We start from the raw sequence: 288,358 nt of genomic DNA, 5'->3' as shown, positions 1-288,358 counted from the left end.
TGTCATGAAAAAAAATTGAAAAAAATGAAAAAATGTTTAATATATATTTTAAGAAAATTGGAAAAAAATTCTGTTTAAAAATGTCATGGAAAAATAGTCAAATTTTGTTAGATCAAAAATATTTAGAAAAGTCGAAATTTATAGGGTCAAGAGCGTATTTTTTTTTTCAAGTGAAAAAAAGACAATTCTGCGAGGCACAATGGACACTAATGGATGTTTGAGTTGAATCTGAAACTGTATATTACGCTCATACTAAACACAGATCCACAAATTGATTGTGTAAATATTCCTTCCATGAAAAAGGTATTTAAAAAAGTAATGTGTGCTTTGCAACACAGATGTGCATATGGGCCAAATCAAGAGAGAAGTTAATTAAATGATTCAAAAGGTCGACTCAAGCCCACTGTTTACGAAAAGAAATGGTCGGAGCCCAACCGGAATAAAGTCATGGTGTTGGGGCCCCATCTGGCTCATCCAGAGTAACCCATCAAAACCAACAAGTCAGCTTCAAGCACACTTATGCTTTAACTCATGGATTATTGCCAACTGACAGAGAAAAAGGGGCAAATTGCACTCAGCTGCTGAAACTAAGTGGCGAAATATCTTTTGGGTATTGAATTATGAGCAAATAGCTGATGCAAAAGATGCACAATTCAAAGCGCTGAAGAGCGGCAGCAAAACATTCTTTGTGAACTTGACTCTCAACCTCACAAATCACTCGAGCGGAAAGCGTTCATCACACTCATTTGAATAAGAAAGACATTGATCACAAGATGTTTTTCATTAAATGTACTTCACACCTACATGCAACGTGCATATTATTGGAATAATAATGTATTATTGAGCTTTCGGGGGAAACCCCTCCAAAGTAATGAAAATGTAAACAAATGCTTTAAAATCCCAACCTTCCAAGACTTAAGAAAGAAAATATATGAAAAAGACATGCTTAGTTATGATATAACGTGTGTGCTGTTTGTTGTAAGTGCCCCAGACATTTGAACTCAAAATCATTGCTATGCTTCACTCTGACTGCATGTGAAATGAAAAAAGAAAAGACAAAGCTTTCACAGGTGATGTTACAGGAAGAAGAGTCTAAGAACTAAAGGCAACAAGCTGTTTTTCTTTCTACATGATCCCCCACAGCAACATCAGCAGCGCTAGAGCACTCGGAAAAGAATTTAATCCATTAATGCCACCAGTGACATCTCGTTATCAGATACGTAGCATAGCGCTAACACCTTCAGCTGCCACACTACTCAACCCCAACATCCACTGCCTGTACCAGATAGCGTTACCTTAGTGTCAGTAAACAGCTTTGAATACGTTTATTGTTCCTCTAAATGACAACGGCTCTCAGAGCAGTAAAGTAAATCACTTTGGGGAAAAATCGAGCGTCGGGTATTGATCCAATAATTGTTTGTGACTGCGGAAACGAGTAGTCGGACAGGAAACTGCTGCTGGCAAAAGGCCGCTTGCATGTCAGCCCCGAGGTCCCGGGAGAGGCTCCCTCGGCTCGCGCTGGTGGACCGGACCAGAATCTTGCGTGCGTCTGTGTTGGGTTTATGCGTAAGAACCACAACCACAACGCTTTATGGTGGGGGGGGGGGGGGGGGGACGCACAAAAGTCGAAGAAAGATAAATGGAACCAATTGCTGGTACCTCACCACTCATGGGGGCTCTGGCTGTAGCCGCATGGCACCGTGTCAACCGATTCCATATGGGTCACATGCTCAGCTATGTCAACCCCCCCCCACACACACACACACACACACAGGTTGTTGACTTGTGTCCTTCCTTGTGTTCGTATCTTTCTTTGTCATTTGGAACGTAAAAATAAAAAACCCAAAGACATATCAAAGATAAATCTGAAAACAAACAAGTTAAAACAGGAAAAAAACAGAATCAACAAACACATCTTTTTAAACAAGGATCAAAATTAGCTCTAACTATCTCTTCTTAAGTCGGCAGAAGGATGTCTGGATTTAAATTATTAGTTTAATGGTTGGTGTAGATAAAGACAGACATGTATTTAATATCGATGTAAGTACGCGTTTATCTTCAAATTGCAAAAAAAAACAAGGACACCTTCTGTGTGTGTCTTGTCCGCGAGGCGTCAGTTACCATGGCAACCTATTCAACGGAACTGGCTGCCAGCTATTGAGAACGTTTCACGGACTGATCAACCGTGCTAATGTGCATGGGGTTTGTATGAGCACCCAATGAACTCCCTCCTCTGACTCCACGTCACGGTACTCGACGAGCTGCACGTTCTAAGCACGCAAATCCCTCCGGTGAGGCGCCACACCGAATACGTGCATGTACCCGGCTGAACGTTGCTAGCTGTTGAGCCACATGCTAATGTGTAACCACTCACTAGCAGCTGATGAGTCAATTTGTTTAGGTTGCATTTGTAATCTTTGTAATTCCCTTTTATTGTAATTGCAATTGCTTAAAAACTGTAAAAGGGTCCTTGAGAGTCAACAGAAGAATGGTTCACATGGCATCATTTTGTATTAATAAACAGCTTTATTTATTTATTTTTTGTACAAAAGATGTTTTTCCTCTCAATGAGCAGAAAGAGTATAAAAGAGCGATGGAAAGGGAGATTTGCCCCGAGTCAATTCCAGCTCCGGCCCCCCCCCCCCCCCCCCTGCAGCGTGCCTCCATTATCAGCTGCCCATCTCGGTGCTGTCTAAATGATTTCACAAGCTGAGTAAATAAAGACATCTCGCGCCAGATGGGGGGGGTGGGCGAGGGAGGGGTGGGGCGGGGTCCTGTTTTCTGCAGTGCTAGATTTGACCACCGGGGGATGCTGTGTCAGTGAGAGACACGGTAATAAAGCGCATCCCACCCTTAGAACGCAGAAAGTCTATTTCTCTGCATTGCCTTCTTGCATCAATGGCTGCCATTGGTTCCTTCTGCTAAAGAAGCTCTTAGCTTTCATAATAATATTATCATGAATAATTAAAATGCAATGAAAATATGTATATGCAATTATATTTCATGGGTGTTAAATTTTATAGCTCATTAAAAAACAGTTAACCCACTAACCAGAGACATATGTCAGTACTAACATCTTATAAAAAAAAAAAAAACGAACAAGAGCAACTCCTTCTGAAAAGAAAAGGTCGTCTTTTCACGAAGAACAACGTTCAGTCAGTCAGTCGTTACAGCAAGTGGCCACAAACATCATGTCTACTTTCAAGAGACAAAACCCCACCGGTGCCTGAGATGTTGTTAAAAGACAATTTGTTTCACATAGAGAGCGGGTCCGGGTGGGCAGATGGGCCAACAAAACTTTAGTTAGTTTCCTTTTTTTCACAGGTACATTTTTCTTTGAGTATACCCACAATCATTTCATAAAGTGGATGGAACCACTTTACTGCAACCAATGGAAGCCAAAGGTCCCCTGAAGGTACCTTCAAGGTGTGGCCCCGTTTATGTGGATGTGTTTATCGGTGTTCGTGGTAAAGTGGAATCAACACATTCCTTAGTGTGTGTCTCATAGACAGAGGAAGCTCACTGATCCGATCGCTTCACCCAAGGAGTCGTTGTTCTGTCTGAATCTAATCGCATTGCCGTCACGTCATGAAACTGCTTTTTAAAACGGCTTTTTTTAACAGTGATTAGGGACAGGATCGCATTTTACGTCATTAGTTGATGACCTCATCCTGTGAAGTGTATGCAACAAAATCTCCTGGTTAGGGTTGAAACAATATAATTATTTAAAGTAATGATGCTTGTAACGTAATCCAGTTGAGTGAAATCGGTCCCGTCCACTTCTCCCTTCTGGCCTGAGTGGACTTCCTTGTTCTTTGTTCCACCTCATTGCTCTGCGTGAAGAATCAGATGGCTTTATGATGGAGTTAGCTAAAAGCCTGCAGTGTCTCATCCACATGCTACAGGATCCTTTGTGCTTCAGAATGAAATGCCCTGAGAGCGAGTACAGGCACGGGTGGGGTTATGCATTTTTTTGATTGAATTAGTGGACTTTGGTTGCAATGCTTTTCTCTTTCGTTTCCATGTTCTTGCTACACAGTGGTTAGGGGTCAACATCTGCACCTACAGCCCCACCAAGGGGGCAATTCGGCACAACTTGCTGACAACCAATTTGCTTAAGTGACAAGTCAAGTTTTGCTTTGGGTACTTTTTTGGGGTGGATCATTTAAGGACTTCCTCCCCCACTGCAAACATGCGTTTAATGCTAGCAAAACCGTGCGAGTGGAAGCAGCTCTCTCCATAACTGCATTTCTATAAATAAGTCGGAAACATTCGCTTTGTGTGTCTGCTCCCGTTAAGAGCCGAGCTTGTACCTCAGGAGCAAATTGTCACGGGATGAAGAATGAGTCACGACGTCAGGAGTGACGGGGGGGGGGGGAGTGGAGATGGAGAGGGAATGGTAGTGGAACAGAAAAGAGAGAAGAAAGGACAACCTGCAGCAGAGATTTGGTCAGTGGGGGGGGGGAAGTGGAAATGCAGATGGCAGGTGGTCTGTCGGCTCTCGTGCCTCTTTCCCTTTTCCCAGAGACCGGTCTCTCATTTTTCCCACTTAACACCTCTCTTTTTGCACTTTTCCTCCCCATTTTTTGTCTTATCTTCTCCTTCCGTTCCTTTTTATAGTCTATCTTGTGCTCCATTCTGTGTGCCGCCACCCCCCCCCCCCCTACTTTATCAGCCCCACTCTTTTTTTTATTTATTTTTTATCCCAGTTGGTAATCTATTCGATCCAAACCACATGTGGCAATGAATTCTCTCTCTGGCAAGGAGATGTGTACCCCGAAGGTGCAGCAGCAATCTTTGGCCAAAAGGAAGGCAGATCCCTTAGATCTTATTATATCGCCTGCCTGTGGTTATGACAATCTGGAGCGAGATTCTCACCGCCGCACACTTGTGAAAGATGATAATGTAATATACCAAACAAACACAGCTAACTTTACAAAGTCGTGTCACAGTTAACAGCGAATTCCACCCAGGAAACTTCTGTGCATAAATATATATATATATATATATATATATATATATATATATATATATATATATATATATATTCGCTTCGTGTGCCTCTGCTGCAACAGAAGACAAATAAAATACTATTTTAATGCTGAAGTGAACCACTGAACTGTCATCCACAAGCCCAGAGAGGTGTGGAGGTTGGCGAGGTGACTGCCCATCAGTTGGAGGTTAGAACCACCTGTTTGGAATGATGAATCATAGTTGGCTATACAGGTGGAAGATTAGAATATCCTGCAAAAGCTCATTACTTTCAGTAATTCAACTTAAAAGGTGAAACTGATATATTATATAGACTCATTACATGCAAAGTGAGATATTTCATGCCTTTATTTGATATAATTTTGCTGATTATGGCTATATATATATATATATCTATATATATATTAGTTAGTCACCTTGAGTTTTTACACGATATTCAAATTGTTTGAGTTTCACCTGTATCTACCATTCTAACCTTCATATAGTCAATTAAAAAAAAATAACTCAAAGTTTTTAGCAAAATAAGGACCTGGTAAGATTAAAGGAAAGTTTATGATTTTTTGCTTTAACGGAACAAAAGTTAAACGTAATGCAAAAAAGAAAACACTATATTTGTTAAAGGCACCTTTAACAAACTGAAGTTAGCCTTGGTACCGTCCTTGCTATTCTGCAACACTCTTCACACAATGTGTGAAATATACTGCAATCACTGGAAAACACTTCTATTCAAAATGCAAAATATGTGAAATTGGCGGCGCCACCCCACACACACGCATGAATTGAAAACCAATCAGTCTGAGCCTTCACACAACAAACAGACGTGAGGTGAGTTCACCCATTTAGGGAGCACTCTGCACACGGGGGGGGTGGGGGGGGGGGTAGTGAGAGCGCGAGGACGGGGACAAAGAAGAAGAAGAAGAAGAAGAAGTGCACCCGGCAACAGACAGGGACATATTTCAGAGGACATTAGGGCCACTTTGCTGAGCAATGTCATAAATCACAGCATCCACAAAGTGGACGTTTAGACCCAAGAAACAGGGCTTCTTTCAACTCTTTCCCGGGCTATTTTAAACCTATTGTCACGTCTGAGAAGTTTTGTTATACAAGAAATAAAGAACAGACGTAATGGGTTCCTTTTGTTTTTAGAGATTTGATTTGTGAAGCTGGGGGGGGGGGGGGGGGGGGATAAAATAACACTGTACTGATACAATACACAGCGAACCTGATCAGACAGAGGGTTTGTTAACAGACTCTTTGTGGCTGGATGGATGCAGCGGCTCGGTTTTCCCCTCTGACCTTTGACAGTAGAGTCCGGAGTAGTGTCACATGACATCTCCTCCCTCCTCATTCTTAAACTTCATGCCAATTGACTTCTTTTAGCTTTGGAATGAGTCACTGAATATCACTGCATTTCACCAATGTCATTTTTGACACACACTGCTTGAAGCCTTCTGTTGTGAGTCACTGTGAGCCTCCATCTAGCTGCACCAAACAATGACTCGAGTCCTCCGATTCCCTGGTCCTCAGAGGACTCGACCAAGCCAGGGGACGTTGATAATTCTGTACAAAAGAAAGCTGTGTTTTCTCTCAGAAAACACAGGTCCACTCCTGGGAATACTTTGCAACGTATTCTTCTCAGTTCATTTATTAGATTTACAATGGAGCCAGCATGAATGAGGTCATTAATCTGAATCAAGGGAGGTATTAAGAGAATCAGCAGGGGGCCCAGCTCGAGAGCCAGGGTTGCATCGAGCTCGGAGTAGTTACGAGTGTTCAGAAGAGCGCATTTGGCCCCGGTGGTTTGTTCTAATGACGGCGTCAGAGATGAAGAGTATCACTGTCTCGCAGTTTTACTACTTGTCAATAATTCCCCTTATTTCTCCCCCTTTGTGTGTCTCATTGTCCTCCCGAAGACAGACGGAGGGATCCCTCGTCCCCTCCCCGCGAGCGGCGGCCAGCTCTCTCTTCGTCGCCCCCCCCATGGAGCGAAGAAGAAGAGAGAGGAAGAAGAGAGAGACGAGGAGGGAAGTAAACGCGTGGTTGCAAACCCGCGAGGAATACACGATTTGTAACATCTGAAAAGACGATAAAGAGGGAAGACAAACACGGCAACGGCGTTTTGAAAGGGCGAAACCTCCCCAGGGACACTTTCAAGAGGTGTCACACTACAGCCGTATAATCTGGAGAGAAACCTTGGCATCCGGGTGGGAGATTCAAGCTAAACAAAGACAAAGATACGGGGAAGACGCGCCACAGGAAGCAGCAACTCATGTCATGTTCAATTCCTACCTCTCCCCTTCCAGCTAACCCCCCCCTCCCCCCCTTTAGGAACAGTAGATTCTTTAGACAAGCAAGCCTCGCACTCCAAGTAATCACAAGTACTCACAAATTGCAACACTTCAGCGTCTCAAAAAAATTCTCTTTCATCACTTCCCTCCCACACTCCTGCCAGCCGCAGCTTGGTATGACTATTAATCGCGGCGCCGGTGTGAAGTGTCGCTGAGGGAGCCGGGGCTCCGTGCCTCCGGGGTCACGATCCAGCGACAGCAGGAGCTGATCTGCAGTCTGACAGCGGCGGCGGCGTTTCTTTTTTTTCGCTTTGAAAGGACTCGGCGCCTTTTGGAACGCGACGCTTGCTGCTCCCGCACATGCGCCGGTGACCCTGCTCTGCTTATGTCTCCTTTATGGGGGGAAAAAAAAGGAGAACGGGTGAAAACCTCCCCCCTTCGGAATGAAATCCGCCTGCAGAAATAATGCATGCGCTGCTTTGCAACAACCTCGTTTTTTTTGTCTAAATACCAAGGATCAAACTAAAAGCACGATGTAATCCATTTGCTGTTACCCATGCCTGATGTGTCCTTGGGGGTAGTCCCTCCACCTCACTGAATCATGGCACACTCTCACCCCCACTTACTGCCTTACTTTCTGCATCGCCGCTTTGCTCTCCCTCAAACTGCCCTCCGACGCAGTGTTTCAGGGCTCATTGGGACACTGTCAGGAGCCTCCATCTGTGACCCTTGAAGTGGGAGTGGATGGATTTAAGGCCCCCCCCTCCCCCCTCATCGTACTCTATACTCTAGGAAATCTGCCACATGTGTTTACATGTAATAGTTTGACGCTCATCAAGTTTTGGAACTGTGATGTTTCCCCTCGCCCTTATTTAGGATCAAACCCACAATCGCACTTTCTCCCCTTTTCCTTGTGTGTAAAGCGCTGTTCATTCAATCCTGCAATATGCGTCTCACTCCTTGTTTGTGGAGTTCTCTACTTCTCAATACAATAAGATATAATGGCTGAATATATATAAAGGCTAGTAACACTATGCATTGTGTATGCCCAAACCAGTCCTGCCTTTCCTTCTGAGAGATTACAATGAAGAATGCAGTTAACATGCAGATGAGTGAGTGACATGGCTGACTGGCTTGTACTGGTGCCTGTGTGGGAGGTGGCACATGTTCCCAGCCAAGTCTGAACACATATAATATTCAAACCATTTATCTTTTGTTCAGTGAAGAAGAAAAAAAGTCTTCTGATCAAGCGGAGGTCATTTGATCACTTGTCGCATGTCCGTAGTGTGCGAAGACTGTGGTTTCCAACAGGAATTAGCTGCTTTTTTTTTTTTTTTTTAATCCCCAGGGAGAAGTGTGTCCTTCACACATCCCCCCCCCCCCCCCCCCCTCTTTGTCTCACAGGAGCTTTTAGCGTGCCTTTGCGGTTGATGAATAGTCAAACCACAGCTCCCGGTTTGGCTCCGTGTGCGGTTTCTGCTGGAGAGCATGCACTGGGAGCACTTGAAAGGAATGTGAGAGAGAATAGATTGATCTCGGGATGGAAAACGGAGGGGCGAGCTGGCGCTCGGCGGAGCGGAGAGAGAGAGGGAGGGAGAGAGAGAGAGAGGAGATATTCTCTGCAGCGCGTTGTTGCCTTTCCGTCCACGGAGGCCTGCTCTTCATCTGCTGCCTCAGTGGGCAACGCAGAGGCCAAGAGAGACGGCGCCGTGACGGAGGAGGGAGCCGCAGCAGCAGGCAGCAGGCGGCGGCGGCGCCTGGCACGGCGCGGGAACGGGGGGGGGGGGGGGGGGGGGGTCGAAGGGGAGGGACAAAGACGAAGACAGAGTGGGAGAAGAAGATGAAAACTTCTAATGACTTCTTCTGAGAGAACAAAACAAGCGCTTAATTGATGTGTTCAGTTCACTGCAAGGACACAAAATAACGACTTTGTTAAAGCAAGACGGTGTTACTTTTTAAAAGAAGAAATACCACAATTTTCTATTCTGCAAAAAGAGTTGTTCTGGTTTCATTGGTTTTGATGGTTGTTTCATATTTGGATTGTGGAATCGAAACGTCTGATTGAAAGGGCCACACAGCTGAGGAAGGGCGGGACTTAGAGTGCTTTTAAAAAAGGACAAAGAATTTCTTCTACCCGGTAAAGACCTTTAAACTCCAGTCTCGCCATTAGCAGGAAAGTCATTTACGTATTACGATCCATATCTATTGACTCTTAGATGGCTTTTTTTTATTTCATTACATATTTAGATTTGTTTTACTTGAATATAATCCTCGCATAGTGTTTAATTTATTAACACCTTTTTATTTCTTATATGAGATAAGAATATCAGCAGCAGCAGAATTAATTAATTAATTAATTGCACGGAAAAAACGGCTAAATATCATTAAGGAGGCTTCAAACTTCCTGCACTTTGAATTAGTTTGCTACGTTTGTTAATAATGAAAATGTGGAAATAATGAAACTCCATCTCGTGACAATGATTAAAAATGTCCTTCGATGTAATACGTGTGTGACTGCACACCAACGTTTGTGAATTGTGTTCATAGCTGCAGAGAAGAAGTAAAAAAAACAAAAAAAAACAAGAACACGCTGCACGTTCTCCTGAGTAACTGTTGTTGTTCTCGCATGAAGCCCGAAGCTCTAAAGGTTTGGAAAACCAAAAGATGAGAAGAATCACAGAAACCCACTTCTTCATCGAACAGAGGGAAGCTCTCTCTCTCTCTCTCTCTCTCTCTCTGCACTTGGGACTCTGCTTGGGAGATAATTACCTCTGCAGTCGGCTCCCTGAGCCCCGGCTACACTGGATGAAGTCACACGAACACGCCGCATGCCGCACGCGCCGCGATGCCCGCCGCGTCTCGTGGACTTTGACAGAATCCGTTCGGCTCCCAGCTGCTCATCGTCCTTTTCCAAAATGCAGAGCGGTGGGTGTGGGGGCGGGGGGAGGGGGGGGAGATATGTGGCTGGTTGGGTTCCTCTGCTGTCGCTCTGCTCTCTTTCTTCTGCTTCTTTGTTCTTTCTCTCCATCTGTTTCCCCCTCCTGTTCCCTCTGTGCTTCTCCTTCACACGGGGCCTTCCCATTCCCTCGTCTCATCACCTCACCCCCTTTTTCCTCGTCCCCTTTGCGTCTGGCTTTCTTCTCATCCACCCCTTCCATCTTTCTCCTCTGCTTGTTTCCCTCCTTCATCCTCCGCCCTCCGTCTCCTTTCACCTCCTCTTTCCTCGCCGTCTCTCCTTTGTGTCCCGGTCTCTCTGTTGCCCGCCCGCCCCTCTCCTCGCACCTCTGCATGCACACCACGTATTCAATTACCGTGGACTTGATTACATGCTTAAAATGCGACATTGAAGGGCGAGCGGCTACTTACTCTCTGCGAAGGAAATCTATCGGCATCCCGCTTACGATGCTGCAAGGTTTCTCTTCACTTTTGTTTGTGTGCTTTCCGGAGCCGCCGCCCTGCTTCCGTACTGGCAGGTGTGTGTTTGAGGAGGAGAAGGTGGGGGGGGGGGGGGGTTCTCTCTTGTTGTAGTCTCTGTGATTTTCACTCTCACACACACACACACACACTGAGGTCTAATACCTGCTCATTACAGATAACAGCTTGGTCCTCAGTCAGTGAAATTATGTTATTTAAGTTCAATAATAGGAATCACTGAACATGTTATCAGCTGATTGATGCAAAAAGTCCCCTGTGGCCTCTCCTGATGTCGGTCACCTGCCCTCGCTCACACACACACACACACACACACACACACAGAATCATACAGCCTTACAGATTAGCAAATCAAAATCTACAAAAAAAGACTTATTGGAGCGTGCAGAGTGCAAGCTTTTGAAACCTTCTAATAGGCCTGGCAGGAGATAAGCAATAAAGCAGAATTAGAGCGAAATTGCTGCACAGAAAAAACAAAGAACAAGCTTCCAAAACTCCCGGTGTGCGATGCAAACTCACACCAGCTCCCCGCAGTCCGGAGAGCACGTTGGTGCACTTAGGATGGGTTCGATGTCTTTAAGGTTGTGCCTTTAGATATTTGATAGTAATGAAATGTTTTTGTCGTAGGTGGGTGTAACACTTTTGGTAGTTGTCAGCTTCAAACTGGATCAGACTCAGGGTGACACCTCCAGCGACTCCAAGAGTAAAGGACTCGTCCTTGGCTGCAGCGCGCTGGTTTATTCATCCCTCCCACTGGTGCCATGGAGAGTCTTGGAATGAATTATTCTCATTTTCATTCCTTGACATTGAGACCGTCCCTGGTGGACCTTCAGCTGGGACTTTAAGTGAAAGTGTTTTAGCGACGGCTGTGACACAGTATCATCAATAATGTTGAGAATTATTTAAAGTCAAAGTCAAGAACATCCTGAATGAAACAAATGTTCCGGACAATGTATTGGGGAACTTTTTTCTAAGGACGTTTTAACCTGGACCCTTCGATTTATACACCCGGTGCACCAATTATTATACTATTGCGTGGTCCGAAAGGCCTGTGAGTTGTGTGGGATCCTACGAGCTGAAGGTATCCAATCATTTTGGGTGAAAGTTGGCAAAGTTGAAGGCTGTTTTCTGCCTAATATACATCCTAGCAGCCTGTAAAAAGGACTGGACATCCAGAACTTGAAGGATTAGTTGTGGAAAAATATACTTTTGTCTGATGGGAACATCAAAACCAATCTCATGTGTGTGTGTTGAAAAAATGAACGTGGAGCCAAAAAGCTTTGGTTACTATGAAGACTGGAAGAAAACCAGAGAAAACGGAGAAAACAGTACAAATAAATCCCCCTATCAGCTGAATAATGAGTGTACAAACAGCAAGTTGTGCTTTCAGACGGGATTCTCTTCACACTGCCAAGAAATAGTCTGGCACATTTCAATTGATTAAACTAAAAATCTGTGGCGATGCAGAAAGGCTTCTTGGTAGATGTATTTTAGATACCCTTTGCTGCTTATTCATTTTCAACATCATGGCAAAGAGCAGACTTTTATGTCTGCAATCAAAAACCACTGACACCAAGCGCACTGCACAATACTGCAGAAATGTGCCACCGTCAAATAGTCCAACTTCTCTTCTTTCACAAAAATCCATATCGATCACCCCAGTTTGTGATTTATATCCGGTATCCATATCCTTGCTTAGTTTAAAAGTAAACCACAACAATGCGTCTCGTGGGATCCAAATCCCTTCAGCTTTTGTTTGTTTTCATACTGCAGCGGACGGAGGACCGTCCACGAGAAAAAGCCAACCACCAGGTTGACGCCTCCCTTCTGTATTTGGCGGAGGTGGAGGCAGAGCGCTACGTCGGTGTCTCCCTCCCTCCCTCTCACATGCGCACGTTCCCGCCTGCGCGGTGTTCACGTGGCGGCTTCTTCTGCCCAAACGCTGTTGGCCTCCACACTACGCGGCTGCTCGCAGGCTCACGCGTCACATGAGAGAGTCAACTCAAACACGGAACTCATCATCATCATCCTCACACCTCAGCAAACACACACACACACACAAGCACCTGTGCCGGGGGGGGGGGGCAGGGAGAGGCGGTGTAGTCGACCTGAGAGCCTTTTTTTTTTATATGAGTTCTTTAAAGCTCAATATTTAACCGGGTTTTAATGACTACGTGGAATGCAAATTGTAAGCTACTCAAGGAAATCCTCAAATCGACGCCCCCGACTACCTCGAAACCTGCACGACACGTCCAAGCGACGTTTTTCGACCCGACGGAGCTTCGAAGCATTCGGCGTCCTGCGAGAGGAGCGACCGGCAGCTGGCGTGACACACACACACACACACTCCCTCCCGAGTCCCCCCCCCCCCCCCCCCCCCGAGTGCGGCGGCTCGGTCACCAGCCCGTCGGCATCGCAGGGCCGACGGGCTGGGCGCCCCCTCTGATCGATGATGTGAAGATTTAGACACGCAGCATAATGAACAGCCGTCTGCATGTGACAAACTGCTTCCAGCCCCCCCCCCCCCCCCCCCTCGCCTCGCCACCCCCTCCCTCCCTCTATGGTGTCATGCTCGCTTGCTTCAGTCGTCGCCAACATGGCCACAGGAAACACTTTGTTCAACATGTGACTCTGAGACTTATTCATTCAGCCCGTATACTTACTTTAGGTCTGACGAAAAATCTTTCTTCTGTGACCAAGACTAAAACTGACATAAAAAAATCCATTATTATGTGTATGTCTGTATTTGTACATTTCTGTTCATTTTTCTTTCTTTAATACATCTTAACAATCTCCACTTGGCTGCTATGCGGTTTTTTGTTCATCCCATTGGTGATCTTAAGCATCTTAGCTATATATATATATATATATATATATATATATATATATATAATAATAATGAATCTTTACCTACTTTACATCCACAGCAAATACCTCTTGAGGAGTGCGATGGCTGCTCAGCAGGCTGCAGCAGGCGGTCGGCGCTCACAGTGTGTCGGGGGAGGACGGGATGAATCCGGCTCACGATCCGTCTTGCGTGTCATCCCCGCGCTCTCTCTCTCTCACGCACTTACTGTCACCCCTATCACACAAATCTGAACTAGCATTGCATATATATATATATATATATATATATATATATATATATATATATATATACACATATATATATCAAAGAGCGTTCATTGTCACACATGAGGAAGCTTAGATATCCACTCCTAGAGTGAGCTGTGATCTATTTGTGTGTTATGCACTGATGTTTTGTATCCCTCCCCCAGTATTTTACATCAGAATTACATTCAGAAATTGTTGAACTACAAAAAGGTAGCAGAGCGCTGTTCTGCTTGAGGGAACGGATCCACAGAAACAGAATCCAAGATGCCACTGCTGTCGACTTGTGCTCTTGTTGTGTTTTTTTCCCGTGACATCTAATATAAAAGTGCCATTATTCACACAGGCTGGCCCACTGTGTATGTGTTGCATATATGTGTGTGTGTGTGTGAATCCCAGGGTACTTAATGGGGCATCAACTGCCTGCTGACTGCTTTAACCAAAGCTACCTCACAGTATGGCGAACATCTGCAGACCATCAAACTTCCAGCAGAGTGATTAATTCATTGTCATGTGTTTGAGGTGAATTAGCATCTTCACACTCCATCCAGATTGTGTTTTTGTGCTTGTGTGTGATACAGTCACAGTGGTATACAGTCGATCGTTACTCTTTTCATACGCTGCATTTCCTCGATACCCATATGCCACGAAATTTCCAAGAGTTGGATAAAAACGGTTTCAAGCTGTACACTAAAGCCGTGAGATGTTTGTGGGCAAATGAATAAAAACATTTAACAAGCCAGACGTCCGGTTGAATGAATTCAAACCTCCCTTTTCAGGAAATGTGGATATTTTCACAGCTCAGTGTTATGTAAGCACGCCCCAGCTCGCCAAGAAGCGGCATCAGGTGTGTGCCTGCCAACGCACCATCACCTACGGAGACGGCCATCTGACCGAGACCTGGCGAGGAATATCATTATTTCTCTTTCTAAAAAGGCTGAAAAAAAAAATATGTATTAACAGTTTACACAAAGAAATCCACAAAACAAAAGTAAGGCATTCATGATATCACAAGTCTTCCTCCATGTTAAAGGGTATTTTTAGGGGTGGGATTTACCAGTGTCAATGCAAAATGAATTGAATGAAATAGAAAATCTATATTTGTGTTTTTTTTTTTTTTTAAAAGACACCTGCCTGGCATCATATTTCTTCAGCTTTCATTTTAGTATTGTGTTGTTGCCCATGAGGCTCAGTTACATACTCTGTTGAATTACATTGGAGATTACCTCGGGACTAAAACGTTCTTTCTGTGAGTTAACGGCCAATAATCCTGTGCGCTCTCCCTGTGATTCATGATAATTGACCCGTCCCGATGCGCTCCGGCCATGAACACAAACCGGCCACTAATAGCGTAGCATTAGCCGTCTCCTGCTCTGCTCTCACAGCCTCGCAATCTTTTCCGATATTTTTTACTCTCGCGCTGGATTCGTGGACCTCGAGCGCTGCCTAAACTTCCGATACTTCCTATAATCGCATGGCATTATCTCTCTGAGAGCTATTACCTGCTTCATAAGACAACTGTCAGCTGCTCTCTGGAGCAGTTAGTCTTTTGCAACAGGACATCATGTTTTTGTAGGGAGCGCAGTTAGCCACGTTGTCGGCTCCATGCTGCGTTGAAGACCGCTAATGCTAACGCACCAAGGCACCCTTCAGCAGCAGGATTACAACGAACCTGTAAGTCAATGAAAAGACTATCGTCTCTCCATGTGTGTGTCTGTTTGTGTGTTGCAGAGGCATACAAGCGCGCACACAAGTAGATGTCTGCTGTTTTAAGACGTTTTTGTCAAGCTAGTAGTAAGAAACCACCCCGGGGGATGAGGTACACTCACTGAGGAAAAAGACCCGATAGAGGAGCTCATGCCTTTGGTTTCCTTTGGTGAAGACACCTTTTGAGGTTCTTGTCATCGCCGCAGTTTTGGGGTCTTTTGTGTCAGTGAGTTGGAGACATCGCAGCCATCTTAGTGCAGCGGCAATGTCAGTCACCAACTACCGCTCTGAAACAAATTTGACTTAATTCCTTTAATCATAGATGACACGCGTCTCACATAACGTGTTAGTTCAAGTGTGTCAACTTGTAAGTGCACGTATGGTTTGAGACTTTGGAAAGGACGCCGTTGTGCACGTGGTCTCCAACATACGACGTCACCGCCGCTCTTAGTTTGTCTCAAATCACACGTCTACGGAAGCAGGGAAGCCAAAGCAATTTAGTTTCTCACCTGCCTTTCCTCGTAATCAATCAGATCATTATAATTTAGACATATAAGAATCTTATGATATGTTCTTTCTTACTTCCTCTCTTGTAGTTGAAGACACTGTTTTTTATGTATTTTGTAACACCGTGAATCACGAAAATACTGTCAAAAATAAGAATAAATACGGAATAAACCCGTATATGAACAAAGTGTGAATAACGTGTTTGGAGGTTTGGTTCGTGTGAGTTTTACTGGTGGAGATCCAGTTCAGAGCAGCAGAAAGACTTCTTTTTGATCAAGGCACAAGATTTGTCTCTCCATTTCCTAAACCTTAATAAATGGTGTGGTCACACACACACACACACACCAAACCTCCTGTGAAAACACAAGTTTATCTTGAGATAAATAAGCGTATATCGACACTACATCCCTGATCATAAAGCGGTACTGAGACTGTCGGGACTGAAATATAAGAATGAATTAGTTTTCTTACAGAGGACACCGTGCCATCGCTTGGTTCTTTACGTATGAATAAAGCCGTGTAACTTTTGTTGGTCTGAAGCCCCGGGCTGACATCTGATTCACAACTTCCAATACTTAGCCCGTTTTATTCCATTCTTTCAAGATTCAGCTCGCAGAAAGATATGAGATCAAGGATGGTTATGAATCAGATGTTACGTTTAATGCTTTGAAATCTTTCCTTTTCATGGCTTCTATCTGCTTCAGACAGTCTAATCATCTCGGCGCTCCGTTATTACGTCCTCACCTTTCCTCCACACAGTGGCCCCCGCGTTGCGTCTTCCGTAACCTCCAGCAAACTTTTTTTTTTTTTTTTTGTACACGCTTCAGACACCTCCGTACGACACTCATCGTCGGCTCTTTGATTTGGTGAGCGTGCACGCCGCACCGAGGTCACATGCACATTCTTCCCTTTGTCAACCATTGAGTGTAGTCTTTAACCTCATCACTTCCCCCCCCCGAGTGGAGAGATTTCAGCTCTCTTTAAAAGGAGACGACGTTTATCGCGTGGCATTGAAAGATAAACCGTGGTTTAGTCACGACGTCTCTTAAAACACTCAAAGTAATTAAAGGGTTCACAAAGGTTCCTTTTTTTTAAAATGAAATAGACGGCGATGATTTGATGAGACAATAAATATTCTTTTCGAGCACCCGCTATCGGGATGAGAGACGGAAAGTTCGCTTTATTTCCAGACATCTCTATTGCCGAATTGAGATCACACGTGTGAAATGTGCAATACAAAAGATTCCATCTTCTTCTCTGTGGAATTAAGACAAAATGTGAATCATGAAACTACGGCATGCAACCTGATGGCATCCGCAGCGTTGGAATCCAAAAACGTTTGGTGAAGGTGACATTTGATGCAATAATAATAACTTGTTCACGTTAGGTACTTGGGGTGGGGGGCAATTCTGAACATTGATACTGACAGACCTAAAGTTGTATTGCCAATACCACAGGCCTCTCCCATTCACAACGAGAGCAGGCGACAGGAATCTGCAGCAGAGTGGTTGTGATCTCCCACGCGGTACCAGCTCAAGCCTTAATGCAAGATGTCTGAGTGACCTCTGCTATTTGCAAAAGGCCATATATGACACGTCTAACAACTTCACTACGGAGAGAACGGATGGCACACATGGGAGCAGTAAAAGTTTAAACAAATCAATCATTCAAACAATCCTAATTCTTCTTCTATTGTAAATCCCAAACAGCCTTTAAAACAAAATCAAACAGAATGGACCATCATAAATGTGATTAATCTGCACCCTGTCAGTAAACTGTGTTTGGTATGTCATTTCAGTTTATAGTTGCTATGGTAACCATACAATATGCAGATATTAAAGAAAGGGCAACAGCATTCTGAAATGATCTTGAAAAGTACAGTATTCATTCTAAACCCGGTGTGTTATAGTTTGTATACACATGTAGCTTAAAATAATCAGTGTAAGAAAGAAGGAAAACGCACATTGCCTCTTTGTTGTTTCAACATTAGCGCAAGTAGTGACACAAAAATAGGAGATGCTCTTCTTCTCTTCAGCACTGCGGCCTTGTGAGGATCACTGGTCCACTCCATCAAGGTAATGTGATTAGTTTACTAGGCCTGGGACCCGGACAGGTTTCCCGTTGCTGCAGGCGGTGTGTGCGCGTGTGTGTGTGTGTTTGTGCTCTGTGTGCACACCATGATGGATGATGAAGATGAGCAAATCGATACAAAAGGCCGGTCATTGCCGGTGCATCCCGCTTCACGTCGGGCACGTCGGCGCTGTCAGTCAGAAGCCAGAAACTGGAGGAAGAGAGGGGCGTAGAGGATGTGGTGATAATGGGGGAGGTTGAAAGGAGCAGGAGATGGGGGGGGGGGGGGGACAGGGAAATTGAGGAAACAAATGAAGAGGGCAAGTGGACGTGAGAGACTGATAGGGCGGGAGGACATCGATAGGGAGAAGACACGCAGCATCGGGCAAAAAGTGAAATGGATGGTTAAGATGGAGCGTAATAGCAATCAGATGTGCTCGAAAAGGTCACTTACTAGCAGTGGATACCTTGTGAATCCGCTCACACACACATGCATGCACACGACTGCGCGTGTGCATGCATGTGTGTGTGTGTGAGCGGATTCTCCAGACATCCAATCCTGAAAAGGGCCGCTCTCGCCTCTCAGAGGAGATAAGGATGCAAACCCTTGACGGTTCAAAATGGATTAGCCGAGTCTTGATTGTGAGTCAATTTTCTCCGAGCTGTAAGTCTTAATGTCTGTTTTCAGCACCAGCGCTTTTTCAAAATGTTTTTATGGTTCCTGCCTGCTTTTTGAATTTAAGGATGGAATTAAGCTATCTAAAAAGGGAGGTAACTCAATGGAAACTTTGTGTGTGTGTGTGTGTGTGTGTGTGTGAGAGAGGCCTCTAAGCCCCGGTGCAGAGTGAACAAAACACTGCAATTGCATTAAAGCATCAGTAATGTAGGTATTTTTTTCACAATCTCTGCACTTCAAAACTCTCGGCTCTGTCTATTCAACTGTCACGGCCGACAGGCCAATAAATGACTTTTTTGTGTTGCTCTCCACTTCAAACTTTACGTAAGTGTCTGGAGGCTGTGGTTAGGGGAGATTAGGACGCACTGTGTGGCAGCAATGCTTTGTCGGATTTGATTACTCAAGGCTAGTATTAATTCAGCTCCCTTTGCCAGTGGATGCCTTGGATGCTTTATGTGGCGCGGAAGGATGAAGCTCTCACCGCGACAGCCTTCTTGCACCCATGCAACATCTAGACAAGTCGGGATGATTCTCGGCCGATTGAAAAAGGTACTGGACTTTTGCGTCATTTGGTTTATTTGGGTTGGGGTTAAGATTTGACCCATCCACTAGTTTTCAGCGTCCCTCAATGGCTCCGGATCCACGTCCTCAAGCAGCTGGTGATGACTCTGATGCCTTTTCTTGTCTCCTCAAACCTTTTCACTCGATAAGGACTCTCCTTTCCCTAAAACAGGGCTCAGGGGGCCATTTCCTCGACATCAGTCAGATGCTATCGAGACGGGATTCAGTCTTATTTCCCCCCCGTTGTTCAGGTAGTCGCTCCTTCGGTTGTTATCAGGTTGTTGAGTTATTCTCATAAAATGATCCTCTTCATGACCTTCTGTTGTGGTGTGTGTGTGTGTCTCTCCCCCCTCCTCTCAGTTTTCCCTGTGCAGGTACCTCCACCATTGTAGCACCTCTCTCCATCATGCTGCCTTTCAAATTAAATCGACTCGACTCGATGCAGGCGGAAGAAATAACAGAAGTCATTGATTTCCTTTGCCATGAATCAGGATTTCTTTTGCAATCTCTACTTTATTTTTTGCTCATCAGTCAACATTAACTACACACACACCGACATTACTGGACAAAGTTCTTCCTGAATCACAATGCAAGTCTTTTATCATTACCAACTGCGTCAGTAGTAATCAACCCACTTAATTCTTTTCTTTTATTGTTAATCTCAGCAGGAGGAGACTTTTTGACTCTGACCTGCTGCGTGCCGATTTTAAAGTTAGTGGAGTTACACCTTAACCAAAGCAGGTGTCTTTTTCATGATTAAAAACTGTAATCAATATGCCTTTCTGCATGCAGTATAATCTCCAAGAGAGGATCTATCTTCATAATCAGCCACCACCGGGGGGGAGGGGGGGGGGTTGGAGGAGCCGGAGGCAGCTTCTATTGGATTATACCTCGTGCTAAAGCCAACAGGACCCTATGAAACTCCTGTCGTGTGTTATTATGTCGCACACCACACACTTTCTGACAGTGAGCGATGGAGCAGCTGGCGGTCCGCGCGGTCCTACCTGCAAGTGTAATGAACATTATTTCGTTATTTTTTTTTTTTTGCACGGTGGAAATTGCGGGACAGACAAGCTGTTGACAGGCCGCTATGATTACAAATCACCGGTGTAAAAATGCCTTTAATGAGAGATGAAACACTGGCTACACAGAAAAGCAACATTGCTCATGCTGAACGTGTCCCACCTGGCAGGTTGTGTGTCAATTTTGTGTTTAAAGGGTTTGTGAAGTGACATATTAGTCGTACTAGTTGCACAGCATATTGCTCAGAGGACATGCGAACTCATACTAAGTATAACAGCGTTGCATTTACCTTGTTTTGGCTCCATTCACCAGCTGTTGGACCTAATTAAGAGGCCGTTACAAACCTTATTCAAACCCAGCTCATGGAGCCACAAATCTGAGACAACGTGCACGTCCTTGTCCGTCCCGCCGCGCGCCACAACTCTGCGTCTCTTGTTTTTGTTCGAGGGCAAACTCGTTTTTTCTTTTTTTTTTTTTAACGCTGCTCTGGGTTTGGGTTTTTCCTCAATCTGGAGAGCGTGCAAATTATTATATTATAATATTTGGATTAAACTTTTTAACATGGATTTGATGAACGGCTATAAGCCATCAGTTGTGCAACAAATCTCTCCTTAATTTGATATTTTGATTCAAGCATTGTTTTTGCTGAAGAGTCAGAATTCTGATTGGACTCAATATTAGATTTATTAAAACCAAGTGATGTCTTGAGTGTTTTTTTTTTATCAGGCTAACCTGTCGGTGTGGGGGGGGGGGGTTTATAACTCTGGTATTTCTCAATCCAGTCGAAGACAGCCCCAATAACTCTGCCAGCTGCCCTCAGCTCAGGGTATTTTAAGACATTCCACTCGAATCCATTATTGAAAAGACAGATTTGGATGTCACAGAAATCTTCACCTCACTCTACCTGTCCCTTGCCTGAGTCTCTCAGCATGACACATGCACAGATGTTCACTGGCGTGGCAAAGTAGTGCCCATCAATCATGTCCATATGAGGCTTTCAAACATAATTTCACTATGTTCTTTATCCGAGTGCATCTGTCAGCATTTGGCGCAGTTCCTCCGAAGGTACTTAAACAAATGAACAAGTATTGCAGCGACACATTATGCCTCCAAACAGTGCTGTCATTTTGCAAGGTCTAAACAACATGGTGAAATTTCTAAAAAATCAAGAAAGAAAAAAGCAACTGCAAGCCACTACTGGCAGGGTGTCGCACACATACTTTAAAAACATTCATATTCTCACATAACTCGCATTTAATCGGACGTGGGTCGTGGGGTTTGAGGGTAAAATTAGGGTGTAGCAATGCGGACCGAATCACAAGGCCCTGATGAGACGTAGGTGAAATTAGAAGGGGGGCGGGGGGTTGCAATATTCACTGGTTGGAGAGAACTAGTGATGAATGGAGAGCAGGTTCTGGCTGAAATGAGACAGAGCGATAACAGGGTGAGAGCAGGGTGAGCAGCAGGCGGGCAGTGCTGCCGTGACGCGGAGAAGCAGGTTAGAACAAATCAGAATAAATCACAAGGCAATTGATTGCACAATTCAAGTCGCCTCGGACATGAGCTACACCCGAGCAATTGACCGGGCAAAGAACAAGCGAGGGAGCGGGGTTGACACACCGCAGGGTCGAGGAGTTAGGTGGTAGGTGTGAGAGGTGAGTCAACTTGGCAGCAATCAAGATGCCAGGAGCCGGGAGAGTGAGCGGAGGAGCCACTTCAACGTCGGCACACAGACCTGCTGGGAAATAAGTTTAAGGAGCGCGGCCACCGGCGTGATGGGTTCACCCTGAAAAGACCCCTGGCTGTGCTGCTATGCACAACGGACCGACACATCCGACACGACTGACACTTCTCCTGTGTGCCTAGGTCGAAAAAAAAGGTTTCGGAAAAAAATCAAGAAATGTTGAAAAAAGAAATGTCACGGAAAAAACATATTTGTTTAAGAAAAATGTTTTGAAAATTAGTAAAAAAAAAAAAATCACATAATTAAACAAAAAAAAGTTTTACAGTATAAAGTATAAAAATACGTTTGGTTGAAAGATTTAATGTCATTAAATAAAATAAGTTTTGGAAAAATTACAAATATAAGTTGAGGTTGAAAATTGTTTTAAAAATAAAAAGTGAAAATATGTTCCGTTGAATATCATAGAAAAAAGAGCCAAAACACTTATGTCAAAGGAATGTTTTGAAAGAAAAAGGCAAAATGTTAGGTAAAATTTTTTTCAAAAATAAAAAGTCAAAATATATTCCGGCCAAGATGTCATAGAAAAAAAGTAAGAAAACATTAAGGCATAAAATGTTTTGAAAAAAAGCCAAGAAATGTTTAAGAGCTGTGGACACAGCAAAGAAAAAGACAAAAAAATCAAAGGCTTTACTATATGTCTTAGATTTATTAAATATGTATATCGTGTAAAAGTGCTATTGTAACTAACCTGCAGGTTTCAAGTGACATGCGCTTAATGTGCTATGAAATAAATTCTACGCCAACAATCTACTGCAGATGTGCTTGTATACAAAAACCTGCACCCACAGACCTCATTGGATGCTTAGATCATCGGCAATGAACGGATTCAGTCAAATATGTGTCTGTTTGACAGAAAACATCTGCACCTCCGCTCAGCTGGTCTGACTTGGGGGAGTTTCCTTCGGGGCATACATGGCAAGACGCTTCGCAGCAGGAAGGCAGAGATGAACGACGCGTGTATTTCACCGTTTTCTCCTCCCATGTCAAGACGCGTGTCATCCATCACTTTAACACAATGACACTTTAAATTGGTTGCGTCAAATTAACCTGATGTATCATGGCCCCATGCTGGGGCTTTAAAATTGGTTTTGTGGCCTGCTATGAGCAATGGGCAGGCATTCATCAGGAGCGGCTTTTACTTGTCCCCCGCCGGGTCCTGGCATACCTTCTTCTCCTTTTCCCCAGACCAGTAAGGAGCTATCGCGAAACCATCATGACTACATCTTCAGACTATATTAAGATACCTTCAAGATGCAGGTTGACTTTTATAGTAAAGTCATAGGACAGTTCACTTAGGACCAAAACTTAGTTTTCATCCTTTTTGGCACCACAATACATTGATGTGAACAAATAATATACCCCCTCATAATTGTATATAAAGTGAGGTCATTTCAAGTTTACCTTTAAAAACCCGACTACCTAGGGGTCGATTGCCCTGGTTGCGTAAAAGCGATGGTGCAAGGTGCGTATCAGTAGGAAGCGGACATTGAAGCTGAATAATCCCACAAAGACGTGGTTAAATTAAGACAGTGAAGATTCAAACTGATAGCCAATAGAATTCTAGAATCATATTTTTTCTTTTTCTCACCCCCAACTTTGCTGCTGCAAGGCCCAACAGTGTGTTGACCGGCAGGCTGGGTATTTGTCCCCAGGAGAGGACACACACAGGGTCACGCGGGTCGACGCTAGAAGCGTGCATGCATCGGGCTGCGTGAGTCCGATCAGAAGTGACACAGCCCATGACGCCCATCCACACCTACTTCCATGTGTGTGGCAGTTTAACGGGACTGCTCAGCTGCAGGAAGCTGTCAGACGGCTTTAAATAGCGGGACAGCTTTCAGACCAATCAACACCATGTGAGCATCAGCTTTTTTTTCTTCTTTTACTGGGGAGCTCTGATGTCTCTAATTTAAAAAAAAAAAGCTTAAGTCAGAATACAGACAGCATATCTTTATTCATATGAAAAAAAATGATAAAAACGAGAAGGGACACAAAACATTGTCACATTTGCACTTAATCTCAATCAAACAAAGCCTACCGAATTCCATCAATAAAAAAAAAAATGCATTCATCAAATCTGACCCCAAAAGTGTGGATATCCAATAGATACAATGGCATTGTGAGAGCCTGTAAACAGCAAGAAGACTCAACCAATCAGTATAGTGTGTGTTACTTGACGATATATATTATATTATTATGTTATATATATATATATATATAAGAATACATATTCTTGCTTACTGCTATTGTGGGGAAACACATCTAAACTCTGCAAATCCTGGTGACTAACGAGCCCGATGGTGAAAACATCTCCGTGTCGACTTTCATCATGTTAAAGAGCCGTGGAACACAGCATAATCATCATTGTGTCTATTTCCCTCGACACCGTTTGTTTCCTGGGTTAACTGGTGAAAAAAAATACTCTCCTAAAGTGGAGTTCCAACATTTATTCAAATTCCAGCCCAATCAAGGCATTTTCTTTAATCCAATTTCAATGAAAGTTCTCTTTCAAGCTAAAGTGCAAATGAGATAAAAGGAAATAGGGACATGATTCACCAATAGGGATGTATTTAAAGCTATTTAATTCAACGTTACCCAACGTTATCTAACATTTCTTTGTGAGATTGACGGTTGTTGTATTTCTGAAGATGTCATACCATGAATGAATCTGCTTGGTCAGTATATATCATTATTCCCGGGCTGCTGATGGTACTAATCCCCTTAAAGTCACCAGTGAATGCATCTTCTTCTGGAGGCAACACAAGGGCCCGTTAACCTCCTTGATTTTCCAGCAATCACTTCAGACAGAGCACTCTGCCCCAAGAGAAATTAACCCAAATTCCAGAGATGTGTCTAAAGGATGATTGCTTTTTTTTTTCCCAAGGCGTGCTATTGCCTTTTACTTACTGTCAAATCGGATCAGATTTTGTGGGAAAGCGTTCAAATAGCAAATTCTCCCTTCGTCATTTTAAGCAGCATCACGGGCAAAAAAAATTTACCATCAAAGGTAATCAGTTCAAAGACTGTGGTTGGGCTTGCAGTAAAAACTAAAAATAAGAAATCGTGACCACTTGACAAATAAAAGTCTGGTTTACGGGGCAAATAACAACAACAACACACTCCCGGCAAGTCGAGAAATCCAACATCAACCTTAAAAACAAACTTTACAGGCAGAGTCTCATTAACCGAGGCCTAAGAAGGAGGATGAACTCTATCTGCTTCACCTGTCAATGTGCGTTCTGCATGTAGAAGAGATGCAACAACCCCCTATCCATCACACACACACACACACACACAGGAGGTAGGTGGTACAGGGGGAACTTTAGTTATTGAAATGCTAATGCAATACAATACACAACACTGGCTATTCCTATTAAAATACACATTGCATTAGTCAGGGTTTGTCCCTTTGTTCAAGAATAGAGGCATGGCGGTTGGGGGGGGGGGGGGGGGGGGGCATGAGGGAATTGAGTGATAATGCACTCCATGTCAGCTGACCTTTCTCTCTGACAAGCAGTAGCACAGCAGTCTGTCAGGAGAAATCTCAGCCCGTCGGGTCGTACGGCTCAGTGGAACGAAGACATTATCGGCTACAAAAGTCTACCGGAGACGAAGACTGTGTTCGTTGACAGATCGGTGCATTGTCATCCAACTGACCCATTTGTGCGTTTGACGCGGGGGGGGCGCACGTGTTATCACTCGCCCGCAGCGCCCGACCGGTCTTCCTCCATCATGCGAAACCCTGGCTGCAGCCCCTTAAAGGTGGCACGTGGCGTCTGTCATGTCTGGTCTCTTGTCCCCGGGAGGAAAAAGCCCGGAGCCGATGCTGCCGCGTGTGTTAATCGACATGCTTAATCTGCAGCCTCTTCAATCTCGTTGGGGGACAAAAAAAAGAAGGAAATGTAAGAGAGCCTTTTTAATGGAAAGAAGACGTGGTGTGAGTAAGGAGAAAACAGTAAAATGACACTTGATAACTGTTGATTCTTTGTTGTGGTCGTCTCCATCTCCAAGATTCACACCTGTACAGTCCATTTGCTCTTTTCAATCCTTTATTTTGCACTATAATGCCTGCCTCAAACTTGCAGGTACGATTCACCTCTTTAAATTCACAATTTTCCTATTGCAAGCAAAGCTAAGTCGCCATGGCAGTGATTTAGATAAATTCCCCGCTCCAACAATAGAGAACAAACAAGCATCCACCCACTCGTAGATAGTTCATACTGTTATATAGAGACAGTGTGAATGCATTGCACAGTTTGCTCAGAGAACAAGCTGTATGTTAATAATTCTCCCAATGGTGGAAATGCAGTGAAGAGGAAAAAGGAGAGCGGCCTTTGTTCGGTGAAAGGCCCTCTGGCCTCTTTCTTCGGGGCTCGTTGGCTCAGCACAGCCGACTGATTTCTTTTTCTCAATTGAATTGATGTTTCTGCAAATAAATCAATATGTTTAAGTGCACTCTTGGCGTCTTTCCCTTTCATGCGCTATAGTAAACACAACAATGCAGTTGTATTGCATCGAGCTGACTTTCTGTGACGAAAAAGGCACATAATGCAAAGATAAGGTTACCAAGTGCTAGCAGCTTTAAGTACATAGCAAACCTTCTCTGCACTCAGTGTGGCCGACAGGAGGAAATGCACCAATTCATCACATTTGAAATCTGGCTAATGGAGCCTGAATGTTAGTGTATTCAAAATACACCTGCATTTGGTTACGTGATGCTTTAAAAAATAGCATTTACAGCTACACGAGGTAGCTGGGTCTTCAGAAACAGCGTTTTTTTAAGCTGTAAACGTGTTATTTTTCTCCTCGCCCCTTAAATCAGCTTCCATGCTCCAACAGATTGGACTTTACCAAAGAGCTCACTTTGAGCCTCGGACAAGGTATGGAACACACACACACACACAGTAGCAACACATGCCGTGACACACACGTGAACATGCACACGTGCTTTGTTGGTAGGACGTGAACGTGTGAACAGCAGAGCCTCTGCACTCGGCCCACAGGCCACACGTGACCCTTCATTGACAGTTGAGCTGCCGGCAGCCATTCGACACTTATTTTTCAGTTCAGTCGCCTCATTAGCATGAGAGTGAATTCAGCGTTATCTCTCCACTGGTGCAGAAACAGAAAATTAAAAAAGGCTACATGCAAAATTGAAAGATTTCACCCGCGGTTGAAACCGTTTAGGATGAAATAGAATAAGTTGTAGATAAAAGTGGTTGCGTTTAAATGTCAACCGTGCAAGTCAATCGAAAACAAAATGATCTTTGGGGGTTGATCGAAGGCGAAGCCTGACGATACAAAGCATTTCATCCATAGCTTGTGCTCCTGCAGTGACGTTGGCAGCCACCACAACGACACTTTCCAGATGATATTTTGAATAACATGTCATGTGGGCAATGTATTAAACGTGCATATTAACCAGCTCCCTTGTTTGCAGCTTTTGGAAGGATTAAAAACATTCAACATGGTTTTGTCTACATTTTCAAAATAAGAACAAACTCAGAAAACTCTTTTTGGGTTTAACTGTCTTTCTGGATACGCAGTTTATTAGTTACACGGTGAATGTTTTAAATAATGCAGCAAAAAGTGTGAATGTCAAAATCTGAATTTGTTTCACCAGCTGGTTCAGTGAAATGGACAGTATTATTTCTGATGAATTAGTGTTACATTTACTGTCCTCGGGGGACTTGTTTTATAGCTTCAATCCTCTCGTGTCCTTGGGTTAACTTCACTTCCTGCCCTGGTGTGTGTCCTGCTCCTCCCCGGTGTATTGAAACCAGGTGTGGTGTCTCCTTGTCTTGTTCTCTAGTTTCTGTTGGGTAGTTTTGGGGTTTGTCTCATAGTCCCGGTCCCTGTTTGGCCCGTAGGCCTTTAGCATTCTACTTTAGAAAGGTTTGGGCATTTGAGTCCTTCGTGTCTCCTGTCCCTGGACTTCCCAAACCACACATTCCATTTCCAAACAAATTCTCAGGAAGATAAGTTTATTATTAGCACACATTCTTCCTTTAATACGTTTGAAATGTTTGACCCTTTCTCTTTGTATCACTGGATGCGATGTCAACTGTATCTTGTAAGCGCATCACAGGAGGTGCTGGGATGTAAGAATGCAACTAATAGATCTCCAATCATTTGATTCATTAATTGCATCTGCTGTCGGCACCCTGTGGTCTGCAGGTCGGGATATGCTTTTTTGGGCCTTACCAGATGGATGTGGGAAATGAAATAAAATATAAAGAAAAAAAAGGACAGTTTTAGCGCCTGTTCAGTGATATTTACAGAATTCTATTACAGATGAATAGAATGTTGTTCAGAATTTGTGGTTCACTGAAGAAGTGCAAATTGTTTATGAACAATAAATGTGGCGACATGCCGTAGTTTGAGTTCAACGTTCCCGATGGTAACCAGGACCTGTCTGTTGTAGACTGGGTTACGCCACAAACAAGCTGAAGTCAACAAAATACCTTTTGAATCTCTCCTACAGCACCGAGAACGTTTGAGCGTAACATTTCCCACGATGTTAAGTGGTAGAGAGGCTTTCTACAGCTGAGATAACGCGCTGATAAGAAGGAGAACGGACTGAATATGCAGCGTACGAATGGAGCACCCGGCAGGAGCATGTTGGATTAAGAGAATCACCTTGTTTCTGAATACCGGGGGGGTATCTTATTGAGGATGGCAGAACAGTCAGAATCTAATACTCTAACGCTCCTTTAACATCTGTCTGCTTGCTCCTCAATCTGCTGATTAGAGCTGTAATCAATCATTCATTACATTGTGTGTGTCTAAGCAGTGGATGCATGCATGCATGCATGCAGCTGGAGCAGACGTCTGCTGGGTGTTTTCCCCCCAGCGTAGAGGTCAGTGACCCCACGCTTAGTGTGGCGCTAGTGTTTTTTCTGTATGTGATCATGTGTGATCTTTGAGGTAATCACAAAGGTCCCAAAGTATTTAAGTGTCCACACACCTCTGTAGTTTTTCTTTGTTGAGCTTGAACCAAATAGGCTCCTTCAGTAACATGAATCACGAAGCAGTGTCATTTCAGACATGGAAAAACTAAGCTCTCCTCAATACCGCAATACCTCCATGACTTTACATCCAAAAACAGAAGGTTTAGGGAAGGTTTGGATTACTCTACGAGTCTGGGAACACCGAAATGGGGAGTTCAGCTTCACTTTTCCTCACTTAAATTGGAATAAAAAAACGCTCTCTGGCTGCAAAGCATTCCTCTCATTGAGAGCACAAATCCCCCCGAGCTGCTGCCGGACGTGACTTGGGGCTCGTTCGCCTCGCACAGCGACGCCGAGGATCGAGCTCATCACAAACGCTTTCATCGCCGTGTTTTTAAAACTTTTTTTTACGACAACACATTCCTTCCATGATTTTATTGGGGAATTCACAGACGCTTCACGGCTAATCTGACACTTGCCGTGCAATGTTTTTCCCCACGTCGTTCTCGTCGCAGTAATGTGGGGGAAGACGCTTTCCTGCCATGAAAATTTCAATCATTTCGAGAGGCGTTTTCTCCCCCCCAGATGAGGGCGTTTCATTGATAGCGCGTGATGTCGCATTATCTCCGAATAAAGTGAAATGGATTCCTGCACTGCTCTGGATTCAGAAACATTATGTCATCATATTGCTGTGTAGTATGTTTACAGCTAATATGCATGAAAAGGTTTGTTTATCTCGCCATGTTGAGAGCCGTTAGGAGGCGATACATATCTTCAAAATGTGTTGCCGTAGATGATTTCATTTCCTTTTTGTTTGTAGTACAATTCATGCACGTTACAATGAGTATTGAGCATTGAGTAACACCACAGCACAAACCGGCTTTAACGTGTGTTTTAACAAATAATGTAAAAAAAAAATCTCTTAAATCAGCCCAAATTTGCTTTTGCGTTGTCAACTTAATGCCACATTTAACCGCTCGTTAAATCGCACTATGAATGCAGGGTTTAAATATCCTTTGGTACACATACAGTTGATAGTTTTAACTTAAAAGTAACCTGAGGATTCTCCGCGGAAGAAAAGAACGAGATGAAGAAGTTCCTATTTTAATCTGAGTACCGCTTTTTAATCAAAATTGTGTCAATAGTTCCTCCACATGTGGCAAATGAAATCTGTAGGACTTTTCACTCTTTATTCCCGCAGCAAACCGGAGATTTTTTTTCCTATCAATCTTCTGTGAGAAGCTCCGGCGTCTCACACACCAACAGCACTCCCATCACGTGCACACCCATCACGCGCACTCCGGGGCGCGTGCGCGCGCCTGCTGCCTCTGAGGCCCCAGCCGAAACGAGACAAACAAACACGTCTCACGCTGTGCCCACCCGGTAACCACAAAAAAAAAAAAAAAATCAAAAGATCCGTGGGACGGGAAAGATGCTGCTCAGGGAGGAGGAGAGGAGAAGAAGAAGAAGGAGTGAGGAAACAAGGCCACGTACGCTTGTCTCCTTGGGTTTTTCGACGCATCGAGCGAATGGCTCCGAGCCTAAAATGTCCTCTCGCACATCTACCGCAAAAACCTCAACCGTAGGACGTGGCTCGAGCTTTTATTTCGGCTTAACAAATGTGGAAAAGCCGGCAAAGTCACACCAGTATTCTCCCAGGGAAGAAGGATCTTTGCTGTGAAAGTAAACACTGGCGTGAAAAAAGGTTCTACTTCTACTGATGCTGAAATGACACATTTAGACAATTACGACCGCTGCATCAACCTGCAGAATCACCCTCATCTCCGGCCAAAATGATTCACTGGTGCTTTTTGGGGGTTTTTTTGCATTTCGAGGAGGAAAGCGGTGCTTACACTCTTCAGTATGCACATATTTGACATCCTTTCACATGGTCAACAATGAGACGTGACGAGTTTCCTTTGAAGGAAACCTTTTTTTGACTCCACGGTTTTGTTCTTTTGTTTTGCTGCATGTTGAGCGTTCAGATGCCCACAAAAGGCTTTAAACTTCTCCCAAGAGCCGATGAAGACATGCCGCACATGTCCTCGAGGTCTGCACGCCTCTTCGTAGTGAGATACAAAAGGTCTATTATCTACTTCAGAGACCAACACGGTGTGTTCAATGTGGATAAATAACAAAAATGTGGGCGTTAATGTGAACCAAAATACGCTAATACAGCATCAAGAGTTACTTCTGCCTCTAGAGGCAACCATTTGGGTTTGTGTCCTCCTCTCCGCCATTAGAGGCTCCCCGGCACACAAACACACACACACACACACACACACACACGTCCCTGTTGCTATGAATCCACACGGCCGTGTTTACAACCATTTTAGCTCTGTGTGAAAGAAAAATCCTCTCGCATCGCCTGCGGTCATTTCAACAACAACAACAACAACAACAACACGGGTCGGACAACAACAATCCTGCTGCAGAGTTGTTGAATTGTTTCTGCATCACAAAGGTAAATCATCCAGGAGCCCGCTGTGGTGCACAACTCTGCTACGTATCGATGTATATAATGTAAAAAACACGTTTTTTCTGTTTATTTTACAAATATCAAGGCAGAAACTTTATCAAAGACAATATTTGTATGTACCTTTACCATCAGAGTCTGTTTTTTCCATTGCTCTCCAGTCTGTAGATACAGTTTAGCAAATAATAATAAGCAAACAAGATATCCATGTAAATATATTTCATTGTAATCCCTAACATTCAATTATGTATAATGCAGTCACTGCTGCATTTTGCCGTATTGACCCTAAATGTAGGGTTCAGCTGCACAAACACAACAGAAATCAGCCGAGACATCAGCAGCTCCAGCTCCTTTTAGAACGACAATACAGAAGTAAAGAATAGGTCCAGGGTGACTCAGACGTTGGTACAGAACGCACACACACACACACACACGCGCACACACACACACACACAGCGCCAATCCAGGCTCCTGCTCACGTCTGCGGCTGGAGAAATGTCCCACTCAATCATGTCCTCTTTTTCTCCCCTTCATTGTCACTCGGCTCTGCTACAGCGCGGCTGCAGACACAAAAAACTCTGGCACACCCACACCTTTCACTCTCTTTGCCCCCCCCTTCCCGTCCCCCCCCTTTCTAATTTCCCTCTTATCAAATCCAAATAGGAGCGTTTGGTTCCATCCAAGCGTCTCATACACTTTGGAGGGAGCTGTGCGTTCGGTGCACAAACTGCACAAAATGCTTTTTACGTGGAGTGTGCGGGAAAAGAAAAAAAAAAAAAAACCTCTTTGTTTTGACACCACTTGACGATAAGAATTTTCAACCCAGTCTCCAAAAAAAGCGTGAAATGGCTACGTTGGTCCACCGTGATAAACGTAGTCATGTCACGTTTTCCCCCAAAATAACGTTACTATGTTACGTTTCTATTGGCCCATTCATTTACATTGCTTTGCAAATAGGTCACGTGACTATCAAGTTTCCCGGTAGCGAAAAGAAAAACATGGCGGACGGTCAGCATAGTCTCCGTGAAAAACACAATATTTTAAGAAAGCATCAGCATTTGTATGCATTTCGATGGCATTTCTAGCGAGAAGTATGCGTTATTCTTTCATAATCTTCTATCAGAGACTGTAGAAGACCTTCCGTTTATTCGTTTCTGCGAAGATTTGAGTGTCTCTTTGGGAAAGCGTGGCTACGCAACGCCTTTAACGGCGCATTATTAAAAAAACACTTCCAGTGGGGGCGTTACCGTAAAGAGGCGTTCAGCCTTAAAGCCACTAATCGCCAAACAAAACAAACTCAAAGCACACGAATCACGTTATGACTTTTTAAACATAAATTCCCTTATTTTTATGAGTTTTCAATGAAAGAATGCATCATTTCCGGGTGTAGGCATGACCGGGACATCCCGAATTATGGGCAATTTTGATTTGTCCAGCTTTTTGACAGCTCCAGTCCCGACTTCCAATCACAGCCTCCTAAGTCAATGACGCGCCTTGAACTCTCGGTTGTTGTTAAGTTGTGTGAGTGCAACTCCCCCCCCCCCGAACATTACGTCTTGTTTACATTGAAAAGGGGGGCGGGGCTTCGCCTTCAGAGCGGAGCGTCATTTCTCGCTCCACACGTCTCCTCTTTTTACTGGCCAGGAAAACGGGCGATCTATCCCACGTGGGTCTGGCTCCATTCCATTGGCTCTGACGAATCCATGGAGAGGCGGGACTTATCATTTGCCCGGCAAACGGAGCTGCATTGCTTGCCCTGTGCGTGAAGTGGCCGTGAGGCCTCCACTAAAGTCTCTCTCTATTTGTTCTGCTTTACTGAATAAAAGTAAAACCTTTACAGATATACTGTCCACACACTAGGCTAACATAACGGAGATTCCAGGCTTCGTCCTTTATGTTTTATGGGGATAAAGCCTCTGTAAGTAGTTTTTTCCCAAGCAAATCTGAGTTTCTTCTGTTTTTTGTGTGTCCCATACAAATATCAAAATATATATACTGATTTTCACATCCAAACACACTCACTTATGTTCCCTTTTATCATGACAACAAGAAATTTCAAGATAAACCTTTTGCTTTCATAAATATGACAGTTTTAGTGTGTAAAGGCCCAGCAGTGTACGGTCCGAGGGCCCCTATCGGGCCACTTGTTAGATGGGTTTGATGGGTTACTGACTAAAATATATGCCCCCACCCCCTAACTTGATTTAGGTCTGTTGCCTCAGGGCAACTTGTAAATATAATAGGTCAAACAAGCAATGTAAGCATTAAGAAAGTAGTGCATTTTGAGCACATTAACCACAAATGGATTCAAACATAAATTCAAAAATATTAAACAAAGAAATTAAATGACCAACACTGTATGTACAAAATCCACATACAAAACATGTAAACTTAAAGGGCTTGTTTGTGTCAAATTGTATGGCATACACATTCAACTGGCCTACAATAACCTGAAGAATGTCTTACCCTAACCCTAACCCTGGGCATACATTTTAGTCAGTAACCCATCCAACCCATCTTGAAACTCAGTCGAAGGAGTCTAACGCCGGAGTCACAGGGTGCAACAAAACTCTGTAGTGAAAAAAGTGAAGGCCGAGGCATGCTGGGTGAAGTGCGATCCCGGCCCTTTCGGGACAGTGTTGTGCCTGAACGCGTTCATTGAACGATAGTTCATGAACTCGTTTATATTTTGGGCGAACGTGAATTGAACGTACTGTATTAATGCCCGATGAACGTTACTGTGAACTCGTTCATTCTGGTTTCTACGGCACGTTCTTTCAGGTTAACATCGTTCAATGGGGTGCCAGATTTCTATAGAAAACACACCGTAAACGCGCATTGATAAGTGTAGCAGAGGCGGCGTATAATAATTTTAAAGAGTTTTATGAAGTTACTGACAAGGTCGGTGAGGATGGGAGGAATCTGACCTTTCTTTGCAAACATTTGCACCTTAATGATTACTGTCCTGTTTTTTTTTTTATAATACCTTATTTAAAAAAGACCATTCAAGCAGCATGTGTTTGAGAATGTAGTGTAGAGGTAAACTCTGCAACTGCTGCTAGTGTGGAGTGAATGACAGCAACATTAAAGCAACAAAGGGGAAATGCTGTCCCCTCAATGCTAATGTAAACCCTGGTTGGATAAGGATTCAAAATTGGATATGAAGATTAAATCTGATGCATAGCTTCAGTGTTAAAACTGATCAAATAATTGCTGTCTGTGGTTCTGGGCTGTGGCAATAATAAAATAAAAAAAATAGCTCGCAGCAACGTATGGAAAAAAAGAACTAAACTAGTTCATTTTTTCGAACCGTGAACTTATTTCAAATATTTTGAACTATGAACTGAACTAGTTCATTTTTAAAATGTGTGAACTAAACTTTGAACTAGTTAATGTAGAAAGTAAACTTTCCCAACACTGGCTATAGGACCCCGGAAGATGATGAACTATGCCTGGGAAGGGCCTGAAGCCATGCCGGTACGAGCATGATGTGCAAATTAGTCATCAGATCAAAGTATAGTAGTGATAGACTAATCGAACCATCTAACAAGTGGCCCGATAGGGGCCCCCGGACTGTACACTGCTGGGCATTTACACACTAAAACTGTCATATTTATGAAAGCAAAAGGTTTATCTTGAAATTTCTTGTTGTCATGATAAAAGGGAACATAAGTGAGTGTGTTTGGATGTGAAAATCAGTATATATATTTTGATATTTGTATGGGACACACAAAAAACAGAAGAAACTCAGATTTGCTTGGGAAAAAACTACTTACAGAGGCTTTATCCCCATAAAACATAAAGGACGAAGCCTGGAATCTCCGTTATGTTAGCCTAGTGTGTGTACAGTATATCTGTAAAGGTTTTACTTTTATTCAGTAAAGCAGAACAAATAGAGAGAGACTTTAGTGGAGGCCTCACGGCCACTTCACGCACAGGGCAAGCAATGCAGCTCCGTTTGCCGGGCAAATGATAAGTCCCGCCTCTCCATGGATTCGTCAGAGCCAATGGAATGGAGCCAGACCCACGTGGGATAGATCGCCCGTTTTCCTGGCCAGTAAAAAGAGGAGACGTGTGGAGCGAGAAATGACGCTCCGCTCTGAAGGCGAAGCCCCGCCCCCCTTTTCCATGTAAACAAGACGTAATGTTCGGGGGGGGGGAGTTGCACTCACACAACTTAACAACAACCGAGAGTTCAAGGCGCGTCATTGACTTAGGAGGCTGTGATTGGAAGTCGGGACTGGAGCTGTCAAAAAGCTGGACAAATCAAAATTGCCCATAATTCGGGATGTCCCGGGCTTGCCTACACCCGGAAATTATGCATTCTTTCATTGAAAACTCATAAAAATAAGGGAATTTATGTTTAAAAAGTCATAACGTGATTCGTGTGCTTTGAGTTTGTTTTGTTTGGCGATTAGTGGCTTTAAGGCTGAACGCCTCTTTACGGTAACGCCCCCACTGGAAGTGTTTTTTTAATAATGCGCCGTTAAAGGCGTTGCGTAGCCACGCTTTCCCAAAGAGACACTCAAATCTTCGCAGAAACGAATAAACGGAAGGTCTTCTACAGTCTCTGATAGAAGATTATGAAAGAATAACGCATACTTCTCGCTAGAAATGCCATCGAAATGCATACAAATGCTGATGCTTTCTTAAAATATTGTGTTTTTCACGGAGACTATGCTGACCGTCCGCCATGTTTTTCTTTTCGCTACCGGGAAACTTGATAGTCACGTGACCTATTTGCAAAGCAATGTAAATGAATGGGCCAATAGAAACGTAACATAGTAACGTTATTTTGGGGGAAAACGTGACATGACTACGTTTATCACGGTGGACCAACGTAGCCATTTCACGCTTTTTTTGGAGACTGGGTTGGAATTTTAATACTGTTTTCCTTTCGTGGTGGAAAATGCCGTAGATTTGAGGAAACTCTCCTCAGTAGCTCCAACATTCTGGCATCCATCAAGTTTTCTTGAAGTCCACATGCACTCACACACCAAGTAGGATCTGTAGGGAGCTGGACCATGGAGGGAAAGGGGGGGGGGGGTTAAGCTTATAAAAAAGACCATCTATTTCTAGGGCCATCAGAACACAGCAGGCTGTTAAAAAACACATAATAGAAGCTGACAGGACATTTTAGTGGCTTTTTCGCTTCGTTCTGAGATTGATGCGGCAGTTTCTCTTCTTCATAATGGGATTCAACCGTACGAGGTGAAAGCCTAAAAGTGTCTCTGGACGTCCTCTCGTGTGTGTGTGTGTCTGAGGGAGGAAGGCTCGCTGCCGTCGTGCTACATGCTAATCCTCGGGTTTCGAGCTGTAATCGTGTAGAAATGAGGTCTGGCCTCGATAGGCGCATGGCGATACTTTTCTAATTGCCCAAACACCTGACGTGTGAGCAATTAACTTTCGGGACGCGGAGCAAGCATCGAGACATCGACGCAGCGCAAAGACCCCGTGGAAAGAAGCAAAGTAGGTAATGCGCTTTAACGGCTGGTGATTTGGAGCAGAAGGGAGAGAAGAGGGGGCTCGCTGCGTCCCATAGGAGCCGCGAACCTCCACCCCCCCCAGGCAAACCTGAGCCTGACCTAACTGGAAAGACAAAAACTCTCCTGCTGACTCTTTAATGCGCCGTGCCCACCCCCCCCGCCCCCCCCGTGGACTGCAACCCGAGAGCTTGCTGCACAGAAGAGGAGCTTCGATAAAAGGAAGGATCCCATCCGACTTTTCACAAGAGCGTGAACCACGAGGAACCGCTGCATTCACGGAGCGGGGCAAACGTGGTACTTTAAGCTCCTTAAGACTTGACGGCGCCAGACCAATTAGAGCTTTAGAGGTGAGGAGAAGGATTTTAAAACGATACTCCTGGATTTACAGGGAGCCAGTTCAGAGAAGCTAATAAAGTAGCAGCATAATCTCTTTTCTTGGTTTTTGTTGGTGCCCATGCTGCAGCATTTTGGGTCCACGGGAGGGATTTTAAGAAACGTATTAGAGCAGCCTGAAAACGAGGCCTGATCTAGTATTGACCTAGTCGGGAAATTACGAATGCATGAACTAATTTATCTGCTTAGCGTAGGAATGACGACCAAAGAGGCTTGCGGTGGACATTGGTCGTAACTGCTGTGAATTCAAGCTGATTATTGCTCCTCAATATGAAAGCAATGCTTTGAGCTGAACCACAATCCACTTCTGACCAAATTCAACCAAAGACCAAAAAATACACACAAGAATAAATCTTAAGATGAGCTGCAGGAGGCGCATCATAACTCTCCCTTCCACCGTTGGCAAAATGGCTTTTGAACACTTCCCCTCCGACCCACCTGCACCTCTGTGTGCATGCAGCGCACCTGCACAGGGAACCCACTCATCATCGCACGTACGTTTGATCACGCAAAAATGCCATTGACGTGCATCAAATGCCACATTCGTCTTATGCGTGCGCACACAGAGCATCGCGAACCACATCAATGTAAATCTAACCCTGATGCGGACGGCATCTTGGATTCCGGACGCATCGCAGTTTAATCGGCGGCGGGGAGGCGATGGGACGCCGAGACGGTGTCATTACCAGCTCGTTCACCTCGAGGTTACGCGCATTCCACCATAAATCCCGGGGGCCCCGCTCTCACCTTGGCCAGGTGCTGCGCACCACCTCGTCTGAAGCGAGGGAATCGTCCATCTAATCAAATGTTCGGGGGGGGGGGGGGGGGAGCTGAGTTCGAAGGGCTGGACGGGCCTGAGTTATTCTGTGATACGGCTGCATCTGTTCACAGGTAGAGGGGGTCTCGGCGGGTTGTTTAGAACAGAACAACAGGAGCACACAGGTGCTGAGGGATAGAAAGTAAATGCAAAAATGAATCTCTTATTAAAGGTTACGGTCTTTGTGAAAAGTGAGATTCTAAATTCCCTCGACGGCGAGCCGAAGATGGTTTTTGAGGCTCTAGATTAACATGTTTTAGACAAAGGCATCGCTGGATATCATCAACTCCACAGCCCGAACACTACAAACACTAACAATGCAGCGTCCAAATATTTTCTGCAGAAGGGACGTGCCATTCGCACAAAGCAGCCGCTGCAGGAGGTGCGGTGAGTCATGTTTCATTTTTACAGGCAATACCAAATCCCAAAGGTGCCAAGTAGTGTGGTTCTGGCACCAAAGCATCAGTTAGACTCTCCGCGGAGTGATGCACTCACGGTGGGGGGGGGGGGGGCGCGGACGGCACCGAGCCGAGCAAAGCAAAGGCCTTTAGGCTGCGGCGGGCAGCCGGTGATCATCAGGCTGCCAGGTATCGATCCCCGGATAGCCGGCCGGGCGCTTCCACCCTGGACCGAGAGGTGCTGTCAACACACAATCGCGTTGCTACATTGACAATTTTGAAATAATTTGCTCAATTCCACTTCAAAGAAGAAAAAAAAAGATCCATTTGTACTGCTGGAATTGTTTCTCTAATGGAAGAAAATGGAAAGGGAAACACAATGAAGCTGCAGACATCAAACGCGCGGCGGAAGCAGTTCTTGCAACCTGTGTTTGTTTTGATTGAGTTTTACTTTTAATTATTTAATATCATGAAAACGGAGCGCAAAACACACAGCGTTAGACGGTGGAGAGGGGATGGTTAATTTGTGCTCTGGTTATTTCATTGATTCATAAATAGATGAAGCACAATTCTACAAGCAACACACACTGAGGTTTGCGGCTGCATGTTAAAAGGCGGCTGGTGACTTGTTCAAGTCCCCCGGCTCCTTCTTTTTAAATGGGATTCTCTAAATGACATCGATAAATCCCCGCTCTGAATCCCTGTCATGGTGGACCGAGGGTCTCTTTCTCCAGGATGAACTACTGTCAGTGCGCTGTAACAAAAGGATTAGCAATTATTATCAAATTTTAGTGTATTTGTCAGCAAACAGATGTTTAATTATGGGTACCTTCCACCTACACTACCAATTTTTTAACAGTAAAAACTGCAGACTAATATTTTTTTAAGTAAAGTTTCCCTTCCTTGATTAAGTAATGGTTAATAAGTCATATTTTTCAGTTATCAGGTATTAAGTGCTTACAATCTAAGTTAATAATACCGACTTTTTTTCAAGTGACCAGTTGTATAAAGTGTTGATAAATGTTACTTTACCTCGTTTCTTTTAGTGTACCTTAGTTGTGAAACACTAGTACGCTTTACTTTAAACATTTGGTGAAATCTACCCAATCAAAACGGGTTTATTGAGTGGAGTGTGTTCTCTGTGTTCTGATTCCCTGTTTCAGTCACTATTCTGCTCTTGGAAGGCAGTTTGTGAAGGAATATATTTTTTAGGGATGTGTGGGGAATATAGCAATAAAGATAGCTGTCAATCAAGAAAATAATCAAGAACACTGTCACAAAATTTGAACTAAACAAAACCCAATAAAAGTTGATCGATAGCGTGTTTTTTTGATGATACGACCGAGCAGCAGCATGTAAATCAAAAGACAAAAAGGCCTACATCTAATCCGTTAGCCTTAAGTTTAGCGTGGCATGACAAGAAAAACAATTTGGTGCCATTCGAACTTTAATTACGTTGCATGTGCTCTCGATCTGTACCCGCCAGAATAACAAGTGTTGGATGAAAATATGAACAAAGAACAACTGAATGAACCTTTTGCAGGTCAGAAATGACTTAACTGAATATAAGGAGGCCAATGATGAGCTTTTGAGTAGACTACAAATCTTTTCCATCTGCCTGCCGATGTGCCAGCCATCGCCTCGACAACTTTTATTTAAGAAGCCTAAGCCTAAGTTGGCCTTTTTTTCTGATTTTTGGAGTTTTGGAGCGGTTAAAAGTACCTTTATTTGAGCGCGCAGTCCGACACCACGCGGGAAATAAGGAGGCAGCTGTCGATTTTTTCAGACCTTCTAAATGTGTTTAGCAATATTTTTACTTTACTTGTTGGACATTTAATCATTTCAATCTGTACCAGATGGAAAAAACGAAAAAGCTTAAGAATAAAAACCTGTGTGTGTGTCTGTGGACGAAATATAACATTCGTCTGTATTGTTGTCCTCACACAGTGTCAGTTTGTTTGTGTGCTGTCGTAGATTCTTTTAAATGATTTTATTGTTTGGTATAATATATTCACTGTGACCTCCACAATGTGTGCTGTCCGTCCACGTTTACTGCTGCTGAATTAAAGCTCAACTTAAAACAAAATCCTCAAACTCAAGTAAGTAATGTGAACTCTTATTTTTGGATGGACAATAATGTTTTGAGAGAAAATGATTTTTACCTGGGTAAGTGGGGGACACTTGAAAAAAGACATGATTTTAGGAAGCAAATCCTTTTTGATTTAGGTTCAACACAACCGGATTAAGCTGGAGATTACTGCAAAATTGAAACAATGAAAAACAAACAAATGAAGAGTACTGGGTTAGTTCAGGCACTCGTGTTGACTAAAAGCAAACACACTCCACAACACAACATGTTTGCCCACAAACACAATTTGCATTGCAGTTGTGTGGTAGTTTTAAGGGGAAAGGGCTGCTCCAGCACTTGATATAAATTGCAATGAGACTCCATCTAACTCAGATTCCTTCTAACTTTGAGCTTGACATTCACAAATTACCTTCAGGGGGGGGGGGGGGCGCGTTGAAAGGGATTTAATTTTTGGAAGAGCACAATCGTGGCGTTCCATGTCACCCATTAGCAAAGTCACTGGCTGTGGCCTGCAAAATGAACATGAATGACGGGATTGCTGAGGTGCGTCCCGGTCCTCTGAGGGCACGGTGACGCAAACACACACACACACACACACACACTAATGCTCTCAAAAAAACTCACACACGAGTGCAGCTGAGCCCAACCCGAGCAGACAAGAAGACAGGCGGCCTTTGAATTGTAATTAGCAACAAGCCATCCAAAACAGTCCAACAAGCCCGTGAGGCATCAGAGCCAAGGGAAGGACGTCCCCAGAATGACTGAAACGTTGGACAAAACCAAGCTAGAGACCAGAACAAAACGTATCCGCACGGCTTACCAAGGATGGGGAGAGAGCCGTAGCCAGCTGGCCCGTGGCTTCAACCTGTCAAAGAATTATTGTTATTATTATTAATTTCCTTCCCCTCTCAGAACGAGGTCCACCTGCTGAAAGCTTCAAGAAAGGTTGAAACTTTTTATCAATAAGAAAACTTTCGCTTTCATCAGCAAGCAGTGCTGAATGCGATGTGCAATGATTCGACTCAAAAAGAAGGATTTTTCTCTTTTCAAAGTCATATATTTGTAGACAGGTAGGATATTTTCAAATCTTAACAGCTCAATTAAAGCCGACCGCGAAACTCGACCACGTAATGCAATCAGCAGTAATACAACCTTAACTAGTGATCATTAATTAAATCCAAGAAAAGCCACCTACTGCTGAAAGAAAGACGCTGCTTGAAATTAACTTCTGACTGATGATTAATGGCTTTCTGTCAAATTAAAATCCTCCAGGTTGCTCCAAAAAAAATTCTTGGAGGTGACGATAGGGATTATCAGCCAACCTGTGCAGTCAAATAATATTATTATAATATATTTCTTATGTGAAATGTGTTTTTTCTCTAAAGACTCAAAATGAATCTGAGACAGCACAATTCGGGAGATATCAAACCACCCACCTGACGCCACTGAATCCGCTGCACTGCCCATTTAACCCGCCATCTGCAGACCGGTGTACATTGGGGTTAGTTTAAGCTTGCTTAATTGCCTGTTAAATGAATCCTACCACATGCATGGATACAGCTCAGTGGGAAGTAACGAGCTTCACGAGGCGCCTCTGAGCTGATGAAGGAGATGAAACATAAAAGGTTAAACCCACCTTCCCCGTGTTTGGTGTGGCAGGAGCAGAAGCTCCTGGCGTCACTTTAATGAGTAGAACTTGTGCCTTGATATCAGACACCGGTGTCTGGGAATGAGAAAAGTTTGCATAGGTCCATTACCCTGATGCACCCACTGGCTTCACTTTGAGTTGATTGATTCGTTCAGAGTGCCTGGTCAGTTGATAGCTTCCGCGGTTGTTAGTGCAGGGGAGACTTCCTTCAGCCGCGACTTCCAACCGGCGCTGATTTCCCGCTGAAGACAAAAGAAGACAAGTTACTTTTAAGAGTTTTTATATGGAGCATTACTTAAGGACTTGGATCGACCACCTATTGACCAGTTGCTCCCATGAATAAGTAATTCATCATAAATATACAAAAAACTAGCGTAGCCCGTTGTAATTTTGGCCCAACAGGGCGGATGCAGAAAAAAAAAAAGGCTCAGGAAACATGGCAGAAAGTTGCATCCCAGGTTAGTGTTGGAACTTCTAGCGTGTGAGGGAGTGTGGCTACTTGTGTCGCCGTGCGTGGTGTGCAGAGAAAAGAAATGCTTAATTATCGCACACTTCTCATCCTCCCAGCCGCAGGCGCTACACACACACGTCACATGCTCCTGAACAAAGATACACCGATTTATTGTGGCACACTGTGATGTGCTTCAAGCTCACAGCATTTTTTTTTGGGGGGGGGGGGGGGGGGGTTCTGGCTAATTTGCTGGCCTTCATGTCCGGTGGAAACCCTTCCCAGCACATTAAAAACAGGCTGTTTGTGTGTATTTAATACCCCACTGATTAAAATGTTTATATGCGATGGTTGGATCTGTTGGGTTGCTTTTTTCACAGGGAAACATGAATAGTTGCTCACCTTCCCAGCGCTGCCAGGCTTTTCTAGCGAGATCTTCTGGTATCGTGCAGTTCTGCTCCTGCGGCCAAATTAAATCTGATAAACCCATTGTGCACTGCAGCAAATGGCCTGCATGCCACTGCTATGGCGGCTCTTTCCCATAGTATCAACCTCAGCCACATGCTGCTCCATCCACCTGTATGATATAACAGCACTGGGGCTTCAGCCTTGAAATGATGCCATTCTAGCATAAATTAAAGGCTAAAACAAATGAGTATTATTTAATTTGCTTTGAATCAGTTTTAGAGCATTGGTATGAGTTACCTTCTGGTAAAATATCTGCCAATGAAGGTCATTTGGTGGAAGTCTGTTAAATCATCTCTTTTGTCTTTTTACTTACTGTACTTTCTTTGGTTTAATATATTTTTGGGGCACTAAAATGAACAGGCTTTTTCTAGCTCTAAAGGGCCCAAGAAGTGCCAACAATGGAGACCATTGATATTTATATTTGCACTAAAGGGGTCAATACAATTCACAATAGAGGACCTGAGAAGACCTGGACCGACTCAAGCTGCTGTAACTTTCACATCATTGACTGGTCCTTCTTCACCATTTGCAGGCCATCATCTTGTCTGTGGCGTGAAAACGTTGTCCTGATTGGGCTTTTAATAAGATCCTAGTTCAATGAATCAAGCTGCAAACAGCTACGTGTCAGAAGCAGCACCAACATGTTAATATTCATGTGTGCAAAATGGCAAAAGGTCAACTTCTGTATTCTGTTAAATTATGCATGGCCCGATTTCAAACACCGTCACGAACAAAGCAGTGGGATTATCCACTGAGGGCGTACCCCGCTTGGAGCATAAGTATCTGGCCAACTGACGCGTAAAAGAAAATAACGCCTCATTTGGGCCCATCGCTAGCCATTAACATGATGTAAAAAAAAAACTCTCAGGTCAGTCTGCGTTGTCGTAACAACCGACCTGCCCCCCCCCTTCCCCTCTCACTGCCTTCCTCTGCATCTCGCGTGTCACTAACCCGTTTCACCCGTGTGCCGAGGCAAAGAGAGAAGAGAAAATAAGGACAGGTTAAGAGTCCCCTCTCTTTCCCAGATGTTCTCTCCCCCCCAAAAAACTCCTGCTGTAACCTTTGGAGGCTCACGGACCCAATCTGCATACACGATCCTCTTATTGTCCTCTAAAAAAAAAAATCTAATCATTCTACTGGCTACCCGACGGGAAGGTTGCCCCCACCCCCCCCCCCCCTCCCCTTTGAATGCCACATACACACACTGATGCAATGATGCTGCATTTCCATCTGCACCGGCCTCCTCCGCAATTCTCTTTACTCCCTCGACCCTTCTTCGTTGCCTCCCGCCAGCATTTCCAGGTAATTCTTTTCAATAACGGCTTATCAAGGAACAGCCAGTGTTACTGCACCAGTGCCCACTCACCTATTTGTGTTTCACATTAACATGTTAGGATTTATCCAAGGTCAAATGACTCAGCTGGCTAACAAACACACCGACGTACTGAGAGGCAACCATGGCAACCCGAAATACCTGTCATTATGCCTCATGATGCCAATCTTTATTCCACACAAAACATTTAACACCGAGACAGTTACCTGATTGCATTTCAAATATAATATTCATTTCCAAGTCAATTGTTTTTTTAAATCATAAAGCAGTACAGGCCTACTCCAATACAAATGTGCGAGGGAGAGTTCCCACGATGCATCCTGGTCCAGGTGGTTGCCGGAGTGATTCAATGATGAAACGTCGGTCCCGCGTACTCCCTGCCGTCCAAAGACACGCTGTGGGGCTTGAAGGGTTAATTGGGGACTCCAGATGGCCCGTCGGTGCGTGAAGGTCAGAGGGAATGTGAGACCTGCCCTTGACTGGTGACCAGTCCAGGGCCGTTAGCTGGGATTGGCTCCATTCATTTCTTTGACTGGAGTTTGGGCCTTGATTTGGGCCTCCCCAAGCCTGAGGGTAACGCTAAATGGTTTATTTAATGCAAAGACATTTTGCATGATTGCGCTATTTATTATGCTCATTTATCAAATGCAATTTAAGATTTGTAGATCGGTTGCTATAACCCTTTTTGTTCGTTTTAGTTCAGAACCTGGCTTAAAAAAAACAAAACACAATTTATAAGATTAAATGCTTTGCAACCAACAGGATTATTACATCATGATTGCTTCTGAAGGATTCCAATAGCTTTCTAGTAACACACTGTAGTTTACAGCAGCACCTGCTGTCATTGGAGACCCGATGCTGAAAGCATTATACACTATCAACGTTCATGTGTTCCTGAGGCGGGTCACAGCTGATCCGCCCTCCTCACAGTCGCAGCACGCAACATAAGGACGATCAAAATGCCACAAATCAACGTCACAACTAACGTCTTGAGCTCCTGAATGTTTGGCTCAGCTCCCATAGTGGACCCAAATAAGTTGAACGTTGAAAATAGTTTTATTATAAAAGGTTCCCCAGGGCTTTATTGGGATCTTATGGAAGCATTTGTCATGCGTGCAACGTCTCCACGTACTCCGCCAATCGAAGCTCTGGGTCCTAGAAGCAAACGAGTCATGCGACTCGTGGAGAACATCAGCACCAGCCGACTGGAGGTCTGGACCGTTTCACGTGTCATTCTGCACAGCGTTGAAGAACTTAGTTCGGACGCCAGCTTCATTGCACCTTGGAGAATTCTCCTTGTGTCACCGGGAGTCTTTTCCATGCTGACGGCTTTAAGTATGCATGAAGCGGGACAGGTAGCCTCACGGCCACAAACAGGAGGAGGAGTAATTACATTGGATGGCGAGGGCGGATTCACCCTCGCTTTCCTCTCTCCGCCGGCTGCTGTGGCCAATTCAGATTTCCATACAACAACAGTTGTTTGCCTTCCCAATTCAATTCATTTTTTTTCGATTCGCAACACCTGGTTCTAACACTTGATGCCGTGGGACTGGATGTGGTGGCAGGAGGCAAAGATGAGCCTCTTCGGGGGGGGTGGGGGGGTGGATTTACATTGCGGGAGATCCCATTTGAACAGTTAGCAGATGCACAAATCACGGTGATTGAAACGGACGCAGCTTATTATTTAACACGCATCAGGGCACAGACAATCCCTCAACACCCATATCTGACTGTAGCAGCAACACAAACATTGGATCAAAGCCATAACTTCTTCACATACCAACAATGTCCTTTAGAACCTCAACATGTGGGGGCTCATGAAAAATGTGGCTTTGAAAAGTTAATACGGCAAGCTGGTAAAAAGAGCTTTGGAATATTCCAAAGGCACCGCCGAGCTAATGCCAGTCTTTAAAAAATATACATGAAGACAATGGTGTTGCATTATTTAAAGCAACAAGGGAAAGTGCAGGTATGGGATGAAGGTAAGGTAAGGGTTGAAGAGACAAAACGCCGTAGCAGGCCACGTTGTAGACGATAGCGTCCCCATCCGAGCACTCATTGCAAAACTCTCCCCGCTGCTGATATCATTTCAACATGTGTGTGTGTGTGTGTGTGTGTGTGACACGACGTGGAGAGACGACGCTTCTGTCAAGGCCACTGTGTGCGTCATCGGTCAGGTCGCGCTCCATTCCTCAGAGGCACGTTTGGGAAGTAAAGGTGAACAAGGCTAGAAGTCCTGAGGCAAGTCTGAAGAAGTCATAATGACTACAAAGTTTCATATCAGAACATATAGGTGTCAGGCAGATGGTGGTGTCATTTAGATCTATTTGTGCTATTCCTGTCCACACACATTTGCCTGTTTAATGTTAATTACACAGCAGGAATGAGACAAAATTAGAATATTTTACACAGAGATATCCTCATGAAACTTAATGCGATTTTCCCTTTATTTTGTTTGAATACGTGCCGAGGCATTATTTTATTGAACATGCTTCTAAAAACAACCAATGAAGAAATTCAGACTGACAGATCGGACAGATTGAACCTGTAAAGGTTGGTTCGTGTCGGTGCTAATGAAGTGGGCATTTGACTGAGTGTAATTACATAACTAAACACCTATATGGAAGCCAGTAGAAAACACACCAGTGATTAGCCAAAGAATTAACAACATACTGTGGAGTCTTTTCTCCTAATTGCAGAGCAGCTAATGAATCCGCGAAGCCACAGACACACCGCGATGAGCTCTATTAAGATTCCTCCAATCGACTCGCAGTCATTACGCCGCGTGATGGGGAGGGGGGGTTTTGGGGGGGGTGTTTTAGGGTTCGTATGCACAGGCGCTGTTTTGTGCATGTGAAAGCACCCCCGTGTGGAGGTTTTATATTGCCCGTAATGGCGGAGATACGTTTTAATGCCTCCTCTCGCCGGAGCGGCCCGATGCTTCAGAGTCAGCAGGATTGGAGAAGGCGGAAATATTAACACGAGTGCAGGGAGCACTGAGCAGACCTCTGCTGTGCTCGGCCTGCCTCGCTCCTTATCTTCTCCTTGCAGGGACCGAGCCCTCCCAACTATGCTAATGCTAATGCCAGCGAGCTAATGCGCTCACCCCCAGACGGGCCCCTCTTAATGTATATTAATGCGGCCTCACAACGGACTTAATCGATGATAGGGCAGTGTGGAAATGAGACATCATGCACGCACACGCACACACACACACACACGCACGTTACAATACCAAGAGACATTTGGTTGTAAAATAACCTCATCTCTCAGAATCCTCAGTTAGCAAGTCTAAAACAGTTTTGCTGAATCAATATTTCAAAACTGCATTTTAATCATGTTAAGAGGAACTTATTGTGTTGTCGAGGATTGCATTTGCTTAGATGGGTTATTAATGTGGTTGGAGGTCCCCATAGAGGGGAGGTCAGGTGCTAATTTACTTTAACCGTCTTTTCCAAATTATTCAAACTGAAACTAATAAACTGGGGAGAAAATGTGTTTCCTTTGAAGCAATTCAAGGGCAGTTAAAGAGTGTCTGCGTGCAATTTTAGACAGGCGTCTTACTGGAGTAAAAATAATTCACATTATGATGTCTTTTTCCCCCCAAAGATTCCATTCATGGTAACACACGACTCAGAAGCGTCTGTGAAAGAGAAACTGTACAACTGAACAGCTTGTGAAATTAAATCTGCTGGCAGTGAGTTGGTTAAAATATACAGAGCAGCCCACATAAGTGGGCACGATAAGCAAAGGCCTGTCGCGAGCTCGCCTCGTCCACGTGCCAGACGCTTCTGCATCCAAAATGCATCTTAACTGCTGTCACTGTTCACAACTAAAGACCAACACACAGCAAAAAAACAACAACAAAAAAACGGATTTCACGTGTTCACAACCCTGAGAGGTGCAGGCGGACGCTCGACATCACTCTGAACACAGAAAACCCTTTTTTAACTGTTGACAAGTTGAACTTTTTTTTTTTGAGATGAAGGGAATCGCGAGAAACTCAATTTCAAGGCACAGGGGCATGTCCAATTGTGAAAAGCAACCAGCCTTACAGCCCTTTTGAAGGCGCACCTCGCGAGAATTAAGCACCGGATCAACAGTTGCGCCTGAAAACATCCGGGAAGCGACGTGGACGCACATCGGGACACTTCAACGGCTCCGACGGCGTCGCATTCTCTGCCCGCGATGCCGCCGGGTCGCGTCTCTCTCACAGTCACATCCCGTCACGCCACGCGGTTAAAAGCCATAATTCCGCAATCAGTGATGCACGAGCTCCGTGAGGAAGGGGTGGAAAAGGTGGAACGTTCAAGGCAGTAACACAGTAGAAAACAATGATATAGTAGAAATACGGTTGAACCAGTGATTGATTGACGACAACAAATTCAAAGGCATCATTAAAAAAAGTAAAATGTATAATGATATATGATAAACTAACAATGCGAATCAATTCAGAAATCGGTTGAAGTGAAGTCTCTTTCTCAGTATGTTGATTCTCCTTATTACAGGAAGTGCTTTTAGTGCTTGAGTCTGCTCCTCTAGTTGGCTCATGGCTGCCACTCGGCCCAAAAATGACGTATATATACTGTATATATATAGCATATAATATCATGTCTTTTGTTGTTGAAACATGCCGAGTCTTCTCATTGCAAAGCACCCTTTTAAATGTATACACATTCAGATTTTAACGTCATTTGTCAAAGACCTGAAATCCCCCAAATGACGTTTTGGCAAATAGCTTGTTCAATGTGGACGTCTAGTGTTGGAGGAGCAGCACAGAGGGACAAACGGCGTGGTTCTCTCTGTGTATTCGACCTGCGGCGTGAGAGAGACGCCGTTTGCCTTTGGCCGAAGACGACGTCGACCAAGAGCTGCAGGGGGGGGGGGGGGGGTCCGTCTGCCGTCAGGTCAGCGGCGTCTTCAGATGCACAACAAGCAACAAATGATTTTTCTCTCGCGGTGATTTGCACATCTGCTGGTTCTCGTGTAATTGGCTCGTATTTCACCGAACGCAGCTGGCAGCTGATTTTAACTCACCCTGACAATTAAATACTGTTTGAATTGGGGGGGGGGGGGGGAGATTCTTCTCCTCAGAAACAATTACGCACACTGCTGGAACTGCTGAACTATGTTTTTTGAAAACTGCGACAGTACACAGTAACATTTTTTAATTTAAATAGCAATCAAACAAAGATCCTTTTCTAAATCTTACATAATCGCTTGTTTTGCCTTGATATAACCAAGTTTTTTTTTTGATTCACAATTCTAACATTTTGTTTAACTCTCATCAAGAAATGATGCACATGCTGGAATTAAACTGCCAATTTATATCATATATAACAATATTTTATTTGCAGATTAAATTAGTAACAGAGAGCAAAATGAGTAGCGTCATATTTTTGAAGGGATTTTTACCACCCTATAAATGTCCAGAATAATAAGGAGGAGCAGCTGGAAAAGAATGGCCATCATTTATTTAATACACGTTTTTTAACCAACCCAAATAAATGTGTCTGCAGACACAATAAATAGAGGAAGGGAGTGAGATGAAGACAGTGGGAGTGGCAGAGAGACAGAGATGGCTGTTTCATGAACCCGATGAAACACACAAGCCACCGGTGACAGAATGCCGACGAGACACATCCGAGCCCAGGAACAAATATCCCAGAAAAAAAATAAAGCCCCGTCCTGCACACATGCCAGCGCACAACAATGAAGAACTTGTCTGAGGAGCCGCAGCCAAACCCTCGAAGCGCGGACCGACTCCGCTCACTTCCACCGTGGCTCCGAGGCGCCTGACTGACCAGAACCACCTCCTGCATCTCTCAGGGAACAGAACATCTCTCAGTGAGCGGATGCATTTTGTGTTTTCACATACCATGTGCCATATGTCCTTGGCCTCATGCGGCATCAGAAGCAACATGCATGCAAAGGCGTCACACACACACAGACACACACACACACAACCCCCCCCTGGCAAAATACAGACAGAAATCTATAAAAAGAATGAAAGCGATTACAGATTTAAAGCAGTAAATGTTCATGTTGTCCAGAAGGCAAAGGGAGGAGGAGGTGGAGGTGGAAAGACAACATTTACTTTGTAGATATTGCAATGTTGTTCCACTTAAGAAGGGTTTGCAGGGGGCACATTTTGAGTAAAGGGAAGGGATTTGAAAATAAGCCCATAAATGGAGGCAATGGCCCAAATAGGACATATGAACATTACACTTCAGATATGTGAAAAGGACTTTTTTTTAGAAAGAAATGACTCAATAGATCCTAAAAGACACCATCAGAAAACCCCTTTGTGACTTTTGGACCATCAGATGAGTTACTTTTCTTGAACAGAAATGATTGTTTCCACTTTTTCTCTGTGTGCCTTTGGTAGCCGTAAAGCGAGTTGTCCTTCCTACCAGAGACGTTTCCATTTCAAAAGCATTCTAAAACGTGCTTTTCATAAATACAAAACAGGGTTTTCTCACTCATAATTGCTCACTCGTGCACAGAAAAAGATAAAAAACCGCAACCAAAAACAAAACTTTGGCAAGTTTTCGTCAAAGTACAGACAGCTCTTTCCTTTTTGACCTCGCTGCCTCCTCGTGAGCGGAGGGCAGGTGATGAATGACGCACTCCGTGGGCGTTCGTTTCTTTAGATGCTACAATGGCGCCGTCAACCTTTCACTGGCTGAGTTAGAAAAGTCTGCTCAAACGTTTAGTTCTGTGTGCGGTGGGAAAAAACTCGTCCCCAAAGTTCGCCGGGGGGGGGGGGGGGGGGGGTGGAGGATTTTTTGTTTTTGTGTCTGTCGCCCTTTATTGATGATGGCTACATATATTTATTGAAATTTCTTTGTGCGAGTGTGACGTGTTGAATGTGTTGCTGAATATGCCGGCAGTGCTGCTGGCCGTGTGTGTGTGTGTGTGTGTGTGTGTGTGTGGAGAGTGTATGTGTCACCAGTGTGCTTGATCAGCACTCCTGCTGCTATCCCATTAACTTTGCAGCCGCAGGGCGTGCTGGCGCGACCCAAAGGACCCTGGGTAACAGCAGGGCCCCGTGAGGTCACTTTTTCCATTCAATCGAACATCTGTGTGTGTGTGTGTGTGTGAGTCAGAAAGAGAGATGGACATAAACTGTGCAATAAAATAAACGCACACAAACTGCAGTGCTGCAGAAATCTGAATAGCAACGCCGGATCACTGATACACCTCATTGGTTGATTGAAGATACCTGCAGGGCTTTCCTCAAAAAGACACCCCCAAAAGAACAACAAAAGTGACAATTAAACATTGTGAAAAAGGACTCGTCAATACATAACAAGTTTGGAGATCGAATATGCAATACTGCAGATGCAGAACAAATAAGGCTGTCAATTATTTGTATTTACAATATCTGTTTATTTTTTTTATGATTAAGTGCATCCCTCATGCATGAATATTTCTCTCATGGAGTGTTTTTAATTAGGTTAACCTGCATGTATGTACATAATCTATGCGGTATGTATTCAAATGTGCATGTATGGTCGTATACGCTTAGATACATAGGCCACAAAACCCATACAGTAGCTGATAAAAGAACTATTAAAAAATCATTAAAAGGCTACAAATTGAAACTAATTATGCCTGAATTCATATCCATTCTTCCACATTCAGTTGGTGCACAAATCCACAGCCTTATAGTGTACGCTCCTTTGGGGATCTCCTTTGTCTAAAGCATCTTTGAAAGGACGCTGATCCAATCGAATAATCATACATTATTCATTTGCACCAAAGTGGCCCACATGAAACATGTGGACGGGAGGCTCAGTTTTCCTGAGATGAATCTGTGAACATTTGGAAACAGGTGGAAAATCAGGTAGATGGTACAGATGTCTGTTCCTCTAACGTCGAATGTTATTGTCTGCTAGTCTACATACTGAGCACATCTGTAAGCATTTAAGCATTACCACTGAAGTGATGGATCAGTCAGAAAAGACCTCAGCTGCATCTCGCTGCTTTCCGATACCTTCACTATTACTTCTGAAGGGCCACGTTCTTTATTTCTTTTGTGATGGAGTCGGCTCTCGGTTACACACGACAGCCTTGTCTGATTTTGTTGTGACTCCGGGTCTGCTAGACTGTTTTTTTTTTTTTTTTTCGGTCCTTCTCACTATCACGACGCTGTCAGATGGTGTAAGCCGAAGCGCTCAAAGCTAATTTAATCTTTTGCGGCGACGTCTCAGAAACTGGAGTCTCTCGCGCCTCGCAATGATAATAGCTCTCCTGTCTTCTTTCACCAGATGAGAGCTGTGGAATATCTCAAATCCTGCAGAGGATTCCACCACCTCTCCATTCCAAGGTGAAATAGCAGCTCTCACTCAAAATCCAGCAAAGCCGGGGTCACCAATACCAAGACGCTGTTGAATGCTACAACACAAACAATTGAGATTATTGCTTTAAAACCGACAGACTGGTGGCCGCTATAAGGACCGATCAACAAAAACGCTCTAAATTGTCCCGGCTCATTTGTGAAGTTGTCTGTTGTTTTACTCTGTTGGGCAATTTTGTCATTTTATTTTGAAATAATAACTCCTCTCGTTTCAGGTCACTTACTCCTCTTGTTGTGTCACCAGTCCGATTGTGTCCACCTGTTCCCCCACTCCCCTCCATGCGTATTAATAGTCTGCGTCTCCCTTTGTGCTGTGCCAGTGTGTTCCTTGTTGTCCATGAGGTCCACTCTGTCCAGCCACGCCACAGGTTCTTCTGTCTGCTCCAGGGCCTTCACCTCCAAGCCAGTGTTTTTTGGATTTCGTTAACTTTACTTCTAAACCTATGGTACAAAACTTAAAAATATTTCATAGTTCTTTGTTTGCCTCCGATAGTGTGTTTGTTATGTGTGGAGTGACTTTTTGTTTAGATCAGTTTTATAGCCAAACTTCTTCTTGAACTATTTTTATCGGAAGAAGTGTGACCAAGATTAACTTCACAGCCTGCATTTGACTCTTGTCTCGGAGGACCACGGCTGCATTAATAAAAGTACCTCACCTGCTTCCTGTTTTCCACCTGGGCCTGATAATTTGACTTTAAAAAACGGTGGTCTTGTTCGAGGTCGGGACGCAGCAGCACACTAGAGGAGGTTCGGTGGATCTGCGTGAGACGGACAGCAGACCTGGACGTTTACACAAACAAGTACTCGCGACCTTCTGAGACACCCGCGTCCTCATTGAATCTTATTGCTCATTAGGGATGCGGCTCTTCACTCTTGACACCTGAAGTTAATTAATTGCGTTACCTAATGTATGATTCAGTTAATATTTGCGGCATGTCAAGTGATCGTTTAGAAATGGCAGGTGGTGCTGGTTGCCCAGAAGCAGGACGAGCTTTAAAACCCTTCTAAATTCCTTCATTTATCTTCCTTTTTCACAACAGTTTGGTGTAATTGGCTCACACCTAATTGCTCCCCTGTCCTCTGGCTCAGGTTGAAATGGATGCGATTAGCCCGAGGTCACTTTCAGAACGAGTCTTTATTAGTTTATGTTCAGCAGACGTGGGAAAGGGGTCCAGACTCACCCAAGACCTTTATTTTACAGACACCAAAAATGTTTCACCCTTTTTTTACAAGCGTCCTACAACAATTCAACGTTCACTCATTCATCCAGCAAGCATTACGTTACATTTAACTAATTCCAGAGACTAATACATAGACGATAAATTAGATGACAAATAGACAAGGCCATGTTTTGCTTATGCGACTAAAGCTACGTACTAAAGGTTAGCATCAAAACACATTTCCCGAGACAGATCTTGTATGTTTATATGTTACAGATGTGAAGTCTGTGACGTAGGACACGCCTCGCCAATCACTGTAATGACGTCTCAGACCACGCGGTGCAGAGCTGGTCTCCCCCCAAAAGGATCGTCATCTTTGGAGGTGGACAGTGTGGACGGACTGGCGCCTAAGATTTGATGAACCAGCGTGATGTCAAGGTTTCATTTCAAATATCAACTCATCAGAAAGTAGCTGCCATCAAAGAAAAAGGTGGGGGGGCACCGCCATGTTTCTTTTAGTCTTATAATGATCTGCCTACATGCACCTCTCCCCACAACTGTCAAACATATATAAACTTCACAGAACACCCATCTAGGGAAAGTGTCACAAGCACATCCCTCCCCCCCCAACAGTGCCTTCTCAGGGTCGAAAGGACCGGACCCCCCCCCCCCCCCACCGTAAGTGGTCTTTCTCCATATTCCACCACCCTCAAACAGCTGCAAAGGCTTTCATGTGCATGTTTGTGTAGATATATTCTTTATGTGAATTTTTTTTTTTTTTTGGCATTCAAAATATTTGTGTAAATGTAAATTTGCTATTCTTTGTTTTCTAAACTCCTCACTAATACACGGGCGATAAATTAGATGATTTCAAATAGACACGGTCATGTTTCGCTTATGCGACTTAAGCTACGTACTAAAGGTTAGCATCAAAACACATTTCCCGAGACCGATGATCTTATTTAATTTTAAAGTCGCAGCACGTCAACATTTCACGTTGGTCCTCAACATGTTTTACACAACACCATCGAGAGGTCTGTTAAAACCACTAAATGTGGTCCAGTGGAAACGAATCGCTCTGATGGAGAGCCACCTTTCTTCTGCATTTTGACCAAATTAGATTTCCGAGACATTTGCTTCCTTTTCTCTTAACGCCGGAACATTTCACGTCTGAGGCAGAGCCAGGGGAGTATTTTAAAAAGCCGACTCTCGTCCTTCGCCTCGCTCACGCTCACAATGACGTCAACGCCGAGACCGAGAGTCTTTTGGGTCAGGGACATGCTTTGAATCCGTTCGAACGCGAGCTGTGATTGAAAGAAGTGAAATGTCTGCCGAGTGAGAGAGAAGCTGCAGGGCAGATAAAGCGGGCCTCCATTTATTTAACAGTGATATCTGTGCATTCTGAAGTCTTCAAGAGTTAAGGTAAAGGTTATCAACAAATGCCCTCGCCCTACAGGAAGCTGACATTTCCTTTAAAGAGTGCTAAAACATGATAATCTCTTTTTTTTTTAAAGAGGGGCAGCTGAAGTCATTCAGAATGTTTCTTCTGGTGGATGGAGGATTTAAAGCAAAGGAACAATCACTTTATTATACTTAAAGGTTTTTATTTTATATAGATGAAACAAAGGGTTGAGGTTGTGTGTACTTCCTGATGATGATTGACTATGACTGAAAATACCAAATGATGGGGATTGACTCTAAGATAATTCTCTGGTCTAAGATGTTGTTTTCACTTATTATTCAACAGCAGGGAGAAGAAAAAAGGTCAGGCAGGAGATAAAAGCACATCAGGCAGGAAACCTTAAGACAGGGAAATGCAATGAGCTACAGCCGCTTCATGCACAAATCCTAAATGTCCTTAAATGGGCTCAAGACTTCATCATCAGCCCCGGTGTTTATTTAAAACATGTGTTTAATGCAGACCTTGAAGCCATGAGAGCATCTGTGGATGACGCCAGTTAGGACATGATGACAGACAAGTACTTCAGGACAAAAACCTTTGAAACTGAAAACACACACACACACACGTCCATTACTTAGGACTTCTTGACATGTCAACTCCACCAGACCAGAGGCCAATCTCATCCCTGAAGAATTATGTCATGTTGGATTGTAGATCAGTCAAAGGTCACAAGTCTACAGGCAGCTGGTGCCATAAAATGACATGGGGCACTATGACTGATTTAAAAAAAAAAAAAAAAAGGGCCATTGTTATGGCCCGTTTCTGACCTTTCGCTGTTCCGTCAAACCTTCAATTTGTATTTCACTCCAGTGACTGCTGCGTCAGGTGAACTGAGAACCATGACACATTAAATGAATACGGTGTATTCAATGAGTAGCTTTAAAGGCTAAACACGGAAGCAGGGAGTGAGAGGACCTCGACTAGCGATGCTATCTCATTGCATCATGGTATAAAACAATTTCAGCGGCATAATTCTTTCAATGGGAAGTCGATAAATGCAAGTTTTCATGTAGTTTTGCCTGAATAGTAATAGTATCTTCTTTGCACGTATAAATATGATAAAAGGTGGCGTTGGCTGTAAGCTGCAGAAGGGCTGGAGCGCTGTCGCTCACATCTTGTGCATCTTTGTGTGTGTGCATGTAGCGCAGGACTTCTGTATCTCGCTATCTCACACCCTGTTGGCTGAATGGGAGCAACATGCTCTGACAAAGTAGGAGATGGGGTCAAAAAGTGTTGGCAGTCAGGAAAACAATGAGTTTTGATCCACATCAACAAAGGATTGGGTCCAATTCCGATATCCTATTTGCTAGATCAAGAGCCAAAGGAAGTGCAGGAGCCAGAGAAGAATGAAACATTCAGGGGAATTCATTTGGTGTAAGTTTTTACACCATCATCTCACACAATGAAGGAAGCTAAAAGGTTCCAGAGAGGCTCGGTAGGACCGACGGGGAGTGTCAGTCATGCACTGTGACATTAATTGATAGATTGGAGGAGCAGAGAGAAAAGGCGAGCAGTGGAGCGACTTTTATTAAAATAAGTGTCTCTCTGCTACATCCAGCCACGTGTGACCGAGGCCATTTTCATTTTCACCTCTGGCCTTCAGCCGTACCAACACAAAGGAGGTGGGGTCTCATAATGTGGTGCAAATGACTATTGACTCGTGGCTCCATTGGCCGGGTGGCGGACTGCAGAGCCGAGCTCAGTGCTTTGCAGGCGGCAGTTTGCGGCGAGAGACGGAACGGCCACCCTGTCTTTGGTTTGGTGAAGTTACCTCTAACTGGCAAAAGCAAAGCTGTTTGAGCCCTTTCGGAGCTCCTGGTCTTTTTTTGGACAGATGTAGGAGGAGCTGCGTTCAGCAGTCGGGTTTCTCACGAGCCCCGTTGAACGCAGCAGAGCAACGAGCAATGCGCCGCCTCCTCCTCCTCCTCCGTCCTAGCGGACGCAAATTGTGACCACTTTCATCTCCAGGCTAATGGGTCTCTCAGCTGAACTGAGGTGCGCCTGCAACACTGTGGGAAACATTGACAGCTGGATGCACAGCTGTTCCCGGACATAGTTGTTGACCACGTTTTAAGAGATGCTGACGCTGCGGAATTTGTTGACCGAATGCAATGTTTGCAACTGAATTATCGGGTTTTAACTGCGATTGACACCGCTTTAACACGCTTAGCCACAACTGCTATCCGTCCCAGTAGAAGCATTTCATTATTGCATGTTGGGCCTCTGATGTCATCAATGTCAAGGCCACATCCTGCATGTCTGAGTCACGGCGACTAATGTTTGACTGATGCACTTTTTTTAATTTACTGACTCGGCTCGGATGCTTATTTCCGTTAATTCTGCATCACAAAGAGCCATTTCTCCATATTTGGAGAAAGTTCAAATCTGTTTAAGAGCAGCAAATATGCATATCATACACGGCTCACTTACTATTTTTGCATCATTCTGCATTAAAGCAACTTTCTGTTTTGACAGCCTCTACGGCCCAAACAACAGCCTTTACCTCAGTGTCGGCTGTTTTGTCAGCAGAAGAGCTGCGGCTTTGGCGTTCTTCAGGTGTTTGGCCCACCGAACACCATTGCCCTTACCTCATTACACTGTTCAAAACACAACTATTCATGTTCTGACTTCAAGTTCTGTTTTGTTTATGCCCCAGTGGGTCTGATAGTCTTGGAGAGTAAGCAGAAAGAAGTTTTTTTTTTTATTCTGTGTGCGATCTTGCGACTGCGTGCCTCTCCACTGTTTTATAGTATCAACAAATTGATCCTTCTGAACGTCCGCGGTGCCGAGCGTCCTGGTTCCCCCCCCCCCCCCCCCCCCCGAGGAGCGAAGGCGGCGCTCGCCGAGAATTTCTCCAACTCCGTCTCCATTAGTTTAACTTTTGCCTTCAGGACTCCGCGGGGACGAAAACAAACGGCGATGGAATTGCGGACGTGTAGCCGGAGCGAAGGTTGTCATGGGGACCGTTTCTGTCGCATTCCGCCCGTCACACACATTCAATGTTGACAAGGAGGACTAAGAATGAACTCAAAACAATCAGCAACCAGAAACCTCCTCAGCCTCATCTGTCAAACGTGCACAGAACTCTCCCTCAAGCCCGCCTTTGGGAATATGTGTTATTACTGCTGGATGTTTGAACCTTCTGGCCTTGTTGTGGTGTACTCAAACAAATATTAAAATTGATACCACGCACCGTGATTATGTACTTTGCGTATTTTGATGGCGTAACTTCAAAATAAAATACTTCTAAAAGGATGAGAACCGGATGGCCTCTGCTGACACAGGGAGCTGCAGGCGTCATTAATTGCGTTGCTCGCTGTTGTGGTTGTGTTCTTTATTTCCTTTCAGAGCTTCCTTCCAACCGGTTTTCCATTATTATATCAAAAGCAGAAGGCCTCTGACTCATATTAGAAGCTGTCATCGCCCGAATCCACTCCTCTGCAGCTCTCCCATGGGATGCATTCAAATGTCAGCAAATAGTGACGAAACCTCTGAATCAAACTCAGGAGACGATGGGGTAAAATAAAAAAAAGGTGCGTCGACTGTGACTCACTGGCAGCTAAAGTTTGATATTCCATGCTGCAGATGTTTGTTCCAGTAAACAATTGGTTTGCAGCGGTATTTCCATTATGAAACCAATGAATAGACGTGTAAAACATTTACTGAGATGAGGGGTTTTACTTCTCACCTAGTGATGCACGTACTGTATATACATATGTACTGCAGGTACACACCTTAGCTTTTCCTAATCAGAGATTACTTTCAGCCTGGTCTTAAGTAAATACCTTGATTTCTACTTCCTTACAGTAACTAACGTTGGGCATTTTCTATGCAGAAGCGCTTTGAGCCCAGTAGAGCCGTGCATGCGGTCACACGCCCTTTTGGCTCTGCACCACCGAGTCTTTCCACTCGCTTTGCCAAACTACTGTATTAGTTTCATTCGAATGGTTCCCTTTCATCCTGCTATGTCTTTTGTTTTTGAATGGCTCCTGGAAGGGAAAACCCTTTTTTTTTATGATGTGTCTGGCACTAGATTTAATGGTGCCACCATTAAATCACATATTCAAATGTAAAATGACTAAAACAAGTCTTTTTTTTTTAAACTCACGACAGCCTCTGAGAAAGTGATGACATTTCCATGCAAGCTGCTTTTTGCACTAAACCCCTCGCTCCAGTGAAAAACGATGAGATTGTTCAGCGTGATTAACTCATTATTTGTGTAAGACAATTGCTTTGAAGTTTCTGTGAGATTCTGCGTGAAATATCGATGTGGGGTCATTTCAGTAAGTGTGATATTATGTGAGTTTGTAAGGAAAGGAGGGGAAATTCAGGCTTCATTTTGGGGAGGGAAAACTGATTTTTTTTTTGGAAAAGTATCTTACACATGATTGAAAATGTTTGTTGTTTCACCTATTCAAATGAAATGGTGACCGTAAGTATTTAAGAAGATCAGAATGTTGATGCAATGATACAAATTGAGGCCCCCCGCTTCACCTCAACAGTACAGCAATTACTTATGTGACTGTCGATGTGTCACATTCCAATGAAGGTGAAATCCAACAGAGCCGCAAACCAGGTCAACTTATTGAGTGACTTTTTTTCGGGGCTAAAGATGCAGGAGTCCTCACGTCGTCCAATCGAGTCGCACACTGTTGCTCTGTCAGGGCCCTTGGCGTCACACACACTAGCCAGTACATACGCTTTTAACTTGATGGATATTAACAGTAACATTTTAGGAAATACAGCAAATTGAAACAGTCAGCCCCATTTTGGAGGCTCAAAAGTTGCCTGTATTCTGAGAGGCAACATTTTTTTTTAAATGCCTTCATTGTCCAAAGACTTTGTATTCAAAACAATTGGCCATGTGGAACGATTACAAATAATTAAGCTTCCCCTAAATAGATTGGCGGTCAGATCACTTACCACAAAGAAATGCAATTTTCTCTTTATCACAAAGTATATATACACACAACCCTCATGAAGCTGTGACACGTCAACCGAGTCCCGGGGAATAGATCCATCTGTCTCCCATCTGCTGCTCATCAGGTAATTTGGTGATTGGAACAAAAAAAAAGTGAAGAATGATTATAGGTGAGCAGGGATGCAAAGAAGACATTTTTATAATGTTTTTGTAAGATGTAAGAGGCATGAAAATCAGCAAAGTGTCACAGTTTGGTTCCTCCCGTTTTATTTTGTAGTTTCATGTCTCTTGTGTCCCTGGGTTAGCTTCACTTCCTGCCTTGTCCTGTGTCCAATCACCTGCACCTCCCTAGTGTATTCAAGCCCTGTGTGCCTGTTGTCCCCTGTCGCGTCATTGTTAAGTCATGCCGTGGTTTGCGCACGTCTGCCCTGGCCTTGTTTTGGATTAAAAAGCACTTTTTTTGAAAACTTGGAAACTCTGCGTGTGAGTCCTGCCTCACTCCGCACCAGCAGCAACGCACCTGACAAAGATCTGAAAAGAGAGCTTAACTGCCTTTCTAAGAGGCCTGGAGGTTTTCCACAAACAACGAAAGTAGGTCATGAAGATATTCATTGGGAATCACACTAGAACAAACATTATGCTCACATGCTATTGTCCTCCAAATGGGTGTAAAACACCGCTCTGAAATAGTCAGAGGCGCCACACATTTAGCCGAATGTGAGAAGTATGAAAGGTGCCATATCCAATCCACATTGTTTATTTACCTCAGGAGATCAAGTATTGTCTTCCTCTGCATTGCATCCTCCACGTCACTAACTGTGCTCGGCATTGCAACTCAAGAGGAAAATCTGTTGAATTTTAAGCGGCCTTCGTGATAACCAATTGTGCTCTGCAAAGCCTTTACGAGCTTCCTGGGACAAAACCCTGCAAATCACAAGAAGGCTAAAGAGAAAAAAAAAGCAATTCATCACACTAGTCTAGACCATTGGGCATCTTTTCATTTGGAGGTTCCATTGTGATGGAATAAGGATAAAAAAAACAAAAAAAAACAGCAACGACTCAATCGTCTTTAATCACAGAGTGGTGGACCAAAGGTTTCAGACCGCGTAGCATCATCCACTCCAGTCTCACCAAGGACGCGTTGGATCCCGAACGACTGCTCGAAAACACATTTTTCATGAGCTGGGGCATTTCTGTCTGTGTAGTTTGATGTCGTATTGTGCGGCTTTTTGAAAGGACGACTCGTGCCTGAGAGGTTCCTGTGTGGAGAACCAGTTGCAGTTGTTTTTATGTTTTTCCCCTCCGTACTGAAAGGGAGGATTGGCAGAACGGATGAAAAGCGGCTAAGCTTTTCGAAGTGTGTTGATAAATGGGCTGAAGGTGGAGCCACACATTAATACATGAAAGAAACCCTTCATCTGGTGGCAAACAACCAGAGGGAGAAGAGCAGGCCCAAGTGTCCGGAAAAGCACATCAGGCCCCGAACTCAGATCACATGCGCTCGTAATGCATCTCTTACAAAGCATTAAGCTCTCTTGTGCTTTGAAGACTTTGCTTAGCCTGAACCGGAAGTTAGCAAAACACAAGATCATTCACGGGAGAAGGATTGAAAAGAGTCAACAGGACGCGGAAGGCAGAAAACACAGAAGGAAGTAGGCATTCACGCACTCCGACCTCCAAAGTCTGACTTAGGAACGTATCTTGGATCAAAGGACTCGTCTCTCCGCAGCATTGGGGGGGGGGGGGGGGGGGGGAAACGATTGAATATGAACTAATGTAAAATCGTCTGCCTCTGGTTCAGGGCGACTCGTCCTCCAACAGTTTATCACATCGCTATAGTTCAAAGGCCTTTACACTCCTCTCCTGCTACAATGCCAGAGATACAGACGTATCAGGGGGTCAGATACAGATCTGCTTTTCTTCCCCCTAGAGTCAAATTGTAAAACACACCGAGTCTTGTTTGATTTGATTTTACGACCCGTGTTGGAATAAAATATCACAGAAAACCGCCAGCAAAGACGTGAGACTACTTTGTCTTTTCAAATGAAAAAAATGTCATTCTTTTGTGTCATACATTTCTAATTGTTTTTTAGTGTGCTTCCCTCAAACTTTGCACTTTGACCTTCGACGTGTTGCGTGTTTGGCTCTGAACGACCAGGGAGAGGTTTCCGTTTGTGACACAACAAACATCCCGGTGGAGTGTTTACACAGATTACTGGTAACACAACAACTTTGTGTTGACGCTATTTGATCCGGGCCTGGTTTCGGAACATCAACAAGGAAGTCAATCAGGACTTCCAACTAGGAAACGTAGCGGTTGAGACCAATCCTACTCACCGTCGCGACTTTCTCCCCGGCCTCCAGGAGTTTTACTTCGACCATTAAAATCAATTTTCAGAGGACACGGGACCATCTGCCGGCATTGACCCGCTTTGGAGTGATCTCGGCAAACAGGAGAAACCGAAACCGTCAAGATCTCCTGGTTCATGCTTCTCTCAATAAACCACACACACACCAACAGGTAACCAACCTACATACTCACCTGGAAGCACCTGTTTGGCACATCACCAAACCTGAATCCACAAATCTTGTCTAATGTATTGAATGTGATGCTTGTAAGATTATGTATATTGGACAAACCAAAGAGACACTCCTTGCAAGATTGAACCAACATCTATACCACATCAAAAAACAAGAGAAATACTTCCCTCTACGGTCACTTTTTCCAACATGGTTCATGGAACCTTAAGATCACAGGGCTAGAATCAGGTTCTTGGTGGACCGAGGGACAACGCCTCTATCTAAAAATGGTGGATGGCGATGTGCCTTTAGATTGCTACATCAGCATATTAAAGAGGGTTCGAATGAGCCGTCCCCATCGGTCAGGTGAGACCAATTGTCTTCTTTCGTAAACAGAGATCACATCACATTTGAATTCCTTACGGTGCAACGGTTATTGTAGGAATGAATCACACACACCAGCTCGTCCCCCCCGCTTCGATCGGGTCACTTTCTAACGCTACACGTCGCTCAACACGTTGTTAACGTTGTGAATTCAAACGGAAAAGTATTGCTTTTTTTGACGCTTGGGACTGAAAACCCGCAGTCGTATCAAGCGACAGGCCCGATGGCTCCATCCCGTATGACCACAGACTGTGCAGGTGCATTCGGCCCCTTCAGTTCTCTGGCTGCCGTAAACACAATGTTCCCACTGTGTCCCCTGAAGGGCCCGAGGTGAGGACAGGTTATTTTCAGCAACCGTATTGCACTGTTGCCCTGCTCCCATTTGACTGACAGCTCAGTTTAAGGGGTGGGAGAAAGGCTTTTTGTCGCCTCTAGATGTTCTGCCAATCACAAGTAGACCAACTGCTGTTAAGCATTGTGTGTGTGTGTGTGTACAGACTTCTGGAGGGTTGTCTGCATCTTGGTGTGTACAACAGGATCACTTTGAAGTGCATTTGTCGTACTCACCACGATGACACAAGGTGCCTACCTACAAGAGTATCTTCATGGACTGATCATTTGTTCTGCAAACCCCATTTCCCCAAGTACATTATTGATCCTAGCACCATATGTTATTGCATAGAAGATGTAGAGAGGTTTGGCCAAGTGTCTCAGTGCTAACATTTTAAAAGCATTTTGACTTGTTATTTTGTAGACCATGCATCCCTCAGAGCTTCTGCATACGCCCTCTGGTGTTCCCTGTAAGCCTGTTTGTAGACGGAAAGTCCAGAGGCCATGATTCGTCACTCAAGAACACACCCAGCCACCTGTAACTTTCTTAACTGTGTACCAGGGTGCCGAGTGTGTGATCGAGACTGACCTAGATATTAAAGGGGGCGTTGTGGAAGAGACTGTGAATGTCTACAACCAGTCACTGAGCAGAGTACCAATGGCAGGTGCCTAATCAAAAAGCAGTTGGATGACGAGTGATGACAAAAATGACATGCAAGAACATCCACTCTCCCCACTCAGGAGAAAATGTGGACATGAAGACAGTCGAGCGTGTGCGTTATATTTCTTGATTTACCTTTTTTCCTACTTGCTTGTATTTGTGTCTTTCAGAAGCAAATCCATTTTCCTTTTGAAGTCCCAATAGTTAGGGCTGGCTCAGGTTAGCCTGGACCAGTCCTTAGTTAAGCTGCTCTAGGCTTAGACTTCCGGGGGACTCCTTAGGACACACCGAGCCTCACGCTCACCTTCCACAATAATCCATGTTCTATTATTGTACATCACTAATTGAGCTTCTTTTCGGGAGTTTTTTGTGCTTTCTCGCCTAGCAGGTCTCCGTGGATCATAGTTTCGCGCGGACCCCGGTTCTGACTCATGGCTCTGCTGACACCTGCTGCTGCCATCATCATCATTACTTTAAATATGATTCATATTACTGTCATCATAAACCAACATTTTTCTGCTCTCCCTCCCCACAGAAGCCTCTATGGATGGTGGTTATATCTGATGGAGGTTTTCCCTGCAGTGGTCCTGCCGTACACTTGTTCTGTTACATGCAATTACTTGTATGATTTCTGTTAGAGGATTTGAATGTATTGTACATCTGTGAGGGTTTTGGGATAGAAGATGATGCTTGTGTACAGACTAATTCCATGGATCATTAAAGAAAGCACTTTTTTTAATTAAAGAAAGCACTTTTTTTCAACGATTAAAACACCACAACATTGTTTAAAGTGCCAATGGGCTATTTATGAAATATACAAGTATATAAAAGAATAGTGGCTAAATAAATACTAATTGGAAGGAGGCATTAAATCATCTTGAATGGTTGGCTATGTAAAATCACTTGTTTATAGGAGTGTTTAGATAAATCCCTTTTGTATAGTTCTCTTGTTTTTGCAAAAAGGGCTTTTCCACATTCGGAATTTGAAGATCTCTCAAAATTGTATCTCCCAACTAAACCCTTGGAAGGAAAATGACCCCTTCTTTTAAGTGATCTTATCGAATGTGTGTAGTTCCTAGGATTTTTAATTAGTTTTATTAATAATTTGTAATTATTCATTTTCATTTTGTAATAATAAAGTTATTAAACTAAATTTTTTAATAAAGCTTTTAAGTAACTGAATCTGTGAGATTTTCTGACTAAGGACCAAAAATGACGTGGCTTGTTGAGCTCGTGCCCTGAGGTTAACTCCGAAACCTCCCCAAAAAAATCCACACTATACAAAGTCCCTATCCTGCCAGTACCATCAAGAAACTATTATTTCTTATTTGTATATATAAATAACTCACAGATAACAAACATACACTTTTTTATAGGAAGAGATCTTAAAAATATATTTTTTTAAACCAAAAGTGTCTTTTGTTTTTTGTTCATTTGGAAAACTCCGTCTTTCTCCCGGTCATTAGAGGTGATGAAGGACAGATGCGTTAAACATCTCCAGGTGGGACAATTAGGTTCAGCGAATCAGGAGGCTTCCCTCAAGCCCCTCCCCCTGACTACTTCCCCTACTTATGCCTCTGTCAGGTATCATTCTGTGTGCTCTGAAGTAGGTTGAATTGAATGAAATGGCAGGCGTGTGTTTGTTGTCGTTGAGACGCCTAACCTTGCTGATTTTAACATATGGGTTTTAATTTCACCAATAAAACCCCCTTTTATCTGCTGACTGATTTAAAGGTCTATCGGCCTAACAGAGTTTCAATCTGCTCCTTGTGCTCAACACTCGTGTACTGTACATGGAGAGGACACCAGCTGGCATCCGTGTGCACCGTGACGACGGTTTCAGCTTCCCCTCGAGTTCTAAATGAAACCCACAACGCATGTGGCTCTTAAAACATTGTAAACAGGGCAAGTGGTTATATGGTATCATTAAAGATAATGCACAATAATATATTACGGGATTCCTGACTGTGGCGTTTTATTAGTCGTGGACTCCCAGAGGAAGGAAAACAAAATGGTTTAAAGTGAATTCATAAGAGGTCCTCAGGTTAACTTAATCAGTTCTGTGGATTTATTCGATGTTGGCAAACTACACAAGAAAAAAAGGTTATTTCATCAGCTGAGTGTAACTTAGGTAATCTGCTTTAAATCAGCTTATTGTCTTTGGTTCTGCTGTTGCATAATATATTTTTAAATTTGTCATTCAGAACACGTTTCACATGAAACAGACTTTTTGAATAGAAACTATTCTGTTGAAATTGTGTTTGCAATGCTGGTCTCTGAGAGTGATATCACTGATCTCTCTGTCTATATTACACATATCTGAAATTGACGGAACTGATTTTGTTGAGACGTGACGGATGTCTACACAACTGACTTTGTAAACTTACTGATTCTCATCCCTCTAAATACAGATTCTCATCCCTCTAAATACAAACATCTCAAATCCAATTATTATTTGGGTCCCTTAGACGTTTATCAGAAGAAAAGAAATCTGAATAGTTTCAATTGATTTTTTTTTTTTTGTGATTATATTTGCTAAGCTGAGGTCATTCGGATTTGCATCAGTGCCGCAGAGGGGGTAGAGTGTAGGTGGGGGGGGGGTCAGGTGCTCCTTTGAAGGAGAATAACAGGACTTGAGTCATGTGGTATGAATTTAACAGTGTTGTGACTTACCTCAATGAATCACAAAAGTGACCAACCAGCAAATACTCTCATTAATGACCAATGAGACCATCATGATGCGTCGATCAAACCTTTTTTTTTCTTCACTTTTTCAATGGCTTTGACTCTGCAGGGCTGCAGATAGTTGCTGGATGAATCAGTGAAAAGCTGACTACTGCTTCTTGGCTCTATACAGGATTTAGAGACAATTAATTATGCCTTTTTGTTTCAGGTATTTTTGAGAAGTTGGGGAAGAAAACTGCAGCATATGAAGCTGCTGCCCGGGTTTCTTGGCCGACCGACTTATTAGTCAAATACCTACTACAAATGTCTTGTGAAGGGCAGAAGCGAACATTGATTTACAGGTTTGTATGCAGGAAAAGTTCTCTTCGTCCTCTCTGTGCTAAAGTCGCAAAGGCCTCGTGCTAAGTGAGTGACTCGTGGAGCCCATGCAGCACCAGGTACGCCTCAGCGCTGATGTTCACGGTTGCTCCTGTTGACTGATGCCAGCGGCTCGCCGTGGCGGTCTGGTGTCTGTTACCTCCTGAAATGTCCTGATTGGCTGCCACATTCTCTCCTCAAAGCGTTTCCCTGGGTTTGTACACAGGTGATAAAGGACGCCTCGACTAGTACATTAGTATGAAATTCACTGTTCCTCCTCCTGATCTTCTGAAATCCTGAATATTGTTTTTTTCTGTATAAGACGGCACACGGCATTTAATTTACAGATCGCATCAGGACGCTGTTGCAGGAAAAATACGGGATTTAATCTGGATGGACTTTAAATCTTCTCGCAGGCTCCCGGGCTTAAAAAAGATGCTGCTGGCGCTAGTTTATGAATCACTTATAGTGGCAGACGCCCAAAATAGGTTTTTGATGTGTGTTAAGAATATGGAACCAGAAGGCCCTTAGATCTTCAAGAACTGGCAGCTAACTGCTACTTGTAGACTCAAAAAACAAGCACAGATGCTGTGCTGCCCACAGAGAGAACCCATTTATTCACAATATTAAACATTTACTTAAGCTTTCTGAAATAAAACATTACGCCTTGAGCTCACTTTTTAGAACTTGGTTGGACTCTTGGAGTGACCTCTCTGTTCATTCAGTGTCATCTTCTGCTCTGGTTTGTAAGCGTGTCATTTACTCATCATGCATGATGCTGAATGAACAGCAAACTCTTCATGCGGAGCTGCGTAAATAAGTCATCAGTCCATGAGTTTTTTATTTGAAAGTTTATTAGTTTATTGTTGGAGTGCAGTGTATTTTCTAACAAAATATCTTGTAATCACATTTATTCACTTGGACCCCGCTTTTGTGTCCAGTCCATTAAAAGTCCCCACTAAAAAAAATTTAAAATTAAGACATGGCAGCAAATAATTATCCCATGAAGTACACTTTGTGAAAGCGACATGAACGTTTGGACCTGAGAGGGCAGTGAAGTGTGTGGTTCGGCCTCCTTTAGAAGCTTCTTTCTCTTCACCAAACTCCCACTAGAAGGAATTCTGAGGTGAAATCAGCCTTATTAAAAACATTACACATGTTTTACCCGGCTATTTAATGCTAATTCACGACTACATTTATGTTCCCACATGATGCACCTGATGAAAGGGGTCTTCACACATTGTAAGAGGCTGAAGGGCACAGGGAAAGGGGGAGGGGGTCCTGAGGTACAAAGACAAACAGGCGCTGCAGAAAATCTGCAAACCCCAAAATGCATCTATTTAGGTCACTTCTACAAATAATCAATGTGTTGCGTAGGGAACTCCTGTAGTTAATCTTCCCGCCATTTGGGTTCATCGCACATGAACACACACACACACACACACACACACGGAGTTCTATTGCACTGCTGCCAAAAGCTGTCGGGAAGATCAAAGTGAGTAAATATCTTTGATGGAATACTCTGCTCTCTTCATTTAGCACACAGACGGGCTCGGACTTGAAAGGGTTTCATTGAAATGAAGTGGATTCTGGAGTGCGTTTGGGAACAGGAGGGAGTGTCGTCGCTCTGTGTGCTCGGGCTCCTCAAAAACTTCTATATTCAGTCTGAAATGTAGTATTGATAACTATTACATTTCGCTATTCTCTCGTGCCTCTTCAGTGCCTTGCCATTTATATGTGTCACCTCATCCTCTCGTCTTCCTCCCTCCTCCTCCTCCGTTCACTCGCCACATCTCCTAGTTTCTTTGAGAAAGCCCCTCTCGTCATCCCCGATGGGTAAATAAGTGGGCGGGCGAACAAACCCCCACTGTTTCTCCCCTTCATTAGTAAAACCGTGACATGACAAGAAACCATGGCAACCGCGACAGAACAGCCGCAGCGGCTGTGTGACACGAGCGGGAAAAGAGAGAGAGAGAGATCCCCAGTGTTAGACCTGTGTGTGTGTGTGTGTGTGTGTGTGTTAATCCTTTTATTGATCACGTGCTCTGATGGCTTGTTATCAGGAGTCAGGAGCGACAGCTGTTAATTAACTGAGAGAAGTGCAACATTGTAAACATAACTAATTAAAAAACGCTTAAAAGACACACTGGGGCAGAGTCCTGGGCCGCCGAGGTACGTCCTTTCAGCAGGTTAAGCAGGGTTTGGTGTCGTCAACACCATGATTTTAAATGAAGGCTTTTTGAAATGCCTTTTGCTTTTTCTAAATGGCCTCCGTTGGACTTTCTCCGATCGAGATGCTCGTCAGGCTGCGTTACTCGTCGGCTTTTCTAACCCCCCCCCCCTTTGTAGAATGTAGTGGGTCAGGCAGCGTTCGGAGAGCTTAGTGAGATAACAGAGGATCTTTGCAAAAACACCACTTTTCAAACGATTGTGGTTCTGGGTAAAATATTTTAAAATGTTAAAAAAAATAAAAAAAAATGACCCGAGATCTCAATCCGTACTTGATCTTAAAATATTACCTTGAGTGCCCTAAACAAATCACCACTAATTCCCTGATTTATTGAAATAGGGCTGTTAACATCCTTTTTCCCAGGAACTAAAGAAACATCAGCGTTAATGTGTCCGAAGCCATTATTTGTCCCTCCACCACGCTGCGTTGTGCTCACGTACAATAACGCCCACTTCCACTCGCTCGCTGTGCCTCATGGTCATAACGGCCTTGATGGCCGTCATTTCGTTGCAAACTCTGCATGCCCCCCCCCTCCCCCCTTTTTTCCTTCATTTTGAGCGCAGCGTCACGTCAGCTTCCTGTAATTTACACCCTCTGGAATCCTCCCAGAGCTGTGCCGTTCCTGTTTTGATGGGTTAGGGCTATGAATGACGAGGCTGTGATCTAAACCGGACGTTTCTGGACTCGCACACGTTGAGGGTCGTGAAAATCTTTGTTTGATGCCATCAGCTTTTTCGACAACTCTCTAGCCCAACCTGTAGATTCATATGAGAAGCCTTTAGCAGCCAACGGTTTCGGTCAAGTGAAGAGAATATTTCTAAAATGCTGTAAATTAACAAAGCCTGAACCTGTGGTTAAAAAAAAATTTTGAGAGGAAAAAAAAGAATACAAAAACAAGGACCCTCGCCAGACCTCATTTACTTTTTTAATAGAATCCCTAATCAGAGATAAAAAGAATAATGGAGGCTTGAGGCAGCTGGAGTGCTCGGAGGGCTTAATGAGATAAGAGGATCTATGCACAAACAACACCAATTTTCCGAGGAGAGGAAACAACTGAGATGGAGGGTGAAAACAAACAAATAAACTGAAGGCGAGGGAAATCCATTCTGAGGTTGATTTGTTTGCATAATCAACAATGAGCCAAGTTTCAGCACATGACGGGTTCAGAATCCACAGATGTTTCATGAGTCGCACACTAAACACACTAACCCCGTCACTCTGAGGGAGGAAACTAATGCACATGAATTAAGCATTTGTTGTTCTCATTTAATGGTTTTGAATTCTTTCAAAAAGTGCGAGACAAGTCTTCCAACATGTGTCAGACAATCGGCATTCAATGTGCCCATCACCCTGTAAAAATGTAGCCTAATTTTGTCTGTTTTTATGAGCAAATATAATTCTACGCTGCTTTAATTCAGAAAAGAGCTGGACGTGTTTTTTTTAATTTATTTTTTTATTCCTCACAGGGTCAGATCGCCCCGACTGCAGGCTGCTACACAACGGCAAAGAAACCACGTGGAGGAGATGATTACTTATTTGTTATTTTGATTATTTCAGTGGAGGTGTTCCCGTGACACGCCGCACAATCACATTCACTCAAAAGTCCCCCCCGATCAGGCTTCCTCTCAGGACTGTTTGCCACTCAGTTGCGATTGCGCCCTTAAGGCATTTTGTCCTTTCGGGGACAGCTTGGTATAATTATAAGATAATGATCAAGACCCGACGGACGGAGGCTGAGGCAACTAAAAGGGGTTCAGTCGACTTTGCAAGGACGCTTGGACCCTCCCGTCGGTCCCGTACTGACACTTTGTCAGACGCCTTGGTATCACACATTCACACGGTGTGGTTCAAGATGGGGATTCAAACGAAACAGCAACAAAACCACTTGGGTGAAGGAAAGAGATGCATGACGCCGTGGGCTTACAATACCAACATTTTACACAAAAACGGGTCTACTGCTTGAACCTTGATTTGCTTGATTGATTCAGGCGCGGCATCACACCCCCTGTGAAGGGATTTTGAAATTAAACCTGAGGAAATGTGGAACTGCTGGCAGCTCTCGGCCCGCTGACGAGATTTTTAACGTTAACGTGGTTGAGGTTTTCCTCTCAGCCGTTACTCACTTGACTCGATGCTCAGTCCCCATGAATCCCGCGTGTCGTTTGTCATCGAGTGAAGCTCAGAGCGGCTCACCGAGCATCAGAATGTGGTGTCATTTCACATCGCTCCACCACCTCCACACACATCGCTCCTCTGACGTTCCTTCCTTTCCCCCCCCCCCCCCCCCCCATGTAGGGGTTTTCATTTTTTGGGGAGTTTCTGTGAGGGTTTTGCATGTGTGCTGTACAAAATGAAATGAATTGAATGGCCGAGTGGGGTGTGCCGACCTCTGACCTCTGCCGTGTCTGTCTTTGAGTCACTGTGTGTGAGCTACCCTTTGGAGCTTATCATTAGATCTCCAAAATGTGGGCTCAGACAAAACCACGGCGCTGCATTTGCATCGATTCAGCAGAAATTCCCATTAAAGGCTAGAATGGTAATTTAGAAAACTGCTGTCTCCAGTTAAAAAAAAGGGAACGTTTCTTTTGTAATTATAAAACTGTTGTATCACCAGTGAATATTTACCGTCGCTTGCAGACAAGATATGTCACATTGTTCGGTGGAGAGAAATGTTTTATTCATAGCTGGGCGTAATACGTGAAAATAATTTACCTGACTCCCTAATTCTGTGAAAAAAATCATGGGATGGAGACAGAACTGCAGCAACAGTGAGTGTAAATACGTGTCATAGCAGACATAAACTGTGTGTGTGTGACCCATAGATCTCCTGCATGAACCTCCCAACAGACGAGAGAGAGATGACATTCAGGCAGAGAGAAAGCATTTAGCCATTTGAAGAGGCTTCACTTTCCATAATGTCATGTTAAGAACTGCAGAATGTTAATGTTCAGAGGATCCCATTGACCTCCACTAGAAGCTAACAGTTCAGTGGCCCCTGGATTAAGCACAAATAACATAATCTGGACATGACTAGCGCAAAAAAACATCATTAGGCATTATAAATTAATTGAATTGTTTTGTTACAATGTAGAATAAAAGTCCCCAGTTTGACTGAGAAATCGCAGCACGTTTCTGCAAATAATTTGATGGATTGGATTGGTTGATTGGATTTTTGATGATTGTGTTTGCGGCTGAGATCCTGCTCTCGTGTTCACATTATTATCATCCACAAATTAGTGCCGTACAACTCTGACCTTCTTGGAACAAGGCGGATTGGCTGGTTGTTGTCGTGATTGGAGGAAAAACATTTGCTTGGCCTTTAATTAAAAAGCAGGTTGCAGTGTGAGAGCACCGATTAACGGCTACCAACAAAGAGCATCAGCAGCCTTCTCCACGTGCAGACACAAGTGTTTGCGCACATATTGACGGAGCGGAATTCACTGCTGCCGGGTAGAGACGCATCGTGAGAATATGCAAAAAAAAAACTATTCCACCTCCGGATGAGGAGAGGACGTCCCTCCACTTGATGGGACAGGAAGTGGGAGAGTAGTCACAAATATGTTGGGTCAGTGATGGCAGGAAGTCTGTTCTCTGGGACACACAACAGGATGAGAGTTTCCTGATGTGAAGGTGATGATCGTCATCATTTTGTGTTCTATTTAAACACTCACCCTTTCATATGACGTGCAATGAGTTTATATTGGTGGAGGGTAAACAACAGGGTGTTGTGCTGTGAGTCACAGGCAAAAGCTTTAAAGCATAAATGATGAGCATAAATTAGAACCACATTTTGAAAGGAGACAGTTCAAGCTGACGGAAGGATGAGCAATCAAACGGAAACAGAATACTAATACTTCTATACTACAAGGCACCTGGCGGTGAACATGCTGCTGCTAAGTGAAGAAGAGCTCGATACACGCGCAAAGACCAAGAGATTTTAGTTTACGATAAGTAACAATTCCCTTTTTAAAAACGGTCACTATCAGTTGTGCGTAAGCCTTCCGATCCGCCTCACCGTCGGCCTCCCACTGCGCAGACACTTCTCTTAGTGTAGGTCAGGACGAGTAATTATTCCATAATCCAGCACAGGCCATGATATATTCTAATTAAGCACCGTTAAGGTTTGGCTCATCAGCAGATTTTTTTCTGGAGTCAATTTCAAAGTGTTCTACTTGAGAGGGAAAGCAGTTTGTTTTTCAATTGCAGCTTTTTTGAACTCAAGTTATCCATGTAGAAATAGTTTAATATATAATATATATATATATATATATATAGACCTATTGTCCATTTAGTATTACTATCGCTTATATAGTATATTTGATTGAAGAGAAGTGGGGAGACCTTGATTTGTTGGTTCTGTCACCGCGGTTAAGTTAAATTTGTGTCCTTCATTAAGCGGGGCAGCAGATAGGTCAGCATTTGGTTTGCTTCCCCGTGGCCGGAGTGATCGTTAAAGCAGCCGTCGTGACACCGAGGTGCTTTGAAACACACTGGTGCCGCCGCAGGAGATGGAAAGAGGTGTGAAAACCCACAACGAGATGCCTTGAGTTTTCCCACGGGAACAGTTGAAGGATTCTCCTACAGGCAGATGGCTATCTGCATGACTCCATGTGTGTGTGTGTGTGTGTGTGTCTGGCTTGTGATGCTATCGCATCCTACGAGACACACTTTCACGCTCACAAAGATAAAGTCCCAGGGCTGGAGAGGAAACAGACTGGTGTGTTAAATGGATTTCAACCCTGGCTCAACCACACACACACTTACTCAGCAACATACTAGTGAAATAAAGCAGTGATGTGAACCCTACTAGAGTCCACCGTATTTCCATCTTTCTTTTACTAATCACAGGTGATTAGTAAAAGGTGATGATTTCACGCAATATTTAGTTGGGTAATAAATCACATTAACAACTTGCAAAAGAGAAGCAACACAGATGCATGACATTTTTTTCCCACAAAATAGACCTCAAGAAAGAGAAATTCAACACATCCCACCGAAGGAATCTAAATGAAATGTAAAAGTTGTAGAAGCAAACACTAAAGAATATAACAAAGAACTAAACTAGAAAACAAAATGTAGTAATTTATTTAGAACTAGAGGGCTCCTTAAAGATCACTTTTTTTCACTTATACAGAGAGCTGAAATATGTTTCATCCATCTGTAACCAAGCTCTAGTGCATCCCCGTGACACCGAACACGCCTACATGTCGTCCCTTCTCTCATCCTTCTCTCCTCTGCTGGCGTGCAGTGGGCGGGGCCACGTGAGGGACGGCTCCTCCCCTCTGATCCCTCTGGGACTCCAGCTTCTCGCTGCAGAGCCCTCTCGCCATCCCCCCCTCCCCCCCCCCCCCCCCCCCACTCCTCCCACGCTCATCATCTTTATCCGTACACACGCGCACGCAGACCTCCATCCACTTTCCCCTCTTTTCCCGTCCTCTTGCGTGGTCTGTTTGCATTCTGCATCTTTGCCGACTCCCTTTCCCTGCTATCGGAGGTTGGGCAAGCTTCCCGGTGCTGGTGCATCTAGCAGGTGCAGCCTCTTTCTCTCCTACTCCCTCCCTCCCTTCCCCTCTCTCTCTCTTCCGTTGCTCCATCAGTGTGTGCACACTCCACTCCGTCTGTGCCTGCCGTTTTTTTTTCTCTTCCCCACCCCCACCCCCCCAACCCTCATTCGTTCCCTGACTCTCGGTGGCGGCAGCTCGGGGAGGCAGCTGCATGTGCGTCTGCATATCAATTGCCACAGGTAAAGACAGCTGCATCGTCGGATGTTGCCGACCCTGCAGGGGGGGGCGAGGGAGCCTTTGCTGCTGCGGCTGCAAGTTCTCATCCGAGCTCCCGGAGCACATTTCTAATCAGCTCCAAGAAAGCGTCCTGGAGGGGAAAGAAGAGCACAGGATCCCAGCAACCCGACCAACAAATCACGAGCTGACTGAAAGAGCCCAGGCTTTCAGGGACTGAGGGGGGGGGCACCACTCAGAGAGCGAAGAGAGAGAATCAGTGGGATATTTTTATCACTGTATCCACCAGTTTGCTTCTCTTTCACTTTTATCTCTCTTTCCGTCTCTGTGGTCTTTCTTTTTTTTTTTTTTAATTATCCGCATCCATTCCCCGCCTCTCGTCCTCTGCCTCTCTCGTTGCATCCCTCTGTGGCGGAATGTTCTCTGGAAATAGATGAGAGGAGGCTTGGTGCAGTATCAGCGGACCGGATAGTGAGACAGCAGGGCGCTGAGCGGACGGTTTGGGAAAATCGGAGCCGGCTGGAGAGGGAGCAGGATCACGTCGCAGATTTATCCGCCCTGCGCGACAACACCCCTAAGTCTTTTTTTCAATCAACCTCTCAGTCTTCGTCTGGGAAAAATGGATCGGCAACAAAATTGGATTCTACTGCTGATATTTTCAGTCTCAGTGGAATAAAGAGTGCACGTACAGAAGGCAAAGAGTGAAAAGAATAATCATACAGTTTAAAAAAAAAAGGAGAAGCTGATTGAAAAGCAAGGGGCAACTGAGACAGCGGATAATCCAAGGAGAGTGTTTCGACAGACGCATAAACAGCAGATCTATCCGTCTCCTTTAGTTACGAAAGAGACCGATTTTTGGGTCTGAGGGACGCTGACTCGGCTAAAGCTGTTGGAACAGGCTGCATCGGACAACGTCTTTCATTTATTCTTGATCCGCCACGGGGTGGGGAGGCAACAAGACCCTCCCTGCAAGTTTCACTCCCTTCCTCAGAGGATACCGTCCCATCGTGGATCGCGCTTCGTTGGGACGCATTTGAGAAGAAATAGCCGCTCTTTGTTTTTTCTGCAGTGAGATCGGAACGTCGATGCCACGGATTTCTCACGCGCACGGATGTAAAGCTGTTCCTACCCACCCTCCTCTCCTCTCCTCTCTTCTCCCTGTTAGACGCATCACTTCTTCATCTTCCCTCCCGGCTTATCCTGCTGTGAACGTTTTTTTTTTTTTTTTTAAAGTTCAAATTTGGATATCGGGTGTTAGGCGGGACTAAACACGGACTCATCGGTCGATAATCGCTCCACGCCAGCTCTCCCGTTCCTCACTGCTGTCTCTGAGTGTGCGTGCTTGTGTGTTTGTGAAAGGGTGTGTGTGCATGTATCTCCTGCACCCCTCCCCTTCTCTTTATCCTCGGATTACATATTTTTGTGCGTGTTCTTAAGTGTCCGATTCCTGTGAAGTCTTTTTTGTGTCCATTCGTTCGCCTTTTTTTTTCCGTTGCCTCTTCTCTTCTCCTGTCCGGCACCGCTGGGAACCTTTCCGCCATGTGCCGCCGATCCTTATCGCAGGGTTAACCCTCAATGAGCCATAAAGGACGGCGGGGAAGGATGAGCGAGTGTTCTGGAGCAGCTGTTTCCGGGGCGGTGATCCTGGAGGAACCCGAGGGTTCGGGGCCCTCAGGGGGCCGCGTTGAAGGCCAGGCCCAGGATCAAGGTCCCCTTCGCTGTGCGGTCTGGCCTCGCCAGCAGACATGGCTGTGTGTGGTACCCTTACTTATCGGCTTCATTGGCCTGGGATTGAGCCTCATGCTGCTGAAATGGATTGTTGTTGGCACAGTGCGGGATTACGTGCCAACAGACTTGGTGGATGCTAATCGAATAGGCCAGGATCCTATTTTCCTATCCAAGCCCAGCGGGATTCCTAAAAGTCCCGATACTACCACCACGACAACCACGCCTACAGTCGATGGCGGGAAGCCCACACCTAGAACTGTAACTATCGCCAAGGGTAGAACTCGATCGACGGCTACTACCACGACCGTGAACCCTGGAGAGGGCGGAGCCTCGGGTAGCCAAGTGACCCCACGGAATCGAAATGGGCGCGGACCCTCGGGTTTTACTACGACCACCGCCCCCCGACGGACGACTTTCGGGATTGGAACGGCGACAGCTAGCCTCTCTCCTTCCAACCCAACCGTGCTCCACGACTCCACGCAGATGTGGACCCTGGAACACACTTCCACTGAGACGGTCTCCACCACGCTCACCGCCCGCACGCATGGCCACCGCAAAACACGTAAGTCACTTCACTCGCATCAACGGGTGAAGGCTTGTCACTTCCTCTCATGCATCCCCGGTGCAAAGTGCGGATTTGTTTGCTGGCTTGAAACATCAGTGGAGAACGACGAGACCTTGAATGGAGTTGTCGTGAGTTTGTCTTGGTGAGTGTGTAATGTTTCTCGATTGCTTGGGTTGTTAACTGAAGAGGTGGATCATATTTCGCGACATTTTGGGCTTTCAATCGACACCGATAGCAGGGCTGGATCATTCTGGTATAATTGATTTATCTTCTTACATTAGGATAAAAATGGTTGTTAATGCAATAGGCCCCAACTTTGGCTTTAAACATGAAATCTATCTGTGCTATTAATTGTTGATAATCTTGTGACACAAATAAGATGAGACTTGAAAAGTGTTCTAATCCACCCGCTAATGGACAAAGATGATCTTATGCTCTTTCACCATCTGTGTCCTTGACTCAAGTCAAGGAATGCAAACATAATATCGATTGGTGGACCAAAGGTTTTCTCGTGCCGATCAATGACACTCAGACGCACACAGACTACATTCTCACAGCTTCCACCATGATGAATCCAATCCAAAATGGGGCCGCATTATGTGCTGGACGTCCGTGTCTGTGATCGGGCCCAAACGGCTGAGTGGTATCGTGAACAATGGCGCCGTGCCGTTGATGAGAACAGATGGTGCACGTGTCCTGACCTTGTCGGTGATTGTAACTTAACTTAACAGCTATCTTCAAATTGACATGATGTTAAACCACTTAATGTCAAGGACTCGACCAATTAGAGTACATGCATGCATTTGCTGTATGTTATGAAAGATGCATGCACTGTATGTTATGAATTAATTTGCATTGACCTAAATGCTCTAATGCTATCCTCTAATAGGATATTAAGTCTATTGTTGCTATTCTCTCATCAGGAAGTCTGTTGAAATGTCTGATAAACTCGACGGCTGCAATTTCTCAAATTGTTTATAACTACATGACGGCAGCTATATATGAAATAATTGATGAACTAAATCACCCCATTCCACCTGCTGTGGCCTGTCTGCTTTGCCTGCAAAGGTGCGGCTGCTTCTTTGTGTCTGTGACAATGAAAGTGTCCCCCGATCACACCAGACACCAGGGACTGTTCTCTCTGATAATTAGAAACATAGGGGAATATTGTGTATCATTTCATTACCAGGAGGAAATACGGGGGGCCATCCATCATCATCCTTTATTAATTAACCATAAAAAAATAATGTAATATCTCCAGCAAATGCTCATGAAAACCATTAGGCTGATGGATATCCAAAAGGAAAATGTCACTCCTCCAGCAGCACGCTCGGGAAAGTTCCGCCACTACAGAATAGACGAGTCGTTCGCTAATCCCAAACACCCTCCACCATGCCCGCCCCCCCCCACTCTATTCTACCGCCCACATGCTGCTTTGATTTGAAAAATTTTCACAAAAACTGTCCATTATGTATGAATGTGTTAACAGTATTACCGAATTGCCTGTGTTTGGCTTGTGCTCAGAAATGGACACAATTCTATTAATTCAAGTACAGTAGGCCATCTATGAGCGCTTATTGATGTCTCCCTGTCCTATATGGACACACGTCCCACACACTGGGGTCCTCGCTGGTCCATACAGTTTGGATTTGGAACTGGTTATTGTAGTTTATTTTCTGTGTGCTAAAAAATCTGTCTCTTCAAAACCATTCCAGCTTCAGCTGTACTCTTATGTGAGCTATCTCTTATTCTCTATGAAGGCAATGAATGGCACCTTCACCTCTGTTGCAGTGTAGCTTCGGTGGTAGTTGGTGACATTGAAGCTTGTCTAGCTGTCAAAAAGTCAGGATCTGACAACCATAGGAAGATATAATGGTCGAGACTTGTTACTCTTTGACACTTTGATTGACAAGGCCATATCGTTGGTAACTAACAAAATCTTACAGCTATCCCCATGGTTTGAGCTGGGAAAATGAGAAGATCTGGGAGAGTTGATACCTTTTTAGGGGGCCAAGTGACCTCTGCACTGCAGGGCTGAATGTCAGGCGTGCCCTTATTCCTCACCGCTCATGAGAGTACCACTGTGATGTAACTGAAATGGAAATAATAAAAAAAGGAGACTGGAACTAATTGGACACCTGTCAGTTCATGTAATTAACAAATTCTGCATGAGTTATACATAGAGGAAAACACAACATTGTTAACGTTTTTCTAGAGAAGGACTCAAAAATGGAAACTGTTGATGAAATAGAGCACAACAACACCAGATGAGTAGATCCCAACAAATGTTTATTTCTGGGTGGTTACTGGGACTGTATTTGTTATTACATTAAAAACGCAATATAACACTGATATTCCGGTCTGTGATTGTAGATTATTACATTATTTCCGGGTCCGTGCTCCAGAAATGGTTCTGGTGCAGGTGGTCTGAGGTCTTTGTCTCCATGCTGAGCCACTCAGCGGGATTAGGTTTCATTCAGACACTGGCCCTGAAACCTAAATCCAGATTAACAGCCCATCGCCCTGACGGTGGAAGCAACAGAATTACATTAGCCCACCTATCAGTCACACAGACTCCACATGAGCTCACGGACTGCTGAGGGGTCCTTTTGATAGATGGACTGTGGCGGGAAACTCTTTCATTAAGCGATGCCATGGTCACATGTTTTCTCCTTTTCTGTGTCTAACAACTCAATCTCGCATAAAGCAGCGCTCATTGCTGCTGTTCGTTTAATGTGGGGAGCTCGAGTATTTGTGGCATATTATGCATGCGTTTTAACCAAATCTCACTTACTTGTGATAAAATGTTTTAAAAATGTACCGGGTCAAGCATAAACTGAGCGCCAGACGGATGTTTTATGCTTTTGTTTTACATGAACAGGCGCTTTGTCGTCCCTTCGGGCATGAATGTGTGCTTCGCTGCAGCCAATCTTTTTATGAGGATATTATTCTTCGTGATCAGTACATAGCTCAAAATCTGCAGAAAGCCAAGATGATCTGGGGCTGGTGTCGGGTAAATGCCCTGATCCAATGGACGCGTCAATAAAAACCTCTGGTACAGCAATTTGCGTATCTTAATAAACTTTATGAGTCCCTCGTATCATTAACAAACCAGCGTTAGCAGAAGGCAGACCCACCAGTCACCTCAGCACAGGGTGATTGGAAGGAATAATAAAAGCACTACGGATGGGTGGACATAAAAAAAAATGATGGACATGATCTTCCAAACTGATTTAACCAACTAAAATTATTTTCACCAGAGGTTCTGCGTCTATGTGTGTTTCATTGGAAATCTAAAATGCTCACCGGGGTATTCTTGTTTTTGTCTTTTTTCACTCCATGTACAACCCAAATTAATTAAAAATCCCTTTGGCTTTCATCACCTCTGGCCAACACTGAGGGCACCAGTGTACATTATCACACTAATCAAGCCATGAGGGAGAGATTTTAGCTTTTTTTAAACAAATGGTGGACTCTGAGTTCTTGGCATTTGGATTAGTTCTCTGTGAGCTGCTTAACACTTTCCCAATTGGGTTTATGCTTGTGCCCATGCACACACACACACTGGTGTGTCCCCAGAAGTATGGCTTTTAGAATGTCTATGTGCAGATTGTGTGCTATCCCGTAATAATTGCATTTAGGTTTTGTTTTGTACTTTAATGACCCCGTTAATAACATTTCCAGAATAATTAAGCTAAATTAACAACTGCACTGAGCCCCGGATCACCCCGAGACCTTAAAGTCAACGCGTGATTACCCAATGTTATTATCCAATGTTACAGCCATTCCAACCAGTGGTGACCTGATGAAGTCCGACCGTAACTGCACAGCACACCCATCTGATGAGTGTTGAAGCTTGTGTCTTTTCCTGTTCCACTGGGTTTGAGTGTCAGGATAACTTGTAACACATCACATGAGTTGTAAAGACCAAGGTTTAAAAAGAGGAAAGCGCGTGCAGTTTATCTCTGATGCAGTCGTTGAGGCCGCTAACCGATTACATCAAAAACCTGACACGCCGTTGATTAGAATATTAATTTGGGGAAGATGCTGTGAGAATAAAGCTTTACGTCACTTTGATTCATTCTGATGAAATTTCTTGCAGCGGGGAGAGGGATTAAATATTAATGACGCGAAAGAGAAACATGTTCAATATGTAGCGGGAAGTGTAAATAATTGAAGGCGGCTCTTTGACGAATTATCCCACGCTGAGCGGTTGCCCACGCAAGAACGCCGTGTTCGGTGAATTCAGGTGTTCTGGGCCTGATGAACTGGTGAAAAAGATGGGGGGGGTAGTTATTTAACAATTGCATTGTGACTGCCAAGGTTGAACTTCTCCTCTTTCCTTTCCTTCCCTCCCGAGCGTCCCGGTACAAAGCGGTTAAATGCTGCCGCTAACTTCAGAGGGACTTTGAATAATGAATTTGGGTTTCAGCCGCCTTGATTTAGATGAAGCTCGCTCTATTTCACGGGAGCCAGTGGGGGGGGGGGGGGAGGTAGCGCCCTACGAGATGTAAGATTCTGGGATTCACCTGCCCTGCGACGGATCTCCAGGAGGACGCCCGCCGCCTGCTAGCGAACCGCTCTCCGAGGTCCTCGTCTCCTGGGAAACGGCGTTCTAGATGAGGGACAACAAAGGCCGTCTCGGCTAAACGTTAAAGGGCCTTTAAAAGAAAAAACTTAAAAACCAGGGCAGTTATTTGAATGCAGGGAGGGGGGGGGTTCCCCCTGTGGCCCAACTCATTCATTCACCAACATTTTAAACGGCAAAACATGAATGTGTGCTCTGACTTCATCTTTTCAACAAGTCAACTAGCATTCACCATCTAATAAGTTAATAATAAACAACTATTGGATTCATTGGCATGTATTTGGGATTATCCATTTGCAACGAAATTTGAGAAAACTGAGATCATAAAAACTGTTGAGCAGCAATTTTTCCGTATCTTCTTTAGTCTTTACCCGGAAAGATTCCATAGCACAGCTTTGAGCTTTTTTTTTTACAAATGTTATGATACATCAGGGAGCATATATAAGAAACACATATTGATTTCTTTGGGTTATTAAATAAGAGAGGTTTCCAAAGAGGAAATAATCTACAGCCCTTTCTCCCAACCCCCACCTTTGGCTCACTCTCTTATTGAATCTGTCAGCTGGCCCACGGCAGCAAACCGTTTAACGCAAGTAAGCAAATAAATATCAAACCCCTATGAGTTCAACAATGGCCAACGGCCCAGCGTTCACTGTAGTTATTTCAGAGGCGGAGTGTGGGCCGTGACCGATGGGGTCAGGAAACTCCTGCGGCCCAGCTGACCTGTGCTTAACACCAGAGAGGAGTTACATCGGCCCTTTCTTCAAGTGTTTAACAAAGATCTTTACATTTTACTAAAAAAGGCAATGAACCCCTTCAAAAGGCAATTAACACACTTACTGTAAACATCACAATTTTTGTATTCATTCCATTCCAATACTCTTCCGAACATGATGCAGCCATACCTGGTATTGGTATTTCTGCATTGATCCACCCACTCCAACAGTTTTAACTGGTCCATTTGTCCATGTAGCTGTACGTAAAATTCATCATAATCTATACTGTAGACACATTTTATCAAATAAATGCAGGATTTGTCAGCTGACATTAGTGGACATCCCCTTTGGGTTATTCCAGGCAAGCGACTCGGTTTGACCTCTCCAAGTTCTGTGCTTCGAGCCCAAAATATTCAACAGTAATTCATTGGTCTGAGGAAAAGCCTTCTGCTTATTTTGCAGCAGCATATAATGCTGTTTGCCAAGATAAAATGCTTGGACAGAGATTATTTAACCTCAGTGTACACAGAGTGAGCAGTGCGCCTGAACCAATTCAAGTCCGATATAATTTCCTTCAATGGCGGAGCCGTTTTGATTGAATGGTTCTCTCCTATTTATAAATTTAGGTCACGGCGGTTTTCCAATAAGACCATACACATATACTGATGAGTTCATGAATAGTCTAAATTGGCTGCAGCATGAGCAGCTCCAGCAATAAAAGCCGCATAAGTCATCAGTAATAACAACCCGTCTTCTGTGAATAAAACCACAACAATCTGAGAAGTGCCAATCCTCTGTGTTAGGAATGGTTTTTTACTTCGTTACTGGAGCCGATGGCAAGTGCATTTTAATAATGCAAGCAGCTGACCACTGGGGCAGTAAACTCATTTATGCTGAGAGAGTGACGGCATTGATGACATCATTGAGCAGCCAACAACCAGCTCAGCCAGCACCATGTGGAGGCATTGATGGTGGTTTGTTTCACTCACTTAAGTAATTGGGGAATCTTAAGTTTTTCTTTGATCTTTTGAAATGAGGCGCTTACTAAAAACCAACCAGCAACTAACAGAACACATGTGTTTTCCTGGCCAATGACACCAGTAGCAAAGAAGAGATCCTCCCTCTGCGTTTCTTATAGGCTCTATAGCTCATACAGGAAGGAGCCACCTCAGTCACACCGTACCCTGTGAGAGACATAAGACCCCATGTGATTGTATTCCAGTCCTTTTGCCACTCAGCAATTCAGCAGGCGGCCAGCGAGAGAGCGGGCCAGCGTTCGGGGGCGTGGGTTCTGATTATCCCGAGCTCGTTGCGTTTCGCCGCGGTTATTTTTAGCTTCAAAGATTGGTGCCAGCTTCTCCCTGGGAGGCTGCGTGGAGCTGGTGGAGGCCTCGGAGCCGACGGAGCCGGAGGAAACCGAACAAAGAAGCACAGAGGAGACGCAGCCTTTAGTGTCAGTGGAAATTTGTTTATGTTTTGCAAATGTTAGTTAGGGGAGGATTTCAGATGTTAAGCTCGGCGAAAAACGATTTCCTGTGTTTTGCTCGGTTTGGAGATGATGCCATTCTGCTGTATCTTATTATGCTAAGTAACAGCAAATGGAGGCCTATAATGCGAGTGTCAAGATGAAGGAGGCTATTTCTTTCCAGGAAATCAGAGCTGTAAAAACCGCACGTCGCTTATTATGTTACCACGCGGGAGGTTTTCCAGGGAGGAAACGGGACGCTTTCCAGAAGGTTGCTTTCACCTTGATGGTAAACACACCTCAATCACACACACACACAAGCGTGTGGGTCCTCTGAGCTGTGTCCTCGGGGCAGATAATAACATAATTTCTCTATTTGACCGTGACGCAGCAAACGTGTGTGTCTGCACATTTGTCTAGACAGCATCAGTATAGTATTTGTTATTCTGACGAGGTGTTTCACCCTCACACGTCTTTCTGTGCGGTGAGTTAGATGATTATTGAACTGTCAGGAAAGTTTTGGTCTGATTGGTTCATCTATACTTTACAAAAAGCCCATATTGCAAATTTGTTAGCCCGTCGTGCTAATCCATACAGTTGCTTGGTCCAAACATGAACATTGATGAATTATTTCCATTTACAGGGATGATAAAGTAACACATTATTTTTAAATAATTGTCTTACTGTGAGACATGACATCAAAATTCATCAAAATCCTCGTCAATTAGTTTTCCGTCAATCAAATCGTTTCAGCGCCAACGTCCTTGATCTTATTTGTTCTCCACCCCGTTAACTTTTCCTATTTCTTTCTTCTTGACTGAAAGTCTCCTGTCGACGGCCTCAAAGAGGCTTTCCTCTGACAGGCCAGGGTAAACCTGGTGGTTTGCTTCTGAGACACAGCTCTGCGGATGGGACGTGGACTCCCTTTGCCTCCTTTCTCCTGGGCCGCGTGACTTTAGCATCCGCAGGGAGATGAAAAGGCACAAATAAAAAGCATTTGTACGTCCGGGACGACGACGGTAAACCAACTTTCCACCGGACACGACGGAAAAAGAAACGAGCCCCTCTTCATCCGTACGGCTACGCTAAGCTCTCCCTTCACTCCGCCTCCAATCGGCTCCTCTTTGCCGACTCGGTTCATTTACATTTACATTACAACACAGCCGGAGCAGATTCGGTGGCGAATGATGGATGGCGAGGTTCTAATGCTTTTTATAGAATCGGGAGGGAGGGAGAGGAGGGGGGCGGTTAGCAGTGTCAGCTGTTTGCAAGGTGGCGAGCGCAGTCTGAAACAATGCGGTTTGCTTGTTAGCGGCTGAGCTGGTGGCTACTGGTGGCTCGTCTGTGTCGGGAAGGCTCGGCGGCTCGTCTCAGTAACGAGCATGTCCGCGGGGACAAAAAGGCTTCAGCGTCCAGAGGCTCTCTTTGACCCGTGTTGGTTTTACGGAGGAAGTCATTTGTATGCTCGATGACGTTAGCTAGGTATGTAAATAATGAAATAAAACCATAACCTCACTTGCTCTGAGTTTTTGTGTGCAAGCAAATGGAGGGATTCATTTTCACTGGGTCTTTGACATACACGAATGCCCCGGCAATGCTGTTAGAACGGGGCTTTCCGTGTGTAACGCCAGATGGTAGTTCATGCAAAAACAAGATATCTCTGTGGTCACCTTCAGTTCACTGCTGTGAATCCGTGAAAAATCTCCCGCAGACTTAAATGTAAAGTGTGGTTGACTTTTTTATCAGTGACAAGCTGAGGAAACCGTCTAGTTGTGGTCTCCCGCTCGTCTCTGTGGTCGTGACTGGTGCCGTACAGCCTGCATTCGTGCTTTTTTATTAGGAGGATCGACACCACAGTATTTTGTTTGCAACAGATCTGCAAACACAAAGCTGGTTCCAGCCTGATAAGTGTGGCAAGAACACACACATTGGGTGTTGCTGAAGTAGGCCTGCACGTACGTATGCTAAAGTAGCCATGCATGGACGCATGCATCTAGCGCTGTGAGCTAATTAAAGAACACTCTAGGACCAGAGAGGAGACTGGACCTGAAATCATGTCAATCCATCGTTGATAATTTGAGAATCCAGAGCCTCCATTTTGATACCGGGGGTTTCTCCCCCCAAGCTTCTTCCCAAACGATTGGGCAAGGGACTCAGTCGAGCCTTGGCGGTACAGCAGCCTCTATCCTATGTTGATGTGTTTCACGAATTGCTCCTGTGGCTGTGCCTACGCAGTGTGACTGTTAGGTCGGGTCCTGATTGAGGTGTAGCCTCTGCAATCAGTGCATGAACAGGTGGGGATGGGTGAATGACGGCACGTAAAAGCCTGTTAAAGCGCCTTGAGTGGTAGAAGCAAAGACCATTTACAATTACCATCTAAGTATGATTGGATGTCACTAGCTATCCAGTCAGCTGATGTCGCCGCCGATAGCGACACGGTAAATTGCTTAAATTTACCTGAAGCAACGCAGCGCTCCGGCGGTTAAATGCAAATCTCTGTAACCTTCTGATCATCGCTGTTCATCATCAAGGGCGTTTGTGTTGTCGCATGGCTAGAATTACTGTTTTTATACGACGCCTGGCACATCTGGGCTTGGTTCCTGCGGAGATGAACACGTCAGAGTCCTGAGCCGTCAACACTCCATTTCGCCACTTGTCAGCGGTGACTGATGTCCAACGCCCGCTCCAGCTCTCGTCTTCTCTCCGTTTCACAAATCAAAAAAACACACACTAACACAGACTGCAAACCACTGTGGCATGCACACACACGCCTTCCCACGCACAGACAGCCGGGGCCGTCACTCCCCCGGCTCGAGAGGTACCCTTGAGGACGACTCGGAGGAAGACGGACAGGCAGGAGCTGTCAGTGGGGAACGCGAGGACCCGCCGCCGGCCTCCCACTTGCCACGGAAAATGAACCGCATGCGAAGCGTCAACTCGGCGGCAATTAAATGGGGAGATAATCATGTCGGCTCAAGTCACTCATCCTAATCAGGGTGTGATTTGCTGGTCGGGCTGGAGGGGGTGTCGAGGGAACGGGGGTTTAGTTATCGCCTACTTTCCTATTTCTATCTCCATGATGATGACATTTTGTAAGGGACAAAGTTATACGCCCTGCATTAGAATATCTACGATGCCAAGCAAATTTAGTTACTATGTTGCACGTGGAGTCATAGCAATAGCAGTTTAACTCGAGGGCTCCCACAGAAGAAAATCAATTCCTCTGGTGGTGGTTTGGTTTGTAACGAGAAACACTAAAACATCTCACATCTGGTTGATTTTCATGACGTAAAGAAGCATCAGAAATCAACAACAATGTATCAACTAGGAGTAGTAAAACTGTAATATAACAGCCCTCTTTCTACTGAGCCGAACCTGCACCGACGGGACGGTGGCTGCTTGTTTTGTGTCACGTTTCGCTTCATTGTCGCCTTTTCATCATTGATTTTTAACATGATTCTCTGATGCACAAGGCATGAAAGCGGAGTGACGGCTCGGTGGAGAGAAACCTTTTTGTACACTGGAATTAGACTAATTAAGAAGAATTGAGCGTTAACCATTTTATGTGCTGTATGTCTGCTTACGAAACCATGTGACATATGTGACGTCACCTTGAGGTTTCATGTGCATCGGACTCCAATAGCGCTGTGTAGCTAAAACTTCATAACGATTACACATTTTCCACGTAAAGACAACAAATGGGAATCATGGAAATGGTTCCAGAGGCTCTTTGAGTAGAATCCAGAGTCTTTCACCCTTTACTCTGCCAAGTGTACGGGATGCTGCAATATGCAACGCCTCGGATAAATTAAAAAAAGAAATGCAGATGCTATTCGCCAAACGATGAATATTCCGTGTGAATATTCATCTCTTTAGAATGCATCCATCGCTTTATTAATGTTTTCTCAACTCTGTCGGTCTGTGATACGTGCGTGGGTGGGGGACGGGGGGGACGGATGGGTGCGTGAACTGAACCGTGAACGCCCTACACGAACAACAGCTGCGTCGCGTGTCTGTCACAAAGCCATTAGCGCAGCCTTTGACATTTGGCGTCACTGTAGTGCAGTACGACTCAGAGGAAGTCCTTTGCCCCCCCGCTCACCCCTCCCTCTGTATTATATATAACCTGGTTGAAGGTACATTGAGTAGAGCTAAGAATACGCATTTTAAACTCGACTAAGTCACCACAGCATTAATAATGGATGTCTCCTTCTCTGCAGTGTGACACAACAGGCCTGTTAGCGAATGTCGATGGTGAGAGGACCTACACATGAGAATATTATTCGTGGTTATGTTTGAGTAGAGAACCTACATCACCTCCCCACCGATTTGTAAAGATGTTCATGTGTGCACCATTAAAGAGGCTGTAGTGTTTTCACTGTGGAATTGACATGTGCGCTTTAAATGACCGTTTTATGACCTTCCTCTTAGCGTAGATGGTTGTGTAATAAGATATAACAGTGACAAGTGTGCATTTTTGTGGTGTACATGTTTACTCATTTGTCTTCATGGGCAAAATAATATTGTCATTAAGGCTCATGGGGATTTTTCTTCCATATTTGGGGTAGTCGCCAGAATTGGAGCACACCAGTTGATGTTCCTGGTGGTTTGGACTTTGCATTTGTGAAGGATTGCATCAATATTAGGTCACATCTTGAATAAGCTCCATGTAGCGAAGGCACAAGGAAACGTCATCTAGTTTGAGTGTCGGCAAAGTCCGGTCTAATCCGGTTCTGTGATCTTTAAACTCGTGCGGACGTCACATTGCACATTAAAACCTGCTCAACGGCGCTTCAATGGGATCAATGTGACGTGCCTCCTGGCCCCGTTCCCTCTCCGCTCTGCTCCACCCGCCTCCCGCTTCATTCTCTCAGTTACGACAACACAACTCATCAGTAAGCCCCCCCGTCTCAGAAGTAAAGTCCGGAGAGTTTGTTTCCTGTTAAGATAGGATTTGGACCTAAATCTGCCTGATCTTCAGATTTGTGCAAAGCTTTACCCATCCAAAGCTGTCTTTTACTTTTAAGAGTCCAGCTCGTGACCCAAAATAGTGGTTTTCTTTTGTCTCGCCCCGAAAAAGGAAGTTCAGCTTTTGGCGTAAACAGCAAGGCGAGAGAAAGTCAGCAACCTGACAGTGAAAGTTCTAAATTCACAACAAATTATTTCTGGATTTTCTTCACATGACCACGCATGTCACGTGGTTTCATGTATTTGCACACTAGGTAGTGCAGGGTGAGCTGATTTAAAGGGTAAAAAACAATCACGCAATACAGAGCCCCCACCTGACGAACCACGTTCAGTGACCAGTATCAATAATAAAATTGGACGTGAGCGCGTTTCTTTACTTGTCACTAACGCAGATGGAATGTTGTAATTTCATCACAGCTGTGCAAACAATTTGAAAAAAAAACAGGCCTATTGGCGTGTACTTGGCAAGGAAACTCAGACACATAAAACCGAGTGTTACTGTTCCTGGTATTGACTTTAATTTCCTGCCATCCCGGCTTCAATGGGCAAATTGAGCGCATCAGTGCTGCAATAACAGCAGTGTGCAGGAGCACTTGCATGTCACAATGTGTTGTCTTTATGAACCCTTTCAACCATTTAGGATTGAAATATTACACCTGACTGGTACTCGAGACCGTAAATAAGAGCTTCTTCTCCCTTTTACCTGCCGACCGGACTGAGAAGCACATCCTTTAAGAGCCGCTGTAAAGAGCACAGCTTGAAATTAAACATGCAGTATATATTTTCGTAACTTGAAGAACAATAAATCATTTGCTGTATGGCGTTAAATTCTGAAAGATTAAGAGATGCTAGTCTTTTTTTTTTTTTGTGGCGAATGTACCAACAATTCAAGCAAATCCTCTAATGTATTTAAAACGTGCTGAATTAAAATCTCCCCTTTTTGTTTCACTTTCCCCTTCGCTCCCTCCAGTCATCGGCCATTCCCTCCTTTCCAACTCGCCTCCTTTTCTCCTCTGGCATTAGAAATAAGGGCAAATGCCATCTTGCCTCTGGAACTTTTCTCTCACACTCATTAGTGCCAGATATCCTGCGGCAACTAACATCCAAACACACATTAACCTTTACAGAAATGCTTTTTTCTCTGCCTGCTCTCTTCCTCTCCCTTGCTAGGCCTTTCATCCGCTGTTTCAACCTCCCCCCTCCCTCCCTCCTCTCAATCACGCCTCCACATCCTATCTGGCAGCAGAGAGCATCATCTGTGGGGTTGTCGGACAGTAGCTGTGTTGATGCGGGGCCTCGTCCAGCTGTGGCGGTTTACTGCTCCTCTGCGAGGTGGCTGCAGGGGTCTGAATGAGAGACGCCTTTCTGTGGAGGACGCTGATATAAGAGAACCTTTTCGATCTGTGCGACTCCTCGCTCCCCCGGAGCGTTCAGAACATCAGGTTCGGGGGCCGCAGATGGCCGTAGCCAATGTTTGCCCTTACTGGTTGTATGTTTTAGCTCTTTGGCCCGCAGTCAAAGACGCAGCTCTGGTGTACAAGTGAGTCCAACGTGTGCAGACAGCAGTTTATAGATTTGAAAGTCTTTGGATTACCCTGCAAAAAAATGGGAGGTTTCCTCCGTCACATGTCGACAGTTAGTGAGCCCGAAGGGGGTCGTGAGCAGCGCAGTCCTGGTGATGTCATCCTCCCTGTGGCAGTCAGGGTTACAAGCTCGTTGAAGTAAATTCCCAGCAATTTATAAGCGTAGTGAAGATCAATTAAATATAGCCGGCTGTCTCTCCTTGAGAGAGAGAGTTTCTTACCTGCAGGCTAAGTAAAGTATATTGAACTCTAAAGTGAGGATTCAGTCTCAGGTCTTTTGCAAAAGTCGCAAACTCGGAGAGGAGCGGTTGACTTATTGATCCTCTCTTAAAATGATGCGGTGAAATTAAGAGCACAGTTTTCCTCCCGTTACTAAAGCTCATTGCTAGGCAACAGCTGTACTTCAGCTTGTGTCATGCACTGCAATATGAAATAAACCTGCACAAACTTAGAATATTTAGGTGTACTCCTCTGATGTGGTCTATAATGAGCCGTTTTAGGGCATCATTGAGCTAAGCTCCTCCCCCGAAGGGCATTTTATTTCTCCATGTCTGTCACTCACTCTCCTTAACCCTATTTAGATCCCATTTGCTTGTGTTGTGCTCCTCCACCTTTAGGTGAAGAATTAGCGCTACCATCATTGCCTCATGTAATTTATCCCTTCGGACCCGGGCACGTTCCGTTTCATGTGATCTTCCACAAAAAGAGTGTGCGAGGAGCATTGTCTCTGCCACATGGGGCACAGGATGGCTGCTAGATGTGTCTTCATTGTGCTTGCACAACTGTACAGAAGCACACTCGAGTCCATCGACTTAACAGTGGAACATAAAGGTTTATGCGTCACCTTGGAAACAGCAGTTCCCGGTCCGGAGCGTTTGATCACTCCACAGAATACTCACAGACAACTGGAGCACATGTCTTTGTCTGCAGCGACTCGTATTGATTTTGTTTCTATTATATTTGAAATGCTTTTTAAGTTCTGGCACTACGGTTCCCATCATGCTTTGAGAGTAAGTAAGAAAGAACGTTGCCTTGTAGATTTATTGGATTGTGCTCCGTTTAGAGAGAGAAAAAAATGTAAAAAACAAGGAGGCAACAGACAACTCAAAAATGTTGGAGTCATCTTTTTTTTTTTTTTTTCCTGTGCTCCCTCGTCTTCTCTTGGCTCACTGGCCTCCTCCACCTCCTCCTACACCACCACCGGCCTCCTCCACCTCCTCCTACACCACCACCGGCCTCCTCCACCCCCTGTTTGTTTACCCTCCGTGCCTCTGACGCCGGGGCAGACGAAACTGTCACACGAGGGCTCTAATGGCATAAAATCCACTCGACTTGTTCCCTCGCTCCCTCCTCTCATCTCCCCCCCCCGTGTCTGGCTCCCTCCGTAGGGCGTGGCAGGCTTCTGCCTCCATCCCGGCCCTTACTGGAGAGTGTTTCAGTGGAGTGGCAGCGAGAGGACAAGGAGCGGGGAGTGGGGGGTGGGGGGGGCAGCAGCAGAGAGTGATGGATGGCCGCTCCTCCGGCCCTCTCCTCTCCACTCCGTGACCGCTCTCCTCTCATTGCCTTCCCCGGGCTCGGCTTTGCTGGTAATGGCTTGAAACATGATATGAGTCTAACCCGGTGTTTGCCGAGGGAGACGGAAGGAGTCCCCGAGCCGGCCGGAGCAAAGCCTCACTCTGACAGGCTGAAGCGACGCAGGGGCGGGGGGGGGGGGGGGGGGGGACAGGTGGGCGTAGGGGGGCGCACTGCACCATGAATCCGTCTGAGGGAGAAGAAAAAGGAGGATGCAAAGGGAGGCGGGATGAACAAAACGCGTGCAGGCAACGTCTTTCCCTGTTCTGTTTATAACAAACACAAAAAAGAGAAAACACTTTCTGTTCCCAGCACTCTTGCAATCAGGTGTCGTCTCAACCAAACGGTGAGAACGTCCACAGGAAGAAGCCCCTTTTTTTTGGTCGCACACAAGCCACACGCCACGGGTGTAAAAATGCTGCTTTTGTAGCACTCATGTTCTGGCTGGCAAGGCTGCAATAAAAAATGAGAAACCCGCCCTCAGGAAGCCGGGCTACATGTCGCATCGCGAGCACGGCGGCCCCCCGCACACACTGTGCTTTCTCTTGTGTCGCCTGATTGGACCTCTGAGGGGGGGGGGGGGGGGGGGTTGATTGACATCTCCCTCACTCTCCAGCTAAGCTGCATTGCAGGCGCGGTTCACGTGGTTATAAATACATGCTGTTTGATGACATCACATACTCATAAGAATAGACTTCACACCTCTCCTCAGCAGATGTGTGATTAGAATAACTAGAAACACTTTGGTTGTGGTGGCAGACAGGAATGTGGGGAGAGCTTTCAGATGAAGTGCGCTGCATTGAAACTTGTGTTTGAAAAGAAATGCCTTTCCTCATGGAGTATATCCGTGAAACACCTTTTATCGTCTACTTTGAAGAAAAAAGAAAATAATGAAAAAACTCAACATAATGGCAGCTTCCTGAGTTTTTCCATCGAGGTTTAACAAAGATTCATATTACTGTCTGACAAATGTAAATGTTCTTGATGTTTTATCTCAACTATTTCCAATGCGTCTTTCAAGCATTTCGCAAGAAAAAGAAGGTTCAAACCAGGTTCAAATTGAAAAAAGGCTTTAGAATCCAGACATGATGTGAAATGAAGGATGATTAATGTCATTGCCACTGGTTCCACCTTTTGGCTTTTTGATTAAACAAAAAAAACATTCGGAGAAACCACCTTTATGCTTTTTAGGGATTTTATCGTGTGTTGCTAATGCATTATTTTCCCTGACCAGCAGGGGGCGACTCCTCCGGTTACAAAAAGAATGTCCGCCTGAAACAATGTTCCCTTTGGAGTGAAATAGACTATGAAGCAATGTATCCTTTTAGGGTGGTTATCCTGTGATTGACAGGTCCAAGCTGCTCCCAGAGCAGGTTAAGGCATTGGTAGCTTTTGTTCATTGTTTGCACAAGAAAAAAACATGTCGACGGTCCACTCGCACAAAGAATCCGACTGAATCGACAACAATCATTTCTGTGGGCGGTCTTATGAAATCCAGCTGGCCCCGTTGTTCCTTCTCCGAGACTCTCTGCTGCTTCCTCCTTGTTGTTTCTTTATCGGGTCAGAAGAGGCTCGCTAGCAGTTTGCTGTTTGGCAGCGACCACCAGCCAAACACAGGGATAAATAATGGATGAATGGTTTGTTAGGAAGAGCAGGGAGACGAGTGGAGCTGAAGGGGGCTCAGCTGGAGTGTCTGTCTGAACAATAGAAAGCTGACAAAGAGAAGTAAATTGGAGCCTTGAACAAACACAGCAACTTCTCTCTCTCACACAGATCCATGTCATGCTGTAACCGGGTGTTTGCAAGTCTGAGTCTGAGTGTGTGTGTGTGCAGATGCATTGTGTGATTCACTGCTTTCGCTCCGATGGTTAACCTCCCTGGATGATGCACCTACTCGTCAGTGTCCAAACCACTCAAGTGTTGCTCGCAATTTCTTTATATTTGGTCAACAGTTGATGTTCTTATTAAATAGCTCAGTTTTTAGACGGTTACCTACATTGCACATCCCAGAAAAGTGTGATTCCCGCTGCAGCAAGTAAGAAAATGAGTGCATTTGTATCTCTTTAAAAAGATCCTTTTGTAATGGAAATAAATTGCCCTTGGTCAATCAACAGCACTCCATCAATGCGACGACCTACAGGATCTCACAGATCAGTTATTCTGCTGCTATATTGAGCCCTAGCGCAGTTTCTAAGGCCGCGCACCCATCTCTTAAATTATACATGCCTGAGATATCTACATCATCACATCCCATTTCTGTCTAAATCCACCGACCGGAAGCTGCGCCTCCAGTACACTGATCCAAAAAAACACCAATGGCTGATCCATCGTACCTGATCACAGGCATCTGCTGATGAACGATGCACTTGTCATGTCTGATGAGGCGCCTGCCGACGCCTCTTCGTGGTTCAGAATGCAAATACACGAAGACGAACTAAAACGTGCCCGCTCTGCACGCGGACACGTGCGCATGCATTTTTGAGCCGCTCCCGTTTTCATCGTGTCATCGCTTTGCTTTGGCGGGCATGCATGTGCAGCTCGGCAGATGTTGATACACACAGGCATGCGCGCACACACACACGCATTAAAACATGCACAGGGATATTTTTGTGAAACACGGGACAAAAGCTCTATGCCCAGTGTCATTTGAATCGGCACTAAGAGGCTTAACATGAGCGGCCACTTGCCTCGGCAGGGTTGGGTCCGATCGGACTGAGCGGAGTCCCACGCCGCAGCACATCTGTTTCTCCCCTCCCCCCGCCCCCACACACACACACAGTTACAACGTGCACCTTTGGGGGCAGACACGCAAACACACATACATTCATGTCCCGTCTACAAGCCATATGCACTTCAGCAGCAGTCCAGTGGGGCCCAGATATCGATTCCACGGTCAAAAAAGACATAAACAGCTGGCAGGGCTCCACCCAAAGGCCTTTGAACCACACCTGTCCAATAATAGCTTCAACATCTGGAACAAAATGAGGCTTCACTTGTCAGGAGTACCTGTGTGTAGAATGTGTGTTTGGATGGACCTCTGAGGCGCAGTGGCCTCCCGGTGTTTCATCTGCAGCAGGTGCCAGAAGCTGACACTCTAAACTGATCTATTACAGACTGCGACAACGCTTTTGAAGCATTTGTGAGAACAACGCCGTATTATTTTAGCTGTTTGTCAGATTTCCAGTAGCAGAAAAACAAATTGACTTGAAAGGAAGTCGACTTGGGATGGAAGATCAAATCAAAGGAAATATCTGGGTGTGTATATTTATGTGCATGGAGCCCAAAGGGGAACAAACTACCTGAAGGAAAAGTCAACTTTGTACAGCGACAGAAATGTCTGTGAATATAGAATATGGCTGATGCTGATGTCACCACAACTTTAACTTTGGCAACTCCCTCCGTTCTCGGGATGGCACAGTGCTTGCTGCTTTGGAAGCCCTTTGCATTTCTCCAGGAAGTGCTGATTGCCACTTGCTAATGAGCCAAACCTACAGCGTCTCCACGGGGACAGACGGCACAGTGTTTGGACGGCCATTTTTTTTTTCTAGTGGAGACAACCTGGGTATTTTTAGCCTGTTTTAAAAACCAGGTGCTGCATGGTTATTCGTTTGTTGATCCAACCTGATCTTTAGTGACAGCATGAACCTACTCACTCATTCACACTGTTGGTGATTTTTGTGACCATCTGTTCATTTAGCAGTTGCAAGTGGGTGTTTTTTTTTCCTGGAATATATGTTTGTCTAATATCATCATTTGCTCTTTTTTTGGAAATTTACATCTTTGTGATAGATTCACGCATCGTGTTAAGCGATTCTGGGTTGACTTGATAAACATCAGTGTGACTTGTTTTGTAGAACAGAACCACGAGCTCAACGACCTGAACCATGAGGAGCATCGTATAATGAGAAGGATGAAGGATGAAAGTGACAGCCTGAAAACGTCTACTAGATTAAATAGCGCGTGTTTAGACCCCAGCCAATCCGATGACACCGAAAAAAAAGTGAGCGGTTTCACATTTGGGCAGAGATTTTATTCAGCAGTGTAGGAACAAGACGTTGGCGTTTGACAGATGGCGTTTTCAAAATCGGCACCGCTCCTGTCACTCCAGTCATGCATCCAACCCACGGCGCTCCTGCTGCACGACGCCGTCTCTCCCCCGGGGTCCCGAATAATGCCCTTTTTGCCTCGTTGAGTGCGGCAGCTTTACCTTTTGCGTGCCTTGCACGTGTGCTCATCCCCAACCCACGGAATACATTACGTCTTTTTCTCTAATGGTTTTCCCGCACTTAATTTCTGCGATGGCCCCGTCCAGGCAGCTGACGTCTTAACAATTGTCTGCTATTGAGATTGATCGCAACGCGGGGCGGGGCGGCAGCGGCAGCGGAGCGTGCCAGGTGTGGGTTCATCCGTCAAATCAAAGACTGTTAAGAGACGCCTCCCGTGAACCAAATGGCTGGTTTTGTTGATGATGCCAAAGGAGCGTTTTAAAGTTTCATCAGTCACGCCAGAGCGTGTCAATCACATCGGCTTCTATATTTACAGCCAGAGGGTGTGACTGCGCGCACTCCGAGGAAAAGAGTCCAACACAGCCGAGTGCTCGGGTCTGTGGGCACATGATAGCGAGCCTTTTGATGTATTTGGACTGGGCGTGTTCTCGCGGGACAATTCATCATGTCTCTTGGCTTCTTCCAGGGTGAGGAAATGCAACACACAAATCTGCCCACGTCCCTGCAGGATGCAGGAGCGGGCTAACCGTCCAAATATCCAGGATTTATGGGAGAGTAAAACAAATCGCAGGCTCCACGGCCACATCAATCCAGCCAGGTCTGGGTGGAGAAGTTGGAAGAACAGCAAAAGTTGCACTTGGTGGTTTGTTGCTGCCGTGCTGGGAGGATTTTAAACTATTTAGAACCTGCGACTACATGGAGTCAGAAGTTGGAGCCTCCGAACAGAAATATGTACCTGTTAATGCTAAGTGACACGTTGATTGTGAAACTGTACAAGTACAGTTACCAAAGGTTGAGCCCTTATTCAGCTAGTTTGATGAAAAGTGTACTTTCTCTGAAACAAAAAGACAATCTTGAGTTTTGTACGTCATTTTTGAGGAAACAGAGCTCGACTGTCAGAGTAAATGATGTTTCTTTGCAGACCGAAGTCACAATGTAACTCAGAAAATGCCCTTATTCCTGACATTCTAACCCTTTTAGTGTTTAGTTATTCATTCTGCGTTATGAATCAATAAATGTACCGACTGAGTGGAAGCATTCAATGCATTCGGCCGACTCTTCAGCCTTGCTGTTTTCCTGCTGGAGGTCAGTGAGTCAGTGAAGTCTCCCGACTCCTTTTGAAGGTTTGATTTAGTCTGCTGGGACACGAGATGAGAACACGGTTCATCATTTTGGGAGAATCCATCACGCCAGGCTAAGCCTGCAAACATCAAGTAGGTATTTGGACAGTAATGCGCTGTCAAAACACGCTGAGCCATGCAGGCACGCCATCCGCAATCATTTCTAGTCACGCTCAGCTCCTTTGTGCTTGGGTTGGACGGACACACGTGGAACGTGGGCAAGTTTGCCCGCGGCGGTTGGTCCGCGAGGGGTACATCGATGCTACTGTGGTGCAACAGAAACCTCTGCAGGTAACAATTTAGCAGGCTAGTGAGCGGGTTGCACCTCACGCGTGTTCAAAATGTTCAACGCAGGCTTTTCCACGATTGCAATATATATGCTTTGCATTTTGTCATCAAAAAAAGTTACAACTTCATTAGGTTTTCAATTACAGGTCTGTTTCTACATTGTCTCTCATCAACAACTTACATTACATGTCATTTAGCTGACGCTTTTATCCAAAGCGACTTACAATAAGTGCATTTCCACATAGGGATACAAACTCAGAAGAACAAGTAACAAGAAAGTACAATTTTCATCAAATAAGCAGTTTCAAGACATGTTATAGAAAAGTGCCGTTATAAGTACAATTTAAGTGCTACGATTTGTTAGTTCTATCAATGTTAACTCAAAGTCCTGTGTTGTTGTTTTTTAGCCGATCTACTCCAGTTTATTGTGGTCATTGTAAATACACAATTACGATCGTTCGCATTAGTGATAAGATGACCGTTGGTGTTTTGAATGATTTACTACCGGTTTTCTTGATTGACCCTGTATGGTAAAGCAACCCCGTATGTTTATTTAGTTATGAAACACCATGGTAACCGACAGAGTGGCCCGCCGGGGGGAAACTGAGAACAGTAGAGATTAAAGCGAGGAAAAACAGAAAAAGACCGAGTGGTTGTCTTGGTGATGGATGCAATTAAAAGGTCGAAAAAAAGAATGACTGACAGAAATGGCAAACAGAAAGAGGCCGAAAGGGTGCCGAGCGTGTTCGGAGGTGTGGACACAAGCGGGACGTCAGAGGGTCTTCCCCCGCTGTCTAATTGAAAGAAAAAAGACCACGCCGACCGAGAGTCGGGATGTGGAGAAAGCAGCGACTGGAGTGTGAGAACAGTGGGACCAAGTGGTAAATGTCATGTTGTCAGGAGCAGGCAGAAGTGGAGGAAGAGGAGGTGTTTGTCGAAGCGTGTGTCGCGTGTGTGCCCGGAAGCCGCATCCTTCTCTGGAGGGTTTAATTAAATCAACTTCAAAAACGTGCTTAATTGTTAGTGCAGATATTTAATTGAAAGGCTGGTAAAAGCGCACAATGAAAAGCTTCGTCTTCATGCCGCCGCGTAATTGAACACATACAGCGCCTGTTTTTCCCATCCATGAGCCAAGTGTGGCACATGGAGGTTAATCCAGTGATTATATAATTTCTCACATCGTTTACTCGGTGGGGCATAATTATGTAACGATGCTGTGTGTTATCAGTGTACAATCTGCATCTCAACGTGAGGGACTCCAAAAAGATGTTCATTTTTTTTTTACAGTATTACCACTTCATTTACTTTCATCAATCTGAGCCGTTCAACATGGATATTTTGTTGTTAGGTTGAAGCGAGAAAGAACCGACTCTCTGACTCTATATAATTACACCTCAGCTCTACATGTCCGTCAAAAACTAGTCGACATCTTTTTATTGCGAAGTATCTTCAGAGATTATTCCTCCTCCTTGGGGCAGGGCAACAATTCTCGGTGTTTAATTTCTCATTTCGTACTTGAATTACATTTGAAAAGATATTGATGCAACTTTATGCAAATTGGGTGTGAAAAACTAATTCACTTTATTTTGTGAATACATTCCAAAGTCCCAAATGAATCTGAAGTCTGTAATTAATCTCAGCAATATCCAATATAATTCAAGTCGTATTGCCATATTGTTACAATTTAATCTATCTGGATGTGTTTGCTTCAAATTTTAAATCTTCTTTTGAGTGAGTACCGAATCATCTGGGAGGAATATAGAAGAACCTCCGGCATATTATGAAAAAAATAATTAAATGTAAGTTTTGCTAATATTTGAGCAAGATTGTTTCCCATATTGCTGTTTAAGCTTTTGCGAGTGTTTTAATTGTTTCACTTTTTGGGGTTATACGCTCATCCATTTGTCATAACGCTTAGCTACTGGTGCGCTCAGCGCGAGGCTGCCCGGGAGAGCCGTCCCCTCGGGGGAGGGCCCCGGATCGGCGTCGTCAAGAGGGCGAGCGGGCCTCATTTCAAAGGACCAGTTAACAGCCCTCGCAGCTCGTCCTCTGCTCCTCCTCCACTTCCTGCACCACCTGACAGTTCTTCAGGGTCGAGTCCTTCACCACACACACACATCTCTCCAAAGAGTCTCCTCTGACTAAGATGGCCCCTCCTTCCCTTTCCCACTTCCCACCTTCCTCTGCTAGTTGGAGCTCATCATCGCTGTCCAACGGTTCTGCCATTTTTATTCTTCTCCGGTTGTGAAATTGGATTTTTCTCCACAGTTTTCTCAGTGTGTGTTGGCAGCACACCTATCCAATACATCTGATTGGAGATGGGGGTTTTTAAGCAAAGTTCCACATCACGAGTCAGGGATTTTTAGTGGATCTCCCCGTCTGTGCTTCAAACAACATAGTGGGGGGCCAGATTTTGGGTAAATACTTTGCAATTTGCTGGTAGGCAGTGACGCCGAACCGTGACATCAGACTTTTCTAATTACAAACAAGAAAAAAGTATGTTCTAATTAGCAGATTAGCATGATAAAAAAGATTAAGACCCGAGATAATTAGTATCTCGTTTTAGATAATCCACTGTCACCTCTTGCACCACCTCCAGGTGAATCTAAAATGTCAAAATATCATCCCCTCCATGGCATATTTCCTTCTTGCAGGCTGAGACTTACCCCCCCTCCTCCCCCCCCCCCCCCCCATTCTCAAGGAACTCATAACGTTATCTAAAACGCCGCAACCCTGACCGAGACTCGATGCTTTTGCATTGCTTGTCGTTTTGTCCGCATGTCTCCTGGCAACACCGCAGGTCCAGTTGGCTCTTGGTGGCGCAAACTCGAGTCCAACCCAGTTAAGTATCTAATCTGTGCTCTCGCTTTGTTGCGTGTTGGCTAAAATGATTGCCGTTTCCGTCGAGTGTAATTAGTGAGGGGACGGCTGTGGTGTTCTGCAGCATTCGGGGAGCTGTCCAGAGTGCTTAATCTCCACTGCAGCTATCCACCCTGCGTGGTGCTGAAGCGATGACTCCAATACGGAGGCGGCGGCCCTCGGCTCGCTGTGCTCCGTCTCCCCGCGTGTTTCACTTGGAACGGGCTGCAAATTAGGATGTGACGGAGCTGCTCGTCCGATTTAGCGCTGAACTTTAGATGTAATAGTGGGTACAAGAGAGAGAAAAATGTAATCAAATCGCATCATCGATTTGAGGATATCATTCAGTGGCATTACTTTTTTTTTAACCTTTTTGAATGGGTTTTGAACAAATTGATTTTCTTTCCGGCTTCAAAAGCCTGTCTTTAGTAATTGGATCATACTTGGAAATGATTTTGTGCTGGGGGTTTTTTTCAACGTGAAATGTTGTTTTGTTAGAGTGTTGACCAGCCAAATATCACTGACATCATTGACTCTCTGTCACAGCACATTAAAATTAATCTTTTATGTTTAAGAATGTTTAATTAACCAATATTTTATCGACTTTCCTAAATGGTCCTTTCTTCTGAACCTATATTATGAAACTATAAAGTACAGTTAATGATGTAACTCATGAAAGTTACTTATTTTAGAAATGTCCAGCTTGTTGTAGGTTTCCTGAAATGCTGAAAATGCAGTCTTCACTAGTTGATGCACTTGGCCGGCCGGCTGGTGGTCTCCGATTTCTTGTGAGCGAATGCATTGCTGGTAAAGTGCGTGCACATATGCTCTGGTTCTGTGTATCTGAACACTGTAACTAAGAGCAACTCAAGCGTCTGCATTAAAAAGCCATGATGGTCACCCTCACTGCCACAATGACTGAGTCCAATGAGTAGTTTGGCTCGATGATCTCGGGCATAGGTGTGACCAATTAGGTAGGATTGAGGCTTTTATCCCCAATCCCTATGAGACAAGCCATCGTAAATACAGCTAAGGCCTTCCAATGGAGGCTGCTTACGTCTTGTGAGGGGAGGAGAGCGCTGGGCTTGTAGCCTAAGCTAACCACAGAATCTGGATTTGCTGCCTGGTTGCTGTACTGAGCCGGGCTTCGGCTTGGAGCAAATGACTGTTTAATTTGTTCACTGTTCCAGGTAATACCTCCCATTCGCTCTGGGCTGCCGGGGCCCAAAGTGGCTGCAGGCAAATCAATAAGGATTTAGAATACAAGAGAGCCCAAAACAAGTCAGGCTGAGATTCTGCAGTGCGTGCGTTCAGTGAGTCGAAGGTCAACGCGAGTGAACGCAGTAAAGAGAAGATTCAACTTTGTTCACAACACGATGGTTGGAGGCGCATGGAGCTCAGAGGAGCGGTCAGGATGGGGTCATCGGAGGTGGCCCTGAGGCTGAATGATGAATTCATTGCTTTTCGTCTGTATGTTTATGTGAGCGTGGTAACCCCTGCATTGAGCGAAAATACTGATTCAACCGAGCGTCCGGCTCCTGACTGCGTTCGGCTGCTTGCCTTTGTGCTTGGATCTTACCCTCCATCCACCCCCTCCAGTGAACGCCATGGAGGGAGGGAGGCCCGTGCGGAGCCTTTGACATGCCGATGAATTATTGATGAAGCTGCAAAGTGGTATTTCGTTAATAGCAGTCCTTTAGCATTTGCTGTGAGGACATTATTAGATGTTTTCCTCTTATTCTTATCGGCTGTTTTTTCCTTTTCTCCCTCCATCATCCATTTCCTGCCTCTAAACAGCTACAGTGCAGTAGTCATTACCCACAGCTGTTGTGTTCATATCTGAGGATTGGCCAGTTTCGGTTCAGAAGCAAATCAGTGATGTTCTGATCAGTTAAGTGGAGGAAAGGGGAAGTGGAAAGATATGAAATATAGATTCATTTATATGCTTTTAATTTAATTTTCCAAATACATTCCAGTAGAGACATCATCACTGTCTGGATAATGCATCATGTTTACTGGCAAGTGTTTCCCAGTCCAGGAAGTGGGAGTCCTTAAACTGCACAAGTCATAAGGATGAACTCCTTTCTGTGTCCCATGAAGTGGTTCCAGGTGTGTATCACTGAAACACTTAAAAAGATGTGAGGGAAATGGCATTCCCTTGACTCATTGGGGATGAATGCATATAAACATGACTATTTACAGCCCAGTCTGTGCTTCAGAGTTACACTGCAAGCAGTTTGGACAAGGCCTTGAAATAGCCTTTCGATTCGTCTCAGAATGGGGCGTCAGTGGCTGCATGGGTAGAGAAGGAGTCTCAGTCTTCAAAGTCCAGGCTGGTGGTTTGATCCCCAGCTGCATGTCGAAGTGTCCTTAAGCAATAAACTGAGTCTCTTGGAGCTCCACAGCAGCCCGCTGAGCCCCGCAAACCTGTTTGCACTCGTACACCCCCCGTCTTAAAGTCATCAGTGTTTTTAAATGGGTCTTTTGTTGGATGTCTAAAATAAGTTGAAACTTTAAAAAAGTGGCTAAATGGGACTTCAGAATGGCATCACACTGACACAGAACCAAATTTTAGCCCGAGGAGCTCGTTTATTCTTGCTGATTGCATCGAAGCTTTGAAAATCAAGAAGGTGGTGCTCATCATTGAAGTTGATTTTGCTGAATGAAGTGTTATAAACGTGGCTCCAAGCTCATTTCCCAGAGGAAGAACCTAAATGGCATTGTGTTGGAACTTTCACGGTGGTCCTGTAAACATGTGTCATCCTACACCACCTCCTGATCCGTTGTTTTAGTCAAATATGGCCAAACTTTGTGGGAAAAGCTGGTCAGTGGCAACTTTTTAATAACTATTGCAAATCAGTTATTCATGGACATGTTTTTTTTTCGGGCGGCAGGCTTGGCACACGTCTAATCCCGAGCAGGAAAACATTCTGTGGATCAACACTACAGCTTACTGCGGGGTCATCGCGATTGAAAACAGAGCCCCGAACTCCACATGGCTTATTCTGCCTCTTTGGTAGGCACTTCGGTCGAAACCTAGTTTGATGAGAAACAATTACTTTATTGGAGGAATGAGTGTGATTACAAGCTGCCCTGTGAGACTCAACAAGCAATTACAAATCAGTAAATAATAATTACGACGGCAGCTTGGCCCGAGAAGCCGTATGCAGCAGATACAGAGAGCCCACAGGAAACGGATACTGGTGACAAATCAAATGCCGAAACATTTTTATTAGAAGCTAAAAAAAAAACTGCAAGGATAGAGAGACACATGCAGACAAAAACGGGTAATATGTTTCATGTGTGTATCATCGTCCAGTGGCTTTCTTGACTCTACTGTGGATGAGGCGTTACGTTGATTCTGTAATTATATATTTCATATAAAAATCTCTCTCTCTTTTCTCCTTGTGGACTACCAGGTTAAAAGGGGAGCTCACTGATCAGGCATAAACACTAACATTAAGGCAAACTCCGTCAAACTGATGCACTCAATCCTCATCCCCTCCGTCATTACATGGGCCACCGCGTGGAAGCGGCTGTCCTGAAAAGCCGTGTAAATCCCACAGGGTGGTCATTAGTGTCAGAGGGGTCGGGCCTGCCACCCCTCCGGGGGTCAAATCAAGGCACTGGAGCGTGTAGTGTCACAGCTGGGTGACGTGCGGTGACCGGCTGCTCGGCAGTAACGTCGAGAAACCGTTTCGGCTGTTTTTCGCAAAAAAACAAACTAGTTTGTTGTTGTTGTGGAGGATTTGGATCAGAGTGAACTTCTTTTGAACAAGGTCTTGATCCGCGGGTCGCCTGAGTGATGTAAAGGTTAAAAGGTCAGGAAACTTACAATTTCAGTTCTTCAATCGTCCCTGATGAAGGTTTAGCACATATTCAGTGAATATGACTGTGAATGTGGTAACATTTCAAGATCCAGCTGTTAATCAACTCAAGTTAACTGCAGGGTAAGAGATGCCAGCCCTCTCTTCCTCTTCATGGAATCTCATTATTGATGTTTGATACTACGAATGAAAACGTAAAAGCATCAGGAGGATCTTCTGTCGTGGTTAGAGTCTCGTGACAAGGTGCGGAAACTGGCCCACCTAATTGAGCGACACAACTCCTTTCCCGCTGTGAATTTACAGGTCTCAGTAAATCAGGGTGTCCATAACGCTGAGCATCAAGTTTACGGATGATTTGATGGCACGCCGACACCGTGTGGAGTTCTAACAGCTGGCGCATTGAGCTGAAATGCAAACGTTAAACCCTGAGCTTCAGTTAGTCTCAATTGTGCTGATTGCGTTCTTTTGACCTTCGCGGCGGCACAATCCGAGTCACCGACATGCGACTTACGTAAGGATTAAAGAAAAAGTATTACATTAGTATTATTACTTTCAATGCAGAAACCTTACGTTGGAAACGGTAACATTTTCAAATCAAAATGTCAGTAGGAAAGGCAAATAGTTGTAAAAGGATGTCAGGAAAAAACAGAGGGGCAAACAACGTTGGAGAGAAAAAGCTTAACTGAGTTTAGGTTTAAAATTCCGACACGATCCGTTATTATTACATGAAGAAAGAGGGAGGAATGGGTTGGATGAACTCTGCACAGGCCTCGAATGATAATTCAGTCTGGAGTGCGGTTTGTATGCGTGTGAAACCTTATGAGAAACGATAAAGAGAAGAATTCAGTATTCACATCAGCAGCACAGAACACACCTGCACATGCACTCTCCACACCGCTACACACACACACACACACACAGTTCAACACATGAATAAAAAATGATTCTCTCCAAATGATCATAACATTCTTTTCCTCATTGTTTCTTCTTCCCATTGTGCTCTGGTTCTGTCCTGCATGTAGCACCGCCACGTGAAGCCAAACTGGGAATTCTGTCTATTCTGTGAGACCACGCTGTGTTTGCTTTTACTCATCCGAAGGTGGAGGAGGAGGAGAATAGCAATGATGACGATGAGGAGGAGGAGGAAGACGTGGTGAGGCAATGTGACGAAAGGCACGAGGATGTAGAGAAAGTGGATGCGGAGGAAGAGGAGAGAAAACCGTTTTGTTTATCTAGGTCATCTACAGCACATCGTCATCCTCACTGGCCTCCTCCCCTTGCTGCTGCTACATAATGTGGACATATTCATCCACCAACCAGTGCAGCATGCTGCCTTTTTGAGTCTACTTCGACTGCCTTGGATTTGAATATGGCAGCATATAAATATGACACTTAACAGTTACCTCTTAGCAGAGTGACAAGAGTCTCCTCTGGCCAACGTCTTGGGCTGGAAAAGGGATCACAAGGTTGGAAAGATTCAAGAAAAGGCCCCAGCATACGTCTATCATGACTTGATCCTGGTCTCACTGCGCCTTGGGAACATACATAGTCGTTAGGAGGGCATGAATGTGTACAAGCTCTTCACACTGAATTACAGCTACAGAGTGCTCCCTCACTGCGGCTTTACCCTTGAAATGAAATGAGCTTTCCCACAGTCCCTGTGCACACTTAAAAACAATGCACTTTAGCAGCTATATGAAACTCTAACTGCGTATCATCACGGCAACGCAGTCCCCGCGGCAGGTGTGGAGCTCACCAGGAGTCGTGTGCTGTGGGATCGCTGTGCACTCTGCAGCTGGTGGGAAATGTGCGCCCGGTGTACCTCTGCTCTGCTTCACCCCCGCTCGCCCCGCTTTCCATAACATACCCACGTGTTTCGCTCGGGGATCCGGGAAAACGACAAAGTGAGCAGAACCGGGCCGCTCGAGGACGGAGATAAGCAAGAGGAGCCGGGGGCCGGGGGGGAGAGAATCAGCTCAGCCACCACAGCGGCGAGTCTGCAGCCCAAGCTGCATCCGACGTGACTTTCAGGAACATAAGTCAATGATCTGAGATGGGGGGGGGGGGTTCCACTAGTCCTAAGCAAAGCAAGAGCAGATTGGGGACTGCCCCCCCGCCCCCCCTTCCCTCCTCCCTCCATGTTTTCCTGTATGGGGCGGGGAGGCTCGAGGGTTCCAGTCCTAATTACCGATGAGAGATGCGGAACCTGAACACCTGGCCTTACCTCTCAGTGTGATTCACTCTGGGATCATTTCTCACCCGGTGGTATTGCATGACTACACCTCAAATGGAGTCGTGTGCATGAGGTGTACTGTGTGTGTGTGTGTGTGTGTGTGTATCTGCTGTAAGCCCCGTTGTAGTCAGGTGGTAAAGCTCCTCTGGGCCTCCCAATTTAAATCCTCTCCCTGCTTCAGCAAAAGCGCTCCCACAGCTGGAGGACCACGTCAGGGACAGAGTCTCTGTATTATTATATTAAGTATTGCAATGATGCTTTGTTTACAATATGTAAATAAATTATTCAGCATATTTAAACATGAAAATAAGCTCTATATACTTAGCCATATCTCTCTTATGATTGGATGATAGTTTTTTTTCTTCAGAAGTAAAGTTTGGTCTATACCATAATTCATATTATTTACAATTAGACAATGTGCTTTGCTATTTCACAACAGCCGAAACATTTGAATAAAGTCCAATTTCACGTCAATAAGCAGAAACAACCACCGGGTCACGTTGATTGCCTTTGAATTTGATGACGGCAGCATTTTGGCTCTGAGAAAATCCAAGCTTTGAAATGTGTTCCGGTTGAATGGCTGATATTTCGCTAATAAGTTCCCAGAAGGAGCCAGTCAAAGAATGTTGATTTTGTCTGGTCACATTCCTGCTCTTGTGATGTCTGCTTAGCTTGCACTTTCATGTCTGACGCCCTCCCACCCCCCCCCCCCCTTCCATCTCCATCCTCTGAACACAATGCCGAATATTTTAAAACACTTCTTGAATTGATGAGTTTGACCTCCTGCTCAGCCAGACTCCGCCGTCCTCCCGGCTTTTCTTTTTCCTTCATCTCGCTCCTCCCCCACCTTGCATCTGTCTCATAGCCTCTGCAAACCCTCCTCCCCCCTACACCCCCCCCGTCCCGTCCCGTCCACTCTCACCTCAAACTGCGCCATCCGTATTGTATCATGCGAGCCATGGTGCGTCGGGTGTGAATACTGAACGTGGATAGTTTGGGTTGGAGGTGGGGGGGGGGGGGGGGGCACAGTGCTGTCGACTCTGGGAGATGGATGGGGCGGATCGGGGACTTGACTGACACGGCAAATGGTAATAAATGGCTGAGGAACGCACGGGGGCTAGAAATAGAGCCAATCACAGCACATACATCACACGGAACGTGTTCTCATGTGACCCACTTCTTCTGTGCGAAAATACCCAAACTCTATCTTTCACGCATTTGACCTTTTGGGGGATGGGGGGGGGGGGAGAAATGCCCTGATCGAAGGGCTTTTCATTTGTTTAGGAGTCTGTGACGATGTTTTCAGACTGTAAAGCCCTCTGAGGTAAATTTGTAATTTGCGATTTTGAGCTGAACAAAATAGATTGAATTGAATTGAAACGCATTTGTTGATGAGGCCTTACATTTCACCAATGCACACCCATCACGCATCACGCTTCAGTTGCGGTCAGAGGTGCATCCGACCAAATGTGCACATTTTGGGATTTTAATTTCTTGCAAATTGAGTTTGCTGAAGCTGCAGAGAGATGAAAAGTCCTGCAGCTCTTTCAAAATGTCATTAGTTGCTTGCTTTTATTAGTATTTCTGAAAAGCTGAAACATAATTCCGGGGTTTTGAGCCCATTTCCAAGAACTGTGCTGGATGGTTAAACAGGATTATTTTGTTGGCATTGAACAAATCTGGCTCCCAGAGCGCTCTGCCGGGCTTTGAGAGAATTCCAACGGCTAAGATGTTCGATTTGTTGTTTTATCTTCATTTAAAGATTTTGCAAATATTCCAAAGACCGTAGAGATGAATAGATGAAACCAAAAAGAATGTGTAGTGAAACATGTCATACAATTATTTCAATTTCTATTGTTGTTTTTTTATCAACCCCCAGGTGCATAAAATGAAACCATAAACTATTTTTAAGGCCTAGGGTCCTATAGAGCTGAGGGAACTGCAAGATAAAGTGAGCATTTGAAAATGGTTTCCACCGTTGAGCCTTCTTGTCCGAGGCCGAGATAACGAGGCACCACCGAAAACAAAGGTCTCGCCCTTCATCCCGAAAACCTCGCTCGTCTTTTTGTTTTTTCTGCAATACGCGCTGACTTCTTTCCCCCCGAAGCCTGTCAGCGGACCAGCCCACGAGCTGAAGACACTCGGCGTTCCCACTGGATCGTTAAACATTGGTTGTAAAGGCCTGAAAAAAATCTAAAAAATATTTATTCATCAATGTGGTCAGATTTATTGTCCTGTCTTTTAATTTCTAAAATAAATATAAATAAAATATATTTGTTGTTACATAAGTACACTTAGATGAACGTTGCTTTTGACCTATCTTGTATGTGATTACGTAATATATTCGCCCATCAATGAGAAAATTGCCATGTCTTTCCCTAGAAGACAGATAAACGCATTAATACAATTTCAGCGGTTGTATAATGATTAGCAATTATAATCACGCTCCATTTTGAAGGAGACGCGTTTTATAAATAGGACACTTAAGCGCACTGGTTGCAGCGTTAATCTGAATCGATAGAGATCCACCTGCGCTCACGTAGGTGACAATAAGGACTTTTTATCCGATAATGGCAGTATCTGTACATGATTCTACCCTCCCGCCTCCTACAAATACAACTTCTTTTGTTTTTTTTCATTGTGGCATTCGTCATAAACTGCACCTTTGAGCCACTTGAGCTGTATCTGTCGGCCTCATTCACGGGGCCATAACTCGCTGCATGCAGATGATTCAAATGATGTCAGGTGACCGAGATCAGCCATTGGGTTTGAAAGTGATCTCTCCTTTGCCTTAAGCCTTGTTTTTCAAGAGCCTTTGGCTAGTGAACCAGTGGGGCATTCTTTGATTTGCATGTATGCAACTGCAGCCTATAGCATTTCAATCAGGAGAGACTCGTTTAATAGTAATACAATAATTTATTCCACAAGCATAAAATACGAATTGTGCAAGGTCTTTGGCGATTGGACTCCATCACGAAGTACTATCCCCGAAGGCAGGGATAGTGAGGTCCAATAAGCCCAATCCCCCTGGAGTCCAGACACTGGTGGAGGTGGTGTAAACAATAGCAGCAACCTGATGACGAACCAGGAACAACGCTGATGCCAACTGGAGGTGACAGGGGTGGAGGAGGGTCGCTTCAGCTACACGCTGAAATGACAGCTGACAGCCAACAGAGAGGAGAACACTTTTAAAGATTGACAACGACAACGTGATTGGCTTAAGGAAACCGTGTGTAGAATCTGATTGGTTACTAAAATGTGCCCGCCTCCAATCAGCTGATAGAGTAATTGCAAAGGAGGCGAACAGAGTCAGACTGGTGGTCTTCCTGACTGAACTTGCGCTTAAGCTACATTTCAATCAGGAGAGACTCGTTTAATAGTAATACAATAATTTATTCCACAAGCATAAAATACGAATTGTGCAAGGTCTTTGGCGATTGGACTCCATCACGAAGTACTATCCCCGAAGGCAGGGATAGTGAGGTCCAATAAGCCCAATCCCCAAAAGACATTTATTTTCTACGAATAAGTAAATAAATAAATACCGTACCCACTGCCGTAGTGAAATTCCTAAGCAAACGCCAAAAGTTAGTCATGACTGAAGTTAAACTTGCATGGGTTGATGTCAAAACAGAGGTAAGAGATCTGGTGAGTCCAAGCCCAGAATAGGACGTCGCAATGGACTGCCGATCGCTCACCGGGTTTACCAGACTGAGACTTAGAAAGAAGGTTACCTGGATGGGTCTTACGAAATCGGCCCCAGACCTTGAAACTTGTGTTGCCTTGCTGGGACTTACGCACTCGGCCCACAAACTTAGGATGATGTCATCTTGCTGGGACTTACACCTTCGGCCCTCAACATGGCAACGATGACATCTTGCTGGGACTTACACATACGGCCCTCATTAGAATGATGTCACCTGATGGGTCTTACACATTCGGCCCCCGCCATAGTAAGATGACATCTTGCTGGGACTTACACATACGGCCCTCACTTGACTGTCATCTGCTGGGTCTTACACAGCCGGCCCCCTCCATAGTAAAGATGACATCTTGCTGGGACTTACACATACGGCCCTCACTTGAATCATGGCATATGGTGGGTCTTACACACATGGCCCACAAACTTTGCATGATGACCTCCTGATGGGACCCTACGGCCTCTCTTCCAAGGGACACTAAGGAACCACGGCGGTCCACTGTAAGGGGACGCTGAAGTGACCTCCCCACATTGCCAAGGGAATACACCACCACCACCAGTTATATGCATGATTGTCTGTTCTTTTACCGCTTCAGGGATCTTGCAAGTACCGTGTTATGGTCAGGCTGGAGGAACGTCGCAGCAGCCGCCGCCGCCGACCACCGCCCTGTCAGCGGTGAGCTTGTCACTCACTTGGGTAGCTGCTGCAGCTCTAGCCCTTATCTGTATTGAGCGTGTGTAGGACAGCCTCTAGTGGAGCTTTGAGCATGGGCCAGGTCCGGAGCCGCATGGGCGGCGATAGGAAGTCTGGAGACGGGAAATTGCAGCGACATTTCGCAACCTGCCAGTGACTCGTTCCCGGGGTGAGGGCTCAGAAAACGCAGGTTAGATCTACCTCCAGTGCCGGTGCGCAACCTGCGAAGATAAGGGGGGTTTAAAATGCTTAACAGTAGCTAAAGCAGATAGCAGCTGCCATTCGACGTGCTAGTGCAGTTGCTACTTCCTAGAACTGCAAACTTGTCAAGTTGAGCCAGATTACCGAGTCTAACCCTCGGGCGTGCAAGGACTTCTAGGGACACGAGAGAAGATCCCCTGCCTATATTGTGGGAACCATTTAGTGCTGCAGCACCCTGCATGAGGAATACTGCTACATCGGCAACCACCCAACGAAAAGAGGTTTCCTGAACCCAACTTACCATCCTCGATGTTTGTGACTGTAGGGGTTGCCGCAGTTCAACGTCCCATTAGTGGCAGGGATGAAGAGGAGATACCTTTGTTTATAGTTTAACGTAGCTGCCCCTAAACGAATGTCTTGCGTACTGTAGATACTCACTTCCTTAAGTGGACCATCTAATATTTCAGCCAGCTAAGAAAAGAATTTTAACCTTAGTTGATATTAATGCTGCACTCTATTGTCACACTAAATGCCATCATCTGAAGAAAGGAGGCCATGGTCTAGCCAGCTGTGGCTCTGACTGAACCTCCCCAAAAAACGATGGCCTGCATTGTCTCAAGTTGCTGATCAGAACCGCTGTTGTGGCGGTTACCCTAATCATATGAAACCCCTGCCATCCACGCTCTGTCCGTACCGATCCTGTTGCCAGATTCAGTTTGCAAAGACGCCATGTCCTGCTAGCAGAACGGAAACGCAGGTCCGCCTGAGATGAAGCATATGGCAAAAGAGCCTCTCACTCTAACGCAATCTCTCGTCAACATGCTGCGAGTGTAGTTTAGCTTGCATGGTGCTGCAATGCAGCTCCATCTTACGCGCACTTGTGTCGATGACTCGTCCCAATTAGTGTTCCTAAAAGGGGCCTGCACGTGCTTCAAAGAACTTCACTGCCAGCACAGTGGAGCAACGTCCCTTGTTGAAGACGACCCAGAGAACGACGTCTGGTGTGTTAAAGCCGTTTGTTTGTTCATTTGTTTCCGCTGTTCGCGGACATATTTGTCCCGTGTTCTCCTGCAGAACTATCGGACCCCTTAACCAGCCACCCGACGTTTGCAGAGATCTCCCGCCATGAATTAGAGTCCCTATGGGTGTCCTTGTAGTTTGCCAATGACTGGTTGAATAAGTGGTCCTATTTCCACATTACTTCCGACAGAAGCTATTCAATCTGATTAATCGCTTAGCATCCTTTAAAATGCCGGTATTATGCGAAAAGGATGGATGGAAAGGATGTTAGCCAACCAATCGCATCCCGCAAGAACATCGGTCGGAAGAGGGTGGAACCAAGCACGCCCCTGCGTTTCTCTGAAAAGCAGGACCATAAACTAGGCTTTAGGACCTCCGACCCGAAGATTTCTTGCTGCCGCAATGACTGTTCCATGTCCAAAGCAGGTGGTTGACGCGTCGCTGACAGGCCATCGGAGCTGGGTAACCCAATGCCGCACGGCTAGAGAGCGCAGTTGACTGTCGAGAAAGTAGAGTTCCTTGAAAGCTTCCTGTCCAAGTTGTTATTAACTTCTTTTGCTTGAAAGCCTCGAAACCCATGTACCTGCATACAGACATACCATTATTTATTTTATTCTATTCTATTGCTAGTGGTCCTGTAGTGTATTTATTTATGCTATATGTTGAGGATTAAATATATCATGCATGCTCACGCTAGACTGCAATTACACTTGAACAATAATTGAATACTAATAACGAGTGGAGGCTGTGTATGACCCGGAGCACACAAACATGTTGATAAAAAGGCTGCACACACTCTCAGGGTCACGTCCATACATGGGACGGGGTGACCATGGCTCACACGCAAAACAGCCTTAAAATGGAGTGAACCTGTTGCTAAAGAACTGCACGCCCTCCCAGGGTCAAATGTAGATAAAACAGAATATTGAGACTAACATGTCTCACACACACAAACTGTCTCAAGTATGCAGTGAACTCATGAACAACAGGAGACGTGATGATCCGAGAGCCTGAAGGGATGGACATCCCTGTGCTCCAATGGGGCTCCCCGAAGGTCATAAACAAAGGAGCTGCCTCCATCATAGTGAACCAATCAAGAATGCTCTTAAAGACTTTATATTCCGAGCGCACTTTGAATTAAGCGCCCTTTCATTGCTGTTGCTAGACAGATTGCAACAGGTCCGTGCACGTATGACTGCAGGACTGAATACTCCGGTCACAAATAAACATTGTCATATCGCTTTGATTAAAGTCTCAAGTCTGGTCCTTGTTTTGCGTTCACGACATATACATTATCTACATCATAGCCTATAGAATAGTCCAGGTGAAGCCGTTATTCTGCTATGGTCGTGTAGAGGATCCCTTCCTTGTAGTCAATGCGGTGGAGTGGGCCTGAGGACTTTGAAAGCTTTACTGGCTTTACTGGTGGCAGAACGATTACTCCCGTAGTTCGCGCTGAGATCGCTACCCAGCTCTGTACGAGTCTAGCTCATGCTCCCCCTCAGGGTATACATTACATTACATTACAACGCCAGAGCTACGTGCTCCCCCGTGGAGCGGTACTTTAAACAGTGCTTTACTTAACCAGACGCTGCGCTAGCATCACATAGAGGACGGCCGGATAAATGCTAACCGGGGTATAGCTTTGCATCGCGGAGCTTCAGCTGAGCGCGTCGTTACGTTAGCAGTTTAACGTGGATGGGGAGCGTCGACTTGCCTTACCGCGTGTTAGCCTTTTGAGAGGCTGCTATGCTGCTTGCTGGACGTAATGCTGCGTGTTTCCTAGGCGTTGGAGATGAAGGAGATTCCCGTCCTCGATGTCCCGCAGTAGCTGGAGAGCCCGTCCGGGGTGTAGCGCTCTCCCGGTTAGCCCGCGTAGCGGGTGCGTGTCGCTCCCTCAGAGAGATCTAACGTAACCCCTTAACAACAACCCGACTGTTTATGCCCTGGCTCTTAATAAAGCACTTGTAGTTTGGCTTCTTACTTATTTGTACTCTCTTGCTTCTTGTTCTGTACCCTCTGCTGAATGCATTTATTGTGCCTTGGATTATATCTTATGGTGAATGACGTTACATAAAAACATAATGGTCTGTTTCCGATTCACTCCGCCCGTCTGCCAGCTGTGAGCCTTACCCACTCACACCTGGGCAGAGGAGGCTTGGTACCGCGCTCTTACGTTTAGCATGACTGCTTCCTGCTGCGCCTCGTAGGCGAGTGCTACTACGCCGGTACCTCGGCGGGCTGCACGACGGCTCAGATTATTGATTTAGTTTATCCACAATCGATCATCGTCCAATCGGAGTTTGGAGTTTACCGCAACACTGTGTTGCCGGACCCGCTAATTGAACGCCTTGCTTTGCTTCGCCTCGCTTCAGCTACACGCTGAAATGACAGCTGACAGCCAACAGAGAGGAGAACACTTTTAAAGATTGACAACGACAACGTGATTGGCTTAAGGAAACCGTGTGTAGAATCTGATTGGTTACTAAAATGTGCCCGCCTCCAATCAGCTGATAGAGTAATTGCAAAGGAGGCGAACAGAGTCAGACTGGTGGTCTTCCTGACTGAACTTGCGCTTAAGCTACATTTGATTTGCTTCAGATTTCTGCTTGTGTCTGTGCCTAAATCTTAAAGCCTTAAATATGTATGACCCATCTTAATGAGGTAGTATAGCTTGGAGCAATTTTCTTAAAAACCAATATCGGTCCGAATTTCGAATTAGGAAACATAAAATACCTCTGTCTCTGTCTCACACACACACGCATACACATGAATAGATATATGAACACATGCCTTTGCAATTGTTGGACTGCTTTTATATTCTCCAAACACACACCCACTGGCAGCCTCCGACTCCGCAGGACGTAAGATATCTCCCAGCTCTCCCTGGATTGCGGTGGTGAGGAATGGTCATGCAACAATGAGCCAGTGAAAGACACCGACACAGCGAGGGAGAAGCAGGGGGCGATAAGGAGAGGGTGAGGAAGAGGAAACAAAGAGATCTAATGCTAAGCAGCTTTAAGACAATGTGGAGGGGGGAGGCTCATGTGAAGCCCGCCAACCCAGATCGCTGCTCCACTTACCGGGAACACACCCCCGCAGACATCGATGCGCACACACAAACACATGCATGTAACACCGAGAGGACACACACTGCGATCCGCCTACACGCGCACTCCTATCGCTGCTGCACGCGGCCAACCACGAGGTGGTTCCCACATGTGTCATAACGAGGCAGAGCAGATAGGAACTGTAAAGGGGGGGCTCGGTGAGGCCGCGGTGGTCCCGATCGATGCGATGCAGGGAGCAGGATGACTCAGACCAACCTGTGAGGGGCAGCACGGGGGGGAGAAAGCACGTTCCCTCAACAGAGCACTTTGCAGGCGCGTAAGTGACACACATTTCCAAAAAACCCAAACTCCCTTTTTACCGCGGCTACAGGGCACCCGTGAAAATGGATTCGCAAAAGAGCTACTCTTCCGTGGACCTAACATGTCGTTTATGTGTGAACGAAAGGGATGAAACGCATAGAGAAAAGCAACATTTGGGAAAATAACGTACGCGTACGTGTGGACGAGGTTATTGTGCCCAGCAAGTCGTGATAGTGGTGAATGGTGCGACTCAGCTAACATCATCGCATCCTCCATTTTTGACTTTGAAATTACGGTACTTTGCTGACAAATGCAAATGCACTGATTTCCGGGTTCACGGGTGAAATGAAAAGCTTTTAGCCCAAAAAATGTTGCCATAAAAATGCTCTCTATATGTTGATTTAGAACCAGGGTGAAAACGACCATCTCTGCTGCATATTCCCCACTTTATTGCCAATTACAGCTTTCTGACATCACTTATAATTGGATCACAGGTAACTGGCTGCAGAGGATATCAATTCTTTTGTTAGGAAATAATTAGGAATGTACTAAGCTACTGATTTAATTGTAATGTCAGGAAGCACAAAAGCTCTTCATGAATAGTGATCTGTGTAATGGAACTGTTATGACGAACCCAGTTGACATTGAGAGGACGAGTGAAAGGAAAACTTCCGATTCCAACGGAGAATCATAGTATGATCACTTTCCTGCTTCTTTGAGAAAAAAAAACAACAAAAAAAAGCCAAATAGAAGCAAAGCACAAATGACAAACTAGCCGTGGGCGCTGCATGCTTGCCTGCGTATTGTGCAGCAGGTGTCGGGTATCTGAGCCTCTGGGTCGTGTTCCGGGCTCTGCGGCTCTCTGCAGAGGGAACTCCTCGGCTGGGGAGGCACCGACGGGCAGCCCGAGGCAGGCCGCCAGATGCTCCGCCCGCAGGTTACGCTGCAGCTCAGTTCTCATCTTCTATTAAGCACATCCTTCTCAACTCTAAGCTCACTGGAGAAGCGGGGGGGGGGTGAATTTGGGGAGAGGACGTTTAAAAGCACTCCCCTGTGGTGGTGCGCTTATATAAAGACAAAAGTAAAAGGGTTATTGGTACTTCAGCAAAAGCATCTTTGCACATCAAACGGGGGAATGGCATCTTCTGTCAAACGTTTAGGTTTCATTGGTTGAAAATCCAAAAAATTGCATCCAAACAAAGATCTATGAACCATGAATCAATAGAATGAAAAATATTATCTGTTGCCAGGACGACGCCGTAATCTGCCCTTCCTACCCACATGACGACATGTGTGCACTGATTTCACATAAAATATGTAAAATGACCAACAACCTCATGAGAGCACACACGTGGCGGCGGGAAGGTGTTAAATATAGATGCGACCCCCATTTAAACAGTTAAAGTCACGTTGGAACAACATTTTTTTGGGTAATGAAACCATTTAGTTGGTCACGGTAAAACCTCAGCATTGAGCTGAAAAGAAGAAAAAAAACACAAAAAAACACAAAACCTCAAAGGGTAGGCTATTATCTTACCTCAGCCATCTTCTCTAGAGCGCTCCATAAATAGTCTCTTTCTGTTTGTAATTACTAGTGACGAAGCAAAGCTCCCAATTGTCTGTGGACTGGCATTGTTCCTGTTGTACCGCCCGGTAATTCCAGACATTTACGAGCCATCGCTGCGCAAGCGCACGTCTGCTCGGCGCGCTCGCTCCGCTCGTGCACTCAGGGCGCATCGCCCGAGTCCTCCACAAGCTGCCCCGGCCTGAAAGATTCATGGTGATGATTTGGCCGGAGAGGACGTTGCCACTTTCTCACTACATTTTTTGCAGCTTTTCCCCGGCTCGCTCTCTCTGCTTCCCCAGGAACGGCGAAGCCCTGCTTCAATGCACGACCCGCAGAGGGGCCTGAATGCAAACCTTGAGCGTTGCACTGAATAACAACAATAACCTGTGCACGGATGGGTTTTAATCACCTGGCCCTCAAACAAAGTCATGCAACTACATGGAATCCATGTCAATGTGGAATTGAAAATCCGGAGCGATATCACAGATAGCCGCCAGAGACTGTATGAATAATTGAGCGATATTGCTAATGGTTCATACCTGTGGTTTGGCATGTTCGGCCGGCTAGATGCTTCTTGACACCCAGTCTGATTTCTATATTTCAGTGTCATTCTAGAATATTCTTCTCAAATTCTGAGGCAATCACTTGTAAACTGCTGCTTGAATTCATAAATGTAGAGACTGTGCATCTATTTTGAATATTGGGCTTTACGTTTGCATTTTGCAAACTTTTGCAAGGTGAGATAAACAAAAGGTAAATAAAGCATGAATGCAATAAGTGGAAACAGTTGGATTGTGATGAAACGCTCCCACGCACTTACATACACAAACACGCACACACACACACAAAGCCATTTCGATGAGAGATATGTGTAGCTGCAGGCCATTACTCCCCCAGAGGCAAGAGGCAGCTTGACTGGGAGCTAATGGATAGAACCATTAGAGCCGAAAGGAGCCCATGTTTCACCATTAGATAAGGAATCAATTATATGTGTATATGTTGCTTTCGGCCTTCGTCTCCTTTATCCTTGGCCCGCGGGCTCACAACTCAAGCTCTTCTTATGAATACAGCAGCAAGTTGAAGTTCCACAGTCATGAGATGGTTCAGAGAGATCTTCCTTTATCTCCATTCCCTACACATTTCAAATACAGAGCGCCTGTGCTTTGAGATTTCACACATTGGCGAAAATGTGAGTGCATGTGATTCGTGCGAAGTTGGTTGAAAAAAAATGCAAGATGACCTTCATGCTTGTGTGCACTCATAAGACTGTTTTTATGTTTTTTAATAATTAATTTATATTGAACGGGGGTTTAAGAATCCAGAGTGCCAGATGGTGATTTCCGCAGAGACCGGATGCACCTACATGAAGTGAAATGAAGAGTAAAGTGATGGGGAGAGAGAGAGAGAGAGAGACAGCTAAAAGGAGCGTCCTCTCTCATCTGTGTCCCTTCTACTTAGTCCCTGCCATGTTGCTCCCAGACGTCTGCAGAGCAGAGAGACAAACAAAACACAAAAACAACACCGGGGGACATCAATATATCAATAAATCACTATACACATGTACCCATGTATACATTTTCCAAAAGGTTATTTGTACCACCCGTGACGGTCTGACATCATAACTGCACAAACATCCTCCTTTCTGGATGCGGTGGAGATGCAAACAACAACAACAAGGGCGCTCAGAAATGTCGCCCCCTGTAGGACTTTGGTTTTAAAACACAGGTTGTTTGGATGGCGGTGGATTGGCGTGCGCAAGTCATTAGAAGTCCTGCAGTTGCTACGGTAATAGAGACACTTTAGGTACCGGGTTTAAACCTGTGTCCATAGAAACAGAGAGTGGCTAGATCGCTGTTGACATTGCTGAGATGACAAGCATTTTGTTTTTTCATTGCTCAATCGCCACAAATAAGTAATTGCAAGGACAATACAAGTTGCTCATTGTGATGGAGGTTCTCCACGAATACACTTTTTTTTTGTTGCTGTTCTTAACTCGGGAAAAAAAAAAGACTGCAGAACAGTTGGGCCTATTTATGTTGAAAAGGAAAGTTGCACATCATCCAAAAAGTCATTAAAATAGAAATGGGTGCGGATAAAATCCCCAAAAGGTTGCTAAAATACGACCTGTTCCAAATGAAAGCCGGTTTGTGGTGTATTGTACGTCGTTTTGAATATATATGTAGTGCAAAGTGATTAGTGGCAATAGTTGTGCTTTGTTGTTTTGTAGTTTTGCACTCTGAAAGACGGGCCTGAGCCATTTCCCGACCTGTATCCAGCACAAGGTCGTATCAGGGTAAAGGCGGGTAATGGAATGAATTTCCAAAGGATGAGGTTACGCGATCACATGCGAGCACAAACACACAAACACAATCTCTTCTCCGGCCGTGCGCACAAATGCAATAAAAGCCGAATGTTGTTAAAGTTTGCGAGTCGCAGAGAGGACTCAGAAAGGCAGCAGTGTTTTCTCTGATAAATGTCTTATTTAACAATCTCCCCGGACATCGTGATTGTGGCGTTGGCTTGTGTTTCGGTGCGCTGAACTGGAAAACCTTGGCATCTGTGCTGCTCCCTTTCCTCTACCCCCCCCCCCTCTCTGTCTCTCTCTTTCTCCTCCAATAACCTTTTCTCTTGTTTCCAAATGCCCTCCACCCATATCCCCAACGACGTCTCCGTCCTCCCACGTATTGTGACTTAGATCCGGTAAGAAGAAGTGGAACTCCGAGCATTTCACACCATCGGAAGAAGCTGAGCATCTGCTGCGCGAATCTTCCACGCCAAGTCGTGACAAAAAAAACACAACAAATTATAGCACAACTGCCTTCGGAATGGGAAATATGCGGCTACAAAAATTTTGAGAGAAAATCACAGTCCGAGGGGTTCCTTGACGTCAGCGGGAACACTGAATTATTGACGGTGGAGGAAAGACTTCCATGGGTCTATTTCTGGTGGCGCCCAGCGAAGGAGCCGCGAGCGCTTTTCATGAGCTCCTAAATGGCTTCCAGCGCATCCACCCCTGTGAGTAAAGGAGGCGCCGGTCTTGTTTCTGTGAAACCCGCCATTACTCACCCATTGTTTGCCGCGGCACTTTGTCCGGAAATAATTTACACCCGGGTCTTTGCGCTTCTCGTCTGTTTAACACAACTGACCTCTGACCTCTGTGTTTGTGGGACCAATTTATCTGGCATTTGATAATAGGGCAATATTTTTTTCAACATTCCAGTGGAGGAAGAAATTAGAAGGAACCTAATTAGCCATTTCTTCTTGGAAACATGGATACTTTATACTCTGTAAGCTGTATTTAGGAACTAATAATAGAAATCCTAGTCATATAATATTAACCAAAAGAACACAAAGTGCACTAAAAAGAGCACACAAATCCACTTTTATTGTTTTTTGTCCTTTTTTGATAAAATGAAATGGATGTGAAAGTATATCTCTAGTTCCTCCTGAGAGGGGCCACACTCCAGACATTTTTGGCTACTTTTTTACCAGTACTTTTTAGTCTTGTTTGTCATCATTTTATTTCCTGCAAACTATGGCCTGCAATTTCTTTACATCATAAAAAAAATTGCTCTAAAACCTGCTATTAATAAAAGCAACAGCCTCATGCAACAATGAGTACATCACTCCACCGAAGTGTGAACGTCTGTGTTTGCATTGGTTTCATGCAGGACCCAAGCGGCTTTCTCCAGGGTTAAAGTCCCGCGATGGCTGATCCCTAATACCCTTTTCATCTTACCAATTAAGCAGCGCCAGCGACTGTTGCTCGATGTACCGTGTCCGTGTTTGCTTCTCCGCCGTACTACATCACTTGCTGTGACCGGACGCACAGAGGTCCTCGTCCAGTGAATCAATGACTAGCTACACACAACAACAGCATTGTTTACTGGGCTGAAACAAGCTGCACATGTGACTCAAATATTCCCCCCCCCTCGCCCGGTCCGTCATACATTGAAGACAAGTCCAGAGGAACCTGCGAGGGAGTTGATGGTTGATGATTAAAGCATCTCCATGGATACAGATCCAAGCGGAATGGGGGGTAAACGTCCCCCTGCAGGACTGTTGGCTCCACTAACCAGTGAGACCTTGTAAGAGGCTCATTTTAACTCAGTGGTGGAACTTGATAGTTTTACAACAGTCATTGAATATAATATACACAAGGAAACATGCGCGCATGTGGACGAATTATATTCATTTAAATGTGATTCAAATGAAATCATACAATACTGCGCATCGTGTCTGTTTTTCTTTTCAAACTTTTTTCAGCCTTTGCTGAAAGCTGTTGAGGGACTTCTCTGAATGCTGGTCCTTCACCAAATGAGCAGCTAAAGGTTTGGAGCAGGTGTTATTTTCATGTTCCAGTTGGCCGCAGGAAGGTTCGTTGTTAGAGAATTCCTGCCAGACATCGAGCTTTGAAAAAATCCAGACGTCTCAACACCTGCTAAGGAATTCATTTAGACCTGAGTGTAGAGCAGTTCAACTCTGTGCAGATGGTCCTTCCTTCAGTAGGGGTAATATTACTGCAAACCCGCTCCCCCCTCCCCCCCAATTCTTTGATGGACTACGTATGTTCTGTGAGGATTATACACACACCTGTAAACAAAGAGCTGAAGTTCCTAGTTAATACGAGTCAGTGTGCCCACTGTCATCTGACAAGCTTCTAATTCAGTACAGTTTTCTGTGACCAGTCTCTAGCGGCCAATAGCTGGGCTGAAGTGGAAAGTTCCCACATATGAATAAATTACATTTTTGTATGTGGCAACGCCGAGACATTTCTAACCGGTGTGCCCCGGCCACAGGGAACAACATACATACATCATGTCGGCAACAAGCAGGTTGTGAAATCAGCTGTTAGTTAGTTATCGTCAACACTGTGTTCATCTTTTTCTCCAAGAGGGGTCAAACGGTGGTCTCGTTTGCATGACCTGGTGATGTGGACGTCTATTTTCACTGCAATGATTTGGAACGCGACAAGCGATGAGATTTGTTCACGGTAAATAGCTGCAGACAGACAGTGATGAGTGTGTTTTTGGCGGATTGGCTCAGGCCAAATAAGGATCCTGCTGAATAAAACGTCTGTAGGCAACATTGTTAGTTTGAAGACCTCGCCGAGGAGCTCTGTGGGGTTCTACTTCCTGATGAGATGAACCATGGCACGGAGAAGGGAGGCTGCTGTAATGCGATCCCAAAGGACCTGCGCAGCACGTTAATGCACTTTTCTGATTGGTAGTGGATTCTGTTCAGTGCGTTCAAGCCTCCCTCAGTCATTCCTTTCTTTAACGGTTTGCTTTATCTGAGACGGGTTTCCTCTGCACACCCCTGCTTCCTTCTCACTTTGCTCTCCCACGAGGGATCGACACAGATTACGATTCAGCTTGAACAGCTGAACAAACGGCGCCTCATTTATGCATGTTTCCGACGTGTCCCCCACTCATGTCCACTTCCCCCCCCCAGAGGCAAGCCCACCGAATGAGGAAAGGCAAATATCACTAGAAGATTATGCATTTCTTTTCTTGACAATATTGTTGTTTGCGACTTAAATTAATAAATCAAAAGTGGATGGAAATGTTCGTGGATGCTATATGGTTCCACCCACCTCGTTCTTTCTTTTCTCCGCTCCCTGTCTTCATCATCCCTCCTTACATAAGACGTAGCTGGGCAGTTCCTTAGTCTGAGTACAGATGTTGGTGCCATATGGGTAGGTGGGGATTGCCTTATAATTCAAATGCTAGCTTTTTCCCCCTTTCTCTTGAAAACGTGCTGTCACACACACACACACACACACACACAAACCAAGAAAAAAAGTTACCAAGTATCTCACTACTACTATTACTTTTAACAATAGTAAAAAAAAGGATATTTTGCCACCGCAACATCTGTGCTCTCCAATTGCGAAATGTGCCTTTTGTCACATTGCGCTGACACATTTGCTCTGACACACTGAGCACCAACAACCTGCACTCCATGAGGGGAACCATATCAGTGGCGTGGTCAGCATTAAGAGTGTAATCCTGAACCCGATTTAGTGCTCGCAGGGAGAAAGCTGATTATGTGTGGTAACAGCCTCTGTGTCACCCTGCTACACTGAATAGACACTGCATTGCAAAATAACAACAACAACTGTGAATATAGTTCAAGTATGCATTTCATTTTCATTATTCTATATGTTATTATCATGTTCTGTGAAACTGTTGGTCAGATAAAAAAAAAATATTTTCCCTGAAAGTAAAGCAGCTTTACGAGGTTTACCTGCTGCAGCAGCACGCTCTGGGATTGTAAAACATTTTTTTTTCCAGTCAAAGTAAATTCCCCTGTACGCTTTGACATAATGATCTAAAAAAAAACACTACGTCCCAAAATGCCCACGATCGTGTAAGAGAATAAAACATGTTTAAGATGTTTTTGTTTCTGTCCCTCGGTGCTGTGCATCTTTCTCTCAGAGGATCCACAACTGTAAAAGCCTAAAGATAAAGGCAAAACAAACGGCAAATGGTTTCAACATGAGAGATGGGATTTGATATTACAAACCTTTTACATTTTAAAACACAAATTGCAAAAGAGGAGTTTTTTGTTTTCGGTTCATCTTCAGTGTGCAAAACCAACTGTGACGACTCGAGGAGTCTGCAAATAGTAACTTCCTTTTTTATTCTTTTTATTCCCCAATAAGTCACTATGTCAGGTTATCCATCAACAAAGCAGTGTTCCTATTGTTTCCTATTGTATTGGCGCGGCCCTGTTGCTGAAACTCAGGGTTAGCGGCTGCAGTAGCGTGGGGGTGCAGGCCTGCAGGGATTGGACGCAGAACGGCGCCGCAGGCCGTCTGCCCGAGCGGCCGAGGTACCACGAGTTACGTGCGCGAGGGGGTGTTTGGGTGAAAAATGAGAGCGGGCTAGTGAAACAATACGCCGCGCCTCGCCGTGGCGCCTGCCGCAGCGGCTCGCCGTTGTGCGCGGTTGGCGGGGCGTCAGCGTTGCGGGGAGGAGAACCTCGGCGCCGTGCTGCTCCGCCGCCTGCTGCTGTCACGGAGGCCTGTCCCTGTCAGCGAGATAAATGACATCCCAGCCACCCTGCTGTCTGCTTGATACCTGGGAGACAGAGACGCCGGTGACGCCCTTCAAACGCTACACGCCATCAACCCTCCCTCCGTGTGTGTGTGTGTGTGCGTGTGTCTGTTGTCAGGAGAGCAGCGTGTGGGCGGGTGCAGGCGTGTGCATCTGCACGTGTTATGGCAGCGTGGAGATTAGCTGCGGCACGGGCCGTGTACTCGCTCACGTATGCATTCCGTTCGTCAGAGCGTCCTCCCTCTTTAATTTTACAGTTTTATGGAGGGACATGAGCCGAGGCGGGGGGGCGGACCCTGTTTGCCTGTCAATAGACTACATGCACATCGTTCCGTGGTTAAATAGAGCAATGGCCAGCATGCACGTAAAAGTCTTCAAGATGTTTTCATACGGTTAATAGCTTCATATGACCTTTTATACCATCCATTTTGTTTCGATTAATACTTTTTGGTGGTTTTAGGTTCAGCTTTCAGCTATATATTGGAATAGATAATCGAAATAAATTTGAAGTGCAACACAACTGGACAAAATATCAGAAGCATGCCACTTTGTTTTAACACATGTCCTGCTATGTTCTAATGACCACACTGTTTGCCATGGATATATGACCATCGAATGGTATTTGAATCCATTGGAAATGGAAGTTATTTACAGGCGTATCATGTGATGATTGCATAGTATGTCTGCAATGAATGATCAATAATACATTGAATTGCATGTTGATATTAAGTCAAGTTATTTCCATGTTAATTTAGACGCAGAATCTATTGTGGAAGAAACATCAGCAAAATGATTTGTATTTTGGATGAGCGCATTAATCTTCTTCACCATCTGATCTACACTGTCACAGCTGCAAATGGGAACAGAGCAAGTTGAAGTTCTTCTGGCGCCACACGGCCCTTCAAATTCCTGTCAAGAGCCGCAGTGAGCGGCGGCGATTACGAGACAAATATTTGCTCCGGAGTTAATTCGCGATGCCAAACGCCCCCTTTTTTTTTTTCTTTCTTTTGGCACTCGGCGAGAGCGATGCTGCCAAAGGCTTCACTCCGAAGGCCACAATACTGACTCATAATACACTGCTCCAAGAGTGGCGGCGCTGCAGGCTACGCTCCCATCCCCCTTATCTGCACGCCCCCCCCCCCTCCTCACCTTTTGCGAGCGGCCACCTGGAGAATGTCAGCGCGGTTTAAACTGTTAGCGATCCCGCTTGGCGGTGGCATTTTCTGAAAGCCGGACCCTGGGGCTGAGGTGGGAGGGGGGGGGCATTCGTGGGTATTCACTCACACATGGGCTTGTTGAGTTTTGAGTTCAATAGAACTTGAATGATTCAAAAGGAGACCCTTTATACTCATTAGTAGGATACTTTTGCATCCTACCAGTTTTTTTTCTCATTCCTGCGTACCTTCTCTCACCTTTTGCATAAGACTCGCTCTGCATTAATATGCAGAGCGAGTCTCACTGGTGAAAGTCCAAACTGGCTCTGTCTATTCAAATAGGAAAAAAAATAAACAACGAGAAAAAGATTAACAGTCATCCTTTGATAGGCTCGATTATGAATCAGACTGTCTAGTCAGTCTATTTGCCGCAAGGCCTCAAAATTGAAGGTTTTTTTCTGCTTGTATATTGCGGTATATGGTTTACAGTAGGCAACAATAGAAGGAAGAACGCATGAAGTATTGTCTTTCAAATTTGCACACCTATATAATCATTGCTACTACGTTCCGACAGAAATCAATGAGGTGAGCGGTTTATAATCTTTTCTGCTGGCTTTATTCTTAAAAAAAAAAAACACAGGCCAAAATAATGCCGGGTAAGTGTGTTGTGACTGAGGATAATCAACACCTTCATTTTCCATCTCACATGTCAATGTACTTCATGGAAATTCAGTGGATTAAGGAATATCTAGTGCAGCATTGCCGGAGGTAGTTTGTCAAGGTTAGCAATGTAATCATGATCCTTTTGAAAGATTTGAATTCATCAAACTGCGACTAACTTATTAACTCTTTGTTTGGCCTCCACACACACCGCGGGACAGCGGGACGTGTGTTCCGGTCCCTTGTTGTCAGAGATCTCTGGCTGATGGAGTGATTTGTTAGACGCCGCTCCTGGCGTGTTTGGGTCCGCATGAATATTCCTGGCGTGAAGCAGCTCCCTTGGAGTTTGGATGCTGTCAGGGGAGGGTCACTGTGACAACTGATGGGATTTAATGCTGACGGATGACAGAGAGAGAGAGAGAGGGAGAGAGAGAAAGGGCCACCACCAGCGCAGTTTGACACCGACCGTACATCTTCATTTTCAGCCTCAAACTGTCATCCGTGTGACGGAGCAGATCGCACGACCCCACAGCGCACACACACACACACGTGCGTGTGTGTGCGCCGTAGGGTCGTGTGAAAGTGATATCGCGTAAATGTAAAAAAAATGTCCTTCCTGTCTGGTTTCAGTGGGCTGAATTTGAGAGGGAGGCCCGCCCTCTGTGCTAGATTAGTTCTTACCATCCTGGGCGAGAAGATGGAGTGCACCAATTAACGTGACTTTTGACAAATTAACTTCAGGACGAGTTCCCCCGAGGAGCCCAAACTGCTGGGATTTATCATATTTGCTGTTTATTATAATAGACGGTAGCCTCATTTTTCCTGCGGAGAAAGGAGGGAACCGATGGCTAATTGTGGAATTCAGTCACAGTTTAGGCTGTTAAGAGCCCAAGGATTTAGCCCTTTTCTCTTTAATGTTTAATGCAACGGTGACTAAGAGGGAAAGAAGCGAGCGAGGACGTCATGCAGTGTGAATGTGCTAATTCTAGTCCAAAGCACTCAGGCTCCCATTCAGTTTCTGTAAGATAAAACCAAGCTCAGCCAGCCAGCCAAAATTATTACTTGGATGCCGGTTCACATTCTCGTGTCTGACTCAAATTATCCGTGGATGAAAACATCGCTTATTGGCAGTGGGACCTGAATGTCCTCGAACACGAGGAGAATTCTAGTCGAACGAATCAGAATCCAGCCCGGTTCACTGAACCCCCCGAGAGCCACTGACGCAACGTAAACACGGCAAAAGGCAGAGGAATGCTGTGTTTTCTCCTCTTTACGGGATGACAAAGACAGTTCAGCGACTGTCACAACAAGCTATGCCGCTCTCCGCCCCGGAGCGGTCGCTTGGCTGCTTAGGCACAGCTGAAATGGGCCGGACCGAAGAGACTCAAAGTACAGCCAACAACATACTCAACCCGCTGCCTCTCTGTGACATTTCAGCTGTGGCTCGGGGCCCCGTGGAGACATTTAATGTGTGTGTGTGTGCTCGTAAGTGTATGCATGCGTGTCGGTTTATGTGCCACGTTCCGGCAGAATCAGAATTGTTAATGTGACAGCGTGATGGGACTTAAACGAAGACTTTGCTATCAGAACGTCTTTTCGGAGCAATGATTGATGGAGAATGCCACGACACACGGGATTAAAACTACACAACACGTTGTGTAACGCAGAGAGTTTATGGCTAGAATGCGTCCTAAGACAACACATGGCCACGAAGCAGTACTGTGGTCTAAAGCCGCGTGCTGCAAATCCCGGCTTCGAGATGGAAATCATTAAACACCACATTTCACTTTGAGCTCCATTCATAATGAATCAGCACCGGTTTGCTGGTGCAAGCCAGGTCAATGGTACTATATTAAGACTTGAATAAATAGCATTAAGTAATTCCCAAGGGGGCATATGCTGTAAACGACTTCACTTGACTGCGTACTGAATTGCAATTAAATATAAAATGTTTGACCTAAACACAAAAAGGGAAAATAGGTTTAAAAAAAAGGGAAAATAGAGACTTTTCCAGTTAAATTCTTCTTTACTATTTGTCATGTTGGTCTGTGTTTCTCTTGCCGGCATTCCATTGGGTAAGAAGAACCCTGAAGCTTAATTAAAACAATTATTACTATTAAAAATACGTAGACCTGTGCTTCTTCAAAGCCGATGATTCTTTTTACATATATAAAATGATTGAGGGTCAAAACAACAATGTGTGGGGTGTGCGGGGTCGGGTCTGGGAGGAAGACGCTGGAGACCAGTCTGCCAGTTTTAATTCTTTTATTTTTCAGTCTTTCCAGCACACGTGCCGGCGTCCTGCTCGCTCGTTCGGGGGCCCTCCTTCGCTCGCCCGCCTCACTGCTCAAATGGGGGAGAGCACACACACACAATCATTGCCAGCTGATCGTCATTGTTTTCACCTGGCACTGTTCCCCGAGCCGCTCCCCCTCTCTCTCCCTCTGCAGCCGAGCCGAAACCACGCCCGCCACCACACAATGTTTCTTAGGTATCTTCATAGTTTATATATTTCCACGCTGAGTTGGTGTTTCCCACGGGACACAAGCGCTGGTCTCCTGGGTTCTTGTCTCAAACAGATCGTAGCTGTTATTAACTTTGCAAAAATTACAAAAGTCCCTCAGACAGATTCACAGATTGCTGGAAATCGTCTAGTGCCAACAGACAAAATAGAAATAACCAATTATCCCAAAACAACCAGTATTTGTCAAATTTTAATTTATCGGTCATTTTTCATAGAGTTCTGTTTTTGTTTAGAAAAGTAGAATGAACCGCTATTTCCTTACTTTACTGCCATTTAATGCGCATCAAATGCCGCTATTCAACTAACTTGCCCGAAGGTCTGCACACAAACAAAGATGTTCACACTCAAAGCACGAGAACTTTTCCAGTTTAATGATCCATTCTTGAGATGCAATTAGACAACCTGTCAGCATGGAGTCACTGTGTGTGTGTGTGTGTGTGTTCATGTGGCTGTCATTGTGTGTTTGCCTCTCCTGAGGTGTAATTACTGGTGCTGCTGCCACATGGGCCGACCAGGAGAGGAGCGGAAACGCGTGTGACCAGAGGAACAGACCGAGAGGACAACGGAGGACAGAGGAGAGAGCGAGGAGACAGCGAGGAGCCGCATGCAAACTCTTAAGGAAAATGTCCTCGCTTCCTCGGAGAAGCTTCAGAACAATCGTGAGCTCGGTGCAGAAGGGACGGACACTTAAGTGAGGCTGCGAGCAGTTCAAAGGAAACATTTACGTGGGAAAACCCGACCTGCGCCCTCCATCTAAACGAGGAGGAGTCTGCTGAGGAGACGCTCACATGCATCCCGTGGTCTGCTTTTGATTACTTATTGCCATCGATCCAGCGTTCTAACAGGTGTGTGCGTTGAAGCACGCTCAAAACATCTCCTCGTGCTCATGTGTTCATCGGCAAAGTGTTGGCCGTCCTTACATCAGCGCTTCTTGAGCGCCAGGGCCCTAATCCATACTGTCCCCGTCAGCCAGATGCTAATGAGGCCAAAGCCCAAGTCCCCCCGCCCCCTCCCCTCCCCTCCCCATTCCCTCCCACATCATGCAACTGCTCCAACATTTACCATCATTTTTTACATTTTTCGCAACAAACGGAGTGTTTGCGGGACGAAAGATGGAGTGATCCGTCCCAGGCAAACAGGTCCAGCTGTTCCTATCTGCTTCCCGTCCACACACCTGCACCGTAACGGAACAAAGGCTACTCGAGATGTCTGCCTTCCATTTGCAGAAAATCACAGACTTCCAATTGAGACAAATTGAGTGGAAGGGTGGCACTGAGGTAGCGCATTGAATGGGTCACATCTCTATGCTTTGTACTAACAACAAGAAGGAGGCTCTGTTAGACTAGAGTGTGCAACGGAAAGCTTCTGTAATTATTGCCTGAGGCAAATATATTATAAGCATTTTACATAATTAATAATTACCTGCAATATTAACGTATCGCTTTTTCAACAACAGCATTTAAATCGTTGGAAAAGTGGTTTACGAGCAAGTGAATCAAAATGTTCATGGATCAGAAATATCTATTCTACGAAATGTCACTTTTTAGTAACGCACCTAGTTTGGTTGTAACGAACCGGGTTGTAATGGCTGCACTATGTAAGTCTTGTGGATGTGAGCATTCACAGCGCGAGTTGCTGGTGCAGCTCATGGGATCCGCATCAGATCCAGATCGCAAACCTACAAACGGGACGGAAAAAGGCAATTGTTGTTTCGGGTGGGAGCAAAACATATCTAAAGCGCACGTATTGATGCACAGCGGTCAGACGCAAAGAGGCGTGAGCAGGGGGAGGAGACACTGACGCTCATACGTTTGACAAATGGAGGGATTCTGGGGAGAGTCACTGAGGTCGCGAGATGGAGAGCGATATCACCAGATGGATCGGTGCGGTGAATGAAAGAAGACGTATCTTCCAATAAGGAAAGCACACACGGATGCATGAATATGAGACGAGGAAAGCCTTCCTGGACTTATCAGTGTTTGGGGAATAGATCCTTATCGTCGTAATCATTCTGCATCTTAATGTGCACAGATAAACTGTCTGCAGCACGACACGTCCTGCACCTCAAACCGGCTTGTTCACAATACAATACGCAGTACTCTTACATTTGCACGCTGCTGTGTTTAACTAATATCCCTTTACATTTTTTAGCCACAATTGGAATCTTTAAGGGATCTGCCCGTGAAAATGTTACGTGGAACCGAGGTGTGAAACCCGCCAGGCGCATTCCACCAAACCCGCAAACACTTGTTTGGCTGCATTATTTAAGGTGAGATTGGGTTAACCAATTTTGCGAAGGAGCAGCGAAGTCTGAGGTTCACTGGGAGACAAAAAAGAGTGTGCAGATAAATATGTATAGAAGCACGATGAATATATTCACGGCGCATGCACAGGACGCGCTCTGAATTTGGTACCGCTGTGGTGACTGGTTCCAGGAGACGGTGGAGCGTTCTGACAAAATACTGCTAATCTAAGAAGGAAACGAGGTTGAGACAAAAGTAAGACGTTGGTTAGTCTCCGTCTGTACAACTGCAGAGAGAGTGTGCATGAGAGAAGGCCCGCCTGGCTGAATCATAGTTACGACCAATCGACCTGAAGTCCACGGAGAGGCGGACCGAAGAGAAGAAGCCTGAAAGAATTTTGGATGTAATCCGTCTGTTCTTGCATAATTTAGACATTCCAACAGACACCTTGTCTAAATGAAAGCCAGAGTTGTTGCAGCTTCTAAGCTCTGCCCTGGAATCCAAGCAAGGTCACTTTTATACACATACACACACACCTACTGTGTATGAAGAGACCAGATGGACGCTCTACACCGGCTCGACTGCGTACGGCACTCATGTGACCCCGGCCACCTGGGCTCCGGAAGGTGACAGCGTGTCGCCGCAGTAAACACACGCGCGCACACACACACACACAGCTGGACGCGTGATACGCAGGAAACCAGTGAATCGCCACAGACCTCCTGGTGCGGTTCGGGTAAGCGTAAACAGGCGCTTACCTTAAACAGGGCCCTGCATCCGATGTGATGACGAGTGACGGGCCGACGAAGGCTCTGCCGCGTGGAAGGATTATATTACCCGGACTCAAATATGATCCGCTGATTCTTACTTTCCCAACCAGCGTCATTGTCATTAACATACTGCAGTGAGGTCAGACGCATTTTGACACCAACACGCTGCGTTTACAGACGGGTCCAATTTGCGGTGGCCTCCAGGAAGTAGACCCCAGCAGATGTGTTTAGACATAGAGATTAGAGTCACTGCAGCATAAGAATATAGCATATACACACTCTGCTGATTTGATTGTGATACATTTATTGTCACGGTTTGGTGTTGGCTTCCTGTTTTATTTTGTAGTCTCCTGCCTCTCGTGTCACGTGGTTAGCTTCACTTCCTGCCTACCTGTCGTGACATTTATGAAGAAAGCACAGCATTTATTTTGGCATTCGCTTAATTGGCCAAGCAAACGCCCTTTCCCAATAGAAGACGTCGCACAAGTTACAGCGCTTCATTCATACGTAATACCACATTACATCAATGTGTCAGGTGAAACAGAATAGCTCTCGTACATTATTGAATGTTCCAACTTTCTGTAAGATGTATGTTTAAAAGAGTGTGACACATAATTGATGATGTTTAATGTACTTCGTTCAAGAGCTAATGGATCCAAGGTGGACCATGGAGGGAAGTGGGTTTGCTTCTGCTACTGGTGCAATATGATGATTCATGCTGTTGTTCTAATTAGATCAGTGCAGTGGAAGCATTAGTAACTATTACTACTCTACTACTATGCTGTTGTATTCTACTTGGTTCATCCATTGGAGACCAAGTAGTGAAGTAGTGTCAAACTATTTTATCCACTAAAGCAAAAAGGTCACATTTTACATATTAACCTTCGAAAAAAATGTAAATGTTTCCAGCAGCCATAATAAATAATTACTCTAGTAGATAAATGTGAAATTAAAATGAAATTACAAATAAAGTAGTAGCAAAGTTTTAGGGAAGTAAGAAGTAAGATACTTCCATACATGGGTAAAGCTATTTGCAAAATTTTGAATATCCTTTTGTAATGTAGTACTTTTATTTTGCCCCACGTTGTATTACTGCTTTGAAGAAAGTAGATTTGAGTTGAAGATCGACTACTGTTTCGTCAACACGCCATGCACATTTATTTCTATTTGCACTATTCTTGCTGAGGCTTTAGATCCTATACGTCCAACTTATTTTGACAGTGTTGAATCCTCTCTTTAGTTTTTACCAGCCAGCAAACAGCTTGAGGCTGAATGTGTCTTTCCATTATGTCTCCCACAGTCCCATTCTCCAAAAAAGGCCTGTGTAGGCCTCCGTAGGCAGTTGTTCCCCAGGTGTGCTGGTGTCACAGAGAGCCATTTCACTAATGTGGCACAAACATTACCACCACTTCAGCATTATCTTTTACTAACTAAAGCCTTTTCTGATTAGAATAGAACACCTACTTTAGCCCTGTATGTTCCCTTTAAGTAGCTCCTTAAAAAAGGAACAACATGAACTATTTGTGGCTTGAAACATTTGAAGAAACTGGTGAAAATCTACTCAGACATGAATCGATGCTCTGGTTGTGGTGTTTGATAATGCACCTGCACACACTACTATTGATCGTTTTGCAACGTTAACCACACGCGATGCGACAGCAAAAGGTACATCCCCCCCGGTGGCAAAATGTAAAGAGAATGCACGAAAGGGGAGGCTCCAAAACACGCAGCTGGGGAGGGAGTGCAGAGGTGGAAAGAGTCGCACATGGCAGAGGGAAAAGGGAACAGATTGACCAATGAACTTTGAGCTCATTGAGCACAAACCTGTCAACAAAGGATGGAGGAAGGTGTTAGTAAGGACAAAAACACAAAGCCTGATCCTCACTGTTTGAGCAAATTGGCGCGACAAGAAATCTTTGGATTCCCATTTTTATCCACAGAGAAATCACAATCAAGACAAACTCGGGAAACCATGATACGAGAATGACATGGTTTTGTTTAGAAAGTAACTGCACTCCTGCTGGCACTGTGTTTCTCATCAACGCGTCGCACCGTTTTCCCCCGCGCGGTTAATTGGGGCTTTTTGATTGGCTGCTGCAGCACTTGCTGTGGTGGCGGGTATTGTTTTGTGATGTCAGCAGCGGGGGGAATTAATGATGGAAGAGCACTGGTGTTTCTTTATTGTTGCCATCTCCAAGCGAATCAGCATCCCCGAGGCGGAGAGGAAACCGAAGCCACGCCAGTTTTCTTCCTCGCATTGCCCGCAGGGAAATTGAGCTGCTTTCTTGGTGGTGAACACTAAAACAGACATTTTCATCAAAAAAGGATGATTTTGAAAATGTCAGATTTGTTTGGTGGAGTCGGTGCTATTTTTGTCTCATTCAGACACACTTGAACGTGTGTGCTTGCAGGTAAGCATATTAGCTCAGTCATGCTTGTCATGGCTGTAGGAAGTGAAAAGCACGTATTCAGTGACACTTAATTTTTGGTAGATCATTTTTAAATGTAATTCATTCATTCCTTTATATTTAATGACGTCCGGAAATTGCGGTTTTGTTAACCCAATAGCCAGTTATTTATATATTCCATTTTCAAAAGAATAAAACGTGAAAAGCATCGCTTGAGGGATAAATCCATTGTTTAAATTGTCAGGTTTTTTTTCAGAGTGAAAAAATAATTCATCTCTAAATCCAACCATGCGTCCAAACATCCGTCATGATTTTAAAATTCGAAAGTGGTGCTGATCTAAAAACACAGAACTCTTATTCACAATATTTTGCTTCCTTTCATTTGAACCAAATGCTCCTCTTCCTTCCTCCACTTCTGCTCACAAATAAAAGTGTCTTGGAAAAAAGTCACCCCGACGAGGCTCTGACACACAACTGCTGCCACGTGATTCGCTTGCTGTTTGGCATCTTTTGTTCGTGGAAAGTCGGCAGCCAGCTGAGAGACTCGTGCTGGAAATAAGATGCATTCAGACAGCAAAGCAAGCTGTGAGTTGACCTGGATGTTGATCACGTTCTCAGCAAAATAATGACACATTTGAAAAATTGCTCTCAGATTTGATGCTGGGATGAAAGAAACAGTAGGAACACACAGTGTGCGTATTTCACAGTCATGTTACATTTATTTTGAGAGTTTGAAATGTCACTATTAATACAACCGCAGATCTTTTTAAAATGCCAAACACATGTAGTTCCAGCTTTTAAAAAAGGAAAAGACGCAGGTATGTGGAAGGTAAAGCTCGAGCTTAATACGTGTTATTTTGATCAAATGTGAAGACACTTATAATCTGAGTATCAGAGGCTTTTGTTGCACATGCAAAGGCACCAGAAGAAAAGGTTGTCTCTCAACACCCTGCTATTGAAAACAAGTGAGAGTAAGTGATATCACAGTTTTTTGCCTGGCTTCAGAGGTGCTAGCGGGTAGCGTGTTTATTTATTCAAGTCAGGATTCCAGCAAGTTTAGTTTTAATTTTCTGTTGATTTGTGATGTTTCCTATGACAAACCTCCTGTCATGGTTTTGTGGTCCTTTGGGCCATGGTGGCTATCCCTACCAATGCAAAACATGAGGTGTAGTGGATAACCTACAGACAGGAGCCAAAATGTGCACCAATGTGGGGAAAGAATCATTTTGTGATTGAAAAAATCTGTTAAAATGAATGCTATAATTGGAAAACTTTTGGTGCTTTATGTTTACATCAGACAACCAATATGAATATTCCAAATACAGAACACACTAGAAGTGATATTAAGTCATTGAGAGGGGGGGCATTTCTTTGAGTGTTTAACACAGGTTCATATGGCCGTACATGGCTGCTGTAATATATGATATGATAAAAGGTCCGCTGCTAACAGGACGTCGACATGTGCCCGGACCCGTAGGGGCGGGACCTCGGGACTCGAACCCGCAGCCAGCTGTCTGCCGCTGGGCCGCTGGCCGAGCTCCACCTCTGAGCTCATTGCTAGCCTCACACCACCCCCCCCCACCCAACCCCTCACACAGATGGGACAAAAGCACACGAGGGCACGTGGACGCACACTCACAGCTTCGGCGCCCGCTGTCTTCGGTGCCTGCGGTGCTGTGTTCGGATTGGACCATCTGTTCGAGAGTCACCTGACAGGTGTAGGTGCAGCTCTCTCTCCTCTTTGTCCTCTACTCTTTCTCAGGATGCGGGAAAGTGTCACATGCATCGCTCATTTGCATAAATAAGTCAGCTGTTAACCAATGTCCTTACTTGTAAATCAATCAGTAACAGACAACATTCTCCACTGAAGATGTGATCCAACGTATGATGAATCGGGTCCTATTACGAAACGTTATCATCTAGAATTTGTTTAACATGCTAATAATTTTGTTTACGTCCAATCACAGGCAAGACCTAACTTTGAAATCAAATTTTGCGTATGTCCCCTCAAGACCGGTAAAATAAGTCTGCATTCCCACACACAACCTCCCCCTCAACCCTTAAAGACAATCTTACTCCAGTGAAGGGAACTGAGGCATTCTAGTCTATGGTAATGCAGGACGTGTGTATACACAATTTAACAAACCAGTGGCTCACACAAGCAGACACGGACTGACAAAGTACGGCTGCTGTAACACCACGCATTTGCAAAACATGTTTTTTATTTAAATGTGCAATCTCATATATCTCATGTCCCCAATGGCTGTACTTCTCGCTCCGGGGGGACATTATTCTTTTTTTAAAGCGTTCAAGCTGCCAATTTTATTTTTGAACATGCAAAAGAAAAGGACATCTAAAAAGAATAGCTGAATCATAACCAGTTCTGGATCTGCATCCGTCTGTAATTTAAACTCCTCTAGCACACATCAAGTGCTTCAAGATTATAGAATTGCCGATAAAAATTGTATAAAATTAATTATTTAGGAAAACAAAGAGGACAGGAAGAAGGGTCGATGCTAGGAAAGATTCTAAAGGCACCGAAGAGAGGGAGAGGATTTCATCTATATTATCATCTATAATACCCCAGAGAACATAAACTCTGGCTGCATTCACGCCAAGAAGATTATTAATGTGCACGATGCAAAAAGCGGAACGGCATGAAATACTCTAAATCAACACGTATTAACTGCTAATTCCATGAACCCGAGAGTCATTTGAGACCTACTGCCTTTGTTAGAGTAGTAGTAGTGTGCTTTGTGTTGTTTGCATCTCACTTCTCCTGCAAGCAGAAAGGAGGCCCTGATGTTGAGTGGATTTCGAAGACAGGAGGAACGTCGAGGGGCTCTTTGCACACCTGATCGCTGGCACCTGTTATTTGCAGATATAGTGGGATTGGAAAGAGATGCATGAGGAGCTTTGCATTCATTTGGTAATCCTCGCCGCTGGCATGTGGGCTATTAACACGCTGATTCTTCAAAGAGAGAGCGCCATGTGTTTGGAATGCTTCATCTGCTGTTTGCATCCTTTAAGGTTTCCATCTTGATGGTGTCTGCACGCATGCACACCCACGGCTCATAGCCCTCTTTATACAGAGGTGGCAAAACACAACAAGAAAGATATTGAGTTTGATGTGAAATGAATGCAAAAGGTTTGGATGTAAAATCCTGAGACTATGACCACATGCATTGTTTGTTGTCGTCCATAAACATGTGTCTGCTGTGAAATGCCTTTAAAGGAAGATGAAAGAAGAGAGAATTCAATCCAATAACTTGTTTTCTTTCTCAAAAGCGTGTGAGGCCTCAAAAGTTTTTTCTTTGGTTCAATGATCATAAAACAACGTTTATTCCGTGTCGTAGCTCTTTGATTGTGAGTGTGTGTGTGTGTGTGAGTAGACTTTTCTCCACTTGGCAGATGGTGTTGATCAATCATTTCTTGTTGATGAGTTCACATGACAGCACACCTGTGGCTACTTTAGCAGGTTTCTCTGTGAAGTTAATCATTGAGATAAAGAGCAGTTACCATGCAGCCATTGGTCGGGAGCGTTTTTGCATTGCAAGGTTAACGACACCTTTGTGTTGTTAGACTTCAACATTGAGCATTAACATTGTTGACTATATAAAACACACATCAGTGAAATAAAAAGTAGAGAAACTAAAGTAGAACGAAGGACACAAATTAGTGAATGAAGACAGGAAAGGGAGCAGAGGGAGAGGAAAAGTGCATCATATTATTATATACACTCACCGGCCACTTTATTAGGTACACCTGTCCAACTGCTCGTTAACACTTAATTTCTAAGCAGCCAAACACATGGCGGCAACTCAGTGCATTTAGGCATGTAGACATTGTCAAGACAATCTCCTGCAGTTCAAACCGAGCATCATTATGGGGAAGAAAGGTGATTTGAGTGACTTTGAACGTGGCATGATTGTTGGTGCCAGAAGGGCTGGTCTGAGTATTTCAGAAACTGCTAATCTACTGGGATTTTCACGCACAACCATCTCTAGGGTTTACAGAGAATGGTCCGAAAAAGAAAAAACATCCAGTGAGCGGCAGTTCTGTGGGCGGAAATGCCTTGTTGATGCCAGAGGTCAGAGGTCAGAGGAGAATGGCCAGACTGGTTCGAGCTGATAGAAGGGCAACAGTGACTCAAATAACCACCCGTTACAACCAAGGTGGGCATAAGAGCATCTCTGAACGCACAGTACGTCCAACTTTGAGGCAGATGGGCTACAGCAGCAGAAGACCCCACCGGGTGCCACTCCTTTCAGCTAAGAACAGGAAACTGAGGCTACAATTTGCACAAGCTCATCGAAATTGGACAATAGAAGATTGGAAAAACGTTGCCTGGTCTGATGAGTCTCGATTTCTGCTGCGACATTCGGATGGTAGGGTCAGAATTTGGCGTCTACAACATGAAAGCATGGATCCATCCTGCCTTGTATCAACGGATCAGGCTGGTGGTGGTGGTGTCATGGTGTGGGGAATATTTTCTTGGCACTCTTTGGGCCCCTTGGTACCAATTGAGCATCGTTGCAACGCCACAGCCTACCTGAGTATTGTTGCTGACCATGTCCATCCCTTTATGACCCCAATGTACCCAACTTCTGATGGCTGCTTTCAGCAGGATAATGCGCTATGTCATAAAGCTGGAATCATCTCAGACTGGTTTCTTGAACATGACAATGAGTTCGCTGTACTCAAATGGCCTCCACAATCACCAGATCTCAATCCAATAGAGCATCTTTGGGATGTGGTGGAACGGGAGATTCGCATCATGGATGTGCAGCCGACAAATCTGCGGCAACTGTATGATGCCATCATGTCAATATGGACCAAACTCCCTGAGGAATGCTTCCAGCACCTTGTTGAATCTATGCCACGAAGAATTGAGGCAGTTCTGAAGGCAAAAGGGGGTCCAACCCGTTACTAGCATGGGGTACCTAATAAAGTGGTCGGTGAGTGTATATTACATTTTATTTCCTACTCAATACCTCATTAGTTAGTTCTGGTCAATGCAAGAAATGCAAGAAAACATGTTTTATTAAAGAAGCAATAGAACGGATGTGGAGCAAGTCGCGCTCTTTATTTTATATTCTTGGACACACTCTCAAGTGCACTCGGCTGGACAACAGCTGCCAAACACACACACACACAGAATCATACTGACTCAGCAAAACATGTCACGTCTGTCAGTAATTTAGGGCAGCCGCGTTTGGGTTCCTCTGGAGAGCAAAGATTTTAGGCTAAAATTGCATCTATTTTTAATTCTTTTAAATGAAAAGAAATGGCAGAACTGGCAGTAGAAGAAGAAAAGAAGCACTGGTGATATAATCACATCAACATTACAAGATCAAATCTGTCTCCTTTTTTAGAGAAGTCAAAAGAATTGTCACCATCAGACTTCACCGGCCGCACAATAAAAGAATGATACCTCCTTTGGTACAAAAAATCCAAAAAATGTTACCACTTCTGTCAAAATTGGCTTCTTACACCTTGACTTTGGATGGATGAGTGAACAAACAGACCGACGCACTGATACACAGACATTAAAGGCATGAACACCAGATCAATTCCGTCTGGTGACCGCTGCGTGAACAGAAGACCTTCATTTCAACTTCAAAGCCGACCTGAGAAAGCAGCCGACGCTGTCAAAGAGAGTTCAAAGGATTGCACCGGCTTTATTGAGCATTTTAAATAGTCTCCACTACGTAACCGCCTTCTTTACATCAAGGCCTCTCCCATCGGGGAAACCTGGGTGATGGTCTTGTACTTTTTTTTTTAAAGAATCAAGTTATTGAACAGTCTTGGTTGGGGTGCAGCTACATACTCTGAATGTAGATCTCAATTGGCTCAAGATAGAGATTCCTAAGGCTCTTAAGCGGGTTGCCTATGAAAAAAGACAACACAATTATCTTGTCTTTTTTTATCCTGGAAAGATTCACATTCACAAGCCCTTTAAAAAAAGATTAATGTCAAGTTGAAAAAAGTGATGTTCATCATCTGCAAATACTTTCAGAACCATGAGTGGATTCATTTTTTGGATTAAGATAGTTTTGAGGTGACAGACAAGAAGGGAGGAGGAGACACGAGGTGTGCTTTAGAGTCTTTGGATGTTTAAATACACCACCTCTTCCGGTCCCCATCACTCTCCCTCGCTCTCTGCGCCTTTCCTCGGCGGAATCAGGTGATGAAGAAAGCAATTAAAACGGAATTGCCGCAGCCAGACCCAGAAGCAGACAGGGGAGGAGAGCGGAGAGGCAGAAGAAAGAGGTTTCGGGAAGGGAAGAGGGAAGGTAGAGAGGGAGGTGAGGAATTGGAGATGGGTACGGACGCAAAGCTGAATTTTCAAAACAGCCGCCTACATCGTCGTGCTCATTAAGACGAGGCTTTCACACCAGAGAGCCGCTTCTGGAGTGTTTGTGTGAGCCCGTGTGCACAACACGTGGGTGCATTCACGCCCATTTGACTGTATGGGTGCATAATTTGCTGTCCTTAACGTGCATGTGCACGTGTGTCTTTGTCCGTGTTTGGGAAAGTGTTTGCTTATGCATATCGGGTATAAATGAAATCCTTTGAATGTGGGCATGTGGTAGTTACAGCAAGTTCCTGCTTTCAAAGCTGTGTGTGGGAGAGTTCGGCAGCTGCACTTTGAGCACGCTGCCGCAAGCTTCTGATGGGAAATGAAGCTGCATGCTCCGGGGAATACCCTCGATGGGATGTGAAGGGTTCATCATACATCTTTTAAAAGGAACAAAATGAAAATAATCCAATAGACACTGATGTCGTTGACATTGGTGGAACCCACTTTCCTATGTGATAGAAACTGTCAGATGTATACACAGAGCTGTATGTCGATACTTTTTAAAGTTACCGACCGAAATAAACCAGCAGAGTTGAAAGTACTCCAAGTAAAATGTAGTGATATCCGCCTTGTGCCCTTCTGGAGAAATCAAAATACTCATTTTAGGCTTTTCTTCAGGGACAATCGCAGCAATCTATTTAAATTTTGTCCACTACCGCATCACCCTCAACCGTTAGGGCTAGCAGCTAGAGGCGCTAGAACGTTTAGCAGCTAGAGGCGCTAGAAGGGCTAGCAGCGAGAGGGGGTAGAAGGGCTAGCAGCGAGAGGCGCTAGAAGGGTTAGCAGCGAGAGGGGGTAGAAGGGCTAGCAGCCAGAGGGGGTAGAAGGGTTAGCAGCGAGAGGCGCTAGAAGGGTTAGCAGCCAGAGGGGGTAGAAGGGCTAGCAGTCAGAGGGGGTAGAAGGGCTAGCAGCCAGAGGGGGTAGAAGGGCTAGCAGCCAGAGGGGGTAGAAGGGCTAGAAGCGAGCGGGGGTAGAAGCGAGAGGGGGTAGAAGGGCTAGCAGCCAGAGGGGCGGTTACCCCCAGAGCTTCTTCTTGCCAGTAACTGGAGAGTGGGCTTCACTTTGATATCACAGCGGGAAGAAAAAGGTCAACTTTCAACCAGTGCCATCCTTTCAACATTTTTTCAAATAATAAACCTGATGTTTTGAGAGTAAATCTCTGCAAGTAGAAATACGATGAGCTGGACATGGCGGCCATGATGCCTCTAGTGTGAGAAAAGGACTCGTTCTTCAATTCTAGCCAATTTATTTTTTAGTCCTACTCTCTCTCTCCCTCGTTGCACGCTCACCATCCATCTGGTCACCCATCTCTCCCGACACTCATCTGCTCTAACCCTCTTCACGCTCGTTTCCAGGAACGACCAGTCCTGCACGCAAATCCTCGCACTCTGCTGTGCGTGTGAGTGTTTCTGTGCATGTAGGTCTGTGTGAACGTGTGAATTTGTACATGTGTGTTGTCCCAGGTTGGTATCTGTTTGATGTGTGATCAAAGACTGTCCCAATTGGGATAAGCAGGCAAATAGACCAATCTGCGTTCTGAGTGTGTGTGTGTGTGTGTGTGTGTGTTTGGTCGCAGCCAATGTCTGTTTTCTGCATAATTTGGTATTGTTTGCATGAAGTGGGAGCTCTCCCCCTTGCCGTAACACGGTCTTGTCTTAGCTCTGACTAGAGACTGGATTCCCTATCTGTATTTGTGCATGGTTCACTAGCTACACACATACATACCGATAAAGGGAAAAAAAAGATGTTGAAGTACCCTCCTCACAGATTCACGGGACATTTATTTTTAATACACAACACAACAACCAGAGCTGAACATGCATGTATAAACGTGTCTATGCTCTTACTACTAGTCACGCAAACATGTCATGTTGCAGGAAATTGGATGAACTCGAGGTCTGCAGCGTGTAGTAGTCTCCAGAAAGCTATTAGAGCACTCGAATGTGTGTAGTTCGTGCTGAAGCTGTTTTTCATTGGTATCAAAAGATGCTTGTTCAAACCAACCTTTCCACAATGCATAATTGCTTTGACTGCTGGATGACAGTGATTTGAGTGAGTGGTACGTGTTTTTTCGTCTTTTCTTTGATACGGTTCCGTTTGCTGTTTTGATCCTGGTATTATTCTTGGAAGCTTGAATACATTCCTTAGATTCTAACTGGCCTTTGGAAAGGAGTGGAATGAACCCATAATGTTGAATGACGTGCAGGTCCTTATTAGAGGACCCGCACGTCGCTTTGGATAAAAGCGTCAGCTAAATGACATGTAATGTAGTTGAGATATGGGACGTTTGCACATTATTTTCTGCGTGGGCTTCAGCAACAGATCATTTCCCACGACACCCTTCTCTTGTTATTTACATCATTTGATTACTTTTTTAATGTAAGTGGAGGCATGTTTTTTCTTTTGAACGCACATAAACAAACCTCTCTTACACTGCATCTTCATTATGAATCTGCAATAGAGTCCAATTTAAAACACAGCGGGTAACGCTGTCACATGAATCACCGTTCCTTCTGCTGATGCTATTGAAGTGCAGCCTCTGGATAGATTTGTTGTTACTCTTTCTTAAGCAGACGGGTGTTGCTGAGGCACTAAAATGATCCTTCTCACAGGTATTTCAAGAAAGTAGGAGCGGCCGAAATGTCCTCGCTTGCTGTAAATCACCTCAATCTGTGGTTACTGTAAAAACGTCGGTGCTCAAAGTGCGAGAACACACACGCGCGCACACACACACAAAAACAAACATTTAAATTCCCAACCAGAGCTTGGGTCAGTGCACCGGTCTACAAGAGGAGAGTAAATAAAGTTGTGCTCATTTATCCAAGTCTCTGAGGTGTATGTGTGTTTACCTGGGCGTGTAGATGAAAGAACATGTACGTTTGTTATGTTGCGTGCACGTTCCTGTGTGTGTCTGTTTACGTGCATACGTTGGGGTTGTGTTCAAGTGTGTGCGTGTGTGCTGTCTGAGGAAGCAAACTGCTTACGTGGGCATTCCCTCCCTTATTCCCACCACTGCTGATCTCTGCACATGATTAAGGATGAAGACAGAGGTTGAGAGAGAGATAAAGAGAGATTTTAAAAGGCTGAATCAGACACAGAGGGACTCACACAGGTCAGGAACCTTCACAACCATCTGGGAACGTCACCATTGGGACCAGTCGGTTTGAGGCAAAAACAGACACTGGGAATTTTTCCCTTATCTCAATTAAAATATACCTAAAATGAGTGTTAACAAGGTCATGCATACTTTTGTCTACATATGAAACAAGTACCCACATTGTTACCTCAGGGACCACTTACGTTTGGGAGAGAAAAGTAGTTCTGCAGACTGTGTTTTGTTTTTGATACATTTAAACAATAAATCATATCCATTGAAATGGGACAACACAATAAAACTTAAATAAGTATTTTGTATAAAAAAACCAACCAACCACCGGCAAACTAAAGTAGAAACAGTACAAGGACCCCAAAGACTGGAGAAAGATTGCAAGTAGAAAATTGCTATCTCCCCATCTGGGTCACCACAGCAGAAGAACTCTACTGGAAAGTAAATCCAAAACAACCTTAAATTTCAGGAACTACTCTGAAGAAAAGCATGCATTTAGTCCCAAACATTGTAAAAAAAAGCTGGAAGGAAAAGCCTCTGCACCAGAAGCAGTGGTTTTAAGTAGTCGAGGCAATCTGATCGGAACCAATCATAGATCTCCTCACATTAACTCAGCCACTTGAGGATGGACTTAAACTTGGTGGAGGACCATTTCATTTAGTTTTTTTCAATCAAAACACTTCAAGAGAGCCCCGTTGGGAATAGAACCACCCTGATTTTGATCTTAAATGCCCGTGCGTGGTTGCAGTGATTGAGGTCGTGCACTAGAGAGTCTGCACGTTGTCCTCCCAACAACAACGTGTGTGTCACTGCCTCCGTGCACCTGTGAGCACGCTGTCCGTCAGATAACCCGCCAGAGCATCGTAGCCGCCTGCTAAACGGAAACTAGGATATGCTCCGTGCACGCCAAGCGATATCACCCCATCCCCTCCTTTTTTATCTCCCGGTTGATTTCAAAGGATTGCAGCATCCGCTCTGCGTCAACGCGCCGGGGCTGCAGAACAAGACATCCAAATAATGGAGGAGTAAAGCGAGCCGAACTGCAGAAACAAGGCCACGACCCAATCTTCATCTCCGGCTATCTGTTAAACATTGCAACAGCTCAAGTTAATTTCAAATATGCAGTCAGTTTGCCTCCCCTCCTTTCACCCGGTCCATCTGAAGTCAATCACAATTAATGAGCCTTCCACTTAGCGACAAATTAGTGGCACAGTATGCATGCATTAATTGTCCTTGTCCATCATGTCCTTCACACTTATTCTGTCCTCAGGACTCCTTCTTGGTGATTGGTAGGTTATTCACAGATAGTCAGCCGCGCTGTGCTGTGTTGTTGGATTTTATCGGTCAAACATTGCATTTCTTCCTTCACTTCCCATGAATCGGCAGATAAGAGTTCTCTCAGCCACGTGAAGATAGAAGAAGTAAGGTCTATATTTCCTTAAAAGCTATCAGGATATACATCTGCTGGCTTCCACATACATTTATGAACCGGTTTTGGGTTCACAGTGAACCCTTTCTGGAACTTTTCAGCATACAGGCAGTACGTTGCTTTTGGCAGTTAAATTCCAGCGAGAAAAGAGCCTCCTGTTTGATTGGTGGAGATGACGGCGGCTTCAGGAGATTTAGAGTAAATAGATATTCCGATCGGGGCAACGTTTTCCCTTTTTGTCGACACACGTGGGCAAATGAAGCGCAGGACGTCTGATGCCCAAACAAGCTGAACAAGACTCAGCATGCCGCTCAGCAAAGCAGCATTCACACACACACACACACACACATGGGTTTGGCTCAGTGATGATAGCTTTCTCTATCTTATGATTCCACCCCTGGACTCTTTACACAGAAGAGATTATGCAAAAACACGCGCTTGCATCTTTTCTTTCTCTTTGAGTGTGTGTAACTGGGCCTCTCTTTTTTGCCAGGGAGTGGGCTGCGTGTGTTTGCCACCACAGACCAGTGGACCTTCTAGTGTCGAAGCGGCAACGATGAAAGTGGATTGATGGTTTTTCACACACTCGCAGTCAAAGAAAAACCCAAATTCACACTTGTTGTTTAATAATTCGAACATCCTCGTGTATTTATCTTCACAGAGTTGAGTGTGTGTGCGAACTCGCAATTTTTTTTTTTTTTACAAATTAACCAGACAACATAATCAGCAACACCTAACCTCTCATAGGGATGCAAATCAAACACTTTACATGCTTCTTCTCCTGGAATACAGCTTCACAACCCTCCTTGAATTAATAGGGACACAATGTCAGGTGCCTGTCGAGGAGCAGCTATGAATCTCACGAAGAAGAAGAAGAAAAAAGCTGCGATCGAATAGTGCGTCTCTGAGAAGAACTGACCGAACTCTCCATGAGCAAAGCTTCCATTCATATAGCCTTTTTGTATATGATCCTCTTAAATAAAGACCACACACAATTCCATCCTCCCAACTAGCTGCTATGTAAATGGATAAAATGGCTAATGCTTTCTCTTTTCTCTCCTTTCCGGTCCTGCATGCTGTGCATCCTACGTTTCACCAATCAGGTAAGACATGATTCCTCTTTGCTTTGGGTTGACATCTATTTATCCATTCCTCCCGTCCATCGATGCATCCATCGTACCTTCACATGTTCACTGCCCATGGACACTGTTCCCCTCCTCTGACCGAGCATTAATCTGGGCCCTTGTCTCGCGGCGCTGTGTCCAGCCAGTGTGATAATGCACGGATGGTGTTGCCACTCTAGCGTGCAGGGACTCAGCGATATGCCAAGGCCTCTGGGTTTTTATCCTCCGCGCTGTCTAAAGGGCTGGCAGCCGCCGCCTCGGAGGGAGCGGCCTTCGCCTTGCCCTTGCTCCACTTCACCCGGAATACAATCACAACTTCTGAAGCGAGAGGGAGAGTGGGGGGACGGGGGGGGGTTGATGGAGAGAGGCTGTGAGGGCTGATGGAGGGAGAGTGTTTTTCTTTTCTCTTTCTTTTTGGCAGACAGAGAGCAGCAGGCCATCAGACGGATGGCAACGGAAATGATTTATTGTTTGTATCCGCTCCGAGCCCCAAATGAACATCCTGTCCCTCAAAGACATCAACGCCCACGTTCGCGGCAAAGGTTAGCAGGGATCCCCGAGGAGGATTTCAATAGTCGGTAACTTATCGTTTGTAACCTTGGTGACTGGTGAGAGGAGGAGTGCAAGAAGGGGAAGGAAGGCGAGTAGGCAGAGCCCAACAGGAGAGAGGCAGCATGTGTGAAAGTGGAGGGCGAGGACACCGTGGAGGGTATATGAGAAGACAAAGAAGTGAGAAACGGAGACCGAAATAGTTCAACGGAGAAGGAACCGAGAGTGAGGGAGAGTTTCGGTCCAAACAAGATGGCTCAGAGGAGATCTGGGGCCCTGCAAGGATACTTGGGAAAGACTTTTTAGTCCGACTAGAAGCAAGGGCAACAGGCCTCGGTCCATCCTGATGAAGCAAAACCTCTACTACTTATTGAAATTATTGTCGTTGTTTAAGCCTCATTCACGATTAGCTTTTTGCTAAAGTTATTCTGGGAGGAAAGTAAACTCTCGATTCCCCTTGACCTCCACTTCCTTTTTATTCTCTGCTATCTTGGTGTTCTCGTGGCACGCCTTTGAGTTTGACACATGAAAGGGCCTCTTTGAACATTTCACTTCTTTTTTCATCCATAATTGATTTGTGTCACATAATGAGGCAGAAATGAGAGCCAGTGGCCAAGCCAGCAGGTCCAATACGGTTTCAAAATAGCTGTAGCTCAGGGGCAAATATGTAGAGGATCGCACCCCCGAGGATCCCTCGCATATCACAGAAGGTGCAAAGGGGCAGAGAGATGGCCCGTCTCCTCTCCTGGAGAAAGTTTCTGCTAACTGGACCACTGAGCCACTGGATTGACGTCACACCCGCTGTTGTGCTGCAATAGCGTAGCTGGAATAACTACTGATTGGTCAAATGAAGCGCATATAGCCATAAACACCATACAAGATTTCAATAAATCACGGCATTTAAATCCCACTACCAGCGTCACAAAATGCTTAGAAAATACTTATCGACACAAGGTGGAGCTTTAACGTGCATTAAAGTTCAAAGATGTTGCATCAAAGGCAGAGATCTCCACCCCGCCTGCTGGCTGGTATCCGCACAGCTGCAGGTGGTGTCAGGTCATTGTGCATGGCGACAGCAGGGCGCATTCATCCACAATGTGGCTGCACAAACATGACGTAGATCAAAAGCACCTCACCACCCACTCACACATAAACAGACACACACACACACACACACACTGCCTGTCTTTGCCTCCTCCCCACGTGGTGCAATAGGTCGCGCGCTTTCCCAGCCAGCATCCCTTATCGCTGCAGGGGCTGCAATCTTATCCTGCTTTATTTATGAGCCCTCTCAGCAGAGAGAGAGAGAGAGAGAGAGAGAGAGAGAGAGAGAGCAGTTGTTTTGGTGCATAGTGAGGGGGGTCACTATCTGGTTGGTATCAGCTTTTCTGACAGATTTTTAGCTGCAGACAAAGCTGCGGCCGATCCCATGTTGTTGTTGTTGTTGTTTTTTATTTATTTTTGCGGCCCCCGTGGCGTCGTCTGAAACATGCGCAGCGCCACCGCGTCTGCAGCGTCGCTACAGGCACCTCGAAGGCTACACGCAGTTACATAACTGACCACGTTAACGGCGCCATCGCCCCAATCCAGCAGGCAACAGACTGTGGGTGCTGTGACCTCGATTTGAGCGGTTGGGCGGGAGGGGAGGGGGAGGGGGAGGGGGGGGGGGGGCGCGCGCAGGAATCTGAAGATCCAGGCTGGCTCTCCTCTGAAGTGCGTCGTGGGCTCTTACATCCTGTTTTCCACTGGTCTGCGGAGGCAGCCCATAATACACAGCGCATGTTCTACCCTGGAGAAGATGTGGCAGCGCCTTGACGGCGCCCGTGGGGGCGGCTTTGTGTTTCGCCTTCCCTTGTCACCGGGGGAACACAAATGCTCGCATCTTGTTTCCGCCAGTAGGAGCCAATCTTCTTTACATAAAGTGTGAAAAGGGAAACATTGGTACTCTCACATTGACAGTTTGGGACGTCTAAATATGAATGTTTTTTAAATGCTGCGCTGCACTCTGTCAGAAAACCTCCCGACGTCCGCGTTTGTTATGTATTTTATTCCTGTTTTTAATCACGCCGGCTCCCACACTTGGAGAAATTCAGTATTGATCTTTTCCATCCAGCTACAGCCGGGGACAATGGTAAGCCTATAGTAGTGGCTTTTCTCATGTGATTTAATAGTGATTGAAACCTCGTTGATCAAGCCTGGGGCCTTGTGTTTCATGTAGTAAATGCTCCATCTACAGCCGGACCAAGACGTGGGTTTCAAAGCAATAAAAGTCACGAGTCGCCATTGCTCCGCACAGAGCTTGTTGGGTGTTAGTTCATAGTTTCCAGGTAGTATTGCTTATGCTTTGTTATATTACTCTTATTGCCAGTTATTCGCTTTTATCTGCACATACACATATTTGAAAATGTTATGTGCTTATTAAGCTACCATCTAGTTCACGCCGGTCAAATGAAATTAACATGGCTAATGGCATTTTGATATTATCTAGGTGGCAGATAACACACACACACACAAAAAAAAAATCATATCGGAATTGCACATCGTAGCATTTAAGGGAATCTGTTGGCAGAGACGGAAGAAAACACTCATTAGGACTTTTTCTTTCAGTGTACAATCCTCCTGAACACAAATGACTATATAATGAGCTTTGTGTATTTGCACGGAGGAGCGGTTCTTCTTCACCGAGCAGGAGGCGGCTCACGCTGCACCCTTAATCCGTCACACTGCAAAAAAAGCCCGGAAGACGTCGGGCGCCGTGCAGAGTGCCCGGTAGCTCATGGAGCTAGCAGGACTGGAGCGGTTGTCCTCGGTGAGTTATTTGGAGCCCGACACCTGTGTTCTGCTCGGGACCCGCTCTACGTTGAAGCGCTAGGAATGTGTCAAATAGGTAAAAATGCACCTTCAGTTTCCAGCCCCTGCGTCTTTGATTATCTATTGATAAGAAGAGCTGCTGTTACTTGAGAACATTGATTTTTTTTTCTCTGTCCTCTGCACATCAGCAATGGCGTAGAGGGACACTTCCAGAAGAGGGCTTCTGTCCCGTCTGGTCCGCTAAAGAACCTCCGCCCGGTATTCTAGGTCGGGTCCACTCGTCTGAGGGGAGAGTTTAAAGGTTAAAGGTTAGAGGCGAAATCAGGGAAAAGACCTTCAGCATCTTCACTTTGGAAAAGGACACATGAGAGTGATTGATTGTCTAGTTTGAGATAATGAGACATTTATCATTATTTCATATTACATTAAGAGATGAATGTTTTCTGAACAAAATGTGTTTTCTAACCAATAGAAACACAAAGGTCTGTAAATGAGTGAATGGATTTAAACTTTAAACCAGTTCTCATTTGCTGTTGTCAGAGTCGAGTTCTGTTGCTTCCGTAGAAGTTTGAGCTCTTGAACAGTGTCTCGTCGGTGTCGGCGTTTTTTTTTTTTACAAAAGCTATGAACAGAGACGTTGATACACACAAATCCTTCTATCGTCACCTCGGGTTCACCCCCCCCGACACAGAATCCATTTCACATGCAAACACAACAAAGGCCGCCTCGATACTTTTATCTCTGCTGACTGAGCCGTCGCACAGAAACACGTACGTGTGTGTGTGTGTGTGTCAGAGAGAGAGAAGCAGAAAGACAGTGTGCGTTGCTGGATGTTTCATTTAGCTCTTCTCTATTTCTCCTCCGCCCACATGTCACTCACACAGCAAAAAGCCACGTGGCCAAAGCATGAAGGTAAACAATCAAGAGAATATTGACAGGGATCTCACACTCACACACTCACAGACGTGCATCACGCCACAACAGGAACTCTCACACATTCCTTCTCCTGCTGCACTTTCTGTTTCGTTTTTTGCAGTTCCTCTTTTTTTTTTTTTTTTCTCCTCCTCCTCTTTTATCTTCTCAATCGTCGCCATCCCCTCCAGCAAAAGAATGAATAAAAATGTGATGACATAGTGTTGATGTTTCACAGGCACACTGAAGTGTGGAGTATAACACACACACACACACAGAGACACGCTCTGAACCACGGTGCTTTCTGGTTGTGTCACGACGTAAAGATTCAATTGGGTGGATGCCGGATGCGTTTCATCACTGGCATTGTTTGTAACTGTGACATCACCAAATGGAGACATCACTCTTCTCTTTCACAGTCTAATAGCAACAATATGTGGTGAGTACAGCAGCAGAGCATTCAATGACTTTCAAGGAAACACCTACTATAAAGTCCATCACAACAGGTGCTCAAGAAGAGCAGAAACTGGTGATGTGGACTTTTATTTCAAATATAAGCCCCTTCATTTCAAATGTAAGCCTGATCCCTTGGGAAAAGCTCTCTCTTTAGCATAATTTCTGCCATAAATTGCTGTTATTGTGATTTAAAATCTTTTAGTGAGAAAAGGAGGGCCTCCTTCAAATGAAGTCACTGTGGTGGACTGCTGCACTCGACTGAATTGGTACAAACACCTTTCCTCACAGCCTGCAGTTTGATCAGTGAATCCCCACATCTGCACATACGGGCCTTGCAATATTAACAAAACACACATTTTGTCCGCAGCCTCTGGGGAGCTCTGGACCAAGGTGCATTTTATGATTTCATGAATATTTTATTTCCCACCGCGGACGTGTGTGAGAGGGACCGTCGAGCGTCAGTGCTTCACGCCCGAGGGCCTGCTGGGATGAACTTCATCCCCAGTGACCCTTGGATATGAATATACGGTTGCTGAAAATAGATGCAAAGTGCAAGATGGCCGCGAGATGATCCTCCCCTCCGCCTCACCTGCTCAAAGGACCTGCAGCTGTGATCCATTTTTCAGCATGTATTCGTATGTAAACAAATGCACTCCTGCAGCACGGGGAACCGCTCCTAAGATGTGGCGTGAATCACTCCTCTCACGTCGCATCATGCTTGTCACAGATCAGGTGACACCCCACTCCCACCCCCCCCCTCCCCGGGCCTCCTGTGACCGGTGTCTTGGAGCTGATGAGGCCGTTGTGACAGAGGACGTACCATCGATTCGCTGCCGTCCACGTAAGGAGTCGCCTTGGCACGCTCCAGAGGGGGGGGGGGGGGGGGGGGGGGGTGACGTGAAGCGACGCGAGGAAGGCGGAAGGAGGGAGCTCGCTAAGACGCGATGTGAGGAGAACGCTCGACGAGCAGAAAATAAGATGGTGTTTTATCCGTTAGCAGAATGCCCCCCCCAGCCCCCCTGCACCCCCCACCAGGAAGCCAGAGCGGTGTCCTCAGTAGTTCTCTTTTTATTGCACCGTCTATTTGTTGTAGTTTAAGACGGTTTTAACAACCCCAGTAACTCTCTGACACTGGACCCTGCTGGGGAGGATGGATTGCGTCTCCGGAGTCTCGCCTCCGGGGCTGCAGCTCCTCTGGAGGGTGGGGGGGGGGGGTTCATCTCAGTGGACTGGCGAATGGGGAGAGGGTTGCTTACCATGAAACACCCCCAACTACTAATCTACACTCAATGAAGTTTGGTCTGCGTGCTGCTGTAATTATGCGGAAAACGTAGATTTCATTATCGCTTTTTTGAAATGAGATCATTTAAAGCCTTTTCTTCTCCACCAGCATTAACTCTAAACATTAAAGTGCAATACATGAAGTTAGCTGTGGAGACCCGGGCTAAGGCTGAGCTTGGCTTCAGTAAACTACGTTTGGGAGAGAATATTGTAAAATATTACCGGCAGCCTTTGCTGGGGGAGTCATCGTGTGACAAATCACCAGAGAGAGCCTCCATTTTAGAGAAGCACCGCTTCTCCCGGAAGGAGCTTCTGCTCATGGAATAAGTCAGGTGACCTGAGATAGAGAGTCTGTGAAGGGAGGAGGTCGGATGGGCCCACAAGTCCAGACACCCCTTTGCCGATTTGTACAATAAATATAATTATATATATATATATATATATATATATATATATATATATATATATATATATATATATAATGGTCTGATATCTTAAGAACATTTAATTCTGTTGCCTGTCACACCATCGTTCTAGATTTTTATTTTAGAAAATATGCTTAAAACAGCAGCAATAACATAAATTTAGCCTGAAGACATGTTACCGAGGCTACATGGACCGTGGTATGAATTCCCTGCTCCAAAAAAAACAAAACAAAAAAACGGCTAATCTGTACTCTAACCTGAAGTGATCACCATATGAAAAGAAAAACAAAACATACCTCTGAAAGGATTATGCTGGTATTTTGGAGAATGCCATTATATAAAGAGATTAGTGGCAGAGTCTGCCCTGTTGAAGCACCAACATCTTTGTTTCCGTGAATCTCAGGAATTGAATAATCCGTGTGGATATCCAGCATTAAAGGAAAACCACTGGCAGAGCAGTTCCTTTTTTGTAATGACTAGAAATCATTCTTGGGATTTTTTTTTTTACAAGACAGAGATTTGAAGCAGATTTTGACTTAAGAAGGACACGAAATAAAGTGCTAAAAAATTACAGAATTTATAAAAGAGCCCACTCTTAAGTAAACCATGGATATTCTAATATTTGTCTTAGTATCACATTGTCAGAGCATAAGACAGTTAGAAGTCAGTTGGTGGATAAAAGGGACCGTGAAGGTCTTGGAGTCATGTGATCAGCTCCGATGGAGCCCCTTGGACCCAGTTGGCTCCTCCGGTTCCTCTGATTGACCTCTGTGCAGGTCCTAAGTGTGTGACTTAGAGAGTGGGTCTGCGTGTGTGCTTTTGGACCTCACACACACACACACACACAAATCAGGCCTTCTGAGCCACCAGTCACCCTCACCTGAGGAATTGATTCTCCCCGACGTTTCCACTCCATGTGTGTGAGTGGGACTGTGAGTCCGTCCATCTGAACACTGAGGGCGGTGGAAATGGTTCTGATTGGCGGGCCCGCGTACCGTGTGAGCCGCACTACAGTTGTTCAGTTGGACAGTTTAGATCAGCTCAAAAGGCGGGAGACGACCGGTCTGCTGCCCGTCTCCTGCTGACGGTCGATGCTACCAACGTGGTGGTGTTCGCTACTCCTCCTCCCAAAGAAGTTTCCATGTTAGTTTTGATTCTAGCCCACGTCCGCTCGGCAGAGAAGTCTGGCTCGTCGCCTCCCGCTTTGGTTTCGAGTCCCCCTCTGCACACGCACGACACTGACCGCATTGTGCTCGAGGCGGTCCGATACCACTTTTTGGCAAAAACCCGCCGTTCAGCGCACCGGGCCGGAGAGGAGAGGGTGGGTTGCCTCCATAAATACGGCGCCCGGCACGGCTCCCCCTCATTCATCAGCCGTTTGACGGAGGCAGGTGAAAGAGGGAGGAGCGTGTGGATAAAAGGAGGCTTCAGAGGGACCGAGAGGAGCGGACCTGGGGAGTTTAGTGCGTGATTGTGTTTGTTAGTGTGCGTCGTAGCAGGATGTTCTCGACGGTTTGCTTTATTTACCTGTGTGTTTTTATTTTGTATTTTACAGGGGAAAAGACAAGTCGCGTCATTAGGCCCAGGCAGCAAATCACATCGAGCAAGAGGCGGGCCTCACTACTTTACCATCTTTTGATGCTTTTGTCAAAGGGATATTTCCAGAGGCAACTAGCGCCTGTAGCAACGCGTCTCACTGTGATCAGCCCCACAGACGATGAGACTCATTTGAAAAAATGAAAGCATTTTTCATTTAGACTCGTCAAAGTGTGTGAGAAGGCCAGTGCGCCCTTGGAAAACTGCAGCAATGTGTCCGATGCACGAAAAGAAAAGCAATCGTTTTTTTTTTTTGTACCAAGAAGAGAATTAGGCATTCCTCCCAGAATGCACCATGCATCCTTCATCTCTAACATTCTGTCACAGCGACGATTTAATCCGGGCTCCTCCTTCAGCTGCGCGAATCGTGTGAAAGAGACGGCGAGTCCAGGATGAGACAGTGACAAACTGTCCACAAACTACTGGAAGCTTGCAAAGCACATTCCATCCAGCGCTGAGATGATAGACGGTAACCACGGCAACCTCGCCCGACTCAAAGATCTGCTTATCGATTTTCACGCCTCTTGGTGTGTTGATTTTTATACGGATCTCACTAGCTTTATATTTATCTCTTTCCGAGACTCATACTGAGCTTTGAGAAGTTGTCATCATCCATCACACCTTGAGTCGTTATTTCTAACCCTGTTTCACGAGATGCTGTGTTGGAAATTGAAAATGTGAAATCTGACAAGGCCGTGAGTTATGCTCTTTGTTCATAAATAAGCCACAAGGCGCTTTTCTCACCCTTTTCCGAGATGAACTGCGATGCGGGTCAACGGGCCACCGAGCTGCGGCACGGGACGGATCTCTTCAGTCGGTTTTTGTAGATTTCCAGTTGAAACCGTTTAGTATTATTAGTGAACTATCTGTGTCTCACCTGTGCAATGCTTTGAATGAGATCGAAACGCCCCCCACGTTGGTCGGTCGATAGAATATCCAAAAGACTCCCCACACCAAGAATAAAGGTGATAACTTGAGGTGTGACAAAAAAAAACGTTGCAATCATTTGTTCAAAAATGGCATTGGCACAAAGATCCAGTCATCGTTATTTTTTATATAATCCGATTAGCGCCGCTGGCAGTTTTCATGGAGCAGGAAGCCAGCGAGGCATCTAGTTGTTGTTCTGTAACTGCAGTGGCTGCTGTTGCTTGGTCAGTGCTTGTGTCCTCCTTAAAAACCCAAAAATAAAACACACAAAAAAACGAAGACTGCAATAAATGAATGGAAAAACAAGAAATCTCTACACACCGGTGAGTGAACTTTGCCTTCAGGGGGTCAGGAGCCGCTGAGGCCGAGTCCCCGAGTCACGAACCTGCCCCCACCCTGTCGGCGGAGCTGCTGCATCCATTTGAGGGGCATGAACCCCCGTCCCTCTGCAACACTGGTGTCCATAACCCTCTGACGTGTCATAACGCTCAAGTGTGTGTGTGTCTACGTGTCCTATATTTGGGTGGCAGGCCAATAGCTTCTGCCCTGGATAAACACTACGTTGTGCCTCACGGTGAAGCAGACATCATTAGGACAATTATGAATGTGACCTTTTTGTTCTGGTGAGGTTTGCATCATCAATCATGTATCGGTCAATAAAACATATTAGCATGAGTAGCACTGATGTAACAAAGGACTTTACCCTCTATTATAAGACATAGAACCTGAAAACATCCTAAACACACCCTGGAGCTTTGATGCATGTTTAAGAAGTAAAATAGAAATATTTAACAGTCAGACTGGGGGGGGGGGGGTTTAGTTAGTCACACGAGTGCAACCAGTGATCCAAAAAAAGATGTCACTGAATGTTAGAGCCTAAATATCTTTAAGAGAGTTTACCTTTCTATAAATGCTACGAGACATTATTCTCACCACTCATAGCAAGGTCTGGTAAAACATCAAGCCGCACAGCGGGCCACCAAGCCCCTCCATCCCACACTGTTATTGGTCCATTGGCGCCTCTGTGACTGTAGTCCAGCGGCCTCTTGTTGGCGTAGTGATGGCAGGAGTTCCGGCCTCCTTTTTTAAAAAGGTCAGGTCCCCTACCTGGGGCGTGGGCGCAATTAAATTTCACCCTGATCCAAGTCAATGGAGTCGTCCCTCAGTCAGAGCAGGAAGTCGGTCAGTCTCTTTGCTCGATGAAGGATCAAAGGTGAGACTAGACTCGTTAAGCTCCTGTTCAACACAGTCACAGGCAAGGAAACCATTATGGTTTAGGAAAAAGATTGGATCACCGCCCGATGCAGCGTTTGTGAGCGGCCCAAAGGGTATCCAGGTTCTAACTTTGATAATTAGGGTCTGAGTCAGAATTGAAAACATGTCCTTAGTAACCGTGTAATGAGGTAGACGGCGCTAGCAACACCGTCATTGGAGGTGGTTCATGAATAATGATAGTGCTCCGTATGAACTCCAAACAACCCTTTTAATTAGATGATGATACGGAGTGCGGACGTTGAAATGAATTTTGAATTCATATTTACAGAATGTGTGCCTTGCTAGTTTTGGGGTATCCGCTAGGCTACACATGTAGGAAAAGGAGGAGAGACAACCACCCTTATTCCTCATGCAATATTTCAATAGAAGTAGTTTGAAGCTGAAAGCTTGTTTTCATGTTTACTTGCTGGAGCATAATGTGTGAACGTTGAGGGGGCGTCTGAGTACCGCAGCTTCTGGGCTCGCCAGCAAAAGAGACTATCGCAGGAGTGCAGCTGTGTTTCTCCTCAAACTTTTATTTCAGCAGAGTCAAATAGTGACATGCGCAATCCACACTACATTTGAAGTTGATGCCTGCGGTTATATCCTTGAACCAGGGCGAATGTTAACAGGTTGTATCACCCACCGGTCGTTCATCAATCTCAAGTCATTGCACTCAGCATTCAGACCATTCACGGATAATTCCTGTGTTGGTTAAAAGAAACATGCGTCTCCAGCACCTTCTCATTCCCAACCGGTCAAATATTGCTGCTTGGTCAGTGCCCCTCGACGTCTAAAAAAACCAACGTACAAGGGCATATTTTTGCAGGTTTGTTTTGCTTAAACCCATCTTTTGACCTTTAAATTAAACTGTGCCTGCAATACGTTGCAAGGGTGACGTCGAGTTCACACTTATTCAAAGTGACCTGTGTTTCGCCGCGTAACTGCCTTTCGCTTTCTTTAAAGACGCAGCACGCCATCTCGCCTTGCTATTTCCGTCATATAGGTCGATCTGCCAGGCTCGAGCGAGCACCTGGAGATGATAGTCCCAGAGTGCGGCCTGAGAGGAAGCCGCCGACCCCGTTGATCTGCGTACACTGTGTTTACACATCCCTGCGAAATCCCGGCTTCATACCTATATTCTTACGGAGAAAAGATTCCCTGCTGCCGGGCGGCGTGGCAATTAAGCCTATCTCATCTTAATCCAGTGGCAAAGAGCACTGCGTTTCACTACAGGTTTCCAAGACTCAAGAACAGTATCATCCTCATTAGCGAGCTCTCCCGGCAGTGGATTATACATTTAACAGACAATTTCTGGAAGAAAAAGTGGCAGATCGGGTCATCTGGAGTGCTGTCCGGGGCTCAGCAGCTCCTTCTGTGCACACTGAAGGGAGTTATGAAACACTTCCTCTCTAGTTCACATCCTTTAGGAAGCACGATATGTTAGGTAGATGGTTTTATGTCATTCATTTTTTTACCGGGAGTTCTCCTTCTGCCGTCGGGAGCTGGTAAAGACACAATGTTACGCTTCAGATCACATCAGATACTGTAAACAGTACTGTTTACAATACCACTTCTTAAGTCAAAATCTGCTTTACAATACTACAATAATGGATTAACTCTTATTTGGAGCACGAGATATGATGTGGACATTTTACTTCATCGATTTTTTATATGTTCTCCTCTGATTTTCTGTCCTTGGCACTGAGCTAATGACACACATTATAATAATTGAATGATACTGCAGGACAGTGTGAAGGAAATTTCGGAATTATGCGATTGCATTTAAGCTAATTTAAAATGTTGCAAGACAGCGCTAAATTAGCAAATGTCAACTTTGTACTAGAGGCTTGAAACTTTAAACACCAGTAGGGGGACAAACCCTCACACGTGTTCCAGTGTCAGAGTTCATCCAGGCTTTGACTTGCCTTCAAGCAGTCTCCACTTCAATTTACCCAAAAGCTGGTTTACAACAGCAATGGAGAGAAATCAGAAAATAGAGTAAAATCAACCGTGAGTCTTTTTAGAGTTCAGTGAGCCCATTTTGAAAATGTGATCACTGTACTTCTGCATCTGCATTTGCAAATGAAACTGGGCCTCGCGTGCTATATAACACTTTAGGCACCATTTTAGCTGCACAGAATCATAACGAAGCAGAGCAAAGCCAAAGTCGGGCCCGCGCTGCCGTGAATGCATAATGAGGAGCTCACAAAAAGGCGGGCGACCACCGAACTGAAATCATCACAACACTATTTCCCTCCGGATCCATAATGGATGACGAACCAGACCATCTTCTCATCGCCGGTTCACAGAGGGTCAGAACCCTCGCCTTCATAGAAAGAGACGGAGGTGAGTACAGTGGAATGGATGGAATCTCTCACATCCCATCAAACCCGAGCAACGGGGGAATGAAAGGGGAGCAGGGTGGGGGTCAAAGAACAGAGTGAAGGAAATAGGGAGGACCGAGAGCCGACCCGCCGAGGAGAGACAGGGAGAACTTCAATCAAAAACTCCACTTGAATAAGTCATGTCTTTCTAATAGACTCCAGGAAATGGCCATGAATATATAAAGAGGGAATGTGCATCAATCAGATCCTCTTACCTCTTCGTCTTTGTGGGCTCGCTGCAAATTGTACCTTTTCAGACACTAATCTGACATAGTGACAGAGTCAATGAGAGAGATGAAGACACGGCGAGCAGAAGTGAAGAGAAGTGAAGCACTCCCAAAAGAAGCTTCTGGGGATGTGGCACGGAAATAAAAACATATTGCATTAATAATCCATGCACACAAGATCTTTATTTTATTTTTTTTGCAAAACCCAAAAGGCATCTGGGAATGTCATTAAATCCACACAGGCAAACAACATCAAGCAGCAAATAAGATCTAAAAGGATATGCAGCATGATGCTCTGCTCCTACTGACCTTTGACCTTTTTAATAGTGGAGGAGAGTGTGACGGGTGGGGGGGGGGCAGGGGGTAGACCGGGGGATTAAAGTGCCTTTTTGTTTAGCTCCAGACCCGGCTGGGATGCATTCTTTTCACTCTGCTGCTGGCTAGACTCTGTGTGTGTGTGTGTGTGTGTGTGTGTGTGTGTGTGTGTGTGTGTGTGTGTGAGAGAGTGAGGGTGTTGCTGCTGGCTACAGCTTGTCACCTGCATTGCAGCGTGAGCTAAATTTAGACTTGACTGTGGCAGAAGTAGGAGTGCCTTACTTTTTCTCCAGGCACCCAGATAGATGGATTAATAGATGGAGGGATGGATGGATGGAGGGATGGATGGATGGATGGAGGGATGGATGGATACTGCAGCCAGAAAGATGGTCCCAAAGTGCGTCGGCAATGGAGGGTGAAAATGAGAATGAGAACAAGATAAAGAGACAAGACAGAGAGAAATCCGACAGCAGGAGGTTGGTGGGAAGCACCAGCTGCCGTCCCCACTTTTCTTTCCTTTTTTTGATTGGCCTCTCCTCCCTTTTTCTCTCTCTCTCTCTCTCTCTCTATATCCTTTTTTTGTTTTGCCTCTCCGTCACGATGGAGACGCCGGGCTTTCAGCGCGCTGCGTCCGTGTGCACGTGTGTGTGTGTGTGATGGTAATTAGTGCGTGAACGCCCGCGCTGCCCGCGTGTGCCCTTTTGTTCCAGCCTCAGCCCAGACGCTGAGACGCATGCAGCAAGGCTGGGTACATCTGGCCAAATACACACACACACACACACACACACACACACACACACACACACACACCCTCCGCTGCAGCTGCAGAAGAATGTGAACGTCTCACCTAATGAGATCTGTCCAGTTCTGCAGGATGTCACCGGAGGCTGGAGTCGGGCATGCTCTGCTACCTTTCCTGTAAATGTACAATGTTCCAGATAACTGTTCTGTGACATTGATGAGTGCATCCGAGTGCCACACTGTGAAAAATGTAGGAAAAAAAAAAATGTATTGTTCAGCTTAACCCCGCCCATATGGTAGGTATTCTGTTTAGCAGCGCTCCAAATGCACTAGCATGCAAAATGCAACTAATTATTATTCTCCAACTGTGGTAGCAATGATGCAATCATGTCATGTTGAGTTAACTAAAGTGCTCTGAGGGGGAAATAAACCCTCTGGATTGCTGGTAATTACAAATGGGACGTATAGCTATTCATTTGTAGACTCTGCATCTCGTTCAGTGCCATGAACAGTATGAAGTATGTACACGTGAATCCAGTCAAGGGCAATAAATATCAACACTATTAGATCAACTGCATTATAAACGTCAACCCAACTTACCCGACGAATGAATGACTTACTCGATAATGAGTTCAACCTGCACAAACCTCGTCTTGTATTCCCCCGCAGCTCCTCATGTCACATGAGCGCCGAATACCAAGTAGGCTGGAATTGGAGAAGTTGCACGAGCACTCTCAGAAAAATTCCTCATGGTTTATTAATAAAGCTCGGCGGCAACACAAGACGGATCTCAGCCGTAAACGCCGGCGTTGGTTCGTGGTTTTTCTAATTGCGAAGTTCATTGAACCCCGACGCTTAACCTGAGCGAGGCACATTTCATCGTGCGATCATTGCCGATTCTCTTTGTTACATATCACTCTACAGCAATCATATCAATGAATGGGCATTTACAAGAACATTGATCAAATCTAGAAAGAAACACGTGTATAGATTGGGGTTATCTGAACAAACGTCACCCGTCGTGACATGTCGACACGCGGCTCTTCTCAGCCCGACGCTAACAGTACGCCGTGTGTGAAAAAGCCTTTATAGAAGATGCAATGTGTTTCCTGCTCTCGAGTCCGATGGCACCTGTGACCTTTGTCTCAGTTTCGACGAGGAGACAGAAGGGGGGGGGGGGGGGGGGGGCTTGCAGGCCCAGGAAGACCGGCACGTTCAAAATGCTTTTTCTTTTTGCTCCAGAAGCAGCTGGGTTTCCGTCTGTGGGGCCTGCTGGGTAATTTCTGGGGGATTATATCATGTCTACAATCTGGGGCCTCACTCCTGCTGCAGGCAAGAGTGACGGACGCATGATTTCGGAAATATTTGAAATTTCGCGTTGTCTTGTCGGTGTGTGCTTGAGCTTGACCCCTGTCCTCGAAGACGAGACGCCGTGCCCTTTGACCCCCCTGTGGGCAAAAGGCCAAAAAATCCATATGTGCATTTCACAACGGTTGAAAACAAATATCCCAATTAGGATGGATGTAATGAGGAGGGGAGAGAAAAACATACAAAGGTAGGTTTTGCTGACCACGAGGTCGCCAGGGCTCATTAACATTGTTGAAAATACAGTTGCATTGTGCATGAGAACACAATGCACTGAATTCATAACAGAGCACAGACCCAGAGCCGCGTGTGTGTGTGTGTGTGTGTGTGTATGTGTGTGCGCGCGCTCGGTTGGTTGGTACAGAGGAAAAAGGAGCGAGAGTGTTGAACGTGCCGCACATTTCTATATATGTGTAATTATCATTTTCTCTGTCTCCTCCATCAGAGGGTGTCGCCGGGAACCCTGGGAAAATAATTATAAATTGCTCCATCACAGCAACACCCTTTTTCTTATCTCTGCTATCGCAGAGACAAGCTGCCAAATGATGCAGGCGCGAGCTCCTCTCATCAGATAGAGATCGACGCGCTGGGGAGGGAAAACAATTTCAAATCAGTGGAATGCAAAATTGAAGTTAAAACATAAATCTTCACTGTTTGTGGTGTTTTATTACCCCTCTTCCTTTTTTCATTGCTTCATCCATCAAATGCGAAGGAGAGCCCCCACTAATAAAACGTTCTCGACTGCCATCCAATGTACCGGATGGAACCTTGCGTTCGCTCTCATCTGCTCAGCACGCCCGGAGTTTTTATACATTTTCTAAGGTTTCGGGAGGGGGGGGGGGGGGGGGGTGTTGATTTGGTCATGTCATTTTTAATACACAAGCTAAAGTCATAGATGTATCGGATCATATAATAGGATTTTTGCATCACCATACATGGCAGTTTGCACGTCGTGTTTTCAAGTCGTTTTTCATCCTCGATCTTTACGACCTCCTTCGGGATTGGGGGGGGGGGGGGGGCTTGCATCGACGCGGCCTACATGAGTTGCAATTGGCAGACAATGAGCATTGTGAGATTGTTGCGATACATAAATATCCCACCAAGAAGACTTCAGTTGCCTTCAGTTGCACGCACCGAAGATCGATCTTCACGAACGCACGCCCACAGGGGGGGGGGGGGGGGGGGGCGCTGACTCCGGGCCTTTTCGCGCACGCAGACAGAAGAGAGAGGCCGGCGTTGCAGCGAGTGGGCGCCGTGGGTTTTAGTCATAGAAAGCACGCAGAGGAAAGTGGAGTGGATGAGTAACACCATCGTTCCAGGGATCCGTGGAGCAGGAGCTGGCAGACGCTCCTGCAAAAAAAAAAAAAAAAAAAAAACACAGAGAAAAACCACTTTTTGCACAAATGTTAGTTTGCCCTTTTGCACCTGTCCTGGCCGACGATACCAATAAAGCGTGTGCGTGAAACAGCTGCTCCGCTAGAAATAACAAACGGCTCGGCGTGTTTGTGTTCGCCCCCGTGGAATCGCACGTTGTTAGCCGGGAACGCGGATCGATTCACAAAAAAACAGTCGACTTCCACAACGGCTTCGTAACTACTTCAACTTGGCTGTTGATGTACTGTAATAGAACAACGCTATGAAAAATGCCACGCTACAACCAAAAAAAACAAGGTTCTAATGTTTGACGCTTTCATATTTTTTGTAAAATGCGCTTAAAATATGGAATTCGTGCTGCCGTGACTTTTGCTCTTATTTTGGTGGCACGGGTTCATCAATTTAAGTAGACGTAAGCCGGAGAGAAAAGCAATACCCAAACAATGGAAAAGATTACACCTTAAGCTTAGGCATACATGACATGGATTAAAATTGTGTAACGTTCATATTGGAAGAATACGGGTTCAACGTTTTCCACAGTCGCAAGCACGCTTTGTGTTGTTGCTTTACATAAATGACCTCGTTTCCAACTTGTTAGTTCATTCATGTGTGCGAGTTTAGTGTCAAAGTTTCACTGTAGTAGTCCAGCGTTGTGCAGAGAAAATGGTGGTAAAATCGCGTGGAACAACTGTGCTTCAACTGTGGAATCCAGTGACGTCCTCAGAACACGGCACATGGATACAAAGTGATATCAATGATAGGAAAGAAATCAGAAAACTGGTCTTCATTCATCAGCAGAAGTAGAGAAGAGACTTCACTCAAACCCAGCATGTAGCAAATGAAAATGTGTAATTTACTTCTATCTGGCTTTGATTGTGCCTATGAAACAAAAAAAACAAAAAAAAACCAAAGGCTAACTTGTTTAAACTACCACACCGGATAATGTGAAGATGAAATGTTAAATTAGAATTTCAAAGGCCGGCGAGACGAGAAAAACAACAAGAGAGAATGCAGTCATGCAGATGTGGAAACAGCCTCAAGCTGTCTCGCTATGTTGATCCCTGCTTTGACTCAACAACCAGCACTTGAAGCTGATGCTGTGTGGTGTTTCTAAAGCCCAGATGGAATTCCTTCTGGCATTGAAATGAAGAGCAAACCTGAAATTGACGTAAGGCAGTGCAAGGCATTCGATTGTTGTTGGGGCAGATTTGAAAATGTTTCTTGAAGCTAGTTAGTTTGTGCTGGAAAAACTCCTTTTTTTTCCTAGTGTGGTCGTTATTAAAGTTCACTTTAAGTTTTCTTTGAAAAGGCAACACTATTAAAATGAAGTGTATTCAGAAAGCGTGTTGCATCAGCGGCGTTTCTCTCCACATCAGTGTGAACCGTGACTTCCCCACGGTGGCCGATGGTGGGCGTGTCCCTCAGCAGATAATTCCCCCCCCCCCTCCCGAGGGTCGCCACTGAAGGCCCCCTCATCTCTCAGAGCCAGGTTGGGATTAATGGCCCGCTGGCCGGATTCAGACACTCCGATAATCAAAGGCAGAGCGGGGAGCCCGTTTCTTCAAAAAGCCAAAAAGCAGGAAGTGGAGAGAGAGAATCAAAGTGGCGTCGTGTTAAATCAGGTGGTTTTTTCTCTCCATACTCACAAAAGATAATCATCCGTGTAGAACGCGGGAATCAGGGGTGCCAAGCCGCTGGTCCTGGACCTTCAGCCGTGGGTTAAAAAAAAAAAAAAAGAGAGGGAGAGAAGGAGGAAGCTGTCATCGCGGCGTCTGTCGCCCCAAGCGGAATAGACGGATTCTCCCTCATGGCGAACACCATTCCCTGCAGCGCCGCGGTGTTGTCACAGGTATCTCGACTAGAAGTACCATCACTATTCCTCTATCGACTCACACGACCATTTAACCAAAGGAGGGGGCGGGCAAACAACTAGAGTAGCTTTTGTGCTGTGTGGCACAGTGATCCTTGCTGAAGGAGTCAATGAACATGTCGCAATGGGATGTCCCATGGGCCCGTGGGACACCCTGGATCCCCGGATTCGTCCCCCTTGTGGCAGCACATATGTCTCGGAGCTACAGTGGAGCAGAGGAGAGAATTTCTCATTCAGACGACGTGAATAGGACATCTGGAGCCATTTCATCTCGGCCTTCTTCAAGTGGGAGTGTGAGTGTGGTTGGAGAAGGATCTCGGGCGTCGCTTCTGATTCAAACTCCCAGAGCCGCCTGGACGATTCTTTGCTGCTGTTGGATCATTCCTTTTAGTTTCTGAGGCAATAAAAGCCAGCTACGGCTGTTTAGTCCAAAAGCTCGATATAACATTTAACCCTGGGCATTACATTTAGATTTTCAACCCGAAAATTTGGTTGAGGCAGCTGACCAAATAAGCACTTGATCAGGTGTCCATGGACGATGCAGGCACACGTTGGACCAATCAGTAACAAGATGCTTAATCTTGTGAGAACTTCTTAAAACCTGGGCCTGTGCTGTGCCTGGTTTGGCCTTTTTGACATTTTTACAACCGTCCACATTCTACTCTTGCATCCTCCCAAACTGTTTTACCGTATTCATGAGCATACACATTTGTTTAGCACAGTAAGTCGTCCTTAACTTCATTAACCCCACGTGGGATAAATGTGTGTCTTACATGTGTATGTAACCCTCAGAGCTGCTTCCTTTCTGTCGGCACATCCCGGGTTTGATGGATTTATGATATCAAGGAATGCTTTGAATCTCTGTATTCGTATTTTCCAGGCTTTCCATCAAATGTACTCCTCTCTCAGTAATGAGCCATCCCGTTATTGATCCTTCCAACGTCTTTATTTAGTTCACAAGTGGTCTTTCCCTTCGGCCCTGAATCAAAAAGCCCAGCTGGGTGCTGACGCACCGGGAACGCAGGGGGGCTGAGCTGAAGCCCTTTGAGTTTCCCCCTATGGTGACCAATTAACCTTTCAGATTTTTCAAGCCCCCATTGTCACTGCAGAACGCTGAGGGTGGGCGCCAATGTGTGTGTGTCCCACTGAGGCCACATGTTTGCCTCCATTGGAGACTCCAGACTACCCGTGTCTGTCTAACTCTCACCTACGCTCAGTCAAAGGGCCTCTGCACCTCACGCAGGCACAGCCAGTAACCCTAGAGCGCCACCCACCACCGTCACGTGACCCCATGGGAGTAGCTGCACGCTTTGTACAGGGGGGGCGTGGAGCTCTCGGATGGTGCATCGGCCCTCAGCCACAGCCCCGTCTCCACCGATCGCTTCCACTCATCCTCGTACGCAGCTATTTGTTACATAAAGATATAGTGGTCTCACCTGAGGAGAGAAGGAGGACACTCTCCCAGTGTGTGTGTGTGCCCTTCTTCACCTTTCAAAAAACCTTTTTCTGATTTTGATTTCATTCATTCTATTGATTTTATGTTCCCTAAGACACCTCATATAGTGTTTCATAGGCCCTACATCCACATTTAATCTAAATTGAATCCTTGCATTGATGTTGTTGTGTCCCTTTGATCATATCGCAGCCCGGAAGAAAGATATCATCTTTACGATCTGTTCCACGGCGCGATGACGCCATGGTGTTCCATCAGTGGCCCGTTTTTTCCCGTGTGGACTGGTTTACTGAGCGCGTATTTAGTTGTGATGTCACTAACAAGCTGCGCCGCTGTCTGTGGGTCTGACACGCAGAGCTCAGAAAGGGTTCATCGTGACGCCACGTTTTGATTAATGACCATGATTTCTTTTGTCAGATACACAGAGTCCACGAATGGATTTTTTTTTTTTTTTTTTTTTTTTTTTTATACGGCTGTACGGCATCTAATTCATCAAATGTTCAATGACTCATAACAAAACAAACACCGGCATCACCGAATGCATCTGCTCTATCAACCCTTCAGATGTTTTATGTGACTTCTAACTCTCTGACCTAAAAATAAAGAATCCGGAGAAGCAAAGATATGATCAGTCCCCCTGTCCCCCCCCCCCCCCCCCCCCCCCCGCTGGGCTTCCCTGGCTTTCCATCCATCACGTCATCCCTCCAGGCATCTTGGTTCTCTCTGCTGCGGCTTCTCCTTTCCGCACCCCGCGGCTCTCCTCCAGCCACGCCCGTGACTTTCATCTCACGTCCCTCGCAGAAAATCAAGCAAGGGAGGGAGACAGGGAAGGAGGGAGCGCTAAGAGGATTGCGTTAAGAATTGTGTTTTTGTGTGTGTGTGTTAGAGAGAGAGAGAGATACACCCAGTAAGATCTCCTCTGGCGTCTCGGAAAAAGCTAAATTGTCGGCGCGGCAGCAGGCGCCTCCGTAGAGGATCAGGGCCTCCTTCCGCATGAGGAGGAAAAAGAAATCCCCTTTATCCGTCAAACACATCTTGCAGGGATTTACGCAGGGGAAGCTTTAGGTCTTTGTTGTTACTACGAGGTCAGTTTGTGGGGAGAGCGAGTGTGCGTCAAGGAGAGTGTGCGCGTATCTCTGATTCCACCCGTGTTAGTTGGAATCTTCTAAGGACCTGAGCACACAACGACACGGGCCGGGCAGGTGTCATTGATCCAAATATCATCCTGCACACACACACACAGGCATCAGACATGCACACGGGGCGACACACAATCTCATGTGTGCACAGCGGGAGCTTTGCGAGAGTGGGAGAGCTCTATTACTCTTCCTCCCTTTCACATTTTCTCAGGGAGTCTTAAGAAGTAAATGTGTTTCCACATGCACGGCTCCGGCTGATGTACGAGAAAACAGGGAACACACTGAGTCTAGTCCCCGCGTTTACAAGGGTGCGTTAATGGAATGTGCCGCGCACAGGTCACACCAGATGAAAGAAGGGGAAACACAACCGTGCTGAATTTAAAAAATAAACTCCGGGCCACATTAGTGCCGCAGCTTCATCCCCGCCAACAGAAACCTTCACAGAGCGGAGGCCCGTCGGTCCAATGGAATCTTCCATTTCAGCGTGGACTTGTGCTTCTCCGTTGTGCTTTTATTTCGTTGTTATAAAGCCATGTGATCTACTTTGTGCCCTCTCACTGTCGGCCCCTCTCTTATGTAAGAGGCTGAAACCAATAAAAACATCTCCTACGATACAAATCAAAGCTCCCCATGAACTACCATCATGAATGAGGTGTGTGGTAATTCCTGTGTTACTTTGCGGTGATAAATCTGTACCATTGGCATAGGGGTCCAATTATGGGGCTATTTGCAACTGTATTGGGGGAATTTAAATCAATGCTCCGATTGAACAAGAAAATGAATGAAATACAAATATGAATTAACAATATATCTATCATTGCACAGAATGTGACCAGGAAGAAGGAATAAATACGTAGAGCAAATGTTAAATACACGTCCAAAGGCCTCAAACATCACCCACACGCAGCTGGTCCGTCTCCCTCTGCAGGTACTTTACACCGTTGCTGCAGATTCAAAACATCGACCACGTATCTGAGACCTTGCGATATTTACCTCGAAAAGGAGTGGTCGCAGTCCAATGAGTATCGACTGTTTTTATATCATTTAATATAAAGAGAGTCACATTATTTCAAGAAAAAACAAATCCCCCACAGTCCGCCGCGCTCTGTTATTGCGAAGTATATTTATTTGTTATCGGCTGCCTACCCTTCAGACACAGGACGTGATCTGTGTGCCATCAGTATGTATTTTCATATATATTTGCAGTAATATCACTGAACGGTCCACACAAGACTCGAAGCAGCCTGAAAAGTCCCATTTGATCTGTTATCTGCAGCTACAGAGGCACCTCCTCCCTTGGTTGTCAGCGCAGCATCCCGAGGGCCTTGTAGATATCCTTCAAAAAAAAATAGTTTTTTTTAATCTATTTATTAAGGCCGCTGTCATGACAGGCCTAGCTGAACGTGTTTTACAGCCTGCATGTGTTTGTGTGCGTCGGTGGTGATTTGTCGCGCGTTGCGTTGATGGTATCCACTCGTTTAGAGTCACAGAGGGAAGAATGAGTACTAGTCAAGAAGAAAATGTTTTTTTTTTCTTTTTTTTTTGCCACTTAAGGTGTTGAAGTTTAGCTATAGATAGAGCCCAGAAGAACCAATTAGAAATCCAATTAGACCTGTAATCACTGACAATCGCGCCACTTAATCTTGTCCTCGCATAATGAGTACATGGTGGGGGAAGGAGATGGTTTGGTTAAGTCGGTTTGGCCTCCGGGTTTTCCAGCGGTTTTTATCTCGTCATCGCAGAGTTCTGAATTAAGCGCATCTTCCTGCATCCAATGAGTGCTTCACATGCCATGAAGAGCAGAATTGCACAATTACGTTCCGAGACGGCCACACGGCTCATCCGAGAAAAAAAAAAAACCTATTTTAAAACATCTCAATTCGGCTACTGGATTCCAAAGAGAGGTTTGCAGTGTGAATTGTGTTCTTTTACATGTGAATGGAAATGACCTACAAACCTTAAACAACACGACTGGAATTTGTTTTGCATTCCAAATCCACTGTGTGTGTGTGTGTGTGATAGCGAACTGCTCTGTACAGTAAGTGAAGCTCTGATCAGCACTCCATGTGTGTGCTTCACGTGTGCAGAAAGCTTCTTCTTCTCCTCCTCCTCCTCCTCCTCTCCAAGGCGGGCGCTGAAGTGCTTTCAGTCCTGCGCCGCACTAAACACGGAGCTTTGAAGTCCCGCTGCAGAGTGAAGCCCAACAAGCCCAGATGCATCGTGCTGTGATCTGTCCCCGCAGCACAACAAGTCGAATGTCCCGATTGACCCTTTTAATACGAGCAAAGCTGCTCTCCATCAAGTTTCATCAAGCTGCCAAAAAAGGGGAACCACGGAAAGAGCGCCCAAATCAGCTTTGATCGTTGTCTTACCGCTCCACGTTCTTGCAATCGGCCTTCGGGGGGGGAGGGAGGTGGTGGATCCAGTCAATTGGCCGGATCGGAGCATTTGAAGAACGCTGCAATCATTTGAATGGAAACAAGTCCTTCTCTCGGCTTCTCTTGGAGCCTCTTTGAGTTTAATGGCCAAATAATCTGTTAATCTGCCTCCTCAGTGACTAGCTAGCAGCCGTGTTGATGGAATAATGAAATTACCGTTTTACCGGCCATTACTGGGCTCAGATGAGATGTCTGGGAAAGACGAGAGGAGCCCAAAAGAGGATCAGGAAGTCTAGCCCGAGCTATCACATTTTGCTGGGTTTGCCATTATTTTTCCACCATTAGAGCAGCCATTGACAAGGTGGGATTAAAAAATGATGGAGGTCACCGGTCCTGTGTGCAGTTTTTTTTTTTTTTTCTGGTCTTATTTGGGCAATTACGACAATGAGTTCGAAACCCATTTTTTAATATCCAAACATAAAAGTAGAAAAATAAAGCATGTGCTTGGAAGGGAGACAGCTGCTGGCTCTTCAACCAGACCAGAAAAATGTGCATCAGCAGATGTGACGACGTGGCTGTCAAGCTGGCTTATATAAAAAGCTCCGTTGTTCCAGTTCACCCAATCATCCGGTTCACCCTACCACCTACCCGCCGCTTAGGATCCAGACACAGAGCGACGGTCAAGGTCAGAGCATCCAGCTGACGGACTGGCTGACTGACTCATTGACTGATTGGCAGAGAGACGGCGTCCAACTGGACGGCTGCTGATTGAGCGGCTGAATGTCGCGCTGGTTGATCGAGAGCCGACCCAATGGCGGCTCTCGATCATCGACTTACAATAAGTGCATTCCAATCGTAGAGATACAAACTCAGAAGAACAAGTAACAAGAAAGTACAATTTTCATCAAATAAGCAGTTTCAAAACATGTTATTAGTGCCATTATAAGTACAATTTAAGTGCTACAACTTGTTAGTGCTACGGTTAGTGTTTTAGTCAAGGTAGAGTCTAAAGAGGTGTGTCTTGAGTCTTCGGTGGAAGATGTAGAGGCTCTCTGCGGTCCTGATGTCATCAGGGAGCTCGTTCCACCATCTGGGAGCCAGGACAGCGAAGAGTCGCCATCTCTCAGAGAGGGAGGAACAAGCCGCTTGATTCAGACGTGACCACGTCGAAAACCACAATGTGTTTTGTTGTGTTTACTTCACGTGTGAGAGTATAGTGATTGGATATCGTCCATATGACACCCCCCCCCTCCCGAATGAGCTGGCAGCGTAGATGGTGGGGAAAACATTTTAAAGAGGCAATCAGTGTGGGCGGGACAGAAGTGATGAAAATGGACTGAACGAGCCTTCTCTCCTCTTCGCACACTCGAGTGCAGTAAAGCGGCAAAAGTCAAAGAAAAACACCATTCTCCGACAGTTCATGAATTTCTAAAATGTTTCAGAGGCCCCCGACTGGCCGGTGCGATAACAACGTTTCACTCCGGCGTCTCAGCAGCCCCCCCTTGATTCATTCGGAATGATGCCACTGGTCGTCTTTATTGCGGGCGATCCATCCAACACCTCGGGTTACGGCCTCGGGGGAAGACAGACACCAGGACAGAGAAAGAAAATCTGCAATCAGTGGTCTCCATCTTGGTGTTTTAATGGCGGTTCGTTGGCGCTACGGAGGAAACGTCTGGGAAAATAACTCTCGGAACGTGTCTTCACCGGCCTCCAGAGGTGCAGGAGAAACCCGTCTCCCTCCTGCAGTGCCTCGGGGCAGATTCGACACACGGGAGGCGCGAGCTGCGTTTCCAACGTTTCAATCGATCCAGTGATTAAACAAGGAGACGTTTTAATTGAGGACAGGTGACAAATGCGTCAGACTGAGCGCCTGTTCCACGTCGCTTCGTCCCGCGGTATCGATCCCCCTTGCGTTCGCGGGCGGCGTTTTCAATAACAGGCTCAATTTGTTTTCTCATTGATAAATATATACATGAGTATCTAACAACGGTGGGTAGTTTTCATTGCAATGAAAGAATTGGTAACTGTCAAATGTTACTTTTGTCCTTCCAAATGAAGGCCTTCAGGTGCCTGGATACAGACATCAGGGAACTTGTACACTCTGTCCTGGTTATCTGGCTGGCCGTGTGTGCTGTGCCTCTGGGCCTTATGAATGATAGCTGCTGAGAGAGTACGGTGTATATATATATATATATCTATCCGGGTCCGAGGGAAAAGCATCCATTGATCAGGGGCCTGCAGCGGCGTTTCTTTTTAGCCGCGTGGACGCTGATCGTATCACAAAGCCGCTCTTTGTGTGAATAAACGATCAAATCAGGTACTGAGGCCTCATTTTCAACTCGTTATTGAAACATTTTCATTCACAAATGAAACCAGTTAATCGTAAAAGCTGTCACAGATTTGACTTTAATCAGCTTACTTCTTAAAGTTGTTTAACTTCAATTCAAAAAACATATTTTTAGCGTTCTGGGGTCAACTAGACACCAGGTCATTTTCACAAAAAAAAATTGATAATGGAAAGAAGAGGTGGGAGGGGTGCACTGTCATGTGAAGGCTGCAGATGTTGAGCAATGGAGGGCCGGATTATCTTCTGGATCTGATCCTACAGTGTGCACAATGTGCGCTGTGAGATCGGTAAAAGCAAACGTGATCACGTTCATCTCACCAAAGAGCGGTGATAATGTTATGATAAATATTTTTGACAGATGTTCGCCTGTGTTCAAGCAATGAGGCGATCTGAACTGCCCGCATACGTCCGTGCAGCCGGGCCCCCAGTTAGATATTCGGCCCAGGGGTGAAGAAGGCGGCCCCCGGCTCGCCTCTCGCCCTCGCCGCCGCCGCCGAGACAATCACACAGAGCTTCCATTATTCATACTCTGAGGTGTTTCATTCATTTCAATATTCCTGCCCCGCGGTATTTTAAGAGCCACCTCAGAGGAGCCTGAACTCCAAAAGAATGTTGTCAATTATTCATTTCCAAAGGTTTTAGCTCTGCCTGACTCTGTTTTCCTCTCCCCCCCCCCCAAAACCCTGCACCCTCCTCTGCTCCTCTGGGCCTTGGTTGGATGGTGTCCCCCCCCCCTCTCCAAACACTGTGTTTCTCCTGGCCATCCCAACAGGTAAGTTTGTTCAAATCATATTTATAGCCACCGCTATTTAGCGCCCTGAGGACCCCGAGCTGAACGGAGGGAGGAGGACGGGGGGGGCGGGGGGGGGGGGTTATGGATCGCTTGTACTTCCTGGGGGTCACGGTTGTGGGCCAGGTCGTCTTTGGTTTCGCGGCGTTTATTTGCTCAAACACCTCCTCTGAGCAGGAAGCTCCTCCACACACATCCGCCGGGTTTTTTTTTTTTTTTGCAAAGAAAAAGAATTGCGGGGCGGGCGCAGCTCGGCCTGAAAGCGCCGCGTCGGGCGAGGAGGGCGATGTGGAAGTAATCCCGAGGAGCAGAAAAGCAAACGCCTCACGGGAAAGCAGAGGCGACTTACCGGGGGGGGGGGGGGGGGGGGGCGATGCCGAGCCTCCACCTGTGAGGTATTGGGAGCAGAGATGAGGCAGGTGAGAGATAGCGTTTGAATTCAGCCGTGTGCTTTTCTTTAGATCATTAGAATGCGTGGTGCATTATCTAACCAGTGGATTCCTTAAAAACGACGACAGGAACAGTGACTCAGCCTCCGTTGACTCTGTGGACGTGAATCAGAGCCCAGTGATGCATCTAATGAAATTCAAACCGCTCATACTTTCCCCGCCTTTGGGTTAAAAAGGAACAAAAAAAAAAAAAAAGAAAAACTCAATTATTTTAAGAGAGGATACACGAGCTGTTGCCCTTCATAAGTTCAAATCAATGTAGTGTGAAAGAGGAGGGTTGCAAATTCCGAGTTCTGTAACAAGCGAGGAGATAATTAAAGTATGATAGATAATTACGACACAGGCTCGTGACTGCATGCAGAGCGGAACACTTTGAGGCACCGAAAGTCAAATTAAAAAGGGGTTTGACCTTAAACTGCTTATTCAAGACACCCTTTGAAACTCGAAGCGTTGTTTGCCGCTGCGATTAACTTGTTTGAGCACTGGGGCGTTGTCCGTGTCTTCTTCTTTAAAGGAACCAGGTCCTGAGCTTCACTTCCTTCCTTTCCTGGACCAGAAGAGAGGCTCCACAGACCGGAGCGAAGGGGACTCAATGTCAGGGAGGTGTGAGCGGATTCGGGTGACATTCCCGAGTGTGTTTGCTTTTGTGCAAGCGTAGGATTTGGTTGTAAACAAACCTAAAAACGTGTTGTCAAGCCAACCCTAGGCCGGGGATTTTAAAAACGCTCTCTGACATTTCAACAGAACGACGAGCAGATCAAAGAGTTGAAGAGAGAGAAAGAGAAGATGGCTGCGTTTTGTCTGGAAGACGGACGACGCCTCACGTTGATCACTGTTGGAAATCAAACAATGTCAGAGCGCAGTGGATGACAGAGTGCATGAGAGGTTTTTTGGGGGGTACACAGATATATCAAGGGAAGACATCCGAGACAGAGCACAGTATCACATCTTTTCAGAGGATGAATAAAAAATGAGCATCGGATGACTTTTGGGAAACAGGTTGACATCATGTATTCCGTTAAAGGCGCACACATGTAGGACATTGAACTCTCAGCTGCTTTTGGGGGTCTAACATTGTTTTTTTTTAGGCTCTCTGTTCACTTCATGGCCTTTTGCTGAAAGCTGACAGGATGATGCTGAAGGATCTTATGTACAATGGTCTTACTGAGATCTTTTCTCAATGGAAACGGTGGGAGTAGGAAGGAGACGCTGTTATTGTCTCCCAGAAGGTCTGAAAAGGTGCGGATTGTGGATGCTCTTAAGTTCAAAGGGTGACTCTGACAATGGAGGCTGGAGCTAAAAACCGTCATTGGCGGTCATTTTGGCATCAATTGGTGTCTTGCAACTCTCTTTGTTTCTCCATGAACTTTGTGGTTGTTTTGGTTTATTTCTCTCCTTCCACAGTGGTTTTCACATTTCTTTCTGGTCATTTTGCGTCTCTTCCGGTGTGGCACGTGCATCTCTGAGTGATGTTTCACAGGTTCTGTAATACCCCAATGATTGAGACAGCCGGTAAAAAACGCCATAGGGAAATTTGGAGGCTTAGGCAATAAGAAACTAGAGAAGAAACATCTATTTATGGATTTCATGCTGTATTTTTTAAGCAATTCAAGAGTTGTTTATTCAAAGACAACGCTTGAACTACAATGAATGTTAGTTAGACTGCAATGTTTAGATACATGAATATATTCAAGCAACAAAAACAGCAAAAACTATTTAGGGACACTTTTTGTTTTGGGAAAGAAGCAGCCATTTATAGTTGATGTTTTTATAGCGTGGTACCAAGCGTGGGGGGGGGGGGAAAGCGAGGCGAGCGTTACGGACGAGAGCTCTCAGAGCAGAAAGGCTCAGAAAGGCTCCATTGAGCCCCGATGAGCCGGAAACGGCTCCCTGCGAGGGTGGCGCTGTGTTTCTGTGCCGCGCCTCTCCGTCAACCCGGTTGGAGCGGACCGGACGCACGGCGGGTGCAAACTGACAGGGAACAAACACGCAGGCGGTGGTAAAGGTACGCCAGTGTGTGATGGTCGCACGACTAATCCAAACATCGCTTCTACCCGTCACACTGTCGGATTGTATGTATAAAAAATAAACTCTACAGTCCCAAAAAAAAAAAAAAAGGATTTGCTTTCATCTCCCTTTACATTTGTTAATCCCCCCCGAGGGCTCACACGCATGTGTGTTGTGTGCAAGGCCCGAGCCGACTGCCCCCCCCGAGGGGCAGAGCAGCAGCGGCGTTAGAAGTCCACTGTGAGGGGGAGAGGCCCCCGAAAAAAGCGGCCTAATGGCGTCGTCCATTCCCTCTCCGCGGGAGGCGCCTCCATAGATGGCGTGTGCGCGCCGGCTCATACTCGCCGGGGGGTCATGAAGAGTGATGGTCGCGATGGGGGGGGCGGAGGAGGGATGAGATGGGTTAAGATGATGCAACAATACATTTAAATGAAGGACGAATGAGAGCGTCGGTCCAGAGGTGATTAAAATCTCAATAATTAGCTTCGTCGTCACCCATCTGCATGACAGGTAATGGACATTTTCCCTTCTCTCATAATAACACATGAACAGATTAAGAGTTGAGCTTAGAACCATTTTTATTACATCATTTCTGGCTACTGAAAGCCCAAAAGTTGAAATAGTTCAGGTCGGATTTGATGGTGACAGCTGGTGGCAGCTGTTGCCCCGGGCCTTTTTGTTTGGTTTAAATGATTGCTTTTCAACTATGAAAAGAGTCACTATTCATTAAAGATGAAATCAATCAAACACAAATAACCCGCACGGAGGGAGCAGAACAGCATTTTTATGAGGAAAAAACATCTTGCACCAACACATCCCTTTTAGCATTTTATCTCTATAAAGCTTTTGAAGCTCTGGTGTTTCTTCTGTAACATAAAGAAATCCCCGTAGAGTTATGACGGTATTAGAGAGTAATGAACATTTACACCCGTAAACTGTGTCGTTTCTCACTGTTGGTTCTGCTGGACGGAATCAGGGTTGAGTTCCATCAGTGTTTTTTTTTTTAAAAAGGTGTGAGCTGTAGCTGGAATATGTTAAACAACATCAACGCAGCTCCCTAAGGCGGCGCATGGGAAACGAGAAACAACAGAAACCGTCGGAGCCAGATGTGTTCCAACATGCGACGTGTTCCCCTAACAGCGTGAACAAATAGTGCTGCATCTATTATCTATTCCGGCTTCCTCCTCACTGCACCAAAAGTGTGGTGAGATCAGATAGAAAAGAAAACATACTTGTGTGATTTTTCTCTCTCCCTCTTAACATTAGAATGATTCTCTTAAGTAAATATCTATATATATATATATATGTATACACAAAAACAACAAATCGCTATCGCAATTGACAAGTCAACAAGGTGTAAAGGGATTTCCCTGTGACAGCGCCCCTAATCCTATGAATACTAAATGAGAGACGGGAGAAGAGGAGTGAGATCAGGAGCTGGAACGCGTCCGAGAGGAGGAGGAGGAGGAGGAGGAAGAGGAGGATGAGGAGGAGGAGGAAGAAGAAGAAGCGAGAAGGCTGGACTCGGGAACGAAGGGGATGGAAAGGAAGCAAAGGACACCTGGAAGCCTTTGGTTTCCATTTTGCTACAGTGTGTGTGTGTGTGTGTGTTGGGTAGGGGGGGGGGGGAAGGGGGGATAGGTAGGGCGGGAGGGGGGGGGGGGGGGGGTTTCAGGGCCGAACAGTGTATTGGGGGCTGAGATGGATGGAGGCTGTGCCTTACATTACCACTCATCCCTGTCAACAAGATTAATCTTCACTCTTCTACCCTGACAACAAGTCCCTTGTCGCTATCACATATCTCCCCCCCTCCCCACCCCCCCGTTTTTCCTTGAAAAGGTAGTTTTAACCAAAACATGTATTGTAAATACATTTTATTTAGTGTCTAACACTTTGTCACAGGGTGGGCCGGGTTAAAGGAGCCCTCCACCAATTTCACAATGAGGAGCCCAAGTAAGATACCAGCAGCATGCGAATGGCGCTCCGTGGCCCCCCCGGAGGCCCCCCACGCCGGATCCAACAAGAAACCGATTTACGGAGCACCTGTCGTGTTTTCCTTTGAAAATCTACATCACACGCCACCTCAAAGAAAATTCCATTTTCTTCACAAGTGCAAAAGAGGGGGGGAGGGGTGGGGGGGGTCGTGCAAGGACAGCGCACTTGAAGGGCCGCCGGCTCCGGGTAAATCCACACGCTTTCCCTGTCAAAACCTCCGAGAGGGAAGTGAGATCTGCGGGGTCCGTCTCGGGAAGGTGTGGGGCGCCGTTTGTAAAATGTCGCAGTCGTTCTAAAAATCCTGCGCAGTTTTCGTACGTTTAGCGTTATCATGTGACTAAATGTCACTTTTTCAAACATTCGGAGACAAAATCATGTAAATACATGCAACAATTTTTGGCAGTAACACAAGTTGTTAAATAATTAATGTTAAATGTAAATGTTAAATGGTATATATAAATGTACCTTTGCCGCCCTTTTTGCACACTGAATGACTCTGAATTATGCAGCAGGCTAAAGAGGGTCTGCACGACTCGACGTGACGGCGCGTGCCCCGTTTCAACACCCGTTATTTCAGAGGCGTGCGCTAAGAGCGGATTTCACGCCTCACGTGTGGTGTGTGTGTGTGTGTGTGTGTGTGTGTGTGTGTGTGTGTGTGTGTGTGTGCATGGGACTGGCGCTGTTCTTTGAGTGCGAGCTGACGATAACGGGGGCCCTGAATGCGCTGCTCGAGAGGCAAACACAGACGGCTCCTCTTTGGGGGCCCGCCGGCGTCGAGGCGGCTTCGAATGAAACAGAAACGCACCTCGAACCCAAAGACACGGCGGCGCGCCAAGAGGCGAACGCAGTGTTTATGGATCCATGTTTGCGTAGGGCTGAAAAGCAGCAGTATGCGCTCTAAAAAATATCAGCGTTTGCTCATGTGCTCAATTTCCTCTGGAGGAATTCCGGCAATTGCGGGAAAAAGTCCATCAACGTAATTGTTTGATTTGATTGCAATTCGAGACGTCGATGATATCAGGTCAGCATTTCTTCTTGTAAACACCTTTTACAACACAAATAACGCACAGCAAAAAGATGAATTGGGTTTCCTCAACCCGTGTCGATGCTTCGATGTGCTCTTACATCCCCTTTGTTATGAGCTGTGCGCATCAGTCAATAACACACATATCCTTCTTCATTTTGGATAATTGCTACCGGCCCGTGCAGCAGTACGTCATTTGCAGACCTGAATGAATGCAAAGATCAGACCACTGACCAGTGAATCTTCTTTAACATGCATTGTTGGTTTCATGGTCCTGTCCTCCTGCATGATGCTGACCGTTAAGACTCCATCTCAATCACTGGGTACGGTATCCGGTCCACATAATGGATTTTAAAGAGCGCCCGCTCGGAAATGATGAAACATGAATGACAAATGTTGCTGTGCATGAAATTATGTTTAATTTAAAAGTGGGCACTCAGTCCTAATCCCCTCGGCTGCTGTAAGTCTTTTTTTTTTTTTTTTTTTTACTTGATCTGGTCATTTTCTTTCTGAAACAGCTGGAGACTTTAGTTTTTAGCAAACGCTAATCCAACAAGAAGGAGCGTTTGTGGTGCACCATGCCCCGCTGCGTATTAATAAGCAGCTCGGGACTCGTTGTCAGCACAAGGAAGATGTGGAAAACAAACAGTGCGCGTGTTCATTATAGCGGAGGAAACATTTTCACAGCAGTGTGGCTCATTGATGACTATTTAATAGTTTCTGGAAAGGTTCCATGGTCCAGAAGAACAGGAAATGCAAACAACTTGTGCTCGGTATCAATTGTTTTTGGATTCGATCCTTTCACGGGATTGTGGTAATTTCAGCTTTTTCAATGTCGTCATGAATTTTTAATGCAGCCTTTATTCACATCAGGAAAGAACCCAGTGAGGAGCAAGTTTTTAAAAAAGTCTGAACACGTAATAATTATGAGCATCCGGGTATTAATCCAGAACATGAGCAACTCGGATCAATCGTGGCCTTAATGAGCCCTCAAAGTTCTCAGGGTCACAAGATGGAGATCTGCTGTTAGTGATTCCATGGAGCACAGCTCGCAGGCTCGGTATTTAGCGCGCCCCCCCCCCCCCCCCCCCGCCCCTCCCTCGCCGCCGGCCCCGCCTACAGGCCCGCGTTGAGTCGTCTTTGAATTCTAAGGTTTTTTTTAATTTGCTGTATTGCTTCTAGTCATTTCTGTTGCTGCTATTATCTTGATTGATGTAAGGAAGTGGTTAATTATTGCCATCCAGCTCTCTGGCTGAGTCACTTTTTAAATGTGAGCTCAGAGCCGCCCCGCAAATAACCTCACAGTTGAGTATGAATTAAAGTTTGATTCATGCACGCGGGCTGATTTCGGAGAGAGTGGTTTCTATGTTAGGGAGCTGAAGATGGCGGCTTTTAACAACCACCTTCCGCTGCTCAAACAGCGCCGACGGTTCGGAGAAGGGCGGGCACTCACAAAAAAGTACTCGGCAGATTACTGGAGGGAGCAGCTGTCCGTCAAAGTAGGAACAAAAAGATCTTCTCCTCTAAGAAAATCCTTCAGATCCGTTCTTTGCTCGACCTTCAATGGAGATGTAGTCTCCAGTTAGCATGGTAAAGATGCTATCGTAGCATCGGCGCTAACGTTTGGCCTGTCACATGACGCACGCACCTCCACGCAGGACTGTTACTGGTCTGAATCACAGATTTTCTTGGATAGATTTTTGTGTGATTGTGAGAGGGAGAGAGAGAGAGAGAGAGAGAGAGAGAGAGAGAGAGTAATCCATCATGAATGAAGCACCTAACAACAACCAGTCAACCCCCCCCCACCCCCCACCCTCCCAATAAACAGCTTCATACCAAACGCATGCTGTAGACTGCAAGTGAAAGTAGCATCAGGAAAGTGGAGAGTTGTTCAGAAAGCGCCGTTGACGTGTGAATCGAGTGCAGCGGTGCACTGGAGGAGATCTGATGGAAAGAAAAGGCTCACTGCATCCCGTATCGAGTCCTTTTTCCCGGGTTCACACCTAACGGCGCGTCCGATTTAGTCCCACAGCCACGAGAACGCAAGCATCATCATGTCTTCCCCCACATCTCTGCGCTTCTTCACCGCAGTCCAAAGCGGGGCGTCGAGAACGCCGACAGACAAAAGACAGAGAGCAACATCCGACAGAGTCAAAAAGGGTCCACCGGCGTTATGGCGGCGTTCAGGATCCTGTGCATCACGCAAAGTGTCCCCGAGGACAACGCTTCCAAAGCGTGTCACGCGCAACCTAAACGCACACACGTGCACACACGTGCACACACACACACACACACACACCTGCCTACCACTGCACGCGATACCGTCTCATCTAATCCCTCAGACCTGACCTCGCGGTGAGCAACGTGAGCGCCGTCTCCGTTTGAGCGATCGAGTCACACCTTCATCTTCTCTCTGAAGGAAGCGAGAGGTTCTTCTTTAAAAAAAAAAAAAGGGGGGCTTCACATGTGAAGGGGCTGTGGTTTTTATCTCTCCGGAGAGCTTCTTCGCTGAGGCCAGGAGAGACTTCCATTCCCCCCCCCCCCCTCCTGAAAAACTCCAGTGGGAAATGCCACGTATAATGCAGTGAGTGGGAGCGCGTCGTTCCAAACGTGACACGAAGCAGGGGGGGGCGTGGAAGCGGTGAGGAGGTCAAGCCGACTGAACGGCGGGTCTGAACCGGACCAACACCTGGTCAGTCAGAGCCGACGGTTGGACGTGAAGCTCTCCGGCCAACAGCCCCGCTGGAATGTGTCGCGGTGAGAGAAGATGAGTGCTCACCGCCCTCCTCTCGGCAGCCAGGAGCTGGCTGCGGGCCCCCCCCATCAGGTGGTGTGACTCATCCATTTCATCATCAAATTAGACGGGTTCATGACTGCGAGCGGGTGCTTCTCATCATGATAGGGCACGCTTTAATGGGTAGTAGTGGATTGTTTTTAGTTAAGCTTTGTCTTTCCCTCCCGCTCCCTCTCTGTAATTAAAATTAAATCGCTGTGTGGAATCAGCGTTTGGTCCGATGCTTTGAACACTGTGAATAGATATATATGATGTAAAAAAAACGCTCCTGCAAAACTCTTTGAGACTTTAAGCATTGCAGATGAAAAAAAAATGAAATGAATATGTTTTGTCTGAGGAATTCTTTTATATAATTACTCCAAACAGTTAGAGAAAATGTCAGCATTAACAATGGGCCCGTCTGAAAATACGAACCATGCTAAATAAAAGCATTAAAACACAGGCAAAGTAATATATATCTATGTATATATATGTAGATGTATATTTCGTAATGTGCAGTAATATTGGACTGTACAGTACGTGTCTGAATTACATTTTTCAGCTTTTGGGCCACTGCAGCAGATGAGGCTAAAACACATGTTGGAAGGAAAAAAGAAAAAAAAAAAGATGCTTAGTGTTTTCGGGAAAACTGGACGGAAGCAGAACTGTTAAAAAAGTTAACGGAACCAGTCGCGATTGTTGGGTGAACCTGAAAATGAGCCGGGACCGGGTTTCGTGCAGCAGCTGCAGGACTCTGGGCTCACAGGGTGATGAAATTAGTGCTCTACACCATTTTGGAAATACTGTCTGGAAGGGTTGAAAGTTTCATGTTTCAAGTTGTATGAGAACTTAATTTTTGGTGGAGTTGGGCTGAGGGCTGCTTCAGAGAAATGTCATTTAAAGCCCAGCCGACTCTGCAAAATACTGCAACGGGTTCAAAAATAAATTATGGATAATTTATTCATACATATTGTATAAAACCTATTTGTATTCATCCTAAAACACTGAAGAAGTAACAGCATTAAAATGTGAACGTCCCATGCTGAACCCAAAAATGATTCCAAAGGATTGTTCGGGTGTTAGGACATAATTAGGACACTTAAACTGACTTATTTGCCGTGTTATTTTCCAAATTCAAGTGTATAAAGGTATGGCATAATCCAAATAAGTAATAAAAGTATTTATTTAAATTAATTCAAGCTCAGCTCTAAAATCTGTGCTTCAGTTGTCCACCATTGTTTGCCCTTTGGTGGCTGGAAACACAAAAACTAATCCCTACGTTGACTCGTTATCTATTTAAAAAGCAGAGTTTAACCTAAACTCGTGAATCAGTACATTTTTAAATCCACTCAGGAAGGTCCCTGTCGGGATATTATCAGTCCAAAGGCCTTTCTGCCTCGCCACTAAACAGACGGCGTATCAGCTCTTTAAAAGCCACAACCAAAAGTTGGGTGAACTCAAAATTTCAAAAAACAAATTAAACTAATAAATATTTTAAGTTTTGCTTCATTGGATTTAGCATTCGTATCGGGTAATCTAAGCAGGCATGCTAACAGGCTATTAGCACCCCCCCCCCCCCCCTTAATGGTTTCCGCTGGATGCAGTGCAGGGTGTAACAGAGTATTGGCGTCCTCTCACTCAGCGTACAGGCCCTCTGGGGCCCAGCGAGGCCTTATGGGCCTCTGTTTACCAGCAGCTCAGATGCACCACGCGTCCCTCTGCAGGGCCCCACACTCCACCCCATCCACGGGCGGAGGCTGATCCCGGCCTTTATATTTCTCTAATCAACAATCCAGCAATTATGAAGGGAAAAGCCTTCCAACGCACCACCTACACGCTGAGGGCGACGAGGACGTTTGGATTTGAATAAAACTACTTTGCAGAGACTAATGTCGGCTGCCAGGGAGGCGAGATAACTTCGCTCTAAGCACTCAGACTGCATTGCTAACCAACGGTTCCAAATGACAGCCTCGTCGCTAAATGCGTTCTACCCGAGAGGCCCGAGACATTTTTAATGAGAATAAACATCTGTCTCCTCCGCCTCCCACTGGAAATCACATGACAACTGTGAACAATAAAAATAGTTTGCTCTTAGTTCCCAAACGAAGCACGTGGTGCCATGACTCAAGAATATTCCTCAAATGAGTTGGCGGGGGGGGGGGGGTTGTGTGGAATGATGATACGGAACCTGAACCCTCCGGGCAGGATTCGTCTCATCACTTGCTATTAATAGTTTGAAACGGCATGGATCTCGCAGCTGGCCCGTGTTCGGGTTGACTCGTGGCCGCGTTGCCAAGGCGTTGGGCAGCGTGTCTGTGGAGCTGTGACTGGGTGCAGCGGGTGTTGTGGTCGCAGAGCGTGCACGGCGTGCACGGCGTGCAGTACTCACCGAGAGGGAGATGAAGGGAGAACCGGGAGCGGCTGCGCATTAGAGAAGCGACGGGGAGAAGGGGAGGTCGCGGCTACCTTTACGCTCTCAGAACCAAAGTGACGGATGTGTTTGGACGTGTCAGCGGTGGGACACGCCCCCATGATGCGTGTGTGTGTGTCTGTGTGTGTGTGTGTGTTTTTGTTGTGTGCCACTGTGGCCATATGTCGACTCCACATGTTGTGGTTCCGCTGCACACGACGTTCAGGCTCAATCCTTTTAATACGATGATGATGATTCTAGATGTTTGTAGATGATGATTCACCTGAGTCACATGTTAACTATGACTGTTTTGCAGCAGAGGATAAAATGATTAAGTGAATTGGATTTTTCTTCTGGGATGGATGAAACCTGCACCTGGACTAGTTGTTGGTGGTTTGCAACTGGTAGACGGTAAATACAGTTAACAAATACCTTTTGCTATTGACAAGCTTGGCTCGTATGTCGATTGAGTGAAGATCGTCACTCAATCACAAAAGGAAACCAGGTTCCATGCACCTTATTTGCTGCTGTAAAGGTGAAAGTAAAGTTTCCAGTGTGCAAAGAATTGAACTCAAGTGATCTAGTAATAAAGAAGAAGTGTCAAAGACATTATACATTCTGAATAGCACTAGTGAGAACGCTTTAGACGGGGTCCTGATTAAAGAAAGTCTTTACTGAAGGATGCCCGAAAGAGACGCACAGGTTCAAGCATCTTTAAAAAAACACATTTCAATAAATTACCTCGGTATTTTATTGTCTATTTATCATCTATAACCACGTTAGACGTTTCATTTATTTAGTTAAAGGATTAAATGAGTTAATTCACAACAGGTTGATCTCCGGTGGGAGATCTCCTGCCTCCTTTTGATGTGTCGTGGTCTCTTTTGTTGCCTTGAATGTTTTCTTTTCTTTCTTTTTTTTTAATACATTTTCTTAGCCAAGCAGCTGGCATTGGAGCTCAAGGGCACTTTGGGTGTGCATGTGAAAAAATAGCTTAGAGCAGGGGGGGGGGTCACAAGGCTGTGCTGGATGAGCACCAGACAAATAACAGGCGTGGGGATGGAAGGGTGAACGGACACGTGAGAGAGCTGACGAGGGTTCCTTTGCGTTATTGCAACATGCTGGTGTTTCTGGGGCTTTTTTTTTTTTTTTGTTGTGGAACTCCCCGTGGACGCAATTAAACACACACAACAGCACACGTACAGCAGCCCGCTTTTTTTGCCCCCACAAAAGGTTATCACAACATTCTTAATGATGAGGATGATGCTGTGGCTAATTAGCGGCACGGCGCCCTCATTCAGCCTCTGCAGCGTTGCGTCATCACACACTTCTCAATCAAGAGAAGACCTAATGGAGAATAGAAACATGACAGACATGTAATCATCCCAGACGTAATGTGAGGTGTTTCACCGCCAGGAAGAACTTCAGAGGAGCACGAGGGGATTTTAGCATCTCCGTCGCCGCGGCGTGTTCACGACCGTCTTACATCTCGGGGCTATTTTCGGACCTCTGGCTGCATCTGAAGTCTATTACCCCCCCCCCCCCCCCCCCCCCCCCCGCCCCGACCTCGGGGCGGATTAAAGGTCGCGCGTGTCCAACGCCTCCTGAAAAAGAAACATCAATATCGATCGCGATTCGAGCTCCGAACAAGACCTCAACCTTCGGATGGCGTAGCGTCTTCCTATTAGAACTACTGGGCCGGTGGTCGAGCCGCGTCTCCGCGCACTGCGCTGTGTGTGTGTGTGTGTGCTTTGCAGAGAGGGGGGGGCGTCTCTGGGGGGGGGGGGCGGGCGTCTCCGGGTTGCAGCTCTCCCCATGCCGTCGGATCTGCTGAGACCCTTCTAGTCAAAATGTGCCGATGCACCATTAGGCCTGCACTCGGACAGCAGAGCGGTGCGTAATGGCCTCTCGGCCTCAGCGTGGCTCTGCTGCCACGGCGGCGTCCTCCTCACTTTCCTCCTCTCAGTGCGCGGGACTCGAGGTTTGTGCCCTCAGTCCTCTCCGCTATGTTTAAAATATTAAAAACAGAGAACAAAAGAGCGATTACGAGGCGCAGGAACCGAAGGCGGATCGTTTCGTCCCTGACAAGTTGCATCAAGATTGCTCTCTGCATGTAAAGCTCAGGAGTATTTTCCCTTTTTGACTTGCCTTATCTCCACAAATCTCCAGACGTCTTTCTTAAAGAATCCTTCGGCTGTGACTCTAGTTCCCGTGTCCGGATCTGTCCACAACAAGGCCCGCGCTGGCCCGACCCCCTCGCCGATCGATAACAACTTAGAGCGGCCCAGATGTGCCGCTGCATTTCGGGGGGGGGGGGGGCGCGGCGATAAGAGACGGATCGATCGTCGTCAGCTGGTCCAAAGCCGGCCGGCGGCTCGTCTTTGACCAGGCGGCGCCTTGTTTGACACAAGCAAGACGGGCGAGGACGAAAGACAAAAGAAGAAAGACAATCTACCGCATCAATATGATTAAGAAATCAACCTGGGTCTCACAGCAACCCCCCCCCCCCCCCCCCCCCCGAAAACCCCCACCGCCCCACAGCCCGCCCCGTCTCCTCCTCGTGCATTGATTTCTGTCTCCCTCCTCGCTGTAGAATAGCCAGCTAAGCGCTTTAAAATGCTCAGGTGTAAATGTCGCATTTAGGACGGAGCGCCATCGATCGGCGTAAACCGTCGGCCACGACGTCAGAAGGTCAGAAGGTCAGAAGCACGAGCAGCAGTTGATGTTTCCCTCATGGTCGAATTCCAAAAGAAGCCCGGCTCTTTCTCTTCAGCTCTTTGATACGCCGAGCAGCTGCATTTAATCCGCGCTTATTTCTATTTGGGTCAGGATGATTAGGATTGATGACATGCAAAAAGAGATCGTCCGGTGTGTGTGTGTGTGTGTGTGTGTGTACACACCTGGGTGTCTGAGTGCCGGATGCAGAACAAGTGGCACCACAGAGGCAGGGAAAGCGGACTTAAATTGGTTGGAAATACCGACGACAGAAGGACGACATTGAAAGAAAATACTTTTTATGAAGGTTCACGACGACGAATTGTTGCAGCTTTAAATTCGTTTAAACCAAACCACAAAAATGATTGAATAAAAAACTAAATATGAAAAAAGTTAGTTTGAATTATCTACAAAATTGAAGATAAAAATATGAACAAGATACTTTTATCTTCAGGCCTCAAGAAAACAGTTTTTTTCCTGCGTGGAATCAAGCAGCCTGTGGCTCCTCTGGTTTGGATGAGGATGAGTCAGAAGTAATCTGTGTGAAAATACGTTTGCACTAAAAAAACAATGCAGTCCTTTTGTGTGGGACTGGTCTAGTAAGCTTCCTACTCACGCCGAGGTTGGGTTAAAACATTTAGCCACCCATGTTTTAATCATGAATCATTTCCAGTTTAGCGTGTGGCCCTCTGCTCTAACTGTCGACACTCTCTGCAGGTGCCTGAAGGCAAACACCAATGCATGAGGTGGTGTCCCTTTGTTTGAAGTCCAAAGTGTCCCCAAACGGGGGGAACCTTGCGTTTGTTTCCAATCATGCAAAATGAAGCTTAGAGAAGATTCCGTTCGTTGTGGCCTCGTATTTCACACGCGACTCACCAGGGCGACACACACAGCGCCAACACAGACTCCCCCTCAGTGAACCTTTTTCAAAATTGATTTTCAACATTTACAGCTTTGCTTCCCCCTCCCCCCCCCCCCCTTTGGCCGCCAGGACCTATTTGCCGGCTCCCATTCAGCCGGGTCCCACCTCATTCTTCTGCCCGCCGGTTGCTGAGAAGGCGCCGAGGGGAACGTCAGGGACGGTTATTGAGAAGCGGAGGGAGCTTATGAAAAGCTTAAGCTGTTAAACTGATAAATACAGTAAAACTCCTTTCATCCCTCGCCACGGACGGCCCCTGCCAACTATTTTTGTCTCTCCGTATGTTTCCCTCTAATATCTTCCCCTTTTAACTCGGCTTCCACTGATGTCGGCCCTAATGCGCCGAGGCCCCCGCTCCCTCCTCTTCAGAGCGTGTTTGAGGGTGTGTGTGCTGGACACCCCCCCCTGCAGAGGACCACTCTCAATGACGCTACAGCATGCGACCGCTGCTCGGCGGGCGCTCGCCCCCGTTGGGTCCCGTAAAAAAAACGAAAAGTGCGTAACATGCACGTGACATTTTTTCCCCCCCTAGCACAGGTTTACCCCAACAGCATTCATAATTTAGAGACCCGAAGAGACGTGACATCCATAAAACATGGATGCTAATTACGCAGACGCACAAGGAAGCGCGAGGGGTCGCAACTTCACAGCGAATTACTTACAGTCGCAAAGCAGGGCTCCCGCGCCTCCGTCTCTCCTGCGCCTCCTGCGCCGAACGCAGCGGTGCGTCGTGGAGCCCGTTTTACCCTGTCGGCTCAGGTTTTGGATGACAAATTAGCCGCAGTGTCGGAACGAGAGAGGCCTAACCCGAGCAGACAGCGCGGCCCCCCGCCAGGAGTGGCTTCAGGTGGAGTGAAAAGCCATAAGTTGAATGGGAATGATGAGCACCATGATGCCGTTATGTAATGGTCGTACTTTGTCTACGAAGCAACATCAATTGTATTAATAATTGCTTTCATTTTGGTCTTTCTGTTTTGGCTGATAAAGCAGGAGCTCTAATATGTAAAAGAAACTGGGTTAAAAACACTCCACAAAATATGTTTACATATTGCAATTGTGTATATTATACAAAAATGTATGATTTTTATTGTATGATTTCATTCATTATTCAATTCCAAACCAATTGTCATTGGCCACCAGTTTGTTTCCCATCATCAGGGTAACTGTCCACTCCCCAGCAGCTAGTGACCGTAAACACACACACACACACACACACACACCTCGCACAAACAGCCCCTTGAGCCTCAAATGACTTTCCAGGACAGTATAAATACCTTAGTCTCCTTGCAGGTCCCCGTCCCCCCCCCCCATAATGTAGGAGGCAAGCGTTTTGATGAGCCGCCCGCTGCACGTTCGGTGGTGCAGAAAACTTCGTGCACGCTCCCAGCGGTCACTGTGGCATTAGTTCGTCAGTGACTTCATGCCCCCCCCCCCTGCAGAAGCAAAGCAAACTGCCGCCCGTGCGCGCGCGTGGATCTAGTACAAATAGCTGCCTCAGATGTGGAAATGTACGAGCGTTTTCAACGCTGTGCCACTGCATGCGTGTGCTAATGGGACTGGATAATTGATGCAAAGGAGAAATCCCAACTGAAACGCAAAGGCTGTTGTGCAGCACTTCATCGAGGGTTATTGATAGGGGAACAGCAGTGGTCAACGCAAGTTCAGAAGGCAATGAATACGCTTGAGCAGCACGGGTCAAAGACTAAATTCCCCACTTTAGCTTTGCAGGCTAAAAGAAAAGCAAAAAAAAAAAAAAGGGCGGTAAGTGGCGTGCTCCCTGCTGGCTGGCATCAGCGTGGAGAATGCAATTAAATGGTCTTGGTAGGCAGGGTCTGTTGTCTGACCTCTAATCTCACTTCCTCCCATCTGTATTCTGCAGCTCTCAGCTAGCCCACTGTCCTCTGCAGAAAGAGGAAGCATTCGTCTCTGGAAGGAAGGGAATAAAACAAAGCGGGTATAGGAAGGATAGGAAGGAAACACCAATGTTCTCTGTGGAACAGGAAAGAATCCAGGCAAGTTGTGCGATTAATTGACACGTTGTAGCAAAACAATATACACTCGAGAGGGGATTAAGTATTATTAGGTTCACAGATGTCGGGGCTCTAAGAGCATTCATCCAATCCAGAGGAACCAGTGTTGTTCTTTAGTGGGGGGGGGGGGTGTGCAACTAGACACAGAAACGTAGAAGCACACTCGGGGAGAAGTCAGCGTGTTGGAAGTGAGTCCAGAGGAGGACAGTGACCCTGGTTACAAAGCCTGCAGGGACAGAGAAGTGCAGCATTTAACCTGAGGAGAGAGAGAGAGCGCAGCTTAGGGGAGATAAGGAGGGAGGCGAGATAGAGACAGAGAGGGGAGGCAGGGAGAGAAATACGAAACGTGGAGAAGAGATGGCGAGATTCTGCAAGGAGGGAATAAATGAATTGAGGAAAGTGGACAGGAAACAAAGAAAGGAGACAGCGGGAGCAAAGAAATGTTTATTTAGAGCCACCTTTCGCCCCCCCCCCCCCCCCCCCCCCCCCCCTTGGATGCTGTGTTAATGTAACTTTGCAGTTTTCCCCAAAGCTCAAACCCACCCTGACAGTCGCTCTCCTCCAGGTCGCCGCGCTCGGGCCCGTCTGAGCGCACCGTGGCATCATCTCGCGTCGCTTCTGGCTCCGCGTGGGTCCAGACGGGCAGCCGCTTTCAGGGAGGGGGGGGGGGGGGGGGGGCGGAGGGTCCCGGCGATGAGTTCACAGCAAAAGAAACGGACCGTCGTATTCATTCTGCAGCTCGGTGAGGTTCCTGTTTTCCTCTCTCACTCGGGAACAAAAAGTCTGCCAGGAGTTGTGTCTCAGCAGCAGCCCTCCGTTCACCTCCCTCCTCCTCCTCCTCCTCCTCCTCCTCCTCTGTGTCTGTTAATGGTTTTGACAGAGCTATTAATTTGGGAGGAATACAGAAACACACTCAAACACACCATGGCTGTTATCTGAAATGTATTACATGCTACTCTGCCAGCTGTTCCCAATTCATTTTGACTCCTCTTTTCCTCGGCCCGGTACCATGCTGACATTTACCAGAATGCATATTCTAATGCTCAAACCTCGGGGAACTGCACAAAGGGGTGCAATTTAATGTAGATCGATTTCAAAATGAATTGGACTGAGAATATTGTAATAAAACAATGAAAAAAAAAGGGAGTTAAACCTTGAGAGAGAGAGACAGTGATTTGGGGCGGTTTAAAAATACAGACAGAATTGAGATGTAGATGGAAAATACAAAGAGAAGGAAGGAAGTGGTGCGCATGAAAAGGAAGAACAAAGGCCGTGTTACGGGGGGGCGGGGGGGGGCACCAGGGAGGATGACACACCGCCTGCTGCGAGTAAGGAGAGCCAGACTCACTCACGAGCACTCAGACAGCAAGGAGACATCACACAAATGGACCCAAACAGCAGAGGGACAGAAGACCTGAGCTGACGAGAGTGAGAGAGCAGATTGGCTTCTATGAAACATAGACAACAATGGGAACCACTAAAAGTACTTTCCTTATGAAAAAAAAAAAAGCTTTCTTTATTGAAAATCCCCAAATGTCCTTGATTTTCGTACTGAAGCGACTGAGCGGCAGGTAGCCGACACATTAGCCTTCTCTGAACCAATTTGGAGTCTAAACAACACTTGTCAGCACAGTGAGATTGGATTTGTTCAGATAACCGATTTAGTGATAATTGGAAGGTCAGCTTTCACATGCCGACATGGCGGGTGCCGAACAATTTGAGTCTGACAGCTTTCATGTGTGAGCGGAAAAATTTGGCGATGCTGCAGCTCACCAAACATGCACGCACATTAATTAAAACACAAATCCATCACCGGGGCACCAACGGCACACGACCCACGATGCCCCACATCTGTGCCGGCTTCTACTCATCTGGACAAAATTACACCTCCGGCTCAAAGATACCACATTGTTAGAGTTTGTAAAAGGAGGCACAATTTGCCGTTTCCTTTTAAGCTGTGATTTCAGAACAAAAGCAGCAGATTGTATTTGTGCAAAGATAAAGATAGAAGTCAGTGATGAGTGGATGGTGTTCAACGTTGCAGCACGTTGTAATTACGTACGAAGCGTCTTTTTGGGAAGAAGAAATCATTTTGGGTTCAGTTAGTGACGGGAAAGCGAGAAGAAAAACCCGGAGAGTCGTGACTGTGCAGCAGCAAAAGAAGGAGAAGCGAGGAAGAAGAAAAGAGGGCGGCTTGTTCTGTTTGGACCAGCTGGAAATAACGAAGGGAAGAAGACAGACGAGAGGGCAAACGTGACAATGAATGTCATTTTTTTTTTTTTTTTTTTAGGCAGGGACGGATTGATGAGCAAATGTAAATAGGAGTTAATGGAGACAAGGACGGATGAATGAAGCAATGTGGACCAATGAGTGGTCGTTTGCACGGAGCCGGAGACAAGCAGGAGACGAGAAGATTGCACAGGTGGAAAATAACAGAACAAAGGAGTGAAACATAATTGAAGAGAACTCAGTACAAAGAAGAGCAACAAGAGACTGGTGTCATTTTCACACCTTGGTACCTAAAAGCATCCAACGTGTGTTGTTCATATATAAACTATTTAAATAGAATGAGTTACGTCAGTCCACAGGAGCACAGGAACATTCATGAACTTAGTCTCATCTTCCAAAGCTACAAAAAAGGCCAGAGCTGTTTTGACTAACGTTGAACCACACATTGGAAAAAGTCACCAGGGAATATCATGCAATTTAAATTAGTGAAGGCAATCGGGAAGCCATGATTACCGCCACACTGGAAGAAGAAAAAAAAAAAGAAAAACCCTGCCGTGTTTCTTTCATGCTGAGGAGCGTCGCCACGGCCGCCGCTGAGAACTCCTGGGAAGCAATAAATTGTTAATTGGGAGTTCAATTTAGATGGAGAAAAAACTCAAGGGTTAGCTTCCCCCGTCAGCTGTCACCTCCCAGCTCGGCCAGCTCAGATCCTCCATCCTCCTCCCCTCTCACCCGCCACCAAGTGCTCCTCTGCTTTATTGTGCACACATGATACTACGTCTTTTGTCTGGTATAAACTACGACCCCCGGCAGCTTGCAAGCGGTTGAATCTTTATTCTAACAAGTGTTTTTGGTGAGAGGAAAACATTTCCTTCTTTCTCAGCTTATGAAAAAAAAGGCGATTGAGGAAGAGTGGTTTCCTTGTGCATCGCCGCCTTTGTACTTTCTAGTATCCTGGTAGCAGTGTTATAGGAACACGGGCAGTATAGGTGAAGGCTTTTGGTTTAAGGTAATATGTGTGTGGGGGGGGATGTTGAGACGTGATGTAGCTCAGACCTAAAAGGTATCAAAGCTTCAAAACCTACAAAACGAGCCTCGCTAGAAGCCGCGGACGCCTTTGTGGTCTTTCCCCCCTGAGCTCAGCTGTCACTCAAAGCTGGGATGGAAGCACAGCATCCCCGTTGTTTTTTTTTTTCAAGGGTTCAAAGAAGCGGCTTTGGTGAAGCAATTTATTTATTTCTGAAAACCTGAGATTTTCACGTTCAAACGTGTGAAAAGAAGTTTAAATTTGACACCGACGGAGCAGGAAAGGAAAACCTCTCCGGATGATGAAAGCCTCCAAACTTGGAAAAAACAAACTCCAGCTAGACGTCCAGTTATCCGTCAAATGGACGTTTGTTAGTCATTTGCTTTTGAATGCATCGTTAAACACTGCCTTGGGTTGAAATTAGGCAAAAAGTGTTAGTGCGAGATTAATGAACAGCGGGTGAAAGCCACCGCGGAGGACCTTCCCTGCAAGGCAGCTGCAAACATCTGCTGCAGCAGAAGAACGTGGATGTGAACATCAAACGCTGAATATTAAATTGCATCCTGCACACACAACAATATTCTTGTGTTGGTTTTGTTTGCTTTTGCAACATGCTTTGCGGGCTCAGATTCCTCTGGATGTGGACGATGTGGATGAATAATGTATCGGGGTTTCGCTCTGTGTCTCCAGGGCTTGAAAGATCATCTTTTTTCAATACAGAGACCAGACTCAACCGCAAACACACAATGTGTGCGTTTGCGGTTGTTTCCAACCATGCGGCACTTTTATGAAATTCTGTTTGTGATCCTTTAGTAAAAAAAAAAAACAACAAAAAAAAAAAAAACAACAAAAAAAAACAACACCTAGAAATGTCAGAAAAGTGACCTGAAACCTGAAGTTTTATTTCAGTTTTTACAGTAATAATGTGTTTTAATCTGCCACAGGAAGTTCAGCCTGGAGGCCGTTGTTCCAGAAACCCCCAAAACATATTTCAATTTAAACATGAACCTAAAATAACAATCCTACTTATTTTCAGCCAAACCAAGTAGTTGTGGTTGCCAGAAAACAAGTATTAATACGCTTGAATGAAGACTCGGGAGAGTTCAGAGAAAATACAACGATATCGACACATTCGCACTTGCAGTCTCCAGTGTGTGAAGGAAATGTAGCGTGAGGACTCACACTTCCTGTTCACCTGCAGGTGTGCAAGGACTCAGGAGTCCGCCTTCGTCAGCATCAGCATGAATTCAGTGGTTGGTTAATGAGACTTTGTGACACGCGGCAAGAGTTTCTAAAGCTACGTCGGGTGTTTTCTTCTGTTTTCCTTCTAGTTTCATTGGCTTTTTCCTTCTTGTTCCCTTTGGCACGATCCCTTTTTTTTTTTTTTTTTTTTTTTGTCTTCTCTTCAGTTCAGCGAAATGCTTCGGGCTCGCTTTGAATAAATGAATGTCGTTATCGGACTGAGAGGGAAATCATTCGGAGTGGAATGCAAAAACTCTCGCACCTGTCAACCCGGTGGCGACTTAGAAGGTGTCCCTCCCCCCCCGCCCTCCCACCGAGACGTCGAGGAAGCCCGTCACACAATTAGGCCAATGGCGGGGTCACAAATACATGCGCTTTGTTACAAAAAAAATAAGGTTTACCGACCACGTCGCTCCTTGAAACCGACCTCCGGAGGTGGACTGGCTTATCTAATGGCCGACTGGAAAATACAGTGAAGGGCCTCGATCATTCACCTCGACACAGCCTGACGCAGCCGGACCGGATATTTCGAGAAAAGCCCCCAGACGGTACATAATTAACCTCGTCCATTCCCCCCCCCCGCCATGCAAAAGAACATTGACTGCCTTACTGCAGCCTGCTCAGGGGCCTTTGACTTCTTAGAATGGCACAAGATGATTCACTCCCACTCCACCGTTTACCCCCCCACCCCCCGCCCCCCCTTCCGCTCTCCTGCACACGTCAGCCTCGTCACACACGTATGTGGCTTCAAGTGGCTGCTTTTCCTCCACGCGTCCCTCATGGGTGAACGCTTCTCTTCTCCGGGTTTTCTGTTGCTCTCTCTTTTCTCTTCCTGTTCTATCGTTGTTAAGAGTGTAGGATATTAAAAAATGAATTGACGACCAGGTTCATAAATTAACTATAGATAAAATGCATTTAGTGTACAAACAAAACACAACCATGATTCTGGGGATATGTATTCGATAAAGTAATGGGAATGTTGTAAAACCACTGTAATTTTGAAACTGTAATAAATAGAATAATACCAATGTACAGTTATGATTGTATTCAATGTAATGTGATCTACCGAAATGCATTAATGTAATACTTGATAGCACCACAATTGGGAATTGACTGAGGCCTTCAACAGCCGAGCTACATTGAACTCACCAGGAGACCACTCCCAGGGGGCGCGGTCACCACACTCCCAGGGGGTGCGGTCACAGACTTTCACACCTTTACTGATCGGTATAAATACTTGTAGGCAGCCATTGTTCTCGAGTTGGTCTAGGGACGGTCACGAGACGGTCCTGCTGGCCATACACAACCGTGACACCTCAGAATTAGGGAGATATTCAAAAGGACCGGGGGGGGGTTTTCTTTGCAGCGCCAGTCTCATCTTTTTTCGTTCTAATTGCAGCGCTTGACTTAAAGGTGTAACCTTTATTATTGTTTGGTCTGAAACGGCACGCCCAGTTTCCGGGTGGATATCGGGAGAAATTTGGGAGAAGGTCGGTCCGGGAGATTTTCAGGAGGGGCTTTGAAATTCGGGAGTCTCCCGGAAAAATCAGGAGGGTTGGCATGTCTGCCTGTGGCCTGTTGGTTGTGGAGACCAGCGGCTCCTCAGCTGAGATGTCCTTTTTAGCACAACACCCTTTCATTTATCAAGTACTTTTCAACTGTTCACCCCAAGATGTCTCCCGTCCGTCAGGTGTTTCTTCATTATTTGAAGATAGAATTTTTTTGTCACAGCCAGAGGAGAGCCAATCAATCACTCCGTTTCGGACCTGTTTGAAAAGCCAGGACACCCGAAAAACTAAAAAAAAAATGGTGCAAAGCAGCAATTTTTAGTAGTCTGTGTTGTTTCTATTTTTATCTGGGCACTATGTCATGATATTGATGTTTCATATATTTCAATAAGCCATCCTTGCAGCTAGGTGGAGGGGTTGGATGTGGGACGTGAGGATGATTTAAATCAACCTTCACGTGCCCCGAGGCACCACTTGTGAGAGCGATGAGAGCTGAGAGACACCGGACATGGAGCTCCGCATGTGTTGCACGAGACGGCATGGCGGAGAATATCCAATTAGATCTTATCGGATGTGAGTCCTGCGTGTGTGAGTGCTCATTGTGTCCCCCCCTGCCTGCCCCGTGTGCGCTGTATGTGGAAGGCTTTCAGTTTGCACAGGTGAATATATCAGACACTAGCCTTTGTTCCCGAATGAGATGCTTATTGATGATGTCTAATCATAACGTGCTGCAAAAGAGCTCATTAAAAAGCTATCAGCTTGTCAGGCAGCCACTGCGCTAGATCGCACCACCTGGAACAATGTTTGCCTCACTATTATGCACAGTCACTCCAGTGACTCAGTGAATGCATTTGAATTTGGTGGCTTTTTACTCTCTTTTCATTCATTTTATTGTGAAATTCAAAAGGTTTAATGCAGTTGACGGGTTTGCTCGCATCTCAGAAGTGTTCAAATTGAGGACCTACGCGGTCTGCTCATAATAAGATGGAGCTTAGGAATAAAGGATTTGTCCCAGAGGGCTGTGGTTCTGCCCATATCGATCTGCTTATCGGTTCTCCTGCTTGTACACAAGTTCTTGAAGGATCATTAAGAGCTTGGAGGTCCAAAAGTTCTCTCAGCCCCACAACCTGCCAAAAATGGGATTGTGCACCGTGGTTTTCGGGGCTTTGCTGCTCCCCGCAAGTCAAGGCCCTCCACACGGACTTGGTAGGATTCCCTCGCTGGACTCATTTAATAAAAAGGGTTCTAGGTACAGCTCCCTGGGGGTGGGGGGGTGGTTGTCGTTAGCAAACTTATTAGATGGAAAGTTACAGGATGGAACCTGCAGGGAGGATTCTGTAAATCATTACATCCTTTGTAATTATCTTTAGTACCTTCTATGAGGGGCTCTGGGAGGAGCCTCCCACACAACGTCACGTGGGAACTACCTAGACTTCACTTTGATCACCTGACATGAAAGCATAAAAGAAGGTCAGGCCTTAACTCTTTGCTTGATGTTACACAAGACAATAAGTATGTGCCGCTGGTAGTAATTCATTTACAAATACATCACCTTTAAATCCTTTGTAGGGAAGTCTTTCCATTCAATCTCAGGCAGAATGCATCTTTGTGTGAGAACTGGAAAGAAGGACATGAAGGAAAGTAGGACATTACCTCTGTTTCCTCAATAGTATTTCCGACCTTTAAACAGTGTTTGAAGAATTTGTGGCTAAAATGCAGAAAAAACGTATATACGTGAGGCTTGTGCTATGACAAAAGATTCCTCCGTTTCAGCAGCGTGAGAAGAAAAAAATCCCCTCACGATAAGGTGTGTTTATTTTGCCTTTTATTTCTCACAGTGATTTTCCAACGGCAGCGAGCGGCGGCCTCTGAAACGATCCCCTCCTCGCCATCACCAAGCACAAAGTATCCCCTCAGAGAAGCTGCTTTTAAGGCATGCAAAAAAAAAAAAAAAACACCTGGACCATCTCCTGCAGAACCTCAAGAACCACAATCGAGGCGGGACGATTCTCTATGAAGGGATCCGGATACATCGCAGTTTATATCGATCTCAGGCTCGTTCCTGAGGTTTTTTTTCCTGCTATGACTCATGGCACTCAGAGAAAAAAAAAACCACACTGCATATGCTTCTCTTAACAGGATACAATTTAAGATTGCATTAAGTTTGGGTGATTATTTATCCAGAAAATCGGCTCCCAACGCTGCAACTTTGAAGCTCACTGGACTTCCATCAGGGTGTAGAAAATGACTCACTGGTCTGCGTGCCAGATGGTTTTGATGCTCAGGATCATTTGAGAAGCCGCGATCGGAAAATGTTTTTTGGGAAAATGGCAAGCACTTTCAAAGAATTCTTGGCTGGTGGGTACATGAAACCATCTGTCAATCAAACTTTTTGCCGGGGGCGAGTCGGGGCAAAAATATGTGACGAAGTTACTGACGCCGACGTCCTCGGCATCCATTGGTGCTTGTCATCGAATCACGTGTGCGGAGAGAGGGGGTCAAGGGTCACTTTCAGCCGCAGGATCCCGGTGAATGGGCGGAAATGTTCCGCGCGGACCTCAAACGCAGCACGACTCCGCCTTTCGCTGAGCGGATGAGCGCATCTCCTGACGCCAGCCGTGGGAAGGACAAAGTCTCTCGACGCGCCTGCCTGAGGTTGAATTACCTCGTTAACCGTTTCTCCAGCTGCAGCAGGTTGCATGAAGGCGGGAGCATCTTCCACTCACTGCGGTGTTCCTGCTGCCACGCTAAGATACGTACCAAAACCAAAGCAAACTGCAAGCGGGCAACGGCTTTAAGGGTGGAAGCCATTTCCTTTTACCTTGTTTCTCCCCTGCGGCCGAACGCCGTTCAATCCCCCAATTAGATCCCTGTGTGCCGCCTCCGTTTTGGCACACGTGGCGGCTCCGTGGCGGGCTGCAGCTCTGCAGCCTCCGTGATGGATCTTCTCCGCGTTCCGACGCGTTCCTTTTCGCTGGCCAGCAGCGACGATGAAGCGTTGTGTGTGATTGTGTGCTTGGTGCAGAAAGGGGAGAAAAGAGGACTAGGAGGCGAGGAGGGGACACGGGGGAGGGAGTGGGCGGGCGGGCATTTGCATGCACTCAAGGTCCTCAAATCATAGATTTTATTTCATTTTATGACGTTTGTGACGTCAGCGGGGCGATAGACGTTCACTGCATTGGCAGAAAAAAAAGATGGGGCTGGAAGGAGAAGTGAAACATGGGATTCAGAGCCCAGCACGAAGACATGTCGTCCATATGGCAGCGGGAAAGGACTGAGACGGAAAGGGTACACAAAGGGACACAAATACGTAACGAGGACAGCAGCAGATGAGGTGAAAACAGTTTGATGGCATCTCGGGTGACGACAGCCGGACCAGCCAGCCAGAACTCGGTTATCGTTTACGAGATGAACGGACCAATCAGCAGGAGCTTAGCGGAGAGCGTGACTCAGCACCTCCACTGCCTCATTGGCAGCACATCTGAAATAGCTGCGGGAATAAAACAAACCTGTACTTTCTGTACAGCATGCTCAAATTGACATCTGTCTCTGGTCACACCGCGGTGAGTTACTGCTTCATTTGGGTTTTATGGACCATATAAGATAATGTGACCGTACCCCATTCAAAGCGCTGCCAGCGCGTTTAGAAAATGGGAAAACGCGTTCCTGGATCTGATGTCGAATTTCCCTGAGTGGATGTGTCTAAAATCTACTGTGAGCCTCTCGGGATCAGAGAGGCACGTGAGGCCTTCTTCCATCTCCTCGCTCTCTGTTGGGCGCATTGTGCAATAATGCCGTCGCAAGCCAAAAGACTCCCGTCTGGTGCGAAGCGATGCAGCTTCGTCCAACCGCACCGGGTCCAGAGCCAGTGGCACCGACCCAAGAGCTTTAGTCACATCAGACACTCGATTCATCGTCATCCGGGGTCCTCAGCCTCATAGTTGCGTATCACTTACTTTGTGTAAGACGGTTTGATGAAAGATCACCAATATGAGACCAAAAAACAACCTCTAGTAGTCTAATTATGACCAGACCCGAGGAAGAAGTTAGGTCACTTCGTGGGAGGAGCTTTCCTTTCATAACTTGCAAAACAGGGGTACTCATTTTCACCATTTTCTCCATTACTAACTCAGTAGTTTTGTGGCCTACAGCTAAAACTTTCCCCAAACGCTGAGACACGCGTGGACAAAGTGGTAGGTGCATTTTGTCTCCTCCGAACCACATGAGTGGAAGCGATAACGGCCGCTCACAAAGTTCAAAACGGGTGGTGCCCCAGAACATTCTGATGCTTGTCGTAGCTCTCTTTTAAGCTGGCTTTGATGCGTTATATAATCTCTTCATTTGAGTGCATGATAAGAAAACCCGAGGGAAGCAAATATTTCAGCTTCATCATCTTTTCTTAAGACAAGAACACCCTGCTGGGAGTTGATAAAAAAAAGAAAAAGAACATAATCATTAATGAAACTTAGTGCGGCTTGTTTTTGTTGCGGCACACTCTCCGTCTTTCTGCCTTCCTCTGAGTAAAAGCAACCATCCTGTGCTCGTCCCTCTGAAGAGAGAACGTGCTCCTTCTGACACCAAAGGGCCACACGGACCCGAAACACACAGCCAGATGTTTGGCCACTGGTCGCTCTCTCGTTTCTCGCAGCTGCAGAAATTGAGCAAATATGTGTCTTGTTTGTCTTGTGTGCGAGGTTTTTGCTGGTGCACCACGCAGCTCCTTCACTGGCAACCGAGTTGTTTGTATTGATTGTGTGAGTGTGTGAGAGTGTGTGCCCGGGGCACCTCTCCGCTTTGATTAATAATTCTGTTCTTGGAGAGAGAGAGAAGCACAGGATGACGAGTAAATATAAAGAGTGACTGAATGATGGCTGGATAGAGCGGGAGGAAGAGAGAGCAGAGGTTGCATGTTTTCGACAGGAGATGGAGGGCAGCAGGTGATGAACAAGAAGGAAGTAGCCAGTAAAGATGAGACCAACAGCTCCTGCAGGGAGGGGGGGCTTTGTGTGCTTTACGACCTCTTGTTTGTAACGGCGCCATGTTGGAATCCCGATTAGGTGCGTTTGATAGAATTTAGAAAAGCGATTTACCCACCGTCACGTTTTTTTTAGAATATTATTATTTACTGTTATTTATTTAGTGAAATTTGACCTTTTTTCCCCAGTGTGTTTTAAGTTCATGAACATTTAACTCTTTTTAACGCTCTGCCCTTTTGTCTCACACAGAAAAGTCATTATTAGGCTTTATTTAACGAACGAACGGGGTACATCGGGACACTTTTTATCGACGGCCCACGGTTCCACTTTATTTACACCGAGCTGCACACGTGCACAGGTTTCAGTGGAAGATCAATAATTGGATTTTTGGTAAAACCTCACTAAGTCCACTTTGGCAGTTAGTCATTAAATTAAATAAGAAGTTCCACTGCTGTTAAGCTTAAAGTACAACTTGATTTAAGATCCTTAAAATCCAACCAGGTATTAGGAAAATTACAGGAAGAACTTAAATATAATTCTAAGACTATTTATATTTGACCAGCTTTCAGAAATTGACTAAATGATGAATTGGAACGCGAGACCGACGTTTATATTTTGCTGTGGCAGCAAAAGTGAGGTCACATGCATTCACAAAGCACTTCCAATAAACAGAAAAGCCCCCCCCCTCCAAACAGCAATCTGCAACCCTACAAATGTTTGATGGGTTCATTAATCACGGGCCTATTAGGAGACGTAGAAAGGGCGCGGGCAGGAAGAGACGTGAAATATATGAACGCAGTTTTAACTGCTGCAGCATTTAAACTGATGGATAGAGAAAACAACAGATGCATAAGTGACAGTGGGGGTGGGGGGGGGGGCGGTATTTTACATTGGCGATAAGCTAAGTATCCTACACAATCCAATTAGAGGGAAGTGGAGGCGGCTGGAACCCTCCAACGGGGAGCCTGCATCGATGCTGACTTACTGGTCAGCTGTGAGTGCACTTTGGTTTTTCATGGAACGCGCTCCTAAACTTCACTTAACTTCAGTTTGACTATCCGTACGTACTTAAACCCCTCAGATTAAGACACACGTTTGCTATTTTCAGAACTTAAAGGGAGTATAATTTAATTAACGTGATAATAAGAACCACAAACCAGGTTCTTAATCAGATATCTTTTCACGCTAAATCCCAGTTGTGATTCGGCTTCATTCAGCTGCAGGTGTGACGCCATGCTCAGGTGGGCAAGGCCAAAAAAATTTAAAAAAAGATCCAGAATGAGGTACAAGTGCTTCCATCTGCAGAATCAAGTTATGGTGAGAGTCACTTGACCTGAATGCAGTCTCAATGGTTCAATCCTTTTCTGCCTCCAATACTGAATGGACCTGTTATGTGGCAAAAACCACTTGTACCAGGCACAGTGTTGGAGTGTTCAAGGAGGAAGCAAATAAGGAGGTCATGTAATTTGATGGAGCATAAAGGCAACACTTTTGAAGTCAAATATGACCGACTACATGAGAACTCACAACATGTAAAAGTAGACCATAAAAAAGCCCCAAAAATTAAATGTAAGACGTTATTAACTTTTTTGAACCGTTGAAAGATAATCTCAGAGCGGATTTGAAAAGGGATTAAAATTTGACAAATATATTTGACGTTGGGTTCTGATGTTATCCAATCCCAACAGTTGTTATCTTCACTATTTCACTACTAGAAGTACAAACCGCATTAGTTGTACCCGTGGAATCTGTAGACCAGAAGCAGAAGCCGTGGACGCCGCATTCACACTCACATTAGCAGCCTGTTTGTGATTCTAATCTCCGGTGTCAGAATGGAGCCGGCAGGGATGCGAGGCCAGTCCGAAGGAAGAGTGCAGGAGCTATCGGGCCGGAGAGAGTAATGAATTCCTCCACTACAGAGCCAGATGGCTGGGGGGACGCGACGAGACACGATACTCACCGCTATTTATTTTTGGCGAACGCGCTCCCGAGATGAGGACAGGAAGGACGGGGGGGGATTATGGGCGTGACACCCGGACAAATCATCGGTCCTATCTGCACCCGCACACAGGTTGGCTCATAGCCAGCCGCGTGTATTCATATGTGTGCGGTAAAAAGAAAAAAACGACGACACGTGCATGTGTCAGACTCCGACCACTAGCGGCGCTGTCTCGACACACACGCCCATTTCTCGAGGCCTATCTGCGCCGAGCATCTGCAATGCAGTGGCTGACATCGCTTAACTCTGCTACCTCCATGCAATCTTTGTCATCTTCGTTCCCCTCATCCGCCCCAAACCCCCGCTTGGCTTTTCTCTCATGCAGCCATCCTCTGCTCGGATGACCTGCTCAGAAACCCCCGTCCATCTGAATGCAGGTGTTCCTCAGAGGCCCGCTGCCTCTCCTTCTAAGTCTGCATCTCGCACTCAGAATGTTGCAGCTCATGTGTACTTTGCACATTGCAAAAATGACCACAAACGGAGGTCCACACTTGCTGAATCGACTGCTAGTAATGTAGGACCGTTTTTATGTGTGCATTACTAATGGGACGGGTTTACTATCCAGCTCTCACATTAGACCGTCCCAGTCTCATGGCAGTTAACGAAATAGTCACAGTAAGGACAGGACTTTCGACCGCGAGACCGGCCTTGCAGCTTGTTGTGTTGTTGTGAAGTGATGTGGCCGTTTTCATTAAACTTACTCAGCCTGTAAGTTACTGCCACCTAACCGCGGGTAGTTATTTTAAGACCTCACATCACAGGCTATTGTTCTCCTCTCAAAGAAACCTTGATATCTATTGCGGTGATTCGGTGGATATTTATTGGACAGCTGTATACCAGCGCGTATGAGGCAGAGAGGTGTGCTCTTATCTTTATTGGATCGTGCTGCGCCGTAATGATACCCTCGCCATAGCCACCCTGTGCCTGACGCTGCAGCTACAACACAACCACCCTGCTTCTCTGAGTGAGGCTATAGGAGCCCTGTGGACAATTTAAATGGAATGTTAAGGTGTGTCGAGTGTTTGTGGGGTGGGAGGTTGAACGTAAGGACATTTTAGATGCCTTTATTACTTCAAAGGTCTGCCTGAAGGTTGACTCGTCTAAAAAGTTTAAGTTAGGATGAGTATACGGTTAGGTAGGGGGTTGGCGTTTTGATGGTTGGCGTACTGACATTTAGATGTGATGGAGCTGTGGAAGGTATCACGTCAATCAGGGCCCTCATTTCATCTTCTTTTGTTCTCCCTTTGTTCCTAACAGGAAATTGCAGGTGACCCCGTTGTTGTCGTGTTGGGCTCCAGACAGGCGAAGACACTTGAGCATTAAGTGGGGGGGGGGGGGTGAAGGAAAAGATAAGGGTGGAGAACAGAAGTTTCATTTACAGAGGGATTGTTTGTTGAGGACGCCTTGGGTGTGTTCAGTAAGTCTTTCATGATTAGGGAGGCTCCAAACTGAGTGAACTGACCCAGAAGTATCCGACTGGCAGCCACAATAAAAGCTTGCAAGATTCTTAAAATGCTCCGAAAAAGGCGCTTGAGTGTTTGCTTTCCTAACTGGGCTCGCCGAGGAAACACAGCATCATCCTCCACGAATCGTTTGGCATTTCGAGTGTTCCCAAACAAGCTTGTCTCTCCCGTGAATTTTAAAAGTTCGATTCCAATACAATGTGTTTTGTTTGAAATCTCTACATCAGTGTACATTACAGAGTGCTCCGCATTATCTACACGGACAGTGTTCGTAGAACGCCCCCAGACATGAAGTAAATATTGAACGAAATGTGACTTGACTTCATTCTACATTAAAAGTTAGCACACACGGGCCACTTTTGCGTAGCATCACCTCACGTGACGCTTTCAGCACACGTGAATAATCCTCACAGCAGAGGTACTTAGGTTCCGGGGTATACCGTCTCGGCTCAGAACCGACTCAAGCAGCAAATGCAAAAAAAAAAATGATTACCACTCCGGAGTGCTGGAGCTGGTAAATGGGACGGCGGCGGCGGCGCATTGTAGCGCTAATGAGCATCGGACGTGTGCAGAAAACCTCCGGCGCTGTTCTGACGTTTCGTACCCTTCCAGCATGAGGAAGCAGCGCGCGCCTCTATTGGTCGTTTCCAATGACTTTCAAGAAACACCAATCAATTTGCAAATGAGTCGTTTAGTTGCGTTATCATAACCAGAATCTGATTAATCAAGGATGCTGACGGAATAGGAATAATGAGAAGTGTAATTTCTTTACACCACTACTCTCTTTAAAGCAGCACGATGGTTGCAGCTTCCCTGAATCTAAAGTTGCCGGGGTCAAATTCAGGTTAGGCTGGCTGTGTGAGATGGGTTACCCCCGCTATACCTCTGCAGCAGGTTTCATTACATATTTCTCAATAAAAAAAAATCCAATTTTAGATGCATATGATTTGGAGAAGGAGTAACGAGGCCGCCTAATTGTATCAATGCGGTAACTTCACTTACACATCCGTGTTTGTCCTCAGAATGACCCGCAGTCTGAGAGATCCAATACAATGTACCTACTGTCTATGATCACTGGAGGCAAAGAGATGGGAACTATTCCTTTCATGCAACATATGTTCGAGGAAAAGAACCAACTCATGCTTCATGTGTAAGTTAGGGTTAGGGCTTCCAAACATATTTAGGATTGTTTGTTAAACGGCTCAATTCAGCACCATCAGAAGGCCTCTTTCTATGGAATAAGAATTTACATCTGTAATGTAAATATTGTATACTGAATTGGCGATATGTTCTCTGTTTAGCATCAGCATCTCAGACACCTGCCACTTTGTACAACTAATAAGCTTCTTTTTTGCACATGAACACACAATGTCCCCTTTCCGCTGGTTTTCTCTTGTCCCCCACGAACACAATGTCCCCTTTCCGCTGGTTTTCTCTTGTCCCCACGCCTTTTGGTCTTCATTCCTGCTCGCAAGGCCAATCAATAACAGGGCAGCTTAGGAGTAGCCCGCCTGAGACCTTCAATATCAGTTAGCGCGGCTGCCTGTCGATCTGTCACTCGGGGGAAATGTCATCCATGAAGGACGCCATTACAGGCCTGCCCACGGGTTGTCACGCTTTAGCCCCCTTGAGAGCATCAGTGTTTTGGTTTACACACATGTTGGGAGGAGGGAAGGGAAGAAGCACAGTGTGCTGAATGTAATTTATTCACAGTATTACTTTAAAGAATCAGGTAGAACACCTCCTGATATTGGGGGAAGTTTTCAAATCTCTTTTCAAGCCATAACCTCAACATTCTTCAGATTCCTTGAAGCCTATTTTAAACATTGATTGATTTAATGTGTGGGCTAAAGCTAAAGGCTGTAGCCCACAACAAAAAGCACACTAGTGGACACTAGAGAACGTTGTCCACTACGACGATAATATTGTGGAATGTAACTGGGAAATATCATTTTAGTCCATAACGTTATTAATGCAAACTTTCTGTGTCCAATTAAAACAACCATTTCAAATGGTTTCCAAAACTATTGTAGGCAAACGACTGCGTGTCAAGAGGTGATGGGGGGGAAAGTACTGCACAACATTCATACCTATTCCGGAGGGGTCTTCTTCTGGATGATTTGAAATGGAAATATTTGAGTTGCTTGATAACGTATTTGCTTATAAGATAACCCCCCGGCACCATTGGCGCACAAACCCAAGGCTCTGTGCGACATGAGACGTACGCATTCAACCCTCTATGCAGAGACGTGTCTTCAAGAGGAGACACAGGGTCAGCAGTTATCAGTGCAACATTGTTTAAAGCAAATAGTTTAAAGGCATACCCGGGATTTGAGTGCAGGAATGCATTTAGAGTTTGGACGCCGCCGCAGCGGCGCCGGCGTACCCACGACCTCATTACAGTATCACGGGCCATTGGGCTCGCACCTCTTAAGCGCCCGCAGACGGCATCACGACGCAACCATTACCCCGCGCAACCTGCACAAATATCCGCCGATGCTTCATTAGCATTCAACAACGCATTAACATTCACTGGAGCGGGCAGTTAGGTTCATGGCTGTTAGACAGCGAATACAATTCATGTAATCATTATGAAGAGAAAAGGGTTTTTATAAAAGGCACAAATAACGCAGGAATATAACACGCAGACCCAAATATCTGGAGACCGGGAGAGACGGTTAACATCGGCGTGTCTGATTGCAGCTTTGTGTTTGCCTTGACTATCAGCTGCATGCATGCGTGGTCATGACATTTTGTGATCAGCGCGGGATCAAATATCACAGAGCGATCGAGCTCGTCCGGCGTGAGGAAAGGCGAATCCTGCACCGGGCTTTGGGTTGCTAGGGCCGTCGTCAAGGACCTTTTTTTTTAGCCAATCATGACCAAAGCATTTTTTAAACGTGACGATAATATACAGTATATTTTACATTATTTTCCCAAATACCCAAAATGTGTCGGCTAAAGACACTCCGAAAAATACAGGAATAGTCCAAGAATGGAAAAAGTATTATACCAGCTGGCACTTTGAAGTGTGGATCACTGTAGGAGACAGTTGTTTTTTCCGGTTTTCCAATTTGAATTCGTAAACGCTCAAACTCATCCGTCTGTCCCCGTGCTCATCTCGATTCACAAAGCGGAGAACAATAATTAAATCATGAATACTGCATCACCTGCACTCACAAGTGATTGGAGTCATCTCAGCGATGATCTCCCCAGCATATTCCGCCCCTTCAAAGACTCGTAAGTTCTTTAGTGTTGCTATTGGAAGTTAGGGAAAGGATTCCTTTTTTCTGTTTTTTTTAATTACCAAAATTATCAAGTGTTACATGAATTGCTGCTTCCTTTTCTCCACCACAACCAAGCGGCACGTTGCCACCAAGGGAAAAATCAGGGATTCTTTATTCCTTCCACATTTTCCTCGAGTAAGCAGCGAGATGAAAGAAGGAAAACCGATATTGAAGTGGTTGCGTTACCCAGCAGGCGATGGTTTATTGATCCTCGCTGGTTCGTCCTCTTTCTCTCTGCCCAGTAGGCCCGGAGTAAATTGGACGTTTTCTTTCCGCGGTGATTGACGCCTGCCTCGAGATGCTTTCAAACTCGCAGTGATATTTTCAGCAAACAGTAAAAACAATTTTTTTTTTTCCCTTTTTTGTCAACTCTTACAATGAGACAATTCTTTGAGTGCGCGCCGGCGTCTGATCTGACAGGTGACGAGAGCTCAGCTAAACAACCCACAGCGCACCGTGACAACTGTGTCAAACCAAGAGGCAGAGGATGACAAATGGATGCTTGCGCGGCTTGATATTAGCACCCGCCCCCCCGCCAAATGCGAGTAGAACGCAGTCACTCTCACTAGCCTCTTTGGTGGGTGGAATTCTATATATCTCTCTAAATAATTGTTTTATTGGTCTAATGTTCACATGTTTTGCGTTTGAGATGGCTTGTCCCTTCCGTGTTGCCGTAGAAGCAAAATGCCACACCTTGAGGAGAAAACGCCAAGCAAGTTGTCCTGCTAACGTCGTACCATGCACGTTGTTCGGTTTCCCCTCTCGGTCGCCGTACGTTCGTTACCAAGCAACCGAGACGCGCGGACACACGTGACAGGTGGAGGCTTTTGATGCGACGCAGGGAGACCTGCTCAGTGCAAGGCGAGGTGTAGAATAACCCGGACGCAGACACACAAAAAAAAGAGAAAAATTGGTGATGACACCAAAAATACAGAGGAGACCAGTCGAGAACGGCTAATCCAGCAAATAAAATCACGTTCTGCACTGATTGTAGGACGTACGGGAGGGAAAAGGTTAAGGACGTCTCTTTTGTAGTTGGGAAAATCAATTTAAAACTGGAAACAATAAAGGAGCATGAGATTTCCGCCTTGTCAAAAGAATTTCGACAACAAAGTGTTGTGTGTGTCATATGCAATGAGCTACTCTTTTGGTCTTTGTCTTAATCAGTTGCAGATGTTTTCACACAAAATGAGCTTTACATACTTATAAGAGCTGAAGATTTAGTGACTGTACATGTGCATTTTATGTCGTCTTGATTTGGGTGTTTAAAAGGATTGTAAATCTAGTTCTTTAAGTAAATTGTAGCAATCCGAGGTCAACTTTAATCCAATTAAACTCAATTTCCCAACAGCAACAACTGAGTGGTTACTGGTTTCTTTGGAAAACCAACTAGCCACAGTGGTGTTTGGGCAAATAGCTCGTCCCAGTCCAAACATGAAGTCGGGTCTGAAGGGAACTCTACCCGTTGACCCATGAAAAAAACAAACAGTGTTGCAGAGCGAGGAGGGAAGACGCAGAAGTGCTTCGTAGTTCTGGCTTTTGATGGTGTGCAGAATGTGTGGCAAATGCAGCATGTCACAACACACAACATGGCATTGTTATATCACGAGTTCCCTCTTACTACACGCCTAAGTTATTCATTGTTCTCTTTCCAGTTGGCAGCTGCTCTTAGGAAGACAATGCAATCGCTCAAATTGACTTTAATCCCATTGTGTCCTTGTGAAAACATGTGACCAGCAAAGTAAAGGTTTTAAAAGGTTCATTTCAGGCGTGTGTTGATGTTGTTGTTGTTGTGTGGATCACTTTTTCATGTTGTGGTTTTGTCTCGGGTAGTTCCCATGTAGTGTAAGTTACGCTATACGCATAATGTACAAAGCTACGGGGAACAAGGGTTCGGATGCCAGAATGAAAGTAGAAGTTCTGCCATGTCCCTCATAGCGACACGGAGGGGAGGAACCGGGCTCGGTTTGGAGAGCGATCATCAACTCGAGCTCACCTTAACGGTGACGAACCCTCGCGGTGACAAGCTTTACCTCCGCAGTCGGCCCCCCATCATCGATCACACGCCACCCATAACCCGGACATTCCGTAAAAAACGCTGTTGATTTAACCAGCGGCTGACTGATGAGAACTGTAGTGATTAAGTATCAGTGGACCTCATTAATTAAAAACCTTTTTAACGTCGCTGTGCGGTTCATCAATGCCGCGAGTTACAGTGAATAAAGATAACTCATTTATTTAAACGAAATAGGCAGATTGGACTCAGGTGTCTCCTCCCCCCTTCCGGTCGCCCGTCCGGCCCTGGTTGTACTTTTTAACGAATTCAGAGGTTTTTCCCAACTAAAAAGATGATAAATAATTGCTTAAACTACCATTTATATCAGTGATTCTCAACTGGTGGGTCGCAACCCAGTAGGGCCTCTGCATGGGAAAATAAAAATTGGAATGAAAAAAAACTAATAATAATTCCTCCAGTGATTTTATTTTGAAGGGACTATTTGAATGCAGCGGAGTCTCGTTTTTTTTGCCAGCTCGTCTGTCCATGTTTTCAGCAGCGTGTTCCAGGTTGGGTCAAACCATTGTGATATGGGGGATACTTTGGGTTTTTAGGATAATTAAACATCCTCAATATAAAATTCATAAATTTGAGAAGTTGAGAATGTTTACTCGATTTGGGTCGCGGCTTGTCATTAAGGGGTGATGGTGGGTCCCGGAGCCAGAACCAGTTGAGAACCACTGCTTTATATGATACAACTTCTGATCAAGACCCCCTAGTGACCACGTCCAACCTATTGACATCCTCATCTAATACAAACAAGTCTCAGTTAGACTCCGCCTCGACACAACTAATCCCCCCCACAGCCAATTACCAAGGGTTGTTTAGGATCCCCAGAGCCCCATCAGCACCTAGCATCTCATAACCTAACCCACCACACACCCTGCAGATTAAGGGATCTGTGGAGATACTCAAATAACTCTCTTCACCCACCCATCACCCCAAAACGGTACTTTTTATTAATCTCTCATCATCTCTTGATTGAGAAATCTCCGGTTCATTTGGACGTATCTTTCACGCTCCATTAGAGGCCGACCCGATACAGCTATCAGCGCGCTGGTGCTAATAGCTGCGTCCTGTGAGCACAACAGATTTTTAATCACTGGAGCATAAAGTTGTGGCTTATCGCTGCTCGTCCCATTCGTTTCAGAGAAGAAAAACCCCAAAACAAAGCTGAGGATCGGCTAATGAGAGCCCCGAGCGGACTCGTTTTTCATCCGTAAGCACGAAAGGATCCGTCCGCAGTCCGGCCTGCTTTTAATTGGAACATCATCGGCGGGTTCCAGATCGATCGGATCTCTCCCCGCGTCTGAAAGGCGCGTCCCGACCAATTGCATCTGATGCTTTTCAAAACTCCAGCTGATGGATGAGGAAGTCTCTGCAAATCTCTACATCTCGTTCTCTCAAATGATCGCCAGCCGCCACCCGAAGCAACAACCCCCCCCCTGCGGCTTTGACTGTTTTTAACATCAGAACGCTTCATAATTCCCACATTTACTGGCGAGCAACCGGCGCTGCACTTGTTAATTTCAGTAATAAGATCATCCTTTAAAAGGTGCGCGCGGGGTCGTGATGAATCGCTGGGAGAAGCTCAGCCTCTCTGTGACCGCGCAGTATTAATCACAGCCCAACAGATTATTTACCTGTTCTCCATCCGTCTTTTCGCTGGTGACATTTTGGGGGTCTAGACAAATGACAGTGTGTTGTTTTTCATCCTCGGCGTGTTACGAGGCGATGGAACACTGGATCTCGCTGCAATTTAAAAAGATACGACGATTTATTTGCCGAATTAAAGAGACAATAAAAGGAGTATTAAGCTGCTGGAAGGCAGCGAGATGAATGATCGTTGTCACGGAGCGAATCCCTTCGTCGCGATAAACCGATAAACCGAAAGGTGTTTTTTTTTTTAAAGGCTTGATTAAGACTAACGAGAGTTTCTTCGTTTGTCCCGCAGCGTCTCCGACTGTCCCTCCGCTGCACTCGGAGCACTTCAAACCCTGCCACGAGAAGGACCTGGCCTACTGCCTGAACGCCGGCGAATGCTTCGTCATCGAGACGCTCAGCGGGCCTCACAAGCACTGCAAGTAAGTGACAGGAGCCTTTCCTGCATTCCTTCTTTGTTTCTATGCATTGGCTGCCCTTCATATTGCTTCGGATGGGGCTTTGTTGGGGACTTTTTTAGGGAAATATGATTATTCTGCTTGAGAAAATGTATTAGCAATTGATTAGCCCAAGGGGGGGGTTTCTATCCCCCAAATGTGTCGATGAAAGATTCATTCATCTTTATTTATTCATTTATAGCTTTATTCAAGTTGTGTTGGAGTTTAAAAGTCATAGTTTTTTACTCTTTTACTATTGCCATGCTATCCCGAAGCTTTCCTGGAATTATATATATATGACCTACCCCCTCTTCATATGCTTGATTTACTGTATATACTGTTTGGAAGGACTTATTCCTGCTCTGTCTGTGTGTGTGGCATTTAAATGGCATCTTAATAGCAATGGTGTGTGTGTTAGTGTGTCTGAGCCTTGCTTGTCCCAGATTTGAGAGTACAGCTCATGGGCATTTATCCTGTTCAATTGTGGGGCCCTTTACTAATTAAGTCCCAGAACAACTTCTTCCCGAAATCTCACCGCAGGACTTCCACCCGACCTATTTTGGAAAAAGCCTGTTTTGCCTCCTCTCGTGTACCAGCGTGGCACCGTGTGAATGCACGAGTGTTGGACACATCATGTGTGTTTGTTTGTTATGTAAGATGCAATGATGCAATGAAACAGCAGAATACACTACTCTGTCAATTCTGTCTGGACCTTCACAGAAAACAAACATAAGTTCTCCTTAAACACTCCTCCACTTAGGAACAAATCGCTTGGTAACGTTGGTTCTTGCATGAGGCCTAAAAAGTTTAGATGATCACTGAAGTCATAAAGCTGCCGTGAAATCCTCTGACACGGCCGGACTCCCCTCGCAGCGATCCAACACTTTTAAGACGTCATAAACATGTTTTTAAAAGCCAGCTGGTTTCTGCGCTGAGAGAGAAACCCACTTCCATCTGTCTTCAGTTTATTGGATTCAAGACGGTTGACAGAGAGGACGGGAAGCAGGTCACCGAGAGGCGGGGAGCAGGGAGCACTGGCCGAAGTGTAGGCGGACGAGGAGTAGGAGCCTCCGTTGCTATGACAACGGCCGAGAAAGAGAGAGCATTTGCAGTAACTTTCTGTGCAGAGTAAATGCCGCAAATCAACGTTTGACGGATGGAAACAGAAGCGAGGATACTTTGTGCTTCAGTTGACAGGCTGTTAGACAGGAATTAATCCTCATTCACGAGAGAGTGACACATTTCACCCCGGGCACAGGATCAATGCTTAATCAGATCTAATTTGTGTTCACACTAAATGGAGACAGATCGTGTTGTAAAAGCATGATCAATCCGTCCATTTTAATGGGGGTTAAAATGAGCCGCTCGGTAGCACTATTTGACACAGAATTCATCCTTTTTTTACTCGCCGGATGAAACTTGATCCTCGCTGCACAACGATTTCCTTCAAAGAGCCGCGACTTAAGCATCAAGCGCCAATGGCGGCCGCGTTGTAAAAACGCCGCATATCGTCCCCCCCCGAGCGCCGTTTAGCGGTCGTTGTTAGACGATTGTGTTTGTCGTCCCGCGGGGGGGGGGGGTGCAGATTCAGAGAGAGAGAGAGAGAGAGAAAAGGGACTCAACGTGAGTCACGTGGCGTCCTTGCACGCAAACACACACACACACACCCATGCCCACTGCTCTAGGCAAAACAATCAGCCGTTCAATCATTAGTGCTCAGCTAAACCAGCGAATTAGTCAGTGTGCTTAGATCATATTTTCAAGAGGCCGAGGCAATCAGTCATAAAAGTACTTGACGAGATGAATTTGATTAATGACCTCATTTATTTCCAGATTTCACCAAAAAACGACGACACCATGGTGGTTTTAGCTGTAATAGCAAGTCAAATAATGTCTATCCAAATATATCCCCTCCACTGTTTGCCCACATGATTTTGTCCCCTCATTTGAATATTGAGTGCCTTGTGAGATATTTATGAAAGAGTGGATTTCCTTTTCGCAGACACTCAGTGGAGCCAAAGCCTCCAGGGATTAAGCCCCTCTTCTTACTGGCCGTTGTTTCATTCATTCTGCCTCCAGGTGGATTTGATTTCTGGGCTGTTTACTATATTTCTCCTGCTGCTGGTGTGACTCCGTCTAGTTAGCATCAGGGGCTAGCTGAGCCTGTCTCATCAGCCTCTGCTGAGAGGCCATTCCGCCTGCCAGGTGCGGGGGGGCACCGGGGGTTTGGCAGAGATCCCCGCAAAGCCCCCGCCAATCAGACCTTGGTCTGACACAGACGCTCTCTCTCTCGAGGGCAGAAACACACACACACACACACACACACAGTTTTTCAGATGTCGGCTCAGACTCGTAGCGCCGACCATCCACCATCGCCTCTCGGACCCACAATTGAATAGCTCAATAGTATCTGAAGAATATTAATGATAGTTATTATGAATATCAGACATGCTTTTTTTTTTTTTGCTCTTCCTTCCTACAATCTGATATCGGGAGTGACAGCTTTTAGCAAAGGCTTCAAATGAAAAGCATTAAAAAGACAATCTTTCTCATTTTTTAATCATCCGCTGGCTCTTCAGAGACCCCTCCTACCAGAGGGATGGAGACGCCTGCCGAATGAAAAGTAATCATAAATAAATTGTATTACCACCGAAATAAAACATTCCACAGCGATAGTTACATAAAACGAAGTTGGCTTTGAAAAAAAAGTGTTATTGTCTCTCAGGACCCTCTCAGGTCATCTCGGGTTTTTCCAGAGATTTCATCCACGGACCAGATTGACCTCGGCCTCACAGAGAGTGGCTGCTTGAAGGAAAACACAAGATTACCCCCCCACACACACACACACATGCTGGCAAGCCAATTAACAAGAGGCATGCATGAAATTGAAAACATAGCAGCAATAACACACATCTAAGCTGCAAGTAAACAAGAAGATTAAAACCCATACTTACAAAGAAAAGGCAGCTGAAGAAAGTCTGCATGCGCCGTATTACTGTTGAATAGTGTAGCCCATAAAGTATTCCATAATTTGTCACTTTTACAACCGGTACTAACTAGACAAGAAAATTATGGAAGAACAGGCATTTTTGTCTTATTTTTAACTAAATATCATCCATCTTTTTTAAAGTATTGACTAAAATATAGAGCGAGCAACCAAATACTAGATTATTTTTCCAGAGACACTAAAAGAAAATGTACATTTTGGATCACACAAACACGTAATAAGTAAGTAATGTATTTAATATCTTGCATGAACATGTGGTAAATAAAACCTGTGACTATTTTTTAGGGTAAACCATTAATTAACCTAAGCATTAATTAGGAGTTGCAGGAAATGTAGCTCTCCAAGGTGCTGAAGTCTCTCTGGGCGTTAGCAAGGACACTCCTTAACCAAACCCCACACACGAGTGGCTCGCCGTCAACCCCCCCCCTCCGACCCCCACCCCCCTTGAGAGAGCGCCGCCGTCCCAACGGTGAGCGGAGCAGTCGCCTGAATGAATCCAGGGGTCGCGGCGTTCTTTACATCAGCGTTTTCTGACAGCGGTGATTTAACTGGGCGGGATGAAGCCTCTGGGACACAGTGTCAAACGCTGTGTGTGTGTCACCATTCTACAGTTTACATTACAGAATAAGAGACACTGCACGTGACCTACATTCAGAATGGCGTCTGGTTTGCGGTTGAAAAGGGATAGCATCTTTTTTCTCTGTTGTTGTCTCGTTCCGTCCCCTCCGTCTCTCTCAGCCCTCGCCGCCATCTGCGCGGTGTTAGCAGCGCGGCGGTGGGAGTTCGGCCGGCGCCTCTCTGGCAGTAATAAACAAGGCCGATGCCGCGGCATGCTCTCCGAGGTGGGAGAAAATTAAAAAGATAAGAGGCCGCATATCGTGGCTTGTAGACGCCGCTTTCGGGTAAGTGAGTCCCGCGGGACGCCCGAGAGAATCACTCAGCCTGCATTGGGGCTGGGAATGGACAAGGAGCTGGAACGGGGCCCAAATAAAGGGGGGGGGGGGGGACACAAATATAAAGCTGGGCAGCGAGGCGGCTTATTTCAGGTTCACCCCCTCCGGTGACGTTGAGTCGAGAGTTTTGAGCGATGGGAGCCAAACGCCAGGATGTCACATGGTGCCGATTTTTTAATTAGCACACGATGAAAGCTTAATGATCTCCTGGCAGCTCAATCACGCTGGAATCTAAGGGGAAGTCAATGGAATCGTCAATCGTCTTTAATCATTTTATTTTGCTTTTGCCTTTTTTTTTTGGTGTCCTAGCGACTCGGATGGCTCTCGTTAAACCCAAAATCAAAAAACCGATCAAAGCAGCGGCCAATGGCAGCAAGACGCAGTTAGCGACGAGCTATGATGAAGAAGGCCGAAGACAACCAGTCAAGTCTTGATGAAAGACCCCGAGCTGAAGGGAGAGCGAGCGCCGGCTCGTCTTCGTCGCAACTCTTGAACTGATCTCGCGTCAGTGTTTATACCTAATTAGCGTGTGATTGGGAATTTCTCAATCCCGGCTTAGCGATGCCACTCTCCGAGCTCTGCAACTTCTCGACTTCCGAATGATTTGCCTTGACGTCTTTGTTAGTTTTAATTAGCGAGAATCAACAAGTTTAATTGTGCAATTGCGTTAGCTCACTCAGTTTGGTAAATAGAATGGAGCGTCCAATTAAGGCTCTTCGCTCACACACACTGTGTGTGTGTGTGTGTGCGAAGGCACGATAAACTCAAAAAATAGGCTTGTAAATATGCCCATTTGGAAAATGAATGCGTCAAAGCCTTCATTTGATTATATTTAGTGCAGTGTGCTGTGTTATGTACACATTTCAACAGGAAATGCACAGTGGGGATGCGCACAACAGGTGATGATTGTACGTCATCAAAGAAAATAAATATTTGTTGTGTTTTGATTATGGTGGTTTTACTGTTTTAGATTCCATGATTTCGTCGAAGAGATGGCCATAAAAGCGGTTTTCTTTTCACCAATTGTCTCATATAACGTTTGAAACGGTTGTTTCAAGAGAAGTCTTGTAAAGGGCCGTCATTAAATCCAAATGTGCTCTTTTCCTCCTGTTGTCAAGTTGCTTCGGAGGGTTGCTACCCTGTTACTCCATCTGTTACTAAGCAACCCTGACCATAATAACGATGATTAACTCGTGGTAATCTCTCAGTGAGCCCAACAGTCAGGAAATAAAATAAAGAAAAAAGCTTCCGGAGGGATTATCCCAATCTACAATCTATTCCAGAACATTACTTAGAAGTATTGTTGCTTAAACAGAGTTACAGACGTTTATTGTGAAAAAAACAATTTTTTTAGTTATTTTACTTTTATATCTATTTCAAGTATAACAGTGAAAAATGAAGCTAAAGACTTTTAAATGGCCATATTGTAGATGCATTGTGCGACCTGGCAGAGGTACTAAACACGGTCCAGTATTAAAACAACTGGAGCAATTCCCAGTAGAAGTAGAGACAATTTTTTCATCCTTTTGACGTGAGCGGCAGTCGGGGCGATTTTATTATATGAATTCAAATCGGTGAACTGTGTTGTGGAAGCACGTTTATTTTCCAAAACACCCACACAGACAGCTCATACTTTGGAGGCGTATCATGTGTGTTTGTAGGTGTGCTTGTCATCACCGTATGAAGATACAAGACGTTTGACCGCCATGTGATGAGGGAAATGACGCGCAGGGTCAGGAGTTCATGCTTACAGAACAAGAAATGGAGACCATTTTGTGGGAAGTTTCACATCAAATGTGCAAAGATATTCCAGCAAAATTCTCTTCAATGAGAATACATACAAGCGCACACACACACACACACAGGATGTGTACTGTACAGTAACAATACTCAGCGGTGAAGATAACGAGAGTGAGCTACCGAGATAGCAAGGCGGAGACGAGAAGAGGAAGTAGACGTACAGTAATTTGGTGGTGTTCTCAATCAGAGTATCCCTTTCAAGTCAAGAGGTTTGATGTGTTAATATGATGCAAATGTATGCAAATGATCCCTCATTTTCTCTCCAAAACTGACTGAGTTTGCAGGGCCTTTTCCTGCAGGATGGCAAACTGTGAATGAATGCCAAAAAAAAAAAACCAGAGCACAGAGGAGTGCTGTTCGTATTGTTGAGAAGAAAATCGTGGCTTGGGTTATGAGAGAGACACGCCCACCTCTGGGATTCTGTCACCGGCGCCGTGCGCGAGACGAGGAGCGACCGGCAGAGTAAAAATACACATTTACATAAAGGAGTGCTGAGAAAAAGACAAGGCCGGGACGGAAGGGAGGATATTGAAAGAGACAGAGCGGGGGGGGGGGGCGGGGGATGAGGGGGGATAATAGCTAAAGAGGAGCTGTGTGTGCAATGCTGAGGAGCCCCAGTGCCGTAGCAGCCCACTGACGTGCGTCCCCCCTTGTGGTGCACTTCACTCCGAAATGGCAGCGGCGCCCCGAGCCCGGAAGACGCGTCTGTCTCCCACTGAAGCAGTTCCCCGTCGCAGCACAAAAACCCGGCGCCTGGTGTCCTCTTCACGACGCACAGTCTCCACACACAGAAGCTCCGGCGGCCACCTCCACCAGCTCATTGTAAACGTTCTTTACATTTTCTGTGCGTTCCCCATTTAAAATCCAGTTTTTGCCACCTTCGACTAGAGGCCGTCCTTTTAGGCCGGCAGGCAGTTCACTCCGACCCAAAAGCCACAACTTGCTGACGACGGTGACCTGATGCATGTTTGAATGGTCAGACCAAAAAATGGATGATTAGAACGAAGGATGAGAGGAAAACTTTCAATTTAATCACGACTCTGTGTTGCTTTCGAGTCACTACAACTCAACGGGCTCCATATATCAACATTACCAACTGATCCTTATTCAATTCATTAGACAGATATTCTTCATGATTCCCGATGCTACTTGTTACCGAGAGGCTAGAGGAGCACGTGGTTGTGGTAAGTGTGTGTGTGTGTGGAAGAGAAAGTATCTGCAGAGCTTCCACCGACGTATCAAGAGGAGATGGGAGAGGAAATGCACGTCAAGACATGTGATCCTAATGAAGTTCTCGCACTTTTGAGCTGCGGGAACCCAACCGGTCCCACACAAACACGCACACGTGGGCTACGGACGCACAAACTTCCACTCATAGAGGAGTGGGAACGAGCATGCGCATTGGCGCCAATGCGCTATCCAGAGCTTATTAGCTTTCTCTCCGGACGCTACTGAGCGTTAGCGTGCTAGCTACCTGCTGCCGCCCTTCGCCGCGCTCATGTGTCGCCCTGGAGGCGTACACGCGCGCCCATCTCGGCTGTCGACAGCAGTTTGAAGGATATTTTTCAATCAAAAGTTTTCTGAACCTCCAGTTTAGCACCTTTTAACCTCTCAAAGAGCCCTGGGATGAAACGGGTAGTGGATGTTGGCCACGGTTCACACTCCAGTTCCCCAGATCTCCTCCCTCTGAAGGTCCATACTCTACGTGCAAAAAGAACTCTCCACGTGCATAGTCACTTTTGTAATATAATGTATATCATTTATCAGTGGGGGGTATGTACCCACAATGACATCAATTTATGTATTATAATCTATGTACTAAATCTTAATCCTAACATGTAGATGTGTGCTATTAAATATGAACTATTACTCATCTTGCCAGGATAATTTCAAGATATGAAAGTATTAGTTCTGTCAACCCACTTTGGAAACTTCTGGTGAGGAAACAACGTATCATCCATTCATCTTTTGTCATCTGTCATCCATAATTGATTTTTAATTTTAGCTCCTCCATTTCTATTGCACATTGAATAAGTACAATAGTGTCCATCAACTCCTCTGTTACAGAATTGAGGGAAATTTGGTCCTCGTGACGACATCTTTTGAGTTGCTTATTTTTGCTCCCTTTCCCCATTGTGACTGCACTGAAAACTGAAAAAGCTGATCATATTAATATGTAGTTTGGGACACTGCCGCCGATGGCGCCCTGCTGGGACCATTTAACACGTCTGCGTTCCTCTCTTTGTGTGCGCGTCGCCTCAAACCAGAGCTCTCGTTAGTTTTTTTTTCTCCACACCCTGGATTTTTTCCGCACGTTCACGGTGTTTCTATTAGAGTCTCTTTTGTTGCAGTGGCTTCATCATCCACAAGGTGCTGGGAACATTTGGAAAAGGCTCAGGTGGTTTTCCAGTGAAGTGTTGCAGCAATGATGCTTCTAACGAACAGTTTGTTCACCATGTCAAGCAAAAGGATTGATGTATTCCTGAACCTGTTCTTTGGTTGCATGAACCGAATCAAGTACGTTTCTGTGTAGTTGAATGGATACTTTTATACGAAGACACACGTCATCCCTGCAGGTATAATGACACTGACCGGCAGCAATAAATGTAAAACATAATACAATAAACATACATAATAAAGAAAAACACATTATAGCCACGGCTATAATTACATTATCAACAATGTGGAGGCTCAAACTCATCTACAGTGAGGATAATTTGATGTACCGTTATTTTCTCAAAGAAAAGCAAAAACTTTAGTTTAATTTAATTTCGCTAATGCGATGGATTTGGTTCTGTTTCAGCCTCGGTCCGAGGCCCAATCAACATACTTTTCACAGGCATGAATTTGAAAAGCAAACAGATGCTCAATTATAACGTTTTCCATGTTAACCTTGCAGTCTTCTCTTTATTTTGTTATCGTGTTGCTAAACACATGTCCAGCTTGGTGGCCCTCGCGCCCCCCCCCTCCCCCCGCAGGGCCCCAAATGCTATCTCTGACATGCCCCACTCACATTGTGTAATACTGTATTTCGTTAAAAAAAATCAGAGAGAGAAAGAGAAACCGAGAGAGAGTCAGAGCCCCTCATTGCGTCCTCCCCCCCCACCCCCCCCGGGGGAAGGGTACCGGCTCTGGGGGCCCGGAGACATTCTCACTCTCAAGGTCGGCCTGTTTTGGTTCCATGTCGGCGTTTTTTTTCGTTAAGCCGCAGGATTCAGGAGCGAAAGATGGGCGTGACGGTTTTATGGAGGTCACAAAGTAACTTTACACCTCCCTCCATTAGCGTCATAAAGGCCCGGATCCATCACAAAGGCCCGGATCGATCATAAAATAAATAATGTTGCTCACACACTTCATTATCACACTCCAGGTTGTTCAGAGGAAGAGTACGAGGAAGGCTGTGAGCTCATTGTTATTATCAACTTCAGACGTTTTTTTCTTCAAAATGGCTGGAATATGATAATTAATCATTATATACATACTGAGATGTAAGTACACAACATCTAAGCTTTGTGAATTGCTTTTAGGGCGAAGCAATCTAAAAATAACCAGATGGTAAGCAGCTTTCTCTACAGTACGAACGTCATCTTTTTTTATTGTAGGTCCATTATTTTATTGCTGGACTCGTTGTTTCTAATTGTTTTCTACAAAAACATTGTGCAACAACTACGGTACACAAAGAGACTGAATAGAGTGGTACTTTTTTGTTCTGTACTTGTGTATCGTGTATTACGTCCAATGTGCGAATGTTACGAGATGTTTGAGTAGGCTTCATTGATGGCCAGGGACAAATCATGACTGCAGTCATTTATTGGTCAATATCCCAGCTGTTGATCTAATAAATGAAATCCGATTAGATGCACAGAGGCTGCGATTACTTATTTATTTCCACGATTCTCCGTTTTTTTTTCTGCTGAAGAACCAATTTGGGCTCAAAACTCTCTGGTTTACTTGCTACAGACTAATAAACATCGATCCACTGTTCTTTTTAGCCATGTGCACGTGAAGCCACGATGCAAAGTGTTTGAGAGACTTGTGTCTCAAGCAAAAACCAGCTTCCAGACCTCAGAATCTCAAACACCAATTCTTCTGGCTAAATGTGTGCGCAGAAAGGAGCGAGGTGAGTGTGACATTGAGGGTGTGTTGCTGTTTGTGTGTAGGTCTGAGGGGGCGGGGTCAGCCGGTCACTCCTAGAGACCTAATTAGAGAATAGAGAGAGGTTGGCTGCTCAGGGGAAGGAACAGGACATTTGTTGAAGGATATTGTGTTTCTCTCCATATGCATGTGAGGATATTTAAAGGTAAACGGGGTTTTTTTGGGACTCGGGAGACCAGACAGTTTTTGTTTCCAGAATATAAACCATAATCAGCTGGCCTCAGTCAGCGCGTGCTTGTTTATTGCCTTCAGAACAGATGTTTGTTTTTTAGGACATCGTACACTGCAATTTCCATGAGTGTTATTTTTGCCAGCATGTGGAGTTCACATCAAACCATCGTGGGAGAAATATTTGCAAAAAAAATGATCTGTGGTGGGTGGGTAAAGGGCACTTTGGCTGTAGCACCACCATCGAGTATTAGTGCTCAGTAACTTCTTTAATCAGTCGAAAGAAGCTGTTCACACAACTTGAAGCAAAACGCTTGAAGCGAGATCAGAAGAACGAGCGTCTCTCCCCCTCCCCCCCCCGCGTGGAAATGGTTGATGCCGGTTCATCAGAGTGAGTCTCCTCTGAGTCAGAAGGCTCTCGGTTTTGCCCTCACTCACCCCCCCATTCACCGTCAGACAGGCGGACATGTGTGCGCCTGTAGGATGTGTTAATGCATTGAGGCCATGGCTGCTAGCGGCCCTTGTTCACTTTGAACACACGTTGCCAAAATGCAACGGCCGGAGAATTCAACATGCGATATCGGAAGCATTTCGTCTGCCGGGCCGAAAAGCTCCCAACGTGGAGCGTTTGAGTTGTTGTGGCTAACGGAACAAACTAGGGTGAAAGTGCTGACACAGCCAACGGTGTTTCCCCCGAGGCTTCGCCTGCACCGCGACGCAGAGCCTTTGAGAGGAAAATGCTCTCAGACTCATAAATAGCCCCTTTAGGTGAAATAAGGAAGGGAAAATAATTACCCAGCCTTGAATCAGCAGAGTGAATTAAGTCATCACCATCAATCACCCGGCGCTCCTTACTGCAAGCACTCAGGCGAGACTTTGAATTACCGCGAAGCCTGAAAAAAAAAAAAAAATCCGCTCAAAGGTAAGAAAACCGCCAGAGGTTTTGAAGCTGACCACAATGACTCTCATTAAAACGAAGGAAGTTCAGACCATCTAGGGACACTCAGCGGACCCCCCCCCCCCCCCACAAGTCATGTGAGCGCTACATGTGTCCAAAGAGCTGACTGCAGCCAGTGCATGCATGGGTGCATGTGTATGTGTATCCACAGCACATTGGGCGGTGGACGGGGTCACTCCTCGTCCACCTTTGCTCAACTTCCCAGTGCACCGCGTCGCCCAGTGCATGCCTGAGCATTTAAATGCCAGTGAGAATGTGACAAATGTGAGAGAACAGTCCGTTTTTAGGGTCATTTTGGCCTTTTTCTAATAATTCAAGAGGTATAATGGGACGCCGGGTTAGTTTACACAATGTTGATGGACGAAAAATGTTCAATATTTTTCTCCATCTCGCTCAGAAGGTAAAAGAAAACCTGCGTCTCTACATTATTCTACTGGTTTACTGATTTATTCCCCTTTCAGAACATCCTTAATGCCAAACAGCCCCGCCATGGAGAAAAGGTGTCTTCCTCTCTACAACTAATCACCCATTTGCCATGCTCTCTACATTTAATTTGACATGGAAAAGAAGATTAAGGGGGAGAAGGAGGCATGACTGCAGTGACAGCGCTGTGTGAATCCGTTCCTCGACTCGTACATTATCCTCCATCACGTTCTAACTGAGGAGCTAGAGACAGCAACAAGGTTAAGCGCCTGGTCTCCTTTAAAAAAAAATTTAAAAAAATGGGCCTCTTATCCTGAGACCATGAAAGACTTGAATTACTATAAGAGCATCTATAACGGTGGTGTGAAATTGAAGGAAATGAAGACGAAGTGAAGTTTAGGAGGCGTGCATGGCGAGGCTGGAGTGAAAAGCGCGTGGACAAAACATGCAAACGTGCTCGCAGGGTGTCAGGTTCACGCGTCTGAGCAGGTGTTTGCTCAGTGGAGAGATGTGAGAGGAACGATCTGGATGTATAGGGAGGAAAGAGAGAGAGTCAAGGTCAGAGAGTAATTAGGCTTTTTTTTTTTTTTTTTTTCCTGTCGGACCAGGGAAACGTTCAGGCCTTGGGGAGGAAAAGTGATTATATGGGAGTATGGGAGTAATTGAATTGTGTTGCGGAGCCAAGAGAGAGGATGAGAAAGAAGGAAAAAAACATAGACGTGACACCAGCAGTAGCTTCAAGTGGTCTTTCTATTATTTCAAATTCAAAGATCGAATCATGACGCAAACGACTGCAACGCAGGTGAAAAAAAAACATGGTGCTTTTTTTCAAGTAAAACTCGAACAAACATGTTGCTCATCGCTCAGATAGAAATCCTCCTTTTATCTGAAATAACTGGACTGAACGCATGCGAGTCCATCTCGGGTTGTGTGTTAAAATGCCCGATGTAAAAGTGACACTGAGCCACATTAACCAATCATCTGTCAGACGTTTTGTTGCACAGTAGCTCCAGGAGAAAAAAAACAATTAAATAGATGTTCGTCCCTCGCGGTGAGGCCTGCGTTTTGAGCTGCGACATCTTGACGAAAACTGTTGTGGGCAAGACAAATAAAAATTATTTTGCAATTTACAAATTTTACAGCAGAAACATCAAACTGCGACACTTTTAAATAACATAACATTTAAATAAAAACCTGCAGGGTTTAAAAAAATAAATCGGTGATTAACTCTCCTAATGCAAAAACTAAATGTTCTTATCCAGTAGGATTTGACAAATACAAAAGATGGACCACCATCAGGGGGGCATCCCAACCAACAATGATTTACTTCTCACGAATGATACCGGAGAGCCTGCTATTAACGTATTAATCACTAATAACCCTAAGTCTTAGCAGAATGTACACTATCCACGTCATTGTCAACAAATATTAAAAAACGACTCTCACAGTGTGTTTCCTCCGATGAATCCGATACTCACTCAGCCTTTGAGCCAGTTCTAAATAAAAGCAGTTCCAATGTTGGTGAAGTAAGTGGCTCATGAAATGCTCCCTTGTTGCACACGTTGGGCCGATGGCTTCTTTCCTCTGTTTAGAGATGGATATCATCAGCTCCTCACAGCAGATTGAAGGCGCTACTGGTGAAGGTTTTATAGGCCAGTTAATCGCAGCCGAGTCCATTGACTGTCTGAATGTGTAAATAAGACATTGATCCCCCCCCCCACGCCCCCTCAGAGTGAGCCCCTTCAATAAATATGACGAATGAATTAGTAATGAGAGGAAATAGGCTCAGAAAGGAAGGCTACGGGGAGGGGAAGTGAACGGATGAATGGCTCAGCGGGAAGTAGAGGAAAGGAAAGCGGTGTGGGAGAGAGGAAGCTAGAAGGAAGGACACGGGACGGGGGGGGGGGGGGGGAGGAATCGTGACGATGGGAGCATTGCTTCTATTGTTTTTGTAATCATATTTTCAAACCAATAAAGGTTTTTCATTTTCAGACTTACAAGCAGCCATATTGCTGCTATTGTCTATGCAAACGAGTGCCTCCTCCCCACCCCCCTCACCCCCTCACCCCGTCCTCCCCGTCCGACCCCGAGCTCCGGTAGGAATTGCAGCTGATTATGTGAGTGTAATTGAATCCGTGTGATACGGGCCGCGTGCACGGCTGCTGCATCGATTGCGCTGAGGCTAATTTAATATGCACTTTATCACCTGCGCGTGGAACACTTTCTCTTTGTCCGCAATTACAGCCTCGCTTTCACTGTCACACCCCCCCCTCCCCGCCCGGGCCGTATAAACTGAACCCCGGGTGCACACCTTTGCATGTTGGACTTTGGATCACATGGGCACGACTGGAATGTATAAAATAATTTGCATAAAAAGTAACATTATTTTTACGCCCCGCCACTCTCCTTCTTCCTTTCCTGCTTTCAAATTGCAATAATCTTTGTTGAATCACTGTGTTTACTGCATCTTATCAGCAGTGAATGTCTTCTCTGTGGATTGCACTCTGTGTCACAGCATCTTTCTTTACTCAAGCTGCCGAAAAACACTGTATTTGCTACATCGCGTTGCGAGAAAATCAGAAAAAACGTTTCCCTTGTTTCATATTCTGTCCTCCTCCTCCTAGTGTGTGCAAATGTATCTTTTGCTATTTCAATGCAAAGTACTCCGCCTGTGAGAGTGGGCCGTGTTGTGTGCAGTGAAGCCAGAAAACATTTTAAATTAGTAAAAAAAAACAACGAAACGTGGCTTTTCTCGTTTAAGGATTTGTCCCCTTTGAGGAGGGATCCTCATTTCCCTTCAAACCTGGCTCGACGTTAAGTGAAATTATTTCATCACAAACCCGGAGATGAATGAAATCCCTCAAGGAGGCAGCGTTTGTTGGTTATGATTCTCGGCTGAACCGCTGACGTGTGTGTCGAGAGTCCGGAGATGCCACCTCACTCAGCTCCAGCTCCATAGAACGAAGGATTTAGAATTTCTGCTTTTTTTTATTAGCTATTAGACAATGGAGAGGGATACGAAGGGGAAAGCTGGCTGGACAAAGGTCAGTAGAAATACACCAGGCACCTTGAGGAGCTGAGCTGTGACGTTCCCTCGTGGGGGAATCTGGCTCTTTTATGTGAAGTGTCTGGCAGGATTGTGAAGGTTTCAGACTCTCATTGATTAAATTACCATTTACCAACAGTTGTTGCAGAGTAGTCCCCCAGGTGCTTCCTTACAACCTGCAACCTTTCAACGACAAACGAAATCAACACAAATACCCTGATGTGTAAATCTGTAAACAAACTGACAACCGGTTGTTAATGTCGGCAAATCGCGACTTGAGAGGGTGAGAAAATGCAGCACAGACCAGATCTAACCTTTCACAATAAAAGCCCTCAGTGCCCTGCATTCCTTCACTTCACTTCCTTCACCCGAATCATCGCTGTCCCCCGAGGGCACGCCCCGCAGAGCAGATGCGGATGTTGGTGCAGGCCAACGTGCACGCGGTGAGAATGCCGACATCTCGTAGGGAGCCCTGACCCACAGACGGGCGCAGATTTACAGTTTCATTTAGAGCGCCCGAGGTTGTTTGCAAAAATAATGGCCCGCATAAGTTCCTCGTGAGCTGCGCGTCGTGCCTATCTGCACCAACATCTGTACCAACATCTGCTTTGTCAATGAGGTATTTTATTTGACTCGTACTCACTGGTCATTCATTGCCTTCAGTAATTTACATGAGCTATTTATTTTCCTTCTCGTCCCCCACCCCCCCCCCCCCCCGGTCGGGGAGACGGCCCTCGCGGTGTCACACCAACGCCATCAGCAGCAGGTTCAGCGGCTGTGTGAGATGCCCTCTGTGACCCCCCCCCCCCCGATAAGCCCAATCTCCCCAACCAGCCGATCGAGTTGACCCGACGCTTTCACCACCATACAGAGAATATTTGATAGAGGTCAATGCGACACATCTCAGCTGTCTGACCCCCTGGATGGGTGTGGGGGGGGGTCTCAGCCAGAGTAAGCCAAGGAGAGATATAAAGGGCATGAGAAAGAGGTTGTGCGTGAATGGAAGTCACGCCAGTACAGGCGATTATTGGCATTTAATCACCGCGACAATCTGCCGGCCGGCCGGCCTCTGAAGATCCAGCCCGTCTCTGCAGAGACATCCAGAGAGACGCATCCTGTCTGAAGGGTATTGACTCAAATGGCCAATGATCTCAGGCCAATCTTTGCCGCTGGGCAGCTTTATGACCAAGGTCACATTTCTTATCACTAAACTTTGCCAGATGGGCAGCTCCAATAATATAGAAAAGGGTGCAGGGCAATCTTGTACACTGCCTCGTTTATTTTTATTTTCGGGACACATGGCTATAACTCTTTTTTTTTTTTTTTTTTTTACAACCACTTGAATGTTTCAGTTGAACAGCAATTTTTTTAAAACTCTAGCTAACCACCAAACGTATTCGTCGCTAGAATAGCAACAAGGTTGCACAAGCCCGTAGATCAGAAGCATCAGTGCAGAATACAATAAAAAAGCATCAGCTAATTTGCTAAGTGAAGTGAGGATTCATGCTAAAGGCGACATGCAGTAGGTTGTGATTGCCATCAGATGGACCTCCATGAATGAATGACGTGCAGTGTACGTTGGTTCTCACGAGCATTAGTGCAAGTTGTATTATGATTGACGTGGAGACGTGGACGAGGACTGCTGATGCTGTCTCTGCTTCGGGGGGGGGGGGGGCGGGGGCGCTGTTTGATGCCGTCTGCAATGCAAATGCTCCATAATTCGTCTTACGTAGTATTTTAAAGATGCTGTGGGAGCGGAGCTGCTCAGATGGATTTATGTAAAGAGATGCAAAGTGCTGCTGAATATTCATGGAAGTTAATTGATTAGGGCTGTGACTACAGCTGATGTCTGCAGGAAGGTTGGAGCTCTGACCACATCTGCCCTGACAGCCCATCATTCATCCCGGTGGATGGCATGGAGCCCCTCATCTCACGCAACACATTGTCTCCCCAAACTCGTCGGGTATCCCTCGTGGCCCCAGAATGCATTTCAGACATAGGAGACAGTGTTCTGATCCAAAGAAAAGGAGGAAATGGATCTACGGACAGGGGTCAGGAATCAAACATCATCCAAGTCAAAGAGATAGTACAAAACAGTGATAAAACTCCTTCATGAGCATGTATCACCTCGCGATATACGAGTTACGTGTTACGAGCCGGTCGGGACTACTAAGAGCAACAAAAAAAAATAATAATAATAAAAATATCTTAGGGGGGAGACGACAGATGGCTTGAGACAGGTGTAAAGGTGTGTTTAGAATGAATGTCAAGCGAATCAGGGATGCACACAAAGTACACTACACCCATAGAGACACGGCCTTGCTTTTGTCAAACAAAACCAAAAAAATAACCCGAATAACATGAAATGCTCATCCCGGAGCTGTTGTACTTGGCATGAAGACGAATGGAAATAAGGAGACCGCAAACCACAGCTCAGTGACCTTCCTGCAGAAGCCTTGATTCCATTCATAATAATCCCATATGCACATTTTGAAGTGTCGCATTAGAAAAGCTGTGTGGGAAAAAAAGAAAAAACACACATAAAACACTGGTGACCCGTCGTCACATTCGCCGGTGAAGGGCGGACTGAAGTGCTTTTATATTGGCGACGGAGTGACTTTTATGTGGACCAAACACTCGGCTGTGTAGATCGTGGATATGCTTTTACCTTAAATTACTAAGATGCATATTCATTATTTTAGCTTTTAGGAGTCTTCTTCATGCAACAAAACAGATGGCAGTTCTGGAGGAAATCTTCCTGATTTTGTAAAATCAGTAGCCTTGTTTATATTCAATTATTTTATGCAAAATTGTAGGTACAGTACCATGTGCACATGGACTGTTGTTTCAGTATGGAAGATGTAAAGAAATGCAGAGGTTTTATTCTCAAACCAATAATAAATAAGTCAATACTGAATTATATAAAGTCTCATGGGTTGTCTTGCATTTTGCACTCATACGCTTTGCAGCAGTAAGCAACGGCGAGATAATCGAGCAGCAATGTGCGACTACTTGTTGACTAATTATTCAATCGTTACTAGCTTAGCTCCACTCAGTGTCTCATTCAGGGTGAATTAGGAAGGACTCAGGCATCCGCTGCCCCCCCTCCCCACCCCTCCCTCCATCGATGCTTGGACAGTGGCGTCCCCGTGACGGCCTCTGCTGGTCGCAGGCTTTGGATTGGCTTAAAAAATGATTTTCCCCACCAGAGAGAAGGCTTCGTTTACGCCCACCCAAAGACCCCCGAGCCCGCACATGCAGAGCCCCACAAAGTCAAACACGCATACGCACACTGCTAAGCCTGTGTGTTTCCCTCCGCATTAAATGGGACTTAGTACACAGAATAATGGCGTCCTGGCTTCTTAGACAAGCCTAATCCACTTTCATGCTATAGCACTCTGACGTGTCAGGCCTTGTTCATCGTCCCTGCCTCATTAGTGAATGGAAACATCAATTAATCTTCTTATTAATGATTCACAGACTCTATATGCTAATTTCTCTTTCTCTCGTGTCACAAAATCCTTGCAGCCAAAGTCAACACGTTGAGATTACGTGCTGTTTAGGCGGAGCGTTTAATCACCAAGCCCCCTTTTACCTGCAGCATAAGTGCTGCATGACGTGTCACCCCCTCGTCATTCCCATGACATGTTCCCACATGTGACTTAGGTAGAAGGTCACGCTGTGCTTTATAGACAGTGTGGCTCTCAAGCGTATGATATGGAGACCATGTTCACAGTATGAGCCTCCTCTGATCTGTACCGCTGTGATGCTATTCGTCTTTTATCTACAGGCACAAAGTTTGTACCAATGAATAAATCATGAGAATGCGCAGCAGTGATCACACCCGTATATCCATATCTTGCAATAGTTATTGGAAATGAAATAAAACAGTTATATCTATACATGAAAAAAAAAGTAACATTCAAATGCACTTCGAAGACAGGTAACAAATAAAGTCATATTTCTAGAGCACATAGTTTCCATTATCTCGCATTCTTAATCACTAATTGTTCTGTCACTTTGTAAAAATGAAGACTTGAAATGACAGTATTGTAAAATGATGTGTTTTGAATTACAATACCTTTTACCAATTACTGATTCCTTTTTAGTTTTTAAATCAATATGTCTTGAATAATGGAGACTGATACATCAACTCAATAACACCACTCCCTTCATCCCCCCTTCTCTTATGTTGTATGCTAATCAGTTTCCTGCAGGCTACCTCCCATCTCTCTGCACACTAACCAGATTATCACACACGTCATGTCAAATTTTTGGGAATCAGGTTAGTGGGAACCATGTAAACACGTCCATCAAACAATTCCCCCATCTCGTCATTGGCACTCATCGTCGCTGTGTAACCTTCAGTCCTCTGAAAAGAGGGGAACGTCACACACTTACAGACAGATGTGACGCTTTTTGTCCGTTCAAGAGCCAATCGGTGCCAGACGTCACACATGATGCGACTGAGATTATCCTGCTGGCTCCTGATAAGTCAGATGAACAGAGATCGGCGGCCCCGACATCAGTGACTCCCCGAGTCAATATGGTGTGTGTTCATTTGCACTTTAATGAGATGCCCATTGATATGCACCACGGATGCGTGGAGGGTTTTATTCATTGCAGAATTTTCACAAAGTCAACCGCTGCGAGTTGATCCCCGCGTGCCGTGTATTAGGTATGAATCATCACTCCGGTGCAAATCACCGCCCGAAGGCCGCGATGGCGCCGCTAACGGGACGCCACCGGAAAAACCAGTGCGGCGTAATCAGGACCCCGGCCTTCTCCTCCCGCGATCCAATCAGAGGGGCGACGGACGGAGCAGCTGTCCGTGGTGCTGGAAATGAGGCTGATTACGTTCAGTGAGACTGAGAATATGTCCTTTTGATTTCCCTACATGTGGCATTCTGCCCACGCGGACACCTGGCGCGGCGTCGGACATCCTCCTCGCCATCGAGGGGTCGTGTATCGTGGAAGCAATCGACAGACGCACGCTTCTCCGTGCTGGCGTCCATCGGACCGCTTCCGACATCATTTGTGTTTAGTCGTTATTGTTGCATCCCTCACACGTCATTCTCCAGCGTTTAGAAAGAAAAAACAACAGGAAAAGCCTTTGCTTCCCGATTAGTGCGTTTGAAAACATTTGAAAGATTGGGCCGGCTTTGTAGGTCACGTCTTTAAATAAATAATTCAAAAGAAAACTGCGGAAATCTAAAACTCGTGCGTCATTATCGGCAGATGTACAGGATTTGAGCTCTGAGCAGGAGAAACAGGAGCCCTTTGTTTCGTCCAAGCAGGATACAGCAGATACACGCCGAACATGACCTGGTTCATCGGGGGGGGGGGGGGGGGGGGGTAGTTACATAACACAGGATTGACACAGTAACTGAGGAGGAGAAGCAGGTGCTGGGTTTTACAGTACGGGAGAATTACATTATGTGACAGAAGCTGTTAAGTAGACACACAGCTCAGGTATTGATGGAGCCGTGCGTTTTGAAGGAGGTCACAGAGACACACACACACACAATAAAAGTATCGCTCGCCTCGCGGCTCATGAGCAGAGGCGGCACTTGGCGCGATCTGCCCCTCCGCTATTTGCATGCAAATGACCACCTGACTCGTGTGCATAACCCCCCTCCCTCTTGTGTAGCATAATCCCCTTCTGCTGAGAGGATTTACAAACATGCACACATCTGTGCCACATGTTATCTTCTCCGCGGGGGTCACGTAGCGCCTCCTGAAGGCCCAGGACGCCTCAGTTCTTAAACATTGGTGGTGTGTGTGACAGGAGGAGGGGACGAAGGCCTCGAGCAGACGTCCCCCCTCTGTGATGTAGGTCTGAGCTTTGTGCTGGTGATATGAGCGCATGTGTGATTTGATAATGGGATGAAGCAGATGTTATTCGGCAGGATGCGATACAGCCAATGCTACCTCTCCATTGTTGACGCGTGTTGTGTACTTTTGGTGTTAGATGAGCCTCTTTCATTACTTTCCCTGGAGCCTTAAAAGTTCTACACACACTTCTCCCTCTGGGTCAAATTTTGGATACATAGATGTAGTAGATCCCGTAGAAGATAATGGAGCGGCAGATGGACCAGGACCTACCTGTTTGAGGTCCAGGGATTTGTTCAGCTCAAATACCTATTAGCGGACCTCCGTGAGAGCAGAAACAAGGAGGCTCTTTCATCGTTAATCCCATCCTTTGATTTTCAGCCCTAAGCCTAAAGAGCACAGTTTGAGCATAATACCCGGAGAGGCACTTGTTGAACATCTCTCCATATGAATAATATAGTACGGTTCCTTTCTGAGTGCCTAAAAGCATTTAGCGTCAGGGATCAGCACCGTTCACCAAATGGAGACAGGGAGATTTAAAGAATATCGGGCTGGTGGGAAAACAAGGCCTCAGAATGGAATGTGGCGCTGTATGCCAGATGTGTCTCTTGAAGCCCTCTCAACCCTTCAAAGGAATTCCTTTCAGGGAGAAAAGAAATCGGTAATAGATGGACCACCGTTTTCATTTTCATTGTGGATTTCCCTTTTGGAATGTGCCTTCATTTTAGACACGGATCACACGTTGGGCCACATCTGGATTAGATGCCAACGCAGGTACAGCTACTGCTTTTTTTTTAATGTAGAACAGTATCAGAGAAGATGTGTGACAGCCGAACATCTTTGAATGTAAATGTTCTACAAACCTGAATTATACACCTCTCGTGAAACCTTCCCATTCCGCTGCATTATTCCACTTGCATATAAAGGAAAACACAAGGTGGATTTTCGAAAGAAATGCTCTTTACTGTAAGACATTGTAATGCAAAATATACACTAGAGGCTGTGCTCATTAGTGTCCAAAGTCACTGGCACTGTGAGAGGGAACCATGTTCAATGGCAAACCTTTTCATTACGGGACAGAAACACATTTCATGGACTATTTGCCAAAGTAAAATCATCCAGAATATTTTGCATAAAATGCTTGCTTGACATTTCCATTTAGTTTCACTAAATGCTTAATTTGCATGAAAATAGAATCTGTCGCTTTGACAAAACAGTTAAAGAACACTTTGAAACAAAAAAAAAATCTATAATTAAATCCCAGCTGGAACAGAGCCATGTTCTTTACTGTTGAGGCGTATCTCCCACATGTCGTCTTCTTCTCTGTAAACTAAGATCAAAGGGAACTCAGTGGACCCCCGTAGCCCCTGGTGTGTGTGTGTGTGTGTGTCTGTGTGTGTAACACGGACAAGCTGTAATAAGGGATTGACCTCAAGATGGCGAGACAAGCGACCATCAGCGCGTAATGTCTCGAAACACACACTCGCGTGCACAGGCGAGGTGCGGGTAGGTGGGCAGGTTGCTATGGCGACCGTGTGAAGGTAGAGACAGAGAGGGAAAAGAACGTGAGAGGATTTAAATGACAAAACACGTAGTAGAGACCTGGAATTTCTCAAATAAGTGAACACTCAAAAAAAAAAAAACATTGAGCGCAGGCAACAATGAAGCCAAATTATTGATAAATCAGACCAATCTACATTGCTGAAAAAACACTGAAGTGTATTGGAAGTGATTTATTTCAAGGCCCCAGCGCCTAATGGTGGAAACAAAGGAGAATTGAAAAGCCGTTAAAGAAGAAAACGCCAAGGAGATGTTGAATGGACCATGGGGAGCAGCAGCGTGATGCACGATCCGTGGATCAATGGACACGAAGCTCAAGTCACTCAAGTCACATCAGAAGACAGCTGGGCTACTTCTGTGCTCATTTGCCAATTCTTTTCATTGATCCTACGGGGGGGGGGGGGCCCACAGGCTCCTCCTCTTTGTTGCCGGGGTTGTTTCGTGTCGGATGAAGCGTTTTTACCAATGAAGAATGTGTCTTTCCCCTCATGAACGGGGGCTCTTTTGTTACACGTCCTCCCGTCTGCAATGTGTCGTATGACAAAATATAACAAAACCAACACAGAAGAAGCTTCGACGACCGTGATTCACTCTCAACAAAAACCTTTTCATCGGGGGGGGGGGGGGGGGCAAAAGCATCCTATTCTGATTGTTGTTGAAGAGCCACAGTGGTGCTCAGAGGAGACGAGCCGTGTATCCGTCCACGGCCCCCGGCTTGCGTGTGCTGTAATAAAAGAACATACTTACACTTGCATACACTTGCTTCGAATGAATTATCTTGTAGCGATATTCCCCTACTTCGCTTGTCATAGCAAAGCCAAACCACACACAGACACACACACACACACACAGACTCACCCACTGGCCTCCTCTCTGTTGCATGATCTTCTTCTCATTCCATCAAACCTCTCTTTCTCTTTGCTCTGATCCGCGATATCTTTGGTTGCCAGTTGCTTAGTTCAGTCACATGCGTGTATGCGTTTCCCCTGCGTGATCACGTGTGTGTGTGTGTGTGTGACTTTCGGAGGATGGCAGAGGGCCCGAAGGCCCAGTCTTCCCATTGAGTCGATCAGGGAGTGAGACGGGGGTTTCGGGGGCTGTAATGTGAGGAGCTCTGAGCGCCTCTGATAAAAAACATTTTTTTTAAAAGCTTCACGCCCACAAATCTCTCTCTCTCTCTCTCTCTCTCTGTTCCCCTCTCTCACCGTCTTCGGTTGCTGCTCTGACCTTGATGCCGAGTAAGATTGCTCTTTGTGGGAATTCTTTGCTCCCCCAGTTGCTCCCTTTTAAATGGCCCTGGCTTCCGTCTAACTCACTGGGAAATATATGCAAATGGCGTTGCGGTGCAAACACGCCGTGCACCCAAATAGCCGCACTCAATCACGGGGTTTTTTTTTTTATTTGCTCTTTGCGCACCGCAGACGACTATCACCAACAGGGTGGTGAGCTTTGTTTGTTGCATATAGGTCCTGTGATTTAATAACACATTTCCCTGTATCACCAAGCGGTTTGGAGTTGGAGGAATAATATTATTGAGTGAGTAATGTCTCCATTGGTGCTTCTGCTTCTGGCGGCTGACGATGTCATCATCTCTTTGTCAGCCGGATTTGCACACCGACAATTTGTAAAAAAAATGCCGAGGCAAAGTTACTGAGGCAAGTAACGGGAGAGGAGTATCTCGAACCTCAACGTCTTCGTGGGTTTCCGAGACGTCACGAGGACCCGAGACCCAAATTGCACTCAATTTAAGAGGGTCAGGAGGAGTTTGTCACAGCCGAGAGCCTCGCCATCAGCTCCGATCATGTAGTGGCTCATGATTACTAGGAAATAAAAGTGCTTTTTGCCACTCGAGGAGCGTTTCTGCTCGTTAGATGGTGAAGGGTTACACAGCTCGGCGTCGGTATCATATCTAAACACATTTTTGGGTTTGGGTCCATTCAAGTTTTCAGGGGTTGCAAAGACCTCAAAGTCTCATCCGACCTCCAACGCGAGATTCATGAAATGATCAAATAGACCGTGAAAAAGTGTCTTTTCTACATACTGCACCCACACATGACCTTTTGTCTAATGGCCACTTGGTCGTGCCCTGCATTTGAGCGTATTGGAAAGTCATTTTCAAAATGCTAAAATGTGAGCTTCAAATCGTTCATTCTGACAATCACAATTGAGGACATTTTGCCGCGTGTGTTGAAAGACAAAGATTCATTCCTTCTGTTTGCCTCACGAGGTCGTCACGTGTAATACTTTTGTCAATCGCCGATGCATTTGCTAAAAACTCTCTCTTCCTTCACATCTGGTTCAGTCTGCATCAAGTCCAATTGACAACATCTGGCTCTTTAGCTGCTACATGCCCCCCCCCCCACTTCATTCCGTAGATACTAACTCACCCTGTCCTGGCATGGCTTGTATACAGGAACTGGGATAAATGGGACGGGACAAGGCTTAAACCATGAGTTAAAGGATGATTCTCCGTAGCTGCGTCATCCTCCGGACACGTGTTTATGTCACGTATGCAAAGTGTCAAATGAAGCCCAGTGTTGTGTTCTCATTGCACGACCTTGGAGTTTGTATCCAGTGTCTTTGTGTGCTGCTTGCTGCTTTGTTTTGGGGTTGTTGTTTTTTTCTTTTAGCTCGTTCTCCAGTCTGCTGGAGATGAGCCCCGGATAAGATCTTCTCATTTATTATTCAATTAAAGATTGCTGAGGTCACAGCAGATCATTAACCATGGAGGTTATTTCAAAGGAGGGAGACACAAACACCCGAGACGCGGGCCGACAAAGAGAGGACACACACAAAACGACTCCCTCCTGGTGCCTTTTACTCATTAAACTAAAGACACTGGGGAAGAGCTATTGGGAAGTGCTCTCTTAGACAGAACTGACCTCAGCTCGGCTAAAGCACAAAATCCTCTCGTTTCACAAAAAAATAAAACAGAACGGAAACGTTTCCTTTTGCCAACAGCGTAAATGTCCTCATGACTTCAAATGGTACAAATAGAAAAGAGATAAATCTAGAAAACACACGCAGCTGTTGATAAGCCGAGTCCGTGTAGATGTGCCTTCAGGATGAGGAACAAGCCGAGAGCTCACTTTAGTCTCCATGGAAACATATGTGGAAATTTCTATCAAATGGATTGGAAACATTATTCTTATTCTGATAGCTGAGGGGACGGCGGTCCGAGGTGTGAGAACGGACCAATTAATCTGGAAGTTCTGCACAAAACTGTGTTTTCTTTCATTTTAGTTTTTCTCTGTGTCAGTGGAATTTAATCCAAATAAAAATGTACATTTCAAAGACCACAATATGACAAGAGCCGTTATATTCTACAGGGATATTGATAATAATATTGATGCTCTCCCAATTGAAATCCAGTCAAAGCCACCAAAATGACAAAAAAAACCACTTCTCAACCAGAGTGCTCCTGCAGAAAAGCGTGCACAGTACATCTGTATGATGGCTGTGTTAATTGTGCTGTGCAGGATCTCAGGGCAGATGGGTCCAACTGGGAGCTCTTTGGTGGCAAATTCAGGCGATTAGCGTGTAAAAAAAAGTACATATTCATGAATGTGAGACATAGGATGTTTAGGAGAGACCTCAGCAGATCTGGTGAATATTAAGGCTGCGTTGGCGGTGGCCTTTGTGCGTGTGTGTGCGTGTCTGCACAGACAGCGAGGAATGTAAAAACAAAGCGTTGGAGTCGTTCGCCCATTGAGGTCGGGAGGCGAGCGAAAGGAAGCGGAAAAAAAACAAACAAGTGAGACGCTTTCATTTGAGGAAGTGGGAGGTGTGCGTGGATTGGTGGTTGCCCGGGTAACCAACTTTCACGCTGCTCTCACCTTCAGGAACGGGGCGGCAGAGGAGAAATTGGTGTGAACGTTTTTAATGAAGCTTTTGATTGCGGTCAACATGCCACTTATCGCTGCAACGTGGCCATCGACTCCCTATCAATTTCTATTTGCCATGCTTATACTTTGTTTACCTTATTTATGTATAAAACCACTTGCATTCTAAATGAAGAAGTTCTCCTTCGCCTCGCAATGAACGTCGGTTCAAGACCCTCTCAATTTAAATCACATTTTGTTGTAATATTTCCAAACAAATCACAGACTCAGACATTTCTCTTTGCACCCCGTTTGCAATCCAAAAGATTATGTTCACAGTTACTCAGGGTTAGCGTCCTTCTGAGCCTGGAAGCACCTTGACATGACAGCGGCGTTGATAAGCAGCCCAATTACCAGCAGAATACTGTAGGTTCGGAGAAAATCCCCTCCTTAAATCCTGTGCTGGCATCCACAACAATAATGGCTGCATTGTTCCTGCCAAAGGGATAATTAAACCTGAAGTGCTGTGTGCTCTCTCCCTCGCGGCTCTTCTCTCCCCCCCCCCCCCCCAGTCGAAACTGGGACACTGAAGGAGACGACACACTCCGCCTGGAAAGGGGTTATCGACACGGAGTGAGCTGTGTCACCGGGGTCCCGAGGTCCGGATGGAGGTTGACGGTGAAGGGGGGGGTTCGGTCATTTGACCCCCGCTTGGCCACTTAGTGCCAATCACTCAGGGGGAGAGCAGGGCAGGCCAATATTCTGGTTCCTCCCTCTGTCTCGCCGTAGAGAATGGAGGGTTCTGCCGTGTGACAGAGACCACCAAACAGCCCCCACCCCCTCCCCCCCCCACGCACGCCATCATAACTCACTTGCCAATGAGCGAGGGGCGTTCTGGCCTAAATTAGCCCGTGACTTGCTTTGTCACAAATGGCTGCGATTGGGCCACAAACAGCGCACCAGAAGCTGCATGTCAACGAGAGGGCGGTGTGGGACTGCGTGTCATGGCGGGCGGGGTGCAGCATCGACTCTCGCGCCTCGAGCCTCTGGCCTCACTTGAATGCATCCTTGGCAACGACACACGGCGCCGGGTAAGTCGTATCGAGGGCTCTCGCGTTGCGCTCTGTTTCCGCCGTGGACATGTGACCTGCGGCGCGATGCGTGAGGACTGTGTGCGCGTGCTTTGTCATTCCCCTTCATCTTCGTACTCCCCCCCCCACCACCCGTCACTGGAATTACTGGAAACGACTTGTCTGTCCGTCAGGGAACACACCGATACGCGCTGACAGCCTGTTTCCGTGGCGACTCGGGGGAAAATTGTCGCCGAATGCTGAAAACCGAAGTAGGATTTTCATGTGTCCCTGGTTGTCATTTTGCTGAGTTAATAAGTCAGAGGCTCAGGGTTTGAAGGGAAGTTATTGGTTGCTACAGGGAACCTGCAGAGGACCGAGGTGGGAGGGAAAAGTAGCGCTGGCTTCTGTTCGGCTCTGAAAGAACAAAACCCGTCGGATTATTCAAGAAGACGGAGACGAAGTGGAGTTAAAAGGGGGAAAAAAACCCTGTTGCTCTTCATTAAAAAGCCTCTTTATTTATCAACCCTCCATATCGCTTTAAAAATGATACCAAGGGAAGCCATGAGTCTCCCTGTCACACCACACGTTTGTGCTATGAAGTATTGTCTTTCATTTGATGTAACAAATATTTGCAAAAGCGATGCATTGTAGGCACAGCGACGATGATGCGTCCCTGTGGATCATGGCCCGTGCAGAAATACTGATACTTTGATTTGCAATTTCAACTGCAAGGACACTTGCGTCCTTGCAGCCCAAAGCAGAGACGCAACCCTCAGCGTTCAAAGCCGAGCAGAAAGAAGCAGACAAACAAGCTACCAACCGCCCTGATGTAAAGTAATACGTCCTTTCCCGGGGTCGGAGAGAGGCTCTTGTCGCAGGCCGCGACCTCGTAGAGGTCAGAACGCCGCGCGCTCTTAGCGACGCTCGTGTCCGTCTGAGACAGCGAGGAGGCAGCCGGCAGAAGGACACGTCTGGTTATGGATTCCCGCTCACACTCAGGGGGGCTGGTGGTCCTCCGGCTGGGGGGGGGGGGGCGAGGCTCACATCAGGCAGGTGCTTGTTTATGAGAGCAGTTAACACTGGATCAGAGAGGCTTAATGGCGAAACACTCACACCGGCTCAGATAAACAAAACACACACACACACACACACTCTCCCAGCAACGCCATTGTTTGGAGTTGCTTGTCCCTTTATGGCTGTGCAATGCTCTGTAAACATCCAATGCAGCCTCTCCAGGATCTCGTGAATATACCTCGGGATACATTTTAGTCGGCGGTAGAAAAGATTACGGATATTTATGAATTCACAAATAGTCATAATGTGTGATATGTTCCAGTGGGAGTGAAATGAGTCACAGGTTGATAAAAAATGACCCGTTACTGGCCGTTCTCATTAGCAGCTGCTTGCCTGAGCGTTTAGAACCAGCAAGTCGATTCAATTAGATTCTCTTTCAATAGATTTACCTTCAGCTAAACAGGACAGAGGATTAAAATTGGGAATAATTCTTCTAGTTTGGCCATTTGCCTTTTTGGAAGAATTTAAAATGATATTACTAAATGCATTATTGTGCTTCTGTACAAGTCATTTTATTAAAAACAGTATCCCAGATCTTGTGTACAAATGAGCCACCTGTTGTAAAAAAAATAAAGACCCCTTAGGTCCACACCTCCCCAGCAAAGATGACAACAGGTTTACTGGGGATGCTAAAAAAAAACGAACCGTATAATACAAACCTGCGCGCGCACACACACACACACGCACACAGAGCTACTCATCCTTGACTGTGAAACCAGGTTGATGTGGGACAGCCCGTCTCCTGCAGCTCACACCGTGCTGACAGGCTCATTACGGTGGAGCCAGAGCGGAGACCTTGGTGTGACGCAGCCAAAGTCATCCGGGGCCGGCTCTCCGTCCCACGCACTGTGCTGCAGAGACACCCCCCCCCCCCAACCCCCTCCCCCCTCCCCCGACCCCCCCCACCATCAGGCATCAGGCCTTCGTTAATGAGCTTTTTGTCAAGCATCCCGATTTATTTTGGTCCACCACGGCTGAATTTTTGTCCTGAAGCCAAAAAACTAATAATAATGGAATAAGGATGGGAATGTGCTTCGCTTTACTCAGTATTCTGGGACCAATCGCCCCAAAAGAACTGGGCCTAAATTGTTAAAGTCATCCATCACCCCACTGTAAGATGGCATCAGTTGCACCGAAAGGAGGGAGACATCTAAGAGAAGGTGCCGGCTGCCTTGTGTTAGCATATCACTCCGTTTCCGGGGGTCGACTGGCACGGCGGTGCAGATCATAGGAGCCGACTGCCGCTGCAGGGATTGGCCATAAATCCTTCTCATGACTCGCGACTGCACGACGCCTCCTCTCCCTTTAAATCTCTCACCTCACCTGCTTTTATTTCGCCTCCTCCTTCCCTCCCTCCTTCCCTCCCACCTGGTTCCTCTGGATCCCTCCCCTCAGGCAGGCAAAGCAAACACGCCGCTCTCTAATTGCCAACGTAATGGTGCTGCAGTCCACTCGTCTCACCTGCCTAATTAATACTACAGCGCCCACCCCCCCGCTGCTCTCTTATGACCCCTCAAGCACGTCGACACGAGCGCGCACACACGCACACATGTGACCACAGGAGAGGACGACGCAAGCTGGTGAGTTCATATCAAGCACCTTCACAGAGGGGTAAAAAGTCAATCAAGGGGGATGGAGCCAAACGAGGAGCAGGCGGAAGAGGCGCTGGGTTCTTATTCTAATGAGCAAAGGGTCAAAAACAAAAAGGACTTGTCGGGCGAGTGCAGCCGCGGGAAGTAAAATTTCAAAATTAAACGGGTGAACAACTAAATTGGAAGGAAGCCTGTTGACAGCTTCGTTCATAGTCAGCATGACATGGAGCGTGTGGGTTGGGATCGTTTTCAGATCATTTGTGCAGTTTAACAGGACTCGCTTATTTATAGTGTGCTTCAAGTGTTGCACCTCTCTCCCTCAGAGGACTGACAACCTCCACCAGGGAGGCACGGAGATGAAAAACCACCGTAATCTCCTTTGTTTTGTTGTTGAGCCTCATTTCTATGAACCCTCTCTCTCTCTCTCTCTCTCTCTCTCTCTCTGTCAGCCTCTGCCTCTCGTCCTCTGCGGGATCAGGGTGTGTTTCCCGGGTCTTTTTGGGGTCACATCCTCCGCTGCATGGTGTCCGGTCCTGAGGCACCACGGAAGTCTTGTTGTTGTCTGCGTAACGGTTTTCAGTAATTATTTCCTCTCCTTCGAGTCCTCGCAGCAGAGCTTCCCTCCTCCTTGTACCCTTTAAAGAACGCTGCCGACGACAGCTTTGTTTCTTGGAGAAAGGTTCACTTTTGTTTCCGCTTCCCGTCCTCCGCGGTCTGATGGCTTTTGTAAAGTGTGATGCATCGCTGCTGGCGTTCCAAATCAATGGAGGATAAAAGGTGGGTTTCACTGTAATCTACGCTTCTTGTTCGAGGTGGTTGATTGCTCCGAATGAAAAGCCGACACGAGGCCCTCGGTGTTCTAAACATCAACTCACTTTTGTCGCTTCTATAGCAAAATGGAAAAAACCTGTCTGAGGGGCAGAATTATTCTGGACAGAAGAACGGACCTTGTCTTGTGCTTTAAAGCACATTGTGCTCTCTTCAACAGGATTGACAAACTGGTCAGAAATGTCTTCTATTGCTTCTTAGAGGGCTGTGAGGTAACTTTATACGGTAAGGAAACAATTGAAAAGTGATGCATTTATGCCTTTTTCTTCATAGTCTCAATGCTCATCATCTAAGCCATTGGCTCACATTGTGTGCAGAATTAGCGGAAATCACCCGAAACTCAGACAGAGACGGACAGCAGAGCAGCAGAGCTTCTTTTAAAATGTCTGACCCTGGCGCAATAAAGTGAGGACTGGGAGACAATACCACTTTAGTCCACAGGGGGCGCCAGACTCACAATCAAACACAAAGTCCTCCTACTAGCTTCTGGTAAAGCATGTATAGCACGTATAAAATAAGCTACAATGACTGTATTTTATTCTATTTTTGTGAAATAATTTATTACGGTTTCCGTCTCAGCCTTTGTGAGCTGGAGCGCGTCAGGTCGCGGGGGGCGGGGGGGGCGGCGTGTGGAACTTAGCAGACGCGTTGAATCACCTTTCATTTCCCAACAGGCAGCACAATGGAGCCACCCGGCCCTCGTTCCACATCCCGTCTGAATACCTTTTTATTCCCTCCTCCGTGCCGCGGATATTCTCCGCGCTTTCATCAAACACGTGAAAAGCCATCCTTTTTCATTTGAGGGGTTCACTGCCGGGATACCAAGGACACCGAAGGTCATCACTTTAGGGTGTGTGGGGGGGGGGGGGTGTGGGAATGAAAGCAAATCACATTACGCTCCCTCTCCCGTTGTGCCCGACAGCTTTTCTTTCAGTGATCATCTGTTGTCTGAGATGCCATTTGCCAGAACACCCTCTCCTCCCGCTGCCAGTGGGCCACGATGTACACAGGAGTTATTATTAGAGGTGACGTAGATATTTGGCTTTCCTGTGTTTCGATATCAGCTGTTACATGCGATATCTGAGACACTGGAAGGGATTTTTTTTTGCTGTTTTTTTTTATCAAGATTCTGACATCCATCGCTCAGGCTTAGAGAACAGTCTATGGCAAATCTTTAATCATCACTTTGGGGTAATAATCCTATGAAAGATGGTTATTCCATGTAATATAATCCTCCTCTGTGGCCCAAGGCTGTGTTTTGATTAAACTGAAAATCTTTCACATAACCTGCAGGTAACAAACCGATAAAAAAAAAGGCATATACAATCTACATTAAACCCAAACTTTTTCAAATATATTTTTCATATGATTGATTATATGCATCATAACATTCTCGCCTCAGGCCAAGTTGCATAATACAAAAGATGCAACCATGCGTGAAAAAACAAAAAACATCAGCAGTCAGGATGAAGGATAATAATATTGAGCAGTTCCATTAGGAGAGCCGGCTACTTTTGACAAGTTTGGGTTCTGATTTAACAGATTTAGCAACATGTTTGACAGGATAATACAATAATCTGTCCCCATTCAACTCTCTGCTCACACCTGTCAGCTTCTGAGAGGAGCCAAAAAACGGCAGCTTCTGCTTTGTGTTGGCAGCGTTGGACTCGCCATCAACCGCTCTTGACGTGGAACATTTCCCCCCCCCCTCTCTAAAAATAATTAGCTTACTGTGTGTGTGTGTGTGTGTGAGAGCACCTGTAAGCTTCACACCCACTTACAAAGCTTACAGGTGCTCGGTGTAAGCAGCGCTTTCCTATTTGTGCGTTTTTTTAATTCAGCCCGGTGTGCTCAATTAAAAGTGAATTAAATTAATGAAATTAAAGTGGTGAAAAATTTCCTAAAGATGATTTTCTTTTTTAAAAAGATACATAATCCATATACCTGTTATACGTTGTAATTATGGTTGGTAGAAGCACGACACTTTATTTTCACACAATTATTAATATATGTATATATATATGGTTCGTTGAATCATTTTAAATGAATATGTCGGCTGAATACTTTCCTCGCCCAGTGCCTTCCTGTCTGCGTCCTCTAACGGGATCAAGTGACACTTTCACAGTGAGAAAATATTTCCCAAAGGGACGCAGCGCAATCCAAACAGGGCGAGTGTGATCATCTGATTACCCTGACGGACTTTCCCGCTGCTTCGTTTTATCCGGAGGTCAAAGTGTTCATGGGAACATTTGTTCTTTGCACCACTTCCTGCATGAATCCACTTCTGCCACTTGGCTGCTTTGGTACATTTGCTGCTATTATGAGGCGATAAAGCTGCGGATTCTGGGCTGATCGCCGTGGTGACGGCAGGTGAAAACTGCCGTCGGCGCCGATGGCATCTTTGCGGTTTACGCAGGACTCTCCACCAGGTGGGACTCTCCGAGCCAATCGGCTGCCCCGCGGGAGTTTTAACTCCGCCTTCTAAGCTCGGCTCGGCCCAGTTGGAACCGACGCATTCATTTTTTGTCCTAACGGTGCCTTACACAACTTCTGCCAGAGGAAATGTGGGAACAAGTGTTTCGAACGTGTGAGGAAGAGGACGGGCGCCGCTCGAGGGGGGGTGGGGGGGGGGGGGGAAACGAAGCCAACTGACGTGTAATTCCCAAAAACTCTGGCCGTTAAATCTGCTGCCGTAACCAACAGAACTCGCCCTGGAAGGCTTTGCACACGATATTTGGAAGCGACTGCTGGATTTGCTCCTTTCCAGCCCCCCCCCCCCCCCAAAAAAAATAAAAAATAAGGTGAGGTCAGCGATGGATGTTTGGCGATACCAGCCGGCTTAGAAGCGTCGTTCCGATACATCTCAGAGGAGCTGGATGTGCTTGGAGGTCGGGACTCAACAACCAAACTGCACACCTGCAGGTTTCAAAATGTGGATCATCAGTGGAAAACCAAAAGTGGAAATAAATGTCTTGTGACTTAACTAAGCCAATTAAGTCGTCTTAAATCAGCGCTGCTCTCAGTGAGTCAATCTGCGGTTGCGGGTAAAAACTCGTGAAAGCGCTAATTTAATCGATCTAAGTGGCGCCACCTTTGACTTTCAGATCCATGAAGATATGTTTTCCTGAAGAGAGCGTGTAATCAAAGCCAGTTAAAAGGGAGCCAATTATTAAGCTGAGATAAGTCGTCCGTGTGATAAAGTGTTTTTTTTTTCGCGAAGGAGAGACAGTCAAAGACAGAGAGAAACACGGGGGGGGGGGGGGGGAGATAAGGGCTCGGATCCAACCGCTATCTCACCGTTAATGGTATTTTCCAGTCTCCATCAAGATCGCCGCGTAAGACAGAGCGATGTATTCATGGGGTGTGACATGATAGTCTCCCACATTGTGACAGCACCTCTGTCCTGGACTGGAGAGAAGAGCTGAAGTGTCCCGTCTCCTTTTATTCTTGGGCCGTCGAAATGTGCAAAAAGTGGAAGACGATGAGTTATGCATGCGGCTCCGAATGTCCTGTCTCAGTTGTCCCAACGTAGCAGGGAGACTCCTGGAGGGAAGGAGAGGGGGAAGTGATGCGAAAAATATAAAATATTTGATACCTGGGCGGAAGTTACATGTTTGGGTTTTAATTGTGGAAATAGATGGCAGGTGAAGTGAATTATAGAGTGACCTTCTGCTGAAAGGGTGACGGGACGGAGGGGAGGGCACGCACTCAAACTCATGTTTGCAGCATTCAGTTGGAGGAATGTTGAAGAAAAAAAACCCGGATTTTCCTGCATGACTCGCTCAGCGAGCGGAAATTCTCTTTATTGCTATTTTGACACTTAACTAAACTCGTTTAAAGATTTTATGGGCCAGACAACGGAGAAGTGCAGATCCAGTTTGACCAACTTTAAAATTGCTTTAAAAAGAACATCTTCTTCTTCTTCATTTAAAAGACTACTTCAGTAATTAGAGCTCCACTGAGGCCATTTGGATGAATTATAACCATCAGCAGACACGCGCAGCATCCTCGGCTCCAGGAAGTCATTCCGTCTTAAATTAGTATTGTGGGTTCACACTGACCTAATACGTGGTGTGAGGTTACATTGACCAGAGTCCTTGTTTACTGACATCTGATGTATGCTGTGGGACGGGTTTCACTCAAAGCACTCACGGCCAATCAGAAATCACTCATTGCAATACATTCGCCATCTGCATCACGGCTCAAAACCATCGCTCTGACATACTTTAGTGTCCATGAGCCTGTTTTCGTCTCTTTGTCATTTTGACGTTTTAATCACAGAGCTTTCAGGTCGTAGTTCGATGATTCTTCAATCTTAGTCAAATACAACCTTTTTTCTTTGAGGTCCTGATCATTCCAGTTTTCCTGTAATGTGTACTCATGGGTTGTTTATTGCTGTAGTCTTTATTTCTACTCTATCTATTTCACCGTGTGCATTGCATGTGGGCAGAGCTCTATGTGTGTTGTTACATTGTGTTCCTCGTCCCTCTCTCTCTCACACACACACACACACACACACACGCGTATATCCACTGCATCCAAGAGAGCTGGCATTTATCTTTGTGTGAAATACAAACAGGTGGGCAAACATTTGCTGTAAATACACAAAACAGCACATGCAGTGCACACACACACACACAGTTTAACACCCGTCCTGCATCGCAGAAACGCTCTTTCAAAAGAGAGGAGTTCCCTGGTTACCCAGCGAGGATAGAATTCCATTCCATCAAGAAAGAGGAATGAATAGAAACACACACGAGAGAGATATAATGTCATCAAAGTAGAAAAGAAATCATCTCAGGCCTCCTTTGAAGTCTCTCCGTTGTGTCCGATCTGATTAAACAAACCTCCGACGTATTGGATGACATTTGCATTTGACACATGAAAGTATAGGACTTCATTCAGTGTCCACGGGGGGCAACAGTCCTTCAAATATTCATCGCTGTATCTGGGATTAAAAACCTACTCATGAATTAAACAATTACATTTCAACTCTCCCCGTTGTGTTTTTCATTAACCTGTGTGAAGGCAGCCGTGATGATACCCGTTCAACCATTAATCAACTCTCTCTCTTTGACTGTTGTGAATGATTCCACCCGTTCCTATGAACCCCGTGTGGATGTTTCCCCTTCGTTGTCCCATCCGTGTCTGCCTTCCTCTTTTGCTCACAGCAGAATAATGACGGATCAATGCGATGTTTCTGGCTTTTCATCCCTTCCGAACCTAGGTCTGAATGCATGATTTCATTCAAAAGAATGACCTGCCGAGCAGATTTCCTTTGACAGGAACAACACAATCTCCTGTTATTTCGTGGGCCACTTCACTGGAAGCCATTCTGAGAAAATCGCCCGCCATGTGAAGATCGTCGAAGCGACCTGTCACCGTCTGACCGATGTGCTACGCCACGCTTTCTTTGAATGGACCAGCGGGCCTCACGTGGCTCTGCGGCTGCCCGGTGCTGAATTGATCCACACGGAGAGAGGATTCGTAATATTGGGTTTGATGGTTTGACACAGCAAATTGTCTCTGGAATCATATCTTTTGGATCCGAGGGGGGGGGGGGGGGGAGAATCAGCGGACGTGATGAATGTCTCCCATCTTGTTCCAAACCAAAGAAGATCAGTAGAACCATTTGGTTTCATAGAAGAACATTTCAGCAATCTGTCTTCATTTGCCAGTTTTCCGTCTCTCTGGATTGGACAAATACAGGAAATAACCGAGCTCACGCGTTGTCCGTTGTGATATTTGGTTTCACTGGTTTTTCCACTGATTGAATTTCTGTCGGCCTCACTCGGCGTAACTTTTAAACATGTCCCCTTTGTACAGATCTGTTTATTTATTTGCGGCTAAAACCTCAGTTTTGACATCCTGTGTGAATGTAAACCCATATGTGTTTTTACAAAAGACCCATTTATGACATCTGAAGTGTGTTGGTTTCCCTTTTTGTGTTTTCTGTTTTTATTTGAACTTAAAAGTTAAGTTTGGCCCGCGGGAAAGAACACAGCGCATGAAATACAATGTTCTCCTGCACGCGGCACACGCAGAACTTTTGAACCGCTGAAACGGGATGTGAACGTTCCCTTCTGTTTTGCATATGCATGTGTGTATTTGAGCACCAGCGCGTGTGTTTTCACGCTTCCCTTTGCAGGAATCCATCATCCTCCAGGCGCCATGTTTATATTCATCCCCTTCTTGGTGCTGCTTTGTACATTCGCAAAAGATTCACACGTATACACACACACACGCACACACACACAGACACGCATGCGTGCACACGCAATCGCTTCCTGTTTTCTTTTAATTAATGACTTTGGTGCTAATTAGAAGGCACGCAACCCTCCAATACCCTCCGAATCACTCCCGTTCACTCTTTGATTCACTCCTCTGAGCCTCATGAAGCAACTCATGAAACTCTCATGTGTTTTGATCTCGGCAAGAAACAAAAAAAGGGAGTTTGTGGGATACAAAAACGTATTTACTGGAAGGTCTGAGACTCAAAGAAGTAGGAACTCACTGTGTCTTTTTGTCACGCTTATGGCCTCACTTGACGACAGTTGTGTACATGCAGGTGTGCAGAGTTGGCCCTGATCACTGATCTATGCTCGGTCTCACATTGCCCCCCCCCCTCCAAATGAGCACGACTCACAGCCAGTGTCACCATGTTAAGCCTCTATCCTTTTAATTATCTTCCGCGGCTCGACAAAGGTTGCGTCCTGTCGAGGTTTAGTCAGTTCAGGTCACGGCAGCATGGCGGGATCTGAACCAATTTAGCGCAGAGGAAAACTTCCACCTGTGTTTCGTAGTGACCTGCTGACATGTCGGACCCCTGACATGCAGCATGCGATTAGGAAGCTGAACCCCGGAGCAACATCCAAAAGCACTGTGGCTGCAGTTTTGTATTCGGATCGTGTCTCCACACGTTGGCGACGGCAAAAGCGGAGAGAAACAAACTCGGCGGACAGGCGGCGATATGGACGCCTTGACGAATGATGGGATTGTTGAGGCCTCTTGAACAGAGCGGTAAACATCATTACTGTCTGCCTTTATGGCCATGTAGTGTGATCGATGTGATTGTAGAAGCTCCCCCTACGTAGAGCAAGGAGACCAAACAGATGTGCAAACACATACGTGACAAAAGTCGAAAGAAACTTTAAGTCGTCCCAGCAGTTAGTGGTAGACTAGTGTTCTAGTTTATGTCCACCTGTAGTGCTAGTCAAGTTTATGACAGCACATTTTACCTGGCCATACAGCGCAGGGGACACAAACCAAGAGAATGATGGAATGTCCTCATATACCACAGCATGCAAAAAGCAGGGATACAATATGTTTCATCAACAACGACCAGTGTCCCTGTAAGCTTTGCTTCTTATTCTCTTTAGAGGAGGCCCGGGTTCGTATCCATCGCAGACCTCATACCTGAACCTAACTACTCCAACAAAACCAATCAAAAGCAGATGTTTTTGATGTCAATCATCCTTCCCTAAGCATCGTGAACATACCGAATGTTTTTGATATTGTACACAGCCAAATGCAGTTTTATACATTTGAAATGACACATTTCATTTAAGAGATTCAAGTCAATGTCAAAACAAAGTATTTTAGTTGTCACTCCGTGTGAGAGGTACAGACTCTGATCGCATGTTCTCTCCCAGCGACGATGCAATTCAGGCCAACCAGTGGCATGCGCTGTCGGGCGAGTCTCTCCCGGCCTCCTGCAGCTCATTTAATAATTGAAAATCGCTCACCGTAGATGAGAGACAGAGGGAGCGAGTGCACTCTGCGGGGGGGAGGGGGGGGGGGCAGAATCTTTCAAATGTCACAGTGCATTCCTTCCTGAGCTTGATCTCCGGTGGGCTTGTCTGGGTGGACGCGGATGTTCTCTCGGTCGGGCGGCTCCAAAAGGCCGCGGCCCCGCAGGGACGCGAATATTTGCTGTGTGCTGTTAGCCTGTCAGTGCGAATGTAGATTAAGTCCAAAGTTTTCAATGAAGCGAATCCACAGGGACGAGCGCGGAGAGAATTGACCAAATGACCAAACTACTTAAACTGAAGTTTTTTTATATTTTCATGTATTAGACTTTCCTCAAGAGGGACAGAGAGAAACAGGACAGAGCATGGGGCAAATATTTATACCCACACCCACCGAGACGTCCAACTAGCGCTGTGAGACGCATTCACACTTCTATGTATTTATGAGGACATTTTTCGAAAAAGGCGTCAGTTCTCAGACCAAAAGTCCTCAGTAATTCTTAGACCAAACTCCGCCAAACCAAACTCCGTCAGACAAAACTCCACCAAACCAAACTAAACGAAAATTGTGTGCTTGACTGGATTCAGAACTTTTAAATACAATACTAAGTTAGCAAGTACAAATGTCTACTTGTCATTACAACATTGTTATTCATGTTCCAATGGCAGTGCGTAAGATAGCATTAAAACTGAGAACATTAGCTTGAACAACATGGAGGAAGATTGACTCCATGGTTTGGTTTGACGGAGTTTCGTCTGACTCCGTTTGGTTTGACGGAGTATTGTCTAAGAATGACTGAGGTTTTTCTGAGACCTGAGTCTGATATTTGAGTCTGAGACCTGAGGATGTCCTAAAATTAACACCGTAGCATGAACATTTCGTGTTTCATTAGCAGCTCAGTGATCATGTATCAGCGGATGTTGAGATGTCTCGAATGCACCTTTCATCAGGATCGCTTCCTCTTGGTGGCTTTAAGGGGCCGACAACACAATCGGCTCCATCTCAGCGCCGTTCCGAGCCCTTGTTTTTTTCTGAATGTGTCTTTCTCTGTGAGGATTTGCTGTAACTAAGCAAGGAAACTCATTCAGCAACAGGCAGAGAAAGGTTAAAGGGTCTCACCTAATGGGGATTGGATCCTCTGCTGCAGCCTCAATTTGCTGAAAAGAGAGATATGTCTTCTTCTGGAAAGTTCTCTCCTGTTGCAGGTTGCAAGCCTTGAAGAACCCCTCTGTGTTCATTTATTCCAGTCAGTTTGCCTCCACGTAGGCGGCTCTCTTTTAGCCTCTTATATCATTAAAAACCAGATCTCACTCTGAGTGGAAATGTAAATGTCTCCTGACACATTCTTGACCGGACTCTATTGGTTTAGGTGTATTTTGTATTCTGTCGAACGATGACCTGATTCACAAGGTTTATTCCTCCTCTCGCTCTCTTTTTCGCCCGCAGGTGTCGAGAAGGCTACCAAGGAATCCGCTGTGACCAGTTCCTGCCAAAGACCGACTCCATCCTGTCCGACCCAAGTAGGTCTCCACATGTTTCACTTCGTTGTTCCCCCTGAAGCGATGTTGTGTTCTCCGGACATGCAGTTAGTCATCGCAGCAGCAATGCAGTCACACGTCCTTCTCTTATCGTCACACATCCTAAGCAGTGAGGAGCTACAGTTCCTCTGCGCATTGTGGACCTTGGTGCTCGTCATCTACATCTTGTATGGTTGGGTTGTTCTGCTGTAACCACAGCCCTGCTGTTTTTTGGGGGGAGGAGGGGGTTGCTATTACAAAATAACAAGTATTCCTTAACTAACTCTGACAATGCTGTTAGCCGAGCTCCTTCGTTTTGGTACAATTTAAAACATTGAAGCAAAACACAACGGCTTCCACGGTTTCAAATAACATTTCTGACATCTCCAAATAATCTCCTGTCTTTTTCATTTGAGTAACCGTAATGTGTTTACCACACCTTTCACTTTTTCTAATCTGTCTTCATATTAAAAAAAAAGGATATGCGACCTTTTGAGGTACAAAAGCTTATTCTACCAACAAGGCGCACACTCTTATAGGACTATTTACACAAAGGAGGCTCCTATTCCTCTCCAGGGATTTCTACCTCGCGTTTGGTCCAATATGAAAAAATCTAAACCGTTAATATTCTGAAATTTAAATTTCTCATTACATTGTATGCCCTACTGCCCAAAGGAGAATGTGCCATTAATGAGACACGCCAATGGAATGCGGCAAATGCAACAACACTGTTATCAGTTATCGCTCAAGTTAATATACTTGACTTTTCAGATCATTAATTAAGTCTCCGTAATGAGCTTTTTATATCCATGCAAGTATTGGGGTAATTGTCCCTGTTAAAACAACATTGGCGTTCACTGGAGTGACGCCCGTCGCTGTGTTTGTTCACCGAACCCGTCGACCTGGACCTCTGCGTTCCTCACCACGAATGCAATTTGTCAAACGTTGGGCGGAGAACGTCGCCGAGTTTGTTGCTGCTGAATCCGCTGATCGTTGTAATCTTGGCTCTTCGTCGTTTCTCTGCTGAGGGTCGAGGAGCCATTCAACTGTTTGAATTCATACGTCATTCAGCAGAACAAGTCTGCTTTGAAAAGACATAATCAGCATCAGGTTTTGACGGCTCCTTTTGCTTTGACTCTGAGCAATGCTTTATTTTAATGGGTGGAATAGTTTCAGGTTGAACATTTAAAATACTGGCTTTTTCCGGTAAGAATGGAGACAGTGCTCTTTGAGTTGATTTGAAAATTCGGCTTACACCACTCTACCTAATTCATTTCTAATGTTTTTCATCAGAGTTCAATAACTGTTCAAGATTCCTGATTCCTTTTCGTGATATTAAGAATTGATCGGCCTACTTTCGGGGGATCGGTCTTGCTGGTTTCCGTCCTATCAAATTACTACAAAACACAATGTGGAATGGTAATGAATTTACTTCTTTCTTTCTTTTTTCCCCTCCATTTTACTATCATGGCTTCATAAAGTCGGTAAGTGCAATGTCGTAAAAAGAAGAGAGGAAGCGTGCGGCCTCCGTCTTCTCCCCCCCCCAGGCGTCACAGCATCACTCCTTGACTCCACTGCTCGCAGATCATCAAATCCTAATTCCCTGGGCTACTTGTGTGTGTCGTGCTCGAAACTTGCATCAGTGTTGACATCTCGTCCCCTCCCGTCCCTCCAGATGTCCCCCCCCCCCTCTTAACCCATCAGTGTTGACCTCTCGTCCCTTCCCCCGACTCTACGGTCCTCTGTCCAACCTGTCTGCTAAGACAAAGACCCACTGCCCTCAGATGGGCCAATGAAGAAGTAATTTACAGTCATTTCCAGAACCATGTTGGCTGATTGGCGGAATAGTCGGAGCAAACGTTTGCACCTTTTGGAAGAAAATGTCAAAAAGCTTGATTGATTTCCTAGCCGCGTTCAACCAGACTGAGGAATCACATCAGCTCTGCACATGTGATTAGGTCTTAAGACAAAGGAGGTGGGTGTGGTGCACATGCAGCTCCACTTGGGTCCACGTGAAGGGCAAACAGTGGCATTGGAAGGAGAAAGCAGAGGTTGTCGAGAAGCTCATCTTAAAAAAGTCTTCCTTCCAACAGGAGCACAGAATCAGAGCGGCTGATGAGCTGTGTTTAGTTCTCAGGAAGCCCAGGAGGATCACACACTTCCACACCTCACTTGATGGGACGAGTTTGAGATCAAAAGTGTTTTTTTTTTTTCAGGTTTCCCCTGAATCTGTCAAAGATCATACTGTACGTCAAATCTTTTTTTCTTTTTTTTTATTGCAGAAGAAACAGAATTCTAGTTTCTTTTGTTGTTGAGACATCTTTGGTTGCTGATTGGCAGTACGCATCCTGACAAACTTTTTGCAGTATCTTCATGCAGTATTCAGGAGCGAACACATTCCATACTCTAAATGTATTCTCTTTGAACAGATTCCCTACTCCTTTCTGCATTACCTTAATATCCCTGTTCACTGCTTCCATCATCTCCACAGCAACTCTGCAATGATGGTCCCAAAAAGCTGATTCTCAACCCTTCTGAAAGGGAAGAGACTAGTTCTAGTTTAACCACAGTCAGAATCAGCCCACTTCTTTATTTCACACTATTTCTATTAGATCTGATTCCATGCAGTTTTCCCCCCCGAATGCAACGCTGTGTTTTACACATAGAGGAAGCATGGCGTGTGCAAGTCGCCTTGGTGGGTCTCGTGATTAAAGCTCCACAAAGCCCCGTTTCTTCGATTGCGAATGCTCCCATTGCCGCTTGAGCTTTGTTCACGAGAGGAGTGTTCAGCCAAGTACACGGGGATCCGTGGTGCGAATGAACACAGGAGGAAATTAAGTGTCCTCGGGAGGAACACCGACAACCTGTGAGCTGCTGAGGGTGACGCTCTGTCTGCACACCAGCAGACACTCCGTGAACCATCACACGCACGCACAACAACTCATCCAGTGCAGTTGATTTCTTTAGGTAAGGTCACGAGGAAGCGTCGTGTGGGTGTTTAGGAGCAAACATTCATATTGCTCTTCTTTGCTTTGCACTCGACGCAGGCAAATGTTATACAAAGATATGAGACTTAGGCAGTTTGTAGGATTCAAGGGCGTTTGTTTTTGTGCAGAAGTGGAAGTAGAGAGAAGCAATAGAGGTTGCAGCAACAGAGCTTGCGTGCCAAATATCCGTGGTTTAGGTTTATAACGCTACGCCGGCACCTTCCTTTAGGCTGTGTGTTGTGATTTCTTTCTTCTTTTGCACTCGCGTCTCTGCATGGTTGCGTCTCCATCCTGACATCCCGGCACAGCGTTGGGAGGTGAAGAGAAGCATCTCGGGGGACATCTGGCTGCATTCACAGCATCTGAAAGACAGGGAGGAAGAAAAAAAAAAAAGAAAAAGCCGGATTAATGGTCTGAAGTAGTCGACGTCTCTGACATCAGCTGTGGTATCAGCGCCCCTTCTCACACTGGCTTATTGTGGCAAGGCAAATCCAACCTACTAGGATGGGGATAAAGACCTGTCGAGTCTGGCTCTTGCAATAGCAAAGCCAGAAGGGGTCTACGATGTGAAAGATATGCGTCTCTTTAAAGCCTAACATTCACCAGGAGCAACTTTTAAAACCTTTAAATCCCATATCAGGATTTGTGGTTTTTTTGCACTTTATTATGTTGGAAATAACTTTGCTTGTATTGAACAAAGCTGCAGAGAGTCAGGCTACTTTCACTCATATTGGCAAGCGCCCGGAGTGAAGTGAATGGCATCGTTCCTCTGAGACAACCCATTAAGAACAACAAAAGATGACTCTCTTAAAGAAGCAGGTCCCTTTGGAACCAGATGAAACAATACACACTAAGAATTTTCATCATCTCGTCTCTCACTTAATGTCGTGTATTTGTTCGGGTTTTCACGTGAGACACAACCCATGAGTTGCAGTTAAACTTGAATAATTCCGACTATAATTACACACAGATTATTACATGCAGATTGCAAGTGTGAATTTGATTAAAAGCAGTGCGCAAAGCACTCTTTTAAAGGAGCTACTTAGTTCATTTATTAAACTGGTGCTAGCAGACACAGGACCACGCTCCCCTCGCTGTTGCTGCTTTCACTGGGACTTTTCTCCTCAATGCGACTCTCGTTCCCCAGTCACGCCAAAGGGTTCGCCCAAAGACCGGATCGTCCTAGTCCGGTCAACAGGACCGCGTGCCGAGGTGGACTGACTCGCATTGATTTTGAGTCTCGGCGAGGTGCGGACGCGCCCGGATCGATAGTCTCTCATCATCTTGTCCCCACAAGGGGCTTCCTCTCTAGGAGGAGAGCAACATCGGGGCTGAGACACCTGCTGAATCGGGTTAAGTTCCTGTTGATGTTGCTTTAAAATGAAAGCTTTTAAATAACAAAATAAAGGCAGTCTTTTTTCAAAAAATTATTTATACGGCTTTATTAGCTGCTATTCTTTAATAAAACCACTACTAATACTCTGGAGCCAAATCCAGGTCAAAAGTTTTGTTTTGTTGTTGAACATTGAAAAATAAAAAAAACACTAAAAAAATTAAAAATAAGTGGACGAAAAATATTTTCGGGTTGAATATAGTTTTGACTCCGTTTTATTATTTTTATTATTATTTTATTCTTCACTTGTATTTATTTTTTGATATTCACTTAAAACTTATTTTTCAGGTTGACATTTTTTTTTCAGGTTGAAAGCTTTTTTCGCGATCTTTTTTTTCACATTCAGACTTTTGACCCTGATGTGGCGTAGGAGGCGGGGCGTCAACTGACTTTCAGGTTCACCATTTTTTCCATTTTTTTCGAATGAACAAAGCTTTTGACCTGGACACTGCATGAAAAAAACGTACTCAAAAGCACCAATGTGTTGATCCAACAATTGACGGCCGCTTCTCTGGATGCACTCGTTTATAAGTTTACAGGCTCAAACATGGCCGCAGCTTCCGGGTAACTCTCTGACCCCCGAGGGCCACACGCGGCGACCTCGTGTCGCTGCTCGCCGCATCACAAGGTGACTCCTCTGCAGGCAGACCGGTCGCCCGGGGAGACTTGGTACCGGAACCACGCGTTCCTCCCCCTTCCATTTCGCTGTGGTTCAAACTTTAAAACGAATGGCGAAAAGTGTGCCGTCTTTTTAGGGGGGACAACGGGTCCCTGGGTCCCCCGACCGCTTCCCCTAAAACAGCCAGTGAGCGACACGCGATGTGCCGCTGTGTGGATTCCTGGACGTGTAACCGTCCTCTCAGTCCCACCTTTACCCGACGCGATTGAATCGATTTAAACGATGAAGAATAACAAAGTCCTGGAAATATTGGACTTGGCGTTGATAGCTTGAGCGAAGTTAATCAGGTGCATTGTGCTCTGTGGCTAGCAGTCAAATAATAGCTGACCCTCTCCATCATATCCCCCCCCCCCCATTCTGACAACAACCATTCTGCACTCATCTCTTTTAGAAGAAAAACAACACACACACACACACACACACATGGGGGGATGTATTGTCTTCCCAAATGATATCCCTCCCTCTGCGAGGAAAATCAGAGGCAAGCGCAAAATTGACTGTTGCAGCGGAGCTTAATGGATGCTGATTGCTGAGGCCAATTTACCTCCAGCCCGTCTGTCGCACCGGGTCCGGGGCGGCGAGCAATCACACGAGAGGAGGGGAGGGGGGGGGGAAGCGGGAACGGAAACTCGATATTGATTGCGGCAATTCGTCCGGCGATGCGACCCTGGCGTGGCTCTGGAAACGTTTACACCAGCGAATGTAGCAGACGTCTTCGGGGGGTGGGGGGTTTGAATATGAAGAGCGGCATCTCTGTCCTTGGCCCCCAGTTGTCCCCCAGTTGTCCCCGCCCCAGTGTATCGTCCGAGGGGGGGGGGGGGGCGTTACCATCAAGCATCCGACTTTGGGCCGCACCTGCCGTAGGTGTGCTGGTGCTTAGTGGGGGGGGGTGGCAGCGAGATGCAGATTATCCCAGAGGAGCGCAGGCCGGGACACACGGCCTCCGGTCACCGGGTCATTAATCAGCGATTCTCTTCTCCCAGAAGCACATCTCTCTCTGTCGTCCCTTTTTTTTTTTCCTCCGTTTGCCTGCAGCTTGTCTCGTGTTTGCCTTTTTTTTCCATTTGTTAAATATCGAGGGAGCTTTCGGGTCGGGGTTCTAAACTTATCCCGTGCCGTGATTATTCAAAGCGCAGTGTGTAAACATACATTGGAGTATTTTTAATGGCAGCAAGTGTTGTTTTTATTTAAGTAATTATTTGCATTTGCCGTTATTGTAACTTGCATTGCAAATGCATTATTCAAGAAGCCAGTTTGTGATTACAATATTTAATGCTTTAGAGAGAGGATTTATCATAGAAAATGTTCTAGACAAAGTGAAAATTATGTAAATATATCTCACAAAAAACTACATTTTTACCCAATGCTCAGGGACTTTCTGCTGCCGATGTGACAATTAAAAAGTGTTTATTGCCGAAAGCCATTCTCTCCTCCTTCACTCCTTAACAATGTTACTCTTATTACAGATTGAAATAACAGCTCACGAGGACAAAACTGATGAAGAAAGTTGTTTTTGTCAATCATACACATACTATTTTTAACTAAACGATGAGAACAGATGAAAAACCTCCGTGCTGTAATAACTTTTTATGAGAATGTATAACCTGGTTATACAACATTATAGTGTGGTTGAAAAGCAGGACGATCATCAGCAGTCTGGGATTGATGCAAACCCATCTGTGTCATGGTTTACCGGTCGAAATCTCTGGCAAAGTAAAAAAGTGTGATGAACAATTAATTCAAAATAATATATCATTGAATAAATAGAACACAACTATACAACATAGTAAATGCTGGTTAATATGTTACAGGACAAAACGGCTTGTTTTGCCCCCGAATTGATGTGCAGTCCGATTCGATGTCAATATGGAGCGACCGCGGCGTGGTGGTAGCTCGCGATGCAGCTTGCTGCGGTGGTCCAGTACAGAACAAGGTGATGGCTCATCACCAGAACGAGTCCGCCGCACAAAACCCATGCTCGGATCTGTTTGTCTCGCTGGCCGCGATGAGAGGGGACGCCCGCTGCCAAAAAGCCAGGATGGCGTTCAAACCTTTCAGCCAGCAGGCCGACGACGAAACTCAACTTTATTGTTTATTTCCGAGGCCACAACAACTTCCTGAAATCAATTTTGTGCAGTAAACTTATATGCATTACGTTTTTTTCCGTATTTTTGTCTGAAGCAACAGAATTAAAAGTAAAAGAATAAAACAAAATGATTACGTCACAATTTTGGTCCAATGAAAACCTTTGAAATTGCTTTAATTCAGCAACTTCTTGTTGCTAGTTAGGGCAACAAATGTGTGTGTGTGAGAAAGCCCACAGCTTCAGATATTGAAGCGACTGTCTGGGTTTAACGGGTTTAACGATGGTGACACCGCGGCGCTGAGCGCGCTAATGGCCGGCAGACCTCTGTGATGGAGACGTCGGATGAGAGAGGCCGTGCAGCAAAATGGCTCAAAATTACCTCGCCCCGAATGGCGTATTAATGCTTCTCTTCTAAAGCTCTTTCAGCTGACAACTGGGGAAAGTGTCGTTGTCCATCAACAGGAGGCCGGAGTGTTTCAGTGTTTCAGTCCCTTCAAATCCTCTGAGCAAAGAGAGAAGCGTCTGGTCATATGATTGAGTCCCTCGGCCTCTTTCTCTTTGCACTCTCCTCATCTCTTAATGCGTTTTACTGTCTACTGATTCTCATGTTTCTTTATTATAGCATATATTATTACTAATATAAGAACACTCTATGCTGGTGTGAGAAACGGCACACGGCTGCTATTTGGGTGTTAAAGAGGGAATAGAATTATGAAGGAATTAATTCATGGAGGACTATTAATTAATTCTTTTTAAATGAAATCTCAAATCAGTCTGCATTTTTAGATTCATCTTAAAGAATTCTTACTCCTTAAAAAGATTTCTAGTTTATTCTTCATTTCATGTTCTTTTTTTGTAAACTGGAAAATATTTGATTTTAGATGTGAACCAGGAAAATGGTAAGTAGGAAAAGGTTTTTAAAGCACTTCAAAACAAAGGCTGCAAATTCAGGCGATAAAAGCATTTAAATAAATGTGTCCTATTTGCCATAAAATGTGTTTATTTATATGTACTTGAAAAAAGAAACTTAAAAGACTTTCTTAAAAAAATGAATTCCCAAGTACATAAATGATAAAAATCCCAAAAGTAGTCGGCCACTCATCTCTCCAGATACAGCCCTCCAGTCACCCCTTCTGCCCTGGTTCCTCCGCTCCTCTTTCCCTCCACGAAGGCCGACCTGATCGCACCGCGTATCCCTCCGCCCGCTCAGCCGGGCCTGAGAGGAGAGACGGGGGTCCGGGAACATTAAGGCGCGCTGCTGTGCGTTCGCTCCACCAGGCCACGGCTGCACTGCAGGGCCCGTAGTCGTAAAACCTCATGGGAGCAGGAGGACCGACCATGGATCACCGCTCTGGTACCACTGCCATATTACACTGCCCACCGGGACCAACGGGAGTCCTGCATGGCTGGGGGAGATGAAAAAAGAACTCAAGCTATCCCCAGATTGGCCCATACCTGCACATAAGCACATACCCGATACCTACCTGATACATACCTGATACCTACCCGATACATACCTGATACATACCCGATACATACCTGATACATACCCGATACATACCTGATACATACCCGATACATACCCGATACATACCCGATACATACCTAATACATACCCGATACATACCCGATACATACCTAATACATACCCGATACATACCCGATACCTACCTGATACATACCCGATACCTACCTGATACATACCTGAAACATACCCGATACATACCTGATACATACCCGATACATCCCTGATACATACCCGATACATCCCTGATACATTCCTGATACCTACCTGATACATACCTGAAACATACCCGATACATACCTGATACATACCCGATACATCCCTGATACATACCCGATACATCCCTGATACATCCCTGATACATACCCGATACATCCCTGATACATTCCTGATACATACCTGATACATTCCTGATACATACCCGATACATACCCGATACATACCTAATACATACCCGATACATACCCGATACATACCTAATACATAGCCGATACATACCTGATACATACCTAATACATACCCGATACCTACCTGATACATACCTGATACATTCCTGATACATTCCTGATACATACCCGATACATACCTAATACATACCCGATACATACCCGATACATACCTAATACATAGCCGATACATACCTGATACATACCTAATACATACCAGATATCTACCTGATACATACCCGATACCTACCTGATACATACCTGATACATACCCGATACATCCCTGATACATACCCGATACATGCCCGATACATACCTGATCCACCTCATCCGTAGGTGTCCTATTAAGCTCGGTGGCAACGTGCCTTGGTCCCTTCCTGACCTTCTTCACGCTGTTATTGACGACGGGACACGAAGGCTCAGAAACCTGTCTGCGCTGATACGAACGTGATAAATGTCACTGGCAGAACCAGGGCGAGTGCAATCGGATACGTGACACGTGGAACGGAAGAAACAGGGAGCGGGGGGGATGATGGACGGAACGAGGGAGGAGGGGGGGGTGTCCTCTGTCTGTCTCCATCCAGCCTCGCTCTTCTATCTCTCCGTCAGGCCTCCTTGCCCTTCAGGCAAAGCGTACTAAAACCTCATCTTACCACCAGAACTACCCCAAACTCTCTCTTGACACGTCCTGCCTCTTTCACTCCTGCCGACGTCTTCATTCTGTAGCGTTTAGGGTCAGTTTTCTCTTCCCCACCCTCTCTGTCTCTGTCTCTCTCTGTCTCCCTCAGTCTCTCTCACTCGTTCCTCCTACTGCTGAGCCGTCTCTTCCTTTCCTTCACCTTCCGTCCTTCCTTCCTTCCTTCCTTCCTCCCTTCCTCCTGCTCTCCAAAAGCCCCGGAGGCGTCCGTGATTCACTGGCTGACCTTCCTCTGCTGCATCCTCAGTCTGGCTGGCTCACGTTCTCCTTTGCATTTTGCATGGAGTCGGTCATACGTGTACTTTTTAACTTTAACCTTAGTCCGTGCACTCCACTAAAACTCTTTTTATGATGCATCATAATCACTTTCATGGTGGTCATTGTTTGCTCTATGGGGGGAAAAAAATCACATTACTGTAAATACATGCAACAAACATACACTAAACATGTTTTAGATGATTCTTCCTTGCAAAGATGATTTCTAAAAACATTTCTCATTCAAATCAGAATGTGTCACAAATATGTTAATTAAAAGAAATGGAACCCTGATTACTGTGGAAAGGTTTTTAAATGAGTGAACAGTAATTGCATTTGTATGATCCTACGTCATTACAAAATGCTTTAATGATGTGTTATGGTTATTATTGCGCTGCATTATGAATATATGTGAGTGCTTTAGACTGTAATTAAAAACACTGATTATTACGTATTAAGTATGTTCATAACGTGTTATATAAAAGTGTTGCTTCAACCTTCTGACTGCAGTCAGTAGTAAACTCACAAGGCTTCATCACGTACTGCATGTGGACAGGTCAGCCACACAATTTAATTCTAATAAATAGGTTCTCCGATGTATTAACAGTTAATGGCAGAGTTCAGGGGAAGGGTATAAAAATCCCTTTAGTGTCACATTCCAACAGCCACACAGGGACTTTGATGCATCTACACCTCACATTCTGCTTTGTGAATAAAGGGCCCGAGTTGTGCTTTTTGCAAAGATGAAAAGCACTCTTGCTTTTATTGTACTGCTGGTTAACAGGCGCCGTTACTGCCTCCACCTACACCTCTGCCTGCAGCTCAACGCAGCGCACTCACATCTGTTTTATTGATGTATTTCAAAGTCATTCAGGGAAGAAATTACACAAAAAAGCACGAACTAAAGCGGAAGACGACAAGGTCTGGTGAAGGGAAAGTGGGTACATCGAGGTGATGAATCACGTCGAGCCACAGAATAACACCAGGAACACGCTGCACACCACAAACCGATGAAGCAGAAGAAGATAATAATGTTAAAAAAAAAGGGTACAACGTGTTACAGAATGTAAAAGGTAATGAGAAAGTCCTCAAAAGTGCAAATGCGCGTGTGTGTTTATGTATGTAGTTGTGTAGCCCAGGGGGGGGGGGGCAGAGATGATGCCTGACGATGATTGACAAGCTCCCTGGAGCCGTTCCCACGATGACTCAGCGCGGATTACGAGATTGAACCAGTTAGCCCGAGTCTGCAATACCGAATCCCACCATCGAAATGTAAAGACTGCACATTAACAGTGTTTTCTGCCCCTCTTTGCTCTCATGAAAAAGAGATATTTTATCAACACACTTCAGGCCCATTTAACTCCGGGGCTCCAAAACAACGTCGGTGATGTAAGATTTGTCCTTGAGCAGCAGCCAAAGCCTCACATAACTATTTTAGAGTTGGTTAAAAGTATTCTGGTATGATTGCAACGCTCCGTCTCATTTGGCGCCACTTTGCTTTAATGCCGCGCAGCGAGCAGGAAATAATGCAGGGAGAGGAGTTGGAGACGGCTTTTTCTTTAGCTAAACCCAGAAGGAAAAAACAAGCAAAAACCCAGCAGTAAATGGGCATTTTCTGGGGGGGGGGGGGGTGTCTAATGGGCCGAACTCCCACCTGGATCGCGGAGGACGGATGGCTGTGCAGCAAAGAAATGGGCGGCGTTTACATCCGCGGAGGAACATCTGGACGTGTGTGATGGTTCGGGTTGTAGGCAGTAGAGTAAAGTCGATCATCCCCCCCCCCCCCCCCCACCCCTCGGGCCATGTTGCCTGATTTAGTGGATGCAGAGCAGGAGGCTCACACGACACACAAAGCAGCTTCTACGGGGTCAGAGGATGCCGATACCTTGTTGCCATGGCAACTACTGCAGGCGGGGGGAATTTAAAAAAATGATGAAATGATGAAAGGGGTCAGTGAAAGATGCCATTCAAATTCAACAAAGGGAGCGAGGGGCATTGGGCAAATTGATAGTTTGTGGGTTTATTGAACACATAATTCTGGTCTCCCCACACCAGCGTCAACGTGTCAGACTGTAGCGGCCCACAGGGGGCGCCTTTCTGCAGAGGCCTGGGCGTGTGGGAGAGCCGTTTCAACCAGGACCAAATCACTTTTTTGGGGCTGTAATTTCCTGAGCTGAGTCTTGGATGAAGCAGTTACGGCCGTGTGAGAATCCTCTTTGCTGCTGGTTTTGTTAAACTTGTCAAACAAGCTGCGGTCAGATTGGCTTCCAACTGGAGCAGAGGAAGAACTTCTCCATGCAGGATTCCACGCGGGCTGAAACAGCGGACAACGCCACGGGATCATTTAGTTTCCCCCCCCCCCCCCTCCGCTCCTTCTGATCCGCCATCTGTCAAAATATCCATTCATTTTGCCGGCTCTCCAAAGGGTGCCGGGCGCTAATTGGAAATAGCAGGCAGCGTCGTCCTCGGTCTGAGAACACGATGCAGTCGCTCCGTCTTCGGGAATCATTCCCGTTGTGATGGAGCTCGTGTGCACAGCGAACGCCGACGTCATCGACAACATTAAACGGCAGGAAAACCTGCAAAGAAGGAACGTCAAAGTAAATGCTGCACGCAAAATGTCAAATTCAGTTGCAGGGCAACCGAGATGAAACATGAGCACTTAATGTAACTTAAGTAATAAGTAACAAGGTGAGTTACAATCTACACATGCATAGTTCATAAATATTTATATACTTCTTATTTGTTATTTTTTTAAAGTTTAATAAGGTTTGCTTATTAAGTTTTTAGAATCCAATTGACTTTAAAGAGTAAAGTTTTACATGGCAGCGTTATGTGCATGATATATTTTGACTGTTTTTGGTGTTTAATAAGTGGATATTGTCTGTAAACCGATGATCACATGTAGAGTCTCAGAATGACGAGCTCTGAGCCAAAGAAGCCTAATCAGCGACCGAAGCTGACGTTTTTCGACATTGATCGGCGGGTCCCCCCTCAGCGCGTCAATCAAAACGCTGATCAGCCCCTGCTGATGACCGGCGGTTGTTCCGGAAAAGGTTTAATTTAGAGTTTCCCCGACTGATCCACCGGCTGCCGACAAGCTGTCAGCTCGTTCCTATTGGAAATATTTTTCTTATTTTCAAGGCCCGAACCACGGCCTTTACAAGACGAGAACGGACGGCCAGCTGTCTGCGAAGGAGCGTGATTCAGTCAGGAGGGAGGGAGGGAGGGTGGTTGCATGCGCCCCCCCCCCCTCCTCCCTCTCCTTCCCCTCCTCTGCGTAGGAGGAGGTCACGTCACCACCTCGAGCTTAGAAATAGAGGAACTCAATGTCAGGCTTCCACTGAAACGACCAGGTTTCATCACCTTGATCGCTCCAGAAAAAAAGGAAGGAAGAAGCACGTCGGGTCATGTGACGCACCGTGGCGTAACCCACTTGTAGTATATTATATACACTTGAGGCGAAATTGTGAAACGTATTCACGAATGTGGCGACGGCTTTGGTCGGAAACGTGGAAATCAGCGTGAATGATGCTCTTATTGTTACCGTGTGACGCCTGAATTAAACAACCCAACATCATTTCAAGTAGATCGAAATCAGCTCCACCTCCTACAATATTGAACTACTTCCAGGTAAATGCTTCTGACTGTAAAGCAGAGCACATCTATGTACACGGGAATGTCCTTCACATGTACTCCAGGAAACAATCGACTTTAATTTTATGCACTGTGCACACGGGACACATTCGATAATGAAAGGAGGACTTTGACCTCGACGTGGAAGCGATTTGTGCGCAGGTGTGTGTGTGTGGGGGGGGGGGCGGAGCCTCAGGGCGCCGGCCCGTCGGCCTGCAGCAGGCCTCGGCAGGCGGCAGGACGAGGCCTGCTGCAGCCGAACCGTCTCTCCCTTCGCTGCCAGTCGGTCCCCGGGGCAAACAGGGGCCACCATGAAGAGGTTTATTTAGAAAACATCCCCCTCCCGTTGGCTCCGAGAGAGTCGCGTGTGTTCCGTTGCAGCTTGATTGCGGGGCCACTCTGTCACGATGTTCTCTCAAAGGGAGAAAATGTAAATGCAAGACTCAAGACGGTTTTAGTGATTGCACCAGTTCATCAAATGGAGCCGTTCTCCATCCGCAGTGCGTCGTTTATGCAAATTGTGCCCCAAAATCGAGATGATGCCTGGTATATTCAATGCCTTCAGAAACTTCAACATCTCCTCTGGCATATTTCCGAATGAATTGGGTTTGGGCAGGACTTTTATTTTACATACTGTACTCGTAGTAAAGGATCCAAATACTCACCGTTGCTGAGTGAAACCTTTTTCAGACAAATGCTGACGCTGACGTCTTTCACCTCAACAACATCATACATGTGTCTGATACCTGTGCCTCTCGATATTGGACCTTCTCTGACTGCTTGTGAGAATGTATCCCACAACTTGGATATTTTTTTTTGGGGGGGGGGGGGATTCAGATGTGTCATCCTCATGGGTTTCTTTTCCCCCGACCTAATGATTGAAGGCCCATGGGTTTCCAGAGGGGATATTAAAGCATGTGACACTTGGTGGGGCCCCTCCATCTAAAGTGGTTTACAGTAGCAGGAGTGCATACATCTCCAGTATGGGCGCCCCCGCCCCCCCCCCCCGGTGGGAGCTGAAGCTCATATCCTGACAGTCTGGTGCTGATGTATGTTCTAACCACCGACCTACACGGAAAATGGAATTCCTAACCCTTGGCAGCTTTAGTGCTGGGCCTCCACTCGTTGAGCTCCATGGGAAATTGAGTTTCTAACCCTCGCAGTACAGCAGCACTTAAAGCTCTGCCTCAAAGGGCTGTAAAAAACTGCAGAATTTCAAAAGACAGATAACGCTGTCGTTTTTTTTCTTTTCTTTTCTCCTACGAGGTTCGCAAATATACACACGTGTACTGGTGCTGTTATTTTAAGCAACACTAGTGGCCCTTGCTTTATTCTGTTACTCTTTGGTTAATACTTGTAATGCAACTGAAGTTAGAGAGAAGTAGTTATCTTGTCCCGCGTCGCAGGTGTTTTTTGAGGCGAGGAATCAAGGAGGCGATGAGGAGAAAAGGTCTCCGGGTCGTCGGTGGAGTGAGGAGTGATCCGCTTACATCCTGGGCGAACACTGGCGGATAAGATCGGGGGGGGGGGCAGATTGGACGCAGCTTTTGGCTGCAGAAAGACCGGCTCGCCCTCCGCGATGTAGGCCACGGCCGCTCGGGAGATAAAGCCACTGTCGGCGCTGCGGAGAAGCCGACCGGTGACACCGACCGCACGCATCAGCACTTCCTGCGGATTATTCTGTGAGAGTCAGTAGGAGTTATATTCGTAGTTCTTAAGGGCCGAAGGGAGCCTCTCGGATCCGAGTCACTTTGTGCTTAGGATCGTGCTTTTAAACTGCCGCTCCTCAAAGCTCAATTTGAATCAACGTGTTTTCGGTGTATGCTTCTTCCTTTTCTCCTTTTATTAAAGTCAGTATTCAGCATTTCATGTCAGGAAATATAACCAATGACCATATAATAATAATTATGGAAAATAGGAAAAACTATTTTAAACCTGGAATATTGTGATTTTTGGCAAGAGTTGAATTGCACAACATTGTACATTGATCAAATATTCATATGTTAGTTCAATACAGTTAATATTTCCCTTTTTAAATAGTTTTCTAAAAGACTTTTTTTGGTATTATGATGTTGAAACATCTGGACTGTGTGTTTTGATCTGATCCGACTGACAGAAAACATCAAGAAACGATCCCCCGAAAAATGTCATCGGACTTTTATTCCCATGTTTTGTGCGAGACACTTTTTTTTTCTTCTTCTTCTCTGAGACAAAAGCTGAGTGTTCAGGTCTGTTTTGGGAAATTAATATTAATAGTGGGGTTCCTTTCAAATAGAGTGCAGGACGAGTGTGCCCCTGGCTGTGTGTGTGTGTGTGTGTGTGTGTGTCATTCCTGGTAACATTAGCAGCGTGTTGCCTTCTGACTCCGTGTGACAGCGGATGAAAAAACACACATGCAGCAGCTCACATGACAGATAAGCAAGTGATGATGTGGCTCTGTGACATCATGCCAACGCATACTGTTCTTGAAAATAACTTATTTTTTTTCTCTCTCTCTCTCTCTCTCTCTCTCTCTCTCTTTGCCTCCTCCCTCCCACCGGAATCACCAGATCACTTGGGCATCGAGTTTATGGGTAAGGAAGCTTTTTCTTGTCCTTTTGTCTGCGTGAGTCACTTTGATGCTATTGCTCACCGTCTCCGTCCCTCTGCTGCCCCCCCCCCCCTCCCCCCCTCCCGGGTTGCTTGTGAAGGGCCCCCCCCCCCTGGAATTTCAATGTGCACCGGTCGCCTTGGAAACAGCGAGGAGGCAGGCAGAGTATTTGTGACGTTGGCTCCCGTCCCCCGGACGCTCCCCTCATTCGGCACGTGTTCAACAAAGTGTGTTTCCCCCCCCCGTAGTTTTGTTGCAGCCAGGCAGGGTGCCAGCGGCTCCCTCCTCGTCGCCGCCGAGCCGCCCTCCTTCCTGCCGAAGGACAGCTAGCTGACGACCTGCCGCTAACTCGAGCGCCGTGGGCCCTCTCCACGTGGACGGTTTGGAGGGGGAGCCGTGGATTGTGTGCGAAAATGGCCCCTCGCTTCTAAGTTCTCGAAGTAAATGTAAATTAAAAGGAAAGAAGAAAAAAACGTCACGTGACCAAGCAGTGACGCGCTTCTTCTTTTTTTCCAGAGAGAAAAAAAACAAAAGCGTTCTTTTTTTCATGAAAACTTGCTGAGACTATGCAAACTTGGCAGTGACAGATGATCCCTTCCGCAGAGCTATCTTGCAGTTTTTTTTTTCTCCATTTATATTCAGTGAGGTTTTTTTTTTTTTTTTTGCCTCTGCAACATTGTTCAGGCCGACACCTTTTCTCACATCTCACAGCTAACATCTCCAGCGTCTTGCCCGCCGTTGTGCTAATCTGCGTGCAGATAGATAAGCACCTCCCACACTCAACCCAGGCCCGTCAGCTAACAACACACGTATATACAGTATATATATATATATATATATATATATATGGCAATGTGCAATTGAGTCAATGCATACCGTAAAAGGTCCAGGCAGTCCGTTCTGCTGGGAGAACTAATCGTCCTTTAATAAAGTCCACCAACCATCAGTCAGATGGCAGCCAATCAACTGGTGAATGAGCAGCGGATGGTGAAGTGTCGTTCTGCCTAAACCGATGTAGTGCTCCGTTGGTTTGTAAGTCATTGTGGATGTTATCCACGTCATCGTAAGACTGGGAGGCATAAAATCTGCAGCAGCCCACGACTCAGATGGGTCCGAAAAAGCACCGAGGTCCCACCAGGGGTGCATTGATTTATTCACTGGAGTTGCTTCCTGTGAAGACACAAGTTGGATTGACGTGTGTTGCTGTTTGCTTCTGGTAAGATTAACCAAAAAAAAAAAAAAATGAACTTTACAAAAGAGGATTTGTTTCCTGAACCTATGAAGACAGTTTATCTTTAAATTACTGAAATTAAACCCTATGAAATTAAAGAATAATGTACCAATGTGAAAAAACAAATGCAAAGTGAGGAGTTGCTTTCACAGGACATCACAATCCCAAATGACCGTCAGGGAGGTCTGCAAAGTTTAAAGGTTACTAATTAGGAATAGACTTAACTGCACATGTCATTATGGCTCCTTGTGGAAATGAGCTTTACCACTTGCTTATAACTGCTGTGTTTTTCTGCACATTTGATGTCCATGCAGCAGCGAGCTCGCCTCGTGGTTGATGACATTTCATCAGTCTGCAGGCGGCTCATTTTAACCAAACTTGATACCTTATCGATCCGCGATTAGGGCCCTAACCATCGCAAGCACGCACGCCTCGCTGATAGTTTGTTTGTGCCGCCAAAAGCATTCGGTCCTCTTTTACCCTCATTCATCCAGTTTCGGGCCACCGCTTCATCCTTGAACCGATTCCAACGTGCCGCCAGTAGGCATTACTTTTTACTGCCCTCAAACCAGAGGCCCCAGTTTAATTCATAATTGTACAAATGCGACACCATTTAATAAAACCACGACCTCATATATGCAACGGACGTTTCCGTGCCAGCTGTCCGACTCGTCCATGTGTCCAGAGTCATTCGAGGGCGCAAGGTCCTGGAGCGACTCTCAGAGACAAAAAAAAAAAAAGGGAATTTCTCAATACGTTGATGCCACGTTGGACCGCGAGGCCTCAACTTGGGGGTCAGAGGTCACACGCTCGGATACCAATGAGCTAGAGGCGCTGAAGCATCGGCGACGCTGTTTGCGTTCATACGTCGTGAGGCCCGCCGTGGAGATAATAGAAATATAGGTACAAAACGTACAGTTAGTAACAAGCCACCAGACTCAATTTAATTTAATTTACTCACACTCCACAACAACAAAAACATAAGTCCTCACTGTTCCTACAATCTAAAGCTTAAGATTACTGTATTTATGTTGTGGCTCCTAAGAAAACAGAACCAGTCACGTCCGCAGTTGCCCCTGGGTGACCTTGATGCTGTTTTTCATTTCTTTGACCAAACAAAATTGCAATTCTCTTCCACTAAACTGCTTTGTCGGCAGAAATCCGGCAGATGAAGATGTTCATCATCTGCCGGATTTCTGAGCAAAGCTGAGCAAATAAAAACTAAAATGTCTGCAAGATGCATTTGACTTGAAGCCGAACTGAGCCTTTAAGGCGGTCCGACAGACGGACGACTATCGTTATTTATCGGAGATACATGGGTCTGACATGTTCAAGAAAAGGCCTCTGTGTGTTCGTACGTCAGCGAGAACGACCTCCGGGCTGTCTATCAAGCAACACGAGTCATAAATACCACGCTAAGGGCAATACACGCTTTCATCTTTATTAGCGAGTCTATTTCAGCACCTGCTCCATCGCTTATTGATTTCTCTCCCTCCAGCCGGCGTGGAAACACGGCAGCTGCAAACGCATTCTGGGGACGTACGGGATCACAAATGCGTTTGGAAAAGGTCACAGCGACACCTCTGGAACGACCGCTTTTGGTTTCAAACGTTAAATCCCGTTGGTTTTTTTTTCGCCGACCTGCGGGGTTTGCGGAGGAATAAATGGAAGATGCGACTTCCACGTCTCCACTGGAGGGAACGCGAGCATGCAAGAATAATTCTATGAGGCACAAATATATTATAAAGGTATTTATAACGCAGTGGTGTAAAGCACTGCATAACATGTTCTCTCTTTTATTGAAGTAAACAATGAGCACTGATACACATAGTACAGTGATCATACTGTAGTGCGTTTTGTAATAATCATATTGCAATTTGGATGTGTGCAATAAGTCAACTCTCATATTTACGTAAGATACAGTGTGAGTTGTCTCTGTTTAGTGTCCACAAAGGCTCAGGCCGTGGCATTTGAAAGACACAGGAATATATGGGGCATGGAACAGACTAATAACATGATTATTAGAGACATCTCTTTATCTGCTGGGATTTGAGCCTCTTTTTTTTTGTTGCTCTGACGCATGTGAGTCCGCCAACTCCTAATGTACCAGTGTCCTCTTTAAAAAGGAGCGCTCCATTCCTTCGTCGCTGCGTCTCTCTCTCTCTCTGCCTTCCCTGCACCCACAGCAGAGCCCCCCCCCCCCCCCCCCCCCCCTCTAACGATGTGATCATAGCCAATAAGCCAAAGCGATGACTCGGGCCGAGCCGCGGCTGGACGGAGAGACACGGGGTCACAGCGGGGGGTGGGAGGGGGGCATCCGTTGTCTGCAGGACAAAGCCTGTGAGCGGGTGGCGGCGGTTGCGTCTCGTAGGAGTTCGGATTACGCACCAAACGAAGAAGCTGTAAAGAACTGGATCTTTCAATCTGCTCATTCAGACCCGTGCGCAGTAAAGATTTGTCTCAATCACCTCAATGTAAAAAAATAAAAATAAAAAAAAGTACACCTTGTGTCATCGTGGTGCTCCTCCAAGGTCCGAGCCTCGCTAAACAAAACTTGATCGATCGCCTATTAACGTATCTGAAGGCAACTATGATTTAGTTGTTCGCGGCAAACAAGACAGCGTCCATTTTTCTCCACTAATGGCGTCCGTCTGCGCCATAACTCTCCTTGTCTCCGCGTATTCAGGCGTCCATTGCAAAAAGCCCGTCGGCCCGTCACTCGATTGTGGCGGAGCCGGAAGGGCCGGGGAGCGGCGATTTTTCGGGAAAGAGCGGCGTTCGGGTGTTGCTAATCGCTTTCCGAGTTGCGGTTATGTTGTTTCAATTTGGTTTGTTTTTTATCGCGGGAGTGATTTCACTAATTAAGAAGGGAATGTGCATGGCAGATACAAAGGGAAAGCCCCAGAGGGCTCGTTGCACCGCCGCCGACTGTTTGATGCTTTGAAAATGGCTCCCAACAGGTGTTTAATACCGCGTTGTGGGGGGGGAAACGCCGTTTTAAATTCAGCATTAACCCCCGTCCCTGGGAACATTGATTGTGGTTTCTCAACGGATTCCCCCCCCCCCCCCCCCCTCTGCTGCCGACCCTGACACACGTGAACGTGACCTTTGACCTCAGCAAGCGCTAATGTGACGCCCCCCCCCCTTCTGTTTCTTGTCTCCCTGCAGAGAGCAAGGACGTGTACAAGAGGCAGGTGCTGTCCATCACATCCATCGCCGTGGCGATCAGCCTCCTGGGGACCCTGTGCGTGGCCCTCTACTGCGGCAACAAGTGAGGGCGGGACACACCCACAGACACACACACACACCCACTGCTTGTGTTATTCTCTGAGACACATGTGGGATTAATTCTGATGGATGTGTCGCCGGGGAGATTAGCTGTGAGTGAGAGGTCGTTTCGGGCCGCCCGCCGTTTTTTTTTTTTTCCTTCATTCCATTGCGACTGAAAGTTATTTTAAAACTTTCAAACATTCACGGTGGAACCCGCCACAAGTCCTAAAGTAAGCACAGTGTTAACGTGTTTGGTAATGAGCCCAGTTGGACGTGGGCAGACGAGATGCCCCGAGGAGACATTTTGTTCATTTAGTGAAGGACGATGGGACATGTTGAGGCATCAAACATCTTGAACGGAGTCCCAGACCGGGTATTTGCAGCGTTTTTGTGAATCTCATTATGCGCTCACACATATTCATGGCCCATTATAAGCTAAAGGTTATCCTATGTGGCTCCTTCCCTCTCTGAGTGCGTGGCCCCCGTGTGTGCCCCGTTAATTGGGATGTGAACGGCTGCATGAACTTCGCGTGGTTGTTTTCCTCGACAGGACGCGTCAAACATCCGGTACAAAGCAGTATGTCATTCGGGGAGGGAGGGGTGGGGGGGGGGGGGGGGGGGGGTGTGGAACGGTATTTCCATAGGCCTCCCTCTGAAATATGATGATGTGAGTGAGCGAGCGGCCCGACAACAAGATAATCGGATAAAGGCGTGATGGACAGGCACCTTAAATTGAATCCGTAATGGAGCGAGGAAACTGGCTTGTTCAAAGGGAGAAGACGCATACAGATTGGCAGGAAGTCTTCATGCAAATGGGAGTGACCTGAATAGAAATAAAGTCAGAGGCTTTTCTGGCGCTGAGCCACACTAGACGCTGCGGCGTTTGATCTCTAGGAAAAGGGATCAGCGATTTCGCCCCCAAATCATCCCAATTCAACACCTCAGATCTTTCTTTTTTTTTAAATGCCCGAAAAACAAACAGACGTGTACCGGAACTCTGGAGGTGCGAAAAAACAAGCGTCCCGAGCGTAGCGGCTTACGCCACGAGAACCGCGTTAACGTCATTTATTGGCGTTTCTGACATCAACAGCAAAATCCCAATTTATGGAAAAGTATAATTAAATCCAGGCAACCCGTGCAAAAACTGCCTGTCACATCCGGTGCGATGCCATTGTTATGTCTAATAAATTACAGTTTACAGCAACAATTCATTAAGACACAACAAACATGGACTCGTGGTCCGTGACAGAGAACAGAGCTGCATGAAAGTTGCAGCTTGAGCTTCAATCAGAAAACCTTCCGGCTGGCGAAGCGTCACACAAACAAGGGGCGAGAAGGAGGCGAAAGGTGAGAGTCTTCGTTACTTCGGCCTCGCCACAGGCCCCAAGACGTGGTTCATGCATTTAAATGCGTGAAAGGCTTCATTCAATGTTGCAACGCTCTGGGGTTCTGGTCATGGGCAGCAGGAAGACGTCCCTTATCCGCAGCAGCACTGTGTGAACGCTTGTCTTTCTTTTTAATTCTTTCTCCCCAGGAGGCGCAGGGAGAAGCTGCAGGCCCACCTGAAGGAGAGCCGCAGTCTGAAGAACTACAGCGCTAATTCCCAAAATGCCCTGGAAGCCAAGATAAGGGTCCCTAACTCCAACCTGCAGATGCACGAGGTAACGGCTTTCTCCACCTTGATTTTTCTGTCAAAGTGTCGATGCCCAAAGACCCCCAAGCATGTGCAAGCACCTGGATGCTTTAGTCAGGGGGATTGGAACCAATTCACAACCTTTTGTTGGACCCAGTACACATGGACCCCCCCCCCCCCCCACCCACGTCGTTTTCAGCTGGTTGTGAAACAGGTCGTATTCGTGGTCTTCCAGTGAGCAATCGGTGTGCGGTTTGGCAGCGCGGCGCCGATCAGCGGCGTCGTTCATCATCTCCCCGCCGCGCGCTGTCATCGCCTCTTTCCCAGATGTGCGTTTCGGGGGGGGGGGAGCTGCATCGAAATCGTTGCATTAATTTGAGTGCCAGTCAAGTCCACGTATTCTAATACCTGGAGGGAGTGTGTGTGTGTGTGTGCTTTTATACATGTTTATCATATACAGTTAGTCACTGATGTGATTTACACAGGTTTGCATGAAGCATTACTAGAAGATTTCCATGATTTGAATTGTCAATGAAGCGAAGCACTTGTCCTGAACACACCAGGGACTCTGAATCTGTCATAAATGCATCATCATACTTCATCATGCAAGGCGGATGAATCACTGCGTGGGAGAAGCACACTTGTATCCCGCATTCAAGACCCACTTTGCGTGAACTATGGACGGTTACAATGCACCCGTCTCCAGGGATTTCTCATTTCTCTTTGACGTATCTCAAATGAGTTTAATGAAAACATTGTAGGAATCTGCAAGGCCAGGAGGTCGGAGTTCATGCGTGAGTCAAAATACAGTTCTTTCAACCAGGTGAATGATGATTTGTGCCCTGTGAAGAAGACGTTCCAATGGCAGCACTAGTTTTTGGGAATGCATTCAGAATGCGGAGAGCCTCTCGAACACGTTGATAAATAACCGCACCGATGTCGATATGAAGAATGTCAAGAGGCGGTGAGGACTTCCGTCTCCAACCAGAGGACGGCCTCCAGATGTGAACCTCTCACTGTGATCTTCACGGGGAGGCCGAGGCCCAAGGTGCGGCGCCGCCAGGTGCTTGTGGAGCGCAAGGCGGGTCGCGAAGTTTGTCGGTATGTTCAAACTCACTCGCTCTTCTTTCAGCTTTGGGCTGCGTTCAAACTTTAAATGGGTCACTGCACTTTAGAACTTTACTTTAGCTTTTCAATATCTATTCTGCAGAAAATCCATTTGGGTTTTGGGCTTCTTTTGGGGGCTTCCGGAGACCTTCTAATGGCTTTGATTTGGCCAGCTGGAGTCTTCCTTTGACTCAGGACAGAACACATAACCTTTAAACCCTCTTGGGAAAAGAAATCATTAAATACATATTTGTCATTCCTTCACTTCAAATCAGTAAAAACGTCACTTAAACACGTTAAATACACGTTAAAAAGATTAGTTTCTCTAAGAAGACGAGTCTGTAGCTTAAATTAGATAATAATTAGACATCTTAACGTCGATGACTCTGCATTATTCACCAAATGCAGATGTTTTTGTAAAGTCATTCTGGTTCCCAGTTAAAAAAAAGCGTGCCCTGTATTTAAATTGAACACCACGTCCTGATTAGCATTAGCGTTCCACTGACACTCTCATAAACGCTTTGTCTGGACCACATACATTTGTTTGTAATTCGGCCAAAGTTCAAAACAGGATTAACGTCAAATGAAACAAAGCAACACAGAGCACAACGCTTGGTCGGGATTAGTTTGGTTCCATTAGGATCTAAAAGCGCACGCCACATCTGCACGGCGGGGCCTCGTTAGCGTTAAATACACAGCTATTGACAAAACTGTTCCTATGGCTCTTATTTTGCTAATTGCTCTATTAGCACAGACAAATACATGACGGATCACTGTTGACTACGGCGTGTACAACAAAGCCGCTCTGTACCGTGTTACATGTTGCTTTTAAACCTTCGGGTACTGACAAATAATTGTTTTTTTTTTGTTTTGTTTTATTGTAATATTCCTGTTGTGCCTAAAGTCACATGAATTAGTCTGCGTGTAATCAATTAACATAAATTGTAATACACTGTAATACACAGCAACAATTTACATATATTATCCAAATAAATAAACATGGAATATAACCGGGGAGCTCGTGACAAAGACGGTGTTACAACACAAAATGAGCTTTTCTGACCAGCACCTTTTTTTTTGTCCCCGAGGCTGCTAATCCGCCGCTGCGGTGTGTGTGTGTGTGTGTGTGTGTGTGTGTGTGTGTGTGTGTGTGTGTGTGTTCATTACGTTCATGAAGCCGTTATTGATGGCGGCGGCGGCGTCTCTGCACAAATCGTAAAAAAAAATTATCTCCCCGCTTGCTTCCGGGTGATCTGTCAGTTCACAAAAAAATAAAATAAATAAAAAACCCACTCCCAGAGGCATAGGGAGGAGGCTAGTCCCTATCTCAGAGATTTAAACCTCTATTACAGCGGACAGACACGAATACATTAATAAACGTCACTGCGTTGCTCCCCTTTGCACCACAAAAGTCCACATTTAACTGAAAGTTTCCTTCAAAGTAGTGACCTCTGCAACCTCTGTATCCGTGAGTGTTTATGGAGCTTCACAGTGAGTTTCTCTGCCTCCAGCTGTGTGAGAGAAAACATCACATTTCTGCTGATGACCTCTATAAACATTCCACATTGCTGGATGACACATGCACCCGGCCTGCGGGGTTTTTTTCTTTTTTTTGGGGGGGGCGTTTAAGCCCGTATTTATTTTTGAACTGAAGCAAGAGGGACGCACACAGTGATTGGAGGCACATCTTCCCTCCTGTGAGCGGGCTGGCAGAGCTCGTTATTAATAAATACTTGTTGTGCTTTAACTGCAAAACAAGTCAGTGAACCTCTGTTCAGGATTATTCCTCCAGCAATTGTGAATAAATGAACATGCGAGCATGAACCGATCCTTCTCTGTTTTAACAATCATTTCCAACCTTCTGAGGCTGATGACAGTGTGGTCATTTACCAATAGACATGTCAGCGCTTGACTTAAAGGTTATTGAGGGTCAGTCAGACCGAGGCTAATCTGACCCAGCAGAAGCTCACGTACGAATCGGCGTCTGAATGGTCACATGACCGAGGAAGCAACTATCCTTTGAAAATAGAAACAGGTGTTTCAATCAGTGGCGACCTTTTCAAGTGAGACTTCATGCCCTGAGCTTTGTCTGAAGGCATCCAGAGCCTCGCCCACCTTACCTTACAGAAGACCCCCTCTAGACGGTGGTGAGATAACGCCGAGGAGAGCAAACGGTCACCAAACCAAACCAGAGCCTCCTCACGTCTGTCTCAACCCCCCCCTCGCCCCCCCCCCCCCCCGTTCAGCAGATCCCTCCTACTGCCGAACAAAGAACTTAACAAAGAAAGTAACTTCCACGGCGGCGACCGCGAGGAAGGAGGGAAGGAGGGAAGGAGAGGGGACGAGGGAAGGATCGTGGTGGCTGCTGACAGAGAGATTCAAAGGGGATGGAAAGCGATCAAAAAAAAAGAAGAAGAAGAAGCCGCGGCGTTGAAGTAAGAAGGCCTTCCTGAACAAAACGAAGCATTAATCCAGTCAGACGTCACCGAAGCGACTGGAGAAAACGACACCAATGCACTGTCTGAAAGTACGGAAGAGTTTCAAGTAGCACTAGGAGGCAAAAAGAGTAACTTTCCTTCAACGTAATGGCAGCTCTGTGATACTTATTCTCCGTCTCTGTACATGACGACTCTCCTTTTTATCCTGATTTATGCCGCCGCACAGAGGACTTAATTGCATAGATTTAACTGATTGACGCGCCCACGTGATGAATCCAGGCTTTTCAAAGGGCTTATTAATCATTCATTTTGTGGCATTTCTGCCTTATTTGAGGATTTCACTCAAAGAAGAGAGAGATCAGTCAGGGAGATGAGTTCATACGCAAACGTTATGTTTGTTTCTGCAGCAATAAAAGCCTGTTTTTTTTCCGATCGCACGAATGCATGTAACTGGACTCCATTCCTCACGCCTTCAGCGTCGTTTGTTGCCACGTATTGCTCCTCGGGACATGTGAGACCTCACTGTTTCGTCTTTTTGTTTCCGCAGTTCTGCAAGCGCTCCTCTCAGTCCCGCCAGGGCGGCTTATGCGGGTCCGGCTTTGCACACTGCAACGTCTCCACCGCGCCCTCCAGCGGCTCCAGGAGGCCGGCCAAGCATCCCAGGTATGTCATCGAATGGCGCACACCCACAGGCCCCCCCTCCCCCCTCCCACCTCCCACCTCCCCGTCCCCTCTCCTGTAATCAGCAGGGACGCCACCCGAGAGGGAAATTGAATCATCCGCATTACAGCGGAGCCCAAGTTAATTTGCTGATTCACGGAAGGCCGATAGTCGTCCGTAATTAAAAGCTATGGACGTGTTAATAGGCATATCTATAACCCCTTCACCAACAATGAGGGGGGGGGGGGGGGGGCAGAGGGGGTTGCAGATCCCCCCCCCCCCCCCCCGTGAGCCTCCGACGGGGGCTGGAACCCACAACGTTGCAGTGAATCTCAGAGCTGTCTCAGGGTCTGTCCTTCATTGGGCTTCAGGGGTTGTGTTGCTAAACTGTGGTTTTGGGAGGGTGTTTTTTTTTTTTTTTTTTCATGCGTGAGAAAGAGCGAAAAAAGCGATTTTTGGATTGAGCCTGAAACTTTTTTGTTGAACACTGCGGAGGCTCTTTAGCCCTCTTTCTCTTTCATCGCTGCTCATTCACACCTGAGAGGCTCTCAACACGGGTTTCGCCCTCTAACTGCTAAGCGACTCCACCACAGCAGCTGGGGTTTAATCAGCCTTTTTCCCAAGAGGGTCCCGGCGGGGGTTTTTTTCTTCCTTTTTTCGGGGGGGGTACTAAAAAAATACATCCAGACAAACCATAAAAAAATCCACTTCTCCGACCTGCAAGACTTTTCTTTGCTCTGAGGCGATTCTTCTCCTCCTCTTACCACAGTGTGCGATGGCATGGGCTCAGGCCCAGACGTCCACCACGCGATGTCCGCACAGCAGAGCGAGTCCCGATGCCACTGGTCCAAAATAGCCACAAAGACACTGGCCAAGACGAAACGTCTATTTTGGAAATGTTCTGAATGCCTTTTACACAGAACTCTGCCAACTCTATTAGGTGGCTGACTGAAAGCTTCCTGTTGTTGTGGCTAAGAAGCCCGTTTTTAGAGCCAGTTTTCTCCCTTTAAAAGAGCAGTTAAATATGAATGAGGACCCGGAGAGGCGGTTACCACTTCAGTGTATGAAGTCAAAATGTACCGAAAGTTCAAAAGTTCTGGTACAATGCTCACATTTGCTTTTTTGTTCACTTTTTGAGCCCTAAACTTTAAATAGAGATGTTTAATAGTGTTTCGATGTGTAGTGATACACGCAGTGGGTGATTTTAACTGTTGATCCAAGGTAATGAAGCCAATCCCAAATAGACTCAGATCCACACATGAGTTCCTTTGTCCCCGCAGCCCGGATCAGAGAACCCGGGTGGCCCATTGGTCAGCCCCACGCGTGACCCCGCCTGCATCCAGGGGCAAGCTGAACCCGATTGGAGGATCCAAGTATTCGGGCCACGCCTACCAACACCTGCAGGAAATGGACTCATGCGAGCGGGACGCTGAAGCACAAAGAGGGTGAGGACACGACGCGGCTGGGGCTGACACGGCGTCCCTTCGCTTTCACCTCCGTTAGCGCTTGGCGTCAAAAGGCGACCGGCGTCAGTGGGCCGCGATTGGTTCACGGCGAGTAAAGGGGCGGGACACAGAGCCCACATATTAGAATCCCTTGTGTGCCTAAAATTTCCAAAAAAACGGCACACGACCGGTACGCCGAGGGCCACAGAGTAAGCTTCGCTATTTGAGAGAGTGTTGAGCATGAAGACCTTGAGTATTTTAAGGTTTTATCCTCACTTTTCTTTCTCCACTTTGCTTCTTTGCTGCATCCTCGATGCGCTGAGTCATTCCAACGAAAGCCACTAACTGAAAAACGCAGGCTTCCCGCGGACAAAGCTTTGGGATTTCATTTGAGGAGCGTGTACTTCAAAGCCAATTCTGTGATATTTATTTCCCAAAATACAAGACAGTGTCCTCTTTTTTTTTTCTTTTTTTCTACCTCCTTTAGCCTCCCAGATCCCTTTTTAGTTTTCCCAATCTGCCGAGCAAAGATAAAAGCAAGGTCGCGTTATGTTTAGGTCTGCAGCACAGAGGCCTAAGTCCGGGCTTCCTTTCTCTCTTTCCCTATCTGACCTCTTTTCAAGCCAGTGCTCGGTTTTGGGACTCTTTAATGCAACATCTTCGCAGGTAATTGACAATCAAATCCTGACGTTTTAAATTCGACAAAGTAGGCCTACACTTTTTTTTGGCATGTGCTGAGGGACGTGCGAGCAATCGGTCAAATGATTGGTTAAGAGAGGCGTCGGCTGTGGACTCGTCGCTTTGCCCACCGGCACCTGCAGGTCCCAGCCCTCCTGCCTCATGACAAAGCTCCACATGACCTACATGCATAGAGAGAGAGAGAGAGAGAGAGAGAGAGAGAGACATGAAAACCCACTGGAGCAAGTTGTATTTAGTTGTAATCTTTATTAAACTAGATATGTGGCCTCTGTTCATCCACAAACGGCCCACAAATGTTGCGCCGCCGCCATTAAGGCCTCCGGGGTCGTCTGAGGTCACCTCTGCTCGGCCCACTCAAACCTCCTGCTCGACCCATTTCGCCTCTTCACCTGCGTGAAAACCGGACAGACGGGCGGACGGACAGGCGACGCGCTCCCGCTCCCGTGGTTACGGTTGTCTGAGTTGCCATGGATACGTTTGACCGTGAACGCATAGAGGGAGAGGGATGCAGAGGCGGAGACGGGATTACAGAGACAACCGGTCGGAATCCATTTTTACAACAAAAAAAATATATAGTAAAAGAGGAAAGAAGCAAGGGGGGGGCTGTAACAGGATGTGACAGAGGAGTGTGCAGATTGCACATGACAGTTGGAAAAAGGCTTTAAAAGAAAGGCTGCCCATTTTACTCCACGCCTGTTAGGGAAGCCTTGTGTTATCTCAACAAAATGGCTGACAGGGAGACAGAATGTCCCGTGTCGTTACTTCTATTTTGAAGATAAAGCTGTCTCCAAAATGGCTGATGGAGATACTGCACACAGTTTTATATTTACTTCTGCTGTTTGCAGAATTTTATGCTGCCTCTCCCTCGCTTATAGTTTGCGCTGCGTCCTCAACCTTCAGCTTAAAACGCCACGGTGGCGTGTGTTCGAATCAGGAACATGTTACATCAAGGCTTCTCAATACAACACGAGATGATATATTAGGGGGGGGGGGGGGGGGGGGGGATGGATTCATGTGATTGTGCACACTTGTGCGCATCACGAGCTACTGTAACAGATAAAAAGCCAAGTCACTTATCTCACCTCACCGGCACGCAGTCTCTCTGTAATACTCCTCCAGCTGCTCCCCCCCCCCCCCCCCCCCCCCCCCCCGCTGCAGGGTCTATATTCCAACTCCGCTTCACAGATTCACAGCAATCTGATTGTGTTTCAAACACATCAAAAGACAGATTTGTCTGTGAATGTTATCTTGGGAATTAGCACCCCAGCGTCATCCTCTCTTATCGCTCTCGGGGATCCTCTCTGTCGGCCTCCCTTAAATCTCCGCTCTTTTTTTCTTTCATTCCTCAGAAAAGTGCTGCGTGATTTCCCTTTGAGTTTTGAACAGGCGACCCCCCCCCCCCCCCCCCCGACACAATTTCTGTGAGCTTTGATCGGGAGAGCGCGGCGACCGTGTGATGTGGTGGGACTCCCAAGTTTGACTCTTCCCTCGGCGGCGGAGGCGGATTATGAGTTACCGCTGGATCCAGACTCCGATAGCAGGGAGGAGCGCGGCCGGCCTTAGAAAGTCGGGTCAAAGACCCAGATACCGAAACAGAGACTTGTTGGTGAGGTGACGCATGGAGCAGGCGGTGGATGCATGTCGTTTTTTCCCATGCGTCATGCCAGAGATCTTGCCTCCTTATTCGACGTTGCGTCTGCGCATCCATAAAAGCCTGAAAAACGGTGGCTTTCTAATGACTGTAAACACGCGTAAACTCTGATTTCCTCATGTAAATATAGTAATTAATGGTGAACAGGCGAGCACGCACAGTTTAATTCATGAGGTTGAGCATAAGGAGGGCTAACACACAGCTCGGAGCCTAACTGGGACTGACAGAATACATGGGCAGGATGCACAATGGGGACGGGGGGGACGGATTGATAACACAATTTGAGAAACATCTGCGAGACCGGAAGGGTGAAGCTCAAGTAAAGAAGGCCGGGGGGGGGGCGGGGGCGCAGGAGGACGTTATATAGAAAAGAGATTTGAATCAGGGCAGTCATACAGTTCAGCAGTAAGACGTAGATAGGGATTCAAAAGGAGTTTTAGAGAAAAGCAAATGGTTGAGACCTTAAAAAACAAAAAGAAAAGAAAAGCTACAGACTTCACCCCTCGTGATGCCTCATTAACTCATTTGTCCTTGACCAAAGCTGAACTTCTAAACCACTTATTTTCAACTTTAAGTCATTAAATCCATAAGATAAAAAGGTGAACTCGCTGTTACCTCTCCACTTTATACAGGGGAGTCAAGGTTTAAAGTTGTTTTTTGTGTGTGTGTGTGTGTGTGTGTGTGTGTGTGTACGTGGACTCCGATACAAAGAGATTTCCCGGCCTCATCGCCTTGCGTCTCGGCCTCTGAGAGGTCAAAGGGCAGCGAGCTGTCCCTCAGCGTGGGAGTTTGAAACCGACCAAGTGAGGAATCCTCCCTCAAATAACCTCCGCTCCTCTCCCCCCCCCCCCCCCCCCTTCCCCGTCCTCCCCAGGTGCAGAATTAACGCGGAGGACCGGCCCGACGACCCCAGACGAGACGCCATCCTGCACGGGGGCCGCCGCCCGCTCCAGTCCCCGCCCGCTCCGTTCCGCTCCTGCTCCATCCCCATCATCCCCTCCGTGCAGTGTCACCATGACAACGAGGCGTCGTGTATGCAAACCTGCGTCGCGGCGGCGGCGCCCCCCTGCGGGGGGGCCGGGAGGGAGCGGGCGGCGTTGCCCTCCACCTCTTGCTCCTCCGCCGCCGGCCAGCCGCGGGACGAGGTGGCGCTGCTGCTGGAGGAGGCGCAGGAGCAGCTCAGGGCGCTGGCGTTGGCCCACAGGAAGCAGGACGAAGGCGGGATCGGCGGCGGCGGCGGAGCGACCGGCGCCGCGGAGGCCAGAGAAACTGTTTGCTTCCTGAACCTTAGCGGAGGAGGCGCCGGGGCGCCGAGCTGTAACGGACCCACGCAGACCCAGTTGCTCGGCGCCGGCCTATCGCACAGAGACCTGGGCCCGAGCAGCCAGTGAGAGGACACCATGTGGGACATTCGACGTGGGGGGGGGGGGGGGGCGTGGATGCACCAATGGAAGTGCGGGGTTGACAAAAAATACAAATACAAATTGAAAGAAATGTAACGTCTTGGACATTTTGAAAAATGTGCTGATGGAATCCTGTTTGGATACAAACTCTTGTGTGTGTGGCGACTTTACACCAACGGAAACAAAAAAAAAGATTACGTGCATTTATTTACAAGAGAAACACTTCTACTTAGGCAAAAAGAAACCAAATAGTCTGTCAACTCCATGGTGTTTTCCATTGTAAAAAGAATATATAAATATATATATATATATAAATATATATGGATATAAATATATGGAATTCAAAAAGTGACCAAGTACAAAGTTGACGGTACAAAGAACACGGGAATGATGTAACCATTTTTATTTAGTTTGGCGCTTTTTTCTTTCTTCTTCTCCCTGTTTTGTATCAACTCTTCAGTTCTGAACAAATGAACGTCATTAACGTCTCGCCACATGAGGCGCGGGGGCGGTTTCGGGAGAGGAGCCCCCCCCCCCCCCTCCTCCTCCTCCTCCACAGCACACCCCCCTCTTCTCTCGCCTTCTGAAAAACCTGTCAACGCAGCCAAGAATCACGCCTCCCCCCCCCCCCCCCCCCCACCCCCCCCTCTGTGGTTTCCAACAACATCTAGGATTTACGACAAAAACTCCCGGGCTGGGTGCACGTGCGTGCGTGTGTGTGTGTGTACGTGTGTGTGTGTGTGTGTGTGTGTGCGTGTGTGTGTGTCTGTGTGCTGAAGTGCAGCGCGGGAAGGAGGGGAGAAGAAGAAGAGACAGGAAACAACTTCTTCTTCTTCTGCAGCTGCTGAGGTCCGACGGTTCAGATCTTTGAAGACTCCACTTTGACACTTTTTTTTTTTTTTTTTGACCAATCTAGATTTTTGATTTTGGTACAAATTATATTTTCACACACACACACACAGACGTGTGCGTTGCCTGTGGTCGGTTGGATGGTTGAGTACATGGACAGAAGGACAAAGGAAGGACAGAGTGCTGAAGGACACAGAGGGAGCGAATCTGACATTGTTTTGTTCCTTTTTTTTGTTGTCCATCTTCCTTAAAATCGACGAACAATGCTGCTTTTTTCCCGATGGGAGCGACGACCGCGTGGTTTGGGTATTGAAACAAATAAATGTCTCTATGTTGTATCCTATGAATTGGAAGCTTTTGAATCTCTGTATGAATTTACAGCCAAATGTTTCTGGTGAAAAAGTATAACAATGGTTGCAATTCTGGTAAAGATTTTTTCAAAATAACAGTTGTTTTGGTTGATTGCTTGAAAGACATTGTGACTCCTTTTTAAAAAGCACCTTGTCCAAATGTGCATGCTGGACTACACCGGTCTGGTTTACAGTGATATACCCTGTATTTATCCTCTGCTCTCCTCACACACAATCCGGACTAAACTGGTCGAAGAATTCACAAAGTTTTCCGAGCAGGTCGTCCCCCCCCCACCCCCCCCCCCCCATTTGACCCTGCTGCCCTAAATCCATGTAAAATTTGTCAATTGATGTCACAAGTCTTCAAAGACTGATTTTTTTATTTTTTTTTTATTGATTCGTAAGAATCTTTTATTGCATAACTATCATTCATAAAAGAGAAGCTGCTTCTTTCCAGATGTCATTTTTCAATGAAAATCCCTGAAAGGAAAGGGAGAGCAGGCCTTGCCTCTGAGGAATCCTACCAATTTTCTTGCTTTTCACGGTGATTCTTCAAAAAAAAAAAAGGGGGGGGGGGGGGGGCTCCAAAGCGTGGAAAAAAAAATCAAAAATCAAACGCAGAATTATTTTTTTATTAAAGTAGATGTTTTAGTGTCTGTTCAAGTCCTCGTAACAACATTCAAACATTTCTAATCCATCTGAGTTCTTTCTTTCTTTCATTCTTTCTTTCTCTGGATCTATGACCGTGCTGCCATCCAGACCCCCCCCCCCCCCCCCCCCCCCCCCGAAGGCCCTTTTCTACATCGTTCTGCTGAACACTTTGGGTGAGATCCACCACGGCCTCCTCACCAGAACAAACAGCGGGGGGGGGGAGAAAAAAAAATGTGAATCTGTTTGTTTGACCAACTGTAATCAGTGTTATGAGCTCTTAACAGATAAAAGTCTGCAAGCCTTGTCTGTACTTTGTTTTCTTACCTGCGGGGAGAACGTTCATCGGCTCCGTTAAACAAAGGCGGCGGATTGTGGTGACTGAGGGGCGGCTTCGTTTCTCCTGCTGCCGCTTCAAGCGTCATGAGAATCAGCATCTGGAGGTAAAGTGGTGGTTTGCACCTGATAAGAAAAAGCATTGTCAGCCTTTTCTCATAATAAAAATGTTTTTTGGAATGTATGTAGTTAATCTTAATGGGAATTTTCAGTAATATATATATATATATATTGAAATCTTCAATTCAGTGTTATTTTTTTACTTAAATGTCAAACTAAAGAACATAGCAGCCCAATGGGTCCAGGAACAAAAAGCCTTTTACTGGTGTATTTGCAGCTTGATCTCATGTGTTGAAAAGACACAATGCATCATACAATACACAAGTATTTTGCATTCAAATCTATTCGGCCTAAATACATTTTTTAATTTCATCTGCTCACTATTTTCAGGGGTTTTTTTTCATTGAAATGGGATCTTTTATTAAATAACCGAGAGTTTCAGTAATCATTCAAAACATTAATTAACAGTAAAATCAGGTTGACAATGTGAGTTTGAGGTTTTCTTTTTCTCTTTGTTTACTGCAGCAGGAGAAGGTCAGTTCAACATTTGAAGAAAGAAATGTACTCAAATGTACCCACATCCATTTGTTCTCATGTCAGGCATCCTGTGTGTGTGTGTGTGTGTGTGTGTGTGTGTGTGTGTGTGTGCAGGCACGTAGTCACGCACTCTCTCTTCCAACAGTTGACTCCCACGTCTCTCCTTTCCCAAACTGAAGCACGGATTCATAGCCACAGTTTAGCTGCTTAAACTTTAGTCAGATGGCAAAGAGTAAGGTAGTTTGTGTGTGTGTGTGTGTGTGTGTGTGTGTGTGTGTGTGTGTGTGTGTGTGTGTGTGTGTGTGTGTGTGGGAGAGACTGATGGCAGGGAATAGAGGTGAGACCATAGCGATAAGAGCTACAGCTTGATCCCACAAAAAAGCGCCGGCCTGCCAGACCAGGCGACCTTCCTCCCCCCTGCCCCCCCCCCCCTGCCCGACCTTATCTGACCCGCGTTTGTTTGTGTTCAGCTGCTGTACGCGCCGCTGTTATCGCACAACGGCCCGCAGCTTCACAACGCACAAAACGAAAAGCAGGCGTAGTGAAGTCTGAGATGGATGGAGGTGGAGAAAGGGGAATGACGGTGGGGGGGGCGGGGGGGGGGTTCAAACAACTCAATTTGAAGAAGCAGGATTCTGCAGTGTGAAAGGAAAGATAATGTGGGTCAGATACCGGGGCCCTGGGTGTGTATTTCAGGCACCAAATAGTGCGCGCTGGCGAGTTTGTTTGGCTGGCGCCCCCCCCCCCCCCCCTCTCCGGAGGCGGAGTCTGTCTCCTTCAACGAGACGTCCGCCATGAAAGACCCGCTGCAGGTCGTCAGTGTTGCTGCGGCGCATCAATAAAACCACATCAAAACATAGATATATGAGAAAAAAACTGCCCACACCCACAAACCCGAGTATCACCGTGTCATCCCGGAACGTGTCGTCCTCTGGTTCTGCCTCCTCTGCAGAGAGCTGCTGATCTTCTCGAGGTCTCGGGAACACAGCGGCCCGGGTGGAAGGCGCTTTGCGTAACGTGTGACCGCGGGGGGCCCCCGCGTGGCGCTACGGTTACGACATCTGCGTGTGCGGCGTGTCGAGTGGGTCAGTGTGTTCAGTCTCAGTGAATAAAAGGCTTCTTTTTTTTTTCTTTCCTCCCCTTCTTCCTTATTAGTTTGACCCAAATGCGTTTTTTTTTTTTAATTCGTCATCTGAAAAAGCAGTTGTTTAATGTGTTAAAATTCCTCCTCGTGAGGGAAATGCTGCAGAATCCCAGTCAGCATCGACCTCATTGTGCCTGAAACTGGGATCACGTTGTACTTGAACAGCAGCTGGCGGCGTGATGGAAATCCAAACAAACGCAAACACGCACCTTTCTTCTCCACCGTGTGGCGTATGTTGCACACGTGTTCCTGCCTTCGTCGGGGTGTCATGGAGTGAAAGATGCTCATCCAGACGAAGAGGTGGGGAAAGTGTCACACTCTTTTCTCCTTGTCATCTTTCCGCCTCCTTTTTCAACAAACACGGTAATTATTCACAGTCAGTGTCTCCTTGAAGTGTTGTTCCCAAACTCGCAATGTTCTCAAACCTGGCTTGTATTTATAGAACAAATCTCACCCCCTTTATTCTGCAGAAGTGGTTACTTCACGTGTTCTTTAACCAACATTATGTTTGATCAGGACACTTTCAAACAAAATGAGCCTTCAGAGGGTCGTACTGTCACTAAAATACAGAATAGATGTTGTTCAAATCCGTGTAAGCAGCAGCCACGTTGATGTATTTTCAATGATATTAGCGTGTGACTTGACATTCTGAGAACTAACCCAAATGTAAAGCATGATTTATACACAACCGCTTCAGAGTAATCCTCCCAATTCTCTTTTAAACGTCTAAATTGACTGTTACTTTCGTATCTTTTCAGGGAACTGGAAGTCTTTTTTCGGGTTTGTCCAAAGACGTTTTGATCAACGATAGATATCTTCTTTCTCGTTGCTTAGTCGTTGGTTTGAAACTGATAGGAAAAAAAATGGTTTTGGTTCCAAAACTCTTGTGTAAGCAAAAATAATTAAAACGAAGTTCAGCACAAGCTGAACCGAAGGGTTTATCGGTAATTTATTGGCTGAATCCATCAGGTCTATTTACATATGAGGAGATTCAGATCATGTGATCGTTGAATCAGGAGAAGCTCTTCGTCATCGCCGCTCTGCCTCCACGTCGCTGCCGAAAAACCCGTCAAACGAGAGCAAATTACTCATCGCTTTTAAGCTTTAACCTTTGACTGGAGAGAACATTGACTCTGCTTTGGTCATCGATTGATTCCTAAGTGTCTCCAGTGTGTCCATCCAGGACCAGAGCCTTGTTCCTCGAGTGAAGTAGGTTGGACGGCCCAGATGTAGAACCTATACTCTTCAATCTTCCTTAAAAAGTGCATGTTCATCGACTGCTGAAAGCCACCCTGATGCTTCAGGGCGGCGTCATCGTCGCGGAGCAGGAGATGGATCACCTGCGTCAGCGCAGTTCTTCACCTTCAACGCTTTTTTTAAAGTTGTTTTTTTTTTGGGCCGTGGAGAGTGAAAGAACTTCCCCCCCCCCCCCCCGTCGTCGGTGTAGATGTGGTCCCTGAGAGAGCAAGCAGCAGGAGGGGAAACATCTTGCTCCATGTGCACCAAAACCTGACTCCAAGCTGTGCTTGTTATCAATAAAATATCCACGCTGGCGGGCGAAACCCGAGATAAGCGAGAGGGTTCGGAGCCGGGGGGGGGGGGCAAATCTTTTCCCTTTGTCTTTACTTTTTACGACAGATTCGACAACACGATGTTTGGAAAAACATGAACCAGAAG

The 288,358-nt window shown here is 45.8% G+C and overlaps 1 protein-coding gene across 1 annotated transcript; it reads left to right on the top strand.

The window, feature by feature from the left end:
- The first annotated feature begins 75,363 nt into the window (after positions 1-75,363).
- LOC119214147 (pro-neuregulin-3, membrane-bound isoform) lies at positions 75,364-283,291 on the top strand. The gene is made up of 9 exons (XM_037465643.2): positions 75,364-77,717; positions 211,226-211,355; positions 250,856-250,929; positions 267,180-267,203; positions 271,620-271,722; positions 273,256-273,382; positions 277,447-277,562; positions 278,840-279,004; positions 282,229-283,291. Exons 1-9 carry the CDS (start codon positions 77,003-77,005, stop codon positions 282,743-282,745), a joined length of 1,971 nt encoding a protein of 656 aa, XP_037321540.2. The 5' UTR covers positions 75,364-77,002; the 3' UTR covers positions 282,746-283,291.
- The last annotated feature ends 5,067 nt before the right edge of the window (positions 283,292-288,358 follow it).

This window comes from Pungitius pungitius, chromosome 13 (genome assembly GCF_949316345.1).
Source record: "Pungitius pungitius chromosome 13, fPunPun2.1, whole genome shotgun sequence".
NCBI classification, from domain to species: Eukaryota; Metazoa; Chordata; class Actinopteri; order Perciformes; family Gasterosteidae; genus Pungitius; species Pungitius pungitius.
The sequence above is the reverse complement of the archived record's forward strand: the minus strand, read 5'-3'. Positions and strand labels throughout refer to the sequence as shown.

What these genes read in the sequence shown, in the direction of transcription:
- LOC119214147 (XM_037465643.2), top strand. Translation starts at nt 77,003, where the DNA reads ATGAGCCATAAAGGACGGCGGGGAAGGATGAGCGAGTGTTCTGGAGCA. An exon ending in GCATGGCCACCGCAAAACAC is followed by an intron (nt 77,718 to 211,225) that starts GTAAGTCACTTC and finishes TTTGTCCCGCAG; the next exon opens with CGTCTCCGACTGTCCCTCCG. An exon ending in CTTGGGCATCGAGTTTATGG is followed by an intron (nt 267,204 to 271,619) that starts GTAAGGAAGCTT and finishes GTCTCCCTGCAG; the next exon opens with AGAGCAAGGACGTGTACAAG.